Source organism: Pelodiscus sinensis, chromosome 1 (assembly GCF_049634645.1).
Source record: "Pelodiscus sinensis isolate JC-2024 chromosome 1, ASM4963464v1, whole genome shotgun sequence".
NCBI classification, from domain to species: Eukaryota; Metazoa; Chordata; order Testudines; family Trionychidae; genus Pelodiscus; species Pelodiscus sinensis.
Genome location: NC_134711.1, coordinates 310321002 through 310558627, shown reverse-complemented (window position 1 = coordinate 310558627; position 237626 = coordinate 310321002). Strand labels below are relative to the sequence as shown.

The 237626-nt window shown below is 45.8% G+C and overlaps 1 protein-coding gene across 2 annotated transcripts; it reads right to left on the bottom strand.

The window, feature by feature from the left end:
* Positions 1 to 4759: 4759 nt before the first annotated feature.
* ME3 (malic enzyme 3) lies at positions 4760 to 169380 on the bottom strand. 2 transcript variants are annotated; one of them, XM_075919400.1, is made up of 14 exons: positions 153055 to 153587; positions 91401 to 91534; positions 89393 to 89542; positions 65777 to 65852; positions 60300 to 60461; positions 54430 to 54533; positions 31510 to 31619; positions 14417 to 14514; positions 13210 to 13323; positions 11967 to 12072; positions 10801 to 10943; positions 9390 to 9563; positions 8457 to 8555; positions 4760 to 6263 (listed from the first exon to the last, which is right to left on the bottom strand). In XM_075919400.1, the coding sequence occupies exons 2-14, from the start codon at positions 91529 to 91531 to the stop codon at positions 6102 to 6104; spliced, it is 1629 nt and encodes a 542-aa protein (XP_075775515.1). In that variant the 5' UTR covers positions 91532 to 91534; positions 153055 to 153587; the 3' UTR covers positions 4760 to 6101. The 2 variants fall into 2 exon arrangements, with proteins under 2 accessions (XP_075775515.1, XP_075775514.1); XM_075919399.1 differs by lacking the exon at positions 153055 to 153587 and adding an exon at positions 168832 to 169380 and having other exon boundaries at positions 4761 to 6263.
* Between the last annotated feature and the right edge of the window lie 68246 nt (positions 169381 to 237626).

Sequence of the window (237626 nt, the reverse complement as noted above, 5' to 3'; positions counted from 1 at the left end):
GAGGCTGCTCCAGCATCCCTCCTGCCCCACTCCACCCCGTGCTGCTGCCTCTGATACAGATGAAGCACTGCAGGGGGCAAAGGCAAGCGACTCCGCAGATCTGAGCAATGGCTCCTGTCTGCCCCCCTGTACTGTTGCTTCTGTGGGAGGCAGTGATGGGAGGAGGGAAAGGAAGGCAACCCTATGGGAATTGGCATGTGCAGGGAGTCAGCTTAAAAGATGGCTTCCCAGAAGCACCAGTTCCCACCCCCCTTGCTGCCTCTGTATCAGAGGCAGTAAGGGGGGATGTAGGTGTGTAGTTGTTTGGATTAGCTGATAAGTCCAGGCTAATTTGTTAATCATTTAAATGACTATACACTAACATCCCTAGTAGGAAAGGAGTTGATGGCCTCTGTCCAGTAGCTAATGGATAGTGGCCACTAATTAATATATTTCTTAGCAATCTTAGCAAAGATGAACTGAATCAGCATGGAGACTGGCCTAATCTCACACCAACCGGTTGCATCTCTTTCTTCAAGGGGAGGCCTGCTGGTAAAGCAGGCCACTAATCACGTTGCTGTCTATTTGGCTGTCTAGGCAATTTCACTCACCAGGGCCTTCACATAGACTGGTACTTTTCAAGCCATTCAGTTGGCCTAAAAATCGGCTGTTGATGCTAGTTAACATTTATCTCTGCCGTGGAGTCAGATAGCAAAAGGCATTCTGAAAGGAAGTTACAAATCCTGCCCACTGTCCCCCAGACAGTGTGGGTACTAAGTGGAATAAGTATTTCTGTAAGAATGGCTTCTTCTTTCAATTTGTTACAGTGTGGGGCCTGGGAGCTTTGCTGAAATCCGAGCTCAAGCAAACCTTTTAGAAAATCCTAAGCTCCCAGCCTCATTTTGAATGCAAGCTCTGCTGGAACCCTCTGCTCATCAGGCACTTGTCCAGCTGGAATGGCTGAATTGGAATAAGATGTGTTTTAAAGGCTGAACTGCTGCACATTAGTGGAGACTGGCCAAGAGCTGGATAGAGATCAACCAATTAGGCTAGAGATCAACCAATACTGCCAATTGCTACAGAAGCCAAGAGAATATAAATTGTCCAAGAGAATATAATAGTCAGATGGCTGCCCGTCTTGCACTCTGGCACGAGCAGTGCTTTCTCTCACTGTTGCTACAGCACGAGAGCTAAAGCCTGCAGGATTCCCACCAGGCTTGTTGAACTCATCAGGTGTTTTGCAAGGGCTGTAGCATTGGGGCTTTACTTCTAGCTCTTCTTCCCCTTCCAAAAACTCACCTTTGATTGGATGCTGGTCTGTTACTGATAGCTGTAGGGCCACCTCTCTCTCAGGACATCACCAGCTGTTCCTTTCTACTGTCTGCACAAACAGTCCCAGAACATGAGCAGGGACAGAGACTGTTTCTGTACATTGGAACTGTGTTAATAGCAGCAAAAGGAAGTATTTCGTCATACAGTGCAGTCAACCTGTGGAACTCCTTGCCAGAGGAGGTTGTGAAGACCAGGACTTTAACATAGTTAAAATAAGAACTAGATAAATTCATAGAAGTTAGGTCCATCAATACTTATTAGCCAGGATAGGTAGGAATGGTGTCCCTTGCCTCTGTTTGTCAGAGGCTGGAAATAGGTGACAGGAAAGGGATCACTTGATGATTATCTGTTATGTTCACTCCTTCTGGGGAATCTGGCATTGGCCATTGTCAGAAGACAGGATGCTGGGTTAGATGGACCTTTGGTCTAACCCAGCATGGCCGTTCTTATATTCTGATGTGTTATTATTGCATATTTATACTGCAAGAAATGCCCACCAGCCCTAGACAATATCTTACTGAATGAGGTGCTGCAGAAATGCTTAGGGAAGACATTGTTCCTACCTCAACCAACTCATGTTAGCAATCTGTGCAGTTAAATAAGCCCCTCAACTCCCCTCAATTTAGCATATGTATAGTCATCTAGCCACGCAATGAAGTAAAGAAGTTGACCATACAAGCAATTCCACTGACATTAATGGGAACTCTCACTTGCTTTGCTGGATTGGTGCCTGCAAGGGTAGGCAACGGCACATTCTATTTTCAGGTTTAGTCTGTGCGCCTGGCTCTCGCTGACAAATGTCTAGAATGCCATATGAAACCAATTTAAATATTCTTCAGAAACCACTTGGCATATGTGATTTTTAAATGAAAGGGATGGTGCATTTTAAAGTAAACTTGAACGGATTATATAAATGAAACATACACAGTACACAAACTTGTCATTGCATTACAAAAGCCCTGCATAATCACTTTAATGCTCTCTAATAAAATGGCCAGCACATTCAGCTTGTCTGCGATCTTCATAAAATACCACTGAGAATTTTCAAGACTGATTAACACAGTTTCACAGATAAAGCAACAACGAAAGGGTGCCATTGGACCGGTACATGGAAAAGCAGAATAATATTGAGATTAACTTGTCATTATAGCACCTAATAGATGGAGGGAATACTAAAGACAATAATACAATCCAGAAGGTATTTTGGGATGGAAGTGTGCATTGGTTGGGGAACAGTTTCTTCTCCTGCTGCTTTAGTCACTGATTGAATTCAGAATGTAGTTTATATTAGCTTATGAGCTGCGTGAGATGTGGGCATGCCACCCCGGCATGCTCAAAATGCTCTTTGTAGATTGTGGGAACTCATGCAAGATATGCAAATAAACTTAAAGTAAAGGAGAAAAATCATTAGTGATTTTAGTTCAGATACTGACACTTGTTTAGAAATGGATACGCTCTTCTTCGAGGTGGGATGTTGAATGTCTTCCTCCAAAACATGGGGCAGTCAGCTAAGGTTTTGGCACATGCCCATTTCTATGGCACTAGAACTGAATGTAAAGATTTTATTGAGCTGAACGCTGACCGAGGAGAACCTAAGGTTAAACCCTGAGAATTGTAGCAAATCGCAATGCTTGCTGGAACTTGACATCACTGCAGTGTCAGATATCCAAATGGCTTAGGTCCTCATTCTTACAAAGACTTACACATACACTTAATTGTATGTGCTGTGAGTAACAGACCCCCCTTAATGTTAGTGGGCCTACTCAGTGTGTAAAGTTAAGTCTGTGTGTAAACCCATGCATGACTGGGAGCTTAAAGCAACTAGAAAGTTCCCAATTTTGGCTTTATACTTCAGATATGTTGCAGATTTTAGTTTTAACTGATATTTTAATTGGGAAAAGAAATTAGAGGTCTTAGCTAATCAGAAAACAAAAATGTACATAGGTAATTCCACTCATTGCAGCAATTCAGGGAAAACTATTTGACTGCTGTGATATCAGTGAAGAAGCATGATATGTGATATAACTGGTTCATTACTGTTCCCTGTGGCAGTATTGCTGTCTTTAATTATGCTATGAGTCTGTTTTCAGCCAACCATGATCTAAGACTTTTTGTTTATGCATCAATTCATAACATTTTACAATAAATTGGATTCTGTTTTCCCTTTTCATGTGTTAGTCTGAAAATGAACATATGTCCATCCCTCTGCATTGGCAGTCAGATATGGTGAGCCAAGACTTGTATGGTTAAGCCTGTATTTAACCCAGCAGCCGAAATTTATTGGCCATGATGCTTTGGGTATTGTTTCATGTTAAGTAAAAAAAAAAATCTTATTACTATTCCCTGAGATCTTTTTTGGCCATTTTGGAGCCAGGTAAGGAGAATGTGTTAAGAAAATCAAATACTTTAAAATCTGTGGAGTGTAAGATTCTGATTGTAGTTATGTAGGTTGCAGACATTTGATGATATGAACCAATAGAATAAGGGTTTAAATAAACTGATAAGCTTACACAGGGGCTACATCTACACTGGCAGCTTCTTGCACAAGAACTGTTTTGCGGAAGAGTTCTTGGGCAAAAAGTCTTCCACAAGAGCGCACCTACACTGGCATTTGCTTTTGCGCAAGAGATGTGCTTTTGCACAAGAGTGTCTATGGCAGTGTGGACACTCTCTTGCTCAAGAAAGCTCTGATGGCCATTTTAACCATAGGGGTTTCTTTGCACAAGAAATTCATGTTGCCTGTCTACGCTGCCCTCTTGCACAAGAGCCCTGTTTTTGATGCTAGACTATAAATTTACTTGCGCAAGAACACGCGTGCAGTGTGGACACCCAGCAAGTTTTTGTGCAACAGCTGTTCTTGTGCAAGAAGCTGCCACTGTAGACGTAGCCAAAGTGTGTGAAGTAAGATTTTATTGGGCCAACTTCTGTTGGCGAGAGACAAGCTTTAAAGCTCCCCAGAATCATTCTTCAAGTGTGGGAAAGCAGAGTGTCACAAGGAAGAATAGAATGTTTAATGTAAATAGCTAACACATATTTTAAGAGACCACTGAAGGTGAAGTGGTCTAATTAATACCCCTCAATCATAGAACCTAAAATGAGGAAGAATTTCTGGACAAATGCACCATGAAACCAATCACCTTGTATGTGACACTCTGGCTATGTCTACACTGCAGGCTTTTGCCGGCGGAGATTATGCTAACGAAGTGCTCATTAGCATTTGTCGTGCTGTCATTTGCATATTCTCTGCCGATGCTTTTTGTGCAAGAGGTTTTTGCGCAAAAACAAGTAGTGTAGACGGGTCCGTTTTGGGCAAAAAAACCCATTTGCACAAGATCCTTATGCCTCCTTTCTTGAGGCATAAGGATCTTGCGCAAAAGGATTTTTTTGAGCAAAACAGACCCGTCGACACTGCTTGTTTTTGCACAGAAACCTCTTGTGCAAAAAGCATCGGTAGAGAATATGCAAATGACAGCACGACAAATGCTAATGAGCACTTCGTTAGCATAATCTCCGCTGGCAAAAGCCTGCAGTGTAGACAAAGCTTCTGAGTACCTTTTCCAGACAAGAAGAGACCCTGTGTAGCTCAGAAACTTGTTTCTTTCACCACAGAAGTTGATCCAATGAAAAGATATTACCTCACCCACTGGCTACGTCTACACTGGCCCCTTTTCCGAAAGGGGCATGTTAATTTCAGAGATCGTAATACTTCAAAGTAGGAATAAGATCCTCCGGAAAAGGGCGCTTTTTCCGGAGGATCGGGGCCAGTGTAGACGCTCTTTTCCGGCTTTTCTAAAAGCCGGAAAAAAGCGGCGGACATTTTTATTTAAATGCCGCGGGGGATATTTAAATCCCCCGCGCATTTCCCTATTGCGATTTCAAAAATTACCATGCCCCTTCCGGAAAAGGGGCCAATGTAGACGAGCCCAGTGTGTTTCTATAATATCCTTAGACCAACATGGCTACAACAACACTGCAAAAAGACATACTTGAAACTTTAAGTTATCTCTTTAACAAAAGCTTCAGATTGGGCTGATATTGTTCCTTTTTAGAGGAATCACTAAGGACGGGATGCTCCCCACTAATACATTTAAACTGATTGTTAAGGGACACATGCAATGCTGTAGCCATTTGGTCCCAGGATATAAGCTACTCAAGCAAACTCCATTGGCTCCTATGCAGCGACTTCTGATTTCCGCTGAAAGGAGACCAGAGCTCTTTTTTTATTATTAATGCAAATAATAAAAATCATGGCAGCTCTATGTGTATGTCAATGACAGCTTTGGCCTCTACCATCATCTCTTTGTAGAAGAGCAGACCCAAGCCAGTTCCTTTATGATTTGCTATAAATTTACAATTCATACCTTTGTTTAGAAGAGCAACCTCTTATGCAAGGTTACAGGAGTGCTTTAAAGGAAGTAGAAACTGCAGTGCAGGACTTATTGGAATAAGCCCTGAATTTGTTGGCATTGTCCTTTTCCCTAGACAAGTACTTGCAAAGTAAAAAGGCAGCTGCAGGTAAGAAAGTGCCTGTTTCCATATAAGTAAAATTTTGCACACCTGAAGATGCACTTATGGCTAGGGTTGCCAGGTGTCCAGTTTTGAACTGGACAGTCTAGTACTTGAGCTTTCTGTTCGGGAAACAAATTGAGAAAATATAAATGTCCAGTATTTTCTAAATAAGATGTAATGTAGATTGTGATGTAATGTCAAGTGTGTCCAGTATTTTTGTTGAAACCATCTGGCAACCCTCCATGGCAATGATGGCATTAAGGATCAAAGGTTTTAAAAAATTATACATCTTGAACGTTCATGGCTGCTTGTGGCCATCTGTAATTATCGATAGCAAATGACTCATAGTCAGGGCTGTAGATGAGGGATCTGACAAAGGCTTCCTTGTCTTCTGGTTCTGGGTACCAGGAAGCCAGATTATGTTTGTAGGCATAGTCAACAGTCTGCAAAGAGAAAAACAAAACCATAATGAACAGCTCAATCCCTACTGTGATTTATCCTCACAACTGGGCCTATACTACAAAGTTAGGCTGATGTAAACCATCCTGGGTATATCTAGACTACAGGGTTTTTTTCAAAAAAAGTGGCCTTTTTTCAAAAAAACTTCCCCTGCGTCTAGACTGCAGCTGCATTCTTTCGAAAGTAAATCGAAAGAACGTGGCACAAGCAGGAGTTATTATTTTGAAATACCAAGCCCATTATTTTGAAATAACAGGCTTGATAGTGTGGATGCTCAGCTTGTTATTTCAAAATAAGGGGAATTATTTCGACATGCCCTGGGATACCTATGAGGAAGAGGGATTTCAGTATCTGAGTAGCACTACATGCTGAAGAGCAGACTAACAGTTCAGAACCAGCCAAGACTTCTTTGTTAAAGGCTGCACCACTAGTCTGTGAAGCAAGATGTGCTGTTGTATGTGCTTCATGGAAAGTGAGTGGCATTTCTTCCTTATCTTTAAAGATCTATTACTGATCAGTTGTACAAAGCACTTTATAGACTTCCAGATTCTCAAGACACCTTGTGGGGAAGTTAATTAACACCCCATTGTCAGAAAAGATGAAACTGAGGCATGAGGTAAATTTTCAGAAGTTGTCTCAAAGGGCATGTATACACTACAGCGTTACTTCAAAATAACTCCTGTTATTTCGAAATAAGAAGGTGAACATCCACACAGCAAGCCCGTTATTTTGAAATTATTTTGAAATAATGGGCTTGTTATTTCAAAATAATAACCTCTCATTCTAAGAGAAATAACACCTATTTTGAAATTGCTATTTCGAAATAGGGTTAGTGTGAATGTTCAGCTACTGGTATTTCAAAATAACTACTCTCCAGAGTCATTCAAAGTAATTGCTCCCAAGTGTTTCCCGGGACTCCCTTGCAGGAGGCATAAGGGATCTGTCGAAAAAGGCTTTCTTTCTCAACAGATTCCCCTCTAGACTGCCGCTTTTTGCTGACAAAGTGCTGAGTTGGAAAAATGTGGCGGCCATTTTTATGCAAATTAGGCACGGGATATTTAAATCCCTGCCTCATTTGCAATGCCAACAGAGGGATGCAGTCTAGACATACCCTCACAGTCTGACCCAAAGCTCACTGAAATCAGTGGAAAGATTCCAACTTCTTTCAGGCATCATTGGAATTGGCCCGCTGAGTCTGCAAACATTGGTCCTGATTTGCAGAGGTGTTGAGCACTCACAGTTTCCATTGAGCACTTGTAACTGCTCTACAACTCTTAATCAGCAGCATGCATGTGAAGATGGGCCATTTTTAACCTCTGGGTCTCAGCCATTTGCCCAAATACAGAAAAAAAATAGGAAAACCTGGGATGAAAACTCAGGAGTTCTTAAGTACTATTGCTTTACTCAAGTCACTACAGTACCCAGCTCTCTGGTCTCTTGATTTCTGCATGCAAGGTCCACTTTGCCTCAGCATAAACATTCACATTACTACTCCATCAAAAGTAGAATTGTTTCAAGTAGGGAATTTTGTGAAACTCTGCTGGAAATTATATATAGTTTATTCGCTATAGTACAGGTTTTCCTGACATCCTGAGGGTAAAGGGTGTTAAAAATGTAAGCTCCATATCTGTCCTGCTTATGTCATCTCCCCATTGTGCCTCTGACAATGCTGGGGCCCACATATGGAATATGCGGGGCAAAGACAGAAGAAAGCCACACAATTTAGGACAAGAAAAATAGAACATGGAATTTTTAACCCTATGGGATTCATTTTCTTAACATTAGTAAAAGTCTTTTCACCGCAACATCCTAATTCAGACATTGGGAGCCAACTGGGCATTACACAGAGTGTGGCCACCTGAAATTGTGATTGGCTCATGGTGCTGAATAACCTCACATACATCTGAATGATCTAGTCCACGGAAAGCCATAGGGTGGGGGAGCTGAGAGCAGAAAGGGAAGGTGTGGCCTCAGCTGAAAGAGGCAGGTGGGGCCTCAGCTGGAAGAGGTGAGGTAGGAGACTAGTCTTCCCAAGGGGAAGAGTCATATGCTGCCCATGTTTCTGGGTGTAATAGAGACAGTGCATTTTGTTGGTAGTCATAAATTACATCAAAGCTGAAAGAGGGAGCTTGGCTTATATGTAAACAAAAACTTCACAAGAATACTTGACTTCTTACTTTGACAGCGATTTTGAAGGACACATCTCTGATACTACTTAGGGGAGGATAGAGTCTCCCTTCAGCAAGATTCTCCTCTGTGACTTCTTCAGCAATAGACTAGAAAGAAGAGGAAGGTAGGTTATAGGAGATCTTCTTACAGCATGCTTGCCCCAGGCTTTAACAAGGGAGTATGCAGCAAAGTCTTCACTTGAGAAAGGCAGGAGAAGTCCTTGTAATCAAAAGCAAAACCACTCACATTTCAAATCTGCATACATTTCACTACAAGTTTGAAAATGGGGCTAAATACTGTGTAGTACCACTTTTGAAGGAAGGGAATCTATTTCTGAGAAAGAGTTGGTTGCACATTCCCAACAGGCAGCTTGGCTGTAAGCTAAGATCTGAAAACAGACCTTTTTCTAAAAATACAGCCTACAACAAAAGCTGAGAGAAAGGTGAAGTGGCAAAAATGTCTCTGTGGGAGTTGCTAGTGTGGCAGAGAAACCTGGCTGCTGGCTTTTCCCTCCACTGACTGAAGCCAAGCACTTCCTGCAGTATAGTAAAGGCTGTGGAATAAATGCTTCTGTTTTCAAATATGATCAAAGGCTTGGGGGGATCTTTGTTTTGTTTTGGATTTGTTATTGTTGCCTGTAAGAAAAAATGACCAGGACTCCAGGGGACATGCCCCCTAGCCCTTCCTGCAGTTCTTCCCCACCAGTGGGGATCCAAGTGCTGGCTCATGCAGGGGGCTTCTGTAGGCACAATGGAAGCTCTAGCATCCAGCTGTGTTGGGAAAATCTGCAGCCTTTTGCTGAGGGGGTGAAGTTCACATGATGTACATTGCTCTGGGCTTGTTCCTAGCCAAGGACATAACTAGACTCCTGGGGCTCAATAAACCTCACTGAAGCGGCTTTTTTATTTTTCGAAAGCATCAGTTAAATACAGATTTGAAACCTCGGCTGTGGTGAGGAAGATATCGTCGGAGATATGTCGGACCCCGCAGGCAACGACTCCCAGCGCCACTCCAGGGAACACATAGGCATTATTTCCTTGGCCGGGGAAGAAGGTTTGTCCACTGGCCAGGGTAACCTTAGAGAACGGACTGCCACTTGCAAAGATGCCTCGGCCCTGGTGAGAGACACACACACAGATATTGGAGAGGCAATGTCTACAATTGAGGGGATCCCAGAGTCCAGCTCTAGGAGTCCAAGGATTGTGATAGCAAATGCACTGATCATTCAACAACAGCTCTACCATAGACCTCACCATTGGAATCTGCCTGCTGTTTAAACTGACAGGCACTTTGTTTGCCAAGGGGAAAGAGCCAGGTGCCCAGATACCAGACAAAGTCTCATTCTAACTTACTTATTGAGCTACATACATGGCCCCTAGAAATACAGTGTTCTGTGATGCAGGAAAATATCCCCATCTTACAGATGGGGAAAAGATGTGCAGAGATATTCAGGCCCAAAGATGCAAAGGTATTTAGGCTCTAAATTGAAATGAATATAAGTTAGGAGTCTAAATACCTTTGAGGATCTGAGCCTAAATGACTGACCCAGAGCCCTCCAGGAAGGTTGAGACAGATTCTAATCTTGAACCCAGATCTTCCGAGTTCCATCCCAGTGCCTTACCCAGCCTTTTTTCCCTCACCAGATCTAAATCCCAAAGTTGCCTTCCATGAAAACCTGAGCAGGGCCCGCATGCATTTGAGGAGCGCACTGAGAAGCACAGCTCTGATGGGCCAGTCTGAGGAGTTTGGGGTGGGATCAGGGCCTCTCTTCTTTACACCTAATAAAAAGGTACAACCTGAGCTAGGTGTGTAGTTGGGTTCTCAGGGTGGGGAGAGAGGAAAGCGTTTGCATCAGAAAGCCCTCCTCATCAAATCACCACCGTTAATGCTAAGGGTATGTCTCTGCTGTGGCACTGTGGTGTATATGCTTCCTACACTGAAGGCGGTTTGCCATCGCTATAGTTAATCCACCTCTCTGAGAGGTGGTGGCGAGGTCAAGGGAAGAATTCTTCTGTATTCACAGTGTGGGGGAAGGGAAGATCAGTTTAACCTGTGTTGCACAGTGTGCAACATTTTTGACAGCTCTGAGTGGTGTAACTAGGGTCAACCTATTTCTGGGGTGCAGACCAGTTCATGAACGAAAGGTGCCCTTGGGGCGCGAGGGGAGTCAACTGCAAGAGCCTCTCAGGCTGGATGTGAGCTGTACATCAGTGGGGCTCTGCCAGGCAGTTATGTTAATCTGTCATCCACCAAAGAAGACTCTGATCACTACAGCACAGAGCAGTCACTCTGCTGTGTTAAGTCTCTTTGGCCATTCCACTCAGTGGCTGGGAGAGACAGTTGCGCATTTACCTCTGTCAGGTGATAGCACTGCTCAGCTGTGCACTCTGCTTTACTTGTGGGGTTACTTAGGGCAAACACAATGGGCCTGTCATTGAAGGCTGCCATGTCCTTCAAAATCTTCTCCGTGAAAGCTCCTGCGATGGCGGCTACCCCTACGAAGTAAACAGTTAATTCTTGATTCACTCTGTGACTTGCAATGGATTGGGCCCATGTTCCCTTAAACCTCAGCTCATTACTGCTCAGTAAACTGAAACTGTATGACTCTGAGGGAGAAGGCCACCTCTTGCCAGAGACGCCATCCAAGTCAGATTTACAGTGACAAAACCTCTACCGAGCAGAGGATCAGCAAACAGCCCAACCAGGTCCTTGTTTAGGTTGGCTTTGTGGTTACTCTCAACACTATCCTTCAGGGGACATTGGAAACTGCCACCAGCCTCTTGCTTTGCTGGTCATTTGGGAATATAAATGATGGCTACGTCTACACTGGCAAGAATTTCCGAAAATGCTTTTAATGGAAAAGTTTTCCGTTAAAAGCATTTTTGGAAAAGCGCGTCTAGATTGCCAGGATATTTTCCGCAAAAGCACTTTTTGCAGAAAAGCGTCCGTGGCCAATCTAGACGCAGTTTTCCGCAAAAAAAGCCCTGATTGCTTTTTTCACGATTGGGGCTTTTTTGCGGAAAACAGTGCTATGCTGTCTACACTGGCCCTTTTGCGCAAAAGTCTTTCAGAAAAAGACTTTTGCCCGAACGGGAGCAGCATAATTTTTCCAGAAAAGCACTGATGATTTTACATGAGATCGTCAGTGCTTTTCTGGAAATTCAAGCGGCCAGTGTAGACAGCTGGCAAGTTTTTCCGAAAAAGCAGATGATTTTCCGGAAAAACTTGCCAGTCTAGACACAGCCAATCAGTCTCTAGGAGCCATAAAACTCTGCTTAACTCAAGAGTGCCCACTTTGGCCACTCAAAGGCAGCAACAATTGGCTCCCTAAGAATCCCTGTTCAACAGAAGGAGGGAGCTTGTGCTTCATAGCCTGAAGAGATGGGTGTTGAGAAGTGCAGGAAAAAAATACAGACAGGGAGGTCCTGGGAGTCAGATTGGACAACAGAGGAGCCCCAAAAACAAAGGAAAAACCCAAGAACTGAGGAAATGAGGCATTCCTGCTTCTGTGACTCTACCTATAATAGCTGTAGGTTTCACTCTGTGCACTACCTCCTCCAGAGTTTTCAGGTTGGGGTGATCTTGAGCAAACATCTCCTTCTCATGGTTCAGGTGACTCCTGCCCTGCAGGGAAAAAAGGACAGATAAACCAATGGCAGTCAAGAAAAGTCTAGACTAATGATTTGCTAAATCTTGTTTGTAAGATTTCAGTGCCTCATTCTATTCTATATTCTGCTGCCCCATATTCATCCCGGTATTATCTGCACACAGTCATGTATTAAGTGACTAACATCTGCCACATGTGGTTTGTTCTCCCATCCATCCCATGGTGGAAGAACTGTGTGCAGTGAAGTGATTTGTGTTGGTAAGTTTCTTTTTTGACATGCTGTTTCTCTGTTTCTGTTAGAAAAGTACAGGCCAAAGAAATGCACCCTACACTTTGGGTGGAAGGCAGTGGGGTTTCTGATGGCCCTTAGTTGGTGTGGGAGCTTATTCCCGTGTCTTGGACCAAACCTCAAGGAAGCTCTGTCTCCTGGAGAGAGGAGATTTACCCTGCTGTACAAGGTCCCATGGGGCCTGAAGTACAAAGCTGTCCCTGACCCAGCCACCAGGATGTCCAAACGCTGCTGGCATCAGAAACAGGCAAGCAAAGTCTACCCTGCTGTGCATAAGCATGTGCAGCTCCATGGACTTCAACAGAATTGCAACCACTTACTCCGAAGCTGCCTGTGGCCCATTGGATCTGCTTGCTTTGTGTTAATGAGTCAGGCCCCGTTGTTCCCTGTCCTGTTAGACTACATCTACTAGCACTACAGCATGCATGGGCAGTAGGTGAACCTAAGGCTGGGGTAAGCAACCCCCCCAACCTCGCCTCTTCTTCCTGAGGCCCCTGTCCTCTGCAGTAGTCAAGTCCTCCCCCCACCATGGGGACAGGTCTCCATCTCTCCTCTCCTCCTGGAAGCCATCCTCCACTGTAGGGGCAGGTCTCCAGCCTCCGGTGTGAGCCTCCTTAGCCCCAGAGCACAGTGAGGTGGGCAGCGCTCAGTCCCAGCCTCCTTGACCCTGCAGCATGGGAAGGGTGAGAAGCATGAGAGCCCATCCTCAACATGGCTGAAGTCGGGAGTAGCACAGGAGCTGCACTGAAGCAGAGGGTGGAGTGTGGGCAGGACGACACTTGGCAGTTTGGGAAGGCAATGCCTTCCCCCACCTCTTATACCCACCATCCATGAGAGCACAATAGTGCAACACAGGCAGATTTACCTTGACAATTAGTCCCTTGGAGTCCACCATCCAGATTTTTTTGATGGCATCTTCCTTCGAAATACCTTCCTTTTCCATGGCCATAACGATGAGATGGGCAATGCCCATGGCAGCCTGAAACCCATAAGCAGAAATCAAACCCTGAGCCTTCCCTCAGAGGAACTTGAATCATTTTGGAGAAGCCGAAAAAGATGATCTGTCCCTCCCCCACCCACAGGCTACGTCTACACTGGCATGATTTTCTGGAAATGCTTTTAACGGAAAAGATTTTCCGTTAAAAGGATTTCCGGAAAAGCGCGTCTAGATTGGCAGGACGCTTTTCCAGAAAAGCAATTTTTCTGGAAAAGCATCCGTGGCCAATATAGAAGCGCTTTTCCGCAAAAAAGCCCCGATTGTCATTTTCGCGATCGGGGCTTTTTTGCAGAAAACACTACTGTGCTGTCTACACTGGCCCTTTTCCGGAACAGTTTTCCAGAAAAAGACTTTTGCCCGAATGGGAGCAGCATAGTTTTTCCGGAAAAGCACTGATGATTTTACACTAGATCGTCAGTGCTTTTCTGGAAATTCAAGGGGCCAGTGTAGACAGCTGGAAAGTTATTCCGGAAAAGCAGCTGATTTTCCAGAATAAGTGGCCAGTGTAGACACAGCCACACTGTTCCTCCCCAAAAGCACATGGATTGTAAGCTCAGTGGGGCAGGAACCCTCTTTTTGTTCTGTATAGCACCTCATGCTCTTTTAGGAGGGGTCAGTGTGTTCCTCTTATCCATGGGGAATGTTTTTGTACCATCCTTCATATTGGCATGTTCTGGTACCACTTGATAGTGAGATGTGTTTGTGTGAGTGCTCTGGGACTCTCTGAACATGGGCCTATGCATTGCAGATTGGGCCTATGGATGACACAAGCATTCTCCTGTCTTCCCCTGCTTTGTGGATTGCTCTGGCGCTTAGCTTGGAGATAGGCATCCTGGGGTCTGAAATAGGGTGGCAGTACACACACCCAGAGGCATGAAACTTTGGCACCTACAGGGTTTGGTGGCAGATGAGTGAGACTTCTGTGGATCACAATGGAACCTAAAACTGGAACTCAAGCACCTATGTCTGGATTTGTGGATCTGGGCCTTTATGCTTCAGTTTTTATCCCTTTAAAGTTTTTTATCCCTTTAAAGGACAAATAGTGTATTTAGGGCTGAATGCGGGTGAAACCTACCTCTCCGGCTCCTTGGAAAACAAACTTATGATCGGAGAGCTTGTTCTTTGTGATTCTTAGGGCTGCGAAGATGCCAGCGACTGCAACAGAGGCAGTTCCTGAAAAGAGAATAGAGGCGCAGTCAGCATGATGGATTTCCTGGCAAAGGCAGCAGGTGCCATTCAGTATATCCAGCTGCTAGTTGTTAGAGAACTTGCAGGAACCCATCTGTCAGTTACTTACATGGCTCCTATAGCCATCAGTATCCTCTGTAAGATTAAACAAAATACAGGACTATGTAGCACTTTAAAGACTAACAAGATGGTTTATTAGGTGATGAGCTTTTGTGGGCCAGACCCACTTCCTCAGATCAAATAGTGGAAGAAAATTGTCACAACCATATATACCAAAGGATACAATTAAAAAAATGAACACATATGAAAAGGACAAATCAAATTTCAGAACAGAAGGGGGATGGAGGGAGGGGGTAAATGTCTGTGAGCTAATGATATTAGAGGTGCTAATTGGGGAAGCTATCTTTGTAATGGGTAAGATAATTAGAGTCTTTATTCAAACTTAAGTGTAAAGTGTCGAATTTAAGCATGAATGCCAGTTCAGAGGATTCTCTTTCAAGTGTAGTCTTAAAAGGCCTTTGAAGCAGGATGCAGGTAATCAAGTTGTTGAGACAATGTCCTCAATGGCTGAAATGGCAAGAAACTGTTTTTTCTTTGTGATCCTGTCTAATGTCTGTTTTGTGGGCATTGATCCTTTGGCGAAGTGTCTGAGACGTTTGTCCAATGTACATAGCAGATGGACACTTTCTGCACATGATTGCATAAATTATATTTCTGGATGCGTAAGAATATGTATTCTTGATCTTATAACTCACTTGGTTAGGTCCAATAATGGAATCAGCAAAGTGAATATGTGGACAAAGCTGGCAACGGGGTTTGTTGCAAGGGAAGGTACCAGGGTTGGTATTAGTGTGGTATGTCCTGTGGTTGTTGGTAAGAATTATCTTGAGGTTAGGACCACTAGGTACATATTTATGTTTCTCACCTGTGCTACTGCATCTTCACTGCCATTTTTAACCCTGTGAGCTAGATGAAAGCTAACTTGGGTAGCCATTGTAGACATATCCTAACTGACTTGACCAATGTCACTTAGGAAGTCTGTAGCGGAGATGGAAATTGAAGCTGGGTCTCCTGCATTCCAGGCTACTGCCCTAGCCCCTGGACCTACCTTCTCTCTTCCAATTCCCTTTCAGCACCAGACTAATTGTGTTCTCTTTCACTCCCCTCACACCTGGCTTAGTGCTCAGCCCATCTATTGCCCCAGAGCTGGGGAGAAAACTACTATTCCAGAGTCAATAGGAGGAAGTCAGGGGGTAGGAGAGGGGAGAGGGTCGTGAAAAGCATAGCTCATCCAGGCTGTAGCCATGCTTGCAGTGATGTGTTGGGTACGTGTAGTTACACATTGCAATGAAAGGCAGTCTGAGTCCACACTAGTATATAGCTAAACACAGCCATGAAAGGCTCTGGCAGTAGAACACAACACTGCTAACAATAGAAATAGATACATGGCCTTGAACATGTAATGAGCTGGGTAAGGTATATACCCTACAGTTATAAAATCAAGATTGATGGAAAGTAAATCAGGAAGTAAATGCTTCCCGTAGCACAAGAACTAGGGGTCACCAAATGAAATTAATAGGCAGTAGGTTTAAAACAGACCAAAGGAAGCATTTCTTCACACAACACACAGTCAACCTTTGGAACTCCTTGCCAGATGATGTTATGAAGGCCAAGACTTTAATGGGGTTTAAAAAGGAGCTAGATAAATTCATGGATGATAGGTCAATCAATGGCTACTAGCAAGGATGGGTAGGAATAGTGTCTCTAGCCTCTGTCTGTCAGAAGCTGGGAATGAGTGACAAGAGAGGGATCAAGTGATGATTACCTGTTCTGTTTATTCCCTCTGGGGCACCTGGCATTGGCCACTGTTGGAAGACAGGATACTGGGCTAATGCACCTTTGCTCTGACCCATTATGTCCAATCTTACGTCTGGCATGCCTCTGTTCACTGAAGAATTGCCTCAGGGTTTATGCAGCCATTTATACTCATGCTATAGGGGCCAGCAGTGTCCATGCCATAAGTGTAGACATAACCACTGGTGTTACAGCCTCGGTAAGATGCTCTGCACCTGCATCACCAGCACTGTTCAAAATTCCTTCCAGCCTCCCCTCAAATAGGATTGAAGGATCTTGGCCTGACTCACTCCTCACCCCATTAATCACTAGCTGTGTGTAACTCTGACATCTGTCCAGGCAAAGGGCCACAGTGGAGGTGGGCTGAGGGATTTACAGGCTGATGAGGTGATTGTGACAGACATAGGCTGTATATTATGGAACCACAGGCCCAGAGACAGGTGCAATGGCTTGTGCTGGTGCAAAGGCTGCAGTGAGTATGATGGGTTTGTTCCTGTGCCCCTCTCCTCCTGGGCAGCCTGGATCTGCCCCCAGTGCCCTTACACTAGCCTCTCTGCTCTCACCATGCACAGGGAATTTCAACCAGAGGGAACCTGGGGTAAAGAACCCTCCACACTCCAGGCCAAGTTTTCACTAGTCAGAGGGAGGGCAGGATGAGCCAGCCCAGGGGCTTGGCCTGACATTAGAACAGGGGAAAATGCAGCTTTCACCCCTGCACCTTCCCCAAGGAGCTTCATGAAAGATGTCCCTAATTACAGGAGAAAGAACATGAGCTATAAAACCACCAGAGGGCACTGGTTCCATTTCAGTGCTAGGGAATTGCTCAGCAACGATCATCATGGGATGGTGTTTGAAGTTTTCTAGTGGTAAGAAGTGAGGCTGGAGGGTCATCAGTGCAAATGGACTGTAACTGCTCCAGTTTGATCAGCCTCCTCTTTCCTCCAGTCTGGACAAAAAGCAAATCTGTTGGCATAGTGCATTTTAGTGCACTATCGTCCACCTTCTGCATCTGCTCCACTTCAGGGAGTGGCTGCCAAGGGGAAGCCAGATGAGAGCAACTAATCCGTGGTGAAGGCACCTAACCGGACACTCTGATGATGGCCACAGGAAAGTACATAATAGGAAGCAACTGCTAAGATAGGGGAGCCCTCTTCAGGGGGCTAAGAAAGTTCCCAAACTATTATGGAGAGATTCCGGTGCCATGGCTTTACAGAGCAGGCTAGTTGCTTTCCAAGTACGTGATGCTGTTATTTACATGAACTCTGTGTATGGGGGCAGACAACAGTAGGCTGTTGATGAAGAATGATACCCTAAAACACTGGCCTGGAACTCAAGATCTGGGTTGAAGACCCTGCTGTGCCACAGACTTCCGGTGTGACGTTAGGCAAGTCACGAAAGTCCTCTGGGCCCCAGGTCACCTGTAATGGTGGTCTGTAAACTTTCCTCCTTTACAGGGGAGTTATGAGGATAAATTCAGTTAGAGCTCCAGGGTGCTTTAATATCCCAATACGGATATGTGTGACTTAAGTAACCAGAGAGAATGACAGTTTATATTTTACAAGAGTAAATACACAAGAAGCGAGCAAAGCAATAGGGATGTGTGATGTATGACTTGGCTCTTGGGTATTTCACTTTTTCCTCTGGCAGCTTAGGCCAGGCCTACACTAGAAACCTTTGTCTGTATGGTAGTGTCAGTTTGGAGGACATGTGACTTCTTTTTCGTGACATTTCTATACAGGCAGAATCTCTCCTTTGAACACAGTTACAGGCAGTCCCCGGGTTACGTACAAGATAGGGACTGTAGGTTTGTTCTTAAGTTGAATCTGTATGTAAGTCGGAACTGGCGTCCAGATTCAGCCGCTGCTGAAACTGACCGCCAGTTCTGACTTACATACAGATTCAATTTAAGAACCCCAAGCTTCCCCAAGTCAGCTGCTGCTGTAACTGATCAGCAGCTGATTCCAGGAAGCCTGGGGCAGAGCAACTCTGCCTCGGGCTTCCTGTAGTCAGCGCTGGTCAGTTTCAGCAGCGGCTGACTTGGGGACGCCTGGGGCAGAGCAGCTGGGGTGCTGCTGGGTTGCTCCAGTAGCACCGCTCCTCGGCGCTACTGGACCAACCCAGCAGCACCCCAGCTGCTCTGCCCCAGGCGTCCTGATTCAGCCACTGCTGAAACTGACCAGCAGCGGCTGAATCAGGACCCGGGGCAGAGCAGCTAGGGTGCTGCCGGGTTGGTCCAGTAGTGCCCAGAAGGCGCTGCAGGACCAATTGGCAGCCCCAGCTGCTCTGCTCCAGGGTCCAAAACAAAAGCCTGGTCTGCTGGGGGGGGGGGGGGGGGCCACACTAGCCGCGCCCCCCCTCCCCAGCAGACCAGGGATACGGGAGCAGAGCCGCAGCGGCAGCGGGGTGCCGCGCCTCTGAGGCTTTGTTCTGGCAAAGCCTCAGAGGCGCGGGACCCCCCCGCGGCTGCGGCTTCAGTCCCGGTGCCTGTGGTCTGCTGGGGACGGTCCCCAGCAGACCACAGGCAGGGGACTGAAGCGGCAGCAGCGGCGGTTCCCCGCGCTTCTGAGACTTTGCTTTGGCAAAGCCTCAGAAGTGGGGGAACCCGCCCACTGCTGCCGCTTCCGTTGCCTCCCCAGCAGACCACTGGCACCGCAACGGAAGCGGCAGCAGCGGGCGGGTTCCCCCACTTCTGAGGCTTTGCCAAAGCAAAGTCTCAGAAGCGCGGGGAACCGCCGCTGCTGCCGCTTCAGTCCCCTGCCTGTGGTCTGCTGGGGACCGTCCCCAGCAGACCACAGGCACCGCGACTGAAGCGGCAGCAGCGGCGGGTTCCCGCGCTTCTGAGGCTTTGCTCTGGCAAAGCCTCAGAAGCGCGGGAACCCGCCCGGTGCCCCTCCAGACCAGCAGCTTACGAACGGGGCACCGGAGCAGCTTACGAACGGGGCTTTCTCGCCCCGGAGCTCGCAGGTAGCAATCCGGTACCTCGACCTCCGGGGCGAGAGAGCCCCGTTCGTAAGTGCGGATCCGACATAAGTCGGATCCGCGTAAGTCGGGGACTGCCTGTATTCTGGCATTAGAAAGTGTTTGCTGGTCTGGTTTAGTTTCTGTAGGGAATCGGGTGTGAGTAATACCAGCTACAGCACTTTTTAGCCAGCATAAACTGCATATACAAGAGGAGGGTTTATCACCAGAGTTACACTGGTAGAGGTAAACAAGTAAACCTTTTTTAGCTGAGACCTAGTGTCATGATCATGAGGATTAGCCAGCAGCCTGGGGACTAAGGGGTTAACTATACCTAAGCCAGGTAGAGTCACCCAATAGGAATTTTAAACTGGGACAAAGGAATTTTTGGCTTTTCCCCTCCTTTGTCCCTGGGCAGTTTCTCTCCAGCGACTGAGGGGGACAGACACTATGTCTCCCTCCAAGAAAAGACTCTTCACTATCTGTAAGAAGGGTACAGTTTAGCTAAATCCATTAGGTTTTATTGTTTTATGGTTTGGGAATGGGAATCTTATGTCTGTGCAATTAGAAATAGGTTTTTCTCTCTTTTGCAACTAAGCTCTTGGCCCACGTTGGGGTCCTTCCTCCCCCCCCCCTTCCATGAGTATATTAATTGGTGACTTTTCCATCTAGTCATTATGTGTGTAACAGGAATATTGTGCTGATATTTCTCTTTTCTTTTTATTAACCTGGTATTGGTTAATTTTTGTGTCCTGGTTTTACTTTAGGTGCTGAGATTTCCTAAGTGGTCTCTTCCTGGTTGCCTTATCATTACTTGGGTGGTGGCAGCGGATTTTTATTTCCAAAATCTAGGTTTTTAAGATTTCGGGAGGAAGTTTTATACCAAAGCCTGAAAGATAAGGTTTTGGGATACTTTTGCGGGCCCCCACTTCTGCATTTATCATGCCAGAGTGGGGAAAAAACCTTGACACCTAGTCTAACCTGTAGGAAAGAAGAAATTACTGTCACTGAATCAAGCTTCTGATTTAGCAGAAATATGGCGGTTGCTTGTAGTCCTATACTTCTATGATTCTGCAAGTGGCAGAGGCCTATGTTTTCAGAGCAAATTGTCCTATGTTATAACCACAGTATGTGCATCTAGGCTTCCAGCTATGAGCTGGTTACGATGTAATTTATCAGATGCAACACTAATTTAAGCACGTAATTCCTAGAGTTTAGTTCTATTAGACAGATAATATCATTCCTCAGATGAGAGCCTCTGAAACTCTGGGCCTTGTTAGAAATTACGAGATCCTCAGATTTGTACCAAAGAGGAATCCCTGTTGTCTGCTCAGAAAATGGCATGCACCCATTTGTTTCCTGATAGTGAACTTCCGGAAGGCAAAAGACAGCCACCTCTTTAAAGAAATTGCTGTAACAGAATATCCTGTTCATGGAGACGGATGTTCATCAACTCTGGAAAATGAGGAACCAAAAGAGCCTGAGTATGTGGGAAGTGTTTCCTCTTTGCTCCTTCTGTACTAAATCATCATTCCCTGGCAGTCATGGTTTGGAAAGCACAGCTGTCTCCACCCAGCAAGATTCCTGTTACCTATAACAGAGGAGAATAATTAACTTCTTCCTCAATGCAAACTTTTACATATTCCAAGTAGTTTCTGGGAATGCAGAGAAACTGTGACCACTTCAATTTTCCCTTGCAAGGGTGTCACTTCTCTTGGCTTGCTAATGCTTTGATTTTATAATATCTTCTTTATTATGCTTGTTCACGGTCTTTCAATGAACCCACAACCAATACACTAGTTCAGCTGTAACTGTCGCAGAGAAAGGCCATTCAGAACTGCACAGAAGTTGTTGGGCTGGAATTCCTGCCCCAAGCCTTTAAGCTGACAGAGAATGGTCCAAGAGCTTGCAGCAGCACTGGGGCTATGACACAGAGATGAACAGATCCTATTCCACTCAGGACAAAGGTACACATGTCATTTCATGAAAGCATCTCAACTGTTTGCACAAAAATCCAAACATGACGGTGGGGTGGGGCAGAGCAATTGGTTTGGGAAGAAGAAATTCCAGCAGGTATAAGGGCAATGTAGTTTTCCATTGAGTACACCGGGCTAACAGTGATGGAAGCCTGGATATGTCAGAAAGTTCATGTGGAAGAATATTAAAGAGAGAGATGAAACTGGAGAAACTCCTTGTTTCTCTTGGTGCTGGCCCAGATGAAATTGCTTTAAACCTCGGTGGTCACCTCTAGGGGCTGACGGAGTAATCCTTATTGTTGGATGTGCTTGTGAACCAAGCTTAAACCAATGAAAATGCAAAGGGAACTTATGCTAAAAGAGACTTTGGTTCTTTTTAAACATGTTATTTACAAAGATTTAAGAAGTTGGGGGAGAAGAGCAAATAAACGGTGCCCTAACTCAGGCTGTTGTGTGATGTGCTTTTGAGCAGCTCATATGCCTAAGGGACAGGGTGTGCCATTACTCATCCCTCTGCACTTTGGTTTCAGATATGACTGAGTGGTGGCCAGCCTCAGCTCAGCTTTGCTGTTTATAATACTTCTCTCTCTCCAATGTGTTTCTAATCCTCCTTCCTCTTTCCAACTCTAGCTCCCTTCCATTACTCAAGTATCAAAATTACTGTGCGCTGGCCTGGGATCAATAGTTATCTTTGACATTACAATTTCTGCACTTGAAGCAATAAAGCATCTCTGAGGAGAAGGCGAGCTCACAGCTGGTTTCTATAAGGAGTTGGCTAATCAATGCTCTAATTCCAAAAGGACCACAAAGGGAAAAACCTTACCAGAGGCTGTGGCAAGAACAAAGCTTTCAGCAAGTTGGCCTCTCTGTTTTCCAGACAGATTGAATATCATTATTTGAGATAACTACTTCCTGAAGTGATTAGTGAATGAGGGCCTGGTTGGCTAGTCTGCTGGTAAGGTGGGGTGGGGAGACAAGGGCAGAGAAGGAAGGGTGAATGTTCATAAATCATGTTGTTCTTCAGAATCTTGAATGGAAAACTCAAGAGAGTATCACTAAAGAGCCAATCAGTCCTCAGGAGCTGCTCCAGGGAGTCCAGGGAAGCCTCAGGAAAAGAATATGGTGGAGTATGTTTAAAACAAAGCTGATTCAGGGAACCAAAGATAGTCTAGTAAGAAGCCCAGAGGCCATTTCTGAACAATATTAATCAAGGGCTAGAATAGTCAAGGCCGGATTTTCCTTCTCCGGTGTAAATCAGGACTGATCCCACAAGATGGCACTGGAGTTGCATTAGTGTAAAACCAGGAAGAGAGGCTTGTGCCCCTTACCATATACAGCAAATGACATCTTTAAGGTGTTTTGTTGAACAGGCATTCGATAATTAAGCCCAGAAACACTCTGTGCAGAAGGCTAGTATTAGTCCAGTTTGCAAGTCAGGAAAGCAGACATGGAAAGGTTTTGGGGCTTACACAATGAGCCAGAGGCAGATCTGGGATCAGACTTGAAGGGAGAGTTAGGTCTAGTGCTGAAAGCACAATCTTTCCAGCATGACAGATGCTAGCAGTTAATTGACACCCAAAGAAGTGGCATCCTTTTTTCTTTAACCACAGTCTGGTTCCACTGGGCGTGGACAATACTCTTTGGGCGGAACAGTTTCTTTTTGCTTTGAGTCCTGGAGCTGCTCTTTTTCCAATTGTCCTCTGAACCAGTTTCTCTGCTGCAATAGCCCAAGGAAGAATGTTCATATTGTAATGTGCTGACTATGGGACTGATCCTGTCCAGGAGTGTGGTGTGGAGGAGCACAGGGGGTTTGGACATCTCAGCAGATGCATACAGAGACACTGCAGAAGAAAGGAGGTCACTTCTTTTTACACCTCTGGGCTATGTTTATAAACCTCCCATATGGTCCCCAAGTCTAGGGCTGCAAGGATAAACAAGAGAATGAAGCATAAAGAAATCTTCCTTGCACCACCTCTAGTCCTCACATTGGAGCTTGTGTTAGCAATTTGGGTCCACCCAGGTGCCTGAATAATTGGAAATACATGCCCTAGCCAGTCCAGCAGTTCACAGCACAGGGTGCAGGACTGTCACAGTGTCTACAGTAGCAAGTCCAGAGCCCACCCTATTGAAGCTTTGCCGCACACCATTGCAGAACCAGTGGGGCAGAACTCAAGAGTACAGAGGCACAGAGCCTGACCCCTGAATGAAGGAGGAATCACCCATAGGGCCAATTGAGCAATTCCAATTCCATCCAATGGGAACAGTTCCTCACCCTCACCTCACCCATCCCCACCACTTATTTACATTATGTTGGCCTTCAGAACAGAGGCTACTCCCCAGCAGCCTTTGTATCTCCCTTAGTCATAATGCACAGTGAACCTGGTGGAAGAAACTGATGCTCAGCTAATCCCAAATTCTAATCACTAATCCAGGCTCTCCTTGTAGTCCACCCCACCAATGCTTCTCTAGAACCTGACCCTTCGTGAACATCAGGAGCAAGGGAATAGCAAATAGCATTTTAACTGATTCATGAAAGGGCAGCCAAACAGATACAATTTCATGGACATGGAACAAATAAGTCCCAGCTGTGCAACTCTTCCCGCCCTTCGTTCATATGAATGGAGAGTAGCTGTCCCAGATGCAATCCACATACATAATTGAAAGTAAAAACCAGCCAAAGTATAATGAGGTGAAGAGTTCCAGGAACAGTTTCAATTTGACCTCCTAATGTCTGTCTCTGAGGCTATGTCTACACTTGCGGCTTCTTGCGCAAGAATGGCTGTTCTTGTGCAATAATCCGCAGTGCATCCACACTGCCCACCCGCTCCTGCGCAAGAAGATGTACAATACGGTGTGGTAAGAGACGGCTTCTTGCTCAAGAGCTACGCTCTTCTCTTACAAGTGTAAGCTCTCTTGAGCAAAAGCTCTTGCCAAGACAGCTTCCACTTGTAAGAAAAGAGCATAGCTCTTGCGCAAGAAGCACAAGTGTGGACGCTCTCTTGCACAAGAAAGCTATTTTAGCTATAGAGTTGTATTGCGCAAGAATCCCTGCCGCGCATCCACACTGCCATGGGCGCTCTTGCGCAAAAGCACATTTCACACATGGCAGTGTGGACATGTTCTTGCGCAGGACTCCTTGCACAAGAACCGTTGCGCAAGAACTTCTTGCACAAGGAGCCACCAGTGTAGACATAGCCTAAGTGTGAGTGCTGTTATTCCTCCCAAAGGGGACTATGCTAAAAGGTTAAAAAAGAAGCCATGAAATGGTATGGAGCGAGTCAGGCCCACTGACCTAGCAGTGGAGTAACTTGCTGATGCTCAGATAGTGCTAATCCAGACCCTTCACACTGCAGTCACTGGAGGGTGAGCAATGAGGGAAGGGAAACAGAGAGGAGAGAGCAGGGGATGGGTCTTGGAGGAAAGGCGGCACAGAGGCGGGACCTAAGGGGAAGAAGTGGCACAGGACTGGGGCCTTGGGGGAAGGGTGGCATGAGGTTCAGATGCTTTTAGAGAGCGTCCAGCACCCCTGCTTCACTCTCTAAGGCTGTGGTTCCCAACCTTTCCAGACTACTGTGCTCCTTTCAGGGGTCTGATTTATCTTGTGTATCCCAAATTTCCTCTCACTCAAAAATTATTTGCTTACAAAATTAGACATAAAAATACAAAAGTGTCACAGCACAGTTACTGATAAATTGCTGACTTTCTCTATTTGTATGAAATTTTAGTTTGCACTGACTTTTGCTAGTGCTTTTTATGGATCAGTCTAAAAACTAGGCAAATGTACCCCTGGAAGACTCCTGCATACCCCCTCCTTTAGGGGTACATGTGCCCAGTGTTCCCTGTAAGCAGAACACTTGGGCGGCCATCCAGGAGAGATTCAAATGCCGACCAGCTGATTAGCAGAGTGCCCACAGCCACCAGCTAGTGTTTCTATTGGTAGTGCACGCCTGCATATGCCTGGGTGCACATAACAAAATATATTCCACTCATGGATGGAAAAAGTTAGAGGAAACATTGCATGTACCTCTGGTTCTAGTATGACAGGGCTGGGACCTTTGGTAATGCAGAGCACTTAGCACAGTGGGGGAAGAACTGCCCAGCTCATCAGTGACACGGAAGGGATTAAACCCCATTCCCTCCAAAGGAGGCAGCTAACAATTGCTATCCATTGTCCCAGGAACCTTGCCCATGCAAAGAACTGCAACAGAAGAGTCAGTGCTGAGACCAGGCCTCAACCACCTTTTTAACACGTAAAGTTCTTTATACATGTTTTGAATACACCTAAAATCTTGTCTCCCTGGAAAGTGACTATATCAGGAACTTCATGCGAGGAGCTTCAGAAAGGCAAATTATGTTGCCTCTCTGCATGGGTCAGACAGGGTTAGTAACACTGCCCAGTGAAAGACAAAAGCTGACTACAGTCAACAGTCTGTGGCAGCAGGGGTGTTTCGGAGGGGTGGGGGAGTACAACTTTCCATGCCTCCAGAATGGATCAAGCACATTGGGCCATTCAGCAGTGCTATATCAGTGTCATTGCACTGAAGTCGACAGCTTGGTCTGTTCCATAAGCAGCCCATAGGGAAGTCGGTGGGAGCTCTGGGTGTGTAAGGGATGCAGGAGGGGGAGCTGGCTCTTAATCAGTAGCAGTAGCAACTGGAAAGGGCTGGAGCCTGCTCTCCTGGCACGCACAGCAGGCCAGAGAGGGCAGGATAATGGAGCATCCCTGCAGCGCTGAGAAAAATCTCCCCCTCTGCCTTCCCACAAAGGGTGGGTAGGTCCCTACAGAGACATTGCTCTGTTCAGAAGCTGTCCAACAGCACATTGCTTGCTTTGTTTATAACATTATATCTTCCAACGCTCTTCCTACTCTGCTGCTCTTCTCTCTTAGTTTCCTGTCACAATGACCAATGCATATTCCATGTCAGCTGAAACAACAAAATAAGAGACTGTGCAGGTCAGTCTGCTAAAATTACAGACCATATTGCCAGACACAAGGCCAATTCTACTCAGCCTATGGACCTGCACCTGGAGCCTGGGTCACAGCGTGCAGCTCTGGAATCCAACCTACCCAATTATCTGAGGACTCCCATAAACAATAAACACACCACTCATCTCAGCTAAGACTTGGGAGCAGCATTCTCCTATAGTCCAAGGGCTTTGAGAAGATATAAAGAAGTTCTGAGGAATGATGCGATCCGTGTGCACAGAGTTTTATTGTGTAACTGCTTTATATAAAGGGAATGCCAGTGTAGAGACAGCGCTGCAGCTTCTTCTCCGCCCCTATGTCTCTAAGCATGATACAGTCCCTTAATCACATGATCAAATATTATTTGTCAAATTGCGTTCTGTAACCAGAGACAGACTTTGCCCAGCAGCCTGCTTTACTGGGAAGAGCAGATGATCATAGCCCATGAAAGTCATCCATGTACTTGATGTGCCCCAAAAAAGTGGAGCTACTTGGCTCTATTCCATGTGACGAGTATTCTTACTGAAGCAAATGCCCCCAGGTGTGTAAAGTGCTGTGTAAGCCAGGCCTCCAACACTGAAGTTCATGGAAAAATTTCTATAGGTTTTGATGGCACTGGATCATCACACACTTTAGAAGGCTGAGCTGAATGAGACAAAGCTCTCGACTACACAGTGAATGAGGCACGGGTCATGCAGCTTTAGATTTGACAGATTTGCATGAGGCAGGGCTCCTGATAAATACAACAGCTGCTTTCCTCAATAGTGATGAGGCAGATATGTACAGAGGCCTGTCTCGGGCAGTGCACAAGTTTTATCCCATGGCAGGAGTTCTGAATTGTCTCCTCTGTCTTCCCAATTCATTGCATCTGGGAGGGCTACTCTGTTCTGCAACCACAGAAGGGTTGAGATATTCCCAATGCGTCTCTCACATCCTGCTGCTCGGCGCATCCCTGTCTTTTCAGCCGAGTGAGGGAACAGTCAACAAAATAATCCCTTGTAGCTGAAATCCCAGCTGCTGCCCCATGAATGAACTGAGACCGGGCTGGGAAAGGAATGATGTCATTAGCCCCAGAGAGAAATGAGGAGCAGTCCCTGAACGGGGAACTCCCACATAGTAGGGCACTGTGAGCCAGCTCCTGTCTCAGGCCTGGGTTAATGGATTTTGTAATAAAAACAATCACCTCTTCCCAGTTTGAGATATACACATGGCAAACTTCCCACTCGGTGTTAGCAGGCCAGCTAGTGCCGGGGAAGGGTTTTTATCTGTAGAGTCACTCTTATTGTGTTGCCTTAGGATGCTCTTTGAAGGAAGCTCAATATTGTTGAGCAAACAATGGTGGGAATTAATCTTTAAATAGATGGTGTCTTTTCTCTCAGACATCTAGGGGCCAAAGAAAGGGAGGCTGAAAGGATTCTGAGATGGGGAAATGTGTCCATTCTTTACACGCCTCAGTAAGGTCATTCGTCAGATCCACTGAGCCTTTCAGGTTGCTGTTTGGCTGCATCCCCACTACAGAGGCTAAGCTGGGACAACCCTGGGGGGTAGATGCAGCTTACTCTGATGGAAGGGGTTTTTTCATGGTTGCAAAACCACTGCCTCCCCCAATGACAGTAGCCACTGTTCTGCCAACATGACTGCTTCTACACTGGGGTCAGGTCAGCATAACTGAGTTTTTTTCATACCTCTGCCGAAGAGGCTTTACCAACCTAACTTTTATGTGTATTCCAGGCCAATTAGCTTGAATTGGTTCAGCTCTAGCCTGGCTGCACCATTCTTCCTCACAGTGGGTTTTTAAAACTGATTTTGTTAAACCCATGCAGAGCCCTGTATGGACACTGTTAGGCTAAATCAGATCAGGTTCAAGTCAGGTTCAGTTTGAATGAAATCTATTCTGTAATGACTTGAAGTATACTGAAGCAAGAGTGTTTACACACTGAGCTGTGCACTGGTCTAATGAAACCATTTAAATCCTGATTTAAGTTAAATGGGCATAACTTTTGAAATGGAGTCAGGGCCTGAGCTACAAAGGGATCAGAAGAGAGGAGCACAGTAGGAAACAGGAGGACATGAACTAAAGTCCGACTCCCCCTACTTTATCCCACACCTGAACTGTACCCCTGAGGTATATAGGTTATCCTAGCTTAGACTCAGCGGCCAAACTCAGAAGGGATGGGTAAGAGGATGAAAATTACAAGACTTCATGAGTCCAGGTGAGCATACCCCAGTTTCCTTCATGGCATTTACACACACTTCTGAACTTGGCCCCTCCCTCTTTTGCTGTCTGACATACAAGTAAAAGGCAATCTCATGAAACCCCAAAACAATGATTTGCTTTCCCTGACTCATGGTTACCCAAATGGTTAATGAATATTTGTTCCCTCACCTGCTACAATGCACCCAGTACCAGCTATGTGCTTTGTGTAGGGGAGATCAGGAACTTTGGAAAGTCTCTATTGCTTTAGCATGTGGGGTCCTTTGATGATCAGGCAAATTCCTAAGGGCCAGATCTTCAAATATATACATGTGCTACTGTACATGCCTAGCAGAGGAGCACAAGCCAATACCTGTGTCGTGGCGGAGCCCAGCATGGCCACCCCCAAATCCTGCATCCTTTGCAGTGAAACAACATCACTGCAGTGCTGCTGGGGGTGGGGGTGGGGTGGATGAAGGGGCCTCTAGTGAATTATCTCCAAGATTTGCCCCAAGGCATTCAACTGTGGGGTCTCCTCAGAGAGGGTGTTAATCCCCCCCATGGGCTTTCTACACCATCTGCCCTGTCCCCCGGGCTCAGAGCCATCATGCCCTTCTCATCTCCTCCCTTTCTCCTTTCACACAGTCACCCAATCTAGCCACTCTTCCTTTTGAAAATCTGAAAAAAATCTGCCCAACCCTTTCTAACCCCCTCACCAAAATCTCTGTCTGGCCCATAGTTATCTTCCTTGCTCTCTGTCTAAATGCTTACCAACACAGCGTCTGAACCCTTCTCCTCTGGCTTACTGAGCTCTCCCCCATCTCCCAGACAGCCATCTCTCCCTTCCTCAGTCCATTCCCCCCCATGCTCTAGTCCTTCTTCTAATCTCTTTAGTAGTTCCACATCCCCTTCCATATCAAATTTAAGCTTTGTCTGGGCTCGCAAAGTCTTGCGCAGTTTGGCTCCTGCCTCCCAGTTTACTCTGATTGCCTTCCTCTGTCCTCTGCACTGCATCCCAAGTTGCATGGACCTTCCATCCCCTTCTGTGGCCTTCTCCCTACTCTTATAACTTGGATTTCTTTCTCGTTACTCCACATTCTTCCCTTGCCCAGTCTGACACGCCTCCACCAAATCCATCCTCAGAACAAGCTTCTTCCAAGATGACTGCTCATCTTACTTCTCCCTCCCATGTACCTTCAGCTCTCAGGGTGGGGCTATACTACACCTGGATCTCGAAATAAGCTATGCAATGTGAGCTACACAAATTGCAGAGTTTATTTTGAGTTGATTTTGAAATAGCTTATTTCAAAATATGGTGTGGTCTACACAGCACTTATTTCAAAATAAATTGCTATTCCGAAATGTCCCTTAATCCTCATGGAATGAAGTTTACAGGGATGTCTGATTAGTGAGCCCGTTATTTTTCAAAATAATGGGCGCGCTCAAAAGATGTGGAATAGCTATTTCAGGATACCTCTGGTACCCTGAAACAGCACTGCTGTGTAGATGTAGCCTCAAAGTCCTGCTGGGGCCTGATCACTCTGACTTTCATCACTGTGAAGGATGCCTTAGACAGCCTGGCAGGATGTTGCTGGAATGAGTGTGTACAGATACCTCTGGGAAGCACCTCATGTACGGACAGGCTTTGTGTGAAAATTGTACTGGCATGCTTCCTTTCAGTCTTTTCCAGACATAGATTAGGACAAATCCCATTGTTTGCAAATAGCAGATTAAAATCAATCCTCTGACATTCCTGCATGTGACAGTCAGGACGAGAAAAGGAAAAAAGCAAGAGGCAAGAGGTAGAGGAAAAGGGAAGCCAGTGTTTAATATGAAAGGAAGATCCTGCTCTCAACTTGATAGAGTGGGAGGGTATTATTTATCATGGAGATTTAAAACAAACAAAAAATCCCCACATGTGAATCACCCAGTGCATCTGTCAAGGAAAGGAAAGGTTTATACATTTGCTAGGGATACAGAATGAGGAGGGTGAATGATCTGAGCAGTGGAATGGGACATCAACCCTACGTCCCATGCCCTTTGATCCTTTAACCTCTGACCCCTCTAGCCCATGTCAACACCCTCTTGCCCCGTGACCCCACTACAGCCTCACCCAACACCTCTTTGTCCCTACCTGCCCCAACACTCCCCAGAGGGAGGATGCCCCCGTAGGGAGCGTGACTGTTACTGCCACATGGAAAGAGGGAGCGGCTGTTGGCGGCATGCACACTCCCTCCTCCTTCATGCCCACTCCTTCTGCAAGTGCATCTTTGCGCCCCTGTGGGTGTGTGTGTGTGTGTGTGGTGGGGAGAGTGCGGAGCCCCAGCTGGGCTGCCATTACCAAGGAGGGAGGGAGAAAAGAGCCTCCTTCTTCTCCTCCTGCTACTGCCGGCAAAAGTGGCCACGCGGGCAGAGCGCAGAGCCCCGGCTGGCTTCCATTACTGAGAAGGGAGGGGCACTCCTCCTCCTCCTGCTGCCACCTCAGCCCTAGTGTCACCACCAGCAAAAATGGCCGTGCAGGCAGGAGGAGCAGCCATTGGTGGCATGCACGATCCCTCCTTCGCACCCCCTCCCTTCCCAAGCACAGAGGAGGGAGGGAGATGCCTCCTGCTCCGCCTCCTCCTGCCATGCCTCAGTCACCACAGCTGCTGGAGCTGAGCTGCTGTGAACAGCTGTCTTGAGCTTCGGCAGCCTCTGTGGCCCGGCAGGCAGTGGGTTACGGCCCGGCAGCAGTCCATGGCCCGGCGGTTGGGAACTGCTGCCCTACATAATTGCTAAGTATAATTGATATTGTCTCAGCCAGGCTGCAGATCAACTAACTGAAGCACTGAAGCACTGTAACATGTGTTACATTTTCTCTCAGTGACAGATGAGTTACTGGAAATGGCAGGAACACTTTTTTCATACTACATTACTGTGCTTTTGTTTTCATTGTTGCTGCTTGTATGCAAGGTCTATTAGACTCAATGGAAATTTGAACTCAGTAAAAATTAATGGCCTTATGAATTCAGTTGCATTTCCCTGGCACTTACCCTGAATGTCATCATTGAATGTACAATATTTGTTGCGGTATTTGTTGAGAAGACGGAAAGCGTTGGCATTAGCAAAATCTTCAAACTGGATCAAGCAATTCATGCCATACCTGTAGGTTAAAGGACAATTAGAAGTGGATAAAGCACTCCACAAGATAGGAAGAGAAGAATATATACCTGTTAATTTCTTTTTTTATGACAACATGGTTATATGTACAGAAAATATATATGGAAAAAACACTAGATCACCCAAGGAAGTGGTATATTGAAAGTGCCTGTGTGATATCAAAATCATTCACACTAATTTGAGACTGCTGCCACTCTAGGGAAATGTACCTTAATTTTCATTGCAACAGGCCTTCCCATCTGAGTATCTCAATGTGCTCCAGAGAGGACAATGAGTTAAGCCTTGCAATATCAGCCCTGAAGGTGGGAACTGGACCCTGAATTGGCGACTTGGTGCCTCTATTTTAAGCATGAGATTATCCTTCCCATTAGTACTGATTACACAGATGGAATTATGTCAAAGGCAGAGGAAGCAGGGAATCTTGGTTCTAATACCTGGTCTGACACTGATTTGCCATATAAGGCAAATCACTTACCTTCATGCCTCAGTTTCCCCATGGGGACAATAGCAGATCTTTAGTCTGAGTATGAGTATACCTGTCAATCTCTGTGAGATCCCCAGAGGGGACGACTAAGTATTATTATTATATGTTCCAAATATGCAAAATGTTAGAGGTCAATCTAAGATATTACTGCAAATGTAGGGGAAATTACCTTTCCAATGTCTAGGCCAATAACGGTCACGTGTTAGGTCACCAGAGATATTCTTACAAATGTAGGAAAAGTTATCTTCCCAAGATCGTGCATTGTGACAATCAACACCTAATAGGCTAGACAGTTTCCATAAGAGTCCACATATTTAAAAGAGTAGAACTACCAAATGTTAATACTATGTAGTATTTTTACAAAGTCCCATCCATATGGGACTTTGACTCTGTATTGGGGATAACTTTAAATATGAAACTGACCAATTTTCAGAGGAGAGTTTGAATGCAAATCCTAGAAAGTTAAGGAAATAAACTGCTGTGCTTGATTCAATTTATTTCTTTAGAAAGACAATACCCTGTCTACAAAAGAAATATCAGTAAAAGGGACACAGTCAAGAGTCCCCTAGAAATCTAGGTGCTTGAAAGCAGTGAGCTCAAAGCCGCTAGCACCACTGCATGTCCCAGCCTGTTTCCCTCTACCACTGCATGATTTGATTTGACAACTACATTCTGCTATTTTAAAAAAGGTTCCTCTCTCCCCAGTTGCACTGAGAAAGATTGAAATAAAAACAAATACAAATAGCTTATACATGACGCACAAAGTTAATGAATTAGAGGAAAACTTCCCCTAAATGCTTTCCGTTACAGTCACCCTAGTTAGTATTTGTAGATAAAACAGCAGTCTGTTTTCAGGTAGATATGCCCCTTTAAACTTTCAACACTCATTGGTCTCCTATCTTGTCACCATTAAATTAGTAAAATAAAAGAGAAAGTGAGTAGGGTTGTCTCTCAGATAACTAGCATCAGACAATGGGAGAATCATGAGGAATGGGCAATGCAGAGATTAGCAACCTTAGTGCTGTAGTTAGGTCAAAGGAGGCTAGGTGGCTGTTGTAATCTTACAAAAATGACCCTCTCTGGGACTTAAGAAATGCAAAGGCAGCATGGCCATTCATGCCTCCCGTCAATCTCTCCCTTTCCCCATTGACATTTGACATGAAAAAGTGGGACACGAATGCTTTATACTAGAAAGTGATACCAGGCAAATCATACTTTGTTTCAAAGCCAAGTGTACAGCCATCAAAAGCTCCATTCACAACCCCCCAAGTGGCTAGGCTCACGCACTCAAGTGTCCCAGATCTTTTTTTTTCTTTTGCTACTTTCAATTTCTAACATGTCTGTCAGCAAGGAGACAATGACAAGCACATTTATTGTCCTTCTTTACTATTCCACCATGAGAAACTTAATCAAGCTGGTCAGGCATGTTTTATAAACCATCTGGCCTTGGTAAGAGCCAGCCCTCTCAGCTTTCTCTCTCCCCACTTCTCCTCCCCCCTCAAGAGACATTGGGTTACATTATCAAAGGTGCTTAAGTAAGGCACCTGCATCTCATTTCTAAAGCGATTTAGGTACTTAGAAGCCTCTGGCACATTAACTTTCAGTGAGATTCCGGCTCCTAAGCACCTATATTTCTTTTGAAAAATTCTCTTGCAAGTCAGCCCCCTTTTCCACGGATCTCCTTAGTCTCTTCGGGTATGTCTACACTACAAAGTTAGTTCGAACTAACGGACGTTAGTTCGAACTAACTTTAATAGGTGCTACACTAGCGCTCCGCTAGTTCGAATTTGAATCGAACTAGCGGAGCGCTTAGTTCGAACTAGGTAAACCTCATTTTACGAGGACTAACGCCTAGTTCGAACTAGCTAGTTCGAACTAAGGGCTGTGTAGCCCTTTAGTTCGAACTAGTGGGAGGCTAGCCCTCCCCAGGTTTCCCTGGTGGCCACTCTGGCCAACACCAGGGAAACTCTATGCCCCCCTCCCGGCCCCGGACCCCTTAAAGGGGCACGGGCTGGCTACGGTGCCCGTGCCAGGTGCAAGCCTGCCAGCACCCAGCTAGCAGACCCTGCACCTGGTACGGCACAGAGCCACCCACCCGATGCCCCCCAGCCCACCCCCTCTTGCCGGGACCAGGCTGGCGGCTCCCGGGAGCTTGCCCTGGACCGCAAGAGGCGGGCACCTTCCTGGGCTAGTGCGGACATCGTGGACCTCGTCCACGATCTCCGCACTAGGCACAGGAAAGTGGCCGGCTAGGGCAGGAGAGCTGCCAGCCTGGCCACCCAGGAGCAGGTGTGCATGAAAATCAAGGGGGTCCACTGAGACCCCCGACACTGAGCCCTGAGCTTACAATGGCCGTACTGGGTCAGACCAAAGGTCCATCTAGCCCAGTAGCCTGTCTGCCAACAGCGGCCAACCCTAGGGACCCTGGAGGGGATGGACCGAAGACAATGACCAAGCCATTTGTCTCGTGCCATCCCTCTCCAGCCTTCCACAAACTTTGGGCAGGGACACCACTCCTACCCTCTGGCTAATAGGACTCCATGGACCCAACCTCCATCACTGTATCTCACTTCCCTTTAAACTCTGTTCTAGTTCTAGCCTTCACAGCCTCCTGCAGCAAGGAGTTCCACAGGTTGACTATTTGCTTTGTCAAGAACAACTTTCTCTTACTAGTTTGAAGCCTGCTACCCATTCCTTTCCTTTGGTGTCCTCTAGTCCTTCTTTATGGGAACTCAGGAAGAACTTTTCTGAATGCACCCTCTCCACCCAACCCCTGCTTTTAGAGACCTCTATCCTGTCCCCCCTCCGTCTCCTCTTTTCTAAGCTGAACAGTCCCAGTCTCTGTAGCCTTTCTTCATCTGGGACCTGTTCCCAACCCCTGATCGTGTTAGTTGCCCTCCCCTCTCCCAGCCTTTCTCTTCCCCTCTCCCACCTCCTTTTCCCAGTCTCCCCCAGTTTTTTTCAATAAAGACAGAGTCAATGTTGGAAGAAACGTTATCTTTATTTTGTACATCAATAAGAAGGGGGGCTAGGGAAGGGTAAGTGGAAGGAGATGAGGGAGGAATGGGGTACGAGCCCCCGATGGGGAGGACTGGGCTGGCTCTGCGGGCTTCTGGGGGTGGAAGCTCTCCTGCAGCCCCCCGATTGCCCCCTCTCCCCAGATGGCAGCCTGCGGCAAGTGCAGCCGGGCTGATGGCCGAGTGGTGTGATGTGCCCAGTGTGGGCACTCAGGGCACTCCAAGCCAGAACTTCTTTGCAAGCGGGGCACCCCTTAGAACTGTGTGTCCGGGGTGGGGGTCGGGACCCTTTAAGCGCAGCCCTCGGCTAGCCTGAGACAGCATCTCCATGCTCTAAGTCCTCCTTTTATGCCCTGCCGGCACTGCTTCCGGCCATCATTAAGCCCTGTTCAGAGTCCACTCAATGTGGACTTACTAGTTCGAACTAGCAAAACGCTAGTTCGAACTAGTTTTTAGTTCTAGATGCGTTAGTTCGAACTAGCTTAGTTCGAATTAACTAATTCGAACTAAGTTAGTTCGAACTAGCGCTGTAGTGTAGACGTACCCCCCCTCTTTTCAGTCCAATACACAGAACTGACCTATAAAAACCATTGCCTTGTTCTCTATGATGCATCCACACTGCACTATTATTTCGAGATAATTAGCATTATTCCAAAATAACAATGTGAACGTCTACACAACCATTCTGTTATTTTGAAATAATTTCGAAATAACAGACGGCTTATTTCGAAACCTGTAAACCTCATACTATGAGGAATACAGTAAAGTCCGGATTATCTGACCTTCGGTAATCCGACATTCCGCTTTATCCGACATAGCTGGATAAACTCTGGGGTTCCGCGGACCATTGTCAGGGGTTCCACGAGAAATCCCCAGCCAGCCTAGCACAGCGTGAGTATGCGGCCCCCAAGGTCAGCCGCCCCATGCTGCCATGCCACATGCAGCCTCCCCGGCTGAAGAGGCTCTAGCAGTAGCCCCTGAAAGCAAAACTAAAACCCCACGCTGTCACCGGCCACCCGCCCGCCATGTGACCGGGCCCGTTTCCCCTGCCTCAGCTGCTGACGTCCCTTGAATTGCAGCGCATGGCAGGCGATTGAGAGTCCAGCCTGTGTGTTGGAGCCTCCTGCTGGTGCTGCTTAGTCCCCATCCCTGCCTGGCCCCTTCCCGCCCTGCAGCCCCCAGGTGTGGCCCAGGAGAATGGCCCTGCAGCCCCCAGGTGTGGCCCAGGAGAATGGCCCTGCTCGCTGCCCCATTGCTCCGGGTACTGCTGATGCTGCCCCTGCTGCTGCCGCCCTTCTCGGCGGCCTCCAAGTGGAACATCCCCAAAGTGCTGCTGCCCTTCGCCCGGAGCACCTGAATCAACTACTGTACAGGTAATGTTCTGTACTCCATATTATCCGACATTTTTGGTAATCCGATCACCTGTCAGTCCCGTTTAGGTCGGATAATCGGGACTCTACTGTAATGCCTATTCCAAAATAGCAATTTCGAAATAAGGCATGTGTAGATGCACCACTTCTGCTGTTTTGAAATAACCCTCACCAGGGCCATTCTAAGTTATTCCTCCCCAGTGCCTCCTGGGGCTCTAAATTGAGATAGCAAGTTCACATTAGGGAAGCCTGCCTCGGACTAATTTTGAGGCTTCCCTGCAGTGTAGACGTACTATTTTGAAATAAGCTATTTCAGAATAACTATTCCGGAATAGCTTATTTTGAGATAGCTGTGCAATGTAGATGTACCCTTACTCTCACTATCCTACTAACTCTAAGGGATCCTCTGTAGAGACTAAACTTGTCTACACAGTGAGCTCAGAGTGACACAGTTGTGCCAATTCAGCTGCACCATTGTACAATCATTTGTGTAGCTCTCAATGCTTAGGGGGGATACCTCTTCCATCAACATAATAAAACCACATCCATGAGAAGCAGTAGTTATGTTGGCAGGAGAAGCTCTCCTGTCAACAGCATTAGCCACACCAGTGCTTCTGTCAGCGTAACTTCTTTCTGTGTTTTTTTCATACTTCTGAGCCATTGTGGACCTCATCCAGGTTTGGGGGGAGGCCTCCAACGTCCACAAGCTCCGCACTAAGCAAAGGAAAGCGGCCATCTAGGGCAGGATAGCTACCAGCCTGGCCACCAAAGGCCACATGCGAACCCAAGAGCAGGTTTGCATGAAAATCAAGTTGGTCCAGTGAGACCCCCAACCCTGAGCCCTGAGCTTAGAACATAAGAACGGCAGTACTGGGACAGACCAAAGGTCCATCTAGCCCAATAGTCTGTCTGCTGACAGCGGCCAGCACCAGATACCCCGGAGGGGATGGACCAAAGACAATGACCAAGCCATTTGTCTCGTGCCATCCATCTCCAGCCTTCCACAAACAGAGGCCAGGGACACCATTCCTACCCCCTGGCTAATAGCACTCCATGGACCCAACCTCCATGACTTTATCTAGCTTCTCTTTAAATTCTGTTATAGTTCTAGCCTTCACAGCCTCCTGTGGCAAGGAGTTCCACAGGTTGACTATGTGCTGTATGAAGAAGAACTTTCTTTTATTAGTCTGAAGCCTGCTATCCATTCATCTCATTTGGTGTCCTCTAGTCCTTCTATTATGGGAACTAATGAAGAACTTTTCTTTATTCACCCTCTCCACACCACTCATGATTTTATATACCTCTATCATATCCCCCCTCAGTCTCTTCTTTTCTAAGCTGAAAAGTCCCAGTCTCTTTAGCCTCTCTTCATATGGGACCTGTTCCAAACCCCTAATCATTTTAGTTGCCCTTTTCTGAACCCTTTCCAAGGTCAAAACATTTTTTTTGACGTGAGGAGACCACATCTGTACACAGTACTGAAGATATGGCGTACAATGGTTTTATACTTCCCCTCCTCCTTCTTCCCCTGGCTTCCCCCTTCCAGCTCCCTCCTCCCAGGTTTCCTCCTCCCCTCTCCCACCCTCTCTCTTCCCCTCTCCCACCTCCTTTCCCCAGTCTCCCCAGAGGTTCATCCCCTCCCACCCCCAGTTTTGTTAAATAAAGAGTTTCTATTTTTGAACACACGTGTCCTTTATTTTTTTACATCAGGAAGGGGGGCTAGGGAGGGGTAAGAGGAAGAAGGTGAGGGAGGAATGAGGCACGAGCCCCTGATGGGGAGGACTGGGGTGGCTCTGAAGGCTCCTCGGGGTGGAAGCTCTCCTGCAGGGCCTCATGGATCCTGGAAGCCCCCCGATTGACCCCCCGGATGGCATTCTGCGGCAAGTGCAGCTGGGTTGATGGCCGAGTGCTGTGATGTCCCTCATCGAGGTAGACAAGTAAGCGGGGAACCCTGAGAACTGTCTGTCTGGGGTGGAGGTCGGGTCCCTTTAAGCAGCTCCACACTCAAAGTCCTAACCTGATGCCCTGCCGGCACTGGTTCCATCCAGCCTTAACTTCGCTTCAGGGTCTACTCAATGTGGACATGCTAGTTCGAATTAGCAAAACGCTAATTCGAATTTGTTTTTAGGTCTAGATGCACTAATTTGAATTAGCTTAGTTCGAATTAAGTAATTTGAATTAATTTAGTTCGAATTAGTGCTGTAGTGTAGACATACCTGAGTACCTTCCAGTCATGCAGAAGCACAACCAGCATCCATGGTGTTTAGCCTTCCTCTTCTCTCCAAAAGGAAAGGTGTGAGGCTTTAATAATTGCTTTTATTGTGCTGTCCTACAGCTGCAACTGAGGAGCATTTACCCTAGAGAAGACAGAATCGTTTCTGGAGCTGTAGAACCCAGAAGAACTTCCATGGGCTGATAGATCCACCATGCTTTACTGTAACATATCAGCTACTTATAATCTCATTGGGTCGCCTCTTTGGGGTGACGTGTATTAGCTGTGCTCCAGTTACAGAGTGCCCTACCTTCCCATTATCTTCAGATCCCTCCCACCCAAATTGTTAGCGCTTAGGGCTGGCTTTTCAAAGGAGCCAAAGGCCTTTGAATTTCAACGGCAATGAGCTGCCATAGACTTGTTTAAAATATTTAGCTGGATGAAACTTGTTTTCATACCATTTATAAAATGATTTGTATAATTATAGGATAATGGGACAAACCAGAACAACAAGGGGGAAATACATGATGTAAACACAGAGGCTGTGTCTACACTGGCATGAATTTCCGAAAATGCTTAAAACGGAATACTATTCCGTTTTCAGTTTTTCTGGAAAAGAAGCGTCTACATTGGCAGGCTGCTTTTCCGGAAAAGCCCTTTTTCCGGAAAAGCATCTGTGGCCAATGTAGACGCGCTTTTCCGGAAAAGAGCCCCGATCACCATTTTCGCGATCGGGGCTTTTTTTTCTGGAAAAGACTACTGGGCTGTCTACAATGGCCCTTTTCCAGAACAGTGTTCCAGAATAAGGACTTATGCCTGAGCGGGAGCAGAATAGTTTTTCCGGAATAGCGGCTGATTTTGTACAGTAGAGCATTGTTGCTTTTTCAGAAATTCAAGGGCCAGTGTAGACAGCTCGCAGCTTATTCCGGAAAAGCGGCTGATTTTCCAGAATAAGTGGCCCAGTGTAGACACAGCCAGAAGGAAAGAGTTTGACACCCATTTCTGGCTAACAGGACACTTTCTTTCCCTTGTCCTATAAGGTTTCAAAGGGTCTGAGAGCATGTGGTTTCAACTGATATACCTTGCTTATCTTTGTAATTCCTTTCCTAGAGACCACCAATCTGCTGCAGACTATTTTGAATTACACAGCACATTTTGGGGATGGAACAGTTACACATTCCATATACTCTTTTTCACATCACTGATTCTGGAAGCTACCAAGGCAACATTCAATATCATAATTCCTCCAAAACACTGAACATTGAACCCCTCTCTACCATTAATGTGAAGCTTCCCAAATTTCTCTCTTCCACTCAAGTTTGGCAGTCTTGAAGTTTGGGCGAACATGGAATATGTTCAACGAATAAGTAACATGGCAAGTACAGTATATGGCAAATATAATTACAGTGCACGATCCTATTGATGATTATTTGCCAAGTGAGTGGTTTTGCTCTTGCAGGGAAAAAATGATGATCAACAAAATGCCACATCACCTTTAATATGTACTGTACTGACATTCACCAGAGCTGAAAAAAATCACCACAACTGGACTATGTGGTAGGTCTCCTCTTGGTGTAATACAACTTCAGATACTATACAAACAGTGGGATTAGCAAATCTTTAACTAGGCATGCCTGTTATTTCACTCTCTAAAATGGCAAGCAATTGCCATTAAAGCCAGTCTGACCTCTGAGTTAACATTAATTGGTTAGTAAAAATAGTGTTCTTGCTCAGCAATAATTTGTGCAACCAGCACTTCAAATATCACAATGGTGGGAAGGTCTCTGTGACTAGGGGATCATATTTTCATGAGGGTTAATTATTCCTGAACACTTTCTTTTCTGTGTCAGGCACATAAATCTTTTCCTACCACACACATTCCTCTCCAATAGCAGGCAGATATGATGATAAGGGAAATTGTCTATGTACAGCTTATGAATCCCATTTGAGACTTAGGGCACCTCAGTCTCTCTTTTGAATATGGGTCTTGTTTATCTTCTCTGCTGTCCATTTACCTCCATGTTGAACTGGTATTCCACGAGGTAGTAAAACAGAACCAAAGGGATGTGTTAGCTCACATGCTCTCCCAGACAGCAGAATGACTCCTACCCAGAAGGATCAATCTGCCCTCATGGGGTAGTAACGAAGTAATAGATTAGTTGGTAGAACATTGTGATCCCATGATGGGGCTGATAAGGAAGTCACTTGACAAAGGGGCAGCTGGGACACCATTTGAAAATACTTCAGGCTATATCCAACTCCCCTCCATCCCTTGTCACCATTACTTATGTGCTGCTGCTGGTGGTGGAGCTACTGTCAGAGCTGAGCACTTGGCCGCAGTCATTCCTCTAGCAACCCCTCCTACAGCAGTCTTGCCAGTCCCTTTTGGGACACAACCCCTAGTATGAGAAACATTGGGATACAGGTAATAAAAGAGGATCTCTCGGGAGCCACTTGAGAGAAAGGGTTATCCATTGATTCATTCCATATTGTGGAAGAGAAGCCATGCGCAGAAGGGATGAGGAAGTGTTTCCTGTCAAGGTTCTTGCCTATGTCCAAACGACTCTCCGGAGTGGTGAGGAAACCGAGGCAGGAAAAAGTGTGTAGATGTTTATTATTTTGTATAGCTCTCTATATTTCTTGTGCTATCTGGGTAAAGAGCATTTGGGTTCTAGAATCCTGGGCAGAGTCTGTCTGTCAGCTTTCACTGGCATGTAGCCCTGAGGAGATGAAATGTAAACCAGAAGTCTCACATCTTCAGTGGGATGCTGGGAAACAAGCTAAAGCTGCTAGTGAGGCTTGAGGGAGGTGGCACGAAAGTATTGGACTGTGGGTTTTCCAATTCAAAGAGGGGTATCAGACATGAGGTCTGCTCTAAATTGTGTGCCTAGAGGCCCCAAACCAGGGACAGTGCCTAAATTCTGCCCATCCCCAGCAAGCTGAGAAAACATGCACTTTAGCAGTCTGGTGAGTGTCCAAAAGGAGGTTCTAGATCAGATCTGTGATGGCAGCACACATCTCCTACCCTCTATTTTTATCTTTAACAAACATTGCCTGAGCACAGTGCAAAGAGAGCATGATGCACCATCCATATTTAATTTCTCTCTGTGCCCTTTCAAAATGGCAGCATAGTGAAAGAATGCCGGATCTTTTGTCAACAAGGTATTTTTGAAGGTTCAGAATGGAATCAATATTGCCAACCCCAAATGTGCAAAAATCACTAGTCTGCCCCATAGCAAAATAATGAAATTAGAAAAAATATTTTATTTTCCTTTGCCTTCTGGTTTATGAGGTTTCTGGTACCCTCAGATCATATTTTCAAGCTTTTTTCTCTATAGCCAGTAGGGCTAGAAACTTAAGAAAAAAATGATACCTGAGATTCTCTCACACTCCCAAGATTTCAGGAACTGGGATGTTACTAAAACATCTAATAGCACATGACTTACAATAAAATTGCAATAGTTAGCAACACTGGAATGTTCTTCAAGGGCAGCTGCTAGGCTGAGACTTTCAGATGATTTTAAGGAATTTAGGCACTCAAATCCCACTGAAATTAAATGAAAGTTAGACACCTAATTTACCGAGGCCACTTTGAAAATCTCACCATTAATTTTTACGGGTCCTTCCAAGCAGTACTTTTGTGGCTTTGTTTAATCAGGTCCATCCTGAGCCTGGTCAAAATCCTGAGGGTGTTTTCAACACAAATGACTTTATTTGTGTTTGTCAGAATTTCTGAGGAAATATTACATCAGTTGTCTGCTCAGCTCTATTCTGCTCACTTTGGGACAGCTGTGATCTCAGATGCCCAAGGTGATATATGGTTGCAAGACCCTACGACTTGCTTTATTATGTGCAGGTGCAGGATGCCTCTAGGAAAACCAGCTGCCAAATTAGCAAGGTAAGGATTTTTGAGGCTCTGCTCTATTATATTTCAGCACTTATACGTTTATGACAACAGTCAAGAACAGCCAGGAAGAGAGAGATAGCTGGCATGTTACCAGCTCTCTTGTGGCCATTCTGGACCCCCACCTTCGCATTTATGGCTCCCAGTCTGAGGAAGAGTTGGGAATCAGCCACACAAAGTCACCTTAGGACTGTGTTTTCCAGCAGGGGAAAGGCAAGATGAGTTAGGGCAGACTCCGTCCATAAATCACTTACTAATGGCTCCTCTTTTCTCATATGGTTTGTCAGAGCATGCTTCCCTGAAGCCCATATGAAGGAAAATGTCCAGTACCTAAGGAGTTAACTGCCCAGAGTTTAACTACCTTTATTGTAAGGCAAAGCTGTAGTAAATAGTTTGTGAGATTTTGTCTTAAACTGACCGGGGAAGCTTGAACAGATGTATTCCAGCATCCAAACTGCCTCGCTTGAGCCAATATGGATATGCAGAGCAGATTGGGTTTTTTCCCTCTTTCCAGTAAAATGCAGCTTTATTGCTTGACTTTCTAGTTTTGGACTTCACTGTATTCCCATTGCTCTAGGGCACATTACAGTGTATATTCATTGGGCCTATCTGTGCTTGTAACTCTCTCTGTGTAAAGATGCCTTTCCAGTCTGCATGGCTGATTTTTATCTTTGCTGACTGTTAAAAGTTAAGTTTTGAGGGATTGTTTTTGTGTTTCTCAGCCCTCCTGCCAGAGAGCAGAAAACAGGCTTAAAAGAATTCAAGCATCTTAGGACAGAAATGTAGGTTTTAAATAGAAAAATAAAGTTTCACAAACACTAATATCAAACAAAAAATTAATTTACAAATATTTTTAAAAGAGCTCTTTGAGAGCTTCAGCTACCAAAGGACACACTGCAGGACAGGTTTTGTGCATAAAAACTGGACAATGATACTGACAGCAAATCAATGAGGTTGTTTCAGGTGCAAATGTTTAAAGTCTATGCTCAGGGCTCTGTATGCTCTTTTGCACATGTGCAAAATAGGTGATACGCACACAAATCTGGACTGTGTGGGTGGGCAAAGTTGTGAGACTCCCCAACTTGGGTACAAATCACATGCAGAAAATAAATGTGTACACACTTCTGAACATTTGTTTTAGATCTTCATTTAGCTACAAGAAACAGATGAATACACCAGAACTTTATGTGGACCACTGGGCAAGTGTCCAATTAAGAGCTGGCAATCCCAAAGCCTGGTCATGTAAGGGACTGAAATGTGGACGTGAGCTCAGCCCTCATTGAACGAGCCCAAGCCTGTCCATTTCCAGGCAGAGCGTGTGGCAAACCCCAGGGGCTAGTCTACATTGGCCCCTTTTCCAGAAGGGGCATGTTAATTTCAGAGATCGTAATAGGGAAATCCGCGGGGGATTTAAATATCCCCCGCGGCATTTAAATAAAAATGTCTGCCGCTTTTTTCCGGCTTTTAGAAAAGCCGGAAAAGAGCATCTACACTGGCCCCGATCCTCCGGAAAAAGCGCCCTTTTCCGGAGGATCTTATTCCTACTTTGAAGGAATAAGATCCTCCGGAAAAGGGCGCTTTTTCCAGAGGATCGGGGCCAGTGTAGACGCTCTTTTCCAGCTTTTCTAAAAGCCGGAAAAAAGCGGCGGACATTTTTATTTAAATGCCGCGGGGGATATTTAAATCCCCCGCGGATTTCCCTATTACGATCTCTGAAATTAACATGCCCCTTCCGGAAAAGGGGCCAGTGTAGACGTAGCCCAGCTGTTTGAAGAAGCCTTTTCATAACAGGATCCCACGGACTATGGGAATGGCATGGGGCTTAAAACAAAAAGTTTAAACAGCAAACTCATGGCTGGCAGTATCAGCGGACTAAATTCTAAGTAATTCTTAATTCTGTGCTTACCAGCTAGAGATTTTGGCAAGGAACACGCTGCAAAGTTTGCCATCAATAAGAGAGCCTTAATTCTCAGCCTAAAGCAGATCATACATGCCTTGTCCCTGCTATCCATCAATTCATCCCTCAAATATTTATATGGACCTCATTGCTGTAGTATGCAGGCACCAAAGAAGATGATGCTCTCTCTCTCTCTCTCTCTCTCTCTCTCTCTCTCTCTCTCTCTTTCTCTCGCTCTCATTCTCCCTCCCCCATGCCTCCAAGAAGCAGGCATATGATGGTGTTTTTTTTAAATGAATCAGTGAGCTTGAGGGTACTGAAGCCTGGGCAAAGAGTCAAGTTTTGTATTTGACTCAGCAAGTCCAATGGTCCTTATCTATTTTAGCAGCAAGTTCCATATTCCTGGTCCAGCTCCTATCTGCAATAGTCACAAACTCCTTCTACACTCCTTACTCTTACACTTCGAATCATGTCTAAAATTAAATTGCAAGCCCTTTGAAGTAGGGACTGTGTCATGGTCTTCATTGGCCCTACACAAATAACTAACTCTGGGGATGTAAAATCCTGTTTAATTGGTTAACCAGTTAAAAATGAGGGGGAGGGGCTGTTGTGGCCAGGCTGGAGCAACCCTACCCCCGCTGCCAGCAGGGGCTGCTCCATCGCAGCCAAAGCTCTCCCTGCCTACAGCACACCAGGGTCTGCCACACACAGGGACTTCTCCAGCTGGGCTGGATCACCCTTGTCCATGGAGGGCCCCTCGGGGCTGGAGCAGCCCCCTGCCCACAGTGGGAGGGGAGCTGCTCCAGCCCCCACAAGTTAACCAGAACCAGTTAACCTTTCGCATCTCTGACTAACTCTGGTCCAAATTCTGGTTCCATTACTCACATTAAGCAGCATTTCTTCTTCCACACTTAGCCCCACTGAAATAGTAGATCTGAGTCCAGAAGAGCCGTTATGATCATCTAGTCCAGACAGCATTACCATACCATAGTCTCTTGAATAACGTAGGCCAAAGGAGCTCAGCCAGTAATATCGACATTCTTAGGTCTTGGTGAGTGACGTGCTATTCAGTGTGAGGAAGGGTGTAAGAATCTGGGCCTTGTTCCATAGTTTCATGTTTTTCTAAGCAAAGGCAACAGTGCAGTCTGTTTTAACAATTAAACCCAGAAAACTTTAGGAAATTGTTCTCCTTCTCAGGAGACAGACTTTAGATGGGCCTCCAATAGGCTTTCTCATCTGTCATTGTGTTTATTTTCCAGCATTGTGATTAGGGATGTGAATGGGTAACTGGTTAACTGGTTACCTGGTAAGTATCACCCTTACTGGGTGATGCTTATTGGGCAATGGTTAACTGGCACCTGGGAGCAGCAACCCACCCACGACCTGCCCTCCTGGGTTACCACCCCATGGGCCAGGGAGGAAGCTGGTAGCCCGGAAGCCTGGGGCGAGTAGCCACACCCTTTTGTGGGCCAGAAGCGGCAGCCCTGCCCAAGTCCAGGAGGCAGCCTGGAGTGGTTCCCTGCTCAGGATCCCTAATGTTTAACCAGTTAACTGATTAAACTGGATTTTACATCCCTCATTGTGATCCTCAAAGTTGCAGCCTGCACCAATGCTTTGGATAAAGCTAACAGGAAGGATGCACTTAAAAAACAATGAATAGCCTTGCAGCACCTAAGAGACTAACAAAACGTGTAGATGGTCTCATGAGCTTTCGTGGGCACAACTCACTTCTTCAAGCAAGACCTCTATGGGCATATTTTCTTCTCTCTCTGCAGATAGGGATGTATGGCTATCTAGGAATGCGCTGACAGTGTGAAACACGAGAAGATGTGTGAACCCCTGAAGCAACAGGCAGATATTGTGCTGATGAAGTTGCTTTCCGTTCCTCCAGTAGAGAACATGCTTTGTAATTTCCTAAACAATCTGACCATGCAGCCTGGTACTTTTACCCCCCTGTATATGTGTCTTACCAACTTCTTCCAGCCTTATTATAGGTCACAAGATCATGGGGCGGGGGGGAGGAGGGGGATTCCATGAGGCAACACTCCGAGAAGCAGCTGACTGAATAATATAAGTCAAACCATTCAAAAGCAGAATCCATGGGCTCTGTGTGATGCATTTGCTGCTCAGGGTTGACAGGGCATTGCTATTCACTGTGAGCAGAAAGCATAAACTATTTCCCTGGAGGCAGAACAAATGTTACTCAAGTTTCTTTGTGGAAAGATTCACAATGTAACACGTCACAAAAGCTCTCCAAGCCCATTAGGGAGGAAAATTGCTTTACGCATTTGGCCTTACATAAAGCCAGGCAAAGGAAAAGTCTTTTCTCCCTTGCCCTTGACATTCCTCATCAAGTAGTTGCCAGTTTCATAATGGGAAATAGCCTATGTCTATGCCTCAAAAGTGATTGGCATGTAGGTTAAAAATCCACAGAAAGATTCCTGGGCTGCAGGCTGGAAGCTGGCCACTGAAAAAGAGATGTACTGGACTTGCCCCATCCAAAGCCACACTCAGTCCTTTGCTGGGGCAGTCAGGTACCACATCAACAGAGTCCACTACGGAAGGTAAAGGCAGCAGCCCGCTGGCTAAACAGCAGTTTTGCAGAAAAGGGCCTGGGGATTACAGTGGCTGAGCAGCGGCTATGCGTCAACAGAGAGCCCTTGATGCCAAAAAGGCTAACAGCATATTGGGCTACATTAGTAGGAGCATTGCCAGCACATCAAAGAAAGTGATTATCCCCCTCTATTCAGCACCAGTGAGGCCACACCTGGAGTACTGCGCCCAGTCCCCCCCCCCCCATCTGGCCCCACTACAGAAAGAATATGGACAAACTGGAGAATCCCGCAGAGGGCTCCGCAGATGATTAGAGGGCTGCAGCACATGACTGTTGAGGAGAAGCTGAGGGAACTGGGCTTATTTAGTCTACAGAAGAAAAGCGTGAGGGGGATTTGATAGCAGCCTTCAGCTATCCGAAGGGAGGTTCCACACAGGATGTTCTCAGTGGTGGCAGGTGACAGAAGTAGGCCTAGCTTGACAAAGCCCTGGCTGGGATGATTTAGTTGGGCTGATCCTGCTTTGGGCTTGGGGTTGGACTAGATGACCTCCTGAGTTCTCTTCCAACCCTAAACTTCTATGTTTTAAGAGAGAAAAAGGCAAGTCACTTCCCCCTGCCCTTTGTGAGTCCTGGATTCCTGCTCAGAGAAGTCAGCTGAAGAGTTTGCCATCTCCCATCCATCTAGTAGAGGGAAAAGATGTCCAAGACCAGCCCTTACAAGGGTTCAGAGTCTAGGCCAAGCTTTGTGGATCCACTAACTTCCTCCCGACCTGTAAGTGGGCCAGTAGCCCTTTGGCGGGTAGCTCGAGGGCATGTGGAGTTCCTGCATGAGCAGGGCCACACACTCAGATGTGGCTGAGGCATACAAAGGTACCTCTGCCCTGAAATTACCCACCTGCAGTTGGCCTGTGGCAGCCTTATGGTTGTGGGGCTTATAGGGCTCATTAATTGTGATGTGGGCTTAGGCTGGTGCTTGGGCTCCTGCTCCCCTAAGTTTTGTTTTGCCATTGCTCCCAAAATGGTACATGTGTCTGGACAAGGAGACAATGTAGGCTGCAGGGCAGCCTGGATGGTACAGGGGACAGTGCTGTTATTTGTCAGGAGAGGCTGGAATCTTTGTTTGCCTGTTTACATCAGACAGACAGTGGGTTGGAAGAAAGAAAAAAAAGGCCCTTTCATTTTGATAGCCTCTGTCTAGCTCAGAGGCTTCCCTTAGGAGCTGACTGAGTAGAAAATAGGTTGCAATTTTTAAATAAATGCAGGCACTTGGGATTTTATAGTTTGTCTTCCCACAACAAGGAAGCCCTCACTCTAGGTTATGGACTACTGGGTTAGCCACGCTCAGAGAGACTCCTGGATACAGCTGAGGGGCTGGAAGTTTTGTTGCCCACCTGCTCCTCTAGAAGAGCCCATGAGCCTGCTTGTCATGTTCTATCTGCAATTTGCCTTCCCTTATTCCAGAAAATAGATTCCATTCTAATACAGAGCAAGACGCAGACTGGGTCCCTCCATGCCAATGTGAACAGCGGCTGGGCTCCAGAGGCAGTAGTCTGCTGAGGAGTAAGGCAGGGTTATACAATGGAGGGCATGAAAGGGCTAGTACAGCTAAAAGGGGGCACAGCATTATCTGGGGACAGGTAGGGGCCCGGCGATGGAATAGTGCTGGCATGAAGCCCCAGACACAGATTATTGCTGCCTCATGGCAGAATGCACCAATAGCAGCAAAGCTGCTTGCCCCCCTTGGGACGTATATTTAACCTAGAAAAGTGACAGTAAATCAGGTCTTGCAGTACAGGTGTAATCCAGAGAGCCCACAGGGAAGGAGAAAGCTGTTGCATTATGCATAAGTCAAGGTCATGTACAAAGTGTGAAAGTTCATTGCCAGAGGGACACCAGAACAGCAGTGGCTGACGCTGAGTCCTTAATCAGTACCAGGAAGTGAAGCTAGAAGAGCCAGGAGTACAGAACCAACCCTGCTCTCCCACACTCATTATCAGACCCTGCTCCATAGCAAGTCACTGTGATTATGTGAGGAGTTCAGCTTTCACTTCCTCACAGGGGAGACTTGTAGAAGGTGCCGGGGAAGGGCTACAGGAGCACTCCAGCTTAGGACTGTTATGTCTTTTTGTCAGGTTTTAGAGCTGTGCTGCAGCTTGTTAGTTTATAAAGGGCTGCTCTGTGCATATTTAAAGCCACTTCACTCCAATTTGAGGTGGCCATAGAGGAAATTCCAGCCCCAAGCACCACAGAGGTAGAGATGGGGGAATGCGCAGCTAGCTTTCCGTGAAATGTGCATAGAAAAAAATGAAACTAAGCAAATCCAGCCTCGCTTAGGGGAGTTATTACTAACCCGAAACTGGAGCTGAGTTGACAAAACAAAGTCCATTCACATTGATAGTTTGAGTTCCATAAACTATCTTAAATTTAAAGTCCAAATAAACCACTCAGAGGCTACTATCCAGAATGTTTAGCATCATAAAAGCAGCCATTGGATTTCCAGCCTGAAGTATTGGAGAACTGCTGAAACCCTAGGAACTTGCTGCAGAACAAAGGCCCAGCTCCTTGTAGGGCACGAGACCTTGCGTGGAACACTGTGCAGGGATAAACTACTGGACAAGTGAAAAGAAATCTAGTTCATACCAAAATGAAAAGAACTACACTTAGAGCTTCTTTCCCTCTCTGTCCATTCAAATTGCCCAGCACTTGGTCTCTGATTGTCTCCTGCACCCTGTCAAATGGAACAGGCTTGTAAAAGAGACAGCTTCTGTTTTCACAATTGCCTTGGTAATCAGCTGTGATGGGAAAGAAAGGGGAGAGAAGTTATGACAGATTAATGAGGCTTCAGTGACACAATCTGATGGAGTGTGGAAGTGCCTTTCCCGGGATCTATACTTTGCTTGCTCAACATCTGTCAGCAAGTGAGAGAGGCTGGCTTTCACAAAGGAGGCTGGTGCTTTGGGATGGCTCATCCATCAGCACTTCTAGTCATTTGGAATCACAGCAACACTGTTATTGTATAATGGGACTATGGAAGAGATGATGGGAGGTGGGGGTGGAGCAAGGCAGAAGGAATTTTGGAGAAAGGGAGGAGGAAAAAATATTTTTAAAAACTTCACAGCTCATTCCCAGGTCTTGGTTAGTTTGTTTTAGGAGGGAATTTGCAGGTTAAAGCATGTTTTTAGTGTATAGATTGAGTCTCATCACACTGCAAGGGCATCTAACTCTCAGTAGCACAAAGAGAACATACCCAGACACATCAGCATCACACGCAGGCCTTGTGATATCAAGCACAATTTTCTCTGAGGGTGTGTCTAGACAGCACCCTTTTGTCGGAATAGGCTACACAACTTGCACTGCGCAAATTCCGAGTCTAAGTCAAAAGATCTTATTTTGAAATTTGGCGCTGTTTACAGAGCGGGCTCATAGGTTAATTGTGTACATGGTTACACTTTCACATCCTTAGTATCAATACCATATGATGCCACCCTTATTCCCGCATTGCTGCCTTCAGAGCTGAATGGCTGGAAAATTCCAGCTGCTGACTGAAGGCCCAGTTCTGCAGACAGCAACGCAGAATTAAGGGTGGTAATACCATACCATGCCATCCTTACTGGACGTGGTGGCTCTGCTGTCAGAGCTGGGGTCCCTGTCAGCAGCTGCCTAGCTCTGAAGGCAGCGTTGCCACCAGCAGCAGCACAGAAGTGAGGGTAGCATCCACCATAATAACCTTGCAACCCTTCCCCTGCCCCCCAACTCCTTTTTGGATCAGGACTCCTACAATTACAGCACCGTGACATTTCAGATTTAAATATCTAAAATCGTGAAATTTGTGATTTTTCAAAACCCTATGACCATGACATTGACCTAAATGGACTGTGAATTTAGTAGGGCCCTACTAATCACCATAAAACCCAAATGCCTCCAGCTGTTGTTGCAGGGCACTGTTGAGCTCTGAATTTTCTCCGCCTGGTCCTCTTGTTGCCAGGGGAGAAGAGGAAAGTTTAGGAGACATCCTTTTTCCACTGTGTTCACTGGAGGCTGGACTTAAAATAGGAGAGTGGGCCAAGAAAGAACAACTAAAAACAGTCACACTATAGTTCCCTTCACTCTCAATTGCTTCCAATCTCTTGTGATGCTATAGACGTGTCTCTCTACTTCAAGAGTCTTCAGATTAGACAAGACATGAACTCCTAATGTCAACAGACACCACAAAAGATCCAACTTTAAAAAAATATTTAGGCCTTAGTCCAATATAAAGAAAAACCCTGCATGAGTTCAACTTTTTCCACTCTGCAGGGTTTTAAGAGTTTCTAATGCACCCCTTGCTGCAGTGATAATGTTCATCACTTGACAGTGTTTTTTATCCATAGATCTCAGGGGCTTACAAAGGTATGTAATAATTATTATCCCACATTGCTGATGGGGAATCTGCAGCGCAGAGAGGTGAAGGGCCTAGGGTCACTCAGTGAGTCAGTAGCAGAACTGGGAACGGGAACCAGGAGCAAATTCCTGGTTCCACTGAAGGAAATGACAAAACTCCCATTGACTTTGGTGAGAGCAGGATATCACCTCAGTCCTCCAAGTCTCGTACCCATTTCCACTGGACCAAGGGCCAGTCACAAAAATGAAGGGTTGTACTGACACTGTCTCTAAAGCAGTCAGCTTCTCCAGAACCTACAGCTCCTGGAAGCACCGCCCAGTCCTCACCACTTCCCTCCGTACTGCTGCTCCCTACTAATCTGGGCATGGGGGAAGGGCACTGGTCATTTTGAGGGACACTTCTTTGGTAGATGTTGCCCTTAGAACCCTCCTGACCTACCTTCTGAGAAACATAACCCTACAGTTCATAGCAGAGCACGCAGCAATAGCCTGCAGGGACACAAGGAACAGGGAGACCCAATTCATGTAACTGTCACGGTGCCTTTAAATGCAAAGAACTGAAACAACAATGTGGCGGGAAGACAGGCAAACGTGAAGCACCTCATAAATCAGGCGGTAGAAGTGCGCTGCAGCACTGTGCAGCCTCTGATTAACAACATCTGTTACTTTAGGAAAGGCAGAAAATGATGCTTAAGAGGTTAAGGCTCTTCCAGTCTTTTTTTTTAAATAGCTGTTTTCTCTCTCTTCCTTCCAATATCCCCTTCAGTGAGTCAAGGGGATTATCATGTACTTTTACCTTCCTTGCCTGGGCACAAGAATGCTCTGCAAAGCACGTAACCAACAGCCATGAGTGATGGGTCTCAGCATTTTCCATCCCATAACTCTGTTACCACAGAATTCCGCGTGGTACAGCCATCCCACCCCCTCTCCCAACTGCCCAGAAAGAAAGGGGAGGTGGTCATGACTGATCCTGAATCTATTGGAAGGTTGTGACCTCTATTATGACAGTCGAACAGAGACCACTCTAATCCGCAACATTTGAATCTAAATTCACCAAATGTCAGAGCACTGCTCCAATCCAGACCTGAACAGCAGAGTTTTTTTGGTCCGGTCTGTCAGTTTGGGTCCATATCTATAGATTTAGGGTCCAGTCCTGCAGTCATTACTCTTGTGAGCAGTCCAAGTGACTTCAATGGGAAATGGGTTGCAGGGATTAGGCTTCATGCCTATGTATCAAACTCATTCAGTGGAGAGGACTTTCCTCCATTTTCAATGATGGTCCATGGGTTGAGGTATGAACAGAGAAAACCAGACTCCCCTCAGTTCCCAGTGCATCTCCCACTGATGTCAATGGAAGGTTTGCATGGAGATCAAGATAAGGGGAGAATATGGCCTATATGTAGAGTAAGCCTTGCTGGAGTCCTATGCATAATTCATAGTGTGAACCAAAGGCTGTGAACCAGAATCAGCCTGGACTTGGCAACCTGTCACCTAGATATTAGTTAACACCAAGTAAGCTCATTTGTGACAAGAAAGGATGGTACATAACCATACAGTTTTCTCACACAGGCCTAAGAGCTGGCACAGGAACACACCATCAGGATGGGATGACAGGATAATGGACAAGGAAATTTTGTTTGAACTACCAGGTACAAGGATAAGGGTGGTAACTAACCTTGTCTGGAATGAGATATGTAACTTGTCTGTATAAAAGAAGAACTCATAGGAGGGGCAACTTTGTGCCAGCCTAAGGAACAGCCTCCTGATGTGTTGACAGAGTAGGTATCATTGTTACAGGCATACACATGTTAACAGACCTGTAGCTCTTAGGGGAGCTAGCCACTAGCTTTATTGACAATGAACCTGGCCAAAATCCTTCACCACTGTTCCAAGCCTGTGGTCTTTTTATGAATAACATCAGCTGAATGGACATGGTGCACTGTCTCTTAGGGAAGATGACATTAGAGCGCCAAGAACCGCAATGCTGGCAGCAGTAATAATGCTACAGTGTCAGCAGCAGCAACATCCCTCAGCACTAACACCACAGAGTAACTCTGTTATTAGGTACCTTAGCATGGCAGTCAGTCACATGCCGTGAGAATGCTGGTTCCTGCACTATTTCTGTCTTTCTCCTTTCAGTTCCATCTTCCTAGCTCCTTGGAGGTTCCCACTACCACAATATTAGAGCACATCCCCATGTTTAATGCATTCCACTACACTGTACAGGAGAGAGGAGGCACAGAGAGACCTTGCCCAGGCCATGCAAGAAATTGAACTTGGGTCCCCAAGTCCCAGAGCTAACACACGAATCACTGGACCATCTTTGCTCCCAGTTAATGGGTATCTTCTCCTTTCATTTCTCTTTACCTCTTTCCCTTCCAAAACCCACATTCTTTAGCCAGGGAATTCACGCTGAACACCTTCCCAGTTCATCAGGTAAAATAAGTAATATGATAGCTGATGCTTACATTATAGCATCTTCAGGCTTTAGGGTTAACACTAATGTGGTTAATGGCAGGCAGAGAAGCTCACACCTCCTAGACTAGGTAATTTACAGGCTGCTTGCAGAGTCAGGCAGACAGCCAGGCATTGAATTACACCCTGTTTACTTCAAAACCATGAATAAAGATACTTTTTAAAGAAATGAACGCTGAGAGATCCTGAATCTGCTTATGTGGGTTACGTAAATGCACCATGGAGGCCGGATACAGCCCACAGGGCCCATTTGACACTTCTAACTTAATGTATGGACAGGAAATGGTTATAAATAGTCACTCCCCTCTCAGCTCTCTAAAGACATAAATAATTTTGATGTGGAGCGTTGGAGCACCCAGGGTCATTTCCAGACCACCCGCGGGGTTTGCATTAATGGGTTTGCTTTGCTTAGGTATCAGTTAAACTAGTGTTTACTTTGAAAGTTTTAACAGCTTTTAAATGGAAGCAGCTAGAGAAGAATCACATTAAACCCCACTTACTTGTTAGTGACTGCTTGCATAAACTCATCAATCAGTTCATCGTATTGTTTCCCACGGACCCGCCTGTGTTTCAGTCCAATATAGAGTGGATCATTCAGGAGAGCCTAGGACACAAAGCATTCTGTTTATGGCACCTGCTTCTCTACTGGACAGAAATTTACACCCAAAACGTACATGTGTGTCACATTTATGGCTGTTTCACTCATTATCGCTAAGCAACAAAACACAGTGGGCTGACCTGTCCCTGGGCAACCGTTGGCTCCTTGAAGAAGGATGCAAACATAAATCCCTTCCTGAACCCCAGATGCAGATTTAGTTCATGATTAATAAGCCCAGGAACAGCACTGGGAGGCAGAGTTCTCACTCGCCAGGACAGGGAGAGCTCGTACAATGACATGATTCCTTCCTGAAGTGTTTCATTCTTGGCCTGGAAGGCCCAGCTTGTTGGTACTTCCACCTCCATTGCTCATTCAGTTCCTGGTTTATCACCTGAGACTGCCCATGTGGGGTTGACTAGGGACAATGGTGGTTTTTGCAACATGGACCGTTCTCCATTAGGAACTAGACTGAGGCCATCGACCCATTTCCTCTGAGCCAGCAGATGCCGACAAACTTTCCATTTCATTAGCCTGAGCTGGACTATAACCAGTGAGCTGACCTCAAAGCCCTTTACTCATTGCCTGAGCCAGCTAGTACTCAACTTCATCCAATGGCAACTGCTGGGAAGGGACACCAGAGAAGAGAGGGCATCAGCTACATGACTGCCCCCCCGCCCCCCCCCCGGACTCCTCCTGTGCCACTCAGGGCCGGACTGAGCCATTCCGGTGCCGCGGGAAGACAGGTTAATTGCGCCCTGGATTGGGGGAGGGTGCATGCACGGCCCCGCCCCCCGCGCCGGCGCGTGGGGGAGGGTGCGTGGAGCTGGAGGCGGCAGGACGCATATACCCGGCTCAGCCCAGCCTGGCTCTACTGGCGCACAGCCCGGGGCCGCCCGGAGTGGGCCAAGCCTGGCCATGTGGGGCCCCGTGGCCGCGAGGGGAAGGACACTGCTGGCCGGCGCTGTGGGGATGAACGTGGCCCCTGCCCCAGGCGGCCGCTGCAGGGTGGCCGCTTGGAGCGGCTGCAGCCCGCAATCTGGGAGCCGGGTGTGCGGCGCCTCATGGCAGCTGTAAGGGGAGCTGCGTGCCCCTTAAAGCTGCCATCAGGCACCCCCCATAGGTTAGCGCCCTAGACAGTTGCTCGGCTAGCCCCCCCTTAATCCGGCCCTGGTGTCATTGCTAGACTGGGGATCAGCCCTCTTCCACTCACTGGTGGCCCAGCCCCAGCCTGTTCTGCTCCCCTGGCTCCCAACAGTGTCACTCCGCTTCTCGATGCCAGTGAGTCCAGGGGGCAGGCTCAGTGTCTGTTACTGGCACCAGGCCCTCAGCCAGTCCCTTGGGCCGTGTCGTAGGGGGTTGGAAGAAAAGGTTACCCCCGCCCCCCATTCACTGGCAGTGGGAAGCAGATGGATGCATCTGAGAGCCAGCAGAGCAGAGCAGAGCAGAGCAGGCTGGAGCAGGGTCTCTCCTCTTCCCGCTGCCACCGGTGGGTGTGAGGGGATCAATCTCTGCTGTTACCCCAAAGCTCAGGCTCTGGGGTGATTGGACAAACTGTCCATAGGATGGGACAGCTTTGCCTGGCAGCTGCTGGAAATATTTACATGACTCCCACTACTACAATATTGGAGCACATCCCCGTGTTTAATGCATTGCACTACACTGTGATGGGGCATTTGGCCCTTCCCTCTTTACCCATGGCATTTGGGGGGTACTTGGCACTTTGTGCCCCAACACCTCACCCCTAAGTGCACCTGTATGTGTTTGCTACTCTCCTTGATTTTGCTTCCTTTTTTCACTTCAGACTCAGGTTTCTATTTCTCAGAGCCTTTTGCTGATATTGGACACAACCCCATACGTTCAAAAGGCTTGCAAACCCTGTTTCCTCAGTCATCCCCACAGGTGCTGAACTGGGACCGGCATCCTATTGATGGCTGATAAGAAGCAGTTGCCTCCAAAAGTAGTGAGTCAGCACAGAAAGAAACAACATCTGGGAGAATGTGACAGAAATAGCAATAGCAAGAGACAGATGGACCAGCTGGCTGGATGTTTTGAAGGTCTCAGTGAGTCATTGGAAAGAGATCCCATTTCCACCCTGGCCTCAGGAACGGAATCCTGGCTATCAGAGGAGGGTGCCCCATCAAAGCTCTATTGTCCTGTAGCTTTGCAAATCTTAGCTGCTGGCAGGTATGTTAAAACTAAATCCATTTCCAGAGCCAGCTGTTTTTCCCTTAGCAGGAAATCTGAAAGGGGTCTTCCTCTGATTTTGATTAAGTCTGCTCTTCTCTGCCTTAGAAGAGACATACATTTCCACTGAAATATAGTACTTTAACACATCTTTAAGTGGGCAGTGGCTTGTCCCTTGTTCTAGAAAGTGAACTACATGGGTGATTCCAAGGTCTGAAACCACCGGTTGAATAACCTTAACAGGATATGGAAGTATCCTGTAAGGGTATGTCTACGCTGCAAAATTAATTCAAAATAACAGCCGTTATTTCGAATTAACTTTCATAGCATCTATACACACAAACCACTATTTCAAATTTAATTTGAAATAGTGGAGTCCTTAATTCAAACTTGGTAAACCTCATTCTATGAGGAGTAACGACAAATTCAAAATAGCTATTTCGAATTAAGTGCTGTGTAGACACTTAATTCAAAATAGGGGGCATCTAGCCCTTCCCAGGGAGCCCTGGTGGCCACTCTGGGCACAACCAGGAAAACTTACTCTCCTCTCCCCCAGCCCCGGAGCCATTAAAGGGGTAGACCCTGGCCACAGTGCCTGTGCCAGCTCCAAGCCTGCCAGCCCAGAGCCAGCAGTGGCCACCGGGGCCCCTGATCCAGTGGCCCCAAAACATGAGCCAGCAAGCCACTGGCAGCCAGCCCTCCACTGCTCCCCAGGAGCAGTCTGCCAGCTCCCAGGACCCTGACAGGGGCTGGAGAAGGCGGGTGCCTTCCTGGACCAGGGTGGAGATCATGGATCTTATTCAGGTTTGGGGGGGATGCCCCAAACGTCCATGATCTCTGCACTAGACGGAGGAATGCTGCCGTCTATGGCAGGATAGCTGCCAGCCTGGCCACCAAAGGCCACATGCGAACCCAGGACCAGGTTAGCATGAAAGTCAAGTTGGTCTGGCGAGACCCCCAACCCTGAGCCCTGAGCTTCCCCTCCCCCTTCTTCCCCTTGCTTCCCCCTTCCAGCTCACTCCTCCCAGGTTTCCCCCTCCCCTCTCCCACCCTCTCTCTTCCCCTTTTCCCAGTCTCCCCAGAGGTTCATCCTCCCCCCCAGTTTTGTTCAATAAACCCAGTTTCTATTTTTGAACATACGTGTCTTTTATTTGACATCAGGAAGGGGGGCTAGGGAGGGGTAAGTGGACGGATGTGAGGGAGGAATGGGGCACAAGCCCCCTGTGGGGAGGACCCCCCCCGGATGGACCCCCCCCGGATGGCAGCCTGCAGCAAGTGCAGCCGGGCTGATGGCAGCGACCCCACGAGATGCACCGGCATGCCCATGGGCAGCTCTGGCTCCATGTGGCTGAGTGCTGTGGTGTCCCAAGTGCGGGCACTCAGGGCACTCCAAGGCAGGACTGCTTTGCTGTCCCTCATCGAGGTAGACAAGCAAGCGGGGAACCCTGAGAACTGTCTGTCCGGGGTGGGGAGTAGGGTCCCTTTAAGCACAGAGCTCAGCTAGCCTCAGGCAGCAGCCCCACACACTAAGTCCTAACTTGATGCCCTACCGGCATTGGTTCCAGCCAGCCTTAACTTCGGTTCAGGGTCCACTCATTATGGATGTGCTATTTCGAAATAGTTTTTGTGTATAGATGCATTATTTCGAATTAGCTTAATTCGAATGAACTATTTCGAATTAAGTTAATTTGAAATAGCGCTGTAGTGTAGACATAGTCTAACATACTGACCAAGTTTCTCAGTAAGTCAGTATGACTTCTGATTTAATAATGTTATCTCCTGCATAAAAATAACAGAAACCACCCATTTATGCCAAATTCAAAAACTCAACTACACCACCTAGAATCACACAAGTCAACCACTGGTGCACATTGGCATAAATGGCATTGAGCATTGGATACAAACCTGAGCTGTGGCTGGACCACTTTTGGCCAGGCCAAACCTCAATGTGCTTGACCCCCATGGGCCAGACTGCAATCCCACTCTCTCCAATTTGTCCTTTTACCACCACAAATCTCCCTGAAATCAATGTGCAAAGGTGGATCTGTATGCTCTGTAAGCCCAGAAAGATGGCAGGGAAATACATTTAAAATGCATCATGATGCACTAAACACAAAGGCAAGTCTGTGTTTAAATATTACGTTTGTGAATTTTGTCATGGGAGTGGGATAGCCTTGTGGTTTGAGCATGGATCTGAAAGCTGGGAACACCTAAGTATTAACCCAATGTGGAGAACATGAGGAATGTCTGCATTATTTTTATGAAAAGTATTTATGGTTCAGTTTCCCCTCTCACTTTTGTATTGTTACCTTCTGGGTAGGTGGGAGTCAATGTCTTTCCTGGGACTGGGGGTCCACAATGAAGTGACTGTGTGAGAACACCCAGAAGTCAATGACACAAAAATCCCCAGAGGGCGTTCACATTTGATCTCTCTGTCAACAGATCATGTCCACATTGGGGACACTATCAACAACGGTGTGAGCAGTGCACTGTGGGTAATGTATCCCACAGTTCACTATTGTGGGAAAACAGAGTTGACTATAAAGGAAGGGAAAAAGAAAAAAAGTCTCTCATAGGGGTGGAAGTCTTCGGTTTCCTGACAAAAGTCCCATAGCAGTGTGAATGCCCTCACTGTTTTCTCTCCAAAAGGCAGTTTTTGGGACAAAACTTGGTAGTGTAGACAAAACCTGAGACCTGAATTTTTCATACCGACTTCCTCAGTTTTGGGGTGGTCCAACCTGACACATAGGGCCCCATGTTGAGCACTCAGAACTCCAAATGAAGCCCATGAGAGCTGAGCACCTCTGAAAATGTCCGGTGACTGAGTAAGGTCTGTAAGCTTGGATTGAGGTAACTGTCTTTAAGCATTCAAGACTGAAAGTTTTATCCCATCAGTTTAGCTGGGCCAGCTGAGAATCATATATTCTGATGGCTTATGGTCAAATGAGAAGCAAGTACAGTTTAAAATAGTTTCCTGCATATTTGACAAGCATTGGCATAGTAAATGTGCATAGGAATATATTTTAAAAACATATCCTCACAGATGTCTCTTCTGGCGTCAATAAAATGTTGAATTTCAGCCTTTTGAAGCTAGAGTCATAAGGCATAAAACTGCTAACAGATGGAGTCCTCCTGTCCCGTAATGGTGTGCAGCAAAGTGTGCAATCTGACAAAACACAGCCATTAATTAAGCTCCAACCACCCAGTGGGGATTCTCCATTTGCTGAAATATAATCGCTTCCACACACCGGGGATGTGTCAGTTTCCTTTATGCTTATCACAGGAAAAGTCAGTCTGTATCTGCCTGGCTGAAATCTCTGAACTCACCTTCTCACGCTGAAAGACAGAGCTGACCTTTTAACTCCTGCTGGCTCAGCTCCAGCTTCCCCTTCCCATCATCAGAACATAAGGGCAGCCACTGTTGATGTGACCTCATAATACGAGAAGAGAGCAAGCCGGCAGCTTCTGGGCGTTGTTGGGTTAGTTGTCTTTTTATCTTAGGTGCCTTTGACACAAAGCTCGGAATTCAGAGAATGAATTGTCAAGCCAAGAACCCAGAAAATGCACAAAATAAGCAGCTAATCTTACCTCATTGTCTGTGCCAACATCAAGCAGGACAGGCAGACACTGTTGTGGATGGACTCCACCACAGGCTGTGTACAAGGCAAGTTTCCCTACAGGGATGCCCATGCCGTAACTTCCTAGATCTCCTAGGCCTAGGATTCTCTCTCCATCTGTCACCACGATGGCCTGCAGATAATGAACAGAGTACATTGTATCAGCTCCCCAGATTTTTATAGTAATGTAGTGTGATAGCCACAATATCGGATAGAAGTCTGTTCCCTTCGGAGGTTACTGTGCTAGTTAGTTATCACAAAGGAACAAGTCAATTAAGGGGTATTGTCTAGGAAGTCATAGAATCATAGAATCATAGAATAATAGGACTGGAAGGGACCTCAAGAGGTCATCGAGTCCAGCCCCCCGCCCTCAAGGCAGGACCAAGCTCCGTCTACACCATCCCTGACAGATGTCTATCTAACCTGTTCTTAAATATCTCCAGAGAGGGAGATTCCACCACCTCTCTTGGCAATTTATTCCAATATTTGACCACCCTGACAGTTAGGAATTTTTTCCTAATGTCCAATCTAAACCTCCCCTGCTGCACTTTAAGCCCATTACTCCTTGTCCTGTCCTCAGAAACCAAGAGGAACAAATTTTTTCCTTCCTCCTTGTGACACCCTTTTAGATATTTGAAAACCGCTATCATGTCCCCCCTTAATCTTCTTTTTTCCAAACTAAACAAGCCCAGTTCATGAAGCCTGGCTTCATAGGTCATGTTCTCTAGACCTTTAATCATTCTTGTCGCTCTTCTCTGTACCCTTTCCAATTTCTCCACATCTTTCTTGAAATGTGGCGCCCAGAACTGGACACAGTACTCCAGCTGAGGCCTAACTAGTGCAGAGTAGAGCAGCAGAATGACTTCACGAGTTTTGCTTACAACACACCTGTTGATACAACCTAGAATCATATTTGCTTTTTTTGCAACAGCATCACACTGTTGACTCATATTCAACTTGTGGTCCACTATGACCCCTAGATCCCTTTCCGCCATGCTCCTTCCTAGACAGTCGCTTCCCATCTTGTATGTATGGAACTGATTGTTCCTTCCTAAGTGGAGCACTTTGCATTTCTCTTTATTAAACCTCATCCTGTTTACCTCTGACCATTTCTCTAACTTGCTAACGTCATTTTGAATTATGTCCCTATCCTCCAAAGAAGTCGCAACCCCACCCAGTTTGGTATCATCTGCAAACTTAATAAGCGTACTCTCTATCCCAATATCTACATCATTGATGAAGATGTTGAACAGTATGGGTCCCAAAACAGACCCTTGAGGAACTCCACTTGTTATCCCTTTCCAGCAGGATTTAGAACCGTTAACAACAACTCTCTGACTACGGTTATCCAGCCAATTATGCACCCACCTTATCGTGGCCTTATCTAAGTTATATTTGCCTAGTTTATCAATAAGAATATAATGCGAGACCGTATCAAATGCCTTACTAAAGTCTAGGTATATGACATCCACCGCTTCTCCCTTATCCACAAGGCTCGTTATCTTATCAAAGAAAGCTATCAGATTAGTTTGGCATGACTTGTTCTTCACAAACCCATGCTGGCTATTCCCTATCACTTTATTACCTTCCAAGTGTTTGCATATGATTTCCTTAATTACCTGCTCCATTATCTTCCCTGGGACAGACGTTAAACTGACCGGTCTGTAGTTTCCTGGGTTGTTCTTATTCCCCTTTTTATAGATGGGCACAATATTTGCCCTTTTCCAGTCTTCTGGAATCTCCCCTGTCTGCCATGATTTTTCAAAGATCATAGCTAAAGGCTCAGATACCTCCTCTATCAGCTCCTTGAGTATCCTGGGATGCATTTCATCAGGACCTGGTGACTTGCTGACATCTAACTTTCCTAAGTGATTTTTAACTTGTTCTTTGTGTATCCTATCTTCTAAACTTACCCTCTCTCTGCTTGTCAGCGAAGCAGGGTGGAGAGCGTCAGCGAAGGACTCTGAGACCTTGCAAACTTATGTTGGTATAACTATGTCACTCAGTGGTATGGAGAATCCACAGCCAAGTGATGCAGTTATCCCATGTAGACAATGCTATGTTGATGGGAGGGGGAGTATCTGTGCTGATAGGAGAAGCTCTCTTGTTGGCACAGGTCGTCTTCGCTAAGTGCGCTAGTGATGCCCCTGCACCGGTGCAGCACTGTAAGGATTCGAACTAGGGAGTTCGAACTAGGGAGGCTAACGTAGGCATTCAAAGTTGCAAATGAAGCCCAGGATTTAAATATCCTGGGCTTTATTTGCATGTTCCTGTCCGGTCGCCATTTTTAAATTCCAGTAGTCTGAAGTAACTGCCTGCAGCTACACGCAGCAGTGAAACGTAATTCGAACTAAGTCCTTAGTTCGGATTAACTGTTACTCCTTATTCCATCGAGTGATTTAGCTTTTCCTATCTCTTCGCTTTGCTAACGGCATTTTATGCCTCAGCAGCACTATAAGGGTATGTCTAGACTACATGCCTCTGTCATCAGAGGCATGTAGATTAGGCTACCTGGCATAGGGAAATGAAGCCACGATTTAAATAATCGCAGCTTCATTTAAATTAAAATGGCTGCCACGCTCTGCCGACCAGCTGATGATCAGCTGTTTGTCGGCAGATCGGGGCAGTCTAAACGTGCCGTGGTCGACAAGGAAGCCTCTGTTGACCGGCACAGGTAAACCTGGTTTCACGAGGCATACTTGCGTCGGTCGACAACGGCTTCCTTGTCGACTGTGGCGCGTCCAGACTGCCCCGATCTGCCGACAAACAGCTGATCATCAGCTGGTTGGCAGAGCGTGGCAGCCATTTTAATTTAAATGAAGCCGGGATTATTTAAATCACGGCTTCATTTCCCTATGCCGGGTAGCCTAATCTATATGCCTCTGATGACAGAGGCATGTAGTCTAGACATACCCTAAGATCTCACTTGCAGTTCTGTACTGGGCATATTGATCACTCTTTCCCTTTTCAAAAGTGACCCAAATGCAAGTCCGCTGGCATTAACCTGTTCTCTCATTGTTAGAGCCAGTTCATAAAGAGAACACTGGGCACTCATGCAGTGCCTTTCACCCACGGATCTCAAAGCACTTTGCATGTATTCAGGCCTGTGAAGACACTTTGGTCACCATTATTGTTCCTGTTTTAAAGATGGAGAAACTGAGGTAGAGAGACAGGTGTAAGTGGCTTGCCGTAAGTCATGGCAGAGCTTGGAATGGATATCTGCTTCCTTGACTCCCATGCCTGTGCTATAACCCGAGGACTATTCTCCACCCCATGATTTTTTTCTCTCCTTTCGTAGGCCTAGGCTGACCTGTCTGTTTTATTCAGGGATATGAAAAATCCACTCCCCTGGGAAATGTAGTGAAGTTGACCGAGGCCCTAGAATAAATAGCAGTAGGTTGACAGAAGAATTGTTTTATACTTCTAGTACTGCCTCTTGAAGGGGTGATTAACTACAGCAATGAAAAAAACCCTTTAATCACTGTATCAACTGTCCGCACTGTGGTGCTAGAGAGGCACAGCTGCAATGCTCTGGGTTGTACCATGGAAGTATCTGTAGTATAGATGTAGCTTGAGTCTTTTCTCTCATCCAAGCATTAACATCTACACAAGGCTTAACCCTGAGTTAAGCAATTGCCAGATAACACTGGTATCTGACATGTTTGTAGGTGGGTTAGTGCGGACACTCCCCACTCTACCAACCAACCTTTGCCCTTTTAAACAATACTGTGGGGAGTAAATACCTGGGATGATCGCTAAGGGGATGCCCTATTGCACCTACATGTTTATTGGACTTGTGGGGTTGTTTGTTTCTTTGTGATAACCAGAGGGGGGAAAAAGCATGGCCAACATTTTTAATGTTAGAAGCCCGAAGGGAAGCAATTCAGTCACCAGCCTCACGTTAAAAGTGTCAAGGACCCAATCACAGCTCTCACAGAGGTTAATCAGTCTCCTATGTTTGCCAACCTTGTTGCATATGTGTGTGCTGTGGGGCCTACAGCTTTGCTAGGCCCCAGGGCAAGAAAGAGCCAGGCCTCGGGTGGAAGGGGCGGAGCTGGGACTAGCTTCCCCCAGGCAGCCTGGCATGTGCCATGCCTCCCCTAGGCATCCCTCCGCACTGTCTGGAATGCTCTGCATGGGGCTCTGTCGATGACTGAAAGGACCCAGGCTTTTGAATTGACAAGCCTGAGGGCCATTGACCTACGTGCCCTCCCCTGTGTGTGTGTGGATGAAGGTGAAAAATAGTAAGAACAGGACAAAATGGCAATTCTGCCTTAATGCAGGAGGACAGTGGTTAACAAATGCCAAGAGCTGTTCTTTCAAAACTGGCCAGGAGCTTCAGGGAACAGAGCAGTAAGATCCAGATCATGTTGATTATTCACTTGAGGGTGACCTAAGTGCACAATCTGGCTTGGATATCAAAGGAGAAGTCCCTGGCAAAATTATTTTTATTTACCGATTCACTAAGTTAATGCCAAAGACCCACATGCACTTTTAGAAAAAATAAGAGAATGAAGGATTATAAAATATCTCAACAGGTCTCCTTCCTTTGGTGGGGGATAATAAAGAGAGGTTTATTGACTAGGGCTATTTGCTGGGGCAAAGGGGCTCTGTGAGCTCAGGGAAAGAATAAACCATGGAATCAACTCTTTTAGTTCGAGAGGAAATTTTACGGATCCGACGTAAGACTGCCTGTATATAAACATAAGCTCAACGGAGCAGATAGTGTTAAGTTTTCAGTAGTACAGCTCCTGATGAATAAAGTTCAATTTGCCGATAGCTGGGAAGGGTAGATTTATGACTGATTCCCCAGGATAAGGACTTAGGCCGTGTCTTCACTAAGCAGAAATCAACACTGCTGAGATCGTTCTTCTGGAGTTTGATTTAGTGGGTCTAGTAAAGACTTGCTAAATTGAGCTCAGAGGGCACCCCTGTTGGCAGTGGGTACTCCTGCAGAAGATGATGGGTGCATTTGTGCCCATCGGACTCCCTGATGTGAGGACCGAGGGGAAACTCAAATCAGGGTATGGGGACTCCAGCTTTGTAATTAATATAACTGGGGTTGCATATCTTGATTTGACCTTTTCCTTTAGTGTAGACCTGGCCTCAGGATTTCTAAGCTCTATTCCCAGCTCTGCCACAAACATCCATTGTGACCTCGGGTGAGTCACTTAACCTCTATGTGCCAGTTTCCTCATTAGCAGAAACACATTAATCATGAAGCCTCAGATGGGTACTCTGAAAATTAATTAATTAAAGAATGAAAAACACTTGAAGATCTTTGCAAAGATACTCAGCAGTTCTTCTTTGTGAGTTACGATTCAAAATTTGAGATCAGAGGGATAGGCTGCCTTTCCTTTTGGAAGCCTCAAACTCTGTTGGGTTCTTGTGAGAAATGGAAAATATTTGCAAGTTTTTCTCAGCTCCATAAAAAGAAAAGAAACATACCTTTATATTTTCTTCAGGCCAGGAGTTTAGCATTGTTGCAATATGTCCTTTGTCGTGAATGGTAATAAACAGCCCGCTAAGAAATGAAACAAAAGCAAACCATGCTATAAAATGGTACAAGATAAGAGAGGAGATGAGGTGGGAGCTGATTTACTGAATCCAATCATTAGACCCTTATCACTTACTGCATGGAAATATGACCCAGCGTACTTATTAATCATAGAACCATAGGGCTGGAAGAGACCTCAGGAGGTCATTGAGTCCAACCGCCTGCCCAAAGCAGGATCAATTCCAATAATAGCCAACCTTGACCTCCCCCACTGTAACTTGAGACCATTGCTCCTTCTTCTGCCATCCTTCACTACTGTGAACGGCCTCTCTGGAACCTTCCTTCAAGGAGTTAAAGGCTGCTCAACCTCAGGGTTGCTCTTATAACCTGGGGGCTTAAAGGCTACATGATTAGGCCCTTAATGTTACCCGTGTTCAACCACTGAGACCTGTTTTGCCACATTTCTGTTTCAGTCCAGCAAGAGTCACATTTGGCTCTATGGCCATTCTCTAAAATAAAACCTTAAACATGGTAGAGGCTGGCAATTCCCCCTTTAGCCCTTTGATAAACTCTCTTGTGAAGAGCTTATTGCAATCAGTGCATGGCTGTGGCCACAGAACACAAGGAGGCAACATGGCTCAGTAACTGGGATTATGGAGACCTGGATTCTATTCCAATCTCTGCAGCTCACCTTCTGTGTGACCTTGTACAAGTCATTTCACCTCCTTGTGCCTCTGTTTACTCATACCTTTTGCCTGTCCTGTCTATTTAGAGCAGGGCTACTCAACTTTGGAAGCCCCAGGGGCCACAATGATACTCACAGCACATGTCGAGGGCCACAACGTAAGTGTGGTTGCATATACATGCAAATATATATGCAAATACATGCAAATACAGGCAGTCCCCGGGTTACGTACAAGATAGGGACTGTAGGTTTGTTCTTAAGTTGAATCTGTATGTAAGTCGGAACTGGCGTCCAGATTCAGCCGCTGCTGAAACTGACCGCCAGTTCTGACTTACATACAGATTCAACTTAAGAACCCCAAGCGTCCCCAAGTCAGCTGCTGCTGAAATTGATCAGCGGCTGATTCCAGGAAGCCCGGGGCAGAGCAACTCTGCCTCGGGCTTCCTGTAGTCAGCGCTGGTCAGTTTCAGCAGCGGCTGACTTGGGGACGCCTGGGGCAGAGCAGCTGGGGTGCTGCTGGGTTGCTCCAGTAGCACCGCTCCTCGGTGCTACTGGACCAACCCAGCAGCACCCCAGCTGCTCTGCCCCAGGCGTCCTGATTCAGCCACTGCTGAAACTGACCAGCAGCGGCTGAATCAGGACCTGGGGCAGAGCAGCTGGGGTGCTGCCGGGTTGGTCCAGTAGTGCCCAGAGCGGCGCTGCAGGACCAATCGACAGCACCCCAGCTGCTCTGCCCCAGGGTCCACAACAAAAGCCTGGTCTGCTGGGGGGGGGGGCACACTAGCTGTGCCCCCCCCCCAGCAGACCAGGGACACGGGGAGCAGAGCCGCAGCGGCAGCGGGGTGCCGCGCCTCTGAGGCTTTGCTCTGGCCCAAGGCCCTTATTTGCCTATTTTAAGTGAGGCAAGTGATATATGTGCTTTCCATACAGCTCTTCCATTACGTAGGTCTGTGGACTGATGGCTATGATGTCCAGGCTGCAATTTCTTACAACCAACCCAAAACAAGGGCTCTAACCTGTGAGATTTCCTGAAGTCAATAGGAGTGGAGGAACCTTGCAGGATTTGTTTCACAAATCTCTCCCTTAGGGCTTCTCTACACTACAAAATGAAGTCAACTTAAGTCAATGTACAGCAACTGCAGTAGTTCACATTCACACTTGCTCTCTCTATCAGTGGTGTGTGTCCTCATCAGGAGTGCTTCCACTGACTGAAATGAGTCATTGTAACACACTGATATGTAGCCCAGCAGCTCTGGGGCTGACAACTTCAGCCTTGGGGCTGACAACTTGGGGCTCACAGCTGGGCCCCTCACCACTGTCCACCCCAGCACTGATTGCCCCATCTGTCAGCCATAGAGCTCACCCAGTGCTTAGCTGACAGCTCAGGACGTCAGCATTGGAGAAACTGGGGGGAAGGCTCCCGCTGTCAGCCTCACTTGGGGCTAAGAGCCAAGGCGCGATGTTACGTGAGGCAGTGTCTACATCACGGGTGGGCAACAGAGCCTCTGTGGGCTGTATCCGACCCACCAACTGGCCCACGGATGCCCTGTTGCTCCCCCACCCCCAGGCCAATCAGGGCCTGGGGACAGGGGAGCACGCAAAGTCTCCTCCCCCACCAGGGGTACGGGTGCCTAGAGGAAACTGCCAGTTATTCAGAACAGCTGGCGGTTCTCTCAAGGGGGGCAGGGGCAAAGACATCACTTGCTCCTCCACCCCCAGGCCAATCAGGGTTTGTGGGCGGGGGAGCACAGAAGTGCCCTGGCCCTGCCCAAGGCCCTGCCCCTTCCGGGGTGGCCCAGGGCCCCTTCAAAAATTTGTGAAGTGGCCCCCCTTCTAAAATTATTGCCCATCCTGTCTACATGGACATTGACATAAGTGCTATGTATCTCGTGGAGGTGGAGTTACTATGTTGGTGTAGCAGAGAACTTACTTCAGCAGAAGCAGCGTCCTAATGTAGATTCTGACAAAATAGGTCAACATAAGCTGCCTTGCATTGGCCTACCTCAGTAGTGCAGCCCAGGCCTTATGCTGCTGTAACGGTTAGAGCAGATGTGAGCTATGCTCCTGGGAAAGCTTCTCCCATTGGCAGAGGGACTCCATCTCCTTGAGAAGTGGTAGCTATGTTGATGGGACATGGCTCCCATTGACATAGTGCTTTTGGTATAACTGGTATAGAGTTTAGGTTGGTATAACCACATCCCTGGGTGCGTGAGTAAGTTTGTAGCGTAGACCAATCCTTACTCTCTGTTCTAAATCAGGGAACACATACTAGTGATAAGCATTACCTACCACTCGGGGAGACAAACACCTGTGAGGGAGCTGGTAGGTAAGATCCCTTGGAAAGCAAGTCTAAGGAGAAAAATAATTGAAAAGAGCAGGCAGCTTTAGAAAGAGCCATTAAGATGGGAGGTAGGGCAAAAGAGCACCTGGCTTAACCAGAATTTCAATGATCTAAAAATCAAAAGAGTCCTATAAAAAGTAGAAACTAGATCAAATTCCAAAGATGAATATAAACAAATGCCACAAGTATGCAGGAGCAAAATTAGAAAGGTGAAGGCACAAAATAAGATGAAACTAGCTAGAGACACAAAGGGGAACAAGAAAACATTCTACAAATACATTAGAAGCAAGAGGAAGACCAAGCACAGGTAGGCCATTACTCAGTAGGGAAAGAGGGAAATAACAGAAAATGTGGAAATAGCAGGGGTGCTTATTGATTTCTTTCAGTTTCCACCAAAAAGGCAGGTGGTGATTGGACATCTAATGTACCACTGAAATAGGAAGTAGGATCAAAGGCTAAAATAGGAAAAGAATAAGTTAAAAATTAAATTAGATGTCTTCAAGCCATCGGGGCATGATGAAATATATCCTAGAATACTCAAGGAGCTGACTCAGCCATTAGCAATTACCTTTCAAAAGTAATAAAAAATAGGAGAGATCCCAGAAGACTGGAAAAAGGCAAATATAGTGCCAGTCTATAAAAAGGGAAATAAGAACAATCCAGAGAATTACAGACCAGTCAACATAACTTCTGTACCTGGAAAGAAAATAGAGTGGAATCAATTTGCAAACATCTAGAAAATAATAAAGTGCTAAGTAAGAATCAGCAAGAACAAATTTTGTCAAACAAACCTGACAGATTTCTTTGACAGTGTATGCTTTTGTTACTGTCTTATATGACTTCTCATTAACAAGCTAGAGAAATGCAATCTAGATGGAGCTACTATAAGGTGGGTGACAAACTGGTTGGAAAACTATTCCCAGAGAGAAGTTATCAATGGTTCACAGTCATGCTGGAAGAACATAACGAGTAGGATCCCACAAGGATCAGTTCTGAGTATGGTTCTGTTCAATGTCTTTATCAATGATTTATATAACTTCATAGCAATTACACTTACAAAGTTTGTAGACAATACCAAGCTGGGAGGGGTTGCAAATGCTTTGGAGGATAGGGTTAAAATTCAAAATGATCTGGACAAACTGGAGAAAAGATCTGAGGTAAACAGGATGAAATTCAATAAGGACAAATGCAAAGTACTCCTTTTAGAAAGGAACAACCAGTTGCTTACATACAAAATGGGAAATGATTACCTAGGAAGGAGTATGGCAGAAAGGAATCTAGGGGTCATAGTCAGTCACAAGTGAAATATATGTCAAGCACGTAACACGTTGCAAAAGAAGCGAACAAAGGCAAAAGAAGTAATTCTTCCACTCTGCTCTGCGCTGATTAGGCCTTAGCTGGTGCATTTGTCCAGTTCTGGGAACCACATTTCAGGAAAGTTGTGGACAAATTGGAAAAAAATCCAGAGAAGAGCAACACAAATGATTAAAGGTTTAGAAAACATGACCTATGAGGCAAGATTGAAAGAACTGTTAGTCTAGAAAAGAGAAAATTAAAGACTTGTCTTCACTGCTGCAGAGATCGACACTGCAGCAGTTAATCTTCTGGCATTTGATTTAGTGGTTCTAGTGCTGCCCCCGTCGACTGCGGTACTCTTCACAGTCACTAGAAGTAAGGGAAGTCAATGGGAGAGTTTCTCCCTGTTGCTGTGGGGACAGTGCTGAAACTCAGTTTAAGTTATGTCAACTCCAGCTATGTTATTTATGTAGCTGAAGTTGTGTGCCTTAAGCCGACCTTCCAGCTTTAGTATAGTTCAAGGTGGTTAGGGAACGGAATAAATCGCCTAGGAAGGTAGTAGAATCTCCATCATTGTAGAATATCCATCATTTAAGAGCAGGTTAGGGATGATCTAGATCAGCAGTTCTCAAACTAGGCCAGGACCCCAAAGTGGGACACAACCCCTTTTGAATGTAGTCACCAGGGCTGGCTTAGACTTGTTGGGGCCTCGGACTTTAGCCCAAGTCAGCTGCCCTGGGTTGGGAAGCCAAAGCCCAAGGACTTCAGCCCTCGGTGGCTGGCCTACTGCCTGGAGCTTCAGCTCTGGAGTTTCAGCTTTGCCCCCCTGCCCAAGGCACCCGGTCTTGGGCTTTGGCTTCCCAACCCAGGGCAGTGGGGGTTGGACAGGCTCAGGATTTGTCCCCTCCCCCCTACCTCCTGGGGTCATAAAGTAATTTTTGTGTCAGAAGGGAAAGGCATAATGGTATAATGAAGTTTTAGAACCCTTTGTCTAGTTAATACTCAATCCTGCTATGAGTACAGGGGACTGGACTAGATGACCTCTTGAGGTCCCTTTGGGTGCATCTACACTGCACCATAGGTCGAAATAAGATATGAAATTTGAGCTATGCAAATTGTGTATCTTATTTCCATGTTATTTCAAAATAGCTCATTTCAAAATTTGGAGCCGTCTACACAGTGCTTATTTTGAAATGAATCACTATTCCAAAATGTCCCTTACTCCTCGTGCAATGAGGTTTATAGGGACGTCGGAATAGCGAGCCCATTATATTTTGAAATAAGGGGTGTGCTCAAAACACACTGAATAGTTATTTTGGGATACCTCTGGAATTTGGAAATAGCAATGCAGTGTAGGCGTAGCGTTCAAGTCCTATGATTCTACAATTCTGTGATTATTCTGTAACACAACTATTATTATTAATTGCATAGTATCATGAATGAGCTTTGGAGTCAGTAAGAAGTAAGCTCGGTGTAATAGGAATTTCTAAGCTTCAAAAGCTATTCAGCTCAGGTAATTTCAGATCATTTCTTGGTTTTGTCTTCCAATATAAAAGCATCTGCTACAAAGGTGATATTTCATAGGGATTTGAAAAAAACATACCTATTCAAATCCCAGAACATTTCTGCATGAACAAAACTAACTGGAAAACACTGATTAATTTAAGAACAATTAAAACAGATGATTATACATCTTTTTACAGTCACTAGTTGCTTTTGGCAGCAGTCAAAAGGAATTTTCCCGTGCCCTAGAGTCTTGATAAAACAAGACCATGGTTTTCTAAACAAAGGAAATAGAATTATAGTGATAATTTCTGTGGTAATCAACACTTGAATATGCAGGAAAAACTGGAAATGTAAAAAAACTGAAACTACGGGTACATCTAGACTACATGGCTCCATCGACGGAGCCATGTAAAATAGTTTACTCGGCATCATATAGGGTATGTCTACACTACCCCGCTAGTTCGAACTAGTGGGGGTAATGTAGTCATCCGCAGTTGCAAATGAAGCCCGGGATTAGCCGTGTGGCACGGGGTTCGAACTAACCGGCATTTAAAAATGGCGTCGGCCGGCTTCATGCAAATGAAGCCCGGGAAATTCAAATCCCGGGCTTCATTTGCAACTGCGGATGACTACATTACCCCCGCTAGTTCGAACTAGCGGGGTAGTGTAGACATACCCATATATAGTAGCCCAGTGTCTGTGAGTCTGTAATGCTGACGTCCATGGCCACGCCCCCTGGCCGTGTACGTCAGCACCCCGCCCCCCTTCCCCTTCCGCCATGGTGCTCTGTGCCGCTGAGCTGGGCCCTGGTGGGGGAACAAGCGGCGGCAAGCGGCCATTTCGGGTCTGCGCTCCCCATCCATGGCTGCTTGCTGCCGCTCGCTCCCCTGCCGGGGCCCAGCTGAGGGGCGCAGCACTCAGTGCCACGGCGGGAGGAGAAGTGGGGACGGTGACATACACGGCCATGCCCCCTGGCCATGTATATCAGCGCCCCACCCCCTTTCCTCTCTGGCCGGGGCTCAGTTGAGCGGTGCAGCTTGAGCGCCACTCAGCTGGGCCCCGGCGGCGGAGGGGAAGGGGGCGGTGATGGACACGGCCCCGCCCGCTGGCTGTGTACATCACCGCCCCGCCCCCCTTCCTCTGAGGTGGCTGGGCTGAGTGTTGCGCGCATTATATGTGACTTTACAGACCAAGAGCCAGATTTAGTGGCTAGTCTTATATGCATGATAACTTTCCACAAATTTAGTATTAAGTGTCCTCTGGGTTTGCCCAGCTGTAAGTGACTAGCTCTGTCAGTGGAACCCAGCAAACAATTATGTTGATGGCTCCACAAGCAGGGACAGCATCTAGCTCAGGATCTGAGTTGCACTGGCTATATAGGGCTAACCAGAGTAAAAGCTTATTTGTGTCTCTAACGTCAGCAGATGGGAGTACAGGCAGGGAGTGGATGAAAGGCAGAGTCTTTTTTCCAGTCATTTTTCAGATGGGATATAGAGAAAGACAAAGTTACTCACTAATGTATTGAGAAGTCATCGTAGCTATTTAATGCCACCACACAGTACACAGGAAGTATTGGTGTTACAGAAAGATAAATTTCACTTAGAAGAAAGCACATAGCCTGAACGGCAGGCTCCTGCTTCTGGAATGCTCTCTATTCTTCTTTGGACTAGGGTTACATACAGTACTTTGCTTCCTGGAAATTAAAAGATAACTAGGCAATATTCACACTAGCCTACTTGGCACTTAATGAGAATGAAATTAATTAACAAAAGTCAGTGACATTGCTCAAACTGCTCGTGGAAACTCAGTACAGTGCATGTGCAGTTCTTCTGACATACTCATTTTTTGTATTCATTTGCCATTCTAAGCATACCTCACTATAATGCAATGTGTGGTTCCTCCCACCCCCAAAATAAACAAAGTGAATATATATGTGGATAGCTAGAAGCCAAACATGAGCGGGGCGGAGGAGAAGGATAACCATGGCTGATTAAAAATTAACTGCAGTAAAATTAACTGAGTCCAGTCAGGATGTACAAATTCTGCCATTCTCCCAGCTAAACAATAACCTCGGGAAGGAGTTAGCTTCATGGGAGGTAAGGTCACATGCCTTTCTTCAATCTGCATTTATGACTGGGTTTAGAGAAGGGCAGTTGGCACTGGTTTTATATTCAACTGATTCCTTATTTCTGGTTTCACTCTAGTCTGCTCAGGGATGAAGAACACTATTTGATTCTAACATGCCTCTCATCCATTCAGCCTGCCTAACCCACATGATCTGTATGGAGAACAATAAGATTTTACTTTTTCTTCTTTCCCAAATCTTCCCTCAGCAAATGGTTAGTTTCATGGCTAAAAGACACAGGACTGGGAGCCAGGAAGCCTATGTTCCATTTTTGTCATTGACACAGATTTTCTGTGTGACTAAATCCCTCTATGCCTCAATTCCAAGACCTGTGAAATGGGGATAATAAACTTAATCTGATTCTCAAGAACAAGTCTGAGCTAGTCTGTCACTTTATACTTTCATTATTTTTTTCTGCTTCCATTCATTGAGGTGCTCTCCAAATAAACTGTGAAGCATAACCTTCTGCCTGCATTTAGTTACTTATTATGTGAGCCATCCAAAACATACTGGTATCTATTAGACCTGGACAATGTTCTTGGCACTGTGCAAGACCTGAAAGGAAGACAGCCCTGGCCCCGAAGAGCTTCCTGCCAATAGGCCAAACCTAAGAAGACAGAACACACGCCATACCCGGCAGAGGAAACAACATCAGTTTATTGCTGATTTTTCTAAAAATAATGTTTGGCGTGGTTCATGTTTTGTGGGACTCCTGAAAAGAGCATAGCAGATGTTTGCAAATAAGAATGTTCATTTTCTGCTTTAATTTAATAAGATGCTGTTGGTTTTTCAAAGACAGACTATTAACAACAATACCAGTTAAGTCATTGGCATAGTATTGGCCTAGGTTCAAGTCCCTGCTACTCCACAGATTTCCTTGGGTGGGTCATCTAGGCTGTCTGTGTATTGGCTTCCCGTCTGTAAAATGGGAATAAAAGCACTGTCGGGCCTCATGAGTGTCTGTGAGACTCCAGCCAGTGGAAAATGAAGCAACCCAAGCAGAGAATATTGTACTAGAGCAGGGCTACTCAACACGTGGGCTGCATGCGGTCTGTGGCCTGTTTGTCTGCAGCCCGTGGTGCGGTTTAGGTTTACGCGGAACTCAACATGTGGCCCGTGGGTGGGAGCCAAAACAAAAAAATAGTCAATATAATTGTCTTCTGTTGATATGTGTTTTAGTAGTTAAATTCCTGGACTGTCATTGTTCATTAATAATGCTGTCATATGGGTGGAAATCAGGTAAATATTGCATTTTATTAATATCAGAAGAACTGACTTAAATGGAGCCTGTGTGTTGTGCTGTCTTGCCTTAATCTTTGTATTCATGCCCATCAGTGTGAAAGAAGCTATTTGCATATATATGCAACCACACTTAAGTTGCAGCCCTTGGCATGTGCTGTGAGTATCATTGTGGCCCCTGTGGCTTCCAATGTTGAGTAGCCCTGGACTAGAGGAAGAGGGCAAAATGGGGCCCAGTTGAAACCATCCCTTCTCCCAATATCCCCTGGAGCCAGAGCTGTTCCGGGGAGCCCTTCTTCCCCAATTCTGGGGACACTAGGATCCAGGCAGGCCCACCAATGGCGGGGGAGAGGGGGCAATTGCCCCAGGGCCTGACAGTTCTAAAGGCCTCAGGGCACCCAGCTACTGCTGCTGCTATTGTGGCAACTGCAGCAGTGGCACCCAGAGCATTGGGTCCTTTAAATTGCTACTGGAGTGCCAAGGGACATGCTCCAGGTGGCTCTAAGGGTTGGGGGAAGGGGCGGGGAGACGTGCCATGATCCAGATGTCACCCTGGGGCTGGCTCAGGTCTAGTGAGTTCTTCAAGGCGGGGACATCTAATACTGTGTTTCTGCAGCATCAGTCAGTGGGGCTCCTATGTGCTACCATAATACATATAGTGATAATAAATACATTACATTAAGGACTGTGAGGGGCTCAGAAACCACAGTCACTGGAAATGTAAATACCCAAGATGGACCGGAAAACAAAACAAACTTATAAATCCCCTAGAAGGGCTAGTCGCGCGGCAGAGGGGGGAAAAAGCAAGATCAAGTAAGAGAGGGGTATCTGTTTCTACATTTAAACATGTCAATATTCAACAATAGAAATATGTGGTGCGTCACACAGGGATGTGGTAGCTGGACTGAGGGCTCTGCTATCTAGCTGCTGGAACATGAAGAACACAAAGCGCTTCATATATAAGCAATTAATGGAGCACCTTATGCTACAGCATTACAAGAGAGAAACAGAGACAATGTGACTGATTCTCTAGGTAGCCATTCACACCAATGCAGGGAGCCAAATGCTACCTGATCACAATGGTCATGCAAAGCCCCTGGTCCTACAAGCACTTATGAACATTCATAGACTCCAAGGCACCACTGAATCATCCAATCTGACCTACTGTATATCACAGACCATTACATTTCACTGTGCACATAGTCTCATTGAAGTCAATAGTGCTCTACACAAAGGCACTGCTCTTCCTGTATACAGTGAATTGCAGGACTGGGACCAAAATGATTAACAAAACAGAGAATTGCAGTGTATCAAAATTTTGTTAAAACTGTGCTCTGTGTCTTTAACTTCTCGGGTGTCTTCCTGTTTCTATATGCAGGCAACCTGAGAATTCTTTAGGGAAGCATGCAATCAGAGTAGGCTGAGGCAACCAGCCATCCTACAATAAAGTGTAGAGTTGAGCCTCTCTGTTTTTTAAAGGAGCAGCATGCTTTGTGTGTCTCTGTTTCTGGGGTTGTAATTAGGGTTGCCAGATGGTTTTGACAAAAATACTGGACACACTTGATCTCAGATGGGGTGGGGGCGCAGCTGGCTGCGGGGGGAATGGGATTGGCGGAGGAGAGAGGAGGGAACTGGCCAGTCGGGAGCAGAGCTTGTCGGGAGGGGGCCAGGAGGAGAGGGTCTAGCCAGGGGAGATTGGGCGCGCGGGGGGGGGGGGCGGGGGGAGGGAACTGGCTGGCAGGGAGCAGAGCTGGCTGGGAGGAGGTTGGGGGGAGTGGGGCTGGCTGGGGGAGAACTGGCCGGCGGGGAGTGGGGCTGGCCAGGAGGGGGCCGGGGGGAGCGGGGCTGGCTGGGGGGAAGAGCGGGGGGCAGCCACCTGGCAGGAAGCAGGGCTGGCCCTAGCGCACATCGATCCCGGGGTGCTGCCAGTCCTGTGCATGGTCCCAGTGGAGCGCATGGGTGAGTCCGGCCCCAAGGATTCCATCCTGCCCCACCGCTGCCCCCCTCTACTGTGTAGTTGTGTATTGCCTGGCTGGTAGACACGCTCACATAAGCCTGTCTACCAGCCAGGCAGTACGCAACTACATACTGATACTCATGAATGATAATAATAAAACTTATTTAATTAGAAAATACCGGACATTTATATGTCCGGTATTTTCTCAATTTGTTTCCTGGAAAGGAAGCTCAAATACTGGACTGTCAGGTTCAAAACTGGACACCTGGCAACCCTAATTATGTGACAGCATTCCAGATTTTAAGAAAAAAATACTGTTGTTACAAATTTCCACCTGAGTATTTTATGCTTGTATCTAACTTTTCAATGTGTCTGCTATAAACATAATGTGAAGAATCAGAGGTTTATTATAGGGATGGTGCTCAGGTCTGACTGCAAGCAGGGCCTTATTGTTGACAAAAGCTAATTGATCAGATCTGATATCAGCAGAGAAATATGCATTACAGGAAATAAATACACCTAAACCATTGTGGCTAAGGGCCGACTGAAATACATCACAATTCAATGCTACTGTCCAAAAAGGAAGACTGTAAAATCCTGGCCCTAATTCAGTCAATGGATGTTTTGACTCCAGCAGGAGCAGGATTTCGTACAGATGAGGTAAGGAATCTGGGGAAAGCCGTTACTTATAAAATTATGGGCCAGATCCCTGGCTGCAGTTGAGGACTACCCAATGGAGCTCACAAATGGGCTACAAAGGTGGCTTTAAGCCACTTTATCTCCTCTGATTCTAGGCTGGCTGTGCACCAAACCTGGTCTCCTACAGTCCATTGCTGACTGCCAGCAACTGCAAAGGGATCCATATAGTAGCAACCGGGGATCAGCAGGACATCTGGGCTGCCTCAGCCATGCCTACTCGGCTGGCTACTGCATAATGTGAACTACTCCATCCTCTGTCCTAGCTTTATGCGACTGATGGATCCTCTTCAGGTAATTTGGGGGTATTTTTTTCTGGTGATGCAGTGTAGTGTGGGTAGAATACTAGTCTCTGGCCCTTTATCCTTTCAAAATCAAACATGAAACCGATACATTGTTCAGCTTAGGCTTCAGAGCCTTCTCATCATGTCATACCCCTTATTATTATGATTATTCTTTTGTAATCACTGTGGTAACCAGATTAGATGCTCTGAAATAAACTTCAAAACAGGCTCTTTTTGGAAAGCTACAGTTTAGAACATCCCTCTGGGATACAGTCTTTGGAAGCATTATGTTTTAATATGCACTTATTTGTCCAAATATTAAATAATCAGTCATCAAATTGCACAAAATCAACATGGCAATGCAGTGATTTTATAGGCTTGTTTACACATAGATGGAAGACTTTTTGTCAATTGTCAGATTTATTTCTAACTCTGGGAAATAGTAGTATGTGGATACTAATGAAAAAACAAACAATCCAATCCAAGAGTCAACTCTATTCTATTCTATTCTATTCTATTCTATTCTATTCTATTCTATTCAGAGATTTATAGGGCAAAATAAATCTTGAAATAATCCATTTGTGGGAGAGGGAACAAGGCTGCCTTCACTACTCATGTAAGCATTTCTAAAGCTGTCGTTGCAGGTTTCAGGTGGTTAAACCAGAATATAATATCAGCCTCAGAACATGCACCTTCCAAAACTCACTATAAAAAGCCGCACATATTTAAACTTCCAGGATCCTGAGGACTGAAAGTAGATTTACACTAACGAGCATTTCAAATATTGTTTATGAATTAGTCAAGACAATGTAAAAAAACAAACAATCAGATTATCTGTACTAATTAGTGCACAAGTATTTCTGATGGAGACCATGATCCTACAACTTCTTTGGCATGGCCAGACTCCCGCAATATTCATGGACCCCCTTGCATCTCTAATTGGGATTCTATGAAGGGGAGAACCCATGGCAGGGTAGGAGACTTTGTCATGACTTTTTGATCCAATTCATAGTTTTCCACATAATTATCAACCTTTTTGACATCATCCTAATTTAGGACATTAGAAAATGGCTCTTCTCTCGTTTTCTGAAATGGAGGAGTTGGTGGCAGGGGCTGAGAGCGACAAACATCAGACAGAACACTTGTGAGGCAGCAGAGGGATGGACCAGATGCCCTAATTCCATTCTGAATTCTGATCAACAAGAGATAATGAGCAGCATGCCTGTGTCTGATCGCAATTAGTTGCACTTATTCGGGCCTAAGCAAAAAACAGGACTATGTAGCACTTTAAAGACTAACAAGATGGTTTATTAGGTGATGAGCTTTCGTGGGCCAGACCCACTTCCTCAGATCAAATAGTGGAAGAAAATTGGCACAACCATATATACCAAATCGTGCCAATTTTCTTCCACTATTTGATCTGAGGAAGTGGGTCTGGCCCACGAAAGCTCATCTTCTTGCTTCAGCTACACCAGACTAACACGGCTACATTTCTATCATTATTCAGGCCTAATCTCTCTCATGAGTAGGCCCTGCTACTAAGTGCTCTTCGCGTACCCTTTGCCAATCCCAGTGGAATGCTTCATACTATGATATTCAATAGTACAGTTCCCCTGGGGTTTCAAGACTCAATTGAAGACTTTATTCAGCCTCAATTTTCAGCAACTGCAATTGCCGTATTTTTAAATATAACTCTGGGAATGACCCTTGTATTTTAAAGGGCTGTAGGAAAATTCAGCCACAGAGCTCCTATTAAATGTGTGGTTAAAATCTGTGCAGTTCTGAAGATTTACAGCCTGGGTTTTTGCATGTTTGAAGCAACCGCAGCTCTCAATGGTTCATCATCAGTGCTGATCTGTGAAAATATTAGGTCATTAAGTGAGTATTCTGCCGTACTATGTAAATACATAGGTGTGGATGGATCAGAGTCATGCTTCTGGCAAGACAGTAGGAATCCCATCTACCATCCAATCAGCTGCAAGAATAGACTCTTATACACGGCCCTCACTTGACGTGCAGAATGAACCACAGGTTCAAAGTCAGATAGAAAGCAGAGTTCATTCCTTAACCTGTTCTGCACTTGTGACCTCCAATCCCAGCTCTCACAGCATGAGAGACACCAGATAACATCTAGGCAATTGAGAATCAAAGAGGGGAAGAGTATACCAGTGTACCCACATTAAGCATTGCAAAGGGACACAAGCAGTGCATAGTGTACTGTATGCACTGTCGTAAGCAGCAGTACACTATATCAAAATTGGACTTCATCTATTAAACCCGGGAAGCACACACCCTTTATTCATTTTACGTGCTAATGTGAAGGTTAAGGCAAGATCAAGTTTGCTTGGGGAAGTTAAACTAAATCCCAGCCTGATTGTATTTCCTCCTCATGCTGAGAAAATTCCACTGTGACCCACACTTACACTTTTAGAATGCACTGCAGGGAGCCCCATGGATACGTGAAGAACTTGGACTAAGTGTGACAAAGAGCACAAAAAAGGAAAGAAAAATACTGATACAGTATCAGGGCAATTTGCCTTCAGCTAAATGAAGACTGATCTGGCACATCCAATCCTGCCTAAGGGGATATATTTATTAAACTGTCCTTATCTCCATTTTAAATTGCATGTATCAGATACACAAACACTAATGGCTATGTTTTCAAAAGTCACATGCCTAAGATGTGTATTGCTTGCTAGAGACTATGCTTAGCAGTTTATCTTCAGGACTCTGCACATCAGCAATACAGCATTACATGTCAGAACTACGGCATTAATGTTAAAACATTTTCATCTATTCACCCCACGCATAGATGGAAAAGAGCTAGTATGGCCTAACTACTATCGCCTTGGCGGGCACAAAATTGTTTCCTACACTTACGTTTTCTAATGTTTTGTTTGGTTCTACTTAGAAAAGCCTCCCCAAACCCTGGTGCGCCCACGACTTCCCTTGAGAGAATGTTCCACAGCCTAACAGATCTTACCTCACGATAATCAAATTCTCTTTTTCCTTTCGCTTTCATCCCATTATTGCTTGTTATACACCCTGGCATGGTACTTATCCCACAGTAATTTCTCCTGACATTGAGAAGCACAAACAGTCACTTGGGCTAAATTAACAGCTCTGATTCTCTTTCCTGAGAGGTTCTTGAAACCTCAACCCATGGCATCTCTTTTATTTTCAGTTTCCCTATCAGCCTTTCTCCCACTGCTCTTCCTTGCCCTCTTGGCCCAAATTCTTGACTAACAATACTCATGCCATGTGACAAGAGCTCTGCTCCCTGCTGTGGTTTCCCTAACCCTCTCCTCCATAGCCAAAGCCCTCCTGCCTTTATTTCCTTCACAGAGAAATCTCTTCTGCTACATCCCTGATGTCCCACTTGTCCTGCCATCTTGATTGCATCTCCTTCCACCCAGATACGTAGCCACCATTTTTTTTAGCTGGCACCTTTCCCTTAGCCAGCAAAGGCATTCTCTTGCATCTCCTAGCCCTGATCAACCCTTGCTTGACCTCAAGCTGCTCCTTTGAGCCTCCCTAATCAGAGCAGCCCCCAGCCCATGTCTCCAGCCCAGGGTGAATGGAAGGTCTGCAGCTTCCCACAGTTGCCCAGGTGGCTCTTACCATGATCTGGCTGTGGCTCCAAGGGCTGTCCTCCTGTTGGAGCTAGGTTGTGGTAAGAGATACTCATGCAGCTATGGGGAGCCACAGACTCTTCACCTGCTGTGGGTAAGGTCCCAGGGGATGGTGGCAGGGGGTTGCTCTTGGGCCCCCTCATCCCAGGCAGGTGCAGAGGAAAGAGATGGAGTAGGGACAGGAGCAAGGCCATGGAGGGGGTGGGGGCTCTGCCCTTCCCTTTTGGGAAGGCTCAACCACCACAGTAGTTGGAGAACGTAGTGACACTTACAATGGGCTGTTTGAAAGGGCATTGTTTATGTAATTGGTTTAAAGCAGCAGAAAAAAATATTCCAATCATTATAACTGCATGTTGTGTTATGCGTAAGATTTGTGTGAACAAGGGGAAAGCCTTACAGATGGGTGGGAGGCTGAAGTGTGGAAACTTGCCTGGAGGTTTGAGCAATCAGCAAGGCATCCCATAGGGAAACACAAACAATTGGGGGAATACTATAAGGAATGCCTATTGTTCATATTTTGAGTCTTATGGTTGAATATGCTAGTCTGTGGGGGTTGCGTTGGGATACAGACAATGCGAACACTAAGGTATTGTATGTGTGTGGTTTAAGTTTAGCATTCCCTGTGTGCTTTTGCACCCCCCCTACATTATTCCCTCCTTATTTATAGGATTTTCTGTGTTAGTTGCAGTGATGATTCACAATGGCTATACGGTGAATGGTTTTTATTACAAAATAACAATAAAAATAATAAAAAAGTTTTAATGACACCTCTGGAAAAATCCTATCTTTGTATCTGAAAACACGTCACCAGTCTGCACAATAACCATTTATACAAAATCCTTTAATGAATGCAACAGCACAAACAGAAAGCAAAGTCCAATAACAAGAACAGTCTAAATATAACAGTTTTGGGGGGAGGCAGGGAGGGCATGAAGTCACAGGCAAGTATACATCTTGCCTCTGGTTCTCTTGTCCGTATGGCTTCTGGGGTTGGGTGCCATGGCTCAAAAGTGGCTGGGACAATGCAGGGCTCAAAAGAGCTGAACTCCCTGGTTCAAGTGTTCCCAGAGTCCAGATGTTGGGTCAGAGAGATGAATGGAAGTTGTGGGGAGCTGTGGGGATCTGACAGCTAGGGGTTGCTGCTGGTCCTAGGATTCAGCATTGCCCAGAGGCTGAAGGACAAAGCTGGATCCCAAAGTACAGGACAGGAGGGCCTGCTAGTCTAAAAGGAGCATGTTTTGCAGGAGGGCATTCTGGCTCAATGTCGATGAGCTGCTTCTGCATTTCTCTGTTGTTTCCCATGCTCTCCTTTGCTATGGTGATGATGGCCTTAGCTACTACTACCATGTTTTCCTTGGTCAGTGCAATATTGTCCTTGGCTCCTACCACAATTTTCTGGGCAGCGGCTGCATCTGACTCTCCTGCTAGGTCCTCCTATACAGTCTCTACCTCTCAGACAGCCTGGTTTTCCTCTGACTCAGCTGTGAGTTCTGCAAACATATCTTCACGAGTCTTCCTGTTTCTCCCCCTCAGGTTGGCCAGCCTGCCAACAGCACACAGAAGCCTGGGCCTTGTTGGTCTGGCTGGTGCAGATGCTGTGGGAGTAGTTGCTTATTGTTCATTTCCCAGACAAGTCCTGATCACTTTTTAAATGTACGTTTGTGTGACTTTTTCTCCGTGAGACCCTTCCCAATCTTTAGGATGGTAAGTGGTCTGCCAGCAATAATAACAAATAATAATTGCCAAAGTTCTCTTCAGGGCATCTGACTGTTCAGCCCTGGCCTAGATTTCTGGCTGGAAATTGGATTCTGCCGATGCAGGGCAGGAATTGGTCCAATGCAGCAGGGCAGGACTGTGGCTGGCCTGCCAGAGGGCTGACATCAGGATCCAAAGTCACAAAAGATCTTGGCTTTCAGGGGGCAGCACATCTCTGGTGTCTTGAGGCTCATCCCCAGATGGACGGAGCCAATTGTCTGTGGTGGGGAGAAAGAGTGCAGGCAGCAGGCTCTGAGCACTGCCTGGGACAGGTTGCACTACTACTGTGTAGAATCTTGTCCAGGTCACATGTCCCCTGCTGGATCATCTTTTTTTCTACGCCTTGTTTCAATGTACTTTCTCCTGAGCTGTGGATTCTGGAGTGACTCTGAAGTCCAAAGCATGACATACATGTTCATGAGCTTACCAGACAGACAAAGGCATTGGTGAGCATCAATTATTTCTGTCCTCTTTGAAGGCTTGGAAAACTCTGAGTGGCACCATACTCCTCTATTTAATGCAGCCTTCCCAAGAACATCCAGTTTTATTGCACCGAAGCATGTACTATTCCTGAGATTGTCCTGGTAGCACTTTCTGAGGTGGCTTTGATTCCATTTTTTTTTCTGGAGGCATCAGTTTTTTTTCTGAGGGAGTCAATATTCAGGCATCCTAATAATATGTCCTACCCAGCATAACTGGGCTTTTATCAGCATGGCTTTGAGACAGGGCAAGACTAAAATTTGCCTGTGATCCTAGAGAGCTTCATTCTTCTCAGATATACCATTTCAGTTTACTTGCACAGTTCAGCTGAACAGTACTGCAAGTGGTAGCAACTCAAATTCTTTGCAAGAGTTAAACCTTAATTCCCCCGCTCCCATCAAATTCTGCTGGTCTCAATGATTTCAAAGGAGAAATGGCATGCAGCACTGAGCCAAATACCCCTTCAATCTAACTCCATTGCTCCACAGGACATTTTTACTACCACACAATTATAATCTGATCCAAATAAGAACAACAAAAAATGAATGTTTCTCATATGAATCTCATCACTTTAAATAATAAAACAGATTTTTTTCTTCTTGGAAGAATGGCTACATGTAAATATGATTTGGGAAAACAACCTTTATCAAAATAAAAACTGAAAACTGCAGCGTGCAGTATATCAGAAGAGAAAGAGTAACCTTTGTAAATTAAAAAGTCAACTGCAGTCAGGGTGCTATGGTTTGCCCTTTTCTGCAGAAGCCATGGGTTGGAATCCACAACAGTTCCTTGCCTCACTTTGACAACAGAGCCTCTTTGCAATGGAACACCAGATGTTCTAACCACAAGGGCAAAATAATGAGGGTTTTTAAAAATGAGTTTCAGGAAGGAAATTTCTCCAAAACAACAATGGCACAAAGTCTCATGTGAGGTAAAACACTGCTCCTTTCTCTGATAAGGATACGGCCACAATGCCTTTTTTTTTGTGGAACAGGATATGCAAATCGTGCTCCCATTTGCATATCTTCTTCCGATTCTTTTTGCAGAAGAGGTTTTGCCAATAAAAAGCCCAGTGTAGATGGGGCCATTTGTTGGAAAAAAAACCCTCTTTCGCAAGATCACTTATTCCTCAAAAATCAAGGTTTACAGGACCTTATGAAAGAGGGTTTTTTTCTGACAAATGGCCCTGTCTACATGGGGCTTTTTATCGACAAAACCTCTTTTGCAAAAAGAATTGGAAGTAGATATGCAAATGCGAACGCAATTTGCATATCCTCTTCCGCAGAAAGCTGGCAGTGTAGCGTAGCCTGAGATAACAAGGGGATTGGGAACAAAATTGAGGAGAAGTCAAAGACATGGTTTGACCTTGCGGTATGTTATGTAGACTTTAAATTAATCAGATCAAAGATGCAGGCAGAGTAGTTTACCAGTCTGAGCATGGGCCTGAAGGTCAGGAGCTCCCAATTCTAACCTTGGCTGGTGAAAAGGTGCTGTGAATAGTACAACAGTCATTGTCTCAGAGTGCTGCAAGTTAGAGAGATTGGGGAGGAGGATTACTTTAGGATCTTTCCCTAATCCCTCAAAACTAGGTTGAGGATATGGCTACAGAACACTGGCATATTAGTTGTAGCATCAGGGTGTAGATGCTTCCTATGTTGTTGGAAGGGTTTTTTTTCTCCAAAGGCAACAGAACAATTAACCCATTGACCTAGCCATGTCTATACCAGAGGTAAGATTGACCTAACTACAGGTTGAACCTCTGTAAACTGGGACTCTTTTGTCCAGCAACATCTGGAAGGACCACAGATGTTGCTGGACAAGAGCTGGCAGCTGGTCTCCACGCAGCTGGGCTGCCAGGCGTGACCCAGCTGGACTGCCTGACGGGGCTGTAGCTGGCATGTGGCAGTTGGACTGCGGGATAGAGAACCCAGCGTGTGACAGAAGGGTTGCCCAGCAGGGCAGTAGGCTGGTGCACATCAGCTGGGCCGGTCAGTGCAACCGGGAGACCAGCGCACTCCAGGTGGGCTGCCTCACGGGGCTGGGAGCTGTGCTGCCTGGCTTAGCAGGGGGGGATGGGACTGGCAGGGCGGCAGGGCTAGTGGAAGCAGAGGGAGCCAACTGGGAGGCTGGTGGCCCATCCAGTGCTGGGGGCGGGGAGGAGAGTGGTAGCAGGGGGCTAGATATGACCTCCCCTGGTCGGCACAATCCCTCATCCAGGACCAGTCAGGTTCTGAGGGTGCCAGACTAGGCAGTTCCAACCTGTACTACACTCAGAGCACAACATTTTCCATAGCTCTGAGTGGGGTGGCTAAGTCAATCCAATTTTTAAGGGTAGATTATGCCAGAGACTTATCTCTTGTCACATGTAGGGGGCAGCACAAACAGGCCCTTCTCCCACTCCTCTGTTTTTCAGGGCAGGGAGGTGGAAGCAATCTGTTGGCACAAATGTCTTCACCTTCTTTACTGCATACTGGCACAGCAACGCTGGCCAGGGAGTTTGAGGCTCATGGAAACTAACGGTCTCCCCTCCCAGGGGTGGCAGGTAAAGCTTCCCCTTGTGGAGGCTAGCCCCCTGCTCTGCCTCTTCCAACTGAGGCCTGGCCTTTTCCTGCCAAAGTCACATCCCACTCGCTGCTCTCAGCTTCCCTCCCACCCTGTAGTCCCAGCTGGGGCAGGGGAGGGTAGAGAGGTTGGCCCTTCCAGAGCTATGAGACCAGAGACCCTGCCCTTCCAGCTGCGGGCTGCAGCAGCACAGCTCTAAGCCCAGAGACACCCCCTGGTTCCAGGGATCCCCAAATTGGCCAGGACCCCAAATTGGCCCAGCAGCATGAGGTTTGAGGAGGCTTAGCCTCCCTGCGCCTCCATTCCAGACTGCCCATGCCCCCACCTCAACCTGCTTGCTCACGCATCAAGCAGCAAGCTGGGGACTCCACTGCCTTACATTTCTGCATGGCATCATAAGTGTAAGCAGGGTCTGAATGATTGCTTCCCTGTCAGCTAGCGGGGAGGGGAGAAGAGACCCTGGCGTGCTTATGTAAATACAGGTTGCTCCTGTTTTGCTTAGATTTGCTAGATAGTCAGATGCTGGAGCAGTATTTTGCTCAGTGTAATCAACTTGGCTGGGTCTGGATCACAAATTATGCTAGTACTGAATGCAGGGAAAGTGAAATATGGTCACCAATGTTTGTAATTATTGTGGGAATACAGAAAGACTGTGCTTAACCTATCCCAAAGGAGCAGCCACTTGCTGTTTAAAGAGCCTCAGTTGGCTAAGGGCTCAAATGTCAGAGCCCAGTGAAAGTAAGAGGGGAGGGCAGATTCCTAATCAGCAGACTGGATGCCCTCAAGGGTCTGCTGTAATATTGGTTCAACCTGCTTCTCTCCACTGTTCAAAAAACAGAGAGGGCTTCACGAGGAGCCCCCTTTGTTATTTTTAAATAGCTCGATTGGAGTTGAAATCACTTGAGGTGGGGCAGTGTTTCTGTCCAGCCTGCAAAAGAGCTGGAAAGACTAAGAGACTGAAGTGCAGAAGTCACGGCCAAGAAGTGGATCCAGCAGATGGTGACTGACAGCCAACAGGACGGTGTGCAGAGGCATGATGAGTGGCCAGCAGAGCTAGTACAATGCCTCTTTGCCTGCCTACCCCCCTCATCCAGGGTGGGAGGTGAACTCTGCAGATGTACCTCTGAACACAACGGAAACTGAGAGGGGGTGAAGAGAAGGGTGGACATGAGAAGGGGGACTTTTGGGTTGCTGGACTTAAGAGCCTAAGATTGAAAGGACACTGCCCAACCTGCCGGGGGTGGGTCTCTTACTCATGGTTTATGTTTATGGAACTCTGCAGTATTTCCCCCTAGTTAATGCTAACTTCCCTCCTTCCTTTTATTAAATGTTTCTTTCCTTTCCTACACTCAGATTCTGTGCTTGTGAGTGGGGAAGCATTGCCTCTCAGAGACACTCCGGTGCTGTGTGAATTTCCCAGGTTGCTGGGTGGGGAGCCCGAGTTGGTTCTATGTTTAGATTGATAGATATTGAAGCTGGCCCTGGCGGCTGCTGGCTCAACCTGGCAAAAGGGTTACACAAGCACAAAACAATCTTATCCCAAATTGATTATTTTTCAATGTTTGTGGAAAAGATCTTCAGGCTCTCTCAAGGCCTTCCTCATACAGAAGTGAATATTCCAGCCAGGATTCACAGACTTGTGGTAGCAGGGCTTGTGGCTGGGCAGTTTCCCTCTCCCTGCAGGTGTCAAGAGCACAAGCGCCAGCCTATACTGCACTGTCTGTACATTATTTTCAGAGCCATAGTACAAGCCTGCTAGCATGAGTCTGCAGATCCAGGCTGGGAGAATCACTCTCAGATTCAGTGTAGACTTTCCCAGTGACTCAGTTTCCCCACCTGCAACTGAGGCTTATACTCTTCACTGCCATGAGAGGTAGTGCAGTAAGGGTGAAAATAGAAAGCACTATGTGTCTGCATCTAGAAAGTTTTTCCATTAAAAGTATTTCCGCAAAAGCGCGTCTAGATTGGCACGGATGCTTTTGCACAAAAAGTGCTTTTGCGCAAAAGCATCCGTGGCCAGCCTAGACGCGATTTTGCGCAAGAAAGCCACGATCGCCATTTTAGCCATCGGGGCTTTTTTTGCGCCAAACAGTTCTTCCCTGTCTACACTGGCCCTCTTGCGCAAGTATTCTTGCGCAAGAGGGCTTTTTCCCGAGCGGGAGTGTGAAAGTATTTGCGCAAGAAGCACTGATTTTGTACATTACAAAGTCAGTGCTCTTGCGCAAATTCAAGCGGCCAGTGTAGACAGCTGGCAAGTTTTTGCGCAAAAGCAGCTGCTTTTGTGCAAAATCTTGCCAGTCCAGACACACCCTATAATTATTATTATTATTCCATTCCTTTATTAGATGATGATAGGCTTGTACTGCAAGTCTTTATAGTAAAGCTTATGTTTTTAGCCTAGTGATATATTTGAAGAATGGAAAAATATGACACTTTATAGGAAAACTAAATCTTCACGACTGAACTTTCAGGAAAGCACTAACACCCACACAGTGAACCACTCTAATTAGAGCATTATCTAGTCAGAATGATTTATTTTTAAAAGTTCAATTATTGCAAGGAATCAGGCAGAATATTTCCCCCTAAAATGCATTTTGCTGTGAAATCTTACAGGGCATATGAAACCGTGCAGGTTCTCTGAGTCACCAACAGGTTTTTAAAACCCAAATGTTCCTCAAAGGTGGTACTGCCAAAAGAAGACCAATACTATGGAGAGAGCAGATGCGAAAGGAGGGCGGGAGGCGAAGGGTCTCGCTTCAAGTTACATCTGTAGCTAAGTTACACAGACTGTACAATACCGTTTCAGAACAAACCACCCTCTGTACTCGTGTACGCACACATGTGCACACGCACATGCACACACACCCCTCCTAAAGTTGTTGGATTACCCGTCTTTTGTTTAAGAATCACATTTTATTTTTGCTGGGCCACCCCCAGAAATAGGGGTGCTCAACACAAAGGCACACTGATGTCCACTTAAAGAAAGGAAAAAATGGTCAGTTTACTCACCGAGGCCTTCTGAAAGCTAGACCATACTGCTGACAGGCCAGACCGACAGTGGGAGTGTAAACTATAGGCATGAATCTCTCAATGTCTGAGGTCAGCACTCGGTAGAAAAGCTTCTCGTTTCTGTCTTGCAGTGTCATAAGAATAATGTATCTTAAAAAGAAAAAAAAACCAGACACATCAAAGAACCTGGTTGTGGACAATTCCACCAATGCTGTGCACGACGGAAGAAGTCAACGGTATCTAGATTCATAACATCTCACTCGCTAAGAATGTAGGACACTCCCACAAGGACCAAGTACTAGTCTCTGGATAAGCAGCTCAAGTTTGCAATACTCAGCATCTTTAGCCCTGTTGCCTTCGACAGGAGAAGTGCATGTTCAGTTCTTCAGAAAATCAAAACCTGAAGTATCCTCTGGATCTGGATTTGTAGAACAAACTTTTCTAATGAGGAGGATCAGAAGAAGAATGCTGAAGGCATGGCTATGAAGGCTGGTGCTAGAATTAATCTACCAAGTGGTCTGGATGCCATTCATATTTTAAGGACTACACATATGCAAACTGCAATAGATTCATATTCCTAAAATGCTCCATCTTACCCTCAACTCCTGTCCATCCACCCACAGTCTGCAACATACATCGGCCTTCAAATCTTACATACCCCCATCAGCCTATCCCCCTAGAAAGAGTCTGGAAGGATATTAGTGTTAAAAATACTGGAGAGTTAAATTACATATCACAACAGAAGCACTAAAATAATAATAATTTAAAAAATTAGATAATAAGAAGTAAGGGCATCTCTGTAACCCAAACTTTGTCCACCAGTGCATATGCATTATGACATAGTCTTAGATGATCCCATATTATTTTTGGTGTAGGATGTAGGATTTGCTAATAAATTAAATGTCAAAATATCTCTTTTCTTTCCTGAAAATGATTCCCTGGCTAAGAATGAATTTGTCAAATTTCAGCAACAAAACTGAAAGTCTGAAAAATTCTAAGTTACTGGAAATGACACACTTATAATGGAAATGTGCAAGCTCAGCAGTACTCCATGTTCAGGGCCTAATCCTGCAATGTGTAGCATGTGGACAAACTGCTGGGCTCCTCACAGTCTTCACAGTCTGCCTGCATGCCACACAGTGCAAGACTGGTGCCTACGTCTGTGATACATTTGTGATAAAATGCAGCAGAGGTGCTAAGCAGGTGAGCAGGGTACAATTTGTTTGAATTTCTCAGTTGCCAGGCCAGCAACAGTACAGAAGTAAAGGCAAAACACACAGCCACTGTGGAAAGGAATCACGTAACATTTTCCCACAGTAACCCTTATGGGTAAGGATGAAATTTTGTCTCAGAGGTCACAGATTCCATGACCTTAATGAGCCTCTGACTTTTTCAGCTACAGCCTCACTGCCTGCAGTGGTGGTGTTGGAAGAACTATCAGCTCCTGCCACAGTGGTGGAGCTGGAAGAGCTATCAGCCCCTCCCACAGTGTCAGTGTTCAAGACAGGTCATGGGCTTCTGTGAACTTTTGTTTACCGTCTGTGACTTTTACTAAAAATATCTGTGACCACATCTTAACCTTACTTCTGAGCAATATTGAATGTGATGGTGGGTTAGGAATAGGAGCAGAAGCAAGTGTTTAGCACTGCATAGGATTTTAATATGTCACGTATCAGCAGGCACATTCTTTTTGTTCTTCCATAAGGCATTTTACTGAACATGCTGATAGATGGGTAGAGTTAAGTGAACCACTGTGGTGGTGCTCATGTGGTGTGTAGGGCCATATGTACTGTGGGAGATAACTGGAGTGAACAGAGGAGACAATGAGCAGGCTAGAAAAGACACAACTGGCAAACTCTGCTAGTTAACAGAAGCTGGAAGAGTGATTCTGAACAAGAGCTCTGAACTTGGCAGGCTTAAAACAGGGAGATCCTCCCATCTCCATGTGGGTCATAAAATCCACAATCCCAGCCAAAAAATGAAAGTGAAGAAGACTTTTTCAACATACTTGTCTAGATCACTGGATTTGGTCTCATAGCTTTTCATGACACGGAGAACTTGAACCTCTTGGCTCAAGAAGCATGGAGGAAGCAGACCATGAATTCCAAGTTGTAGCCTCTCTTCAAGTGTAAAGGCCATGCCCTAGGAAGGAAAGACAAAGGCATAGTTAAACAATGGACTATATCTCAGTCTGTTCTTACCAGCCACAGTGACCCCTCTTCAAATAAATAGCTTAGAACGACTGAAAATAAAAAAGAAGTAGACAATGAAACAGAAATAAAAATAGAAACCCTAATACCAGAGGTGAGCTCTTCCACAACTACATGTGTCTGGCACACACCTTTGAAGAAGCTGATGTTGGACGGACTTGAAGCTAGGACATGGATAGACTATTTCTCTGTTCTAATGTACCTCTGGCCCCTGTTTACATAGTAATGCACGCCATCTGGATATGCAGAAAACACATTCTAAAACAGTGGAAAGAGATTATGATCTTCTGAGAGCAGCCTCCCCCCCCAAAAAAATTACCGCCAAAAACATGCCTGATATTTCCCAACTAACACAGGAAGAAAAGTGTATTTTTCTCACAGATACTATAAATGTCAAAGTTTAGCTGCAATGGATGGCAAAGAAAGAGACAATCACAAGCTGATGCCATCTATTTCCTACAAATACAGAGGCGTAAAGAGGCCAGCAGAAAGGTTCAAATTTAAAGCAAGACTTGAAAATCCCACATTCCCAAATAGCGTGATACATTTGGAGGGATTTATTAAGGTTTGGGAGCAAGGAACCTGATTTCATCCCTAGAGGGAAAGGGACAAATGGAGAAACAAAGAAATCCAGTGGCTGCTGCTTCTTTAGAAGAGAATTGGGTATTGTTACTGAATAGTCATGTCTGTTATTTTTTTAAATCAATATAATTATGCAAGTAAAACCACTAAGGTAGACACAATTATAACAGTATTCTGTGCTTTATACCAGTATCGCTTTTTTTGCTTCACTGAACTACAGTATGCTCTACTGGTATAGGAACTTTTATACTAGAATAATTGCACCTACACTAGAGTTTGTGTGTTTGGGCTTTTTTTCTTTTTTCTTTTCTGCTTTAACTATAGTTACAGCAGTAAAAGTTGGTAATGTAGGCAAATCCTCAGTCACACAAGGAAGGGTGTGTCTAGATTACAGAGTTTTGTCGACAAAAGTGGACTTTTGTCGACAAAACTATACCTGCATCTACACTACCGCTGAGTTCTGTCCACATAACGTCGACAGAACTCAGTTGTTTTGTCGACGCTGGTAAACCTCATTTTACGAGGCATAACGCCTTCTGTTGACAGAGTTCTGTCGACAGAAGGTGTTATTGCATGTAGGGTTGTGTCTAGACTACAGGGTTTTGTCGACAAAGCAGCTTGCTTTGTCGACAGAACTGAATGTAGTCTAGACGCTCTTTGTCGACAGAAGCTTTGTCGACAGTATCTGTCAACAAAACTTCTGTCGACAAAACCCTGTAGTCTAGACGTACCCGAAGAATCTATGGAAAGGGTGGGAATAAAAATGGGAGCATTGCTTCAGAGAGCTTATTAGAAGGCCTGAAAGTAGGTCTATGCAAAGAACTCCTTGGCAAAATTATGCACTGAATTAATACAGCATACAGTGTATTTGGAATCAGATAATGCCTCAGATCAAAAGCTTTGATCCACTGGGACTTTTTGTTTTATTTTTGAGATTAAAGAGTTCTGCCTAAGAGCCATACTGCATTGGTAATTTTCTTGTGCTGATGTCAATAGTAATTAAGGTGGCATCTACTTCCTAAAAGAGCTAAAACCAATCAGCACGCATTCCGATCCATTTTTAAAAAGATATGGAAAATGGCTCATTGTAACAGATGGATATCAGTCCAGAAAAATTTTTCAATACAGCGTACTGAGCACCCACAACACCATTACAAATCAAACCCAGAGGTAGATGTTCAGCACTCTTCAAGGCCTTAATCTGCAGTGTCTTTCAAAAGTTCCATATTTTACAATATAACCGAGTCCCATGAAATCCAGAAACTGCTTGAGTGGCATAACCAATGATTTTGCTGTTATGGGGAGCCATGGGCCAATGCTTAGGAAGCATAGCACAGAATGGGTCCTGATCCCTGATTAGGGCACATATATGCTACCGTATACATGCAATAATTAAATAAAAATAATAAATTTCTATTAAATCCAAGTAATGGTTGGGAAGCAAAGAAAGATTATTATTTTCTGCCATTGTCTATTGCATTTTCCATAAGAGGCCACCTCCTCTGATCCCCTCTGCACCAGCCAACTAGAAGTGGGTGAAGAGTACTATTCCATCAGGCACTGGAAGGGGGAGCAGTCCCTTTCCCTGCAGAGCTCTGTGGCAAAGCTTTAGTGGCATAGAGGGACTTGCACAAGACCTCCCTTATATATATACTGAATGGGTGTCGTGTGAGCCCACCATTCAGGGAGGCTAGCCACATGGCTCCTCCCCTTCCCATGCCTACTGTCTCCCTCCACTGGAGCCCTGAGAGCCCCCTAATATGTCTGGAGGAGCCCTGGTTGAACTATGCTGGGTCACTGACCACCCCCAACACTGGACTTCTGGCTAGTCCCAATGTCAGGCCACCAGCTGGCTCCAATGTGGGTCCCACCACGGGGTTGCAGTCTTCCAGTCACAGCTGAGCTCCTGGTAGCTTGGGGTAAAAGGCAGAGCAAGGGAAAGTACAGAGTTTGGCTTAGGGGAGTCTTGGCCTATTATACCTGTCATCTATGATATATTATTTGTATAACATGGGTTGAATGAGCATGAAGGCATATGGGGATGGGTGCCCTGTGTTTTCTCATATATTGTGGGGTGTTGCCATTTTGATTTTTTAGTAAAAACTAAAACAAACATAATAATGACAGTTCTTGTTGCATCTGGATTTTCAGGCAGCTTGACTCTGCATGTTTAAGATCTCCTCTGAAACCCCAGAAAGATTTCCCATTACACATTCCCACTGATTACTCTTGTACAAACCTTTTGATGACCATGGTTTACAAATTCTTTTTTAGCAGTTTCTCCCTCTGGGTTCAAATCCCATGCTCCTAGTCATCCCTTCTGGTGTAATAGTTATTGGTGTCTAATCCAATCATTAAGTAGCTCCTTCCTCTCCCACGGAAACTAGGAACTTTAAAAAATTATCATTAAGCAGCTCAACTTTTCATTTGCTTTGTAAAGATCTTTAGTACAAATAGCGAAGGCTGGGGAATTAATGATAGTGAGGTCCAATGATCTAATTATGGCATTAGGTATATTAACTGCCATTGGAGCTATAACAGTATTTATAGTGTAACGCAACTGAACCTGGGACCTCTGGAGCTTAGCGCATGAACGTCTATAGCTTGAGCTAAAAGCCAGCTGGCTCTCAGCTAAGGCTGTAGATCAAATTCATTCTCTCTTTGTAAGTAGTCCAATTGTCACCACATGGGACAGTGACGCGTGGGTTACAGTAGCTTTGTGAAAGTTTGATTTATTTGGTTGGGCTACAGCTACAGAGCAAATACTGCTCTCTTTTACATCAGTTTCACAGCAGTGCAACTCCAAAGGCTTCTGTGCAGTTACTCCTGATTTACGCTGATGTAAATAAGCACAAAATTGGGCCTATCAATTAAGAGATGGTGCTGTGTCCAAGTGCTTGCGGGCTGTGGGCCCCATCCTGCATTTCCACGATCAGGGCATCCCTAAGATTAGATGTGACACAACGAGAGACTGAAAAATGGGATAGGGCAGCAAGGGAAAGTACTGATATCCAATGACATAACTGGGAGTTTTGTTTATTTCAGCTTTGCTTCAGCATGTATCTGACGAAGTGGGTCTTTGCCCACGAAAGCTTATGCTCCAACACTTAGGTTAGTCTATAAGGTGCCACAGGACTCCTTACCGCTTTTGCAGATTCTGACTAACATGGCTACCCCCTGATACTTTGCTTCAGTGTGTTAATTCAGAACTGACATGCTCACAAGGTTTTATTTATTGAACCATCGGCGCAAGTTTATTGTAAAGATCCCAAATCCCCACGTTATTCCTGTATACCCTAGTGATAAGGTTATGCATCACAATTTGCAGAAATCTCATTATTGTTTCTCATAGTTTACTGGGCCCCAGGGCACCAATTTTTCTTCACAAAAAACAAATAGATCCATATGTTAAAAATTATAAGAGTTTTGTTTACAAACTTTGAAGTCCAAGTTCCTTTGAAGTCCAAGCAAATAGATTTTTAAAACAGGTCCAGGCAAAGCTCCAAAAAGAAATCATTACTACAGATAGTCTGACTGAATGCTTTTGTAAGGGATCGTCCACCTGTACATGTATTTAAAAATACCCTTATTTGTGTATTAGAAAGGAATATTGAGCAGTTTTGATAAATGTTTTTCCAAGACAACTGTTGGGTAATAAATTATCATAATTGCCGGTTCTAAGACAGTTTGAATGTTGGCCTAATTAATTTCCTGTTTCTTCTGAAAACAAACAACCAAAAATCAAGTGTCACCATAGTCTTGAGAAATAAAAATGACACTTATAGAGATTGATTCAATTACTATTCAAGTCCACAGAAGGACTTTTATCAGTTTCAGTGAGTAAATTCAGGCCCATAGTTGTTTTTCCATAGGAGATAGTCATAGATCTTTACAAACACCAGTTTAGTAAACACTTCAGTGAAGTGGAGTAATACCGTCCCCATTTTACAGAATGGGTAAGTTGAGCTTCTTGGGCACTCAGGAGTAGAACCCAGAAGATGACAGAAGAGACCTGACACATTATTGTTTGTATCACAATAACAAAGAGGCACCAATCAGGATTGGAGCCCTATTGTGTTGGGTGCTGTCTATTGAGTAAGAGTCAGTTCTTGTCCTAAAGAGGTTAACATCCTAAAACACCTATTTGCTGCATCCTGTGATAGAACAATCAGAAGGAAAAGGTAGGTGAAGGCAAGGCAAGCAGTAATGAGTTGATAGCTTACATATACCAGCTGTGTGCACAGCAGGTCTCAGTGGAAACACTCTCCACATAAGGCCTCTGAATCTTGCATTGAGAAATCTCTCTGGATACATCTACATTGCCCACTTATTTCGGAATAAGCTATTCCAGAAGAAATACTCCAAAATAGCTGATTTCAAAATAGCACACCTCCACTACAGGGAAGCCTTAAAATTAGTCCGAGGCAGGCTTCCCTAATGTGGACATGATACCTCAATTTAGAGCCCCAGGAGGCATTGGAGAGTAATAGCCCTGGGGAGGAGCTATTTGGAAATAGTAGCAGTGGAGCGTCCACACTACTGCTATTCCGAAATAGCTATTTTGGAATAGGTGTTATTCCTCGTGGAATGAGGTTTACAGAAGTTGGAATTTATTTCAAAATAACAGAATTGCTGTGTAGACACTCGCATTGTTATTTTGGAATAACAGCCATTATTCCAAAATAACACTGCTGTGTAGACACACCCTCAGTTCAAAAGGAAAGAAAGAAACCCCACTCCACACATACTAACACGTGAACTGGTGGCTTTCTAGTTCCTAGGCTTGCAAAAATCTCTGGCAAATCAGTTCCAAGCTCAGCTAGTAATGGACTCTGTTACACACATCATTACATAGCCCCATATCTTCCATGGAGTTAGTTGGTGGATGACCAACTTCCCTTAGTAGTGAAATACCACGACATCTCCAGTTTCATTTGTTAAGATAAAAGCTGTAATGTTTGAGAGTCTAGTTGGACATCAGCTGGGGGGGGGGGGGGGGGGGAGGGAGCTCCTCTGGTCCTATGGTATTGTATTTCATGAGTTATGCTAGGCATAGAATAATAGAGTCACAAAAATGTGGCACCTTGAGAGGTCATGTAGTCCAGATTACTACACTGAGCCTGAACCAACGAAACCAAGAAAAATCATTCCTGAGAAGCATTTGTACAGCTTGCTCTTAAAACCCTCTAATGATGAGGAGTCCACAACTTTGCTTCGAAGCCAGTGCTTAATTACATATCATGTCTTCTTGACCAATGGCATCATGGCCATGATAAAAGCTCCTTTAATTAATTTAGACAGATAGCTAGTAGGATGGTCTCCTTATTGTCAGCATGAGTTAGAGCCTCCCACTGTTTCCACTTCTACTTTACCAGGATTTGGCCTTTAGTCTCTTCTACCCTTTGGCCCTGGGACTGAGTCCTGCCTTCATCCTCCTAAAATGAGCTGTGAGAGTGGGGAGCCCTTTCGGCTGTCCTGAGTTGGCAGCTGTCTCCGAGCATTTGAGCTTCTCTCTAGTCAGCCTGAGGACATTTTTCTTTTCCTTTCTCCTCTCCATCCTCTCACAAGACTCCACCATGGTTGTCTTTAACCTGCTGTAATTTTCTTTTCTTTCAAGGTATCAAATGCCCCACATCTCTTTCTTTATTGAAGAGTGGTAAATGAATAAATAAAGAGAAAAACTATAAAGTTACACCAAGGGGAATGAGCTTTTGCTGTGTTCATTTTAATTACATTGTGTCTAAATTTTATCATACATATATTATTAGCCAGGATGGGCAGGGATGGTGTCTCTAGCATCTGTTTGCCAGAAATGGGAATGGGTGAGAGGAGGGATCACTTGATGATCACCTGTTTTGCTCATTCTCTTTGGAGCACCTGGCATTGGCCACTGTCGGAAGACAGGATATGGGGCTAGAAGGAGCTTTGGTTTCACCCAATATGGCCATTCTTATGTTCGTATTATCCAGCATGATGGGGCCTCTGAGCTGTATTATACAAATATTAAACAATGTCTCACGCCTCCATTGCACTTTCCTGGTAAAGGATCTCTGAGCATTCTGCAGACATTTCTAAGTCCTAATACCTTCTAATCTTCACCTCTCTTATAATCCACTTCACCCATCTCAGCTCTGTCTTTTTCCAGAAGGTATGATCAAAACAGTACGCAGTGTTCCAGGTGAGGACATACATACATAACTTTAGAGCATTTTAATTACTATTGGATTTGTTACATTTTTTCCCAATAAGTGTCCAGAGCACTAGATAGTACCTAACTACTACTATAAATCAAGGAAATAAATGACAATAAACTCTGTGAGATTGTGCAATGAAAAAGACAAAAAAATCAAAGCTATTCTCCTCCTCTTCCTCCTCCAATTGTTTCTGATCAAGGACACCAGTATAAAGTTGTCCAAGAACAAGACAGGAAGAAAATGTCTTCAATTGTTCAGTGATGAAACTGGTGATAAAAACACTTTCCTGCTGCCAATTGTTTGATAAACATTTCTATGAAACAAGAATAGCGACAGAGATTATATAGAAGGCATGTGTCAGTTTGCAACATGCTTTACCATATGCTGAACAAAACAGCTGAACCAGCTGTTGTTCTTAGGAAGCTGTTAAGTCACCCTTCTGATAAAGCTTCAAATGGGCTTAATAAAAAGTTGCAATTTTTTATTCCCCTAGATGCTGTAGCCTAAATGCAAATTATATTGTTCTTGGCACAACTGCTGGCTATCCATATCAGCACAGCTTTGGTTACAGCCTCTGTCTTCTCAGAGGAAGACTGGCTGAGGCCAACAAAGCAATTTCCTTCCTCTGGCAATACGAGGAGTAATTTTGATTATGGCAGAGTAAGTCAAATGACTCAGAGGTGAACCGTGATTATAATAGGGGCAAACAGTGTTTATTCAAAGAATCCAGACTAATGTTAAAACTGATGATTGTGGTAGGGAAATGGCAGAAGCAGTGACACAGGAGCTAGCAAGAAGTTAAAAACAGGAGAGTTTAAGGGGGAGTGTGGATGGGGAGTTTGGGGGAGAGTCTGGCATTGTATAATTGGTGTATGTGCGAGGGGAGTTCCTTGACAGGAACTTAGGAGGGAAGATGATGACAACTACTGAGCCAGCAGTCCGTGCTGGATTAAGACATGCTGAGGCCCGAAGCTGTCAAATTTAAGAGGTCCCATAGCATTACCCCCCCAAATTTTTTTTAGTAATTTTGTACTTATAGGCCCTTCATAATCTGAAGCCCTAAGCTATAGTTTATTTTGCTCATGTGTAAATGCGGCATAGGCAGCAGTAGGAGAGACCAAAAGAAGGAAGAGAAAGCAAATCTTATAGGGATAACAGAAACATGGTGGATTAGCAGTCATGACTGGCGTACAGGTATTGAAAGCTACGTGTGGCTCAGGAAAAACAGAAGAAAAGGGAAAGGTGGAAGAAGTGATTAAATGGATAACAAGGAATCTGTTTGGGTCAAAATCACTTTGGTTGTGTCTAGACTACAGGGTTTTGTCGACAAAAGTGGACTTTTGTTGACAAAACTATACCTGCATCTACACTGCCGCTGAGTTCTGTCGACATAACGTCGACAGAACTCAGCAGCTTTGTTGACGGCTGTAAACCTCATTCTACGAGGAATAACGCCTTCTGTCGACAGAGTTCTGTCGACAGAAGGCATTATTGAATCTACACTGTCCTTTTCGTCTACACTGTCATGTCGACAAAGCGGCTTGCTTTGTCGACAGAACTGGATGTAGTCTAGATGCTCTTTGTTGACAGAAGCTTTGTCGACAGTATCTGTTGACAGAACTTCCGTCAACAAAAGCCTGTAGTCTAGACATACCCTTTGAGAAGAAAAGTAACAGAGGCTCCACTGGGATAATGCTTGAGGTCTGCTATAGATCCAAGACAGTGGGGATAGGATCTCAATATGGAGAGAAACACTTGATATTTTAATGAAACACATTATACTGGGAATTCTGTGATTATATGAGACATTGAAATCCCAGATATAGATTGGAGGGACAAGTGCTACTAATAGTTGGGTCCAGATATTCCTGGATGTGAGAGCTGCCAGATTTCTTCACCAAATAGTCACTGAACCAATAAGAGGTGATGTCATCTTATGTTTAGTATGGGAGAGTAGTGAGGGCCTCATAGAGGTAGTGGTTGCAGATGACAAGTTTGGTCTGAAAGAATCAGGAGCTAATTCAGTTAAACTAAATGGAAGGATAAACAAAAACAGATCTGCAACTAGGATCTTTGATTTCAAAATGTCCAACTTAAAAAAATTCAGGGAGTTAATTAGTGAAGTCTATTCCTCCTCTGCCCCTCCCTTGGGTAGCCAGGAGGGAGAAGAATGCAGCAGGCTCTGCACTTTCCCCTTGCTCCCTGAGAATCAGGGAAAGAGGAAAAAGAGCAGCAGCAATCCAGTTATATGTGGCCCCACCTTCCTGAAAGGGTGTCTAGCGGTGGGGACTGGGGTAGTCCTCGATGGGGAGGGGCACACCCCCAGCCAGACGCTTTCACCTGTTGGGCTGCCTGCTGCTTAGCATGGCAGCCTGCAGGAAGCCCCGGAAGCCTGGATCGGAGCAAGCCACCTCTCCCACTGCAGCTGAGTCCCCCAGCTGGCCAGCTTGTTGTTGGAGTGGCATACTGGGGCACACTGGCTTACTTTTACCTCTGGACAAGGCAGATCACAAAGCCAAAGATGAAGCACGTGAGAGTGGGGACCCACTATGGATTCAGCACAGGAGTTCAGGCAGATCCAGTTTTGACTATTTTAGGAAACGTGGCAAAATCTTCCTCTTTGAAAAACACTTTTGTCCCATAATGCACATACCCCTTTTATACCCAAGCCCCAGCTAACTCTGCCTCCTTCCAAGAAAAGCCCCTCTTCCCAAATCAAAGTCCCCTTACTCCTAGCAGTCTCCACACCATAAAGAAAGAAGTGCTAGAGACCCCATGAAGTCCATTGGGAACGCTGCTATTGACTTGGTGTGGAAGACACTCAGCTATGATGGTGATGCTGAGCACTATAATGCACGAAGATATACAGACATGTCTGTGTAACCCGCACACTTACTGAGAGTGGGGTACTCTCCCATCTAGTGGCACTGAGACTACTTACAGAGGGCACATCTACCCTGCAGGCTAAAGTCAAGCTAAGCTATGCAAATTCAGCTACGTTAATGGTGTAGCTGAAGTCGAAGTAGCTTAACTGTCTACACTGCAAGAAGTCAAAGGAAGAACACATTTCCTTCGACTTCCCTTACTCCTTGTGAAATGAGGGGTACAGAAGTTGGAATAAGAAGCCCATTATTTTGAAATTATTTTGAAATAACGGGTTTGCTGTTTAGACATGCACTCTGTTACTTCAAAATAATATGAGTTGTTTCAAAATAAGCGTACAGTGTAGACATAGTCAGAGGGTATGTCTACACTACAAAGTTAATTCGAACTAACAGACGTTAGTTTGAATTAACTTTGATAGACGCTACACCTGCAAACCGCTAGTTCGAACTTAATTCGAACTAGTGGAGCGCTTAATCCGGGAGCCTGCCCAGGTCCGCAAGAGGCGGGCGCCCGCCTGGTCTAGTGCGGAGATCGTGGACCTCATCCATGACCTCCGCACTAGGCACAGGAAAGTGGCCGTCTAGGGCAGGATAGCTGCCAGCCTGGCCACCCGGGGGTAGGTGTGCATGAAAATCAAGGTGGTCCACTGAGACCACTGGCCCAGAGCTTAGAATGGCCGTACTGGGTCAGACTAAAGGTCCATCTAGCCCAGTAGGCCAAAACTAGGGTCCCTGGAGGGGATGGACCGAAGACAATGACCAAGCCATTTGTCTCATGCCATCCATCTCCAGCCTTCCACAAACAGAGGCCAGGGACACCATTTCTACCCCCTGGCTAATACCACTTCATGGACCCAACCTCCATGACTTTCTCTCACTTCTCTTTAAACTCTGTTCTAGTTCTAGCCTTCACAGCCTCCTGCAGCAAGGAGTTCCACAAGTTGACTATTTTCTTTGTGAAGAACAACTTTCTGTTATTAGTTTGAAGCCTGCTACCCATTCATTTCATTTGGTGTCCTCTAGTCCTTCTATTATGGGAACTAATGAAGAACTTTTCTTTATGCACCCTCTCCACATCACTCATGCTTTTATAGACCTCTATCATATCCCCCCTCAGTCTCCTCTTTTCTAAGCTGAAAAGTCCCAGTCTCTTTAGCCTCTCTTCATATGGGACCTGTTCCAAACCCCTGATCATTTTAGTTGCCCTCCCCTCTCCCACCTCCTTTTCCCAGTCTCCCCGAGTTTTGTTCAATAAAGAGAGTTTCTATTTTTGAACACAATTGTCCTTTATTTTGTACATCAGGAAGGGGGCCTAGGGAGGGGTAAGTGGAAGGAGGTGAGGGAGGAATGGGGTACGAGCCCCCAATGGGGAGGACTGGGGTGGCTCTGCAGGCTTCTCAGGGTGGAAGCTCTCCTGAAGCCCCTTGCCCGACCCCCCCCCCTCCCGGATGGAAGCCTGCGGAAAGCGCAGCCAGGCTGATGGCCGAGTGCTGTGATGTGCCGAGTGTGGGCACTCAGGGCACTCCAAGCCAGGACTGCTTTGCAAGTGGGGAACCCCTGAGAACTGTCTGTCCGGGGTGGGGGTTGGGTCCCTTTAAGCACAGCCCTCAGCTAGCCTGAGGCTGCAGCTCCATGCTCTAAGTCCTAATCTGATGCCCTGCCGGCAGTGCTTCCGGCCATCCTTAACCTCGGTTCAGGGTCCACTCAGTGTGGACATGTTAGTTCGAATTAGCAAAATGCTAATTCGAACTAATTTTTTAGTCTAGATGCACTAGTTCGAATTATCTTAGTTCGAATTAACTAATTCGAATTAAGTTAGTTCGAATTAGCGCTGTAGTGTAGACATACCCAGAGGGACTGAGGAGTCTGCTCTGAAGTCTTAGCTAACAGGCAGCTGGCTTTTAGCTCATAAGGTAGAGGCTTATGCACTATGCCTCAGATGTCCCAGGTTCGGAAAGCAGATGACACGGGTCTGCCAGCATTACAGCTACACTATAAGTAATTTTGAGTTAACTTTTGTGCTAGAGTGTCTCATGCACAAAACTTTAAAGCCAACTTTACAAGGGTTTTACAAAATCTCTGCTGAAAATGGAAGCTGGCAGAGCTGTTTCAAGCATGGTGCAGACTTTGCTCAGCCAGGATCTGTGATTGAAATGATGAAGTTGGGGGTTAGACAGATCATGCAAAAGCCACTGCCATACCCTTTATGTACTGAAATGAAAGAAGAAAAGTGAACTAAGATTTCTTTGTTCCTTAGCTAGAGGGTATGACTTAGTGGCCAACGAACCCATCTTCCTTCCAAGTTTCTGTGAATTGAACTCCAATTATGAAATCCTGGCTCCAATGAAGTGAAAGGCAACACCCACTGACTTCAATGAAGAGTGAATGATAAACAAATTCTTGAACGGACTCTATTGATTCAGTTGTTTTTGTCATATACACAGGATCTTAGTTATGTGGCTCAAATTTTCAAAAGTGACCTTTCAATTTTGAGCTCCTAATTTTAAGATTCCTAGGTACAACACCAACAGGGGAAACAGAACCTGGGACCTTTAGAGCTTCATGCATAAGCCAGTTAGCTCACAGCTAAGGCCGTAAAGCAAACTCATTCTTTCTCTCTACAAGTGGCTTAAGTGCCACTACATGGGACAATACCCCACGCCCAGCAGGTGTGTAGGTTACACAGGGACTGGTTTACAGAGGGACTGAACATCCAAAAACTCCCCAAAGAGCTGTGTGTTCTTAGTACTTCTAAAATACCAGGCAAGGGACATCTCTAGCTGGGTATCCCCAAGGGAGATAGCCACAATCAGAGGTTACTTGCAGAGAAAAACAAACCACAACACACCTTTTCAAATTTAACCACCTAGGATTTGTAACAATTATTTTAGTTCAAGGAATAGGAAACATTAATCCACAGATATGAAGATGTAACCTTGGATACAGATATATTCAGTTAACATGGTTTTGTCAGCAAATCTTTGATTTCTTGGAGCTGTCTTGGAGATTGGAGCAGAGCCAGTGGAGCGCCTGTTTACTGTACTGAAAGAAGGGAAACGCACTGTAGGGCAGTCACTAAAAGAGATCCTTCTGCTTCTACCCATTGCCAAATTACTTGAAAAGGTGGCTGATGAAAACAGCTTCTTTTTATGGGTTACAATACAATTCTTTCAGACTTTCTCCTCTCAGACATATCATCAGAACTGTACACAGATTGGTGCTTCATGACTTCAAGTAATGAAGTCGCCATAGAAATGAAATGACAGGAATTTACTGACCTCTCAACAGCCTTTCCCGGTTTTGACACAAACTCAGCCTCAGTGTTATTTTGGTGCCTCTGAGGCAACAACTAGCTTTTTTCTAAGACACTCAAATAGCTGGGCAGTTCAGATGGAAACTTTTCTTAGGGCAAAATAAATCCTGTCCCCATTTCAGCCTCTGGGAGTTTTGCCACACAGTGTCAATGGGACTACAACTTGGCTATTAACACATGTGGATTTGCTACTGTTACTCAGGCCTACATTAGGACCCTGTTGTTGGAGTCATTCTGTATTGGCTTGTTTTTACTGTAGAGGGAAGGGTAACGTGACCAGACAGACTATGGAAATAACATCTTTTTCCATAGGAAACTAAACACCAGAACTTAATAAGATTAAATAACATCAATTTTTGACCTCCAACTAAAATAAAACAAAGGAGAAAAGAGAAGACTGAGAGGGAACTTGATAGCAGTTTTCAAATATCTAAAAGGGTGTTACAAAGAGGAGGGAGAAACATTGTCCTCCTTGGTCTCTGATGACAGGACAAGAAACAATAGGCTTGAACTGCAACTAGGAAGGTTTAGGTTGGACATTAGGAAAAACTTCCTAAATGTCAGGGGCTATTGGCTTCTTTCAGAGGAAGCTTTTCTGGAAGAGATCTTCTGAAAAAACTTCTTCTGAAATAGAGCTTCCACACTGCCAAAGCGCATTGAAAAAGCGATCTGCCTTTTCAGAAGATAGCATCCACACTGAATGGATGCTATCTCACATTTAAACTGTGATTACTATGGACTGAGTGACCACCAGGCCCTTTTTCCTCTTTCCTCTTCTTTTTCCTCTTTCCTCTTCTTCCAAAAGAACTCCCTTTTCCCTGTCCACACATGCCTTTTTCCGAAAGAGCTCTTCAGAAAAAGGCTTCTTCCTTGTGGAAAGACGATTGCCAAATGCCAATGCCAGAAAACCTCCTCTGTTCTTTCGATTTTCTTTCAAAAGAACGCAATTGGAGTCTAGACATAACTGAAGTTTTTTCGGAAAATCGCTGTTTTCCCAAAAAAAACTCTGTAGGGTAGACATACCCAGTGTGATTAAACAAGGGGATAAATTGCCTAGAGAGGTTGTGGAATCTCCACCACTGAAGATATTCAAGAACAGGTTAGTTAGACTTCTCTCAAGGATAATCTGGAAGGTGCTTGGTCCTACTGTCAAAGCAGGGGACTGGACTCAATGACCTCTTGAGGTCCCTTTCAATTTTAGTATTCTATGAACCGATGAGACAGTGCTGATCAGCATGCTAGGCACTGGCCTCAGCACACCCACAACCTAACCACTGGTAATAATTATAAAAATAAAACAATATCAGCTGTAGTTTTATGGACATTATACTTCTGTGCAAGTAGTTGTGCTTTGGGCCATACTTTCCCCCTGAAGTTCTGTGGAAAAGGTGCCTGCTGAATTATTACTGCAAATTACATGAGCAAATCTTCCCATGGGAGGGTGAGTTGCTGCTTATTGTCTCATTGAAATGTTAGCATAGGAAATTATGACTACCCTTAAAAACTGCACACACCCAATTGAGCATGCTGCACAAATTAGAAACATTTGTGCTGAAGATCTCAGCATTAGCTGTGCTTTCAGCCAGGGGAGACACAGGTAGGCAAGAGACCAGGCTGAAGAGTGACAGATGACAACATTTGTTGGTCATCTGCCACCAAGAGGCAGCAAGGCTGCTGAACAGAGAATTGGGACTCATGGGGATGGGGAAAGAACATGCTTGTTTATGCTTTTTTTGAAAGGGGATCACTGAAAAGGAGAGTCTACGTTTTTTCTTGATTCATGTGAAAAAACAGGCATGTAATCTGGATGTGTTACCAGTCACAGATGGTGCTTAACCAGCATAATTTACTTGATCATTAGGGATGTGTCTAGACTACATGGCTCCGTCGGCGGAGCCATGTAACATAGTTTACCCGACATAGTCAATGAAGCGGGGATTTAAATAATCCCCGCTTCATTAAAATAAAAATGGGCGCTGCACTGTGCTGACAATCAGCTGATCTGGCACAGCGCGGCAGTCTAGACGGGGATCAGTCGACAAGGGAAGCCTTTGTCGACTGCTCCCGTAAACCTCGTTTCACGAGGCATAAGGGAACGGTCGACAAAGGCTACCCTTGTTGACCATTCTGCGTCTAGACTGCTGCGCTGTGCCAGATCAGCTGATTGTCGGTACAGCGCAGCAGCCATTTTTGCTTTAATGAAATGGGGATTATTTAAATCCCCGCTTCATTGACTATGTTGGGTAAACTACTTTACATGGCTCCGTCAACGGAGCCATGTAGTCTAGACACACACAAGTTGTCTAAAAAGTAACACTCAGAATTAAGCTGATGAATCAGGGCAGGCCTACACTAGGGGCAATGTTGACCTAAGGTAAGCATAGCTGGAGCTGACGTACCTTAGGTTGAGTTGCCACGGGGTTTCCACTGTAGGGGGGATGATGGAAGACACTCTTCCATTGACTTCCCTTACACTGCTCATTCTGGTGCAGTACTGGAGTTGATGAAAGAGCGATTGGTGGTCGATTTAATGGGTCTTCACTAGATCCATTAAATCAGTGGTCCCCAACCTTTTGTGGCTGCCGGGAGCCCAGAGGTGGGGCCGCTCACGTGCCAGGCATCCAGGGGCAGGGCCATTCACACACCGCACTTCTGGGAGGAGGCCACGCATTCTCTGCGTGCCCAGGGGTGGGGGCTGCCCACGTGCCCTGCGCCTGGGGCCGGCACTGCACGCACGCTGGGGGCAGGGGCCGCCCACATGCCCTGAGCCCAGGGCTAGCACCGTGTATGTGCCGTGCACCCGGGGCAGGGGCCGCCCACGCACCCTGGGCCAGCACTGTGCATGTGCCGTGCATCCGGGGCAGGGGCCACCCATGCGCCACGTGCCTGGAGCCAGCACCATGCATGTACCGCGCGCCGGGGGCGGGGCCAGCCCAGATGTTTTGGCAGGTGCACATAAATGCCCCAGCGGACGCCATGGTGTCCGCGGGCACCGCGTTGGGGACCACTGCATTAAATTGACCCCAGGGATCGATTGCCATAGTGTCAATCTCTGGGTAGCTGTAGACCTGCACTCAGAGAGGAAGGCCAGTCAGAGTAAGCGGAGATGAGACTCAAAGGATGTTAGTCTTTTCCCCCTTAGCATTTCCTTCTGATGTAGTTCACCTGATGGTAGCAGTGACAGAGGCTCTAGCACTACAATCTATGCTTTAACCACTTCATTATCTGAACGTGTTTAAAGAAAGTCTTGAAAACGTGCTGGCTCAATGCTACTCTACAGTAGAACTCCTACTGGTGGAGCTGGAACATTCCAAGGAGAAGATTCCAGTGTAGAGAAGGCCTATGTATACTCTGATGGGGATACTGGTTTGAGAACATAGCACTTGCCTGAAATGAGCATATTGTAAACCTGCACTAGGAGAAAAGCACAGAATATTGCTATGTATTGCTTTATGTATCAGGCATAGCACCTGGTTACAAGTCAGGTGGATGATGGCTCTATATAGATACTGCTTCTGGCAGGAAACACAAACAATAAGGAGCATTAAAAAAAAATCACAACCCTAAACAGGTGCTGAAAGGGATAAGTTAATGGCCCATGCTCAAGTGTAAAACACCTAGGCTGTGTCTAGACTGGCCAGTTTTCCGGAAAATCAGCCGCTTTTCCGCAAAAACTTGTCAGCTGTCTACACTGGCAGCTTGAATTTCCGCAAAAGCACTGACTTCCTACTGTAAGAAATCAGTGCTTCTTGTGGAAATACTATTCTGCTCCCGTTCACGCAAAAGTCCCTTTTGTGCTAAACTTTTGCGCAAAAGGGCCAGTGTAGACAGCTGAGATTTGTTTTCCGCAAAAAAGCCCCAATCGCGAAAATGGCGATCGGGGCTTTTCTGCGCAAAAGCACGTCTAGATTGGCACGGACACTTTTACGCAAAAAGTGCTTTTGCGGAAAAGCGTCCGTGCCAATCTAGACGCTCTGTTCCGAAAATGCTTTTAACAGAAAACTTTTCCATTAAAAGCATTTCCGGAAAATCATGCCAATCTAGATGCAGCCCTAGAGTCTCAGGAAACATAGGTTAAATACCAGGAGAGCTGATATCAGTCACATATCTCTTTCTAATGTAAATGAATTCAGTGACATGCAGGTTATTGTACGTGGGCTCTTCTGAGAGGACTTTGTGAAGACTGCAAATCCTGTGTAATCTGCATAGGCGCTGAAGAGCCCATGGAATTTTCAAAAGAACTAGGGTTTGCTCCTATCCTGGAAAATTCCCTCTGACTGCTGTGCAGACCTGCTGTGCTATTGTTTGCTGTTACTGAAGACACGGTCTTCTGGTTCAAGCAGTAAAGCAGGATTTGGAGACCAGGGTTCAGTTTCTGGCTCTGGCTCTTAGATTCCCATGTGTAACTCAGTATCACAACTTCAATTTGTCATTATGGAGCTGCAAGAATAAGTTAATTAATGGCCAGGGATTGACTCATAAGATGATTGATAAAGATGTTCTGACTGTGTCCAGACTCAGGGGTTTTTTCGGGAAAAGTAGCCTTTTTCCGAAAAAACTTCACCTGCGTCTAGACTGCAGCCGCGTTCTTTCGAAATTAAATCGAAAGAACGCGGCTTTTCTTTCGACGGCGGTAAACCTCATTTCACGAGAAAGAACGCCTTCTTTCGAAAGTGCTTCTTTTGAAAGAAGGCGTTCTTGAATGTAAATAGGGCTTCTTCGAAAGAGAGCATCCAGACTCACTGGGTGCTTTCTTTTGAAAAAGCGGATTGCTCTTTCGAAAGTTCCGCGTGCAGTCTAGCTGCTCTCTTTCGAAAGAGGCTTGCAGTCTAGACATAGCCTCAGAGAGTGGCTGCATTACAGTGGTGCAGCATTCCTATAGCTTGTGACATGCTTAGCAATCTTTTGAAATGAACTGATGCTAAATGCATGCAGGCACTGACTGATATGTGACCTAGATTCTTGCAGCCTCACCTTCCATAAGCCTTGTACAGAAAATACAGATACACATAGGCTTTCCAATGCTGCTGCAACTCAAACACACAAATAGCATTTCTTGATCTGCCTTTAGAGCATATGATGAATTGTCAGTTTGACAGCACCAGCAGGAATCTTTCTGGGCTGCAGAAGAGTGAGAGCCAAAAACTGAAATATACTGTTTCATTTCTATGACACTGGACAAAATGTATTCCAGCACATTCCTTTAGGGAGAATGCTAGTTACAGCAGCATAGCACTTTATAGACCAGAGTGATATTAATTCATTACCTGAATTTACTTAATAAAAGAGTAAGAAAACAACGTTTAGAAAGAAGCTAAAAGAACATTGTCTTTCCTTAACCCTTAGGCCATTGCAGAAGCCATGTGATGATTTACACTACACAGACTGCAGACATAAGTACCTTGTGGATAACAATAAGTATGTCCTCTTTGCCCCAAGACCTGATGAGCAAAAAGTGTGCAGTTTTCAATTATGTCATTGAAGATAGCTTAGCATAAATGAAAAGCCCTCAATGCTTATTAAAAGGCAGACTGAAACTTACTGATATCATCACTAGCTGAAGTTAGGACACAGCCAACTGATTCAATTGTACTATAACAATTGACAACCACCCCTTTCTTGTCCTTGAAGGCAAGGCCTAAGAAGCATCTGTGCTTTAAGATTAAGATTATATATACAGAGAGTGTGCATTTTTAGAGCACAGTTTCAAAACTTCTCCTCCACAAGGCTAGAAATTTATCACTCTATTAGGGTATGTCTAGACTACATGCCTCTGCCAACAGAGGCATGTAAATTAGACATATCGACATAGTCAATGAAGCGGGGATTTAAATATCCCCTGCTTTATTAAAGTAAAAATGGCCGCTGTGTTGTGCTGGCTCAGCTGATCATTGGCACAGTGCGCAGTCAAGATGCAAATTGGTCGACAGGGAACGCCTTTGTCGACCGCTTCTGTAAACCTCGTTTCACGAGGCATAAGGGAGTGGTCGACAAAGGCATTCCCTGTTGACTGATCCATGCCTTGACTGCTGCGCTGTGCCGATGATCCACTGAACTGGCACAACATGGCGGTCATTTTTATTTTAATGAAGAGGGGGATACATATGTCGGTATGTCTAATTTACTTGCCTCTGTCGGCAGAGGCATGTAGACTAGACTTACCCTTAGAGACATCCTTTTCAGAAAAGCAGTATTTGATGTTACCTTAAGGCAGTGGTCACCAACCAGAAAGTCAGGACATACCGGTAAATCTTGGAGCCTCTGACAGGTGATTCTAACTGGTTTGCTATGAACCTATCAAGAGCTGGCACTTCAGTTGCACCTCCACCATCTCTCATGCTGCTCCTGCCTTCTGCCTTGGAGCTGCCTCCTGCTTGCTGCGCAGGGTGTGAGAGGGAAAAGAGGAGGGGTGCTGATATCAGGGTGTCCCTCCTCCCCCCACTCCTGTACCGTATCTCCACACAGAAAGAAGGGGATGGAGGAAGTTTAGCAATGCAAATCTCTGTCGCTCTCACACACTATGTCTCTCCCATTCTCACAAACACACACTGTCCTTCACTCTCCTCTCCCAGCCCAACACATACATGGGGGGTTGTTATTACTTCTTTTACTGATTGCAAAGTGGGTTAGTTTTGGTTTTGACTGGTCTGTGCATTTCATAATTTTCATTTCTCTAACACAAAGTTGAGTAGTGAGTTCTAAAATGCCGAACCTGTTGTGGCTGGAGTCATTATCCCTGTGGTAATTGCTGCTCCTGGAAGTGGCTGGCATGTCCCTGCAGCCCCTAAGAGATGCAGAGCAGGGGGTCTCCACATCCAGTCCTTGCCTGCAGACACCACTCCTGCAGCTCCCATTGATCAGTAACGGGGAACCGTGGCCAGTAGAAGCTGTGGGCTCAGGGCCTGTAGATGGGGGCAGCACATGGCACCATGGAGTCATTGTTGTACATGGCAGCCTGCCTTAACCCCACTACTCCACCACCTGGAAGCCCTGTCATTTAAATGGTACCCAGCCAGAGTCTGCTTCCTGGACCCCTGTCCCAGCCCTGAACTCCCTCCTGCACCCAATGTCCTATCCTAGACATGAGTCTCCCTGCAGCCAAACTCCTTCTCAGAGCTTGCACCCAGAGACCCCTCCTGGACCCCAATATTCCACCCCAGGCTAAGCCTGGAGCTCCTCCCACACTCCAAACTCCTTGGCCCAAGACCAGAGCCTGCACCCCAACCTCCTACCTCAGCCTTATGGATGCGGGAGGAAGGGGAATGGAGAGAGCAAGGTGAGGCCTCAGAGAATGGGTGGAGCAGGGGCAGGGCCTCAAAGAAGTGGCGGGAAGGAAGTGGGGCAAGGGTATTGGGTTTGAGGTAGCTCTTACATTGCAATTAAACTGAAAAAAGTGATCTTGTGGTTAAAAAGGTTGGAGACCACCGCTTTAAAGTAAGGACTCTTACCATGGGTTGTTTTCCTCCCAGGTATATTTTAGGTATATTTATGGACATTTTAGCCACTTCTGCAGGACTGTGCCCACAAACCTGGATTTTGAAGACCCACTCTCCATGGTCTGTGGGTGGGAAGTAGGCAGCAGCCCAGGGTGGGAAGGACATGTTTTATGAGACATCTCCCTCTCCAAAAAAGCCAGTTATGACTTAATGCAGAGCTCCCTCTTGTCCTGGGTGGCTAGCTGGGTGTGGGAAATCCCAGTTAAAGGCTGGATCTAGAGAAAGCAGAAACTGGAAAAAGTGTTTGCAACATGGTTCCAATACAGCTGCCCTATCGGGAAGTGGAGGTGTTTTAGGAGGAGAGGAGTGGCGGGGAGTAGAGATTGTGTGTAGGCACAACACTGTCAGGGGATTTGGAAGGATCGGTCTGACACTGCCAACGACTAGTGCATGATCCCACTGAAAACGTCCAGCTTGGGCAGTCCCCCCACTAAAAGATTACCCCCAAACATTATATTGAAGCTCCGGCACTGTGCAAAGCCAATCACATTCTTCTTTATTGAACTTGCTGTTGTCAGTCAGGGTAGTGGTTTTCGGGAGATGGATACCCATCCCAGGGGAACTAGACTAAGAGCTTCAGCTTTGAAAGAAGCCTCATTTAATTAATAGTGTGACAGAGCACAGAGATCAAAAGGGATTTTTTTCTTTTCTAAATTTCTCTCTGAATTCTGAAGGCCTCTGCATTTATGATATTTGGAGCCAAGGAAAAAAATATCTTGAATTTTCCTAACCTATTGCATATTTTTCCCAGCAGCACTGACCTTGGTTTATAGTCCCCTTGACTGCCATTCCCTTTCACTGTTCACACCCCAGGACATTTCATATTTATAAAGCGATTTTTCATTCAGTATTAAAAAATGCATGCTTTAATTGCAGCCAGATGTATGCTGACCTCTGTGACAAGGCTTTTCTCTACAAGCTTCACTTATTTTATTCCTGGATCTGCTGCATATTTCAGGAATGAGTAAAATGCTTTATGAATTCTCCTCTCATCCAGGTTTAATATTTTCAACGTGTTTAAAAAAAAGGCACATGCCTACACACACTTTCCATTTGTTAATTTATTTACATAGCTTAACTCCCAGATCAAGGAAAATTCAATAACAGACTGGAGACAAAATATATTCATCCATCCACCCATACTAGCTCCCATGCTGCTCCCACTGAAGCAAGTGGCAAAATTGTAAGGGACTTCAAGGGATGCAAGTCCAGGCCCACAAGAGCCTCAGGATTTTTTATCTTTATATTTGTGAAAAAGGCAAAACATCAAAGTTAATTGTACAAGTCAATGGCAAAGTCTGAACTGGAACTGTGTTCAGACTTCTACACTGGAGTACCGTCATGTCAGTGCTGGGGGCGGGGAGGGTGGGAGAGATTGTTTATTTTATGCTGAACGGGACCCCAACTTAGATTTCTCTTCTACCGTCCAAGTAAATATGCAAGACTGCCAAGGCTGCCTAAAAAAACCCCAAATAATGAGATATTTTTATGCTCCTGAAACACTGCAGAGAGAAAAATAACAAAATCTTTTTGATTCCTTTGAGCAGGGGAATTCAACAAGCAAACCACAAGTCAAATCTAAACCGCCAGATGCTTTTAAACAGAGCCCTGCATCGTTTTATTTATTATCATGATTGTTATTATTCTTGTATTATTTTCTCTCACTTCTGGGTCTTGACTATCCCTTGGCCAAGAATTTGGGCCTTGTCAAAAAATAATTGATTACCCCTGCCTTAGACCATGGAGGAAAGTTGGTTTGTATTCTGAGTTCAACAGCAATCTTGTTAAAAATCAGCATTCACTCAATACCAATTTTCCTCTTGGTTAAAAAGGCCGTTGTTGCATGAGGGGAGGGGGAAGGCAGCTGTTTACACAGGGTAGATGAGAGACCAGATTGCAGGGGATGTGAATGTCAATGCTGACCTGGGTGGCACATACATTTCTGTGTTTAAATTCTGATCTCAGAATACACTGAGGGCACTAACTCCCCTAAACTCAGCAACAGCCAATGCAAATCAGATATTTCCCATTCAACTAGTAGCATGAAAGTGAATCCTCTTTGCATTCCATTGCTCCAGTCGTGTGCCCCAAGAAGCAAATTCAACTCTATGACTGTCCCCTGCCAGCAGAACTAGCCTGAAACCACTATGTGGTGGAGGAAGGGGCCAAAATAGGGAATCCCTCCAGAGAATCTACTGCCAGTACAAATCCCTGTGCAGCAGAGACTGGATGAAGAAAGGGATGCATGGCTAGAAGGGTCACAGCTCTTTGGACCCTCTGGCAGTAGTTCTCACCCACTGTGGGAGTCTGTTGGGGCTAAAAAGTCTGGAGGAGCCTCAGCTGACATGAGATGTGCACCAATTACTGTTCCAAATGAACAAAGCTCCAGCACACCACTCACTTCGAGGGTTGAAGCATAAGCCCATTCCAGCAACTCTCCAGCACCAAGAGAAGCCCTTATGCCAGCAATATTCCCCAGGGCTTTGATGTGGCTGGTTCGTGGTTCAAGCCCTCTGTCTTTAGGAGCCGACTAGAGAAGAGTTCTTAACTGTAGTTCAGTAATACCAGAGTTGGGAGCTGAGTGAGTGTCTCTTTTCTCTTCCTGGGCCTGAGAGAAAAGCGAAGAGGCAGCCAGGACAATTTGTATCACTACCTCAGGACTCCAGCATGGAACTGGATGAGCCGCAAGGTCAGGCCAGCAGCTTTCTTCCTTCCCTTTAGCCTCTCCATAGAGCCAGAATACAAAGGAAGGGGAAGCAGCTGGGTGCAGGGGGGGACTGGCCTAGAATCCCTTGAGATGCTACAGACAGATTTTCAGGAACCTCAAAGGGCAACTGATGCTGTGCTGCCTTGACGCCCCACCTCTCACTTGGCCAGGGCATTGGGCTTTGAGTCAGATGGGATCACTGGGACCTGACCAAACAACTCTGCCGCTGGAAGGGTGAGCCAGCAGCAGTAGGGCTCCCTAGTAGAAAAGACCCCATCTTAGCCTGCAGTAGAGGCAGCAGTGGAGGCAGGAGTCTGTGGGGCTGGGAAAAAACCCCAGCAAGCAGGGTGGCCTACAGCCAGGTGTGTATACAGACCAAGTCCAGTATCGCCTTTCTGACTAAGGATGTTAAGGACTAGTTGACTATCTGGCAAGCAAATGCTTATCAGATAGTTGAGTCTACTAGTCAATTCCCTCCCCCCCTTGCTGCCTCTATAGAGGCAGCAAAGTGGGGGGTAAGAGGAGGTACTTCAAAGTGGCAGCGTCTCACGGAGTCCCTACCGAACTCCATGCAGCGCTGCCCCTTTGAAACGCCACTATGGACTTCCCAGCTGATCCCGGGTTCCAGAGCGACATTTTAAACCGGCAGCACACCTGGGACTCTGAGTTTCCTGCTGACCCCAGGCTCCGTGCGGGTGCTTCTGATTTGAAATGCACAACAGCCACCGCTGGAGACTCTTGTACATTTCAAAGCTGGCACCTTCATGCAGCCCGGAGTCAGCTGGCCCTGGACTGCACGCGGAGTTCCGCATTCCTCCTTTGAATGTACAAGAGCCCCAATGGGGCGTGTTACAAATCCTGCTAAATAGTAGCATGTTAAAATGCAGGTCAGAGGATACAAATGACTTTAATTAGGAAAGTGAAACATGTTAATAGACACACTCAAGGTCTAGGTTCCTTGTCAAAGAGTTTCCACTTGACTGTCCCAGGAGATCTGGGTCTAACAAAGAAGATGAAAAAATGACAGGAAATGTTTGCTTTGGGTGTATCTGTCAGCCTGCTCACAGACAGCAGAGATGTTATTGCAGGCTTCCTTCATCGCAAGGATACAAGAAATAAAAAGGACTGGACCCCATATGTCGCGTGACTATTACTCATGTAAAATCCCTTCAACAACCTGCCAAGCCAATTATTATCTCTGGCCCATTAGCGTATGGCTTTAGCAACTCTGGAAAGCAGCAGCAATATTCTGAACTAGGCTACGTGGTGGGCTACCAGATCTGACCATGGAAGAACAAATAAGTGGTGTCACTAAGTGCTAGGAAATTACTTTTATCCAAAGCACCTGAGCTAATTTCCAATTGCACTGGAAGGAATAACTGTTGAATACACTTAGCAGGGGAGATAAAGGATTTCTCTTTTTTGTTAACAATAATATTGCTCCTTGAAACCACTTACTGATCATTTTTTTAAAAAGAACCACAAAGTGTCCTTGAAGTGTAACAGCCAATTCATTGAATCGATTACTCCCTGACTTTCTTATAGCTGTAGGGACTGAAACTGGGTAGGACCCTTTAAATACTTTGGGAGTCTTCTAGTGCCCCTCAAATGCCTTTTATATTTCAGAAGCCTCCAAAGCTGGGTGGGCAGGATAAGATGCTATGGGTATGTCTACACTGAAGCTGGTAGCGATCCCCTCCCCGCACCTAGGTAGTCAGACTTATGTTCACAGGGCCTACACTAGAGTGCTAAATACACCTGTGTGGATGTTGCTGCAATGGTGGAGGTTTGAGCCAGCCACCAAGGCTCTAGCCATCTTTTCCAAGCTCAGATGGTTAGCCTGAGCCTCTGCGAGTGCTACAAACACCCACCCAGCTGTTTTTAGTGTGCTAGTGTGAGTCGTTCTTTCTGGGCTGGTTGGCTCTCACCCAGCTCCAGCTCCAGCTCCAGCTCCAGCTCCAGCTCCAGCTCCAGTCTAGAAACACCCTGCAGGGCTGTGCCTTAGGTCCCAGCACCCAGGGTCCTATGAGGACATCAGTCTCGTCTTTTATTAAAATATGGTTTTATATAAATAAATGTGTGCACCTACATGGTTACAAAGACAAAATCAAAACATGTGACTTGCATGAACCCAATACTTTCCTGAACCCTAAACACTGCCTGAACATTGTGTGTGTGTGGGGAGGGGGAAAGGGGTACAGAATATTTAGATCTCCTGAAGAATTCCACCCAACTCCACACACGCTAGTCCAGCAGACAACGTCCTTGAAGAAGGCTTAGCAAGCTGACCACTGCTCTGCTAGCTGGGATGGGAGGGACATCTCTGCCTAACTGATAAGTCTAACAATGTAACTGTAAATGAGGAATCATAATCAAGTGGGTCTATTTCCAGTAGGGTCCCACAGAAATCAGTTTTTTGCCCATACTAGTAAGTATTTTTATCGGTGACCTGGAAGAAAACATAAAATTATCACTGACGAAGTTTGCAAGTGACACAAAAATTGGGGCAGCAGTAAATAATGAAGACGGCAGGTCACTGGATTGCTTGGTAAGCTGGGCACAAGCAAACAGTATGGATTTAATATGACTGTAAATGTATACATCGAGGAACAAAGAAGGCAGAGCACACTTACAGGAGGAAGGACTCTATTCTGGAAAGAGTGACTCTGAAGATTTGGTGGGATGGGTGAATAAACAGCAGAACGTGAGCTCCCAGTGCAGTGTGGTGGCCAAAAGACCTAATGCAATCCAGGGTTGTATAAACAGGGAAATTTCAACAAGGAGTGATTATTTTATCTGTGTATTTGGCACTGGCAACTGCTGCTGGAATACGAAGTCTAGTACTGGTGCCCACAATTCAAGAAGGAAGTTAATAAATTGGGGAAGGTTCAGAGAAGAGCCATGAGAATGATTAAAGGATTAGAAAACCTGCCTTAGACCAATCTATTTAGTTTAACAAAGAGAAGGTTAAGGGATGACTTGATTACAGTCTGTAAGAATCTACATGGGAAACAAATATTTAATAGTGGGCTCCTCAGTCATAGCAGAGAAAGGAATAACACAATTCAATGATTGGAAGTTGAAGCTAGACAACACAGACTGTAAATTTTCAATAGTGAGAGGAATTAACCATGGGAAACATTCACCAAGAATCATGGTGGATTTTCTATTACTGACAATTTATGAACCAAGGTTGGATTTTCCCAAAAGATCTGCTATAGGAATTATTTTTTCGGATGGCTGAACTATACTGGAGGTTGTATTAGATGATCACAATGGTCCCATCAAGCCTTGAAAAAACTTTCTCCCCATCTTGCCCCATTTCAGGAACATACCATTTACAGGGAGTCACAGGGAAAACAGGAAAAATTCTCCCCAAAAGATTGCAGGCTGTGGGGACAAGCAAAGACAGAAGAACCCTTGTGTTGCCTTTGTCTACACTCTCTCTCTCTCTCTCTCTCTCTCTCTCTCTCTCTCTCTCTCTCTCTCTCTCTCTCTCTCTCTCTCTCGCATAAAGGCTGACTCTGGAAATGAGCATTATTCACAGAAACTGAGATGACTGTTAATCACAGGGTTATAGAACAAGGCAAATTAGGGTAGATGTTGTGTTTTTAAACACCATTATGCATCTTGTGAGTGTTTAATTAGGTATGTAGCTGTCCTTGCCAATAATATGCAAATACTGTGCATGAAAAATCAGTGGCAACTGATGCCTGCAGGGGAGGGGATGCAGAAAAGACCATTCAGAGGGACAGGGAAGGGACATTTGGGGGCATCCCATTTAGCAATTAAAATTTTGGTGCAGGCATAGGAGGGTGGTGCAGGTCCCAAGTGTTACTAAAAGTCATGTCAGTGAAAAATATATTCCATAGGCATGAAAGACATTCCCCCCTCATCACCAAAGTATTGGAATCCGAGACAGAGTCTGCCCAGCATGAATGCAAAAGGTACCTGGAGCTCACATTTTTTTCCAAATGGGAGACAAAAGCTCCACACATCACTCAGCCGTAAATCTAGCAGATAAAGTCTTAACAAAAATCTCATTAGCTGGGACATACTTCACCTCCTGCAAAGGGGGAAACGGGCAGAAATAGTAAAACGCGTCTCTGCAGACCTAGCCAGGCCTGAAGAAATACCAGAGAGATTCCACTGAGGGGAGCTACAGACCACACCACCTTTTGGCTTACTCAATGTATAGGAAAGTAAATACTATCAGAACCTAAGTCTATCAAGCATGATTTGAGGAGCTCTCCTGAGAGAATGTTAAACAAACAGCCCAGTGAGAAGGGAGAAGAAGAGACACATATCTACAAGTACAGGAATAATCAGACTCCTGATCAAGCTACTGGCCAGTCCAGTCTTGTATGAGACCCCCAGCAGTGTCCAGTAGCTGATGCTTACAAGGAATGTGAACCCTTCCCTCCCTCAAGAATGCACCAAGCTAATTGTGCAAGGCTCTGAGGGAGGAATTCCTTCCCAACCCCCAGCAGGTGATCCGTTTAGGTATGTGCATTAACTCATTGACCGCCTGGGATTCTAGCCAAGCATTCTCCCTAAACTCTCAGAGTTTAAATCAGACCCTAGCTAATGGCCAAGAAATTCACTTAAAACTATAGCACAAGTGGGGAACTGCATGACCATGAACAGATTTACCTGATTTCATCTAGCAGCGAGGAAAAAGGAAAAAATAAAGTCACAGAGGCTATTAGCCAGGAGAATATGAGTTAGTGAGGCAAAGTAGCCAAAAGATTTCTGTCTCAAGCCAAGAGCATAACAGCTCAGCATGCTAGTGGAGGCCAGACACAAGACTTTGGGTCCCAACAATAAACCATTCACAGAAACGTGCTGGGTACAAAACAGAAAGCCATGGATGACTGGAAACAAGTCAGCCCTATTTGGAAGGGAAAACATCACTCCCTAAGCTGTCCCTAGGCCTAACTGAAATATTTTAAATCTGTTAGACTGCCCATATTCCTGGGGGCTTCCAAGGGTTGCCAGTCAGTCCCAAAACCCGGAGAGCCCTGCTGCTTGTCAGCATTCTGGTCGCAACCAAAACCTGCTCTTCCATTCTAGGCTGGGCAAGTGACTGCCCACTTGCAGTGCTGGGACCACGGGTAGCACACCGGTGTGCCAAGACTGTGTAAGCATGAAGAGTAGCCGTACACTGTGGTGTATGGCTACCCACACACAATGGGGCAGCAGGATGGGTTATCTGATATGCTTGATGCATGGGGCCATCCCAGCTGTGTGTTGCCTTTCCCGGATCAGAAGGTAGCCAGACTGGAATGGAGAAAAAAGAAGAAGAGGCCAAGAAAGGAGCCATGAACCTAAAATGGCCAGGGACAGGACATGAAGTGATGGGTCCTGTGAAGCAGACCATTTTGGGATAGCTTGGAGCCCTGAAAAAGAAGGGTCAAGCACAATCGGAGCACAATCAGGCGGTCCAGCCCCTTGGAAAGTGCATTTGGGGTTCAGCATATTTCCCTCCACTGTGGCAGCAAAGTTTGAAACAAGCAATTCAAATGGGACAGACACCCCATCAGAGAGAGACAAGGACAACTGGCATGTGGCCTGTATCACCCTATGACGAGCATTCAGAATGAGAGCAGCCCTGAACCCTTCCTTGGGCTGGGACAAAAGTCATCAGAAACTTTGGGTGGAGCTAGGGTTGCCAGGTGGTTGAAACAAAAATACCAACCCCCCCTCCCAAAAAAAACCCCACTGAGAAAAAATTCTGTTGAAGGGGGAAAAAAAGGGGGGGGAGACCAAAGTTGTTGAGCAAAAAAAAAAAAAAAAAAAAAAAGACTCCAAGACCATTTTGTGCAGGCAGCCTTGCAGAACCAGGTAAGCATGGGGTCTGGACAGGGCCGGCCCGAGACATTCATGCACCCCAGGAGGACAGCGCCGCCCCTGGGAGTGAGGCCCAGGGAGTGAGGCCCCTGGGAGTGAGGCCCAGTCTCAGTTTAAATCTCTGTGGTAATCACAGGGATAGGATCACTGCTAGGGTTACCAGGTAGTCAAAAAAAAAAAAAACCATCGGACACGCTTCATAGGGGGACGGGGGGAAGGACCGGCTGGGAGTGGTGCTGGCTGGGAAGCGGGGGGGGGGGGGGGGAAGGGGAGAACAGAGCTAACGGGGGGGGCAACGGGGCTGGCTGGGGGAGATGGGGGCACCGATGGGAAGCAGGGCTGGTTGGTGTGGGGGAGGTCGGGCGGAACGGGGCTGGCCGCGGGATATCGGGGAGGGAGACAGCCGGCAGGGGTGGAGCTGGCCAGGGGAGCTCAGGAGGAGGAGAGAACTGGTTGCCAGAAGCAGGGCTGGCGGGGGGTGCAGCGGGGCTGGCCGGGGAAGATCTGGAGCAGGAACCGGCCAGCGGGACGCAGAGCTGGTGGCGGGGGGGGGAGAGGGAACTGGTCGGGGGACATCCAGAGCAGGAACCAGCCAGCGGGACGCAAAGCTGGCGGAGGGAGCAGGGGAGCGAATCAGCCGGCGGGGAGCAGGACTGACCCAGGCTGTGCAGATCCTAGGGCGCTCCAGTCCCATGCGAGTCAGTCCGGCTGTGACTCCACCACGTGGTTGACAAACAAGCAGAAGCATGGACCGGGCTGCCCCTCCTTCTCACATGCAACCAGGGCTCCCAGCACCGATCGTGCCCCGCCTTCCAGTCACTTCCCTGCCCCCGCCAGGCTTCCGTCCGGGGCCCAGCCAGAAAACCAGGAAATACCGGAGGTGTCCGTTATTTTCTGGATTTTTTTTCTGGACAGAGGCCCCAAAAACGGGACTGTCCAATAGAAAACCGGACACCTGGCAACCCTATTCAGTATATCATGTAAACTCTCTGCCTTGCTCAATAATCTAAAGTTCAGAGTTGAGAGAACACTCGAGGCATTAAGACCCAAAGGCCGGAGCTCTAGCATGAATGCAAAAACAACAGGACATAAATAGCCTCTAGAAGAGACTTGCGTTCTGCCAACACAGCCTGAGCATGACTTTACTTAAGACCAGAACTCTCTTGAGCACAAGCAATCTGTCATGAAGCTCTATATGAATTGTATGGAGAGCTGCACTGGTCACACATAAGAACAAACACAAAGTCATATTTGAATTTTCAATTGCTACCTAAGCTGGAATGTGAATGCAGGTTTTCAGAGGTTAAAAGGTGCTATGGAGATGATGAATTCAAGTGCCATTCTATGAGTACTGGCCTTCTGGAGTCTCTGACCTGCTGTGGGAACTGTTTAGCACTTTGTCAAACACATGCAGCCTGAGATGGCACAAACAGCTGTCTACCAACAGCTCAGGGAAAGTTTTCACTGACCTATGTCTGTTGTCTCCTTTCACAGACCTATGTCTGTTGACAGATCACACACATACTACATCTCTGGCTGACCTGGACCATGTTGTGTTGAATGCCCGAGTGTAACCCAGGCTATGTCTACACTACAAAGATAAATAGCAAAAGAAACGCAATTTGTGGTACGAAAATTGCGTGTCTTTTTCCGATTTACTTCCGAAAGAGGCTGTCCCAAAATTTGGCCTATCTACATGAGGCCAAATTTCAGAAAAAAAACCTCTTTCGGAACATCCCTTCTTCCTCATAAAATGAGGTTTACAGGGAGGCCGAAAAAACGTGGCCGCTTTTCCAACTTTTTTGTGTGTGGAAAAGTGGACGTGTTTCTTGGACATGGCAGAGTTTTTCCGGGATACTTCTGGTATCCCGGAAAAGCTCTGCAGCCTAGACATAGTCCCACACACCTGGTGGGTGTGATTCACTGTCCCATGTATCAGAGGGGTAGCCGTGTTAGTCTGAATCTGCAAAAGCGGCGAGGAGTCCTGTGGCACCTTATAGACTAACTGAAGTGTTGGAGCATAAGCTTTTGTGGGCAAAGACCCACTTCGTCAGATGCATGTAGTGGCACTTAGACAACTTACAGCAAGAGCTAAGAATGAGTGAGCCCTACAGCTTAAGCTTTACAGCACAAGCTGTAGCGGCTCCTCCACTAAACTGCAGAGTTCCCACGTTTGAATCTGCTTGTCGGCACTTACACAAGCTGCTCATGATCAATGTGAAAGTAGATTCCCTTCAGTAAATTCAGTTTCCTTTCCATCTGCATTGGACTCTGATGACAGATCACAGAAGCTCCTCATGACGCATTAGATCTTTATCTCCCCTATGGGACACATTCCATTCTTATTTAGGAACATGAAGTTCCCACTAAATTCAGTGTGATTTGCTTACACTGAAATGAGGGCAGAATGTATTCCTTAGTGCTTTTAGTACCGTCACACTGTCCTCTTTCATTCACTCTGGGTATGTCTACACTACAATGTTAGTTCGAACTAACATTCATAGCCGTTCCGCTATGAATTTGAATCGAACTAGCGGAGCGCTTAGTTCGAACTAGGAAAACCTCATTTTACGAGGATTAAGCCTAGTTCGAACTTACTAGTTCGAATTAAGGGGTGTGTAGCCCCTTAATTCGAACTAGTGGGAGGCTAGCCCTCCCCAGGTTTCCCTGGTGGCCACTCTGGCCAACACCAGGGAAACTCGTATGCCCTCCTCCCGGCCCTGGACCCCTTAAAGGGGCACGGGCTGGCTACGGTGCCCGTGCCAGGTGCAAGCCTGCCAGCACCCAGCCAGCAGACCCTGCACCTGGCACGGCACAGAGCCACCCACCCGATGTCCCCCAGCCCACCCCCTCTTTCCGGGACCAGGCTGGCGGCTCCCGGGAGCTTGCCCTGGACCGCAAGAGGCGGGCACCTTCCTGGGCTAGTGCAGACATCGTGGACCTCGTCCACGATCTCTGCACTAGGCACAGGAAAGTGGCCGTCTAGGGCAGGAGAGCTGCCAGCCTGGCCACCCAGGAGCAGGTGTGCATGAAAATCAAGGGGGTCCACTGAGACCCCCGACCCTGAGCCCTGAGCTTACAATGGCCGTCCTGGGTCAGACCAAAGGTCCATCTAGCCCAGTAGCCTGTCTGCCGACAGCGGCCAACCCTAGGGACCCTGGAGGGGATGGACCGAAGACAGTGACCAAGCCATTTGTCTCGTGCCATCCCTCTCCAGCCTTCCCCAAACTTTGGGCAGGGACACCACTCCTACCCCCTGGCTAAGACTACTCCATGGACCCAACCTCCATGACTTGATCTCACTTCCCTTTAAACTCTGTTCTAGTTGTAGCCTTCACAGCCTCCTGCAGCAAGGAGTTCCACAGGTTAACTATTTGCTTTGTGAAGAAGAACAACTTTCTCTTACTAGTTTGAAGCCTGCTACCCATTCCTTTCCTTTGGTGTCCTCTAGTCCTTCTTTATGGGAACTCAGGAAGAACTTTTATGAATGCACCCTCTCCACCCAACCCCTGCTTTTAGAGACCTCTATCCTGTCCCCGCTCCATCTCCTCTTTTCTAAGCTGAACAGTCCCAGTCTCTGTAGCCTCTCTTCATCTGGGACCTGTTCCCAACCCCTGATCATGTTAGTTGCCCTCCCCTCTCCCAGCCTTTCTCTTCCCCTCTCCCACCTCCTTTTCCCAGTCTCCCCCAGTTTTGTTCAATAAAGACAGAGTCAATGTTGGAAGAAACGTTATCTTTATTTTGTACATCAATAAGAAGGGGGGCTAAGGAAGGGTAAGTGGAAGGAGGTGAGGGAGGAATGGGGTACGAGCCCCCGATGGGGAGGACTGGGCTGGCTCTGCAGGCTTCTGGGGGTGGAAGCTCTCCTGCAGCCCCCCGATTGCCCCCTCTCCCCAGATGGCAGCCTGCGGCAAGTGCAGCCGGGCTGATGGCCGAGTGGTGTGATGTGCCCAGTGTGGGTACTCTGGGCAATCCAAGCCAGGACTGCTTTGCAAGCAGGGCACCCCTGAGAACTGTCTGTCTGGGGTGGGGGTCGGGACCCTTTAAGCGCAGCCCTCGGCTAGCCTGAGACAGCATCTCCACGCTCTAAGTCCTCCTCTGATGCCCTGCCGGCACTGCTTCCGGCCATCCTTAAGCCCTGTTCAGGGTCCACTCAATGTGGACTTGCTAGTTCGAATTAGCAAAACGCTAATTAAAACTAATTTTTAGTTCTAGACGCGTTAGTTCGAATTAGCTTAGTTCGAATTAACTAATTCGAACTAAGTTAGTTCGAATTAACGTTGTAGTGTAGACGTACCTAAGGGTGCATCTACACAACAGAACTTAACTCAAAATAAGCTATGCAAACTAAGCTATGTCAGTTGTGTAGCTTATTTAAAAATTGGGAGCATCTACACAGCACTTATTTTGAAATAGAGCACTCTTCCTCTGACTTCCCTTACTCCTCATACAATGAAGGTTACAGGAGTTGGAGTAAGAAGTCCTCCAGCTCAACAATATTTTGACATTATTTCAAAATAACTGCCTGCTGCGTAGATGCGGACTGTTATTTCAAAATAACGCTAATTATTTTGAAATAATGTTGCTGTGTAGATGTACCCTTAGATGCCACTGAATGTTTCAGGGTTGGGTTTTTTTTTTTTGTGAAACAGACTAACATGGCAGTCTCTGAAATCTTTCATTACGTGGAAGTGAACATTAACTCATTGCTATGAAAAGAATAAAAGTCCTGTTGTGCTCATGTGTGCTACATTAAAACATTTCAGGCATTCTAATAAAGATCACCATAAATTAATTTTGAATCACTTAGAAGGCTGGGCTGTCAAAAGGAATCCCAGATATTGTATATTAAAATGTTGGTGTACATGTGATGAAATAACTGTAAAGAGCAGCTATTCTCTTTCTTTGAAGTCTTTGCAAAGCTGTTACAAACCTTGATTTTGAAACACGAGAGAATTTTGAATGTCTGGCACATTTGGTTTAGGAATGTCAACCTTGCCCAAAGGCCTTACAATTAAGATAGAAGGCTACGGGACAGACTTTGATCTCAGATACATGGTACAGATTGGCTATTACAGAGAAAAATCTGCTACTTCTATTGCCTGTGCAGCTGCAATAATGGATGTTTTATGTGATACTTGGCAAACAGATTAGGATCTGGCCATAGTTTCAAATGCCTGTCCTGAGTAAAATGTGTTCTGTGAACAGCTCACTTTTCTGTTCGGTGTGGCTCCATCTATGTTTAAGTAATAAGGAGCTTAACCTGCCATAGAGGGTATTGGACTTCTCTACTGCAGCTGAGCTTTCCCTCTTTGGGGCATAAGATCATATCTGGGGTTGCCAACTTTCCTGACCAGACAGACTGGATGCCATTGCCATGAATGGCATCTGGTCGGGAAAGTTGGCATCTCTACTTCCTACACTAATATTAGGTGAGACTGTAGAATATGAAACTATATTATGATTTAAATTATTGTGCTTGTGTTACAGTAGCACTCAGAGTATATAAGGTGCTCTATACAGACTGCCCCTTGAATAGCAAAAGGCCTCTACATGATAAGATGTCTCTTTCTCCTGGTTTGAGTTGTCTATACTGTACTTTTTTTTTGTCTTCCCTGTATGTAGCCATTCATGGAAAATGAATTATGAATCTACCATTATTTCCATGTATCTTGAGTATGTGCATTAATACATCATGTATATTCTCTCTCTGTCTTATCTAGCTTATGGGCTTGTGTGTGAGAGAGAGACTAACAATTTTATTATGCAAAAACAAGGAGGAATTTTGTATCACCTCAAAAACTAACAGATTTACCTGGGCATAAGATTTTGTGGGTAAAAACCACTTCGTCAGATGCATTTGATGAAATGTTTTTTATGCAGGAAAGCTTATGCCCAAATAAATCTGGTAGGTTATGTCTACACTACAGGGTTTTTCCGGGATACCTCTGGTATCCCAGAAAAACTCCACCGCATGCAGGGAATGCATCTGCTCTTCTGCTTATTTTTTTGCAGAAGAACAGATGCACTCTTTCGGAAGCCCTGTCTTCTTCCTCCCACAAGGAAGAAGGGCTCTTCCAAAAGAGGAGGTTTTTCTGAAATTTGGCCCAGTGTAGACGGAGCCAATTTGCATATCTTTTTCCGATAAATCATTGTAGTCTAGACATAGCCTCAGTCTTTAAGGTGACATAACAGTCCTCATTGTTTTTGCAGATACAGATTAACATGGCTACTTCTCTGAGAATTTTATTCTGGCATAACCTTTGCAACTCACTTCATCAGATTCATGAAGTAAAAGAAAAATAAACGGATAGTAGGATACAGAAATGGGAGAGTTGCATCAGAGCTAATTCAGTCAGGGTGGATGTGAATAAGGTGGTGAGACTACCTGGAACCTCATTTGTTGACCAGGACCTCAGTGGTATTAACAACACACCCGCTTTAGGGGACTTTAAAAAATATATGGAACTTGTAACTTCAAGAGCTTTGTCCCTAGGAAAGAAGGAATGGAAACAACTGTTCTGATCGGCATAGATTTTAGAAAAATTACACCTAGTGCCAAGAGTTGCAATTTAATGTCTCCTTTGAATGGTGCAGAACATTAAAATCTAGATTTTACATTTCTTCTGCTGCAACAAAGCATCAATTAATGTCAAATGAAACAAAACGAATCCAACCAATCATTTATTAACTAGGCATATGTCATACATTGTTCTACAGACCCTTGACTGATGACTCAAATTTCAAGGGCAGACTTGTTCTCCTTAGACTCTAGGACAGTACTAAAACATCACCTAACTGCCCAATGACTAGATTACTCAATGTCAAACAGCCTGAGGGACAGCTGCATTGCCCATTAAAGTAACATTTTTCTTAGTAAGAGAAGCCCTCTCTCAAAAATGAACAAGGAACAGAGGCTACGTCTACACTGGCCCCTTTTCCGGAAGGGGCATGTTAATTTCAGAGATCGCAATAGGGAAATCCGCGGGGGATTTAAATATCCCCCGCGGCATTTAAATAAAAATGTCCGCCGCTTTTTTCCGGCTTTTAGAAAAGCCGGAAAAGAGCGTCTACGCTGGCCCCGATCCTCTGGAAAAAGCACCCTTTTCCGGAGGATCTTATTCCTACTTCAAAGTAGGATAGTAGGATACAGAAATGGGAGAGTTGCATCAGAGCTAATTCAGTCAGGGTGGATGTGAATAAGGAGGTGAGACTACAAAGTAGGAATAAGTAGGAATAAGATCCTCCGGAAAAGGGCGCTTTTTCCGGAGGATCGGGGCCAGTGTAGACGCTCTTTTCCAGCTTTTCTAAAAGCCAGAAAAAAGCGGCGGACATTTTTATTTAAATGCCGCGGGGGATATTTAAATCCCCCGCGGATTTTCCTATTGCGATCTCTGAAATTAACATGCCCCTTCCGGAAAAGGGGCCAGTGTAGACGTAGCCTCTAGAGAGTGTTGAAGACAAAATGGGGGCAAGATCTGTCATCACTCACGCAGGTTCACTTTCTGGGATAAAAAGAATGAAAACATAAATTGTGTCCTCAAAAATGGTCACATTTCTGAACTCTCATAAGCAACAAAGATTTTTATAAACAAATCAACCAGGAATAGAAAAGACCAAAAAGGATGGGGAGGGTCAGGATACAGTCTAGTGCAGTCTAGCTCCAGCCCCCTGATTCTGCAAGTTCTACACAAGCACTCATCCACTTCCATGTGGCTCTACCCAGGTGTCTGTGTCCAAAACTGCAGCTCTAACTGCAGGATCAGAGTCTGTACACCCAAATAATCTGTAGTCATCCTTATAGGCATCGACCCTGTGGATGCTTCAGGGCTCAAGCACCCATGGAAAAAAAATAGGGAGTGCTCACTATCCAGCAGCTCCATCTGTTTGGCAGGGATGTTCGATGGCTGGCAGAAGGAGTATGGGAGCAGTTGGAAAGGAGCCAGCAGAAGGCAGGCAGGGGGCCTCAGGGGAGGGACAGGAAAGAGTGAGGTTGGAAAGATGGAGTGAGGGTGGGGCTTCAGGGAAAGGAGCAGAGGGAGGTGAGGCCTCTAGCAGAGGGGGGGCAGAGCACCCACTGGAAAAATAAAAGTCAACACATGTGCTCATTCTCCCCACCCCACTTTCCTCCTTGTCTCACCTCGCTACCGGTGACCTTAGATTGTGAGCTCCTCACAGCAAGGAGCATTTCTCACTATGTGTTTCAATAGCTCCTAGCACAACCAATCTACAGGCTGCAATCAAGCCTAATTCTTCTTAATCACTCACCAACACTGATTATTTCTCAGCTCATATTCTGCTTATTCTCAGCTCTGCCATCGATTTGCTGTAAATCCTTTGACCCCAAATATTTTTAAAAACAGCGCTAATTTTACATGCTTCAATTTTTGGTGCCCAACTTATGCTATCTAGGGTACCTGGCTTCAGTGAGAGGAGCCTAGTTCTCAAGTACCTAATGAAAGTTACAAGGAAGAGGGAGAAAAATTGTTCTACTTGATTACTGATGATAGGATAAGGAGCAATGGGCTTAAATTGCAGCCGGGGGAAAGAGGAGGTGGGGGTTAGGTTGGACATTAGGGAAAACTTCCTGTCAGGATGGTTCAACACTGGAATAAATTGCCTAGGGAGATTGTGGAATCTCCATCACTGGAAATATTTAAGAGCAGGGTAGATAGACATCTCTCAGGGATGATGGAGATGGTGCTTGATCCTGCCATTGTGATGACCTCTCAAGGTCCCCCTGTTCTAGTATTCTATGACAACACTGCTGCAATGCCATGGTTGGCCTGGGTCAATTGGCTTGGGCTGCAGGGTTAAAAACTGCAGCGTAGACATTTGGGCTTCAGCCCAAGCCCGGGCTCTGAAACTCTGATCCAGTCTGAGCCCAAACATCTACATGGCAGTGCTGAGGGCTAGAGCCCAAGCTACGCAAGCCCAAGTCAATTGACCCAAAATCTGAGACTTGATGCCACTAGTTTTTTATTGCAGTGTAGATGTAACCCACACATTTTCTGGGTGTGGTGTACTGTCCCATCTAGTGGCACTGAGACCATTTACAGAGAGAAGAATGAGTCTGCTCTACAGCCTTAGCTAAGAGCCAGCTGACTTTTAGCTCAGGTGGTAGAGGCTCACGCACTAAGGTCAAGTTCCATCTGTTGGCATTACATAGACAAACACTAAATGGCTTGGCCCAGCCAGTTTGCTGCAAACAAACCTAGGACCTCCTGTCTCCCAGCCTTATTTTCCCACCTCACAGAACTGAAAGCATTCCAGAGACGCAGGGCATTCTAACTACCACTCCTGTTCCACAGAAAGGGCAGAACAAGGCAGCAGCTTACTCCCATCCTAAGCTTGTTTTACTCAAAGCCACATGGGATACAAGACAATGCAGAATATGAAGAGTTATTGAATTGGCATAACACAGTGAAACCCTAAATCAGTTCAAATGTCTCATGTGATGGCTTTTAATATTGTATTTTGCCCACACACATTTTAGTATTGACTTTCCCAGGCCTCTCCACTCCAGAACCAAGACACATGCCAGCGCCTCTCACCACAGTTAGTACAGAATTTGGAATCCTGGAACCACCAAAAAGAGGTTTACAACAAAATCCCCTAATAAGGCAAAAGAATGTTCTAGTTAGTACTTCACAAAACATTAAAATAGCACAATTCCAAAAATGGCACAAATATTTCCACACTGAACAATCGATACGAACCCTTAACATGGTTGTATTTTTGCTTCAGTAGCCAACCTTTGTACTGCATATACCAGGATTGCTATTCATTTAAAACATTAGCTTTCCTAATTGCAGGAGACTGGGAACAAGATATTAAGTGTTAGAGATTTCTTCCCTTTCAGGTACTTCCTTTCTAAATTTAGGGAATAGGCAAAAACTGGTCAGAGAGTGAGTGGAAGGAGGAAGGATACTTTGAGTCATTTTGGTTAGCCACACTGCATGAACTGAGAAAAAAATGTGTTTTGAAACCATGGATGGTCAACATCTTTACATAGGCAGGAATCTGTTTTCTAAAGAAGATATGATCCCAGCCAATACAGGCAGCTAAAAATCTTGACATGATGTTAGTTGTAACATGGTTCAGGTGGAGTTATGAAAATAGTTCTGCTAAACATGATTAAAAGTCCAAATGTAGCTTTGGACACAAGCAACATATACAAAGTAACCAGTGCTATGTGCTAAACTTGAGGTCTCTGAACTAACAAAGAAAACACGTTTTCAAATTTGAAATACCTTGGATGCAAGAGTGTCCCTAATGCAAGGTTACCAAGAAAAAAAATACTTCTACAGAAAACAAGTTACAAATAAGCTGTATCTTCTAATGATTGAATATACATAGACAGTCATACAGATTTCTGGCATGTCTACAAGTCTCCGTAGCCACAGATTGCTTTCAGAAAAACACTCCCTGGAATGTTTCTAAAAAGACTATCAAGACACAAAGTTGATCTTTGAACCAAAATAGGCACACTGGACCAGCCCCTGACTAAAACCTCCAAACTCCATGTGCTACATCTTGTTATGCTTTATCCTTCTAACAGCACGTGCAGGATAATATACTTGCTCTATTCAGGTGAGTGAGTAGGAAAAAAACTGGTGGTCTGTGACTGAGGAACTTGGGGCTGACAAGCAGTCTGACTTGTAAAATGGTTAATGTATCTGTGATGAAATGGGAGTCCTTTCAAAATGAGAGAAAGTAAAACAGAAGGAATTTGTTATGCCCAACCATCTTCTTCCCCTCAGCCAGCAGATCTGAATGAATCAATAATACATACAAGATGTGACCGTGATTCTGAACTAATTAACACCCAGGGCACAGCCAGAAGGCTTTTCTGTGTAACTGTCTAATCTGAGACCCATCTCTAGTAAGAAAAATAACACACTTTTATTCTAAAAAAGAGGACTCCATACAGCATGCTCGATTTTTATTTTATTAAAGAAACTGGACAGATCTACAAATTAGTGGATTAAATTGACACGTCTCCCCTTCAGCTGAAATCATGGCTCTGTAATTATTGCTCTATCATCCTTTTTCCTCACAGATGTATCAGATCTTCCAACATGTCTGGGCCAATCCAGGGTGGCACTGTGTGATGCTATCGTTGAAGGTCATGGAAAGGTTTTTAATTTGTGATAAGGACAAAGCTCTATGCTCAGTCAGGAACATTTGCTTTAGGCTGGAACTTATTCCATGAGGCCTTTGTCTGGAGAACATAAAAAGTTGAGGAATGTGAAGGGGAAAACCCATGGCACCATTCCAACTTGCTAACAAAACTTCCACCTCCACCAAGTTTGTTTTTGTAAGATCCCACCTCCCAGTGTGTGTATAACTCAACAGTACTATGCTACTACTTATATTACAGTAGCGCCTAGAGCCCCAGTCACAGGCTGGATCCCAGTGTGCTAAGCTTTGCAAAAACACAGAACAAAAGAGATAGTTGCCCTGTTCTAAAGAGCTTATGTAACCCACACACCTAATGAGTGCGGTTCACTGTCCCATGTAATGGCCCATAGGCCGCTTGCAGAGAGAAAGAATGAGTGCGCTCTACAGCCTTAGCTGAGAGCCAGACATCTTTTAGCTCAAGCCGTAGTAGAGGCTTCTTGGTTCAGTACTGCCTGTTGGCACTACATTGACAGTCAGTGTTCTGTTTTAGTTCTGATTGGGGGTGGTGATGGTGTTATTTTAAAGAAGATGAGTTTTAACATTAAAATTTAGAGAAATGTGCAGTTTCCCCACACTGTACAGTAATTGTTATGAACCAGTTTCTTGATATTGGACTCAAAACTTGTTTGAAATATCAGTTACATTTTGCAAGCCCTTAGAGCTCCTATAGTGGACAATAGAAAAAAAATGCCATGCAAACTCATCCCTCATGTAATTTCCATAGAAGTTCATCTTGAAAGGTTTTTACAGGCAGTCCCCGGGTTACGTACAAGATAGGGACTGTAGGTTTGTTCTTAAGTTGAATCTGTATGTAAGTCGGAACTGGTATCCAGATTCAGCCGCTGCTGAAATTGACCGCCAGTTCTGACTTACATATAGAACCCCAAGCATCCCCAAGTCAGCTGCTGCTGAAACTGATCAGCAGCTGATTCCAGGAAGCCCGGGGCAGAGCAACTCTGCCTCGGGCTTCCTGTAGTCAGCGCTGGTCAGTTTCAGCAGCGGCTGACTTGGGGACGCCTGGGGCAGAGCAGCTGGGGTGCTGCTGGGTTGCTCCAGTAGCGCCGCTCCTCGGCGCTACTGGACCAACCCAGCAGCACCCCAGCTGCTCTGCCCCAGGCGTCCTGATTCAGCCGCTGCTGAAACTGACCAGCAGCGGCTGAATCAGGACGCCTGGGGCAGAGCAGCTGGGGTGCTGCCGGGTTGGTCCAGTAGTGCCCAGAGCGGCGCTGCGGGACCAACCGGCAGCGCCCCAGCTGGTCTGCCCCAGGGTCCACAACAAAAGCCTGGTCTGCTGGGGGGGGCACACTAGCTGCGTCCCCCCCCCCCAGCAGACCAGGGACACGGGGAGCAAAGCCGCAGCGGCAGCGGGGTCCCGCGCCTCTGAGGCTTTGCTCTGGCAAAGCCTCAGAGGTGCGGGACCCCGCTGCCGCTGCAGCTTTGCTCCCGGTGTCCCTGGTCTGCTGGAGACAGTCCCCAGCAGACCAGGGGCACCGGGAGCAAAGCCGCAGCCGCGGCGGGTTCCCGCGCTTCTGAGGCTTTGCTGCTGCGGCTTTGCTCCCGGTGCCGCTGGTCTGCTGGAGACGGTCCCCAGCTGACCAGGGGCACCGTGAGCAGCTTTTCTTGCTCCGGAGGTCGAGGTGGCGGGACCGCTGCCTGCGAGCTCCGGGGTGAGAAAGCCCCGTTCGTAAGTGTGGATCCGACATAAGTCGGATCCGCATAAGTCGGGGACTGCCTGTATTTGATGACCACGAATTGGTTTGGACTCTGTGGGACAAATTCAGAAGAGTTGAGGAAAAAGTGAAATGATAGGAAAATGATAGGAAAAAGTTGAATGATAGGAAAAAGTTGAGGAAAGACTGTGTTTATCCTGCTTGTGTCACATGTTGCTAAGTGTACAAATGTCTAAATCGGTGTATAAGGGCAAATATTAAGGAGTTGTAAGTCAAATTAACTTACACCCTTCTCTGAACTTAGCTCTTCAGCTCCAGTATGCCAAAGGCTTTGGGTCCCAAAAAGTCATTGGTTTACCAAACTTCATTTTAAATAAAGTAAAATATTAATTTATGTCCAACACACAAGGTTTCAACATTATGTTCATTTATGGCATGGATGGGGAACCTTTTTTGAGTCAGGGGTTACTGACCCAGAGAAAAATCAGTCAGGAACAACAGATACAAACCTGCAGACATTGCTCTTCTGCTACAATGATCAACACTCTCCACAACACACCTTTCAAAATCCATGGGTCCTACACATGCCCCTCACAACATGTGGTGTACCTCATCCACTGAATACCCTAGTAACAACTGTGTGGGTAAAACCAGACAATCGCTGCTCTCTCAAATAACCAGAAACATATTATCCTCTGTGAGTGAACATAGGGATGTTAAATTTAGTTTAATCATCTAATCGACTAGTCGATGGAATTTCCATTGATTAGTCAATTAGTTGGGGAGCTGCAGCGGATTAGCTTCCAGCCCTGGGAGCTAATTCCGCTGTGGCTCTGCCTTTTAAATGTATTAAGAGCCATCAAGCTCTTAATACATTTAAAAAGCAGAGGTGCAATGTCTAGGACTAGGCGCAAACTGAGAATCAGCTGATTCCTGGCTTGCTCCCGATCCCCACTACTCCTCTGTCTCCCCTGCCTCTCACAGAGATGGTGCTGGGGGAATTAGCTTTTAAGAGCATGCAGAGGGTATGTTACATTGGATGGTTTGGGGCAGTCTTGCTCTCCATTTCACTGGCTCCCAGGATCACTTAGGAGAGGAGAGGCCGGGGACTTTGGGGAACAGGTGGAATGGAAGCAAAGAAGCTCTCATAAAGAAATTGCCATTTCATGGTCATATAGCAATTATTCGGATGGAAAATGTTTTTCTGAGAAAATTTAAATTACAAAGAGCATCCACTGAAGAATTCCATTATCTCAAAGCTTCCTATTTATGTCTCTGAGGGTATGTCTACACTACCCTCCTAGTTCGAACTAGGAGGGTAATGTAGGCATACCGCACTTGCTAATGAAGCCCGGGATTTGAATTTCCCGGGCTTCATTAGCATAAGCGGGGAGCCGCCATTTTTAAATCCCCGCTGCTTCGAACCCCGTGTAGCGCGGCTACACGGGGCTCGAACTAGGTAGTTCGGACTAGGGTGCCTATTCCGAACTACCGTTACTCCTTGTGAAACGAGGTGTACCGGTAGTTCGGAATAGCCACCCTAGTCCGAACTACCTAGTTCGAGCCCCGTGTAGCCGTGCTACACGGGGTTCGAGGCAGCGGGGATTTAAAAATGGCGGCTCCCCGCTTATGCTAATGAAGCCCGGGAAATTCAAATCCCGGGCTTCATTAGCAAGTGTGGTATGCCTACATTACCCCGCTAGTTCGAACTAGCGGGGTAGTGTAGACATACCCTGAGAAAACATAATGAAGGAAAGCTCACAATTTTTTAAATATATTTTATTCCTTAAGTCACTATATGTAGGTAAAAATTCTCTCTGGCTTTGTGAGAATCATCAAGGGAAACAGAGTTGTGGGAAACCACAAACAAGATCCCCCTTCCAGACTGCCCAAACAGACTTATTTCCCAAAAAAGTCAGTCACCTTATTTTTCTGCTTATCCTGAACTTGGCAGGCGAGCCCTTTCCTATAAGATGCAATTCAAGTACTGAAGATTCTTTTTCTCCCAAGAGCATTTAACCAGCATATAATCTGTGGTTTAGTGCCTCATGAATCACCACTATTGTGGTAGCCCACAAGAAATTTTGTTTAGAAAGAATTCCTTCTATGTGTGTGCGTGGGGAATCCCTTTCTCTTGTCCCACAAAGAGAGCAAGGTCTCTATTTCAGGATTCTTTTTCCGATGTAAGTACTAAAGTTTTCAACATTAAAAGTGAGGGCACACTAAATTTTGTATGGAACATGAGTAACTTGGGGACTAAAATGAGGGACATTTGAGAAATATTATTGGGCCATATTGACCTAGGACAGTTGAGATAACCAGAAAGGATCATAGTAAATGGATGTCAAACATGGGAACAACAGTGAAAATGAGTTAAGATTTGGGCCTAAGAGAGTGAAAGAACAAGTTAAAAATCACTTTGGCCAGGTCTACACTCCTTGAGCAGAGCTTGGCACTGTCCACACTGTGGGAGGCCAACAGGAGCAAATGCTCCTGCCAGCTTCCCTTACTCCTCATGACTGCGAGGAATACTGACACCATCTGGAACTGCCTCCAGCGATCGATTTATGAGTCTATACTTGACCAACCCTCCACTTCTTATCCTTTCCCCCCCAACATCCCAAAGAAGAAAAAAAAACACCAACTCACATAAAAGCCAATGACCATCAGCTTCAGGAACTCATGCTTTCTGATCTGCCATTTCTATCCTTTACAATTTAGTTTAATACTCAATAAAGCCTGCTACAAGGCCACCAAGGTACTCAGTCTGAGAGTGATGGAGGCAAGAGGGAAGACAGTTAGCACTTCCGTGGAGGAAGCCTCACTCCAAATCAGAAAGTCTGTAGCATCAGGGCTGTGTCTACACTGGGCCACTTATTCCGGAAAATCAGCCTCTTTTCCGGAATAAGCTGCGAGCTGTCTACACTGGCCCCTTGAATTTCCGGAAAAGCACTGACGATCTACTGTAAGAAATCAGCTGCTTTTCCGGAAAAACTATGCTGCTCCTGCTCGGGCAAAAGTCCTTTTTCCGGAAAACTGTTCCAGAAAAGGGCCAGTGTAGACAATACAGTAGTTTTTTCCGGAAAAAAGCCCCGATCGCGAAAATGACGATCGGGGCTTTTTTCCGGAAAAGCGCATCTACGTTGGCCATGGATGCTTTTCCGGAAAAGCGGCTTTTCCGGAAAAGCATCCTGCCAATGTAGACGCTCTTTTTCCAGAAATATTTATAACGGAAAACTGTTCCGTTTTAAGCATTTCCGGAAATTCATTCCAGTGTAGACGTAGCCCAGGTGTTTTCCAAGTCAGGTGTTGAGACAAAGAGAGTTTGGCTTCACAGAGTCCAGCGAATCTTGATCAAACAAACTGTTCTGGGTGGTTATCAGCTCAGTGTGGCTGGTCGGACCCGCCCCCTCCGGAAGCCCCATGGTCCCCGCTGTGTCCGGAGGACGGGGGCGGAGGGGCACGGGCGCAGGACGCCGCAGAGAGTCTTGGGCGGGGAGCGCTGAGGCCGGTAACAGGCGGCAGGGCAGAAGGACAGCGCCGGAGCGGCCAGGGGCCGGGCGTAGTGACGTCACCAGGGACGTCACCCTCAGGCGACCCGGAAGTGGCGCGAGGGGATGACGTCGGAGGGGACGTCATCCGGGCGGGCGATTTAAATGGGGGATCCGGGCCAGCAAGAGAAGGAGGTTCCCAGGCGAACAGCGAAGGGAGTCAGCAACTAGCAGGTCGGAAACTTTGGAGGCCTTGGGGTGAGGCATAACCCCAGGGTCCTCTGACCCCCGGTAGGAAACACAGGGGGGAAGAAGCGGCCCAGGGCGGGGGAGTGGACCCCGAGAGCGGGGGAGTTTAGGGGTTTTCCGACCCCCTCCACTAGGTCGGACCTGGGTCCGAACCTTAGGGCCCTGGGCCGGGGTTCGGAGCAAGGGTGGGCCCGAACCCCCTTCCCCCCCCAGTGGGCTGGCACACCAGTCGACGCCAATCGGGGCAGGGGATAATTCGCCCTGGCGTGTCTATAACACGACCTAAGTGTAATAAACTTATAGACATTGACCAGACTAAGTGGGTTTGTTGTAGGGAAACCGGGAGAGGGATACTCGGGGACGAGGGGAACCCCGTACACTCAGTTACCCAGTTCTTTGCGCCTGATGACACAGCTGAGCAATTCCCACAATAAGGAGTTGGGATTATTTTGTGGGTTATGGGGCCTGGCTCTGTGATACCAGCCTGTCTGACAGAAGCCAGTCTTTCAGCACTGCCTAGCCTACCCTGCTCTGGACTCTAGCCACTACTTCAATAACAGCAGCAGCTGGATGCCCCAGGCCTTGTTAAATTGCTGGGCCCTGGGGCAGCTGCCCTTCCCCTCCCCCATCAGTGGCCCTGTGCGTGTATAGACCAAAAATGTCATATCCATACACACAGCGGAATAAGCAAAATATATCACATTTCAGCAAACAGAATACTCTGTGCCATACCTACCCCATATGGTTAAATATAAAAACACATCAGCTCCTCCCACCAGTCTTCTCTTATCATGCTGACATTTTCTAAACGTGTGTGTGTGTATGTGTGTGTGCGCACGCGCGCTGTGGGTGCATCTACACAGCATCCTTACCTCAAAATAAGCTGTGCAATGTGCACTGTGCAAATTGCGTAGCTTATTTAGATGTAATTTCAATGTTCTATTCTCAAATGTCCCTCATGCAATGAGGTTTACAGGAACACGAGAATAGCAAGCCCGTTATATTTCAAAATAACGGGCTTGCTCTTAAGATGTGAAATAGCGCTGCTGTGTAGACGTAACCTCTCAGAACATCATCAAAATATACTGGGGGTTGGACATGAACAAAATCTTGCGCATAACATAGTAACACTATACCAGAGCTACTACCTGTGCCATGGTTTTCACAGTAGCACTGAAATGAAACCCTCTCTGTTCCATGTCTTCCACTCTTTAAGACATTAGTGCCAATTCTTAAACTCTTTTTTCTGTGTGTCTGTATCTGTTTTGTAAGAGAAGGGTATACAAGTAACATGAAAAAGTGAAACATCTAAAAGCAAAATACTAAAGATTAACCACAGAAAACAGACTGAGCAATACTATGGTGAAACTTCAAAAGTTCTGATTTCATTTAATTCCTTTAAACCATAGACTTGCAACTGTACATTCATTTCCCAAACATTTCCACTGATGGCTTCCAGTCAACCTTATGTAACCCCCAAGGAGATTACCTATATTCCCGGGGCTCTGTCAGCTGGCAGCTCAGGGAGAGGCACACTGAGTTTGCCTTGGTTCCCCCCCTACCAGGGACAGAGTCTGCCTGGCAACCCATAGGGAGTGAACTTCCAGGGAGTTCAGGACGGGGAGGAGAAGCTATTGTTTGAGGGGTCTGGTGCCAGCCAGTACAAGGGAGGGCTGGCTGTGTGGGAGCTGGAAAGCCCCAGGCCTGCATGCAGGGTTTCCCCCTGAGAACTAGCCTCTAGGGATCTGAAAGCAAGATCCCTCAGCTGGGTTTAATTTCTCCTCTGTTGATTCCCAGTTTGTAGAGTTTGCTGGGAAACTTCCCCAGCCAGGCTGAATTAGCTCTCCAGCTGCCTAGGTGAGACGAATCACCGCATGGTCAGCTCTGTTCTCTCTGCTAGTTCAGGGCTGCTGCCTGCTCTCTCTGTGGCTGTGTCTACACTGGCATCCCTTCCGGAAAAGGGATGCTAATGTAGCACATCGCAATTGCAAATTCCGCGGGGGATTTAAATATCCCCCGCGGGATTTGCATTTACATGGCTGCCGCTTTTTTCCGGCTTGGGGAAAAGCCGGAGAAAAGCGCCAGTCTAGACGTTATTCTCCGGAAAATAAAGCCTTTTCCGGAGGATTTCTTATTCCTACTTTCAAGGAATGCTGGGGTAGGAGATTACAGTTTGAATTTTAGTGCAGTTGTGTAACCTGCACCTTGAGCCTTGCACCCCTTTGTGGTGAGGGGAAATTCTGGGACCAAAGCAGCCTGATTCCTGCCTGAAGAGGATCCCTGCCAGAAGAGACCAGCCCCTCTGCAGGGACTGAGTCATCTCTGAACCGGAGGCTCATTCAAGGAGTGTGTGAGTGCACCATCTTTTAGTTAGTCAGGGAATTTGTTTGAGGATTTTATAACCTGCTGCATATTAAACCTGTGGAGGGATTTACCACCTTCTCCCACTTGTGAGTCCTTTGGGCTGTACTGGACCCAGTCCGCTCCACTGCTAAACCACTGCAGAGAAGAAATTTGTGGTCATAAGTCATCAAGGGCCCCAATAAAGTAGGCATACCAACGGGACACTAATCTTACAGTTGCTGGGCACCGGTGACCCTAAAAATAGTATTTTACCCTGTTCTGTTATATTTGTCTCCTGTTTAATATAATTGTGTTTACTATAGTGTATGTGTTTGTGTTATTTTCTGGGAACCTCCAACTATCTGGCAAGTACATGGGGATTACCCTGGGTTAGAATTTTCCTCCCAAGCTGCCCTGGTGACCCTGCCAGGAAGAAGTGAGGGGAGTGGAGGCACCGCCAAATAAATCCATCGGAAAAAATAAAGTTGAGTGGGTGGCGGGATCCAGAAGAACCCAGACCTGCCCATCAAAACCTGTAAGCAGATTGGCATTAAAGAAGGTAACCAGGTGGAGAGGGGCCCTACACTTACTAAAAAGAGAACTGGAAAAGAGGCAAAAGAAATAAGATCGCTTATGAAGCACATTAAAAGTCACTTACTGGAAAACTGGTTTTTGTAAGCCATTATTGACATAAAGACGTGCTTATCATCTGATTGTAAGGTAAGAAGTACATAAAAATGATGGGTCAGCAGCAAGTTGCAAAATATATTAGTTTCCCACAAACACACAAGATCTGAAGCATGGAGTGATCACTGATCATAAATGCCATAAATCAACCAACAGGCAATGAGCAAAAATACTGATAGGATGCTATAAATAATCATTCTCTATTTCACTGTTCACAGAAGACTAGACGATGGCTTTGAACATTTCCATTGTCATCATACATTCACACTCTGTGGCAAATTTTTTTACTACAGTAAAACTCCAATTGTCCGGCATCCAGAGGTCCGGCACTCTCCTACGGAGATGTGGGCGGCGCAAGCAGGACTGGGGGAGTGGGGCTGTCCCATGGAGATCTGAGCATGTGGGCAGACGGGCAGGCGGCAGAAGCAGGGTTGGGGGCAGCGGGGCTGTCCGGCAGCAGAGATCAGAGACGGCAGGCCGTGGAACCAGGGCTGCATGGGCGGAGGGGGAGCTGACTGGGGGAGATCAGGAGGAGGAGGACGGGTGAATCAGCTGCCAGAAGCAGGGCTGGTCGGGGCAGCGGGCCTGGTGGGGAGGGTCGTCGGGGGAGCAGGGCTGACCGGGGGAGATTGGTGGGAGGCAGGGGGAAATGGCCGCTGGAAGCAGGGCTGGACGGGGGCAGCAGGGCTGGACTGGGGAGATCAGGAAGAGAAAGGAGGGGGAGCAGGACTGACCTGGGCACATGCAGACCCTGGCAGACGAGTGAGTCTGGCCAGGGATTCCATTTTGCCTCCTCCCCCCCCCCATACCCTCCCTGGAATAGTTGCGAACTGCCTGGCAGGTAGACACACTCAGACAGCATGAGCACATCTACCAGCCAGGCTGCTGAGGACTAATACACCTAATTATAATAAAACGTTCCTAATTAGAAAATACCAGGTATTTTATATGTCTGGTAATTTCTCAATTTCTTTCCCAGACAAAACCTTCAAATACTGGAGTGTCCAATACAAAACCGGACACCTGGCAACCCTACCCTTCCTTGCACCCTCCCTCTTAGCCAGATACCTTACCCCCAATCTGCTCCTGCTCCCGCCTCCTGAAGTGCTCTTGTGGCGCCAGGTCCCCCAAGCCCTGGCCCAGGCTGGGTGGAGGATGCAGCCGGGTGAAACACTGAAAATGTATTCATTTTTATTCTTTTTTTTATATGCATTTTTATTTTTGGGCTGCAAAAGACAGTACTGAAAAAAAAACGGGTTCTAACTAAAGTATAAAGTTTGGGAAACCCTGATCTAGCCAGCTTCTATCCATCTTACAGTCCATTTATCCAATCCATATGCCCTTAACTTGCTGGCAAGAATATTGTGGGTGACTGTATCAAAAGCTTTGCTAACACTGGCACTGGGTGCTTTGGGAGGACCAGAAACAACTTATTTGAATATTCATCATTTGCTTATTGAATATGCAAATGAATGTTACTGGTACTCCAGAAGCTCGTGAATGGCTTTACTGGTCCCTGTGTCAAAAAGTTTGGGAACCCCTGGTCTAGACTACATGACTCCGTCGACGGAGACATGTAAACTAGTTTACCCGGCATAGGCAAAGAAGCGGAGATTTAAATAATCCCCGCTTAATTAAAATAAACCTGGCCACCGCGCTGTGCCGACAATCAGCTGATCCGGCACAGCGCAGTAGTCTAGACGTGGATCGGTCGGCTGGGGAAGCCTTTGCTGACCAATCCCTTATGCCTACTTTTGTTGGGACAGGCTTTTCCAAAATTTGGCCTGTCTAGACTGGGCCGAATTTTAGAAAAAAACCCTCTTTTGAAAGCCCCCTTCTTCCTCCTGGGACGAGGAATACACGGGCTTTTGAAAGAGTATGTTTGCTCTGCCGCAAAAAAAAGCGGAAGAGCAAATGCATTCCCTAGATGAGGTGGAGTTTTTTCGGGATACTGAAAGTCTAGCCGTACCCAAATAGAGTGTGTGTGCATATGTACAATTTGAGCCCAAGTTTCATTTAGAGGTTTGCCTTGTTACTTGCTACGTTCTATAAATCGGTGCTCATATACTATGTCTTGAAGGCCATTTAAACAGACAGCCCTAGAACATTCCACCACAGACTATCATATATCATGGGCACACAGCTATGATGCAGAATTAAATCTAGTTTTCTGTTATAAGCCTAATTTTAAAAGTGCCCCCTCCCCAATTTCAATAATCCCCATCAAAATTTACTTTAAGTTTTCCTTCTGATATTTCTCCAGCAGGTTCTCTAGCAGGAAGAGAATTGTTCAGCAAAGTTCAAGGTTACTTGGAAAAGGCAATGGGAAGAGATGAACTATTTGATTTTTCCAAAAGCCTCTAACTTTGTTTGTCTTGGAAGATCACTGTTCAGACACAGCATGGTGTTATTTTGCTCAATTGTCCTCAATGAGAATTCATGCCTGAGTATTTTTAGGCAGTCTGGGTTGTTATTTTTAGGGCTATTCTCCACACTTTTGAACTCTGCCAAGACCTGATGGGAGAGTGCATGTACTTTGGGTTCAATCCTGAAAATATACTGGACTTCAGATTAATTATCATGAGCAGCCTCATGAGATTCTGCTTGTGTCAGTAAGCACTATATCTCAGTAAACTGCTCACAGAATCAAGCCCATTTGAGATGAAACTTTTAGATGAGGGGTTCTCAAACTCATGGCCCTCTGGGCCATCTGCAGCCCGAGCAGTTCCACAATCTGGCCCACGCATGGCTCTTGGCACATGAATCCTGGTAGCCCTGGGGAAGGGTGTCCATACCCTTCCCCCAAGTCCAGTCCCTGCTCCGCTCCTGCCCTGCCACTTCCTTCCCCAGCTCTCCCCCCCAGTCACACTGTTTCCATCAAACCCCTTCCATAGGGTTGCTGCTAGGGTTGCCAGATGGTTGAACCAAAAAGAGCCAGAAGCTGCTTTAGCCCCGTTGTGCTATCAGTTGTGGCCCTGGGGGGCTTAGGGGGAATTTAAATTAGGAATGTAAAAAAGTAGTTGTATAGTGGACTAATCGCATTCTCTCTCTCTCTCCTCCCCCCCCCACCCCATTGCTGCCTCTATATCAGAAGCAGCAAGGAGGGGAAGCAGAAGCTGGAGCTGGGGGCAGCCAGCTTAAAAGCTGAAGCAGTCCCTGCTGGCATCGGGTCCTAACTGCTGCACCTCTGCCTTTACATTTCAAAGGCAGAAATGCAGCAGTTGGGACCCAGCGTGAGCAGAGCCTATGCCAGGTTCTCTACTACCCCTCTGCTTTTGCAATGTAGTAAGAGCTGCCCGCAGCCTGAAGCAGGCTTCAATGAAGCAGTCCTCTTAAACAGTCCCCGTTCGCACCAGGTTCCCTGCTGCACCTCTGCAGACAGCTCTTACTACATTGCAAAGGCAGAGGCGCAGCAAGGATAGCGAGTGTCCCCCTTCCCTCTTCTCGACTAATCGAGTAGTTGATGGAAATTCCCTCGACTACTCGATTAGCTGATTAATTGAAATTTAACATCCCTAGTTTAAATCACCCAGAAGTGGCAGAGGGTGTATGGGTGTGTGTGTGTGTGTGTGTGTGTGTGTGTAAATGCGCAGAGACTCACTGCCTGCCCCCAGAGCCCTGTCAGAGGTGGTGCAAGCTGGCTTATTAGGAGAATTTGAGGACTGGCACTGGCCCTAAGGTAAATTGAGTTTGAGACCCCTCCCTGCTTTAGACATTACTCTGATTTCAGCTTTTACTTTTTTTTTAAATTCCAGCCCTTTTCATTGCAAAGAACCTTGTAAGTGGACAGCTATTAGCTAAAGTTGAACGTTTGTCATGGTAATTCTGTCTTCCAAAAGTAACAGACTATTCCCAGACCTCCCCAAGAAGTAAATTAAATTAAATTCTAAAGTTGATGTGACATGAATATTGAGAATTCGGAGCATTCAAAATGTTCTATAGCACCGTTGACTTACATGTTTCATAGGGGTGCCCATGTTAGTCTGTTTCAACAAAAACGACAAGGAGTCCTATGGTACCTTAAAAATTAACAAATATATTAGAGTATATGCTTTCATGAGCTGGAACCCACTTCGTCAAATGCACAAAGTGGGTTCCACCACAAAATATATGTCCTAATATATTTGTTAGTCTTTAAGTTGCCACAGGACGCCTCCTGCTTTAACTTTAAACTTCCTGGTTAAACATAAATAATAATATGGCAAGTTACTGGCTGAGTCCACTTCTCATCCTTAACCATGCATTAGTCTTTTGGGATTTTTTTATTTAAGAATTTACCTTTCAAGTCTGTTTTAATACAATATATGCTATTGCATTTCATTTGTGCATCTTTCCTCTCTGAAAGTAAAGCCACAGGGCTCCAGAGCAGGTTTACACTGTTAAGTACAGGCTTATGTGCTTTGCTGCATAGGATGAAAACACTCATGTGCTTTTGGGCCTGATCCAAACCCTTAAAAACTACTGCCAACTTCAGTAAGCTTTGGATCAGGCTGTAAATGCTTTGCCATAAGGAAAGCAAAAGAAAACTTGGAACACTGATCTTTCAGTCTTCATCAAATCCCCATCACAGCACCTGCCCAGTCAGGAGTCACGTGCAGCAATCAGCAAAGATACAACCAGACATCACAGCCAGATTGCCTTTCCACCAGCTTTTAGAGTAAGCTTGTATCTTACATGAGCTCTGTATTTGAAATATTACTCATTCAATAACACAGTTCAAGTGCTTATAAAAATATACAGACATTCACTTCTGTAGTCTAGCCACACCATAGCTGGAAATGTAATCTGAATGATTAATGAGGTGTTCTGAATGGAGACATAATGACCCAGTTTTAGTGGCTGGAATTATACCTCTCCCCAGATCAGTGGTTTCTCGCTGCTCAATTCTTGTCCATATAACCTTTTGGCAACACACCATGAAATGTGTCTCCTCTTTTTATAAACAAGAATGGCTAGCTGACACAGCAAAGGAATGCAGCAGCTGATCTGCCAGGTGATATATTAGTATGTTAGTCAATGAGCTGAGAACGGCACACTTCCTCAGTGGAGACTGGAGGCAATACACTAACAATTCTAGGTGGGAGAGTGGCTGATTCCGTGGTCAGGGCACCTGCTGTGGGGGAACTGGGTTTAACTGCCTGTCGCACCACTAATTTGCTGTGTGTCCTTGGTCTAGTCACTCAAGTTGAAGATTTGATTTCCATCTTGGGTAGAGGTCCACGCTAGTTCTGGGCAAGCTAGCATGCTAAAATACAAGCGCAGCCGTGGTGGTGCGGGTACAGTGGGATGAACTAGCTACCACAAGCACAATCCCACCCAAGACCCTCAAATTCGTCTATCACTTGGCAGGTATGTATAGAATATCATAGGCTAGAATTCCCTATGTACCCTGATATAAGTGTGGAGCAGCAACTGACCTCTCTCTCATCAAGGTCAAGACATCAAGATTTTTGTCCAATAAAAAGCAATTTTTGGTATAGTTTTTGGTCAAAAGTCTGCCCAGGTTAAAAAAAACACTCCACACAACCCCTTCAAACCACAATATTCACTGTCTTCATTTACTTTCTCTGTGAGAGAAATCTTAAGAGGTGCTGAGCCTTGCCACTGGGAATTTGAGGTACAGGCAGTCCCCGACTTACGTGGATCCGACTTATGTCGGATCCGCACTTACGAACGGGGCTTTTCTCGCCCCGGAGCTCACGGGCGGTGGGTCGCCACCCGTGTCCTCCGCAGCGAGAAAAGCTTCTCCCGGTCTCCCTGGTCTGCTGGGGGAGTCCAGCAAAGCCGCTGGACCCCCCCCAGCAGACCAGAGACACCCGAGCAAAGCCGCCGCCTGGGCGGCTTTGCTCGTTTGCCCGGGAGCAAAGCCGCCCAGGCGGCGGCTTTGCTTGGGTGTCCCTGGTCTGCTGGGGGGGGGTCCAGAGGCTTTGCAGACCAGGGAGATGCAGAGCAAAGCCGTGGAGCACGCCCGCAGCGGGACAGCCCGGGCGCACCTGGGCTGTCCCGCTGCGGGCTCCCCGGCTTTGCTCCCCGTCTCCCTGGTCAGCAGACCAGGGAGACGGAGCAAAGCCGTGGAGGATGCGGGCGGTCCGCCACCCGCGTCTCCCTGGTCTGCTGGGGGGGGGGGGGGTGCAGCTAGTGTCCCCCCTTCCTCCTCCCCAGCAGACCAGGCTTTTCAGAAACCAAGAGGAACAAATTTTCTCCTTCCTCCTTGTGACACCCTTTTAGATATTTGAAAACCGCTATCATGTCCCCCCTTAATCTTCTTTTTTCCAAACTAAACAAGCCCAGTTCATGAAGCCTGGCTTCATAGGTCATGTTCTCTAAACCTTTAATCATTCTTGTCACTCTTCTCTGTACCCTTTCCAATTTCTCCACATCTTTCTTGAAATGTGGCGCCCAGAACTGGACACAGTACTCCAGCTGAGGCCTAACTAGTGCAGAGTAGAGCGGCAGAATGACTTCACGAGTTTTGCTTACAACACACCTGTTGATACAACCTAGAATCATATTTGCTTTTTTTGCAACAGTATCACATTGTTGACTCATATTCAACTTGTGGTCCACTATGACCCCTAGATTCCTTTCCGCCATGCTCCTTCCTAGACAGTCGCTTCCCATCTTGTATGTATGGAACTGATTGTTTCTTCCTAAGTGGAGCACTTTGCATTTCTCTTTATTAAACCTCATCCTGTTTACCTCTGACCATTTCTCTAACTTGCTAAGGTCATTTTGAATTATGTCCCTATCCTCCAAAGAAGTTGCAATCCCACCCAGTTTGGTATCATCTGCAAACTTAATAAGCGTACTCTCTATCCCAATATCTACATCATTGATGAAGATATTGAACAGTACGGGTCCCAAAACAGACCCTTGCGGAACTCCACTTGTTATCCCTTTCCAGCAGGATTTAGCACCGTTAACAACAACTCTCTGACTACGGTTATCCAGCCAATTATGCACCCACCTTATCGTGGCCCTATCTAAGTTATATTTGCCTAGTTTATCAATAAGAATATCATGCGAGACCGTATCAAATGCCTTACTAAAGTCTAGGTATATGACATCCACCGCTTCTCCCTTATCCACAAGGCTCGTTATCCTATCAAAGAAAGCTATCAGATTAGTTTGGCATGACTTGTTCTTCACAAACCCATGCCGGCTATTCCCTATCACTTTATTACCTTCCAAGTGTTTGCATATTATTTCCTTAATTACCTGCTCAATTATCTTCCCTGGGACAGACGTTAAACTGACCGGTCTGTAGTTTCCTGGGTTGTTCTTATTCCCCTTTTTATAGATGGGCACAATATTTGCCCTTTTCCAGTCTTCTGGAATCTCCCCTGTCTGCCATGTTTTTTCAAAAATCATAGCTAAAGGCTCAGATACCTCCTCTATCAGCTCCTTGAGTATCCTGGGATGCATTTCATCAGAACCTGGTGACTTGCTGACATCTAACATGAAGACAGGGAGAAATGAAGTCCTAAGGTGTATATTGCTTCCTAGAAGAGCTGTAAAGGTGTTTGTCCCACTTGCCCTAGTGTCACACTCTGGCATGTTTATAGTCCTGTGAACTGCTCTAATTATCCCCTCCCAAAAAATAAAGAATTAAACACCACCCCTCATGTCAATTTGTTATTCCCATCAGAATTGGCAGTCAAAGAGCCTGGCTTCACATTATAAACTGCAAGGCAAACACCGGCATTTTTGCAAGTGAAGTGAGAGGAAAACGCCCCTGGAAAGTCCTAATAAATGCCAGAAGGGTTTCCAGCTTTCCAGGAAATAAGATTGCTGGACTCCCATCTACTTTATTTCTGGCTTCAATGGGAAGCTTATTTTGCAACTATACTGCAGTGCTCTTGGGCTGCCAGTAGACGCGGTACTTGACCTTGCACAGAAATCCTAAAGGTGGTTGTGCTAAACAAGATTTAGTTACAGTTATACCCTCGCTGCATTCATTAACTTTTAGCAAGCAGAAAATCACAGATTAATATGACGGCACCAACCAAAGCTTCATTGCTGTTTTCCTGGACTGTTTTCTGAAGTATGTCAATTAATTTAATTAGCTTCTTTGGAGATTGCATGAGATAGGCAAGTTAAATGGACAAAAACAGGTCACTCTTAGGTAGACCTTCCTAAGATAGTATGCATTGGCCATGCATTCCTGCTGGCTTCACATTGAAAATGTCCCTTGACTGATAACAATTTGCAAAGACAGGTCTCAAAGGCATTTGTGTAACTTTCATAGGCAGTGTGGCCTAATAGATAAAGCACTAGACTGGGGCTCAGGAAATCTGGATTCCTGTCCCAGCTCTGCCACTAACCTGCACTCTTGTGCCTCAGTCTCCCCATTTTACAGAGGCGGGATAATGAACTTTATCTCTTTTGCAAAGGCCTTATAGAATACAACCTAAAAGGACTATATAAGATCTAGGTATTACTATAGGACAACTCTAGACCATCACTAACCTTTCTTTGGCTTTTTAAGAAATATGCCTAACTTTTCTCCAATAACTGCTGTTAAAAAAAAGTGAATATATTTCCCAGCAGACCACAAGGCTACTTTCAGTTAACTAATTGTGCCTCCAAATGTTGCAGGAAATGCACTCGGAAGGAGACAGGCAGCGTGAGGTGGATGAAGTTGAGAGACAATGTACCACAAAGTAGTTTGGTTCTGGTGTTCTTTGGCAGTGGCTGTGGGTACAGCAGGGACCTGCACATTAAGTAGCAGTAACAATCATGTCACCTGTGCCAAACTCTATTTTCACTTGCTGAGATTTCAGCTTAAATCATTAAGAAGCTGCATGAATAGATATTCCCGTTTCTACCGCAAGTCACTTACAAAGCAAAACTGGGAAGTGCCACAGCGCACGGACCTTAGTTTACACCCTGAGCAGTGCTGGACTGAGCCATACTTGTGCCCTGGGCAGTGGGCGAGCGGCGCATGCGTGGCCCCGCCCCCGGGCGCGCGGTGCCCCTTCCCACTTCAATCAGGCACCCCCCATAGGTTGGCACCCCAGGCAGCTGCCCGGCTAGTCCCCCCCTTAATCCAGCCCTGACCCTGAGAACCAGCAATGACCCATCTGTGGAGCTCTTTTTACTCAGAAGGGCCCTGGGGTCCACTGAAGTCAATGGAAAGAGACCCAATTGGATACACCCATGCTGAGTTTTGGAAGGCAGAGTGCTGGGAGGGAGAGGGGAGGTCCCTGAGGCATGCCAGTGCAGAGGGAGTCATGTCACATAGCTGACTCCTTAGCATGTGCCCTGAAGCCCCTTCAAAAAGTGAAAATGAATGAGTCCCAGAATGCCCAGGAGTGGCATTCAAATGTGATTTAGCTGACACGTGTTTATTAAAAAAATCTCATGTAAACATACAACTCATTAGTGAAGGTACCAAGGCAGATGCTGCAAAGAACAAACTAGTCCAGTCCTCAGGAACCACCCTATTCAGAGGCTGTGGTATGTCTTACTGTAGCTTTCACACCTGTTTCACCTATCAAGCCATCCCCTCCACAAGAGGGTGGGAAAGGGTGAGGAAACTCTATTAGCATAATAGTCCCTTAGGCCCGGTCTACACTAAAGGGGAAGTCGACATAAGATGTGAAACTCCAGCTACGTTAATCACATAAATCGTATTTTTGGGCTGCAAATGCTCCTGTCAACTTCCCTTACTCCTCGTGACAAGCAGAACTGGCGGTGCGGATGGGGGTGCCCTCTCAGTTCAAATTAGCAGGTCTTCACTAGACCTGTTAATTCGAATGCTAGAAGACCAACCTCCAGAGGATCGATCTCCTCTATAGTATAGACAAGTCCTTACAGAATCACAGAGACATATTGGAACACTGCAGGTACCAATTCCAGCACATGGGCTGGTCTGAACTTCCTGATGGCTCCCCGCCCCATTTCAGATCAACCATATCCAACATGATGGCAATTTAACCCTATCACTGAAGGTGCTGTCTGAACACATCATTATATTTGTATTAATAAATCACATTTATTACAGTAAAACCTACAGGCCAACCAAGTATGGGGCTCCATTGTGCTAGGCGCTGTACAAATACAGAGTTGTAGCTGGTCCCTGCCACAAAGAGCTTATAGTCGAAATAGACAAGAAAGAAACAGGGAGGGAGAAGGGACCTGACATGCAAGCAGGATGGGTGGTTTAGTTAGGAGAGAAATCAATCAAATCGATAAGTGAGACAGGGAAGGACCATATGAAGGAGAGAAGTATGGAGTGAAGCTAAGGTGATGAGACTGAAGACTTTCTCTTTTCTTCCCAATCCTCCTTAGATGAGAGTCTTTCTGAACTCAAAGCAAGTTCTTGCCACGCTGACTCAAAGGATTCAACTTGCAGCAATTCCTTATTCTCTCAGCCATGTTTTTAAAGGGACCATATTTTAACAATCTCCGCCAATGTGAAATATTTCTTAGCAGATGATATCTTGGCCTTCACTGTACTCAGGTCCACAGAATGTCTGCACAGAACTTCCTTGGCTTGGTGAATCTGATAGCAAGATACCTTTAGTATTAGGTTTTTCCCCTGTGGTTTGTCTCTGTAGCACCAGTATGCACTGGACTTCATTTTGTTGTATTGTGTTGTACCTGCAGTTAGTAGTGCTCACAAGTGACAGCATCACACATCTAATTCTCTGAGTGCTTCCATGGATCAGAGAGTTTGATGTATATAGGATACTACAGGGATGAAAGTAACAAATTTCTTACACGTACTGTCCATCATAGGGATCTCAGTGCAGTAGGGGGTCTCAGCGCAGGAGCTGAGGCGTTGCAATATGACAGTACCTGTGAGAAATGTAAGTGTGTGGTGGAGTGTGGGGGGCTTAGGGCAGAGGATTGTGGTGTGTGTGGGAGTATATGCAGGAGACAGAGTACAGGGCTGGGAATGTGGGGGGAAGGCTCAGAGCAGCGGGTGTGTAGGTCCAGGAGTCAGGCCACAGGGCTGGGAGTGGGAGGGAGAGTATGTGGGGATGCCTGGTTACCTTACCTGGCTGGTGGACAGGTCCCTGCTGCTGCAATAAGGGAGCTGTGGGCTGGCTGTGTGGAGGCGCTGCTTCAGGGAAACCGGCAGCAATGCTAGAACCCCCCTAGCCTGCTGCTCCCTTCTCATGGCTTCTTCCCAGGGATCACTGGCAACAGTGCACACCACGGATGGCATGTGTGCTGCTCAGTGTCCTCTGAAGGGACAGCAGAACAGGTGCAGATGCACCAGTAATCCAGCTGCCTGCCTCGCCTGGCTGGGTGCAGGAGCCTGGCTGGGAGAGTGCACCGGACTTTCACCTCTGATATTCTGTCATTTCCACTGCAAATTGCAAACAAAATCTTCGGCAACAACACTGCACCCATGATGTGGTAGGTTGGGATGCAGCACTTATAACCAAACTAAGTTCATAATGAAACAGTCCTCTAGGCAGGAAAGGGGAAGAGTTATTTGCTTAGGACTGAGCCATGCCAATAATTAAAGGTGCTGACATGTATCTAGACATGTATCTACGCAGAACGTAATGCTGCTTTATCTGAAATATCTGTACTACTGCCCTCAAAAGCCTTGTTATGCAACATAATAAAGACTTAACTGCATGTTTTACAAAACTGAATACAGTTAATCTGTTTGGACGAGGGACAGGCTCGTCAATTCATACTTTAATCCCATGGAGAAAATTTCTTGGGGCCATATTGCTGATCATTTACCCACAAGCATGTTTACTGCAAACCCATCCTTGTTCCACACACAGAACGGGTCACAAATGTTCTCTCAGTGTGGGCTGAAATGGAACATTTTACTCATACAATGCTGAGATAGCAGCCCTCCTCTTGGCGACTTAGGACTGCAACACATTTGGATCCTTCGAAGAACATACTGCAACTCTAGCTGGTGCTCTTTGCTGTAGCGACCAAATCCATGATAAGTATTGCCATTAATACACCCACCCAGCCAGCCCTACTAAAAAAAAGGAAACCCCTCTGAGAGAGGTCTTTCCTCTGTCTCCCAGTTCATTCTATGCTTTACAATGTTGTGCAAAACAGAGAACAAGATGGTCCCTATTCTGGCAAATTTACAATCCAAAAGTGTTTACAATCTGGTTAGAGCATAAACATGCCTAAGTAGTGACTGTGTCTTCTTCTGTTTTATACTAAGTTAGCACTCTGCCAATGCTTAAAAATATAATAAATCATACAGCATATTCTCTTGGTAGGATAAGACAATAAAAATGTGAAGTGCAGCAAATAAAACTATGGGGTGTGGGCTTGGGGGGTTGTTTTTTTGACAGAATCTCTCTTTCTCCCTCCCTCCCCTCTTTTGGCAGCTTTCAAAGAACAGAAAGCTTTGTTATTTCAAATATTCTTAATGAAAAGAAATTACATTATAGCAGCAATTTGTTGGTTAAGCATCAAAGATTTAAAACTGAAGATAGAAATCCCCCCCCCACACACACAAAAGTGAGGTTTAAAATAGAAAGAGGATAGTTTATCTTCCCTATTGACACACATTAAGAACCAAGAACAGATAAGTTTGCTTTTGTACTAAGTCTTTTCTTGATGTAGGCTGCTCACAGAGTGAGAGCGCCTTACTAGTAGGAGAGGTTTCACCATGCCCAAAGCTTTACAGCTTGTCTGACCTGTTTCTATTCATGGTAGTTCTAAAATTAAGCCCCTCCAAAAGATACACAGGTCTGAATAGAGAGTTAGAGTTTTAATAATAGCCCCAATAAAACATAACTGGGAAGGGATGAGAAGATGGAGTACTCGTCTAAAAAGCTTCCATTTTTCAGCCTGACTTACCTCCTAAATTTTGCTTGTATAGTATTCTTGGCTTCAAAATCCCAAGCATAGTTAAAACAACCATTTGTCTTTTAGCTCACTGCTCCTGCTACACTGAATAGAAATAAGACCGTCTATAATCCCACATCAGCTCTAATCACAGCTGCTTAGCTGAGGCTTCTCTTGCCAACAACACCACACAGCACTCACTGGGCCAGGGGGGCACTGAAAAGATACATTTCAGTGACAGCTGTGTGCCACTTTCCCAGAGACTGCAGCTGCTCCAGAGCTACCAGTGGTAAAAGCCTGGCTGAAAAACTTTTTCAGCACTATTGCAATGTGCTGGGCACACTGAACCTGTGTGGGCCATGGGGCTCAAAATGCCAGTCTCATCTGCACTGGTTCTAGCACTAGTGCATGGGGGAACATCATCTGTTAGCTTAGAAAAGGCCCAAAAGCTGCAAATCAGATAATTTGTCTTAAGGCAAAAATGTCCTCCTTTGACCAAACCAGGTGTAACGCATTAGGGCTCAGGATGGTGAATACCTTTGTGACGACGCAGTCGCGGTTCCCCCAATCCTGCACCCCCATAGCAGCCACAACAGCCTCCACCAGCCAGCAGAATAGAAAGGGGTATATTGATTTTCCAGAATACAGCACAGCATAGACGTGATGTGGCAATAGGAGGGGGGCTAGGATGCCCCAAACCTCTTAAGGCGGGGTGCCTGAGCCCCTAGTCTCCAAGCCCCCTCCCTAGGCTGTCTCCATCATGTTTCCAGCCCCAGACTCACTCTTCCTCCCCCCCATGTACTTCCTTTGTTCCAACCTCCTTCCCTCCCACCAGTCAGAACCGGTCAGGGCAGTGTCTGGCCCCCCTGCTGGGCTGTGGTCACAGAAAGGGCCAGTAGGGGACAGCCCAAGCCTAGCGACCAGCAAGATGCCCCACTACATCACACATCCTTCCACACCCGAAGAAGCCAATCACTTGTAGGAAATGGAGAAAGGCAAAACATACTGCCAAAGCTCAAGAGAACTCTAGGTGTTATAAACAGTCAATCATGTCATTTGCCCTGCTTGGGAACAATGGAAACAACCATCTATTTGACATACAAATAACATGATGGTATTTAAAGACCTTGGAATAAGGGTCAAGTTCAATGTCCAAAGTTGTCCTATTTATGGTTTATAAATCCAATCTGCCTTGAGATCAGTAAATCAAAGTCCAAAAGAAATCTAACTTACTTACTGTCTCATCTCAACATAATATTAAATAGTTATGGAAAAACAAGGACAGAGGAAGCAGGAAGCAGAAACAGATGGAAAAATAAGTTGATTTCATTTTCTATTATATTAAACTTTTTATTGAAGGCTTCTATATAACTCCTTTTTCCATCACCCCCTGTAACCAGTTTTAACTTTATTTATGGGCTGTTGCCACTAAAGAATAAGGAAGTGCTAGCCCAGGACTAAGGGAAGCTTACAAGCAAGGACTGCAAATCAGGATCTCAATCTGGAGGAGTATGAGCAGTCCATAGCAGCTCACTGGATCAAGCTCTAGGACAGTTCAAAGGTGGAATTAGTTAGGTTTCCCACACCTTCTTTCCAAGACACTGTCTTTTCCTTAGAGTTCTCATCTGCTTATGTAGCAGCAGCAGCAGTTCTGAACTAATCCTATCAGCCAAAATGGTGGCAACGTGAATAAAGTGTTTAATGGTGCTTTATGACTGGGGGGGGGGGGTGCTAAAGAAATTCATTTTACATTCTTTCCATCCAAAATCACAGTTTCACCTGCTTGCAATAGATGCATCTGGTTCAGTGAGTTAAAATCTGTAGTGCACAAAGAACAAGACCCCAGTAGGGTGCTAACTGTCTAACCACATAAACGCAAACACCCGTGCCCCACTCCTGCCCCATCTATGTGGTCCCGCTCTGCTCACTCCATCTCCCCTCTGTACGTCACTCACTCTCCCTGACTCTCACACTTTCACCAGGCTGGGGCAGGGAATGCAGGTTCTGGGCTGGGGCCAAAGGGTTTGGAGCATGGGAGGGGCTTTGGGCTGAGTTTGGGGCAGGAAGTTGGGGTGCAGGAGGAGGTGAGGGGTGTGGGCTCCAGCCAGGTGATGTGTAACTCAGGTGGCTCCTGGTCGGCGGTACACTAGAGCTAAGGCAGGCTCCTTGTCTGCCCTGGCTCTGAATTGCTTCCAGAAGCAGCCAGCATGTGCCTGAGGCCCCAGCTCCATTTGCTGCCCATGCCCACAAGCGCCATCCCCGCAGATCCCACTGGATATGATTCCCAGCCAATGGGAGCTGTGGAGTCAGCACTTGGGGCAAGAGCAGTGCACTGAGACACTGAGGCCATCCTTCCTTCTAGGGGCTACCAGGACATGGTGGCCACTTCTGAGAGCAGTGCAGAGCCAGGGCAGGCAGGGAGCCAGCTTTAGCCCCAAGGCACTGCTGGACTGTTAGGCTATGTCTAGACTATGCTGTATTTTCGAAAGAGGATATGCAAATTCCGCAGAAATTTGCATTTCTTCTTCCAATTTCACTTTAGAAAGCAAGTCTTTCTAAAGTGAAAGTAGTCTGAACAGGATTTTTCAGAACACTCCCTCTCCCCTTTTTCGAAAAACCGCTCTTCCTTAAAAATGAGGTTTACGTGGTTTTTCGAAAAAAGGGGGGGGGTTCCGAAAAAACCATGTCCAGACCCGCTTTTGAAAGTGAGATCAGAAGAAGACATGCAGATTCCTGTGGAATTTGCATATCCTCTTTCGAAAATACAGCCTAGTCTAAACGCATCCTTAGTGGCCTAAAATTTCCCATAAAATACAGGACTATGTAGCACTTTAAAGACTAACAAAATGGTTTATTAGATGATGAGCTTTCATGGGCCAGACCCACTTCCTCAGATCAAATAGTGGAAGAAAATAGTCACAACCATATATACCAAAGGATACAATTAAAAAAATGAACACATATGAAAAGGACAAATCACATTTCAGAACAGAAGGGGGATGTAGGAAGGTGGGGAAAGGAAGGTGAATGTCTGTGAGTTAATGATATTAGAGGTGGGGAAAGATAGATGTCTGTGAGCTAATGGTATTAGAGGTGATAATTGGGGAAGCTATCTTTGTAATGGGTAAGGTAGTTGGGGTCTTTGTTCAACCCCCTGCAGAGAGTGTCGAATTTTAGCATGAATGCCAGTTCAGAGGATTCCCTTTCAAGTGCAGATTTGAAAGTCTTCTTGAGTAGGATGCACGTGGTTAAATCATTGAGACAGTGTCCTTTCTGGTTAAAATGGCAAGAAACTGTTTTACTTTGTGATCCTGTCTAATGTCTGTTTTGTGGGCATTGATTCATTGGCAAAGTGTCTGAGATGTTTGTCCAATACATAGCAGACGGACACTTTCGGCACATGATAGCATAAATTATATTTCTGGATGCGCAGGAATATGTATTCTTGATCTTATAACTCACTTGGTTAGGCCCAATAATGGTGTCAGCAGAGTGAATATGTGGACAAAGCTGGCAACGGGTTTGTTGCAAGGGAAAGTACCAGGGTTGGTATTAGTGTGGTATGTCCTGTGGCTGTTGGTAAGAATCATCTTGAGGTTAGGTGGTTGTCTATAGGAGACTGTGGGTCTGTCTCCGAGAGCTTCTTGGAGTTTAGTGTCCTGTTCCAGTATAGGCTGTAATTTATTGATAATGTGTTGGACAGGTTTAAGTTGGGAGCTGTAGGTGATGACAAGTGGTGTTCTATTGTTGGTTTTCTTGGGTCTGTCTTGTAGTAGATGGTTTCTAGGTATTCGTTTGGCTCTTTCAATTTGCTTTTTTATTTCTCCGGGTGGGTAGTTGAGGTTTATAAATGCTTGGTAGAGATTCTGAAGTTTCTGGTCTCTGTCAGTGGGATTAGAGCAGATGCGGTTGTATCGAAGGGCTTGGCTATAGACGATGGATCGTGTGGTGTGTGCTGGATGGGAGCTGGAAGCATGTAGGTAACTTTATGAGTCAGTGGGTTTTCTGTAGAGGGTGGTGTCTAATTTTCCATTGTTGATTTGTACTGTGGTGTCCAGGAAATGGATCTCTCGTGTGGAATGGTCCAGGCTGAGGTTAATGGTGGGGTGTAGGTTGTTGAAATCTCTGTGGAATGTCTCCAGTGTTTCTTGGCCATGTGTCCAGATCATAAAGATGTCATCGATGTAGCATAAGTAGAGAAGGGGTAAAAGGGGTAAAAATTTCCCAGTTTGACTTCAGTAGCTTCCAGGAGATAAAGCCTGATTCCAGGAACCTTCTGATGAAACTGGAAGGGTTGGCAATCCTAGGAATCAATGTCAAATGTGACTCTGCCATGCACCAATGCAATAGCTCAGCTACTGGATCATCAGTTACACCAGTACCTTTAACAGAGGCACAAATGCAAGGCAAATCCAGTGACATGTCAAGAATAAATATAAATAAACAACGCTCCACCCCACTCCCCAGTGTTCTCAGCAGCTGCTTGAAAATTGAAGTGTTAAGATTCCAGATGCAGCTAATCCAGAGTCATTATTTCATTAATATTTCCTGGCACATATCGGTACACAGAAGGTCAATGACACTATTACGAAGTATCTGTTGTAATTGCTGTGAGCTGCTCATTAAGGGCCAGATCCAGAAACTATGTGAAGCCAAAAAAAAAAAAAAGTTCCCATGGTCTTCAACTGTCTTTGGATCAGCACCTAAAGAAGAAACTCTACAGAGACTCACCCCACATACAGAATTCCTCAGTCTAAAGTTTTCCTCAGACATCCTGGATCCCATTAAGCTCTCAGTGACGTCTATTGGTCATTTAGGCTACATCTACACTGCAGTGTTATTTCAGGATACTAGAGGTATCTCAAAATAGCTATCCTGTGTCTTACAACAAGCTCATTATTTTGAAATATAACAGGCTCTCTATCCCAATGTCCCTGTAAACCTCATTCCACGAGGAGTAAGGGACGCTTCAGAGTAATGGGTTATTTCGAAATATGGCGCTGTGTAGACAGCACCAAATTATAAAATAAGCTATTTCAAAATTGACTCAAAATAAGGTACACAATTTGCATAGCTCAAATTGCATAGTTTATTTTGAGCTATGGGTGCAGTGTAGATGTACCCTTACTGACTTCAGTGGGAACAGGCTCTAATAAAAGAGAATGCTGGATATGCTGTAACACACAGCAAGAGATACATTTCAAGTATTATCCAAACAGTTATTGCTGCAACTTTCAAACGATAGCTCATGTTGTTTTAAATATCAGAGGGATAGCCGTGTTGGTCTGAATCTGCAAAAGCGACGAGGAGTCCTGTGGCACCTTATAGACTAACTGAAGTGTAGGAGCATAAGCTTTCGTGGGCAAAGACCCACTTCGTCAGATGCATGTAGTGGAAATTTCCACTACATGCATCTGACGAAGTGGGTCTTTGCCCACGAAAGCTTATGCTCCTACACTTCAGTTAGTCTATAAGGTGCCACAGGACTCCTCGTTGTTTTAAATGTGTTTCTTTTTTACACACACATACACACACATGTGCGTGCGCATGCACACACACACACACACACGATTCAGCCCTGGCATAAACTGACTGAGCCTGGCTTGACGAGGGCAAACTTTCCTTAAAGAAGATCGAGTGTGTCTGTATAAAAAGCATAAGAAATTGCCAATAAGTGAACCTCTGTGCTTTATAAGTTTTCATTTTTATAGTGAAACTTGCTCCCTATTTTTATTTAATTTCCAGAGACAGTTTCTAGCCTGAGTTACAATTTTTGTTTATTATTTTGTGCCTATTGGTCCCTGTGGGTATGTCTACACTTGCACCCTCTTTCGATATAGGGATTCAAATAAAGACGGGATGTAAATGAAGACATTCGAAATTGCAAATGAAGCTGGGATTTAAATATCCTGCATGTCATTTGCATAATCGCCTTATGGCGCTATTTCAAAATAGTGCAATTTCAAAATAAAACACGCTGTATAGATGCGTTATTTCAAGAGAAAACCCTTCTCTTGAAATAACTGTTAAATAACTGTAAAACCTCATTTTAATAATAAGGGTTATTTCGAGAGAAGGATTTTCTCTCAAAATAACACGTCTACACAGAGTGTTTTATTTTGAAATAGTGCTATTTTGAAATAGTGCCATAACACAATTATGCAAATAAAGTGAAGGATATTTAAATCCCAGCTTCATTTGCAATTTCGAATGTCTTCATTTGCATCCCTCTCTCCAAAGAGGGTGCAAGTGTAGATATAACCTCAGTGTATGAATTTAAGTGTCTGCAAAAGTTTCCCAATGGATACCCCAGCACCCCTAGACTTATTTATTTGCAAAGGGCTAACAGTGGCCAAGCACTTATCTGTCCCCAGAACTGGCACAGCGCATGCAGGCCTAGTCTATGTGTAAAAGTTTTACCACCAAATACAGGCAAAACACTCCTATTGTTGACACAACTGATATCAGCACAAATGGGCTTTCGCTGCTGAAACTCACATTGGCTCAGCCAGTGAAATTAGCTGTCCCAGGAAAAGCAATTTTTGTTGATATATAAACATAGCTGACACGAGGGGCTTTTGGTAGCACTGAAACACTACAATCACCCCCACCTTAACTGACACCGTTTAGCATAGACACTGCCCCTGTGTGCCCCTACCAAACTTCTGATTGCTTAATGGGATGTTCCCTCATCTCCCCCCCCCCCCAGTCCTTTTGAGTGGCGTTCCCTGCACCCCTCCCTCACAGGCACCAGTCCCCTATGCTTCTAGGCTAGCAACCATTTCTAGTGTAGTCCAGCCTTGAGCCCTGATATACAGAAACCTCTTTTAGATTGAACACACAGGTCTCTCTCTGACCATTCAGTCCAGTCCAAATTCCATATTGTTAGATCATGTTAGACTCTGAGGCCCTGTGTACATTGGGAATTTGCCCTGCCCATCACCACTGTTGCTGGCCAGCCACCAGGATAACTGCATGGTTGCATACCCCTTGTGCAGAAAAATCATGCTGGTATTTGCACTTTGAAATGAGAGTAAGCGGCGCCAATTGGACTCCTCTCCCCATCCTTGCCGATTTAAAAGCAGATGAGTGTTGGATTTTTTAAGCTTCCTATCACCTGCAACTCGAAAATCAAACACAAAGCACAGCACCTTTCTCCAGTACTTCAGAGCTTTGCACGGAGGATCCCTGCAGCCACAAATGCATTTTATCCCAATTTTGTGCGGACGCTGGAAACACAATGTTACAACGGCACCTCTTGAACCAGGCTGCCGAGCAAGTGTTTGGAGACAGCATGACCACGTGCTACTGCAATGCTGACCTTGCTTCCCGCTGCACTAGGACGTGTGCCAGCACACAGAGAACATCTTTTGTGTTCTGGTCACAGCACCAAAGGACTTCTAAAATTGGTCTGGAAAACATCAGAATAAACACAGGCCTGGGAAGCAAAGTATGGGTGTAGATACAAGAGATGATTAGCCAGTTGCGTCACATATTCAATATCCTTGACTTGCCTTCTTTGTCCCAAAATGTTACAACCCACCCTTAGCAGGAAATATTTGGAACTAAATTGGAGCCTCGTACTGTCTATGCAGGACATTGTATAAACAGTGACAAAGCAGTGCTGGATCCGGAATGAAAGAGATCTCCCCGGATACCAAGACTAACCCATCCTTGCTGTAATTCCACTGAAATCAATGGAGTTTTACTGAGGATGAATTTAGCCCAACAACTGCTGAGCTGGAGAGATAAAACATTTCTCTTCATGACAAATATTAGCAGAGACTCATCATGCCACATCCTCCAGTGGCCAGCATGATTATGAATGTATTAGCTCAGACCAAACAAGGGCTTAAAAAGTACAACCTTCTAGGGAGCACAGTTGCTTCAGATATTGTTTGTTCCAACTAAATAATCTCCAGGGGGCCTGCAGGCGGAGGAATACAGAGATGGAAAAGCAGCCATCTGTTTTTGAAGCCAGAAAGAGACTCCTTAAAAATCAAAAGCATAAGATCAAATCTCCCTCCACCCTACACCTAGACCAGGAGTGAGCAAGATACCTCTCACAGGCTGGATCCGGCCCACCAAGCCATTGGATCCAGCCCATGGACACCCTGCCAGGTCCCTCAGGGACAGAGCGGCTGCGGTTTTAAATACAGGGCTGCTCTGTATGCCTCTCTACTCTGGAGGAAAGGAGAGGCTTTGTGTGATATCCCGCCCCCAACCCAATCCTCAGCTCCTATTGGCCAGAAACAACCAGCCAATAGGAAGCTGAGAGATTGACCTAAGGGATAGAGCAGAGTAAGCCTCTCCCCACTCCAGGAGCTGAGGGCCACATGGAGGGAATGGCCTGCATTTTCAAGCGGTCTGGGGCTGCAGCAGGCAGGGAAGGGAACACAGCCTGCCTTGGGGGTGCTGCAGGGCTGCTGGACAGGAGATGCTTAAGTAAGCATCTGGCACCCTTGCCCATCCCGCACCATAACTCCCTCTGCCAGGTCACCATCAAAAGCCTCTGCACCCCCCCTACCTCAGATCACAACTCCCTCCCAGACTCTGTACCCCCTCTTATAGCCCTCCCCCAAGCCAGAATTCTCTCCTGCACCCATACCCCCTCTCTGATCCTACACCCCACTCCCCTGACCCAGATCACAACCCCCTCCTTCACCCAAATTCCCACTCAGACCTCACACTATCTCCTGCACCCCAGTTTTTTACCCCATGCGCCCTTCTGCACCCAACCTCCACCCTAGACCCCACACCTCCTCCACTGAAAAGTGAAGCCCTCGACCACTTACCAAAATCTTAGAGTGGCTCTCCCACCAAAAATTATTGCCTACCCCTGACCTAGACCTTCAAATGAACAGAAAAGACAGAAACCCCCAAGCTCATAGTATGGACACAGAAGACTATAGTGATTCAGTCTTAGCACTCATCTTATACTAGGCTCATCATATTGCTAGCCGGTCAACAAGTTATTAAAAAAATGAGATGGGACTCTCTGCAGTGTAGACTCATCAAAAATATAGACTTTGATCAAGGTAAGATCCTAACCACTCTTACTTCCAGCGAGATGGCTGTCTACACACTGAGGCAGGATCTCCCACACACACAAAGTGCTCAGTACCTTTGGCTTCTAGGTGAAAGATAACTTGGGATTCTTTGCCTGTCACTGTCCATTGAACCTTTGAAATGGATTCTTCTGCAGATTACCCACAAAATAAAGTTTATTCAGGCTGTGAGGATGGGGAGATGGGATTTGGTGGTGAAGGAAGTGCTATGGTGGTTTCTTTCCAGACTGGTGTTTGCTAAGATGCAGAGTGATCTGTTCCTGTCCTCTGCAATGCAAAACTTGACATGATTGCTAATCAACTCTGAGGACAACTGGCCAGAGGCACTGGTTTGTCCTTTATCTGCAAGAAACCTGTTTATTCTCTCCTCAGACTTGTCTAGGAAAACACATTTTAATTGCACATTTCTTTCACAGTTGGATAGGACCTTGGGCATTTACTGTGCACGCACCATGCAAGAATATTAATGATTAGTATGTTATTAGTTTCCCAATAATAACTTATATGACATATATCAGATAAAGTTAATGATATTAATGAACTGGGATACACTAAACTGGTCAAGCCAGTGGAAACTCATTACCAGATTCCAGATACTACTGTACCCCTTGCTCTTTTGCACTTGGATACAGTTAGGTTCACAATGCCCCACCAGTCATCTCTTTTCTAAAATGTATAGTTCTAGTCTTTTTAATGTCTCCTTATATGGAAGCACTTCCTTAATCCTAATAATTTGTGTTGCCTTTGTTTGCCCCCTTTTCAGTTTTAATGTATCTTTTCTGAGAGGGGGTGATCAGTACAGAATGTGGATGTATCATGGCTTTATATAGTAGCCTATCCTGTAATAAACTATATATAGAGATAGAGATGGGATTACAGTGGATGAGAAGATGGATATGAGCAAACAGTGTGCCCTTGTAACGAAGAAGGCTAACAGTGTTTTGGGGTGCATCAGTAAGAGCAGCATTGCCAACAAATCTAAAAAAGCGATCATTCTCCTTTATTCAGCACTGGTGAGGCCACATTTGGTATACTGTGTCCATTTCTGGGACCCCCATTACAAAAAGGATGTGGACGCATTGGAGAAAGTCCAGCAGAAGGCAACAAAATGATTGGGGACTGGAACAGAGATGTTAACAAACGATTAATTTACTAGTTGAGGAGTCGATGGAATTTCCATCGACTACTTAACTACTCGATAGGCACTTCTGTATTCCTCCTTTGAAAATTAGGGGCTCTTGTACTTTTCAAAGGAGAAATGCGGAACTCAGTGTGCAGCCCGGGGCCAGTGGGAAGTCCTGCTGATTCCAGGTTGCACGCGGGCGTGCCAGCTCTGAAATGTACCAGAGTCTCCAGAGGGGGCTCTTGTGCATTTCAAAGCGGAAGTGCCCTCATGGCGCCTAGGATCAGTGGCCTGGGCTCCATGCTGCGCTGCCACTTTGAAATGCCATGCGGAGCCAAGAGTCAGCTGGGGACTCCCCATATGATCCTGGGCTTTGCACAGCATTTCCGCGGAACCCGAGATCAGCTGGGGATTTGATAGCAGCCTTCAACTATCTGAAAAGGGGGAGGAAGGGTCCAAAGAGGATGGAGAGAGGCTGTTCTTAGTAGTGACAGATGACAGAATGAGGAACAATTGTCTCAAGTTACAGTGGGGGCGGTCTAGGGAGGTGGTAGAATCTCCATCCCTAGAGGTTTTTAAGTCCCAGCTTGACATCCTGGCTGGGATAATTTAGTTGGGATTGGTCCTGCTTTTAGTGGGGGTTGGACTTGATGACCTCCTGCGGTCTCTTCCATCCCTATGATTCTATGGATCTATGATCATCATATCCATGCCTTAAACCCGTGAAGCTGTGTCTTGTCTTTCTGGTTTATAGTGTTCAACTGGAAGCATTCCAGAAAATACTACCACAGAGGGGCAGGATTTTAATCTCTTATCTAGAAGCTTAAATTTGGCCTTCAGTACCCCTCTCCTTTTTTCCCCTGTGCCATTGGTGCCTGTATGTACCAAGACATCAGCTCTTTCCAAGCACAGCACATAAATCTGTTTAAGTGTTTCATAAGATCCACAAGCTTTGTGCCCAGCAGGCAATTTACCATGTGCTCTTCCTGTCATCACAAACCCAACTACCTAGATTTCTAATAATCAAATCCCCCATTACTATTACCTAGCTCTTCCTTATAACTAACCAAATATGGTCTGGGGGTGGGGAAGCCCAGAAGCAATCTGGCCTGCCCCTTCTGAATTAGGCCCCGCCCCTAAAAATTTTGAAGTGGCCCCCAGCCAAAAATTATTGCCCCCACCTGGACGAGGGGATACTGCTCTATTGTGTCCCTGAAAGTATCTTCTGTGGACCTCTGTATCTCCCTTAGCTCCACCAGTGCAGCCTCTCTGGCCTCAACAGCCCATATCAGAGGCATGTCTTCACTATGGACTGGATCAACTGGGCAGTGATGGATCTATTATGTCTAGTATAGAGACAATAAATTGACTAGCAATCACACTCTCGTCCACTCCAGTACTCCCTCTTAATGAGAATCACCAGGAGTGTCAACGGGAGAGCATCTCAAGTCAATGCACTGCAGTGAAGAAACCGCAATCAGTAGATCTAAATACATTGATTTCAGCTTAGTTACACACATAGCTGAAGTTGCACAATTTATATTGATCACTAGTGGTAGAGTAGACTAAGGGTGTAAAATCCCATTTAATTGGCTAACTGGTTAAACATAGAGGCTATGTCTACACTGGCCGCTTGCTTTTCCGGAAAAGCAATGACGATCTACTGTAAAATTGTCAGTGTTTTTCCAGAAAAACTATGCTGCTACCATTCGGGCAAAAGTCCTTTTCCGGAAAAACTGTTCCAGAAAAGGGTCAGTGTAGACAGCACAGTAGTCTTTTCTGCAAAAAAGCCCCGATCGCGAAAATGACGATCGGAGCTTTTTTCCGGAAAAGCGCATCTACATCGGCCACGGACACTTTTCCGGGAAAAGTGCTTTTCCGGAAAAGCATCCTGCCAATGTAGACACGCTTTTTCCGGAAATACTTATAACAGAAAACTGTTCTGTTTTAAGCATTTCCGGAAAAGGGTGCCAGTGTCGAGGTAGCCAAAGCCTGCAGGAGCTGCTCCAGCTGGGCTAGAGCATCCCTCAACCACACTCCAGCCCACAGTCCTCACTGGTTAACCATTCACATCCCTAACATAGCCCCATGTCTCTTAGACCATCAACTGCTCCTACCAATTGCACACATTAATATTACTATACGCTATTCTAAATACCATAGTTATCTTAGAAATGCTGCTACATGTTCAAGTATACAGTTAGGAGCAAGGAATGTAGGTGATATTTACAGGATAGGGGACTCTATCCTGGAAAGCAGTGACTCTGGAAAGGATTTGGGGGTTGTGTAGGATAATCCGCTGAATATAATCACCTGGTGTGACATGGTGGTCAAAAGAGCTAAGGGATAGAAATATAGCCTTGTTAGTCTGGTGTAGCTGAAACAAAATACAGGACTATGTTGCACTTTAAAGACTAACAAGATGGTTTATTAGGTGATGAGCTTTCGTGGGCCAGACCCACTTCCTCAGATCAAATAGTGGAAGAAAATAGTCACAGCCATATATACCAAAGGATACAATTAAATGTGTTCATTTTTTAAAATTGTATCCTTTGGTATATATGGTTGTGACTATTTTCTTCCACTATTTGATCTGAGGAAGTGGGTCTGGCCCACGAAAGCTCATCATCTAATAAACCATCTTGTTAGTCTTTAAAGTGCTACATAGTCCTGTATTTTGTTTAAAAGAGCTAAGGTGATTCTTAGATGCATACAAAGGGGAATCTCAAATGGGAGTAGAGAGGTTATTGTACCTCTTGTATTTGGCACTGGTGCAACCACTGCTGGAATACCACGGAGTCTAGATTTGGTGCCCACAATTAATGAAGAATGTTGATAAAGTAGAGAGGGTTCAAAGAGCCATGAGAATGATTAATGGATGAAAAAATATGCCTTATAGGAATAGACACAAGAAACAAAATCTATTTAGATTATCAAAGAGAAGGTTAAGGGGTGATGATTACAGTCTATAACAGCAATGGGCAACCAAGAATAGTCAGCAGGCTGCATGAGGGGCCCTCCTTCATCTCAGCAGGCTGCAGCAGCCTGCAGCCCACTGGAGCTCCACCTGTGGCCTGCAGATCCCCTGTCTTGTTTCCACACACATGCCTCTAGTGCACTGGGGAACTAGAGCCCTGAACTTTCTCCTCCCCCTCCCTCCCAGCACTTTCAGAGGGCCATAAATTCACTGATTTGCACTCCATCTCCACTCCTCTACCATGAACTTCAATGAGAGCAGGATCATGTGCTAAAGAAAAAACACATATAGATATCTGTTCTAGTGTGTGAACCATTCCAATTTGAAGCAATATTATATTGCACCATACCAAACAATTCACTTCCAAAGGTTAAGGTAATAATTACTCAGTAATAATCAATACACATAATCTCAATAGCAACACCAGACACTTTGCTCTGCATGAAGTACTATCGCACAAGGCTAGATGACACGATATCATCTGAAGAAAAAAGTATTTGCAATGCTTTAGCACTAGCAATTGATCAATGTTCATGCATAGCTGACAATGTTCAGAATCTTTTCAGCCTTACAGATTTTGCCATAAAGTGATTCAAAGTGAGGCAGAAGTCCAGAACCCTACTATACAGATGATCTGCAAAACTGCATATTCAGGACTGCCTTGAGTTGTAGTAAAATGCAGGACAATGTAGCACTTTAAAGACTAACAAGATGGTTTATTAGATGATGAGCTTTCGTGGGCCAGACCCACTTCCTCCGATCAAATAGTGGAAGAAAATAGTCACAACCATATATACCAAAGGATACAATTAAAAAAAATGAACACATATGAAAAGAACAAATCACATTTCAGAACAGAAGGGGGATGCGGGGGGGGGGGGGGGGGGGAAGGAAGGTAAATGTCTGTGAGCTAATGGTATTAGAGGTGATAATTGGGGAAGCTATCTTTGTAATGGGTAAGGTAGTTGGTGTCTTTGTTCAACTCCCCCCTCCCCCGAGAGTGTCGAATTTTAGCATGAATGACAGTTCAGAGAATTCCCTTTCAAGTGCAGATTTAAAAGGTCTTTGTAGCAGAATGAGACAGTGTCCTTTCTGGTTGAAATGGCAAGAAACTGTTTTTTCTTTGTGATCAGTGCATAGAGCAGTGTCTCTCACAGTGACACTGTGCACTGTACAAACATTAAAATAAAATATCCTCCTGTGCAGAGAGTTTACAATCCAAGTACAAGACAAGAGATGATGGACTGACACAAAAGACAGCTGGGGATAATAAGGTAACAATTTTGATCAGTTCAAAAGTGATCAGCTAACTAGTCATTGCCAGATGTACAGTAGGCATCATTTCTAAGAAAGATGAAGTATTTTGAATAATTAGTAACAATATTAATGTAACAAATTTGGACACAAAGTTTCTGAAACTCACATATTTATACTGTTCTCATATTCAATCTAAAATGTGGAGCTGTCTGAGTCATAGATAAATTTCTTTCCATCCTATTTTGCATTCTCCCTGAGTATTTCCGGAGTAAGGAATGAAGACTAAGATGCCCTGCTACAAAGTTTCTCTGTGCTGCAGCTTGAGCAATACTGAGAATCAAGACTTCCTCTTCCACATGGGAAGTGGTATTAGGGCATAACCACTGTCAACCCATTCAATAGAAGCTTAAAAACCAAGGCAATCAAACTCAGACTGTCCTACCTTAATGCAAAGAAATAAATGGCGGATTCTATTTCTAATGGTGCAGTCTCCTACCTGTTGCAAACGGTCTTTTTAGGAGCTATGACATTTCCCCCTACACTAATTTTGATTAAATGAAGTTCATTTGGATCATACACAATAGGGTTGTTAAGGACAAGTCGCTTCCCCCCTTGCTGCCTCTATCAAGTAGAGGCAGCAAGTGGGGGAAAGAGGGGTTTACTTCAAAGCAGCAGGGCTGCACAAGGCCTGGGGGTCAGCTACTTTGTGTGGCATCTGCTTTGAATACCGCAGGCCACTGCTTTGAATATCGCAGGCCACGTTTCAAAGGAGCAGAGCCACAAGGAGCCTGGGATCAGCTGGGGAGTCTCCAGCTGACCCAGGCTCCTGGCACTTCAAAGGGGCCACCCTATCCACTAACTGAATAGGCGATGCAAAAAATGCATGGACAATTCGATTAGTCAGTTACAGGATATTTAACATCCTCAATACACACCCAATTCTGTTAACTAGGTCCCAGCTGGCAGGACCGATTTGGGTGTTACTACAACCCCCAAAGAGAGAAAGGAGAGACTGTCCCAGAATGCAAAGGCAAGTGGAGGTGGCCACACAGGGGCAGAGCAGCAAGTGGCCAAACGCACGCTGGGGCTGTGTGGTGGCACCCTGCCCCTGATCCCAGCCCGGGCCATGCCCGGATCACTGTGCGGACAGCTGGGCTCCAACCCTGTCCGCGGCCGGACCGCACTGGCCAATCAAAGTCGCTGCGATAGAAGCTCCTGCCACGCCGGGGTCTGATTGGTCCTTGGCACGCGCAGGGGGCCCGGCCAGCCCCAGCGTCCAGCACAGCCCGGAGCCCCGCACACGTGTCCCAGCGCACGACCCCCGCCCCATGTGGACGCGCGGCGCCCGCCGCAGGGGCACGCACCTTGTTGAGATGCGGGTTCCTGGTGATGTCGTAGCCTCGCTTCTTGGTGGCGCTGGCCGGGAGGCCCCGGGGCATCTCGGATCGGCAGCCTCTGCCCGGCTGGGGGCTCAGGAGGGGCAGCCACTGGCTCGCCCTCGCCAGCCGCAGCAGGCGGCGCCCAGCTGAGTGGCAAAGCGGCAGCATCGTCCCCGCAGCCCGGCTCTCGGTGCTAGGTGCGATCCCGGGTGACGCGCTCCACCGGGCAGCTCTCCCCAGGGGCCGGCCCAGGTGGGGGAGACTCGGGGCGGGCGAGGCACCAGCTCTGCCCCGGGGCGGGGCTGGCGGGGGGAGCTGCCCGCGGCTGGGGCTCAGGCACCGCAGGGATCCGTGCTCCCCGCCCAGCAAGAGCCGCAGCCCCTGGAGCGACCCTGCAAAGCGAAAGCAAACCCAGGAAGCAGATCAAGTAGCAGCTGCCAGCCCGGGCCTGGCTGCGGCGGAGGCAGCGCCTCCTCCCAGCTCCCCTGCACCGGGAGGGACCCCTCTGCCCTGGGCCACCCACACAACAACCCTAGCGGCTCTGCTCCCTCCCTCAAAGCCAGCCCAGGCAGCAGGGCTGAGGCTCGGGGCTGGGTTCCTCCCCCGGCAGGAACGGGAATGAGGGAGCCGGGCGGGGAGGGCAGGGGGCCACAGCAAGGCTTTGCTAAGTGGTCCAGGGCCGCACCCGTCCCTGACATTAATGGAGGGGGTGCAGGTCTGGGATGGAGGGTGGGTGCAGAAGGGAGCTCAGGGTAGGAGAATGGGGTGCAGGGCGTGGGATCTGGGTGAGGGGGGTTGTGACAGGAGAGGGGCTCAGCAGGGGGTAGAGGTTCTGGGAAGGGCTATGGCACAGGAGAGGATTCGGACCTGGAAGAGGGGGTACAGGGTGGGAATGGTAGCTATCGTGTAACTGAATAGTCATGTAACCACATGACAGCTTATGGGTTACATGACTATTCAATTGTCAGTGGTGGTGGGGCCGGCAGCCAGTGCGCTCCCCGCCCCACTCCTGGTAAGACCCCTGGCACCCCTGTATCAGAGGCAGTACCATGGGATGGTAGGCGGGAGCCAGTTTAAAAACCAGCTCCCCGCATGGACCAGCAGATACAGAGGCAGCAGCGCAGGGTGGTTGCAGTCCCTGTCCATGGGGGTCTGAGCTCTGAGCTTCTGCTGCTATGGACCAGCTTCTGTCTATGGTGAGCTTGGGCTGCTGCGGATAGAGCCTGCTTTGCAGCAGCCTTCCCTGCTCCTCCCACCCCAGTGCAGTGGCAGCACTGTGGCGCTAGTGCTGGGGGATCCGGCTTTTAAGCCAGCTTCCCCCAGCACCAGTTCCTGCCTCCCCCTCCCCCCCCACACACTGCCTCTGTAAGAGGTTGAGGGTGGGAAGCAGGTCCATGGAGCTAGCATGCACAGAGAGCCAAAAGTTGGCTTCCTGTCCGTATTGGCTCCAGACTGCCCCCTTGCCCTCCATGCTGCTGCATCTCTATCAGAGGCAGCAGCATCAGGGTGTGAGGGGGGCAGATGGATCCATTGCTTGTGGGAAGCTTGCGTAAAGCCAACTCCTCACGGACCCCCCCTCACTTGCTGCCTCTGATACAGAGATGGCAAGGAGGGGGGAGTGCATGTAGTTGATAAAATTAATTGATAAACCCAGGCTTATCAGTTAATTGTGTAGTGTATTACACATTGACATCTCTAGTGCAGGGAGCCGTGACTTGGGGTGCAGGTTCAAGGTTTGGGTTGTGATCTAGGACAGGTGGGGTTGGTACATGGGGTAGGGGATTGAGATGCAGGATCTGGGATGGGGTATGGATGCAAGAGTGGGGGTGCAGAAAGATTGGCTTGTGACTTGGGGCACAAGTGAGGGGGCTCAGAGGGCTTAGGATGTGACTTGGGACAGGGAGTTGCAGTGTAGGAGGGGGAGGGGTGCCAGGTGCAGGCCCTGACTAGGAGGTGCTTACCTTAAGCAGCTCCCAGCCAGCAGCCCAGCAACAGCCTGGGGCAGGCTCCCTGCCTACTGCATCCCCTCATGCTGCTCAAAGAGACTGGCTCTTGGGGTCATGTGCGAATCTGCATGCTGTGCACACCTCTGCACGCTGCTTGTGCTGCCAGCATGGCCCAGGCAGCTCCCATTGACCATATTTTGCCCTCCCCTGGGCTTGGCCATCCCTTCTCTGCACCCCTGGAGCAGGCAGCTGGGAGAGAACCTGGAGCTAGATTCCTCCACACACTGCATCCTGCAAGGCAGCAGCAGAGAGACCTAGGGCTGCAGAGATTCATATATGCCAAAGTTGGCAGCAGTGACTTAGGGTCCGGGAGCTGCAGGCTCCACCTTCAAAAATAGATCTGGAGTTTCTGGACATGTGATCCCTGAGGAACTGGTCGGAAAGAGCCTGCATGGTGGGCTGTGCTGCTCACTCCCCCACAGATGTTTTAATGATGCGCTCTCGGTAATAACACCCTGTTAAACAGAAAGGCCTCATGACTGTATTCCTGTTTAATGTCTCTTTAAACAAAAGCTGCCTGTTGTAATGATTGGATGGTTTCTGATAGTGATGTGGGAAGGATTTGTAAACTTGTTAAAACCTCCTAAATAAATAGCCCCCTGGAAGGAAGGAAGGAAGGAAGGAAACCAACAAGAATAAAGAAAGTGGCATATTAAGTATGGCTAAATTAGTGTGACACTGATGTCATGGGTTGCAACAGAGGCATCTGCAAATCTAGGGAATATCAGTCCTTTCCCAAAGCCTTCTCATACAACCTTCAACCATGAAATTGGGACAAAGGACTAAGAATCAGGAAATTTGGTTTACAATTCTGGCTTGGCTTCAGACTTCCTTTGTGAGCTGGGAGCACTAACCAGCCATACCTCAGTTTCTCTATCTGCAAAATGTAGCTAGCATGTGTTGCTCAACCAAGGATGCCATGGGGCTTTAAAGGGACATTCCTCAGAAGAGGACTTTAGCTCACTGCTTAGCCTATGGGCAGTAGCTGAGGATTTAGGAGACTAGAGTTCAAATTCCTGCTTCTTCACAGATTTCCTGTGGGATCTTGGGCAAGTCACTTAGGCCCAGCTTCTCAGGAATATTTCCCTAGCTGTAAGTATCTAAGCATTACCTGTTCTGTAAATGGGAGATAATGCCCTGTACTTCACGGGGGTATTGTGAGGACAAATCAGGTAATCAGGGCCATACCTATACCTTATCTAGATAGACAGACAGAGGGTATGTCTACACTACCCCGCTAGTTCGAACTAGCGGGGTAATGTAGGCATACCGCACTTGCAAATGAAGCCCGGGATTTGAATTTCCCGGGCTTCATTTGCATAAGCGGGGAGCCGCCATTTTTAAATCCCTGCTGCTTCGAACCCCGTGCAGCGCGGCTACACGGGGCTCGAACTAGGTAGTTCGGACTAGGGTGCCTATTCCGAACTACCGGTACACCTCATTTCACGAGGCGTAACGGTAGTTCGGAATAGGAACCTAGTCCAAACTACCTAGTTCGAGCCCCGTGTAGCCGCGCTGCACGGGGTTTGAAGCAGCGGGGATTTAAAAATGGCGGCTCCCCGCTTATGCAAATGAAGCCCGGGAAATTCAAATCCCGGGCTTCATTTGCAAGTGCAGTATGCCTACATTACCCTCCTAGTTCGAACTAGGAGGGTAGTGTAGACATACCCAGACAGACTTGGCATGTAAACAACTGGAAAAAAACAACAGCCCAGGATTAGTTCCTACATCTGCTCCAGGGTCAATTTCATTGTATAATCCCGTTTTTCCTGTTTTTTGATGTCTCTCTTTCCTGCTTAGTTATGTGGAAGAAACAAAAAAGAACAACAAAAACACAACCAGGGAAGCTGACTAACTCAGCATGGGAAACAGTGGCATTGATTACACACAAAATGTATGTCGATTGGCTAACGGGGAAAAAATGTGGTTTCTCGCCTTAATTTCCCATGTGTTACTTATTACAATAGCACTGAAACCATTTCCAGGCATTACTGACTGGTGGCTCTTTTGTTTATTAACGTTTGGAAGACCCTCTGGAGCTATGAACGCAAATGCCCCAGAAATGGCTATAACTAAACAAGTCTCAGAGTTCCAAGAAGACCACTCAACATTCAGCCTTGCCAAATTACAAGATAAAGTTTTAATTGGCTCTGTGCATATGTTTTCTCCACTTGCTCTAATAAGCTGATATAGAAAAAAGAGCTGTGTAACTACAGAGTCCCTGCTGCAAAGTGTATTTGGACATTCTGAGCTCCACTTACCTCTGATGTTATTATTCATATAGCTGAGATACCAAAAATAATACTTTGCATTTTTAATAGCGATGTCCCCATCCCACATCACTACACTATGCAAATATTTATGAGGCATCCAGATTCCACAATGATGGGAGCAGTACAAAAACCATGATGGACCGGTAGAATTTAGTTACTGCTTCTTCTTCTATCACCACTATTTTACAGAGGGGAAACTGTGGCATGGTGAATTTCTATGAATCCGGATACTCGTATGGCTCCCCGTTAGCCTCACAATACCCTGTGAGTTAGGGAAATACTGCCTTTCTCCATTTACAGATGGGAAACTGAAGCACAGAGAGATACTAAGGCTACGTCTACACTACGAGTTTTCTTGGCAAAAAATACGCAAATGAGGGACTCATTTGCATGAGTCGCAGTCTCATTTGTATATTTTATGCCGATCCCTTTTTGCACAAAAACAAGCAGTGTGGACGTTTTCTTTTGCACAAAAACCGTTTTTTTTAAAAGGAAGTATTAGTATACCTTCTTTTTTGGGGCATAAATATCTTTCAGAAAAAGGGGGTTTGCGCAAAAAGAAAATGTCCACACTGCTTGTTTTTGTGCAAAAACCCCTAGCGCAAAAACAGATTGGCAGAAAATATGCAAATGAGATCATGACTCATGCAATGAGTCCCTCATCAGCATATTTTTTGCTGAGAAAACTCATAGTGTAGACATAGCCTAAGGGTATGTCCGCACTGCAGAGTTTTTCCTGAAAAACGTCTGTTTTTCCGGAAAAACTACACTTATGTCCATACTGAAATTGCGTTCTTTTGACAGAAAGTTGAAAGAACACAGGGAGTTTTCCGACAGTGGTAAACCTCTTTCTACGAGCTCTTTTGGAAAAAGGTGTGTGTGTATGGGGAAAAAGGGGTTGGTTTTTTTTGAAAGAAGAGGCCTCCAGGAAAAAGCACAGGTGCCCTGGTGGCCATTCCATCCATAGTAATCACAACTTAAATGCAAGATAGAGTCCAATCAATGTGGATGCTATCTTTTGAAAAAGCCGATCGGTTTTTCAATGCGCTTTTGCTGTGTGGACGCTCTCTTCCGAAAGAAGTTTTTCCAGAAGGTCTCTTCCAGAAAAACTTCTTCCGAAAGAAGCCTGCAGTCTGGACATAGCCTAAGAAACTTAGCCAGGGTGATACTAGCAGTCTGTAGCAGAGCAGGGAATTAAAACTAGGTCTTTCAAATCCCTAGCCAAGATCCTAACCACTGAGCCATCCTTATTCTCTTTAAGGGCACAATTTTCAAATCTGGGTAAGGCCCCCCAACTATGGCTTGTGACACTAGTATTTGAGAAATTTGTCTAAAATGACCACCAACGTGATGAGAGCGGTCTGACGCAGACCCTGGGGGGAGAACCCAAATCTCTTGACTCTTAAGTCTATACTTCAATCACAAGATCACCCTTCTTTTGGGCATCACAAAAAAAGTCCAGTCATATACCTACATTTCCCAGGTCAAAGGGGTCTTTGGAGATCTTGCATTCATTTCTCCTCTGTGTACATTCTTTCTTTATGCCTTCTATCTCATAGTCTTACTCAAAGTCCATCCCTCCTAGACTACCATAGAGTGAATTGACCAGTTTGTGTACCTCCAGCAAATAGAGACCGCATATAGTCACTAACCATCGTCAAAGTGCTTTCCTCTACTCACCAACATCACCACTGTCTTGCTTAGGTTTGGGCTCAGTTTCAGCCAACTGTTCTTCATCTGAGAGCTGATTTCATCTTGGTGGTAGTGGTATGATCATAAGTGGTGATGGGTAGGTGGAGCTGTGCTTCATCTGCATATTAGTGGCGAAGGTGCAGTTTCCCATCATCTCTCAATGGGTGCCAATCTGGACGCGCTTTTCCGAAAATGCTTTTAATGGAAAACTTTTCCTTTAAAAGCATTTCCGGAAAATCATGCCAGTCTAGATGTAGCCATAGTGTTTGAAAAATCTATGCAAGAGCTGAAAGACAATAATTTCAGTGATGATAGTGGAGGAGGTGAGGTGACATGCAGAGAGGAAGTTATGGTAGGCAAGATGAAAGGAGAACAAACCATGACAAACTAGCAACATTATCCATCTGTAGGGTTGAAAAGCATATGCATAGTATCTAAGTGCTTCCTAGGCAAATTAGTTATAAAGGTGGGCAGGATTTGAATTAGTCTAATTTCTTCTAACTCATTCCACAGCTGAAGCCCTTCAGATGAGAGCACCTTGTTTCCAGCTGTCATTTGCTTTCTCCTTGGCTTTACAAACTGCATTGTCCTAGAGGAGCTGTCTTAGAGGATAGAGAGCTGGCTGCTAATGTAATCTGTTGATGGCTCTGAAGATCAGGCCCTTGGACTGTCAGTGGAAATGGACAGGGAGAAAATGGAGGGATCTGAGTATGTGTGATATGCTCCCAAAGACCCAGCTCACTGAGGAGGTGGATTGTTATATTCTGCGTGAATAGGAGACTGTCCAGGGCTCTCATTTGCAGGCCCAACTGACCTGTAGAATATACTGCAGGGAACTCTCCTGCACTGGCCAAGGAATGGACCAGATGAGCTGACACTGATATTCTCACATGGAAGGTGTGTGTTATGGAAGTACAAAATATTAGGGAAAAACTAGAGTGGTTGAAAGTTTCAGGGTGCGTGGGGGGAAATGACTAAAATGAACATTATCATATAATATTTTTGTTGAGGTTGCAATTTTGAAAACAAAACATTTTTTAGTAAAACAAATTTCATTTTTCAAAAAACTAAAATCTTTTGACTGAAAGTAGTTTTTGCAAAACAATTTTTTTCGGGTTTGGTGATGAATTAAAATACCAATTAAAAAACTGCTGTAAATAATTTTCACCCTCCATTTCCTATGAACAATAATGAACATCCTTTGGCTAGCTTGAGCAAGCACATCCATTTTTCAGACTGTTGCTTTGACTGTTCGGAAGCACTCAGCTGTAGGAAACACTGACGAGATAGTGCCTTTCGTTTGGGGGCAGGGCAGGGAATTCTTGGCTTCTATAGCTACAAACCATGTAGCGAGCCTCCTCCTAATCCTTCCAACGTGCTCCTCCTTTGTGCTCTGAAATACACTGCCTAGGCCTGTGTCAAGAGTTAGACAATCAGGCAACTGTTAAAGGCAAGATGCAGAAGCCCAAAATGAGCAGAACAGCTGCTGTGGGAAGAGGGCAGCAGATAATGAAGAGCAAATTTGCTCCCTGTGTTTGTTCAACAGAAGGCAGGGGAGTGAGGAGGAAGGAAAAACATACGAGGGGGGTATTTACCACCTCCCGATTCATGAGCCTGGGTAGATTTTCAGTCTGCCAGATCCCACAGGCCGAGCACCCTCAGCTCGTACTAAGTCAGTGGGAAATGGATGGGAGTTCTGCACTTCTAGAACTGGGCCCACTCATTACTATGCTTCCTGAAGTGTGCATGGAGGTGCCTTTCAGAAGCTGTGCGAGTGTCCTTATGAACGAAGCCAGTGTCAGTATGCGGTGTGGGGGGGCTAGACGGTCTCAAGATTCCTTCCTGCCCTACTTGTATATGATGCTGTAAATATGTGGTTACATGCACACCACCAAAAAACACACAACTAAAGCCCAACTGAACTGACTCAGTGCCAACAAAAGGACTCAACAGCTTCCCTAAAAACATAAACCACCCCTCCCCGAACACAGCCTGTCATGCATGATCAAACAGCTAGGCCTCACTGGGCTGCCTCAGTGCCAACCAGCTCCAGCTGGGGAAGTGAACTGGGGGCTTGACACTACCCACAGTGTCCGGGTCAAGACCACATCCTTCCTTCAGTCCCAGATGCTGCGGCATTAGCTTGAGCACCTCAGCTTCTACTGAACCATTAGCATGAGACTGGGAGGAGGGGTGCGCTATAAACAAGACAGCAGCTAAATCCCAAAGAGATCCAGGTCAGGCCCTTGCATTGCAGCCTGTCTAGCCTCTGTCCATCACTCTATCTGAGTGCCTGACAACTATAGAAACCTAAAGCTTGTCCTGAGTTTTTCCTTCTTTATCCAAGAGCAGGTGGGGAGGAGAAGGAGGAATATCACAGGAGTGCCTAGAACCACCCCATTGTGCTCTACAAGCAGGGCAGGATAAGGGGTCATGTGTGCAAACTACAGCATAGCACAGGGGTGGGCAATAATTTTAGATGGGGGGCACTTCACTAATTTTTGAAGTGGCCCTGGGCTGCTCCAGACCGGTTAGGGCCTCTGGCAGAAGGGGTGGGGTCAGGACACATCTGTGCTTCCCCACCCACAGACCGCGATCCCTTGAGGTACCTGCCCCCTTGCAGGGCAGGGAGAGACTTTGTGAGCTCCCCCCAACCTGAAGCCAGTCAGACCCTGGGAGCAGGAGGAACGCACAAAGTCTCTCACTCCCTGCCCCCGTCCTGCAAGGGTCACATGGTGCTTACAGGGCAGGGGCAGGGAGCGAGAGACTTTGTACTTGCCTCCCATCCCCAGGTCCTGATTGGCCTCAGGGGTGAGTGAATGGCAGAGGATCCGCTTGGTGGGCCAGATCCAGTCTGCAGAGGCCCCCTTTGCCCACCTCTGGCATAGCAGATTTAGATTAAATCTCAGGAAAAAGTTCCTATTAGTAAGAACAGTCGGGCAATGGAACAGATGCCTAGGGAGGGTGTGGAAGCTCGTCTACTGGTTGCTTTTCAAAAGGAGGGTGGGTAGCCATCTGTCTGGAATAGTTTAGATGGAACAAATCCTGGATCTTCACAATAGGTTAGATTAGCTGGCCCTTGCAGCCCTGTCTAACCCCGTGATTTTATGATTGAGCAGAGGCTGATTTCTGAATAGTCTTCAGGAGTGGCTGTTATGGAGTGACCATTGGGATTACTAACTTTAAAGTCAAAATCTAGCTACTGAGCTTTCTGGGGCAAAGAGCTTCTTCATGTTACATGTGTGCAAAGCCTAGTGCAATGGAGCCATGATTTCTGATGGTGCTACCACAATAGAAACAACCCTCATCAAGAACCATAAGAATATTTGTAGTAATCCAAGCAGGAGCTGCCAGAGGCACAGAAAACCTTTGTGAGGTCTCCATCCAAAAGAAAAAGCTTCACAAACTTATTGGGCATAGGATGACTAAAACACATTTGGCCTTGCAGCTACATTGCTATCTAGCATAGATGCACGTATGTAAAGGAAGTTATGGGTTCAAGGCAGGAATCTCTGAGTGAGATTCTAGGGATGTCTTATGCAGTCGGTCAGACTAGATTATCGTAATAGTCCCCTCTGGTCTTAAAAATCTTTGAATCTGTAGCATGATCCACAGCACTCCGGACAAAGCATTAAGTATTATCATTCCCACATTAAAGACAGAGACCCAGAGAGATCAAGTGATTTGTCCAGTTGGACAGTGATGGAGCCAGGAACAGAATAGAATCCTTAAATCCTCACTTTGTCTCCTCTGCTTGTCACCCCTGAACTCCCTTTGCCACAATTTACTTCCTTTACTTTCCTAGTTACGCTGGTATTTTAGTGGTAATGAATTTAACCATCATCTGGACAAAAACCATCTGTAGCTGTGCAGTGAATTGTCTTGGCCAGACTTACAGACCCTGTTCCTAGCTTTGCCTGGCTGTAAATGATAATTATGATGACTTACACTTATGCCTCTTAAAGTGAAAAATAAGCCTGGAGATAAGGAGATTCCAGTCACACTGACAAAATAATCTCCCCTGTACTGTGAGGGAACAGTCTATTTGTTGGCAGATTTTATTGTCATCTTGCACGTTCTGCCCAAAGTATTACATTAATCCTGACATGCAAATATCTGATTCTCCAAGCTTGCTGGTATCAAAAGCACAGCCACAGGGGCACACTTCTAGTTTACGCTTTGTACAGATTTAGCTGTATCATATCAATTTCACATGGTGTTATCACTGTTATCTTTCAACCCAACAAACAGCCGTTGAGGTTGCCATTGAACTCTGAACTTGTGTCTTGACAATAAGATCAATATTTCTGGTTCTGGCACACTGTTATCGTTCAACATGTAGGCTATTAATTCCCATGCGCACTGATTCATTCCAGGTCAAAAAATGAGACATCCCAGCTTGCAGATTGTAAGGCTAGTTCAGTCCTATTTCCTCCTAGATCAGATTCAGATTTTGTCTTGGAAGTAAATAAAATTTGATATTTGAGGGCAGGTCTACACTATGGGGTGAAGTTGACCTAATTTTACACAACTCCAGCTACATGAATAGCATAGCTGGATTCGACATACCTTAGGTTGAGTTGTCACAGGGTCTCCTCTGCAGGGGGCTGACAAGAGACATTCTCCCCTTGACTTCCCTCACTCTTCTTATTCCAGTGGAGTATCAAAGTTGACAAGAGAGCAATCAGTGATCGATTTAGCAGGTCTTTACTAGGCCCGCTAAATTGACCCCCAAGGAATCAATCGCTGCAGCACCAATCCTCCAGTAAGTGTAGATATTCCCGAAGTAAAGTATGTAAGGAGGGAAGGGGCATTAGAGCAAAGGCAACAAACTCCATAAAGTCATACTAGGTTGTTTTAAAAAAATGACAACGATCTGAAAGTAACAAGCTTCAAACTTCTTCGGAATATCACATTAGTTCTTCAAAGGTAATAGGCTGTGAATCTGTCCCCATTGGAGATAAGGTGAGTTCTGCTATTGACGTCAATAGACTCAGTATTGGGCTCATTGTCCAATTGCTTTAGACTAAAAGAATTCATGTTTTCTGTTGTTTAAAAATATGTCTTGGTAAAATGCAGATGTAAGTTTTCATGTCTATCCAATAATATCCCTTCTTCAGTTATAGGGAGTATAGTTTGAATTCCTCTGGCACAGAACTGGTGTAAGAAACAAGTCTTCAAAGAATAAAAGTAGGTGAATCTTTCCCCTAAATGTTTGGAAAATGTAGTGCTAATGAAAGGTGCTAGATAGACAGCAATGAAAACTGAAGGGCTTTATTAATCTATAATGTATATACAACATATACAGTGGTAACAGGAGTTGCATTACCATCTCTCAGTCTTGCTGGAAGCTGTCCTTAAGGGATTAGCCTTTATCATGTTGGATTGTGACCTTGACAAGATGAGATTATCTTGATCATCTTATCTGAAGAAGTGAGTTTCACCCATGAAGCTCATGATACCATATATATATTTGTTAGACTCTAAGGTGCCACAAGTCTACTCTTTGTTTTTAAAGTTACAGACTAACATGGCTACCTCTCGGAGGGTATGTCTACACTACCACCCTAGTTCAAACTAGGGTGGTTAATGTAGGCAACCGAAGTTGCAAATGAAGCCCGGGATTTAAATATCCTGGGCTTCATTTGCATCTTGCCGGGCACCGCCATTTTTAAAGCCCCGCTAGTTCGGACTCCGTGCCTGCGGCTACCCGCGGCATGGAGTAGGTAGTTCGGATTAGGCTTCCTATTCCGAACTACCGGTACACCTTGTTCCACGAGGAGTAACGGTAGTTCGGAATAGGAAGCCTAATCTGAACTACCTACTCCGTGCCGCGTGTAGCCGTGGGCACGGAGTCCGAACTAGCGGGGCTTTAAAAATGGCAGCGCCTGGCAAGATGCAAATGAAGCCCGGGATTTAAATATCCCCGGCTTCATTTGCAACTTCGGTTGCCTACATTAACCACCCTAGTTCGAACTAGGGTGGTAGTGTAGACATACCCGTAGACTTTTAAAAATAAAAGGCACTGCACTCAGCCATATGTAGTGGAAATCCTTCAGCTGCACAAGGAGTCCACTCAAGATCATCTCATCTGATGAAGTGGGTTTTGCCCATGAAAGTTCATAATACTATATACATTATGTTAGTCTTTAAATTGCCACAGGATTACTCGTTTTTAAAGTTACAGACTAACATGGCTACCCTTCTGTGACTTTTTGACAAGCTGAGTTATCTAACACAATACTGGCCATGACTAGGTCAAGTCCTGTTTAGCATTGGGTCTGCTAGTTATGATTAAAGACTGGTCTCAGGAGATTTAACCACAACTAGCTGAAATAATGCTAAACACAACTTGTCCTTCCCTAAAGAAATTGTCTGGTCAGTATAATCTGTATTATTTTAGTTCTCCTAGGTCATGTTCTATGGACAAGTCTTTAATGAAAGATAGTAATTCTAGGCCCATACCCGTTTTACTTATTGGTCTCCTTGCTGAGCCTGCTTACCGGGGTCTCCAGGGGTTATGTGTGTGTGTGTGTGTGTGTGTGTGTGTGTGTATGTATGTGCTCATGCGCGCGTGAAAAGATTGTTTTAATATTTTAAATATTTTAATGCCACCAAGTGAGAGACACAATATTTAATCAGGCTGCACAAAAGTGAATATCATGAAAACACATCAGAGAATCAAGTGAACCAACGCCTCCCCTACACACTTGATAATGGTGTAGCAGTTCTCTCTTTGTTTTAATAACTGTTCTTAGGAGCCAAGTGGTCTCAGTGCAATGCAAAGCACTTTCTCAGTGCTGTGCTGACAGCTCAGTGCTCCAGCCCATTACTACAGCACTAATTCCATTACAAATCTTGCAAACAATTTCAGGTGCCATATGAATAGCAGCAAAAATATTGCTGCTTATCATAAGGTTTTTGAGTCCCCTAGAATGGCCTAGGTCCTTACGGTTTGTATCACCAACTCTGAGAATAAATGTATTTGATGAAGACTTTGGCACCCCATGATAACCAAATCTTAAATGAAGTTCTGCTTTATAATCAACAACAAATAACTGCACATTCTCTGCATGAAATTAGTGTGTTCACGTATTCAATTTCCTGTTTCATCATGGCCACCTATTGGTGAGTTTAGTGCACCAGCATTATGTCAGAAAGTGTGTTATCTTCAACCTTAGTAGCAAAGGAACAATGTATAAGAAATCTGTCGTTAACCAATTTACTGCTTTCAGCAGGTATCCCTCTGGCTTTGCCAGTCCTCCTAGTTGCATGTTACACTGCACATCAGAACACTGACAAGATACCAAACTGATAACAAAACTAAACAAAGAGAAAGTGAGAAATGGTTTGAAAGGTCACTCGGGCGAAACAGATTATTCAGTAGGTACAGATATTTTAAAGTATTGGCATGTTACCATTCCCAGAGCAAATCTTTTCTGAAAACAGCCAGTTTCTGCCAAATAAAGAGATAACTTTGTAATTGCAACACACAAAACAAACACTCCACACTGCCACACATTAGAAAAATCAGAGTTACCAGGCAGTTAAGTGATGTAGTATAACATTGCACTAGCTACTGAACCACCAGAAAGACTGACCAGACTTGCATTGGCACAAATTGGAAGCAATTCTTTCAAAGTTAGCAAATCATATCCTCAACTGATGTAAATCAGTATAGGCCATACTAATTTATACCATCTCAGGAATTGATCCAATGAAGTAATAACTATATAAAGTAGCATCTTTTTCTTCTTGTTGTATGTGTGTGTGTGTGTGTGTGTGTGTGTGTAAGTAAATGGAAAACTCCACAACAAAATCACGGTAAACTGACACATATACAATATTTATTAAAATAGCAGTCAGTTACGTATTGATAAAAAGCAGTTAATCCAGTTTAAATGTTGTATCTACCATTAGGTCAGAAACAAGGAATACTTGTGTTCAGCTATTCCTGCAAAGATGATGTGATTCAATCCAGGCAGTGCAGCTAATGTCATGGAACCTGACTGTTTGTGCAGTTGTAGAATTAGAGCTAAGGAGTTTTAATGACAATTTTTTATTTTTGGTAGAGGAGCTTAGAACTCTCTTTTGTAAAGTTTACCTAACATTTTTTTTCCATTCTAAGAGCTGGGTTTCTGCCTCAGCTTTTTATCTAAAATGGTTCCACTGATTCTAAGAACAAGTCTAGGTGTTACAGCAAATTGCTTACCAACAGAGGGCATTACAGCATGGTAGTATGCTTATGAATAGGTTGGTAGCTAGAGATGGAGATAACACTCCATTCACTAAGGGTAGGTCTACACTGCAGAGTTTTTTTTCCGGAAAAGCATCTGTTTTCCAAAAAAAGTTCACTTACTTCCACACTGCAATCACATTCTTTAAAAAAAAATCGAAAGAAGAGAGGCATTTTTCCGACATCGGTAAACCTCTTTCTATGAGAAAGAAGCCTTTCTCCTAAAGAGCTCTTTCAGAAAAAGGCGTGTGTGGACAGGGAAGAGGAAGTTCTTTCGAAAGAGGAAAGAGGTGCCCTGGTGGCCACTCCATCCATAGTAATCACATCTTAAATGCAAGATAGTGTCCATTTAGTGTGGACACTATTTTTCAAAAAAGCAGAACACTTTTTCGATGTGCTTTGGCAGTGTAGATGATCTCTTCTGGAAAAGCTTCTTTCGAAAGAAGCCTGCAGTCTAGACATAGCCTCGGTGCTTGATGAGAGAAGACACTATGGCTACATCTACACTACAGGGTTTTTGTGCAAAAATGGCTGTTTTTGTGCAAAAACCCGTGGAGTGTCCACATCTCAAGCACGTTTTTGTACAAGAAAATTTACAGTGAATCGACAGAAAAGAGTGGTTTTTGTGGTATAGGTATTCCTCTTTCTACAAGGAATAAGCCTTTTTGCATAAGAGCTCTTATGCAAAATGGTGTGTGTGGATGGGAAACAGGGTTTTTGCACAAAAACAGCCTATTGGAGGAAGCACAGGTGCCCTGGTGGCCATTCTGTTAATGGAATTCAGAACTTTCTTGAGAGAGAGTGTCTATGCAGTCTGGATTCTCCCTTTCACAAAAGCACATTGCTTTTCCAATACGCTTTTGCAGTGTGGACGCGCTCTTGCGCAAGAGTTTTTGTGGAAGACTCTTCCGCAAAAAGCTTCTTGTGCAAGTAGCCTCTAGTGTAGATGTAGCCTATAGGTAGAGGAAGGAATTAAACCTGAATGTTACATTGTCTTGGATATCTTTCTTTTTATGCCTGCACCCCTCAGCAGGGTGTCAGCAGTGTGTTGGTTCCTGTTGGCATGTGAAAGCAGAAATTAAGAATATTGCAAAAAACGAAAACAAAGAGAGAAAAGAGTAATTGTGGAGTCATCCCAGATTCCTATCTAAGAGCACAGGGACATTGCTCCTGAACGGGGATGTGTCTAGCACCTGGACAATCTTTTGATGATATGGGGAAAGCAATGACATTGCAATGGAGGTGGATAAAAAGGAAAACAAGATAAGACAAGAAACACTATTAGCTGTAATAGAAAAAGGTTGCCACCTGTTCCAACAGCATCTGGATATGTCAATAAGGGTATGTCTACATTAGCTCGTTAATTCGAGCTAGGTAGGCAAATGAGGCGACCAGAGTTGCAAATGAAGCCCGGGATTTAAATATCCCAGGCTTCATTTGCATGTTCCCGTCCGGTCGCCATTTTGAAATTTCACTAGCCCAAACTCACTGCTGTGCGGCTACACGCGGCAGTGAAACGTTAATTCGAACTAAGTCCTTAGTTCAAATTAACTGTTACTCCTCATGGATTTTAATATCCAGGGCTTCATTTGCAACTCCAGTTGCCTCATTTGCCTACCTAGCTCGAATTAACGAGCTAGTGCAGACATACCCCATCAGACTAGAAGGGACCATGTAAAACCCTAGAAGTGTTCCTAAAATATTTTGAATGCATCAAAAATCCAATGCAAAAGGTATGTTTTCAATAATTGTAATAAAAATGTGGAGAAACAAGAGATCGGTGCATTGTCAGACTGTGCAAAATGGCAGATGCATGCGATTGTCAAATCTGAAAAGGTGAATGAGTTTTTGGTAGATTTAGGGACAAAAGATACAAAAGCTTGAATGAGAATATTCACAGAACCTTCACCAATGCTTCCAAGAGCTATAGACATATGCAGAGCTAGTTAATAAGCTCACTTCCAGACACAGAAAGTAAGTGTAGGAGACAAAGACAAATACAATTCACTAAGTAGTACAGGGAAAGCTGCAAAAAGAAGAGAAAATATAGGGCAAGCCATTACTGAATGGAGCAATGCGTTCACAGAAGACCTTAATATTGCCTGGTAAACTTATTGGGGATCCAGCATTACTAAAACCAGCAATAGTGCAAAGAGTGGTAGATGAAATGGAAGAGAGGCACACAGAGGCCTATGCAACTGGAAAGCTACAGACCTTTCAAAATTATGCTAAAGAGCTTCCCAACATTATAACCCGGAGAACCCTGTCAGGATCAAATTATTTCCTCTGCACAAATCATGCTTTTGAAAGAAAGCTCCATGTGATAAACAGATAAAACCTTGTTCATATGACATGGCAGTGAATGGTCATATATATCAGTGAAACTGCTAACACATTCACCCACTACTAGGATCATGTTCATGTTTAATTTTACAATCTCAAATAACTCACAGACATTTCCCCTTCCCCACCTCTAATATCATTAACTCACTGGCATTCACCTTCCTCCCCCCCCCCCCCCCCCACATCCCCCTTCTGTTCTGTAATGTGATTTGTCCTTTTCATGTGTGTTCATTTTTTTTAAATTGTATCCTTTGGTATATATGGTTGTGACTGTTTTCTTCCATTATTTGATCTGAGGAAGTGGGTCTGGCCCACGAAAGCTCATCATCTAATAAACCATCTTGTTAGTCTTTAAAGTGCTACATTGTCCTGCATTTTGCTTCAAATATGATGAGGGACATTATGATAGCTTCCTAATAGAGGGTGTTTTCACGTGATAGTATGCTTATGTATAGGGTAATATTTAGGAACACCCAATTCTAATTTCAGGACATGCTTAATGAGAAAGGATTGTGTCTGCGGAGGAAGGAATAAAGCCTGTATGTTGCACTAGCTTGATTCTCTCTTTTTTAATGTTTGAATCCTGAACACTAGGAAAAATGATTTGCCCACATTAAAAAAAAAATTATAAGGCCAAACCATTAGCCTCAGAGATTTGTTAAAGGTTGACAGCTAAATTCTCTGATGATTCCATCTGCACTGAGCAAGCTCCATTGAAAGGATGCAAGAGCTAAGCAGGATTTTCCCTGCAATTGCTTCTCTGGGCAGTCAGGGGCTCCTGTCTTACCAGTGCTCCTCTTGCTGACACCCAGGCAAAGGAAATAACCTGACTGGAATGCAGAAGGGAAAAGACCAGACTGGGAGAGGGGTTCACAAGAGCCAATAGGGTGGAGAAGAGCAGAGATGAAGGGGGACGGGTGCCTAGAGATGGTGGGGAAGTTAAACCAAGAAGAGGAGAGGTGGGAATTGAAGTCTCATTTCTTGAAAGACAGGATTAGGGAGGTAAATGAATCAAGCAGGCTGAAAACAGACTGTCTGTACTAGCTCAGAGAAGGGTCTCACCCAGGAACCATTTACAATGGATTGGATATCAATGAATAAGATAATTCAGGAATGTAAAGATGAGGTAAAGGGAAGGTAGTGAATAGACAGAGCATGCTGTGAAGGTATTAGTTCCTACAAAAAGACCAAGCCAATCCCAAAACATGCAATAGAATGTATAGTAAATGTAACACGAAGAGTAAATGTATGTAAAGGAAGAGGTTTGCTGTGGAACCGGTAAGGCCTCAAAGGACACCCCCATCCCCAAGAGGTAGGAGTCTGGGATGGATAAGGGAGGAGAAGGAGGTCATATAACCAGTAGGATAGCGAAGAGGAGAAGGAGGGAGCAGGAATTAGGATGGTGGAGTGGACAGATGCAAAGGGGTTGGGAGAAGCAGGGTATTCATATTTGTATAGCATTGTATATGTTCAAAGCATAGTTCCAATCGTGTTCTGTTGCCGTTCTCAGTACTCAGCACTCTGCAAATCAGACCTCAGTATATCAAGTTGAGCATCCAGAAGATGAGGAAAAAGACACAATTAGTGCCCACCTTGGAAAAGCTTGACTTAAGTGACTTGACATCACTCAGGAACTTTGAGCCAGGGATGAAATCCAGTTCTCCAGGGCTGTGTCTAGACTGCAGGGTTTTTTTGAAAAAAGTAGCCTTTTTTTGAAAAAACTTCACCTGCGTCTAGACTACAGCCGCGTTCTTTCAAAATTAAATCGAAAGAACGCGGCTTTTCTTTCGACGGCGGTACTCCTCATTTCACGAGGAAGAACGCCTTTTTTCGAAAGTGCTCTTTCGAAAAAAGGCGTTCTTGAATGCAAACAGGGCTTTTTCGAAAGAGAGCATCCAGACTGCCTGGGTGCTCTCTTTCGAAAAAGCGGCTTGCTTTTTCAAAAGTACTGCTTGCAGTCTAGACGCTCTTTTTCGAAAGAGGCTTGCAGTCTAGACGTAGCCCAGGATAATACTCACTTGCCTTAACCATGAAACCATCCTATGTCTTCCTGCAGTTCCCTGCTTCTTTCACTAGTCACTGAGCACTGTATTCACTATTAAAACACAGGTTTGATGTTTGATTGTCCCATGGCACTTTTCAGCTCTTAAGAAATGGTTTTGGTAAGGAGGGGGCAATTATTACTGTTTGGGTTTTGTTTTCTTACTGAAGTGTTTTTCACTCAAGAGTGAATGCAATTCTGGGAAGAGAAAAAGGAGGGAAATAACCCAGAGAAGAAAGAAAATATGAACGAGAGTCCCTTACTCTGGCAAATGTTTTGATAAACAGTTGCATGTTATTTTGCATACCAGCCACTCCAACTAGAATGTACAACAAAACTGTGTAGTGTCTTCACATTAGCCAAATGTCTCCCACGTTTGATCACACAGTCAGATAAAAAGCTGGACTTCTGCCACCTACTCTCCTGTCCCTAAAATCTTGAGGGTTTATTGACAATAACTTGGCATGCAGTTTGGAGCCCATGTGAGTTAGATTTGTAGAGTTTATTACTCACTGCTGAGCAATAGCTAAGGAATTAGGAAACTGTGTGTAGGTGGCCACTGTATACACTATTTTACATACTGAAGCTTTTTAGAGGAACCCTCAGGGTCGCCCCTGGTGTTTTGGCATGGCTGAGGGATGTAGAGTTCCTGCCTTCTGAGCTATTTTTTTTACCCCCATGTGAATGAACTGAAAAATCTGTTTCTCCATGTAAGAAAATGATTTTTTATTCATTGTGGGAAAGCGAGTGTTATGTGGGGAAAAAATGTGTTTCACATTCTCTCCACATGATAAATTTGAGCTTCATGTGGAGCTAAACCAAAAATACCCATGAAATGGGCTTTGGTTTTTACATTTAGTTTCCACAGGAGTCTCCCAGACTTGTTTGTTTGAAATAAGCAACATAAAAGGAGACCCTGTGCCCACTCCCTGCTGCAATTCAATGGTAGGCTGGATCAGCATCTCCTCTCTAAACTCTGATTTTCATGGTTTATTTTAAGGATTTGCTCCAGACATGAACTTGACAGGTAATATTTTGCACTCTGCCAGAGTCTTCCATCTGAAGAGCTCAAAGCCCCTGGGGAAGATTAATCAATTGAACCTCACAACACTCTTGTGGGAAGCCAGCACCAAAACAATCACATCAAGGGGGAAATGGAGGCACTGAGGGGTTAGCCTATTCCAAAGGCAGAGATAGGACTAGTGCACAAGAGTTCTGCTTGCCACGCCCCGGCTGTTGCCTTGTGACCACAATCACTTCCTACTTGTATTGTTTAAAGATGGCACTTTATATTTGTCCTAGTTTTGGAAATGTTTTAGAACCAGAATTGTATGAAGTGCCTGTGGCTTATCTTCAGGTCATGCAGCTTTATGATAAAATATAATGAAAAAAAGGATCATATATGTATGATAAATATAATAGAGCTTTCACTTATATAGAATTCTGAATGAAGTAAAGGTTGCTTCCCCCACTACAGATATGTAGTCCCCCCCTGAGGTGACATACAGCCAATGTTAACAGCACAGTACAGAAAAACAAGGCACCAGACTAGGGTAGAACCTTTTAAAACAGCATATCCAATGAAAGCTGCAGGGGGGATCTTAAAGAGATTGCAATTACTGGAGCTGGGATTTGCCCAGAGCTTTGTGGGTAGCTCTCTCTGTTACTGTTTTGTTTTCCAACAACTGCCTCGGAATCTTTAATACCCAAGAGTACTCAAGTAAGACCTTGGTTCTATCTCTCCTCCAAAACGAGGTGACCCCAGCAGCATAGTGGCCCTTGGGGCACTGATTCTGCACTTTCTGCTGCAGTTTAGTGCTCCTTGGACACCTCCCATCCTAGTACTGAGTTGCCATGTATCTGCTCCCGTAGGCTCACAACACATGGCTGCAGGCCTGCAGATGAAAATCTGTTTCAGGCAACTAGAGAAAGGAATGTAAAGGTCTCAATACTTTTCTTATCATCTCTGCCCAAAAGAGATGGTTGAATTGCAGGGTGAAGAGAGTATGTCAGGGCAGTATGCATTAGCAGAGCTTTGGAGTGAGTGTTTAACGCATCTCTGCCTACATTATGGATTGGCTCAGACCTATTATTAATTATTATCAGTAGTAGTATTGCAGTAGTACCCCTTATGATTGGTAAAACACAGAGGGTATGTCTACACTAGCCACCCTAGTTCGAACTAGGGTGGCTAATGTAGTCATTCAAACTTGCAAATGAAGCCCAGGATTTAAATATCCCGGGCTTCATTTGCATGTTCCCAGGCACCACCATTTTTAAATGCCCGGTAGTTCGAACTACCTACCCGCGGCTACACTTGGCATGGGCTAGATAGTTCGAATTAAAGCTCCTAATTTGAACTACCATTACTCCTCATTGCAGGAGGGGACATGCAAATGAAGCCCGGGATATTTAAATCCCGGGCTTCATTTGCAAGTTCGAATGGCTACATTAGCCGCCCTAGTTCGAACTAGGGTGGCAGTGTAAACATACCCAGAGTAAAGAGTGGTCGCTGTCCCCCAAAAACTTACAATCTGATTTGGTATTGCAAATAAATGGAAGGAATAAGGACGGGAGGACAAGTAATAGAAACACGTTACTGATCGTAACAGCTATAGAAGAAGGTGGTTATATTGGCCTGCAATCTTGAAGAACGAGATGGTTTCAAGTCAAATAATTTTTGAAAGTGGTAAGAGACAAATGAAAAAACTTAAAAAACAATGAATAGTCTTGTAGCACCTTAGGGACTAACAAAACATGAAGATGATACCATAAGCTTTTGTGGGTACAGCCCACTTCTTCAGATAAATGGAGTTAATACAGTGAATGTAACAGTGCTCAGAAATCTCTGTTGGACAGAGCCTTACCTGTTATCAGCTGGCAATTTCATGATGGTATAAGTGGGCCTTGAGGGGGACTTTGAAGAACAACAGTGTGCGGTTCTTGCGGTGCCCAGGGCTGTGAGTCACCCTCCCGTGGGAAGCCCTCATTTGTGTGATAGCTGGGTCTCAGCTTCTTGGCACCATCAGCCTTTCAGCCACTCAAGCTTTCTTCTCAGAGTTATGTCCACCCTAACTTCACCTTGCAGGTTAACAACTAGGCTATGTCTACACAGCAGCGTTATTTCGGAATAACAAAGAGTCTGTCTGCACTACGAGCCTTTATTTCAAAATAATGTTGAGCTGGAGGACTTCTTACTCTGACTCGTGTAACCCTCATTTCACTAGGAGTGAGGGAAGTCAAAGGAAGAGTGTTCTTCCTTCAACTTCCTGCTGTGTAGACAGCACCAAAAGCCAAGTTAAGCTATTTCAACATAAGCTACACAATTGAGTAGCTCAAGGTTTCTTACCTAAATTCGAGTTTTGCCCCTCTGTGTAGATGAACCTGAGGGCTACGTCTAAACTACACCCTTCTGTTGGCAGAGGGATATAGATTAGGCACTTCAAAAGTGCAGATGGAGTGGGGATTTAAATATCCCATGCTTCATTTGCATAATCCCGTCATGGCACTGTTTCTATCAAGCACCATTTCGAAACCGAAACCGCGGTTTAGCCACGGTTCTGCCAACAGCGGAGTGATTTTTCAACAGATCTTTTACTCCTCAAAAAACAAGGAGTACAAGATCTGTTGAAAAATCACCCTGCTATCGGCAGAACAGCAGCTAAACGGCTATTTCAATTTTGAAATGGCGCTTGATCGAAACAGCGCCATGACGGGATTATGCAAATGAAGCATGGGGTATTTAAATCCCCGCTTCATTTGCACTTTCAAAGTGCCTAATCTACATCCCTCTGCCGACTGAAGGGTGTAGTTTAGACAAGGCCTAGGAGTCCCTTTGAATTGTTCCCCTGCAATATCTAGTCCCTGACACTGGCTACTCACAGAAATTCCCGATCCTCTGTGTCCAAGGGTACAATGTACCCCAGTTTACCAATTTTACATTAAACACCCACTCCTGTAAATCACACAGCACTTGTGAGCACTTCAAATAAAATCAAAGCGGGTTTATTTCAGTAAGAATAAAGATTTAACTAGACACTACAGAAGTGAGGGAAATAAATGTGTACAATGCAAAACGAAAGTCATGAAACATTAATTTAGATCTACATTTATCAAACATTTACCTTTCCTGGATAATGAAGTAGGTTTTCCCCCAAAAGTTCAGCATTTTGCAGAGATGGCTGGTTTCAGTAGAACCAGAACCAATCATTCATGAAAGCCCCTCCACTCCCAAAAGGATCTTCTTAGGGAATGGAGCCAGAGAGCTACTTCCTCCTTTGTTATACTGCAAACAGCCTTTTGTTCTCATTCATGGCCCTGGTGACCCCTGTCTGATGCATCTCCAAGAGATTTCCATTGGTTGGTGGTGCCACTAATAGTTTCCATTGATGGTTTTGAGAAGGAGCAAGGGTGCTCAGCTGAGCCTTGCAGATCCATAAAGCAGATTTTCAGTATAAATACATTGTCCATTAAATATTATCCATCCATAGAGCTCACACTGATTAAGAGTCTTCACAAGTTATGAGCTTTCTGTCAATAATGAAGATGATATTCCTTATGGCTAAATACCCTGCACATGTGTTTGGTGTAAACCTGGGTTGTCAGGTCTAAGGGGAGTGGTCTTTACTGAGACCAGGGGACCCTTTGCCAAGAACTTTCTGTGTCACAAACAGGAGGCCAACTTTCCAGGCCATTTGAGTGAGGTTATTCTATGCTTAGGGTGGCATGGAAGAAAGATCAGCAGTGCTTATGGGAGAAGCAGGCATGGAGGAAGCAGAGACAATGTAATTAGGTTGTATCGATTACCATTTCCATGATCCCTCCACAGAATTAAAGGAAATCAGACATGAAATTGTCTGTAAACTAGTAACCATCACAAAGAATCCCTGGAGGATATTGGATGTTGTGACTATAGAACTAAATCTAGGTTTTTTACGGGCACAGCCCACCACCAGTGACAAACACTATTGCTGCTAGGCATGTGCACCTACTGTAGGGGAATGTGTTCCTGGATCGATCATAAGGTGCTGCTGACCCTCATCTAGGAGGTTTTGATTGAGGTAAAAGTGCCTGAGCAGCCTTTTGCACACAGTTCCTCTTGCCCAGAAATGACGTCAAGAGCAGACAGTAGCCTCGATTTATTTAGCAGGGGTGTGTGAACTAACTACGTGATGCTTGGAATCTGCAATGGGAAATGCTGTAATCAGTTACAATTATGTCTGCACTTATCCAGATCAAGGCTAAAATATTGATTGTGTCGGTGCCTTAAGGGGTCTCCTATGGAGACTGCACAATGGGCTTGTGTGCACCCGTGATCTTTAGCCACGCATCTCATCACAGTGTTTTAACTAATGAATGGGCTACTAGCCAGGAATGGAGATGGTGGAATTACAACATGCCTTGTGTAAGGGGCAGAGCATAGCTGCACTGCTTAGCAGGAGAAAAGGGACTGAATTGTGACTGAATCATGTTTCAGCTCCACCTTCTCTTTTGCTCCAGAGGAAAACTAAGCTGACCCAGGCCTAATCTGATGCATTTTACTTAGTCCTCTGAGACAGCCTACCTGCATTGACCAGCATATGGAGGAGCACTGATGATCTAAGACTCCATCTCACCAGCATAGGCCCAGAAGTAACAGCCTGTGATAGCTATTCTCCCCCTGTAGTAATGTGGATAAAGCATACAAGGGAATGAAGGCTGCCTTGCAACTCCTTACCCTCCTCCACAGGTGCATTAACAGGAGTATTGTGAGTAAGACACAAGAACTAATTCTTCTGCTCTACTCTGCACTGATTAGACATTAATTGGAGTATTGTGTCCAGTTCTGGGTACCACATTTCAGGAAAGGCGGAGAAATTGGAGAGGATTTAGAGAAGAGCAACAAAAATGATTAAAGGTCTAGAAAACATGATCTATGAGGGAAGATTGAAAAACAATTGGTATGTTTAGTTTGGAAAAGGGAAGACTGAGAGAGGACATCTCAATCATCCCTGACGGATGTCTGTCTAACCTGCTTTTAAAATTCTCCAGTGATGGAGATTCCACAATCTCCTAAGCAGTTTATTCCCGTGTTTAACCACTCTGACAATTGAGAAGTTTTTCCTAATGTCCAATTAAACCTCCCTTGCTGCAGTTGAAGCCCATTGCTTCTTGTCCTATCCTCAGAGGTCAAGGAGAACAATATTTCTCCCTCCTTGTAACACCCTTTTAGGTACTTGAAAGCTGTTATCATGTCCTTGGTCCCGGGGTGAGGACAGGAGACTGGAAGATTTTCAAAGTCCCTTGCAGTTCTAGTATTCTGTGAATCTGTGATTCTGTAAAGGGGCTCACAGTTGATGTCCTTTGGCTGGAGGAAGGGGCAGGAGAGAATGTTTCCAATTTGTGGAGTTCTTGATTTGCCAGCTTGAGGAACTGGGACATTCTAATGAGTTTTCCATATAGCAGGACCAGGCCTTTAAGCTACATCACTAGGAGGGCGTAGAGCATGTTTAAAGCATTGACTAAAGATGGAAGACGACTAGCTTGTAAAACAGCAAGTCCCCGGAGATATAAAGTCATAGCAAGTGGATGGGCTAAAGGAACAAATGTCCATTGTGATATATGGATGATGTCAGAAACTCTGAAGATAATTTTTTATGGTCTTATTTCACTGATGCTAAAATAAAAAAACTTGAAATCCCCTCTATTTTGAACTAGCTACTGTTTATTTTATACCTTTTTATACCTATGTGGCACTGAAGGCTGTTGGATTAAAATCTAGAAACACTCTAGTGCAAAATGCAGCTGAGTTAGATCCTCTCTCCCTCTAGTGGTTGGACTCAAAGAGGACTAACAGCCATTGGGGCTGTGCTTAGCTCAAATGATTTGGTTGTGATGATCTGAAGTCTGATCTCCTCTGATGACCATGGGATGGACATATTTGCAATTATGGATCATTTAGTTGTCCGCATATCCTTTAATTACACAGCAACACCTGTTATTCCCAGGCTAAAAATACATCTTTTTAAGAGATAGATGTTAGAAGGAGGATCACAAGGTCTTCTGGCCTTGAGATCTATGAATCTAACCTGGAAGGGAATTAACCACTACCACAGCTAATATCCAACCAAATATTTGTACCTCTATATTATAGACATAGACATGTTAAAATTCCCTGAATGTCAAAAAATCTGGAAAGATGTTGAACCAATTCCCCGCCCCCCACTGTTTTGTTTTTTTCATGTTGGGGCAGAGTGAGAGTAAACTGTCTTTTATAACAGGAAGACCATAGGTAGGAAGATGCAGAATGAAGGTGGGGATTTGGGGGAGGGATGAAGAGAGGGTAAGGCCTGAGGTGGGAGGGAGTAGTCAAGCATCCTCCAGTTAGAGGGGACATTGGCACCTATGAGTGTTTCATTTTTCACTATGCTGGGATGACAATCTTGAACATATGGCCCTAACAAGCTATGCCACAGAGAGCACTCTAACACAGAGGATGTGTAGTCATACCCTGCTTGAATCAGAAGGGGGAAGAGGTGACTCCATTTGCATTCAGTGTCTGTAGAGACAGGCTTCCATATAACTATTCTGACGATGGGAGCTATGCAGGGTGAATAAGTACAATGTCTTCTATATAAACTGCTGTGACATCCCAACCCCTTCATCTGTTTTCTATCCAGCACTAACAAGTAAAATGGATAGCACATTTTGAAGTTTAATTTATTACTATGGCAGCTGTTTAAAAAAAACAACAACTCTGTGAGTTAATACATTTGTATTTAACTTGACTGCTCTTTACAGTGTCTTTCCAGGATTAGAGTTTGATTGACTTAAAGTACGAAATGACCATATCTATGTTTGTAATTTATTCAGGCTGTGTATGGTACTTATATGTCCTTCTTTTGCTTTAGTAATTGGAGCACCTCACACTCTTTAATATATATATCTGCAACCTCCCTGGGGAGACAATGGAATACTGTTATCCCCATTTTACAGAGGGAGTACTGCAACACATACAGATTAAATGATTTATCCCAGATCACACAAAAAGTCTATAGCAGATCAGGGAATTGAAACGGTGTTCCAGACTAGTGCCCTACCACTGGACCGTCTTCCCTCTTTAGCTTTTCACCTGCTCTTTGGAGTTGGGACAAGTAAATAATAGCAACAGCCACTGTGGCATTTTATAAAGCCCTAGATGGATTGCCTGTGGGGAAAGATGCTTCTCAAATTTGAGTGTGTCTACACAGCAACGTTATTTTGGAATAACGGCCATTATTCCGAAATAACAATGCGAGTGTCTATGCAGTAATAGTGTTATTTTGAAATAATTTGAAATAACAGGAGGCTTATTCTGACTTCTGTAAACCTCATTCTATGAAGAATAACGCTGATTCCGAAATAGTTATTTTGGAATACGGGCTGTGTAGAGGCTCCACTTCTGCTATTTTGAAATAGCCCCTCACCAGGGCCATTCTAACTTATTCTTCCCCAGTGCCTGCTGGGGCTCTGAATTGAAATAGCCCATCTACATTAGGGAAGCATGCCTCAGACTAATTTTGAGGCTTCCCTGAAGTGTAGACATGCAATTTTGAAATAAGCTATTTCACAATAACTATTCCAAAATAGCTTATTCCGAAATAAATGTGCAGTGTAGACATAGCCAAAGTGAGCCAGGACACCACATTCAGAGACTACCATCGTACAATCAGGGGGGCTGACAGCCTCACCAGGTCTCCGGGCAAGGTGAGGGGTAGCCATGCTCTGTGCTTCCGGAAGGTGTAGGGCCTTGGGCACAGGGGGCAGGACTGGAGGCAGCCAGCCCTCAGAGCTGCCCAGACCACAGAATGCCTCTCGGCATGCTCCCCTCTGCCCTCATTGCTGCCTGGAATTCACCACATGATGCAGCTATTTAAAGGGCATGGGGTAGTGGTGGCCGGGAGCTCCGGGCTCTTTTGTACTGCTGGGCTCCCGGACAACTGGCCTCTTTGCCCTCTCTCCCTTGGTGGGCCTGTATACAAAATATATTTTTAGGGGTTAAAGACATGCTGCATTTTACAATCTAGGCAAGTGCATGTGGCAGTAATCAGACCCAGGGGCTTTCAGATAGCACCTTTTGAAGTTGTACACGCAAACAGAAAACTGCTTTGACCATAGCACTGCAGCAGGGTTGACTCTCTTCCGTACATAAAGTCAGAGTAATCCCTGACACATCTGTTGGGGAGGTTTAATCATCTGCAAAATTCCCCCAGAAAATTGCAGATTACAATCTTCTAATAAAAAAGTTAAGACCTACCCAGTGATTTATTCTGAGTCTATTTAAAATGACTTGTAGCTATTCGTTACCTCAGGCCAATAAATATCTGCAGTCCCCTGCACATGGCCCATCTTTGAGATATTCATTAACCACACATCTCAAAGGCTGTTTTTGAGAAGTGAATTTGTCTAGACACACTGTGGATATAAAAGGGCAGAAGCAGGCTTGGCTTGTCATGCCTGCACCCATCAAATCTACAGTTATGTAAGTGTCACTTTTATTTGTACAAGGTTAGCTTTGAAATGTCACTCTTGCTACTAAAGGAGTTTTTGCTTTTAAGTGTAATGAAGGTTGATCTGGTGCCTCTGGAATTTTTTTATTTGAAGTTACTTTATATTGGACAAGAGCTGTATTTGAAAGGTTTGCTCAGATTTCGCATGGCTGGTCACAGCATAAGAATCCAACTGGAGATAACGAGGGCCCAGTTTGACTTGGATGGTGCACGATCATCCTTTCTGTATGTAGTCTTTTCCCTGGAGTATGAGACCCTGTCATTATTCCTTCACAAAACATGCACGGAGACAAGATTCTGGCCCTGAATACCTTGCAATCTCAGATCACGGTTCTGCAACTGATTTCCCACAGTTTGGGCCCCACATGTCTATAGAAAGGTCTACCTCACAAAGACACTTATGGGATCAGGTACTTGAGCAGAATGATCCACTGGGCCATGGCTCGAAGCAAGAGGCCTGGAGATACTGTCATGGGGGATGAAGGCTTCACAAAAGGAAGGGTGTTTGAAGAGGGATTGAGGGTATGTCTACTATACAGAGGGTTTTTTTTGGAAAAATAGCCGTTTTTCCAAAAAAACCTTCAATTACGTCCACACTGCAATCACATTCTTCCAAAAGAAAATTGAAAGAACAGAGGGTTTTTTTTTCCGACATTGGTAATCCTCTTTCTATGAGGAAGAAGCCTTTTTTCCGAAAGAGCTCATTCAGAAAAAGGCGTGTGTGGACGGGGAAGAGGGAGTTCTTTCGCAAGAAGAGGAAAGAGGAAAAAGCACAGGTGCCCTGGTGGCTCTTCCACCCATAGTAATTACAGTTTACATGCGAGATAGTGTCCATTCGGTGTGGATGCTATTTTTCGAAAAAGATAGTTTTTCAGTGCACTTTGGCAGCGTGGACACTCTCTTTCGGACAAAGTTTTTTTTGGAAGATCTCTTCTGGAAAAGCTTCTTCTGAAAGAAGCCTGCATTCTAGACGTAGCCTTAGAGGATAAAAAGAGAGGGTGTGGAAGCTGTGGGAAGCGTTCAATAATGAAGAGAGAAGCTCAGGAGCTCCCAGTCCTGACCTCTTGAGGGGAAGAGGGATGTTCTGAGGGGACAACTGATTAAAAGCAGCTGGAGTGCAGCTGTAAAACTGGCACTAAGCAGTGCCAAGTCTTCTTGGCATCTCACAATTTCTTCCATTTTTCTACCGAACTCAAATTTTCTCTGGGGCCTCAAAAGCTCATCTTGAAACTGTTAGTTCAGGGATGCCTGCTGCCATCCAGGTTGCACTGAACATTGAACTTGTCAAGATGCAGCATGAGCAGCGGCTTCACAGCACTAAACAAATCACTCCACCTATGCCCTTCACGGATGCATGATGATACATGAGTCTCCTGTTCTGAGGCATCAGACTTGGAAGTGTACAACTGTTCAGCATTCTGAAAACAAAGAGAAAACCTACAACAAGCAACCTCCCTTCTCTACCAAAACCTGAAGTCAGAAGCATCATTTCAAGGAGTGCCAGCACTCAATTTCCTGGGATCTTACTGTATTTAATGCGGGCAAGTCTGTACCTCTTAGAGTGTACAACTGCTAATACAACAATTATACAGCACTTAGAATGGCTTGGGGGTTGGAGGCATGTGGGCAGACTTACAAAAAAATCTCATTAGCAAAGGAGAAACATGAACATACATATAGAGTAGGAGTCAATGTGCATGATCGGTCTTTCCTTTCATTTGAATGACGTATGTCTGCAAACACTTCAATAGATGGCTACTGTACAGCTCATGAAATGGGCAGAGATTATTTGCACCTCTTTGTCTAGATACCAGGGGACCATAAAGATGAGATAATGCATTTTTATAAACTCTCCCGTCCCTTCTTCTCTATCCCTCTCCACCCCCAAAGTGGGTTGTATAGTCACTGGGCCAGATTCTGCTCTCAGTTACTCAGATGTAAATCTGGAGCTCTACCACAGAATCAATTGAATTATCCTGGGTTTACACCAGTGTAACTCAGATCAGTCCCTAGGTCACAGAGAACAGTTTTTGCTGCAGAATGAATTAGATGAACATGTCTCATCCACATCGGAAAGCACTAGGAGATGCACTTCCAGGTAGTCTCTGAAACAAACCTCACTTGCGTAATTCTTAGAGGCCCCAACAAACACCAATTTGTGCAAGGTACTATAGAAACACATAATAAGAGAGACTCCCTGCTTTCAAAGCTCACAATGTGTACAGACGAAACATGGGAGAAAGGATGTTTTCTTTCATCCATTCCACAGTGGGGACAGAGAAATCAAGTGATTTATCCATTATCATACAGGCTTAAGTCATGTCATCATGTCAGAGCTGGGACTTGAGCCAGGGTTGATGGGGCAGTCACTCAACTGGTGCTTCCTGCTGGATGGGTGTGGTGCTGCAATCTTTTCTGATCCTGGCACCCCCCAAAGGCTGTTAACCACCAAAGGTGGGTCTTCAGTGGCTCAGGCCTCCAGCTAATAAGCGAAGGGATGTAACAAAGGCCCTAAGAGGGCCATCACTGTGCCCTTGTTAGCATCTTTAGCCCTGTCTGAGCTCAGTTGTCTGTACTCTTCTGAGCTAACTGGGCTGTCTCCCTGGAGACTCTTTGTCTTCACTGGTTCTCATGGCCACAGCTCTACAGCCAGGTCATTCCTAAATTTCTTTCCTCTTACGGGATGACAGAGTTCAGCAAATGGTTGGTGTTCTCCAGGGTCTTCAACCACATCTCTGGCCCTGTTTAAATTCCAGTCCCTTTTTTGGGCTTATTGAAATGAATCGTGTCCTCTTCTCAAAATGTAGGCCACTTCTCCATTGACTGGTGGAGGGGATGCAGGCCACCCCACTACTCCAGGTCCCAACTAAAGGACACTATAAATAGCAGTCATGCATTTCTCCCTTTAGTTCCCTCAATTAGCTGCTATGGTTTCCCACAGGCTTCTTCCCACTTGGGCCCTTCAGCTTCCCTCACTAGTTTAGGGTTATAGTCCTGGGGTTCCCTATGGTGTCTCCAGACCTCTTTGCCTGGAGAGTTTCTCAGGCTGGCTATGTTTTGCAGGCAGTGAGTATGCAAATGAGGTACAGATTAGCATATTGTTGCACATTGTTTGCATAATTTATGCATGCAGTTTTTGCGGAAAAAAAAGTAGTGTGGTCTTTTTTTTGGCACAAAACCCCCATTTTGCATGAGATCCTTATGCCTCTCTTGGACAGGCATAAGGATCTTGCGGAAAAGGGCTTTTTGTGCAAAAAAACCCCCCATCTACACTACTTTTTTCTGCAAAAACGGTGTGCATAAATTATGCAAATGAGGTGCGGCAACACACTAATCCGCACCTCAATTGCATACTCACTGCCAGAAAAACTGGGAGTGTAGACAAAGTCCCTATGTCTAGATTGCAAGCTTCTTTCGGAAGAAATGTTTCCGGAAGAGATCTTCTGGAAAAGCTTCTTCCGAAAGAGAGCGTCCACACTGACAAAACACATTGAAAAAGTGATCTGCTTTTTCAAAAGTTAAGAGTCCACACTGAATGTACATTATCTCGCATGTAAGTTGTGATTCCCATGGACAGAGGGGCCACCAGGGCACCTGTGCTTTTTCCTCTTTCCTCTTCTTTTGAAAGAACTCCCTCTTCCCCGTCCACACACATCTTTTTCTGAAAGAACTCTTTTGGAAAAAGGCTTCTTCCTCATAGAATGAGGAATACCAATGTCGGAAAAACGCCTCTGTTCCTTCGATTTTCTTTTGGAAGAATGCAGTTGCAGTATGGATGTAATTGAAGGTTTTTCCAGGAAAAAAGGCTGTTTTTCTGAAAAGCTCTGTAGTGTAGACATACCCTCAGTCTTTGAGCCCTTCCTCACTCTTCTAATCCCAGCTAGCAACTGAGTTGCTCGATCCCTGTACCTTCTTTTATTTGAGCCTCCTATGCTCTGACTGACTGAATTGTTGTAGCCCTTCTATGCAGGCCCAGAAGACCCACTTTCCCTGCTCCTTTGCTGGGGCTCGTGTGATAGGATTGCAAGGCCTCCAGTAGATTCAAAAGTTATTAAAAACCACATTTTGGATGCTGCCCGTGAAGTTGTCATGCCATGTAGCTTATAGGTACGAAGGTATGTTACGTAACCATGATCCTAAAATGCAATCCCATAATTACACAAACTATGTGCAGAAGTCGTTTGGCAGAGCAAATCAGAATTACAGGACACTTTCCTTGTTTAGTTTTCTCAAAACTTTGCCTTTTCACATTGTTTCTTGGCTTCCACACATCTGTCTGACTAATGAAGTCTGAACAAAAAGCAGCTTTCACAAGACCAAGGTCCATCATTCTCTTTTCTTTAAGAAGTGCAAGGAAGCAAGAAGAGGGTGGCTAAAGGCAAAGGGACAAGGAGGACCAAGAGAAAGAGGACCACTCCGGGTATGTCTACACTAGCCCCCTAGTTCGAACTAGGGTGGCTAATGTAGGCATTCGAACTTGCAAATGAAGCCCGGGATTTAAATATCATTTAAATATCATTTGCATGTTCCCGTGCAGGCGCCATTTTTAAATCCCCTTAGTTCGAACTGACTGCCCACAGCTACACACGGCAGTCAGAAGTTAATCTGAGCTAAGTCCTTGGAACACCATGCAGCAGGTTCCATCCCCCCCCACACACACACAAGATGCAGCAGGACTCAGCCTCCCGCACCATGCAGCTGCAGCAGGTGCCAGCCTCCCCATCAAGCGGCAGGCCCCAGCCCTCCTCCCCTCTCCCGAGCAAGACCCAGCTACCCACCATGTGGCTACGGTGCAGGCCCTGCCCCCAGACACTGGAACAGGCTTTGGCTGTTCATCATGCGGCTGCAGAGCAGGCCCTACCCCCAGCTGCTGGAACAGGTCCCGGCTGCTCACCACACATACACAGCCGTGGCCTCAACCTCCCCTTCCCCCGCCGGCAGCACTGCAGCCACTCTCCACACGGCCCTGCCAGCCAGGCTATGCAGTGGCTGTTGGAATTGGAACCAGGGCTATAGTGAGGTTGTCGTGGCACTGGCTCCAGCTTCAGTCCTGCCCGCCAGCACACTAACCCTGCAGCTGTATAGTGAAGTGGTCTGAAGGGAATTCCCTTATAGGGAACCCCAGCAGGTGGAGCTAATCAAAAGCTGGGGGCGTGGCCAGGCAATGTGCCACAACCCAGCAAGCCGGGGTTCGTGGCCCGCAGCCAGTCCATGGACTGGCAGTTGGGAATCGCTGGACTAGACGACCTCTTGTTGCCTCTTATATTCTTACATTTCTGTGATTCTGTTTAGCTTTACAACATCTCTGTGAGGAAGTTCAGTGCTATTATTCCTATTTTACAGATGAGGAACTGAATCATGGAAAGATTACGTGACATGCCCAATGTCCCACAGGAAGTACATCACTACTGGACCATCTTTCTTCTCTGTCTCCTATAGCAGCATTGAAAATGGTTTTGCCCTGTCTTTGCTAAAAGCTGGTTTTCCCTGCCAGTTGAGGTGTGTTCAGAGGCCACTCATTTTTTATAGCCATTGTCAATAGTCAGTCTTTCTCTTAAGATAAAAAGGCCGTAAGAATCTTTTTTATTATTATGTTTGTTCAGATTACTATTGTGATGTTGTCATGCCAATTTTTAAATAAGAATGTAGTGTTCTTGATCCTAATGAAATATAAGTGTGTTAAACCAACGTGTTAAATAGATTTCTCTTTTTCTCTTTCTGTGTATCTATATGTAACCCTATATAAACTCTCTCTTACCATGTGTTTATATGCTGCCTAAGACAATGGGTTTCTAATCTTGATTAGGTTACTGTGTGCCCAAGTAAATACAAGTGATTGCAAATGAATACAAGTAAATAAAAATATTATAGTGTTCTTTATATCTGATGAGCACAAGCCTCAGAAAATGCCATATATTGGACTACGTTTTCCCTCATACCAGACTGTGGTCAAATACGTCACTTTTTTTCATAATTGTTTTTTCCCCATGAAAGTATTTTTAATGACTTAAGTCCCTTAAGCCCTATGGCTCAAGATGCATATTTTAGTTGTTTGTCATATGCACAAAGTAACACAGAAAAATGACTTGCCTTTCAGACCATAAATGACCCACCTGCTAGGTCCAGTTTACATTAGCTTTAGCTTTAAAATGCCATTAAGTAGTTTTCATTAGTCTGTAAACAAGGCCTTGTAAAAGTGGTGTTTATGATTATTTAAAGCTTGGCATTGACAACTCAAGATTTTGTCAGCTGAAATGCCTTAATGTAAGCAGGGGAATGGTCCCGCTATTGTGGAGAACTTTCCTGGCTTCTATACCACCCCAGTGAAATGGACCAGCGAAAGGATCTGAGTCCCCGCTCCCACTTCCTTTACCCCACAGCTTCCCTGATCCTGAGGGCTCCCCCTCCACTCTCCTGAGTAGCAGAGTCCTCGAAACCCCAACAAGGCTGGGCCCAGGTTTCCTGGGGCTTAATCCCCGACCTTGTAGTCACTAGGGGCAGGAGTTAGGGTGTCTCCACTCCGAGGTGCTCTCTTCACACTGCAGGCCTTCTTGGCCCAGTGATCATTTCATAAGGTTCAAAGCAAATACAATTTATTAAACATCAACTGATTAAAGAGAAAAGAATAAGAAAAAATGAGAATGGTTAAATGAGAACACACAGCCCTGCTCTGTAGCACAGGGACATCAACACAGCAGTCTGCAGAGTGTAAGGACAGTTCACAGTCTCTTCCTTATAGGCCCCTTAGAGGCCCTGAATGTGCTGCAGAGGGGCTGCAGGCTGGACATGCTTGCTGTGGCAGTGACCACACAGCCTCAAGCTCTAAGGGTGTGTCTAGACTACATGCCTCCTTCGACGGAGGCATGTAGATTAGCCAGATCGGAAGAGGGAAATGAAGCCGCGATTAAAATAATCGCGGCTTCATTTAAATTTAAATGGCTGCCCCGATCTGCCGATCAGCTGTTTGTCGGCAGATCGGGGGAGTCTGGACGCGATGCCCCGACAAAGAAGCCTTTCTTCATCGACACAGGTAAGCCTCGTGAAACCAGGCTTACCTGTGTCGATGAAGAAAGGCTTCTTTGTCGGGGCATCGCGTCCAGACTCCCCCGATCTGCCGACAAACAGCTGATCGGCAGATCGGGGCAGCCATTTAAATTTAAATGAAGCCGCGATTATTTTAATCGCGGCTTCATTTCCCTCTTCCGATCTGGCTAATCTACATGCCTCCGTCGAAGGAGGCATGTAGTCTAGACACACCCTAAGTGGCCAGACCCCTCTCCCAGTCTGGCCTGCTGGGCCTCTTGGCTGGTGATATCTCCCTGCTCAGAGCCTCTCCCCGCAATTTGCTGGTCCCAGCTGCTCACCACACCCAGCTGCAGGCTGTGCTGCTTTGCCAGTCTCCAGCTCCTTGCGTTGCTTCTCTGTCCCTTTTGGCTCTCTGAGCACTGGCAGTCTGCTGCTCAACACAGGGTCTGCGCTCCTTGAGCTGTGTGTGCCTGGCTCTGTTGCTGCAAAACTGCCCCTCAGCACAGCTTGCACTCCTTGGGCTGTCTGTGCCTGGCTCTGTTGCTGCAGGACTTCTTCTCCATACAGCTTGCACTGCTCTTAGCTGTCTTTCAGCTCTCTCCTTGCTCAGAGAGACCCAGAAAAATCCCAGCTCACAGGGAGGACGGGGCCTGGCCTCTCACTTTCCTCACTGGCCTGTCCAACCTGTCAATCAGGCTGAGCTGGAGTGTTGGCTGCTTTCCATTGTCTCTGGGGTCTGTCAGTCTCAGGGTCCTGATTTCTCATGGACCCTTCCCCTTTTGACACTGGGAGCTGGCGAACCAAAAACTCCCACAGAGTTTTACTAAGGGGCTAACAGTCCCCTTACATTAAGGTTAAGTTAATACTGAAGTACCCATAGGTTGAAATTCTGGCCCCATTCAAATCAGTCTATTCCCCATATTCTCGTTGACTTTAGTGGGGCTAGGATTTCCATTCATTAAATTATTAACCTTTCAGCTTTATGACATTTTGAATTACTTATATCATAAAAACTATTAATATCTGTTTGGGGTGAGGTTTTGTACAGTGCGTTGCCAGGGCTTCTCTAGTGTGGCTGATGTTACGAGTATTTCAAACACACTCCTCCCAAAGTTATGGTTACCTATATGCAAAATTAAACACAGATTTTTTTTTCTACAGATCAGCATGACTCACTCCTCTCTTACCCTCCATTAGCAAATATACAGCCTACTTTCTGGGTCTTTTCATAGTTCTTCCCATATGGAACAACTAACAAACATGGCAAAGCCAGAATAATAGGGATTCATTGGGTCACAGCCAAGGAAATGCATGTATGTACTATAGGCTAAATTGTGGTCCCCCTAAAGTGAATGGCAAAATTCCCTTTTTACTTCAATAGGAGCATGATTGGGTCATATGAGGCAGCTGACTGCCCCAGGCCCACAATGCAGCTCTCTTTCCCCTCTGCATATGACACTCTTGTAGAGAGGTCTACACTGGAAGGAGGAGGCTATGGGAACCAGAGTGGGAACAGAATGCTCAGGGTCACCCAGGAGCACAGAACACCCCTTTGCAGAGGTTCTTCCCATCCAGTTCATTAGCCACAAGCCCCTTATTTCTCCCAGTTCAGTTCTTTTCAAATTGCTTATGTTTTACTATATGCTAATTATGTTCTCAAAGTGACAGTACTTGCTTTGAGAATTGATTTTTGTTATCAGCGATGCCCATTGGATGGCTTTTGATCTTTTCACCCTGGAATGAACTCAGATACAAAGAGAGATTTACCTAAAAGGAAAGTGTTTAGTTAAATATTTACTTATGCCTTTTTTTGGCTCGCTGATTTATTTCCATGTCCCTTGAGGCATCAATATCAATTCCCACTGACACTATGGACATTTTTTCTGCCAGGCAGAGTGACTCAATATTATTTGGACTGGTCTACTGCTATTTAACTGCAAATATTTTCATAGTTTATGTTATGAAGGTCAATGGCGACATCACAGACAATTTCCTCCTGTTCTCGAGGAAACACATCCGAGCGTGCTCTGGATTCAGACATTTTAAATTTGGGTTAATAATATTGTAGGATGCAGCTGATAGAGCTGATAGAGCTGAAATGGGAAAGCAAGAAGACATGTCTCCTGAGTCAGTTTGCCTTAAGTATCAAGTTGTTGCTGTAAAGTTCACTCGAGATGACCACATAACAACAGCCTTCACTGGACAAACATAAAGGTGCAGTCAGAGTTTAGACCCTGACCAGGCCAGATTTCTTGAGTTAAGACTGGGGAAATCCTATGATGTCTATGTCTTGGGCTGCTTCGTGGAGTAAATTTTCACCTGAGGTTTTTTGTTTTCCCATATTTGGAAGCTGGCTGCAGCACAGAGCCAACCTGCACCTATAGTGCATCTTTCAGTTTGGTTTTGATTTAACTCTATTCATGGAAAGCACAAGCATTGTTCTACAAAGCAAAGCAGTCATTGTGACTGATTTGCCTTTGGCCGCCCACACAATTTAGATTGGCCATTCATAGTTATGTTAAATTCCAGTCAAATACCATTTCAATAAGCTGCACCCTGAGCAGTCCTCTTGACTTTGCAAAAGGCATTTTGTTCCCTAATGACTATTTTAATGCAAACCAAAAGCAGAATTACGATACTAGGAATTAACCAAGGTAGTCTAGACTGCATGGAATATTCTCATACCCAGTCCTTACTGTGGTCTATTCAGAGCTCTGACTAAGCATAACCACAATGCGAATTGCAACAAATCTGAAGCTGCCTGGTTTCAGTATGAGGTATGTTTCTTCAAATAATGCAACTGGAAAAACTCTTTTAAAATGTTCAATAAATTCTCTCCTGGCAAGCAGCTTACTAAAATGATTATTTTATACCAGCTAGGTTCCTTTTATTTTCTTCCTGTCCTGACATCAATAATATCTGCAGAAGAAGCCATGACTAAGAAATATTCCTTGGTATTGCTGCTGCTGCATTGTGAGATTCCTCTGATAGACTGAGTCTGATGGGATATTAAATGGTTGTAGTATATAAACAAGAGAACTGAAGGGTTCTGGAAAGCTGTCAGCTGGAATGTGAAACTATGGTTTGGGTTCAGTGGTAGAACACAGTTTCCCAGAACATCTCCTTTCTCTGAAACATTCCTCATTGACTGTACTGGCTTGTGGGCCAGAGTAAATCTGACAATGATTAGACTGCAATTTTGGCAGATGAACAAGAAGAATCTAGTTCCCGGTGGCCACATGGTATGGATGGAGTGGCCACGTGGCCTTTTGGCCAACTGGTTCAAACAGGAGGTTGAGTGCCAGGTAGCTCCTGGATTCCACTGAGTTTGCCACAATGACTCACATCAGACCTTGGGCAAATTTCTTAACATGTCTGATTTCTTTAACCTGCAAGATAGGGGTAATGATACAATGCAGTCAAGCTCTGTGTAAAGTGCTGGGAGAGCCTCTGATGAAAAGCACTATCCAAATGCAAAGGGCCGCATTAAGAAACCCTGGTGTAACCCACACATCTATGGGGTGTGGTTCACTGTCCCATGCAGTGGCACTTAGACCACTTACAGCAGAGAGATAAGAATGAGTGAGCTCTACAGCCTAAACCGAGAGCCAGCTGGCTTTATAGCTCAAGCTGTAGAGGCTTATGCATTAAGCCCCAGAAGTCCTAGGTTCAATTCTGTTCCACAGTGGTTATGCTGGTGCATGTGCATACAGTGCATTAGAGGTGTGGATGGAGTACAAAGGATCAGGGACAAAAACCTCTGCCCAGGAGGCAGCTGCCTTCCAAGAGTACAAATGAGGAGGCTTCATTGCAGCTAACAACTCTGTGAGCAGGACTGAAGGCCCCAGAAGGGCTGTGTATGAGCAGTTCTGACCTACTAGATCATTGCTGACACTGTGAGCTCTAGCCTAGGTCAGGGAGAGGCCTGAACCTGGCAGTGGGGCTGTGCAGCATGAGCTATGACCAAATCCATATTTAGGCATCTAAATAAGCAGCTAGGTTTTCAAGAGCATTGAGGCTATGTCTAGACTGCAAGCTTCTTTTGGAAGAAGCTTTTCCAGAAGAGATCTTCCGGAAAAGCTTAATTTGAAAGAGAGCGTCCACACAGCAAAAGCACAAGGAAAAAGTGATCTGCTTTTTCGAAAGATACCATCCACATTGATTGGATGCTATCTCACTTCTAAGTTGTGATTAGTATGGATGGAGTGGCCACGAGGGCACCTGTGTTATTTCCTTGAGGCTTTTCTTTCTAAATAACTCCCTCTTCTGCATCCACACATGCCTTTTCCTGAAAAAGGCTTCTTCCTCATCGAAAGAGATTTACCACTGTCGGAAAAACACCTCCGTTATTTAGGCTTTCTTTCGAAAGAACACAATAGCCGTGTGGACATAAGTATAGTTTTCCCAGAAAACAGCCTTTTTTCCATAAAAAAGCTCCCACTCATTTCCCTGGGTGCTGAAGAGTGCTCAGCACTTTTGAAAACCATTTATTTCATTTTGGGCACTTTTCAAAGGACAATCTGGGCCAGTACTTTCTGCTGTGGGTGCTCGGGTACTGCTCCTTCTCCCCTTTCATGTTAAGAGGACTGCCACCACTGGCCCAACAGGGCCAGAATTAATCCTCCCATGGCCGTTTAATGCACACATGCTGGTTGCTGAGCTTGGTGTAGGGCAGATGGGTGGTCGTTAGTAGCCCATGTTGCAGAGGATGATGATTCTGGGAATCTGATCTGATATGTTTGGTTACTCTCATGATACATTGAAATTAAAGGCTTTGTTGTGACTACCATGGCACATTTTAAAAGTAAACAGTTAAAAGTTTGCATTCATCCAAAGGTCTTGTAGTGTGGTTCATATTCACAGCGTCCACATGAGGCCGGGAGGCATTATCACCTCCAATTTACAGAGCTGTTAAGTCAAGGCAAAGGGAGGTGACAAGACTTGCTGACATTTACATGACCAGTCAGTGATGGAGCCAGAAACAGCACCTGAGAGTTCTGACTCCTACTCCTCTGAGCACTAGACAACACTCTCTCCAGCTGAGAAAACATCTCGTTATTATGATGAAGTTCTGTTAATGTCTGAAACACTTTTGTTTCATAGGCTGCTAGTCCAGAATAATGGACTGCAGAAAACCCTGATGGATGACAGTGTGTTTATGTAATTTGGGCGAAGAACAAATTAGAAAGCAAGCCCAGAGCTCAGAAGCAGCACGGTGTCCACAATAAATATATATAGTTCGAGGCCAAACTGAGTCACTTAAAAGTTTCTGACCTGATGTCCCCAGCTGGGAAAAGGCTGCTAGTGCTGAATCAAGTCCACAAGTGCAGACTTAGTCTGAGTTTACTGCCATCTCACAAGAGAAGTTCCTGCCTTCAAGAGATAATGAGTCTTTGACAGCTGTTTGGATTGAAGTCAGGCCTACACTTAAAATATAGCTCCCCGTGACTGTGTTACTTGGGGGTGTGAACAACCCACAGGCAATGATGCTATGCCATACAAGGTAGACAGAGCTCTGTTGATGGAAATATGCTTTTTTCAGCCCAACAACTATTGTTGGGGGAGACTGTGTTCATACAGTGATGGAAAAACTCTTTACATCAGGGTAGGTTGCATCTATGCTACAGGGTTAGGCCATCATCCCTAGGGTACCATGCCTATGCCAGCATAGTCTGTGTGCGGGAGATGTACCCTCAGAGAAACAACCAGCGAGGGGAAAGGGCTGGTTATTTAGTTATTAAATAGAGTTTTGTTGTCCTTGACCCCTTCCCTAAGGTGAATTTTCTAGCCAGACATTATCGGCTTCAGTGGTTTGGCTCATATTTTCACTCAGACTCTTTTGTTCTGTTGACTCTTGGATCAACTCTGCACTGACTCTGTTTTTAAAGTCTCTTTATCCATATTAATGTTTAACTTAAACAAGCATTAAATCAAAACTCTACCATGGAAATATTTTGGTCTGTGCTCGGTTCCTTTCCTTGCTGGTTTTCTGAGCTGTGCACGAATATTGGTTCACTTGCCAGGAGCAGTTCATGCTCCAAAGTACTGTTTGCTTTAATGCAGTCTAAGCAATGGAAAAAGCATTGAGGTTGAAGGCAATATTGCAGTCTATATGGCCCAGGAAATAGATGTTAACTTCATACAGTGTCTGATCAATGCTGTTCTCCCAGAAAGTGAATGTTGGGATTGCAGAAGAGGCCCAGGTCAAGCCCCCTACCCAACTCTGTGGATCCTAAGGATTTATAGGGAAAGGAAGTGCCTCTCCCTGCCTGGTTTCCCCCTATGCAAGGCTCTCCAGCCATGGCCCCTGCATTATCTTCCTACATGCGCACAGGGAGGAGAGGGGGATAGATACAGATGTGTTGGAGAAGTTAATGTTGGGAGGAATTAATGCCATGGAGATATCTGCTCAGATATCAGCTCTGAGGGGAACATGCTGATAGAGTGGCTACTCCTTTGCTACCTCAGTATGCCTGTGAACCTCAGAAAGGCTGAAGAGAGGGCTTTCTGCAGGCTATTTTGTGGAATGTGTTTGTGTTTATGAAAAGATCGGATCTAAGGTAAAACAGCATGGTACAGAGCAGTACCAAATCAGGAACAGAAACTCCACTGCAAATAAAGGCACAAAATCAGGCAGAAGCGCCATTGGAAATGAAAAACAAGCAAGGAATGCAAGTGCAGGCAGTACTCCGGTCCTGCCTAAATACAGAGTCCAGTCTCTCAGCTACCTGTGAAAATCCCCTCCCCACCAGGGGACAAAGATCCATCTTGGTCCTAGAGCCCAGCTCATGCCCATCACCACTCAGCCATGCTTTTCCCCTCCATCATGGCCAGCCACTTAACAGCCACAGAATCCTGGTTAGCTACTACACTGGGGAACTGACGTTCCTCTTTTGCTCTTTTTGGCTCTGTTTTCCTTTTGTGTTTCCTATAGTGCACAGGGTCGGTACATCATAACTCTACAGTTACCTTCCCTGGGGTCCTGCTGGGCAGCTCACCAAGAACCTGATGGTTGCCTCAAATCAGCATACAATGGAACTGACTAGACTTGCTGTCCTCTCTCGCATGGAAGTGCCTCCTATAGACACCTTGCTTTGAGAATCCCCTGGACTTTCAATGAGAGTAGAGATGGGCCACGGTAGAGCAAAAACTTCACCCCAAAGGCTCAGGTCTCAGTTGTCCACCTTGATCAAAACAGCCAGTGCTCTCTGCAGGCCAAGTCTCCTACTCATAAAGGATAATTGGGCAGGAGCTGCGTGTGCTGCCTGTGAACCTGTACGTACCAGGTGTGCTGGCTTAGGAGGAGTTATAAAATCATGACTGGTGTGGAGAAAGAGAATAAGGAAAAGGTATTTACTAGTTCCCATAATACAAGAACTAGGGGGTTACCAAATGAAATTAATAGGTAGCAGGTTTAAAACAAACAAAAGGAAATACTTCTTCATGCAACACACAGTCAACCTGTGGAACTCCTTGCCAGAGGATGTTGGGAAGGCCAGGACTTTAACAGGGTTCAAAAAAGAGCTAGATAAATTCATGGAGGATAGATCTATTAACAGCCATTAACTAAGATGGGTAGGAATGGTGTCCCTAGACTCTGTCAGAAGCTGGGAATGGGAGACAGGAGTGACATTGCTTGATGATTACCTGTTCTGTCATTCCCTTAGGGGGCACCTAGCATTGGCCATTGTCAGAAGACAGGATACTGGGCTAGATGGACCTTTGATCACTCTGATTTAGTCTTTATTTTAAATAAACCAAAAACCTAACAGCAGAATCCCTGGGATGGAATGATCTGGCAAATAGAAACTAAAGATAACCTTTTTAGTGTGCTTGTTACAGTTCATATATTACAGGACCCCTCTTGGTCTACATAGAAGGAGCAATCGGTCTCTATAGGATCACTTGTGAGTGCGAAATGACAGCAGCCAGAAGCTTCTGCTGCTGATCCTAAATATTCCCAGCCTGTATTTATGCTATAAATTAATGTTTTTTCCACTTGGGGTGGTGACTCATGGGTCATTCCCCTGCCATGCAACAAATATTACTCATTGTTTAATAAGTGTTGTTGGTGCTCACTGATGTACAAACAAAGAAAGAGGGAGGGTGTGGAGCTTAGCACTTCACCAGGCTAGGCCCTCAGCTATGTCACCAGGCTCTTACCAGCTTTCTCTGTGACCACTGGGACATTCCCTTTGCATTACACACATAGTCTTCTAGAGCCATAGCAGAGCATTCTGCTCTCTCCGTAAGCTGATTTTCTTAGCAGCTCTTACAGCTTTTTCCCTCCCAATCTTGCATGCATTTAGTGAAACTGATCACCTGCAGGCTCAGTGTAGTTGTAGTTTAGAGGCCAGCATGCTTTAGAAATGTAAATATAGAACACTAGATTTGTCCAGTGTTGCTCGGGTCCTTAACCCAAATAACCTTTGTTTTTCTTCATTTAAATCATTGCTTTGGGGTAGGTCTGTGGATGAGGGATTCAGTATGCAGGCTGCCTTTAGGAAAAGAAATAACCTCAGCCCTCTGTCAGCTTGGGGCCAGGCGAGAAGCACCTTTCCATGGCCGCTGCAGTGGGTACAGCAAGGGGAGAGGTGCATGTCTACCAGCTGAGGGACAGACACACAAACAGGTAAAATCTCTGAAATATATAGCATAGTCCCTTTCTCCACCCCTGCTCCCTATTGACCCAATGGAGATATAGTTGTCCTAGTCCCCATTGCTGCCCCCATGCTGCTCCCCGGTGGTTATTCTATAGTATAACTCCATTCTAACAGACCCGTCTTTCCATTTTATGAGAAACAATCAAATTCCAGGCACATCCCATTGTCTTGGCACAATCAAACCCTCACCTTGCTTTAAGTTATGATAAGAGGAAGCTACATACCAAATTTGGATACCATTTAGGAGGAGTTCTTCAACAAAGAGACTCACAGATGGACGGAAAAAATGGACACACTTCTTTCTAAAATATATAGTAAGAAGAAGATAGGATGAAGTAATGTCAAATCTGATGCATTTCCAAATGGTAGTGACTGAGGGTATGTCTACACTAGCCCCCAGATCGATCTAGGGAGGCTAATGAGGGCTACCGGAATTGCAAATCAAGCCCATGATTTAAATATCCAGCGCTTGATTTGCATCTTCCCAGCCGGTCGCCATTTTAGAAATTGACTAGCCCGAAGTAACTGCCTGCGTCTACACGTGGCAGTGAAACGGGATTCCGGAATAAAGGCCTAAATCGAATGAGGTGGTATTCCTTGTGGAATGAGGTTTACCACCTAATTCGATTTAGGCCTTTATTCCGGAATCCCGTTTCACTGCCGTGTGTAGACGCAGGCAGTTACTTCGGGCTAGTCAATTTCTAAAATGGCGACCGGACTGGAACATGCAAATCAAGCATGGGATATTTAAATCCCGGGCTTGATTTGCAATTCCTATCACCCTCATTAGCCTCCCTAGATTGATCTAGGGGGCTACTGTAGACATACCCTGAGGCTACCAAATACTTCTTGGAGCAATTGAAACAGCAAGAAACCCCAATGTCTTTCTACCATCTAGCATTGTCTAGAGTGAAGGTCCAAAAGAAATTTAGGAAATGTGATCTTTGCTTAACTGAGCATGCCACATTATAGAACAATTTAGGAGAGGGAATGAAAACAGTGTAACTGCAGGGGAAATTTTACATAATTTAGGCAGGGTGAAGAGCCAAGAAATGGAACAGAAGCAAACTACTTGCCCATCTATTTCTTGTTTGTGTTTCTCCATATTTATTGCCCCTCATCTTGCAACAGGCAGGAGCATGGCCCAGTTAGTGTAACACCATGGACTGTGTAACATGAAGATGTCTGCACTCAACTCTCAGGGAAAAATTCTCATCTCTTGGACAAACAACCTTTTAGCAACCTAACCAGTCTGGATGGCTCTTCAGTCTGACTTTGATCCTGATTTAGCCCAGATGGGAATAAAACAGAATTCGAGCTGCACACCTTCTTCTGGCCATGTTTTGCTATGATTTCCAGCAGGCTATTTCTGATGATGCTTCTAGCAGGACTTGGCATTGAAGGTTACAATTATGTTGAAAAAATAAAAGTATCAAAATAGCAATGAAAGAGTCTCAAGTGTCTAGATTGGAATCTAAGACCCCAAGTTTAACTTCCTTACCTTGCGAAAAACAAACAAAAAACAAACTCTACAAGGTCTTCATTGACCACAAGTGGTTAGGGACTGAGTCTGCCATCCTATGCAAAAGATGGCACCTCCAGCAGCACATATTTTTCTATCATTCTGGAGTACTTGTCCAGTGATTAGTCAGAAAATAGCCATTTCCTATTACCAGCATCGTTCCCCTCAGTAACATGGGCTCTGCTTGGAGGTCTCTCTCTTCTATATACCAGCGTGCCCTGCTATTGCTTAACTTAAGAGATCACTGCCTGAGGTTTGCTCTGTTACCTCTACTGGACTCCAAAAACCAGAGAGTATTGTCAGTAAATAGTGGTATGAATCATAGAAATCCCATGTGACTGCATCACCACTGCTTTGGATTGGAGAACATTTTCCCACATTCGAGCTAATTGACCATGTGCACAGGATGAGGTAGGAAGGGAAATTCTGCAGTATTAGTTTGGCTTGGGAATGTGGAAAATCTCAGTGACACAGCTGAAATCTTTTGGCCTCACACACCTCTATTTGGTAGTGGGAAAAAAATTCTCCCTCTTCCAGATCATTTGGATCCTTCTGCCAAAGTCTGGTCAAGTGGTTATTAGTTGCACATTGCTTAAGTTATAAGCTATTTAATTTTATCTTTGGTATTTTACTGGATGTGAATTACAAGAACAACGGTGGGCCAAAGTCATCCCTGGGACATCCCGTGCAGTGGAGGAAGGGACACCAGGGAGGAAGGTGACTGAGTACAGTTAATGGGTGGGAATGACAGGAGCACACATAGTTTAGGTCTCCTTTCAATTTACTGGCAGGCTTCCTGTCCTCCCTTTTTCCAGCTATCACCAGTGATAGCTCGTTCCTATCCCTTCCACTGTCATGTGAACTTTAAATTAATAAACCAGGGTGATAATGAAAGATGTTTTTTGGCCACAGATTCATATTCTGAGTTAGGACCTGGTTGCTGATAAGAATGAAAGATCATCACTTTAATAAACAATCATGCCCACCCTGCTTTCCCCAACTGGATGCTACAACACAAGTTAGCTGGTGTGCTTTTAAAGCTGCACGGTGTCCCATTGGAGTGAGATCCCTGTTACCTTTGGCTACCTATGGAGAGCTTCTCTCTCCTTCTCTGTGCACTAATGAGGTGCTCTAACTATCTGACTTGCAAAGATTTATGTCAGCATTACTCCATGGGTTGAAAGGTGTAGTTCTGCATTTCCTATCAAATTAGGAAAAAATGCATCTACACCGCTACAAGACATATCCTTCCCCGCATTCAACAAGAGATGCAGGGATACTTTTAGTGCAATATCCTTATTGAGTGGATGGAGGCCTTGCAGAACATTAAATATTTTCCAGAGATAGTGTAATAAGAGTCTAAACAAGATTCCAGCTTCTGAGAACTAATGACATGCATGTCAAACTACAGGCCTCATTCTGACTTCAATGCATACAGGATTAAGACTTTATTTATAGCCTGTCTAGTGGGTTTGAAATTAGTTTACAGCAAATCCAACAAACTGAGCAGATGTGTTTCTAAAAACCTCTGCTGGAAAAGGTTATTTGAGTCACAGTGACTCAGAGAAGACATCATATCAACATGTCCTTGAGCCACCATGCAAGGTAAACACTGAGGCATTTAAGTTATTGCCACAAATCATAGACTGGCTGCTGGATCTTAATCCCTTAGATAGGCTTCAAATTCACATGGGATTTTTATCTCCCTGATGCATTTCCACGGCTGTTTAGCTTCTTTCATTCCAGAGGGCAGCCTGCTTCTTCTCCGGCTATTCTGCAGCCCTCCTGACAGCCCTACAGGCTGCATCTCCTCGAGACAGGTTCGAATTGTATGTAGGATTGTGTTCAGGTCTGGGTGAACAAGAAAACTAAACCTGAGGCTTTGTGGAGCCTTCTGACTCTTTTTGCATGAGGAAGTCAGCAGCTCACGGTGAGGGTACGTATCAAAAAGAGAAGTAAAAGGTAAGAGAGGGTACATACCAAAAAGAAGATAACTGCTTGCCTGCCTATTTCTTGTTTATGTTTCTATCTCCCAACCAATGGGAGCAAGGCCCAGGTAGTGTAACTCTACCGACTGCTTAAAGTGGAGATGGTTGTGCTCAACTCTCAGGGGAGGGGGGAAAAATCACCTCTTGGACAAAACTTTTCACCAGCTATAAACAAGTGACCTTCCAGGCACCCTTGTGTTACCCTCTGCAAGTGACTTTTTGCCTGGTGCTTGGTCCTGATGTGAGGGAGGCACCTGATGTGAGGGAGAACTGATGATCTCTCAAAGTCCCTTCCAGTTCTAGTATTCTATAACTCTATAGACAGGGGGTAGAATTAGAGTCTCAGCAGATTAAGGGACAAGACACGTCCTTGGGGCACATGAAAGAAGCTACTCGCTCCTTTGCTCTCCTGGGTGCAGGGCCTGCTTTTGTCTCTGCCCCATGCAAAGGAAATTGTCATTATCAACCCTTTAGCCAAGCCCTTCCTTTAAGAGCTGTCTGGGGAATGGATTATTGTAGATTAAATATTTACCCTAAGATATGAGGCACAGAAGTCAGGCTGCTAGTTTTGAATGGCATCAGATTGTGAAATGAAACAGTGGGTGAAAAACCAGTGTGGGTCACTCACCCTTCAGTGGGTTCTTCCTCCACAGGTTGAGCTGCGCTGCAGAAGCCCTGGCAGCTCCCTTGCTGCTCCTGCACTTGCCCCTTTTGCCTGGTGCGTGGCCTGTAGCTCATGACGAGCTCCATGCTGTCCGATGGGGGCTGCACCTTGCCGATGGCCTTCCTGCAGCCTCTGGCCACTCCTGACTCACCAGGGTGCCAGTTCAGATTGGGGTGGGGGGGAGAGGGAAGGCAACTTTAACTGTGATTCCAGAGGATACTTAAGCACTTGAAATCTCTAGCTTTTTTTTTTTTTTTTTTTTTGCAAATAACTTAGAAATTAGCTGTTGATTTCACAGTACACACAAATTCTGAAATATTTCCATGAGTAATAATTACATTATTTACTGATAGGGAAAGCAAGAAAAATGCTGCCTGAGAACTTGTTAGAGTTAAAATTCAGTGATAGAAACTTCTGAACTGGGCTTGTTACAAACAGATGATTGATTGAATAGTTAAATTAACAAATCATGTCTGGTTTTAGGATATTTATTTAGTGTTTTTTAGTTGTTTCGTGGTAGTCATGTTGGTGTCCAGATGAGAACCATATGGTGAGTGAAGTAATATCTTTAATTGGACCAAATATGGTTGGTGACAAAGGCAATCTTTGGAACGCCAGAGAACTCTTCTCCCGACCCCTGGAGCTCAAAAGGGATAATCTACCACTAACCAAAGCTGATCCAACATCAAAAACGATATCTCACCCACCTCGCCTCTCTGTACTTTAACCACTGTAAAGCTTCAACTCTTCGCATCTCAACTTTTACAGTCATTAAAAAATTACCTGGCCTCCCCCCATAATTTCCACAACTGTGAAAATTATAGAAAAACAAAAAGCTTAAAAACATACATAACACAAAGTTATAAAAAATAAAACATGCATTCTACCAAGCCTATTTATAAGCCAGAGCAGCAGGAGTGAAGCATTGCAGGCAGGGCCAGCTCGAGGCACCTGCAAATCAAGCATGTGGTTGGGACGACACATTTCCAGGGGCGGCATTTCTAGGTAAGCAGCCACCCCCAGCAATGCCCGGCCCCGCCCTGCCGATTTTAAAGGGGAGACGCTATTACCCACTGCGCAGCGCTGACACCATGCACGCCCGGAGCCTGCTGGCCACCCTCTGCCTCCTGCTGCTGCCTGGCTCCGTTGCCTACTTCGGGTCAGCCCTGCCCCCGGGGGGCCGGGGCGGGTTCACGGGGGGTGGCGCCAGTTCAAGAAGTGCAGTCTTCCTCTGTCCAGGGCCATGGTAGCTGCAAGGGGGCTGGGCACCCGCTGGGGCCCCTGCACTCTGGGCACGGTCACGCGGACCATGCTGGACAAGGCCCTGCACGTGCTGGAGAAGCTGCAGGAACTGGTGGAGCAGCTGAGCCTGGGGCTGAGGAACAACCCCCCTGCCTGCCTCAGCTCCTGCCCCAGACACGCCAGCACCTGCTGCTGATCTGGGGCCAGCCTGGGCCCAGCCTGAGCCACCTCTGAGAGGCCGGCTACTTCCCCGTTTTCATCAGCAACCTCCCAACCAAGCAGACTGCCAAGCTCTTCAAGGGAGACCCCGAGGGAATTTGTCAGGAGGGGTCGGCCTCCAGGTACTGGCCCCCAGGCAGCGGGGGCAGGGCGAGGCGGGGATGCCTAGGGCTGTGGGTCAAGAGTGAGGGGCACTCGCAGGGCTGGGCTGGGCTGGCTGTGGGGGCTGTGGTCAGGAGGGAGGGGCACCAACAGCTGTGGGGGCCAAGGCTGGGCTGGCTGTGGGGGCTGTGGATCGGGAGTGAAGGGTGCTTGTCCATAGGGAGGGTCTGGACAGGGCAGGGAAAAGGCTGTTGTGACCTAGCAGTGAGTGAAAGGGGAGGGGGAATTTACTTGAAGTGCCTTTGCCTTTATGGAAAAAAATAATTAAAATTATATTTGTATGATGAATTAATAGCTTTATGTGAGCTGGTAAGTCCTAAAACTTCTCCTCTAAAAGTATTTATAGCAAGAAATGATTTTTTCACTCCAAACACTGCTATAGCATTATGCATTCTTTTAACATTACTAGTATCAGTGGCTTCTGGTGAGTGCAGTTTCTCAAAACTGAAATTATTAATGTCTCAAAGGGTATGTCTACACTACCACCCTAGTTCGAACTAGAGTGGTAATGTAGGCAACCAGAGTTGCAAATGAAGCCCGGGATTTGAATTTCCCGGGCTTCATTTGCATCTCGCCGGGCGCCGCCATTTTTAAATGTCCGCTAGTGCGGACTCCGTGCCGCGTGTAGCCGCGTGGCACGGAGTCCGCACTAGCGGACATTTAAAAATGGCGGCGCCCGGCGAGATGCAAATGAAGCCCGGGAAATTCAAATCCCGGGCTTCATTTGCAACTCCGGTTGCCTACATTACCACCCTAGTTCAAACTAGGGTGGTAGTGTAGACATACCCAAAATTGTTTGTCAGGACTCATATTAATTTAAATTGAAAATACCATTGCAAAAAATTTAGATTTTAATGAATTATTAAAAGGCTACACAAGTATAAAAACCAGAAAAATTCAGTTCATATAAATTATTTTAATATATGAGAAACTGGGTGCACTGGAAGACACTAACGTTTTTTATTACAGTGTATAGTTGAACCCAAATTGTTTGTAATTGTGATTTTGTTAAAATTAAATGAGCACACTAGTAGGAAATTGTTTTATTTCACTAACTACAAATTTTCTTTCATTTTTTTTTTAAATTAAATAGTCAAAAACTTTGCAAAGTGCAAACATGTAAAAGCCAACAAAAAAGGAGGAGTGGTGGCCAAAAATTTTTTTGCTTGGGGCGGCAAAAAGCCTAGAGCCAGCCCTGATTGCAGGGGGCAATGGAACAGTGTTCCCGCTAAGGTGCATGCTGTGCACCAAAAATTCTGAGCCTATCCACCTCCTTTGCAGAGCCATGCAGCAGCGCTCACCTTCCTGGACCTGGAAGGTGAGTGGCGTGGCTGCACCCACGACTGGGACCATGTGGTGGGTGGGGGCAAGGGTAGGAATGGGGATGGGGATGCAACTGTAACCGAGGCAAGAGACAGCTGCTCTGACTGCCCCGGGGGGCGAAACCATGATAGGAGGCAGCTGCCACCAGAGCCAAAGCCATGTGGTGGGTGGCTACTGCCACCTTGGATTGGAACTGTGGAGCTGGTAGGTGGCTACTGCTACATGGAGTTGGGGCATTGGGGCTGGTGAGTGGCTACTGCTGCTGCTGGGAGTTGGGGCCTTGGTCCATGGGGCTGGGAGGAGGAGTAATGGGAGGTGGAGGAGGAGATGGGTGCTAGCTGTGTAACAGGGAAGATGGGGTAGGAGCTAATGCATCTGGGTGGGGGTAATGTGAGCCAGTGCAGTGCATGTCCCCCCATGTGTCACCTCACTACAGGGAAGGGATGGGATGGGGGCACAAATGTGCCCCAGTCCTGCCAGCAGAGCCTGGGAAAGCCCTTTCCTGGACAAATGAGGCTCTTAGAGGGAAAGAGGGGGGTGAACCCAGACTTGCTTGACACTAAGACATACACAGAGAGAAGAGCTGCTCCAGACTCCCGCCAGCCAGAACACAGCGAGAAGCTGCACACACACACATGCATGCACGCGCACACACACACATGCACACTCTCCTTCAACCCTCACCAAACTCAGATGCCCACCCTGAGCCTCTTCCAGCACAGACTGTCCCACCCACTCTCCACAGGGCTTTTAAAGGGGCCCTCTGTCCCAAGGAGAATGAGGACCCTGCCCCCCCCGGCACTGCCCCCACTGCTGTTCCCACCAGAGCAGAGGAGTTAACCTGCTACAAGTGAGTGAGGGCCTCCATCCTTCCTGACCCTGGCTGAGCTGGCTGCTGTGTTTCCCCTTCTGCTTAGGTGGCTGGCACCAGATAAGATCACGCGAGACTATTCATATGTATCCCCATCATCCCATTGCGAGGGCAACCGCCCTGGTCGCCCATGTCTAGGGCCACCAGTGGCCCCCAGCCCTGCTACAGGAGAGCCAGAGGGCGGTGGCAGTGGCTGTCTCCGGTTCCACTTCTACTTCCGGGTCTGAGGCCATGACACTAACAGCTGCCGCCTGCCTGGGCCAGGCGCTCAGGCCACTGCCCGCCTTGACTGCCTGGTGCTCCAGCCTCGTGCCCCCTGCCTGCAGGCAGGTGGGGGGAAGGAGAAAGCTCCAAGGCTCTGCACCGTATCTGGCTTGCGGGGAAGCGCACACGCTGCTATGGGGAGCAGCGCGCGCACTTCCTAGCAAGCTGGATCCAGCACAAAGCCTCAGGGCTTTCTCCTCCCCTCCAGGAACCCAGTCCTGGTGTTCTAATCTTGGGGGAAGGCACAAGCCTGGAGCGCCAGGCAGGGGAGGCAGGTGGTGGTCCGAGTGCCTGGCCCTAGGCAGGCAGTGACGGTAGCTTCCCCATTGGAGCAGTGCGTAAAGCCTCCCGTGCTGGGGAGCAGTGTGTGGAGTGAAAAGAAATAAGTGACCCCCCCCAACCCCTTGTGCCCAGAACCCTGCATCCCCAACACCTCATGCACCCCCTCCCCTGCCACACCCGCAACCCACTCCTGCCCCCTCCTCCCAGCCAGACTCCTTGCCCCCAGCCTGCTCCTATACCCCACCCTGCTCCTACACCCTCCCCCCGGCCAGACACCCTGCCTCCAGTCTGCTCCAGTCTGCTCCTGTATCCCACCCTGCTCCTACACTCTCCCCCCTGGCCAGACACCTGCCTCCAACCTACTTCTGACCCCTCTTCCCAGCCAGACACCCTGTCCCAGCCTGCTCCTGTACCCCACTCTGTTCCTACACTCTCCCCCCTGGCCAGACACCTGCCTCCAACCTACTTCTGACCCCTCTTCCCAGCCAGACACCCTGTCCCAGCCTGCTCTTGCCCCTCCCCACTGGCCAAACACTATGCCCCAACCCACTCCTGTCCCTTCTCCTCTGGCTAGACACGTTGCCCCCAGCCTGCTCCTGCCCCTTCCCCTCTGGCCAGATACACTGCCTCCAACCTATTCCTGACAACTCCCCCTGGCATGACATGCTGACCAGTCAGGGCCCATGCCCCATCTCACCACAACGTACTGTCCCTGGCCCCAATCCTGAGGCAGGTCCCATGGTTCAGCCCCCATCTGGCTGCAGGAAGGGCTAGTGGCAGCCCCTGTCTTGCTGTGGCATGAGTCGGAGGAGAGGCCATGATCTGGCTGTGGCTGACAGATGAGGGGTTGGTAAGCATAGTGAGCAGGGGGCACAGCCCCCTAGTTTCTATGGATACTCAATTTCCAAGGAGCAACTGAGAGTGGCTACACCAACTCGGAATGGTGGACTACCAAGACAGCAAATAACCATTGGTATTTGCTTTGTTAAGATTGTATAAATGTTATATATCAGACATTGATTTGCAGGGAAATTCTGATACCACCAGATGCAAGTGGTCTTTCAGTAGAGGGAACTCAGGACCATGTACTTTTGGCAGTGTTCCTTATGTTCAATGTTATCGCTTACTTTAGTAAATGAAGAGAAGTCAAGTGAGATTATCTAGCAAGATAAAAGGGGACTATAGTATAACAAGGAGGAATGGGATGAAATATAAAAGGAAATTTTAGGCTGAATAATAGGAAACTCCTCTTCAGAGTGAAATCAGTAGCTCTCACCTCCCTTTACAAAGAAATAACTATCATCACCCCCATTTTACAGATGGGCAAAGTTAGACATAGGCAGGGACATGGAGGAAGCCCAGTCTTGCAGAGGAGAGGAACATAAAGTTGTTTCTGTGATGAACTAGACAGCGACAAGGCCCGACAATGGGATAATTCTCTGTTAGACATTCAAATCTGGCCCAAGTCAATAGTCAACAGGAAAAGTGCTGGAAAGCTGGAAATCATCTGGTTCAATACAATCTATTTCCTTACTTATCTTGTCTCTATCATTAGTGGATAGTTTCATTAGCAGCCTGAGCAGAAAGGCCAAAGACAGTGTGGGGGAAAGGAGCCCAGAGCACCATCTCCTCCTAAGAGCTGGGCTGCCAGTGCAGGGCTGAGGCATATTACAGGAACAGCTTGGAGACAGAGGTGGATTAAGATTTTGTAGGGCTTTGGGCCAGAACAAGCATAAGGGGGCTACTCCCAACTCCTTCTGCCTGTGGTCCTACCCCCATTCTGCCCCCACCCCAGTTCCACCCATGATCCTGCCCCACTCTGCCTCCTGCTGTGGTGCTCTAACCTGTTTGCTCCTTTCTGCTGCCCCCTCATGCAGCCCCAGGATCAGAGAAGCTCTTTCTCCCCACTGTCAGGGCACCTGAGGCCATTCCAGGGATCCAGAACTCTTCCAGTCCCCAGACCTCTGCTGGGCTCTGGGCTCTGGGGCTTACCCCACCATCCACCACTTTTGCTAGGAACTGAGGTCTGGGCACTAAAGCTTCTCCTACCCATTCTGCCGGGCACTTCTGCTGGGAACTGGGGTCCTAGTACTGAGGTTTCTCCTACCCATCCTACCCAGTACTGCTAGGAATCAGGGGCTTATCCCACACATCTTCCAGGGCTCTGGGCTTCTCATACCCTTTGGTGCATGTCTGCTAGGGGCAGGGTGCCCATTTTTCCATGGCTCCCCACTTGGCCTGGGCCTTTTGGCCCATTGGAGACCCCAGATTGCTGGTGCCTGTGCTGTACATCTTCTTTGTTTAGAGAAGGGCTTTCAAGACATTTTCACTAACCCAAAAAGGAAAAGCAGGGCTATTGTTACCTCAGCAAGGAAAGGAGCTCTTTCTTTAAATCAGTTTCTTTTCCTGAAGTCTCCCTAACAGGTGATATAATAAAATGAACCTCCCAGAGCAAATAAACACTCTGAGATTCCCAGAGAACGTTGAAACGCCTGGTCACCTCAGCCTGAACAGTGCTCTTTCCCAGTGCTGCATTTCTTTTCCTCTCAGCCCCGGCGGGTATGGGGGGGGGGGGGGAGCGGGGAAGGAGGAAGAAAGCAGCATTAAGCTCTTAATCCTTCTGCTTCAGAGCTCTGTCTCCTCTTGTCTCTAACCCTGATAGGGGGGGGGGGGAAAGAACACAAAAAGCCTGCGTCCTGCTTCCATTGTAGTCAATGGATGGTTCCCCATGGAAAGAGGGCAGTATTGGAGCCTTGCTTATCACATGTGGTTCTCCACTCCTCGGTTTTCTGTGGGCTGGTCCAGCAAAGCCCTGCAAGGTGCCCCAATACCATGGGCCTAGACATTCTACGGCTCACTAAAGCAGAAGCAGGGGTCTAGCAGAATAGGCATCTGAGATGTGGGTTCTATTCCTAGCTCTACCACTGGGCACATCCCTGTATCTGCTCATGTCTGTTCCACTGTAAGCTCTACAGAACGGGGAGTCTCACTGTGTGTTTGCACAGTGCCTCACACTCACGCATCCCAATGCTGACTGGAACCCTTAGACTCTAGACAAGTACAAATAATTCATAAGAAGAAACGAGTCCTTATTCAGCCAAAACTCCTATTGATTTCAGTGGGAATGGTGCCTGACTGAGGACTGTAGGACTTGGTCACCAAATTACTAATGTAAGATCAATCCACTCTTCCCATCTTACCTCTGTCTTCTGAAGTCACCTGTTGTGGCCACACACTCACTTTTGCACTTCTCCTGCCACTCCCTCATCCCCCTTGCGCAATCACCAAATTCACAGTCCGAGGAAGATCATCAATGATAGTGTGATTTAATTCTGGCCATGGCCTGAGGTTTCACTAGCTGTTAACATCTGTGCTTGCTCCCAGGCCAGGCTTCATTGTGAGCCTAATAAGTACACAAAGGCCCAGGAATTGGAAGCCTGGCAGGGAGAATGCAAGCTTTAAGGGGCTCGTTCATCTGGGTTGAATGACTGGGTAAACAGTTTGCTTCAGCTTAGACTTGCTGATCCTGAGGAGAAATCAAAGGCTCAGGTCTAGCTGCCTTCCATGACATTTAAACAATTGGTGTTTCCTCAGTCAAATATTTAAACATTTGCAGCAGTTCACATGGCCCCTCCAGCTACTTGATAGACTTTCATCACATTATATTTTTCAGTGCAGATGTGAATATTGTTTACTGAGAACTTTTTTAAAAAAAAGGAAGTTTCACTGCACAGGAAGGGTACAAACAAGGCTGTCCTGAAGTCAGACGGTATAATATATTAATAAGTACCAATCATAACACTGATAAGCAAGGTACATTTAGACAAAGAATAATCTAAGGTGTTTCTGGAACAGATTACGTGTGAGCAAAGGGTTGGCTTTAACAAAATATAAAAAGGGAATTCATTATTTTAAACCTGTCTCTAGGCTATTAGTATCCTGCCTATACTAATACAGTGGAAGGTTGTTTTGTTTGCTCCTTCATAATGTGGCATGCAGGAAATAGCTGGTAAGTATTGTTGTTAATGGATTAGGGCCCCCTTTCAGTAAGGATTGACGTCACTGTGTTTGAATGTTAGTCCTGTGCCTAAGTACCTTGGGGTATGTCTACACTACCCCCCTAGTTCGAACTAGGGGGGTTAATGTAGTCATACGGAGTTGCAAATGAAGCCCGGGATTTGAATTTCCCGGGCTTCATTTGCATGATCCCGTCCGGCGCCATTTTTAAATGCCGGCTAGTTCGGACTGCGTGCCGCATGAACTAGCACGTTCCACGAGGCGTACAGCTAGTTCGGATTAGGAAGCCTAATCCGAACTAGCTAGTTCGTGCCGCGTGTAGCCGCGCGGTACGCAGTCCGAACTAGCTGGCATTTAAAAATGGCGCCGGCCGGGATCATGCAAATGAAGCCCGAGAAATTCAAATCCCGGGCTTCATTTGCAACTCCGTATGACTACATTAACCCCCCTAGTTCGAACTAGGGGGTGGTGTAGACATACCCTTGCTGAATCAGGACAATAATACTATCAAAACCCATTTTAAGTGGATCAATAGGTCTGCTAGCATGCCTTCTATATTGGAAATTATAAAAATCTGCACATGAAGACATTGTCATGTAGTTTGCTATAAAACACTGATTATGAGACAAATAGTTTTTAACGCTTTTCTTTTTGCCCTGCAAGATCACACTCTCTTAGCTGTGTCAAGCTGGAGTCTAGCCAGAGGTGAAAGTAAGCAGGTGCATCTGGTGTGCAGCTCTAGCAGGAACTGGCTGAGATGTAGCAAAAGCCGGCAGGGAGCTATTTATAGAGCTGGCAGGGACCCGGGTTATGACAGGACAGGGCCTGTAAGAAATGTAAGTTACTTTCTCCCTTGAGTCTAGCACTTATGTGTCCTCCACAGAATTGCAGTTTATTAGGTTTCAGTCAGCTACAACTGTGCAACCTCTGCTGCCTTCAGGTAGGCCTGGATTAAAGGCTTGTCTTCACTGCACAGTTAACTTCATTTGTAACTCAAGTGTTGCCCTCAACTTGAGTCCCATTCACTCACAAACCTTGAGTTGTTGCCCTGTCAGGGTGTATAGCAATGTTCCCCCTCTTACTTGGTCCAGGCCCCATCTGGATGGGGGATGAGTGGGGCAGGATGGGGGAGGGAGAGTCATGCTTCAGAAGTGGAGGGGCAGGACAGGGGAAGGGGAGATGCGCTCCAGAGGCGGGGTTGGGGTGAATGGGACAGGACAGAGGAACCACCAGTACCGCTCTCTGTTGTAACCATTGCTAGGTGCTCCACTGGACTCCAGCACCAGCTGCGGTTCTTCCCACCCACCCCCGGTGGCAGAGGTTGGTTACTGCAGGGAACCGGACTGTGAGTGTCCAGTTGCATTGCTTACCCAACACTGCTACGTCCCTACGTCCCTGGTAACCCTAAGCAATGGCTGAAAGGGAAGCCATGGCTGGGTCTGGGGCAAGGCCAGAGCAAAGATGGGAGCAGAGCAGTATGGGGTAGCGCTCGCTCTCTGCGTCCCTGGCAGGCTGGCCTGACCCTAATGCACCCCCTGGATGCTCCTTCATGCCCCACAGTTTGGGAACCACTGATGTATAGGCTATAGCTCAAATGAGCACAATTTGTCAGCTGCTAGTACAACCACTCACGAGTGCGGCTGCGGGGCAGGTCCACTGGAGTGCTGCTAGTCCTCTCACGCTTTGGCCCAATTCCCTCCATGTGCTCAGAGAGGACAGACAAATTCTCCCACAATTCACTGAGAAAGAATTTGTAGAGTGGCTCAGCCTAGTGTGGCAGAAAGAACTATGGGATATGGGACTGAGAACTACACTTGAGTGAATGAATTGCCACTGGAGAAACAGCAACTCACCTGTTAACTCACAGCAGAAGGCCTCATTCAGTCTAAGCTAATTTAAGAGGTGTAACCTGAGAGTAGATAATTTGAACTAACTTTTCAGTGAAGAAACGCCTTATGTCAATCCAGAGCTGCAGGCACATCGTGACTCAGGGCCCATTATGACACTGGCCCCATAACCCTGTTCAGAGGCAAAGGCTCCCCTCTCTCCCCCCAAGAGAGGCAGAGGTCACACATGGGGTGTATCTGAATGAATGTATGGGTTGGGCCCACTGCCCTCTTCTCCTGCCATACACAAAGCCCTCTGTTTGTGTGGCATTGAAGGGCTTCCCCAGAGTAAAGCAACTTGTTAACACTCCTTTGGATGCATGAGGCACTCCACACTTCACAGAGATATAGTTTCAGGCTGTTGCCGATTCAGGCCAGCATCTCTACATTGATTATGTTTGTCTTTGCAACCATGAGGACTAGAAGACTGTATTAAGTGAAAGCTGCAGTTCTGATGTTATCACATGACTTCTTGAGCTTGTGCCCTAGACATAGACTGTCAGTGAATATGCTGTTTTCTGGGGTTTCACAGGTGTAAGTGAAAGCTAAATTTGTCACTCAGAGCCTCTTTTCTTGGTAGAGATATTCAAGATGAATGCCAGCTTGACGCTCAGGTCCAGGTTGAATTTGAAGAGCTGTCCTTTAGAAAAACTCATCATCTGTATTTGTAAGCTGAGCACATTTGAGGCCAATATTACTGATAGACAATGAACAGGTACATGACAGCACAGTCACATTTCAGAGTGGACATGCACTTGGAGATATACTCTGTAAGATATAAGCAAGTTATTAGAAATCCAATCTTGTAAATATTTTATGTGGTAGCTCCCCATACAATGTATCACAAAATGATTTTTAATCACCTATAGTTAGAAGCATTATAGATTCTAAAATCCCAGAAGTTAGAGAAGGGAAAGATCTACTGGGTAACCTGGACTGTTGCTAAGAAGTATGGAACTGCTCCCTGAGCAATATTTTGTCTATGTTTTGCCCAGTATCCCTAGGGATTGACTTCTCTGGGGAGAGGATTTCACAATTGCATACTTTTCACAATCTGTATTTTTATTCCTATTTAGCCTAAAAGTTCCTTTCTTAAATCTCACTTCTGAGTCTACTTTCTTGTATCACACAAAATACTGTAATTCCTTCTTAGTGTGTTATACACTGCAAATATTTGTAGACAGTTATCATGTTCTTCCATAGCCAAACTATGCAAGTTTAGCTCTCCATTAATCAACTCCTACTGACCTCTTAATCATTTTTGTAGTTTTTTTCTTGAATTCCCTGAAGTTTGTCTATGCCTTTCTGGAAGTAAGGTAGCCAGAGGTAAGTGTACCATTGCAGCTGAAGTCACAGCAGTTACACAAAAAGCAGTTGTTAAATTCCTGGTTTGAGACATGATCTAGTGCAGCTAATGAGGAAGTTGGCTAAATAAGTTGCTTGATGCAAAATCATCTCCACAATCTGCATAGTGGACACTCTCAGAGCTTGGAAAACTTGCTAGGCAACTACTAGCTGGAGGCCAGTGTCACTCCGGAAAGATGAAAAAAGAATTGTCCATCGGCAACTGGTGAGAAACACAGTCCCTGCCCCATTCGAGAACTGAGAAGAAAGTTGTTGGAAATTCCTTTGGGGATTGCCCCAAAACCCTGCTCAAGGGGTTCCATCTTTCATGCAATCCTCCAACTAGCAGATATCTAATAAATGTGAAGCTCTGCACCAACCATGTCTGGCTCTGCTAGAGTGGGGAGGGATTCTACTTCGTTATTTCTTCCTTGGCTGCTTCTGTAAGTGGAGGTGTCCCTGTTACTCTGACTATGTGGTCTTAGGAGGGACTCCCATTTAACTAAACAGCAAACACATCACCCAATGTTAAAGAATCTGAGAAAAGACAGAATGGGCTCCACTCCACAGCTTCTGCCAAGAGCCTCCCCAGTGAGCCCTGTGTCAGGAGCATATCTCCTGTGTCCTTTGGGACATTCTCCTTTGGGTACCAGCACTGCCCACATTTGGTGCAGTCCAAGTTATTTACTCCCTTCTCCTGCCCTCATTGGTCACCAACCTCATCCAAATCTGCTGCTACCAGATGTCCTCAATTAACCAGCCAAGATGCATTAACTCAACAACAGCATGTTTATCATTCATACACTAGGTATGGAGTGCTAGCAGCTGCACAATGACAGAGCTCTGTGGAGATACCTTGAAAAAATTCATACCCTATTTCTGGACATATTCCCCATATAACTCTGTGTTACGGATCTACAGCTTTTCCCATCAGAGCCAAAGCAAGCTGAAGGGGAACCAGCTGTGCACAGGGTATTGGGCTTTGTAGATGGGGACCCAACCTAACTAGTTAGAAGGGATCCTAGATGTATTTGACTTGGTTCTGCTTCTCCATATCCATCTACACAGCACCATAACTCAACATAAGATACGCAATTTGAGCTATGCAAATTGTGTATCTTATTTTGATGCTATTTTGAAATAGCTTATTTCATCATTTGGTGCTGTCTACACGGTGCCAAATTTTGAAATAGAACCCTATTCCAAAACAGTTCTTACTCCTCGTAGAATGAGGTTTACAGGGATGTCAGAATAGCGAGCCCCAAATAACCCAACATACTCTGGTATCTTGAAATAGTGTATTAGTGTAGACATACCCTTTCTGTCCCAAGCCCTGCTAAGATACTTGGGTGATGTGAGCTGAAGAATAAACTAACCTCAACACACAGACAAACTGGCATATTTTTTCTACTCAGATAAGTGCTAGTTGTGAATCTGGCCCAATATTTGCATAATACTGAAGGAACTATTCTTAGGGAAACTCCCTAGTTCTTGATGAGCTTAATTGCACTGCATGTTTTATTTTTCAGGTGCTATTTTGGGATTACCTCATCCTATCATTATGCTGTTTGTACAATCTATGCAGATACGTCTTGCATGAAACTGAGTCCTGCTGGAGCAAATCCAACTGCCTGTTTTATTTCAGCCTGTTTTCAACATCTAGAAATCAAAGGGACTCTTGTCAGCTTTAAAATTATCACAAGCAATCCCCACAATTGGTATAAACTCAACAAGAGTGCAAAAAAGTCTCTGTTTTTCAATCTGTTTATTTTATGCTTTTCACGCCATTTGACCAAAATTTTCAAATGCAGCCTCTGATTTTGTGTTCCTTATTTTCTGCATGCCCAATCTGAGAGATCCTGACCTTGATTTTCAAAAGAAAACCTGTGGTTGCATTTGAAGTCAATGAGAGCTGCAGGTGTTTAGCACTGCAGAAAGTCAGGCTTTATCATGCCCACATTTTCAATGCTGGGTGCCTAAAGTTAGATTTGTAAATAAAAGGCATGTGGTATTGCTCTTGACCCATGTAGATGAAGAGCAGAGGAATCCCAGAGCTGTGAAATAAGTGACCTCCTTCAGTCTTCCCATAGTTTTGTAACTAATCTGTAATCACACATAGTTATGTGCAGCATAGAAATGCAACTCAGAACTGATAGGGTATGTCTACACTACAAAGTTAATTCGAACTAACAGCCATTAGTTTGAATTAACTTTAATAGGGGCTACACATACCAACTACTAGTTCGAATTTAAATGGAACTAGCGGAGCACTTAATTCGAACTAGGTAAACCTCATTCTACGAGGAGTAATGCCTAGTTTGAATTAAGCAGTTCGAATTAAGGGCTGTGTAGCCACATAATTCAAACTAGTTGGAGGCTAGCCCTTCCCAGGTTGCCCTGGTGGCCACTCTGGGCCAAACCAGGGAAACTCTTCTGCCTCCCTCCCGGCCCCGGAGCCCTTAAAGGAGCATTGACTGGCTACAGTGCTTGTGCCAGTTGCAAGCCTGCCAGCACCCAGCCAGAAGACTCTGCACCTGGCACGGCATGAGCCAGCCACCAGCTGCCACCCAGCCCTCTGCCTCTTCCCAGGACCAGGTTGGCAGCTCCCAGAAGCCTATCCAGGGCTGCAAGAGGTGGACCTCATCGAGGTTTCGGGGGAGACCTCCAACATCCACAATCTCCGCACTAGGCACAGGAAAGCGGTCGTTTATGGCAGGATAGCTGCCAGCCTGGCCACCGAAGGCCACATGCGAACCCAGGAGCAGGTTTGCATGAAAATCAAGTTGGTCCAGTGAGACTTCCAACCCTGAGCCCTGAGCTTAGAACATAAGAACATAAGAATGGCCGTACTGGGTTAGAACAAAGGTCCATCTAGCCCAATAGCTTGTCTGCCGACAGCGACCAACACCAAGTACCCCGGAGGGAATGGTCCGAAGACAATGACCAAGCGATTTGTCTTGTGCCATCCATCTCCAGCCTTCCACAAACAGAGGCCAGGGACACCGTTCCTATGCCCTGGCTAATAGCACTCCATGGACCCAACCTTCATGAATTTATCTAACTTCTCTTTAAGCTGTTATAGTTCTAGTCTTCACAGCCTCCTGTGGCAAGGAGTTCCACAGGTTGACTATGAGCTGTGTGAAGAAGAACTTTATTTTATTAGTTTTAAGCCTGCTACCCATTAATTTCATTTGGTGTCCTCTAGTCCTTCTATTATGGGAACTAATGAAGAACTTTTCTTTATTCACCCTCTGCACACCACTCATGATTTTATATACCTCTATCATATCCTCCCTCAATCTCCTCTTTTCTAAGCTGAAAAGCCCCAGTCTCTTTAGCCTCTCTTCATATGGGACCTGTTCCAAACCCCTAATCATTTTAGTTGCCCTTTTCTGAACCCTTTCCAAGGCCAAAATATCTTTTTTGAGGTGAGGAGACCACATCTGTACACAGTACTGAAGATATGGCATACCATAGTTTTATACTTCTCCTTCTCCTTCTTCCCCTGGCTTCCCCCTTCCAGCTTCCTCCTCCCAGGTTTCCCCCTCCCCTCTCCCACCCTCTCTCTTCCACTCTCCCATCTCCTTTTCCCAGTCTTCCCAGAGGTTAATCCCCTCCCTCAGTTTTGTTAAATAAAGAGAGTTTCTATTTTTGACCACACGTGTCCTTTATTTTGTACATCAGGAAGGGGGGCTAGGGAGGAGTAAGTGGAAGGAGGTGAGAGAGGAATGGGGCATGAGCCCCCGATGGGGAGGACTGGTGTGGCTCTGCGGGCTCCTCGGGGTGGAAGCTCTCCTGCAAGGCCTCCTGGATCCTGACAGCCCCCCGATTGACCCTCCTGGATGGCAGCCTACGGCAAGTGCAGCTGGGCTGATGGCCGAATGATGTGATGTGCCGAGTGTGGGCACTCAGGGCACTCCAAGACAGGACTGCTTTGCTGTCCCTCATAGAGGTAGACAAGAAAGTGGGGAACCCTGAGAATTGTCTGTACGGAGTGGGGGTCGGGTCCCTTTAAGCACAGCCCTCGGCTAGCCTGGGGAAGCAGCTCCAACCTCTAAGTCCTAACCTGATGCCCTGCTGGCACTGCTTCCGGCCAGCCTTAACTTTGGTTCAGGGTCCACTCAATGTGGACATGCTAGTTCGAATTAGCAAAACGCTAGTTCAAATTAGTTTTTAGGTCTAGATGCACTAATTCGAATGAGCTTATTTCGAATTAACTAATTCGAATTAAATTAGTTCGAATTAGTGCTGTAATGTAGACATACCCTCACTGATTAGAAATTTTCTTTGTGAACTACCATGGGTGGGGAACCCCAGACTTCCAGAGTCTGTGACTGTGGGTCAGCTGTAATATATGAACTGCCCCAGGGCCAAGGACACCAGGTTTCATAGGGCCCACAGTTCCTGGGCAACCCCACCATGTGGTTTCTGAGCCGAACTGGGGATCTCAGGACTAGCAGGCTCCCAGCTGTAGAGTTGGGACCCACAGTGCCAGGAGCCTGCCTGTCCAAGGATGGTTTTCCAGGGTCTGTGCCTTGGGGGCAATCCCCCAAAATGGATTTGTACCAGGCCAGGGCTTCAAGACTCCTGGGCCAGTCAGCATTTTTTTTTGCGGAAGAAGATATGCAAATTGTGCTCACATTTGCATATCTTTTTCTGATTCTTTTTGTGGAAGAGGTTTTGCTGATAAAAGCCCCATGTAGATGGGACAAATGTCTGAAAAAACCCTTTTTCGAAAGACTCTGTTAACCTTGATTTACGAGAAATAAGGGGTCTTGCAAAAAAGGTTTTTTTTTTTCAGACATTTGGCCCCGTCTACACGGGGCCTTTTATCGTCTAAACTGCTTCCACAAAAAGAATCAGAAGAAGATATGCAAATGCGAGCATGATTTGCATATCTTCTTCTGCAAAAAAAATGGCAGTGTAGCCGTAGCCTGAGAGTATGTCTACACTGCGGGATAAGGTAAAATTAAGATACATGACTTCAGCTACATTAATTGCATAGCTGAAGTCGAAGTACTTTAACTCTACTTTTAGCGCTGTCCACGCTGCAAAAAGTCAAAGGGAAAAACCTCCCCCTTTGACTTCCCTTACTCCTCGTGGAAGCAGGATTACTGGCATCAACCAAAGTGTCCCTCTTAGTTCAAATTAGCACATCTTCTCTAGACCTGATCATTCAAACCCTGAAAGAGCTAAAGCAGCAGCTGCGATCTTCTATACCTGTAGTATAGACATATCCTGAGAGGTCTCACAGCTACATTGACATTCTTGTCAGCCTCACCAGTGTCAGGGAGCAGATTTTGTGTTGCAAGCCCTGTGTATTGGTGTTTCTGAAATAAATATTCTTAGGGATTTCCAATCCATGAGACATTTCAAAATAGGTAGTGAAATGTAAATCCTGAGTTTCAGCCAACCCTACTTAGAACCTTACAGCACCTGCAGGAGTAAAATGTGGGACCCTTCACCTTGAGTTATAGTGAGAAAATCTGATGGAAGTAGAGGGTCTATGACACTGGTTGAGCAATGCTGATTCCATTCAGTAGAGGACATTGGTACAGATACACAAGATTTGCTGGCATGAAATGAGCTGCCTAAAACTGTATCTGAAACTAAACAAGGCCTAGGATTTGAATGCTGGAATCAAAATGCTTTTCCACATGAAATATGTTCTGTACATGTTGGTTATCTTGGATTGTGCTTAATGTAACATTACCTTATTGTGTTTTCCATATATTAGCAGCTCCCTTGGCTGACGGTGTTAAGAGGTTTACCTTAAGGTCCTGGCTGCCTTAAGATGAGAGCATTGTTGTTACTCAGCATGTTCTTGCCTGCGGAAGGGAGTGCACCGTCTAATTCCCTATGCCTGTTGTGAACTTGCTGCAAACAGGTTTCCTTCCCTTTGTGTAAGGAAGAAACCAGACCTATAGCTTCTTAGGTTCTAACCCTGTTTCACTGCAGCATTCCATACCATTGAAAGGGCTGCAGGTAAGGTGGAATAGCCAGAGGATTTGGGCCTTGACTCTCAAAGGTATTTAGACCTGGGAGTTAGGCGCCTAAATACTTTTGAGGATCTGAGGTTTGGCACCAGGTCTTGAACCCTCCGTATACAGTCAGATGTGACTCTCAGCCAGCAAGCAGAACAGACAGTTTATTGGTTGACAGGGATAGAGCATAGAACAAATTAGTCAGCACAGAAACCAGAAGCAGGCAGTACAATCCATCTTGGGAGAGGGAGCTGAGAGCCATGGGTCCTGACACCCATCTCTGCACCCAAGCCAGTGAGACTAACTCACACACCCAGCTGCTCACCTCAACCATGCAGCAAGACTCACCTCTGGCCTTTGTCTTGCTTCCCCAGCAAAAGGGGTTACCTGGTTACATGCCCCTCCCAGGCTCAGGTTACATAAAGCATCAGCCATTGTGTATATAGGGAAGGCTGTCACGCCAAAATTCACATCACCATCTAAGTCCGTGGTCACCAACCAGTAGATCTACCGGTAGATCTCAGGGGCTCTAAGAGTAGCTCTTGAGCCCTCTCTGAACTGCGCACCTGTGCAGTACATTTACATTAGATTTCCTCATGTAATGTAGGCGGAGCTTCAAGGAAGGGGCGGGGCAGTAGATCTTCGCCTGTTCTGAGACTTAAAAAGTGATCTTGGGTGTAAAAAGGTTGGAGACCACTGATCTAGGTATTTGTGCAGTGCCCAGGGAAACTGAGACACACATACGGGGTTAATACAGGATGGCAAAAATCACATGCAACATAACAAAGTGAATTCAATTCCCCCATTTTGTCATGCTATCTTTCAGGGGTTTCAGCTCCCATGGATTTGGAGTCTAGCAGGAACAACATGTTGGTACTAAAAGCTACTAACAAGTATTCTCCTCAGCTGCCATCATTTCAACAGACTTGTAAAGATGTTGAGAGGAAATTCATACTGATTAAGATGCCAAGATCTTAGATTGGAATCCCTCTTAGGGTGCGTCTACATAGCAGGGCTTAATTCAAAATAAACTATGCAAATGGAGCGGCATCAATTGTACAGCTTATTTTGAAATAGCTTATCTTGAAATTGGGAGTGGCTACACAGCACTTATTTCGAAATAGAGCACTCTTTCTCTGACTTCCTTTGCTCCTCGTACACTGAGGGTTACAGGAATCAGAGTAAGAAGTCCTCCAGCTTGACAGTATTTCAATATCAATTTGAAATAACTGCCTGCTGTGTAGATGCATAGCGCTAGTTATTTTGAAATAATGTTGCTGTTTAGACATATCCCTAGATACCAATATGGCCCCTATTCCCATAGTATCTGAGTGCTAGACAAGGTTCAATATTCTTAACCTCACAGGATCCATGTGAGGTAGGGAAGCATTATAATTTCATTTTATAAAAGGGGTATTGAGGCAGAGATGCTAAGGGACTTGTTCAAGGTCACAACACGAGTTAATGGCAAAAATGTGAACAGAACCCAGGTGTCCCAAGTTGTAAGATAGTGCCCTAATCCCTGTAACATCCCTCCTCAAGTTCTGCTGTCTTAAAAGGGCAAGGTAACACATCTTATCCTCCCCTCTCTGCTTCCATCAGAACCTCCAAAAGGGTATGTCTACACTTCAGTGCTATTTCGAATTAACTTAATTCGAAATAGTTAATTCGAATTAAGCTAATTCGAAATAACGCATCTATACACAAAAACTATTTCGAAATAGCATTTTGCTATTTCGAAATAGCACATGTACATTGAGTGGACACTGAACAAAAGTTAAGGCTGGCCGGAACCAGTGCCGGCAGGGCATCAGGTTAGGACTTAGTGTATGGGGCTGCTGCCTGAGGCTAACTGAGCTCGGTTCTTAAAGGGACCCTACCCCCACCCCGGACAGACAGTTCTCAGGGTTTCCCACTTGCTTGTCTACCTCGATGAGGGACAGCAAAGCAGTCCTGTCTTGGAGTGTCCTGAGTGCCCGAACTTGGGACACCACAGCACTCGGCCACATGGAGCCAGAGATGCCCCTGGGTACACCGGTGCATCTCGTGGGGTTGTTGCCATCAGCCCAACTGCACTTGCTCCAGGCTGCCATCCAGGGGGTCTATTGGGGGGCTGTCAGGATCGAGGAGGCCCTGAGGGACAGCATCGACCCCTCAGAGCCCTCAGAGCCTCCCCGGTCCTCTCCACTGGGGGCTCATGCCCCATTCCTCCCTCATGTCCTTCCACTTACCCCTCCCTAGCCCCCCTTCCCGATGTCAAATAAAAGACAAGTATGTTCAAAAATAGAAACTGGGTTTATTGAAACAAAACTGGGGGGGGGGGATGAACCTCTGGGGAGACTGGGAAAAGGAGGTGGGAGAGGGGAAGAGAGAGGGTGGGAGAGGGGAGGGGGAAACCTGGGAGGAGGGAGATGGAAGGGGGAAGCAAGGGGAAGAAGAGGGAGGGGAAGCTCAGGGCTCAGGGTTGGGGGTCTCACCAGACCAACTTGAATTTCATACTAACCTGCTCCTGGGTTCATATGTGGCCTTTGGTGGCCAGGCTGGCAGCTATCCTGCCATAGACAGCTGCATTCCTCTATCTAGTGCGGAGATCATGGATGTTGGGGGCATCCCCCCAAAATCTGAATAAGGTCCATGATCTCCACCCTGGACCAGGAAGGCGCCCACCTTCTCCGGCCCCTGTCAGGGTCCTGGGAGCTGGCAGACTGCTCCTGGGGAGCGGTGGAGGGCTGGCTGCCAGTGGCTTGCTGGCTTATGTTCTGGGGCCACTGGGTCAGGTGCCTTGGTGGCCACTGTTGGCTCTGGGCTGGCAGGCTTAGAGCTGGCACAGACACTGGGGCCAGGGTCTACCCCTTTAATGGCTCCAGGGCTGGGGAAGAGGAGAGTAAGTTTTCCTGGTTGTGCCCAAAGTGGCCACCAGGCAGGGGCGGATATAGGGCAGGGCGAACGGGGCGGCCGCTCCGGGCCCCGCACTTAAAAAAGCTCTGCGCATGCGCTGTGGCAAAGTGTGTACACAGCACTTAATTAGAAATAGCTATTTCGAATTTGATGTTGATCCTCGTAGAATGAGGTTTACCAAATTCGAAATAAGGGCTCCACTATTTCGAATTTATTTTGAAATAGCGATTTGCCTGTGTAGACGCTATTAAAGTTAATTCGAAATAACTGCTGTTATTGCGAATTAACTTTGTAGTGTAGACATACC

What these genes read in the sequence shown, in the direction of transcription:
- ME3 (XM_075919399.1), bottom strand. Translation starts at nt 169,014, where the DNA reads ATGCTGCCGCTTTGCCACTCAGCTGGGCGCCGCCTGCTGCGGCTGGCG. An exon ending in ATGTTGGCACAGACAATGAG is followed by an intron (nt 54,534 to 60,299) that starts GTAAGATTAGCT and finishes TTTGTGTCCTAG; the next exon opens with GCTCTCCTGAATGATCCACT. An exon ending in CCAAGGGACTAATTGTCAAG is followed by an intron (nt 12,073 to 13,209) that starts GTAAATCTGCCT and finishes TTTTCCCTGCAG; the next exon opens with GGCAGGAGTCACCTGAACCA.